The sequence below is a fragment of the Dipodomys merriami genome, unplaced genomic scaffold (assembly GCF_024711535.1).
Source record: "Dipodomys merriami isolate MVZ:Mamm:240054 unplaced genomic scaffold, mDipMer1.0.p SCAF_15, whole genome shotgun sequence".
In the NCBI taxonomy this organism is placed as follows: domain Eukaryota; kingdom Metazoa; phylum Chordata; class Mammalia; order Rodentia; family Heteromyidae; genus Dipodomys; species Dipodomys merriami.
Genome location: NW_027202826.1, coordinates 15,407,778 through 15,637,183, shown reverse-complemented (window position 1 = coordinate 15,637,183; position 229,406 = coordinate 15,407,778). Strand labels below are relative to the sequence as shown.

The 229,406-nt window shown below is 38.6% G+C and overlaps 1 protein-coding gene and 1 long non-coding RNA gene across 6 annotated transcripts; one reads left to right on the top strand and one right to left on the bottom strand.

Annotated features, from left to right (window-relative positions):
* Positions 1-48,646: 48,646 nt before the first annotated feature.
* Pdlim5 (PDZ and LIM domain 5) lies at positions 48,647-209,047 on the bottom strand. 5 transcript variants are annotated; one of them, XM_070022291.1, is made up of 15 exons: positions 208,960-209,047; positions 204,903-205,040; positions 151,362-151,513; positions 116,530-116,572; positions 114,649-115,067; positions 107,147-107,161; positions 105,033-105,050; positions 104,594-104,766; positions 104,148-104,184; positions 79,313-79,488; positions 65,920-66,094; positions 56,386-56,566; positions 54,205-54,325; positions 52,639-52,754; positions 48,647-50,810 (listed from the first exon to the last, which is right to left on the bottom strand). In XM_070022291.1, exons 2-15 carry the CDS (start codon positions 204,996-204,998, stop codon positions 50,721-50,723), a joined length of 1,812 nt encoding a protein of 603 aa, XP_069878392.1. In that variant the 5' UTR covers positions 204,999-205,040; positions 208,960-209,047; the 3' UTR covers positions 48,647-50,720. The 5 variants fall into 5 exon arrangements, with proteins under 5 accessions (XP_069878392.1, XP_069878394.1, XP_069878396.1 ...); XM_070022293.1 differs by having other exon boundaries at positions 114,649-114,740; XM_070022295.1 differs by lacking the exon at positions 114,649-115,067 and adding an exon at positions 110,816-110,832.
* Positions 113,412-121,921, top strand: LOC138826913 (uncharacterized). The gene is made up of 3 exons (XR_011371900.1): positions 113,412-113,692; positions 114,538-114,617; positions 121,838-121,921. It is a non-coding gene; the product is annotated as an uncharacterized lncRNA (long non-coding RNA).
* Positions 209,048-229,406: the final 20,359 nt, after the last annotated feature.

Genomic DNA, 229,406 nt, shown 5'->3' with positions numbered 1-229,406 from the left:
ACGGTCATGGTCACAGTAGTCCTGTTTTATGTATTTGTCTTGGGGAAATAAGGTATGCTTACTAAGGAGAGCAGTTTGCTTTACCTAGGGCCAAGGAGGAGTCCAAAGATGGTTTTTGGTGAGGATTCAATGTGATTGAACTTAGTTTCAAAACAACTGGAGTGAAGTAGGCAAGGCAGATGGAGGAAGACAGAACTAGAGACACAAATGCTTAGACGCTTGTCCCAGTCATCAGAATTTGAGGTCTTAGTGGCCCCCAACAGTGGCACCGTGACTCGAACTCAGTGGACAGGTCTGAGAGACACTAACAAGACTAGAAATGACAGAAAGTGGTAAATTCTTCACTAGGAGAATGGAAGAAAGAAGCATCAAGTTTTGCTTTTAAGCTTCAAGTTTAAGAAAGTGAGCAAATTATGATGTCATTTTCTGGAACAGTAAGAAGGGAAGTAGAACAGGTTTGGGAAGGAAAAGAGGAGAGTTAGTTTTAGACATGATCAGCTGACTGGAGATGCGAAGGATGTTAGCATGGAGAGATGAACCTGGAGATAATCATGAACTCTCTGCCCTTTTCTTCTTTCGTTATGTTTACAAGATGAGCATATTTTCTCACCAGTCTCAGAAACTAACACTGAGAAAACAACTGGGGTTCTTTTTCTTTTCCTTTCTATCTTTTTCTCCTCTTCCCTTCCCTTCTTTTGTCTTCCCTTCCTTTTGTGAATGTTCTACTAAAAGATTTCTAAAAGTTTTAGGTTCTGGAAACCTTACACTCTCATAAAATTTGGGAGGGTTCCAAAAAGAGATTTTATTCCTCTGTATGAGAAATTAAAATAAATTTCAAATATTATTTTTCTTCTAAATAATAATAAATCTTTACATGTTGATATAAATAGCATAGATTATGAAAAATACCAATAACATCTACCATGAAAAGATAACTTTTTTTCAAAACAAAAATTAGAGATCAAGTAGTACTGCTCCACCTTTAAAAGTTTCATTCTTTAATATGTAGCTTAATGGAAGACAGCTGAGTTGTGCTATCTGCTACTACAACCCGTCTGTCATGGGAGTCACATGGCATGCAGACTCTGGAAAACTCTGCTATACATATGGGTGTTTGGTCACAAAAAAGATAAAATCAAAACATAAGGCAAATAGCATCATACATTATTATGAGAACAGTGTTGACTTCATGGATACAAGGAAAGTTTCCATAGCGCCAGGACGCCTGGACCACACATGGAAAAGCACTGCGCTTTGAAACCAGGAATCACAGGGATGAAGCTCAGAGACTGGCATGAATAAATAACCTCACAGCCTTGAGACTCCAGTGAATCTGCTAAAGGGAAGGGGAGAAGGGCAGCTGATAGAGCCCGAGGGCGCAGCTGAGGTGGCTGGAGTGATTTCTGCATCCGAGAGCCAGGGATTGTAATACGTGGTCACTTTGAGAAAAGTGAGAGCATTCGCCATTATACCTCTGCTCCCATAGTGGTACTGCCTGGGGGAGAAAGCAACATTTTCATGAGAGGATTGTTTATACATTCTGGTCTAGAAGACACAAAAGGAAACTACAAGAAACAGAAACAAAAAGATCGGGCTGGGAAGGTGGCTCAGTGGTAGAGTGCATGCCTTGCAAGCATGAGACCCTGGGTTCAATTCCTCAGCACCACATAAACAGAATAAGCCGGAAGTGGTGCTGTGGCTCCAGTGGTAGAGCGCTAGCCTTGAGCTGAAGAGCTGAGGGACAGCGCCCAGGCCCAGAGTTCAGGCCCCATGACTGGCACAAAAAAAAAAAAAAAAGAAACAAAAATATCATGTTAATAATGTCAGGGATTTTTTTGTTTTTTGTTTTTTTACCAGTCCTGGGGCTTGAACTCAGGGCCTGGGCACTGTCCCTGAGCTTCTTTTTGCTCAAAGCTAGCACTCTACCACTTGAGCCACAGTGCCACTTCCAGCATTTTCTGTTTATGTGGTACTGAGGAATGGAACCCAGGGCTTCATGCATGATAGGCAAGCACTCTACCACTAAGCCATATTCCCAGTCCACAGTCAGGAATATTTTTGCACTACATATACCATGCACCACTCGCTGCATACACATAACTATTCTTCCGTGGGGAAAAAAAAACCAATTGTGTGTGTGTGTGTCTGTGTGTATGTGTGTGTGTCTGTGTGTATGTGTGTGTCTATGTGTTTTCTATCCTAGGGCTTGAACTCAGCAACTGGTGTAGTCTCTTAGCTTTCTTTTGCCCAAGGCTGTCACTCTGCCACTTGAGCCACACAGCTTTATTTCTGGCTCTTTTGATACTCAATTGGAGGTGAGTCTCACAGACTTTCTGCTTGGCCTCGCTTCAAAAGATAATCGTCAGGTTTCAACCAACTGAGTAGCTGGGATCACAGGCATGAACCACTAGTACCCAGGTAGAACCCCAATGCTTAACTAAGTAAACTGCCACCCAGAATAAACCCTGTATGTTTTGAGTCTCCTTTGGGACTATGGGACTGATTTCTTGGCCCTGATTGGTGAGTGGAAATGCTATGTGAGAAGCCTTTTTTTGTTTTTTGTTTTTTTCCTCTTTCCTCTTTCTGCTGCCTAGACAGCTTGAAAGCATGATTCAATGAACATATAAGGAATTTGCATTCAACATCAACACAGAAGCATCCTCCTTATGGTCCAGCACACAGAGAATACTGACGAGGAACATTTGCCCGTCACTGCAACTATGAATGCCACTGGATTTGTAGCCTACAAACCATGAAAAGTTTATTAGCATTTTTTTTCCAACCTGCAGATCAGTCTTAGGACCTTTACATTCATAGTCAAGCTCTGTCCCTCTGAGCTGCATTGCCCAGGCTTTATCCTAAAGAGTTTAACACCATTTCCCAAATATTCCCAGCATTCTCTTGATGAATGAAAGAGAAGGTCGTTTTTCACGCCTTTCTAGAAAGATTACCACATTCTGGATTGGCTGAGCTTCCTGAAAGAAACCTTTGCCCTTTGAGCAGAGAAACAAGAAGTCTTAGTTCATGGCCAGGGTGCTTAGCATGTAAGAAAGGCGCTGAGTTGCTGGATGAGGAAGGATTTTCAGACGGTTTTGAAAAGCATCAGGTACAGACTAAAACGATTAAACTTCTGTCGGGGCCCTAAATCAGGTAATCCCGCAGGCCTGGGGCAGAGACAAGGAGGCTCCTAACTCTAATGTCAAACAAATTACCAGGGAGCTTGTTAAAGGGAAGATTTAACAGTTGTGCCTTGGGGCCTGAGCTACTGGATTTGTAACAAGCTCCAAGACATTGTTGCTACCAATGACCCAGAGACATTATTTTGAATAACCTAGATAAAGACAATGAATGCCGACTAAATCTATGGCCTTAATGTAGGCCATGAAGCGGGAAGTCTAATTATCAGCCTCAAAATGACTTCTTGCATATATCAATTTATATACTCAGTGAATCCTGACTAAGGGTTTATTATTCTATTCCAGATATTCGACTCTGGAGAAAACAATGACGAACAGATTCCTGCTCCTTTTGGTACTTAGTGCTTGCCAGAAAAGGCAAGATTTACACAAAGGGATATTTATTTGTAAAACACATGTGCCTAAAACCACCCTTGGCTCCCAGTCACTTCTCAATGAGTATCAGAGTGAACTTTGAAGAATAAATTTTCATGAATGCATTCAATATGGAAACCCACAAGGATGTTCAAACAGATACCTATCTTTGAAATGCTTAGAAGTTCTAAGAGGAGTAGAGATATGGAAAATCAGGGGAGGGGATGCTTTTCTTAGATAGAGAAAGAGAAGAAAGAATATTGCAAATGCATACAGGTAAGAAAGGATAAACAAATACTCCCTAGACATTATGTGTGTGGAGACAAAAAAAAATGGGAGAGAGCAAAGGAAGGGGTGACATGGCTCAAAAAGAAGTATACTCGGGGCTGGGAAGGTGGCTCAGTGGTAGAGCGCTTGCCTTGCATGCCTGAGGCCCTGGGTTCGATTCCTCAGCACCACATAAGCAAACAGAAAAAAGCCGGAAGTGGTGCTGTGGCTCAAGTGGTAGAGTGCTAGCCTTGAGCTGAAGAGCTGAGGGACAGTGCCCAGGCCCAGAGTTCAGGCCCCATGACCAGACCCCCCCAAAAAATAAGTAGACTCATTACTGGACTTATCTAGCTGACACCCCTCTGTGCATCACCTCTACAATAACAAAATATTTTTTTAAAAGTTTATTAATAAATGGTGAAATGAATTACCCTAGAAGCAAAAGCAAATTTTAAATTATAATGTCATATATAAATACAGAAAGTCTATGTGGTTATTTTTAACTATTTTTAATTGAGTTGACTGTGTTTTCTTCAGGGAGGGACCATCAATTTATTTTATTTTATTTATTTATTTTTTGGTGCTGATCCTAGGGCTTAAACTGAGGGCCTGGGTTCTATCCCTCAGCATTTTTTTTTTTAACAAAGCCAGCACTCTACCACTAGAGCCCACAGCTCCACTTCCAGTTGTTTGTGTGTATGTGATTTTTATTTGTTGTTGTTTTGTTGTTATAGTTGTTTTTTGTTTTGTTTTGTTTTGTTTTAGCGTGGTTAACTGGAATCTCATAGACATTTCTGCCCAGGCTGGCTTCGAGCTACAATCCTTAGATCTTAGCTTTCTGTATAATAAGCTTACAGGCTTGAGCCACCAGGACTGATCAGAAGCTACCAAATTTATGAGCCAGATATACTTGAATCAATCTAACCAGTTCAGGTAAGCATGCCTAAATTTCATATGAAATATAATTCATACTTTTATACATAAGAGAACTTTCACTGTGAAGTCTGATACTTCTGCTTGATTTCAGAGCCCAGAGTGAGAAGAACCTGAGATTTGAGTGCAGTGAAGAACTGGTAAATCTCTGCCAAACCTTTGGCCTTGCAGTGGCGGCGGGGATGGGGGTCACACTGTCAGTTGCAGGCTAGCTGAAGGTGAGCCACCTTGGTTACAGAGGAAGCAGACGTCTCTCTGCCTTGCAAGAAACACACTGCAGATAGGCAATAACTCAGTCTGTGTGTCTCCTGGTAAGTAGGGAGATAGATACTACATGAATAGCAGAGCTTAATTAGAATCGCTGTGATATTTTTAGAAGGAAACTACAAAGGAAGCACAGTCTGTTTCCATGGATGCTCTGGCGAAGGATCTTGGGGTGAATGAGTGCGGGAAGGTAACCTGCTCTCGATTTCACTCCGGGACTTTGAAAGTCCACAATGTTCCTGTGGCTTAAGAGTACCCAGGGCTTTGTTTTAAAATTACAAGTACATTGCTCGTGTAAAACATGCCCCTCCCGCCTCCCCCAGGACCATTTCCTACTCTGTCATTTACTGCAATCCAAGTAGAACTTGGAAACTGATTCAAATTCCTCTAGAAGCCCATCACTGTGGGGCATGCCTGTAATCCTAGCTACTCTGGAGGCTGAGATCTGCGAATCACAGTTCAAAGCCAGCCCACTCAAGATTTCTGTGAGACTCTTATCTCCAAAAAACTGGGAAGTAGAGCTGTGGCTCAAGTGAGAGAGCTCTAACCATAAGCACAAAAGCTCAGGGACAGCACCCAGGCCCTGAGGACAAGTCCCAGGACTGGCAAAAACAAAATTCCTCTGTAGAACATCTCCTATTGTCCCTTCCATGGCTGATTTTCTGGGAACTCTTGTGAGGATTGTATATCCAGTTAGAAGCCTTTTCTGCTCTGTGAGTAGATGGAGGAGAAGGAATTCTCAATAAGTTGAAAATGGCCAGATGTTCGTAGCTCATATCTATAATCCTAGCTAGTCAAGAGGCTGAGATTTGAGGATGACAGTTTGAAGCCAACCGAGACAGGAAAGTCTCAAATGACATTCTGCTCCCCAAATAACCAACAAAAAGCTGGAAGTGGACCTGTGGCTCAAGTAGTGCTAGCATTAAGCAGAAATGCTCAAGGACAGTACCCAGGCCCTGAGTTTAAGCTCATAAATAGACAGGTAGGTAAGTAGATAGATAGATAGATAGATAGATAGATAGATAGATAGATAGATAGATAGATAGATAGATAGATAGAGTAGGAAGAATAAACTTATCTTCCCAATTAGAAATCTCCTGTTCAAGTTCCACTGTGACAGTGGCTATGACATGGATCCTTTTTATCTTGCACTTCAAACCAAGAATAATTCATAAATAAATGCAGAGAGATGCTTGGATCCCAAAGTCTGTTTAAGCACTATTTATCTCTTCACTCAAACTTCACTAAGAACTTGAAGTTGTGATTGTCAGGATGAATAGGGCATAAAACATGCTACATTGGGGAGCCAAAGAATGATTTCCCCTTTTGGTATCAGCATCTTCCACAGCTCTACTGACCTCCTATTCAGAAGAGCAGGTCACTGCACACTTTGTAAATATATTAGTTTGGTCGTGAAACACACATGCAATCCCAGCTACTTGGAAGGATCAAAGTTCTTGCCCAGCCTGAGAAAAAGCACAAGACGTAATCTGAAAAACTAAAATCAAGAGGATTAGGAGTGTGGCTCAAGAGGAAGAGCACTAGAATGAGGCCACGAGTTAAGCCCTAGTTATAACACACACACACACACACACACACACACACACACACACACACACACACACACACACACACACACACACACACACAATATGCTTGATGGGTGCCTCACATACTTCCTAATTGGAACAAATCAAAATGGGGTCTAGTATAAGGAAGGTATTCATTTCACATTCTCAGAAATAACCAAGCAAGGCATTGGAGAGCCTGAAGTTCCTGCAGGTGGAAAAGGGAATAGCAGTTTTTGCTAGTAGTGTGGGCAGATATTGTGGGGGCATCAAGTAAATTGAGCTATCATGTTTTCAAAAGCATTTATGGAACATGCAATGGGCCCCAGTACTATTGTACATTTCTAAAGGCATTTTTAAGAAGTAAATAAAAAGTAGAAGCTGAGCTTGAGAATCAAAGCCCCCTGCAGTATCTATCCTGCTCCCTTCATTTTGAAAAACAGGCATTTGTGGGGTGCATATACCCACATGCATGTGTTTCTTTCTCTATTCATATTCTTTTTAAGAAGAAATAAATATTAAAATACCCCTGGGTGCTATTTTTTCCTGATTCTACATCCAGCATAAGTGATAAAACAGAGAAGATTTTCTCACTTGCCTTCCAAATTCCAAGAGGTATTAAAAATGAAAGGGTTCCAATAAAATTGGTGGCGTGGCCAGGGTTTGGTGGAGGCATAATCTTTCCTTTTGTATTCTAACAGATTGCCTGCTTCTTATTCCCTTTGCCTAATCAGTGTCATTGCCAAGAAGTCAAGTGGAAAAGCCAGGTACTAGTGGCTTATGCCTATAATCATAGCTACTCAGGAGGTTGAGATCTGAGGATCAGGGATCAAAGCCATCCTGGACAAATCTGAAAGACTCTTAACTGCAATTAACCAGCAAAAAGCCAAAAGTAGAGTTGTGGCTCAAATTGTAGAATGTTAGGTTTGAACCAAAAAAAAAAAAAAAAAACAACAAAAGCTTAAGGACAGCACCCAGGCTTCAAATTCAAACCCCAGGAAAGACACACAATAAAAAAAAAAAGTCAAATGAAGGGCAGAGGGACTTGTACAAGTCCAGTTTGAGCTCAGGTGCTAAGGTCATCTGATGCAGATGACATCTCCTCTCAGAGCTCAGTTCACCTGTAGACAATGTAAGTAAACCCCTGAAATTTTCTCTCAGAAATGAACCACTTTCCACATATAGAAAAATCTCCATTTTGAAGTCCAGTTTCTTTCCTATAAACCAACACAACATAAAAACAACAAGAAAAAAAGAAGAAGAAGAAGAATCGGGATATTCTGCCAGCCAAATCCACTTTCCCTGTCAAGATCCAAATATCCCAGATTCTTAGCACACATAAAAGCTCTTATACGATTTCATGGGGAGGGATATTTCTAGTGATTCACACCCATCTCCTTTTTCCCCCCTTGGTTTTGCTTTTAGCTTTTAAATACCTTAACACCCAGGCTAATGCCTCAAAACTTCACTCTGTAGTTCTTACTGGGGATATGAAACTGTTAAGCCCTAAGTGATAGTTTTTTTTTTTTTTTGGAGGAAAAGCAGCTTAATTACTTAACCAAACGAATTTAGTTGCTCACACAGATTAAAGTTGGAAGGCTGGCTTTCCCTTCCTAAGAAGGGAAGTCTGTAGCTCGAGCTAATGGTGGAATTTACCTGGTCCTCAGACAAAAGTTACATCACTTGCTAAATGTTCTTTCAGAGGTGATAAATGAGAAAGCACTTCACAGGAACTGATTTCTGCAAAGTTCTTGGCCCACTTGAAGGCCTTCTCTCACATCATTCTCAGTGGTGATGGAAAGTACAAATGGACAACTAAGAAAGCACAGGGATGCATTAGATACCGACATCATTCTTGGGCTATAATGAAAAAATATGATATTGAGAATTGAGTTTTCCAATAAAATGGAAAGACAGCCATATTGTAGTTGTATGGGACTATAAGAAATCATAGAAAGCTATGGAGTCCATCTAGTGTACACATACTATTTGATGAGGGACCTTGCCCACAATGTATTTCTCAGACATATCTTATCACTAATCTACAGCTGGCCAAGAGAGCTACATGATGGAGCAATTAAATGGGATTATTTATGCATGGCTTTTAAGCCATCAAGAAACTTTCTATTTGAGTCATATTAGAGGGTGATGTTGCCTCTCATGAAAATGACTGAAGTCATATATCTAGTTTAGATGTACCGAATCATCTTTCTTTTTCATGAATGAAGTATGGGATAGTGGAGTTCGTTATTTTTAATTGTTCAATATTAAAAATACATTTTCCTAAGTGTTAAGTTACTTTGCCATTCTTTCTGTTAAAGCTCAATGTTGGTTTGACACCTGCAAAAGTGATCTGGCTGTTTTAAATGTTTTGATGGAAAAGCAATTACATTTTGAATAATGTTTCAATTATACTTCCCACAAGCCATGTGGGAGTAAATCCAAGCTCTTGTTGCTTCTCAACACCCATCACTGAGCGCAGATTTAATGAAGAATTGTACATGATGACACGGTGCCCAAATACCAGAGGTGCAAACAGCAACCATGTGTCTGGCTTCAACTCTGCTACCCACAAGAACAATAATTTTATGATTAAACCGAATGGTTGATACCAAAAACAATCACTGTGATCATTGTAGTTAAACTAAGCAAATTGTTTTACTGCATGGGCTGTATTTATATTAGTCAAAGCTTCCAATATTTGACTTATAAAATCTTTCTTTGGCTGGATATGGTGGCTCACACCTGTAATGCCAGCTGTTCAGGACAATTCATTTCAAACAATAAGCCAGGGGTGATGGTACACACCTATAATACCAGCTACACGGAGAGCTGTGGGAAGAGGTATCACAGCCTGAGACTGACCTCAGGTAAAACATAGGATCGTATATGAAAAATAACCAAAGCTAAATATAGAGCTCAGGGTGGGACTCAAATGATGCAGTGTCTGCCTAGCAAACATGAAAGTATGTGGCCTTGACTTCAAACCCCAGGACAATAGACACATGCAAACACACACACACACACACACACACACACACACACACACACACACACACACACACACACGTGGTTGGGTGACTGTGTGCTGTTACGTAAACTGGCATCAACAGGCTTGTATATTTGATGAAGCCTAAATGCCAGGGTTCAGATGCAAGTTTTAGCAGGTGTAGGATTCACAGCCAGTTCTGTGGTTTATCACACCCCCTTTACAGGAAGCAAGAATGGGAAACAGACTGCAGAGCCTGTGGACCAGGGCAAGGGCCAGGGCTACTTCCAAGCACAGACTTAGCTTTCTCTACCAGTGCTAAGAAACAGCCTGAAAGCCACCTCTCCCACAGATGGTGCTCCAGCGTGCTGTGATTCGGTGACACAGCCGTGTCCCCACTTAGGAGTGGCCAGAAACAAGGCACATGGGGAACATCACAGCTGTGTTTCATAAGGTGCACACAAAATAAGTTGCTTAAGGAAATACATTTTTATCATTCTTAGGTATATAGAATTGACTCCAAATCTGCAAATTAGCAGTACTATTTTTGAATGATAGAATAAGAAAAAAAAATCAAATTTGTTTTAAAGAGTTGAGAAAACTAAATCTGTGTTTGTGGAAAGAGAAAGAAGGAGGGGAGGGAGAGAGGAAGGAAGGAAGGAAGGAAGGAAGGAAGGAAGGAAGAAAGGAAGGAAGGAAGGAAGGAAGGAAGGAAGGAAGGAAGAAAGGAAGAAAGGAAGGAAGGAAGGAAGGGAGGGAGGGAGGGAGGGAGGGAGGGAGGGAAGGAGAGAAGGAAAGAAGGAAGGAAAGAACGAAGGAAGGAAGGGAGGGAGGGAGGGAGGGAGGAAAACAACGAGAACAAATGCTTTCACCAGGACCATGGAGTGTGGTTGTTCAGGTTGCGGCCTGTACCAGGGTATTGAGCCCAGGAGACCGGGGTGGGGAGGGGGTGGCTATATTACAGCTTCCATTCTTCCTGCCCAGCCACACCGCCTGCTAGGGCTATTTGTGTGAAGAAATGAAGACCGTCCAGCCCGAGGGACATATAAAGCCCACAGAATCATCTGTACTGCCACTGCCAAAGCAAGCCCCGGCAGGACTCAAAATGTAGTATATGTGGGAGCTTTTACCAAAAAGAAAGTTCATAAATCTAACCCTTCAAATTGTGTTACAAATATCCAAATGAACTTTGGCAGAAAAAAAATCCTTACTCCAAAGAAGGGACATCTTTATAATGTTCACCAAAGTACCATTTGGATTATCAAAAGGACCTGTTTAAAAATGAGTGCTCAGCCTGGTGGCTCACACCTATAATCCCAGCTATTGAGGAGGTTGAGATCTGAGGATCTCAGTTCAAAGCCATCTCTGGCTAATTGACTAAATCCTCTATCTCTCCTTTCCTCTACCCTCTGGCCCTAATAGTTAAAGTTAGAACATTTCAGAAGCCTCCTATCATGTCTTCTTGTACATTTATCTTTCTTAAATTTCCAAAAAAGCAAAGATAAAAAAGGAATATTTGAACTGTAGGTTCTTTTACTCTCACATAAAATCTGGGTAATAGGTAAAAACAATACATGGTTACATTATATATTTTTAATGTCAAGAATTAAAGACCTATCACAATCTCAGAGCTCTAGGTCCAACCATTTGTCACCGACAGTATACAAGTTAGATTGTTCTCTCTCCTTCTACCACCCATCCCTCCATAGCTTCCATAGAAAGCTCTGGAAACTACCAAAATTTGATTCTAGACAATACTTCATTTCAAAGCTTCCTACAGTGAAACAAGACAGAGAAATCTCAGCTACTCTTGTGATTTATGCAAACTAGGCAGAATATATTCCATCTATCATATTTAAAAAAGTACCTGAGGGAAACAACCAGCCTAGGCTGGGAGCCACAAATGTTAGTGAGAAAAGCAGATTTACTTCTTTATTCTCCCTTCCTGCAACATCGGGGAAGATACTGCTTTGAAAATAACAGATTTTATACCTTTTTGGAGATTAATGGGAAAATTAATATTGCAAGTAGACCAATCATTCAGAAGCTAATGGTCTCTTGCTAAGAGAAGTTTCACAGAGTCCATGCTTTTTGGTGTTCTAATATTTATTTCTTTTCTAGTCATTGTTTTGTTCTCTGATATTCCCACAGCCATGCTGAGATTGTAATCTCAGGCCTGTGCTAGTGCTCAGAGACCACAGAGAAGGCTAATGAACCTCGGAAGTACTTCCTTCCTCCTTCCCTCCCTCCCTCCTCCCTTCCTCTCTTTCTCTCTTCCTATTTCTCTTTTTCTCCCTCCCTCCCTCCCTTTCTCCTTCTCTTCCTTCCTTCCTTCTGTTCTTCCTTTCTTCCTTCCTTCCTCCCTCCTTCCCTTCTCCCTCCCTTCTCCCTCCCTCCCTTCTTTCCTCCCTTCCTTCCTTCTTTCCTCCTCCCTCCCTTCCTTTCTTCCTTCCTTCCTCTCTCCCTCCCTAACTCCCTTCTTTCTTTTTAACTTTAGCAATAAAATCATACTTTTATTTGATTGTGATGATAACAATTTACGTAAAAATTACTGAAAGTTGATTGTCTGCTGGCATGGTACTCTCTGATATTAGATAGATGATCATTGGTGCTGTTGTGATTGGAGAAGAAAAACTTAGACAAAGAGAAAACAGTTTTACTTCCTGTTAAATACATGTGCTTTTTTTTCACACAACTATACTTATGATATCTTTAGTAAAGATTAGTTTACTGCCCTTGAATAGAAATAAAGATACTAGAGCCAGACACAACAGTGCATGCCTGTAATCTTAACATGTAGGAGGCAGAGGCAGGGAGAGTTTGAGGCCAGCCTAGAGTACACTTTAAAATATAGGAACAAAAGGATTAAACCTTATCTCAAAAAAATCCATTTCTTAGACCACTTTAAAATAGATGAATAGAAATTACACTGTATCAAAAATCCACTTCTTAAGAATCAGGGGCATCCACCTGCAGAGTGAGCCTCAAATGAAAGGGAAAGGGAAATGCGCAGGTAATGCCCTTTGCTCAGTTAGGAGTGCTGTGAGCTTCTGGGGTTTTTTAACTATTGTTATTGTTGTCTTCTGTTTTTCTAGTGACGGCACCCATGTTTTCCTTAGGGAAATCACCCCTCCTTTTCCCCCTTCATAGTCTCCTTGGCTCATTCGGGCTCATTTCCTTTCCTGGCATATGACCCAGGATTGTTCTGTTAGGATTTTCTTTTTAAATCTTTTCGGCCATAATGACTGATTCAAAGGTGGCAGGGACCCAAAGACAGACCCAGGAGACTCTAGCGAGTGACTTTCCCAGGAAACCCTGGGAGGAGAAACTTTCTTTCATTAGATTGACTAAACCGAAAAAATACCAATTAGGACTGGTGGCTAGCAGTGGCCATTTTTGTTCTTCACCTTCGTTCAGCTGGCAACTGGTATCCCTTGAGTTTGTAAAGTCAGTTTTTTCCCCCAGCACCCAGGGATTATATAACTGGCCTTTTAAGTAGTGTTTTCAACCTTGGCTGCTCTTTGGAATCACTTGGGAAACTTATACAAACAAAACAAATGTGATGCCTGAGTTCGACTCTGAATCATTTCATTCAGAGTCCCTGTAAGAAAGACCCAGACACCAGTATGTTTTAAAAGATAATTTCAACATGAAGCAAAGATGATCCCAGTCTAGGTCAATCAGGGAAATGTCTGTCTTTTTGTTAGTGATTTTCTAGGACATGCACATGACTGAGTTGCTGCTAACACATCTAGACTCAGTTCTAAGGGGATGTTAGAGATAGTCCATTACTCCTGGAAACAAGTTTGTTTCCCAGCCTGTCTCATGAGTGAAGTCTCTTACTACCACTTTTTCTTCCTGCTTTCAACCAGTTTAGTACGGAGCAATGGTAGCCACCTTGTACCATTTGTCTAAGCAAGCCTTAACGATATGAAGAGACAGACTGCATTGGAGAACAAAGCAGAGCTTGTGGTGATACTGCTGTTTCTACATGAAAACTGGAACTGCCTACTTTCCCTCTTTTTTGATGAGCAAAATAATCAGACGTCTTGACAGAGCTGGTAGGTTTTCTATTATTTCTTGAAAGTCTTCTCTACAAATAACCCTCTGATAATATGTTCCAGAAACAAGGCTTATAAAGGAACAGTATCTTAGAAACTCCAAAAGTTCTCAGGACAAAGTCCTTGTGTTTATCCAATGTGCACAACACATAAAAGGTTGACATGAGCCATGATGCAAGCTACACAAGATGCTTAGAACTACAAAGATATTTATGCAAAAGAATGGACTCGTCCAAGCAGTACTTCCATAGTCATGCTTTTAATTCCATCATCTCTGGCTTTTTTGCACCACAAACCGTTACCAAACAGTAGACTGAAGTTCTGTACTACCTAGAAAGGATAGCCAAGGATTTCTTCCAGTGCTGGTAATCCTGGGCCCTTGTGGGTATTTTATTATTTTATTTTGTGCTGGTCCTGAGGCTTGAGTTCTGGGCCTGGGCACTGTCCCTGAGCTTTTGTTGCTCAAGGCCAGCACTCTACCACTTGAGCCATAGCTCCTTTCAACAGTCCCTGGCCTCACCCACTAGTCATGGCAAATAATTGGTTGTTTATACCAAGCACAGATTTTTCTGTTGGACCACCAAAGGAATTGCTCCCATTTGGCTTGAGTAGAAAGGACTACAGAGTCACCTGGAGTTCACTGAGGTTTGTGATGGCAAAATCCACCAGACAAACTGTGTGCTGGGGCAGTGGCTTCAGGAGCTAGAGTAGGGCTTTGGCAGCAAGCAGCCATAGTTGCTGGGTAGCTTCCTCATGGTATCTGCAGAGTGATCTAAGAGACCAGGGCTGGCGTGAGCACAGTCCTGCTGGTTGCCTGGCTAATAGTCCTGCACTTGAGACAGCCATGGGATGGTCTAACAGTTAAGAATTAGGCCTGGCCCCCAACTCTTAGCTTCTTTGAAGGAAAACTAAACATTAAAAGGAGTGCTTACAATAAAGAGTATCATGAACACGAACAGTGATTTAACCATATTGAATAGTGCTCTAACAACTCCTGAAAGAGATGGATCCCCCAAACCTGTCTCAAAATGATCTGCCCATCTTATCCTTCATTCTAAGATTAATCTAAATTGGGTGAAGACATTAAGAACTTAAGCAACTGAGCCCAAATCTATCTCCTCCTCTGGTTGGAGCTAAAACTTGAAGAGTGCCTTTCTTTAGCCAGTGCCCTTCAGTCGGAGCTCAGTCCCCACATTCTTTCTAGTTGTGACAGGTATGCTTCTTCAACTCTCCACTTTTTTTCCAGATACAATTTTTAAAAACTTCTTTTTCTACTAATTTATTATTTATACAATCTGTCAGACTCCTGCATTTATTTCTATGATTTGTTTTCCCGAGTTTTCCTTCCTTTGCATGTCCCGGTTCATAAGTTGGGTTCATTAGTGAGCCCTCTTTTTAAGTAATTTCTGGTCTGTGATGTAGGATTCCAGCCAACTCCTAGAACTGTAACTCTATCTTAGTTTGTGTCATCATCCTGAGTATGTAAGTTCTACCTCTTTTCTCCCGACCACTGATCTTTCCCATGTTTGTTTGACCTACTCTTACAAAAATCAAACTTTAAGCAGTTCACTATTGTGGGTTTTGTGTTACCAGCTGTTCTTGTCTTGCAATATCTTATTTTTTATTGGATCTTTGATATTAACCAGGTCACTGGGAAGTGTAAACATCCTTTAAAGAATTGTGAGAGGGCCAGGCACCAGTGGCTCACGCCTGTAATCCTAGCTATTCAGGAGGCTGAGATCTGAGCATCATGGTTCATGGCCATCCCAGGCAGGAAAGTCTGTGAGACTCTTTTCTCCAATAAATCACTTTTAAAATCAGAAGTGGCACTGTGGTTCAAGTGGTAGAGTGCTAACCTTGAGCTGAAGAGCTGAAGAACAGTGCTTAGGCCCTGAGTTCAAGCCACATGACCAACCAAAAACAAACAAAAGAATTGTGAAAGGTGGTCTGAGATTCCACCTTCTAACAAGTTAAGCAATCTCACTTTTATGGATGGATACAGAATCACAAGTTTGATTTGGCAACAAAGGAGTTTCTCATTCAGTGGTGTTTACTAGAATACTGGCATTTTCTTAACCAATACCTCTAGTCCCATTTTCCAAAGGATGAGGAAAAGAAGACTAGATGACACTCTTCCATATAATAGACTGCTTTATCAAAGAGGCACCTTGAATTTCAGATACTCTAATCTCCATTATGGGCACTATTTGTGCCTCCTTTGATTCTAGAAGTAGACACTATCACCATTGTCCAAGATTTCTTCCTTTTCTGAGAGGTGTCATCTAGAAATGATGGTCCAGAAAACCATCAGTACTTCTTTGTGAAAAATATACAGAAATATGAAGAATCCAGAGAGAACTGTCTACCAACACATCGTAAGTCCCATCTTGAAATACTCATCATTTTACCTTACTCAGTACTACCATCTTCTCTTATGGAGATTATTGCTGTAGGATTCGAAGTGGCTTCTTTGTTTTACTATCATCCTTTTCAAATTTACTCTACACGCTGAGCAGTCAGAATTAAATGTAAGTGAGAATTAAATGTAAGTCAGACTGCTTTAAAACCTCTTCTCCAACAGTCTTCTTTCACACTTTGCCTAATACCCAATGGTGTAAGTTCAATGTGCTCTAGTCTCTTCTTTCTTCTTTGACTGCTATTTCTTCCACTTCCTGCTTTGTTTACTAGGCTCCAGACCTCTGGCTTTCTTTCTGCATTTTAATATGTAACCTGTAAAACTTTCATAAGCCACCATATTTCCAAAATATCTATGGAAGTCTTTTCTTCCTTTCTATACCTATAGCTCCAGCCCAAGCTGAAGCCATTGCTTCCTACCTAAAATGTTACAAAAAAATCATCTTAATTGTTTTCTCCATCACCACTCTATTGGCAAATACTTTATGAAATACTGATCTACCATGCAATTCTTTAAGTTAAAGATCACAATGGTTCCCTGTTGTTCATAAAGGTCAAATTCTAATCTTGTCCTAATTTAACTTGGCTCATATGCAACCTTTTCTTTTCTACACACCAAAGCATAACACTCCTTCATAAACCACCACACACATTCCTACATCCACACCTTGTTCAGACAAGCTTTACCTCGTATGTGCTGATTTCTGCTTGGTAAACTGCTCCTCACTCTTCATGAACTACGTCTAGAATATTCTCTTTTCTGAGATCAGCTTTTATTTACCTCTTATTCGCCTCCTCCACTCTTATTATATATTAATAGTTTTGTTTGCATGGTCATCTGTCAAAATGGAATGCAGATGTCAATAAATCCAAGAAATGAGCACTATCGATCTAGACTTCAGTGCCTACTACAAAACAAGACCTTAACAAATAAATGAATAGAGGTAGTTGATTTTGCCTTTGGAAAAGTCCAGTGTAGAGTTCTTTGTTTTAAATTCCTGACCTATGGCAGTGTAGCCACAGTATGTCAGGGTAAAAAAAAGCACTTTAAAAGTAATTAGTACAATTGATTTTATGAGTATGGAAAACTAAGGCCCAAAATGGTAAACCATAGAACTATAGGAACACTCAATGGCTGTTTGTTCCAAAAATGAAGAGTAATTTATTCACAGCTTATTGAATAAGAGCCCCTGCTAAATCTATCGCATATTCATTTCATTTCCGCCCTGACTCCATAAATTAGGAATATTTTCTTCATTTTATATAGTGTTTTATCAGCTATGTGATCTGAAATGTTGCCATAGGTTCAAATTATTGGACATTTTCATGGCCTCTGGCACCTTCTCCTTCAGCCAGTGCCTGGCTGCCATGCAGAGGAAAAGGTTTTATTGCCTCCTTAACACCTTCTGGTTACTCTGGGTTCTTAATTTTTCTCCCCTTAGGGCTGCTCCTGACCAGGAGGCTAGACCTCAGAGCCTCTGTGCATTTCGTGTTTCTGTCAGAATGGTAGCAAATCATTCTGTAAGCTGTCCCCACTCTTCCTCCCAAACAATCCCAAAGCATGGAGTCCAGAGTTCTTAAAGGGACAATACCCTTTTCCTTGCTACTGTACAACGAGTTTACCACATTTCCTCTCACACCACATCAACCAACTTTGGGCAACTACTTGATTTAAACATATGTCATCTGATGAAATTAGGATTCTATCAGAAACAAGTTGTCTAATTCTGTGGGTTTTATTTCCATCTTTATAGCTACTTACTTTAGTTATCTTATCTGTAGATCTTTTGTCACAAAATAGGTTCTAGCTTTCCCAGCATCTGTATGGCTTTTTTTTTTGGGGGGGGGGTCCAGTCGTGGGGCCTGAACTCTGGGCCTGGGCGCTGTCCCTCAGCTCTTCAGCTCAAGGGCTAGCGCTCTACCACTTGAGCCACAGCGCCACTTCCAGCTTTTTTCTTTTTACTTATATGGTGCTGGGGAATCGAACCCAGGGCCTCAGGCATGCAAGGCAAGCGCTCTACCACTGAGCCACCTTCCCATCCCCTCTGTATGACTTTTTAATGGAATCCAATCAGGCTAAAATAATTGGAAGCATTCACTATTAGCAAATTAGGCATTCATTGTAAACAATTAGCTCTATACAGAAAGCCTTACTCATTCAATTTGGATTTCAATAGCTGAATATGTGTTTCCTGTAAAATTATTTTTTCTATTACATGAGTATTATGATCACAATCTGGATGAAATATCAAGGAATCATAGAGAGCGAGGTGCCAGTGGCTCATGCCTGTAATCCTAGCTACATCACAGGCTGAGATTTGAGGATTGTGGTTTGAAGTCAGCCTGGGCAGGAAAGTCTGTGAGACTCATTTTCAGAAAAGCCAGAAGTGAACCTAGGGGCCAAGTGGTAGAGGGCTAGCCTTGAGAAGAAAAATTCAGGATAGCACCTGAGGTTTTTTTCAGGCCCTGGGTTCAAACCCTAGGACAGAGAGAGAGAGAGAGAGAGAGACAGAGACAGAGACAGAGACAGAGACAGAGACAGAGACAGACAGACAGACAGACAGACAGACAGACAGACAGACAGACAGAGAGACAGAGAGCAGAGAGACAGAGAGACAGAGAGACAGAGAGAGAGAGACAGAGACAGAGAGAGACAGACAGAAAGAGACAGAGAGAGACAGAGAGAGAGAGAGAGAGAATTCTTAGTAAATGGAAAAGGAATGAATAAGCAGAGAACAGCCATCAGCAAAATATCATTTCAAGGCAAAAACCTTCCATGAATACCATGAGTGAGCTAAAGTACAATGAGAAACAGCCTATTTGTGATAGTAGATCATTCTAACAGAAGAAGGACACACAGGAACTTTATAGTGGAAAAACTTGGCAGACATTGAGTTAAATAAATAACACTGGCATCACTAGTTAGAAAACCTATGGATTATTTTAATTCCAATGGTAAGCACCTAGAAGAACACATCACTTTCGTGGTATTTTTGCCAAAATGCATCTTCTCAATCTAATCCTGAAAAAACTTCAAATGAAAATTAATTGAAAGGCATATAAATGTCTGATTAATGAATACTCCTCAAAAGTATCAATGTCAGTAGGTCCCAGTAATACGTGTCCATAATCCTAGCTACTCAGGATGCTGGGATCTGGAGGATAAAGATTCAATGCCAGTCTGGTTGGAAAAGTCCGCAAAACTCATCTTCAAAATAACTAGCAACAAGCCAAACTGGAGGTGTGGCTCAAGTGGTAGAAAACCAGCCTGAGTTTCAACCCTGATAATTAAAAAAAAAAATCTCAAGGTTATGAAAAAATGAAAGACAAGGAAGGATTAAGGGTCCTTCACAGACTGGAGGATACTAAGAATTCACTTAGTTTAATTTCTACAGTTTCTACAACTAGTATACCATGGAAGCCTAGATTCAATTCTGGATGACAATAAAACATTAGTGAGAAAAGTAGGAACTTAAAAGATCTGTTGCCAAAAGTATTGCATCAACATCAATTTGCTGGTTTTTACCAACATTAATTTCCTGGTACTTAGATTGTATAAGATTAATTACAAAGAGAAGCAGGTTGAGAGGTAGGTATACAGAAACGTTCTATCATTTGTGAAATCTTCTACAAGTTTAATTCTTAAAAAAAAAAAAAAAGTGGAATTGTTGCTGTGGTTCAAGTGGTAGAAATCTAGCCTTGAGCACAAAGAGGCTCAGTGACAGTGCCCAGGGCCGGAGTTCAAGCCCCAGGACCAGAAAAAAAAAAGTTAAGAGAAAAGAAGTCATAGAATTCCAACAAATTAGATCTCTGGTCTGTTTCTCCTCAACTTATTTCTAGTAGGAGGAAATAAAAGCTTAGACTGGATCAATGTTTTGCATTTCTATTGCCTGTCTGTTGAAGGCAGAGAGACGAAATAGTTCCTAGAATTTATGAATATGGTGGTTAGTTTTGATTTTCAACACGATTGGATTAATAAACACCTATGAGATTCATAAAGTACAAGTCTGGGTGGGACTGTGAGGATGTTTGTAGAAGCAGTAAGTTAGATCATAGAGCTCTTAACGAATGAATGATCTGTTCTATTGATGGATTCAAAATTGGCATGGAGTATTTGGTTAAAATTGGAATCGAGTATTGGGAAATGATAAAACTATGGGAGATGGAGCCTGGTTAGAAGAAATGGGCCACTAGGAGTGGGTAGGGGTGGACGGGGCTATATATTGTCCAGGCCCTTCTTGTTATTGCTTTCTGCTTCCTGTCTGCCATAAGATGAGCAGCATCTCCAACCACATGCTTCCACTACCATGAAGCTTTGTCCAAGTGCTTGGGGCCAAGCCATTGTAGACTGAGCTCTCTGAATCAAGCTACATAATTTCCTCTCAAATGGTTATTTGCATCAGGTTTTGTCCCAGCAACAACCAAGCTGCCTAACGTAACGGTGCGTGTACTTTCCCCACCATACTACTCATAATGTCTCAGCGCTTGCTCCTCTCTCACATGCCAGCCCTCAGTAATGTCCACTGTTCCTCACCCCACCTGGCTATTCAGAGACAACTGTAATCAACACACAGTAATTGGAGCTCCACCCACATTTCTGATGTCCCTCTATCTTTCTCCTGAGATCTCCTGTTCCATTTTAATCTGGTCTTAATCTCTCATTCTAGTCATCTTTCTTTTCTTCTTCTTCTTTTTTTTATTTTATTGTGAAAATACTGTACAGAGGGATTACAATTACATGGGCAAGATAATGAGTACATTTCTTATCAAGCATCTAGTCATCTTTCTTAAGCTATACCTATTTCATGTTAATACCATAAATTGAACATCCCTAATCAACTGAAAATTCCAAATGCTGTAAATTCCAAAGCTTTTTGAATGTCATAGCTGACCTCAAGAGATAGTCACAGTCCAAGTGCGGGCACACAAAAAAAGGTAGCACAAAATCTCCTGTGTATAAACAGTGACACAACACCCCCCACCCATACACACACACCTTCCCTGAGCATTCCCAGATTGAACTGAGTCCAGGGAGGCCCAGCACTAGAAACAGCAAAGACTTCAGCTCCTCTTTTCTTTTCCTAATGAAAAAATTACTGCTTCAGAGCCATGTGGGTAATTAATTCCTCTTTCAAAAAACAGAAAACCCTCACAACTGTCAGAGGCCCTCCTTTTCAAAATGTAAAAATAAAAGTTTCATTATTGCACTGCATTTGCTCTCAAAATATACAGTGATTAGAGTGAACTATGTCATTTGGCAGTAGCTGCTGGGCCACCCTTAGGTTTTGTCCGTTCCGTTCTTGAAGGCCATGGGAATTCTTGGCGCTCAGCTTTCTGTTTTCACAGCTTTAGCCCAGCACCTGTTCCAAAAGCCATTGAAAGGGCTCGACTGGATCCTGATTCTTAACTTTCACTCACAAGCAAGAATGTTTAGGATTTAAGGTATCATACTATATTTTACAGTGTAAAAACGGAAGCTTTTATGTGGAATTAGACCATAAAATACACTTCACAAGTTAATGAAAGCAGTATATTTCAAAGGGATTTTTTTTTGTCCTTTCTGCAAAAAGACAAATACAAGCAGGAAAGAGCAGTACACACTTATAGGAGCTGTCATTGTTTTGACCTGCTTATTGATGGTAAACTTCTCCCTTATCAACTCCTGTAGGAAATAAATAATCAATATTACTTCATTCAGCAATGAAAAGAATAAATTAAGGAATTGTTACTCCAGGACTTGCTCATGTCCACCCACCTACAGGAACCAAGTTCCTTTCATCTGCACATCTGTGCATGAATTATTCATTAAAGTGTCCTGAGTAATTATTAGGTGCTAATGAATTCAATATACACAAAGAACAGTCAAAAAAGTTTTCACTGTGTATTGGTCATGTTCCTCCAAAGAGACTCAGCACCAAAGAAGTCAGGGGAATACAAACCCTGTGTAAGGCTTCAGCTGATTTGAATACCAATAGGAAGAAAAAGAAAATGATTTGGGGAGTGTCTTCTGCTCTTCTTTGGAATAAAAGAATTCAGGTCGAAAGCACGCTAAATTGGCTTTAAAAATCGCAATTGAGTAGTTCCTTTAGAATTCACTCAAAAAACTAGTCACAATTATAAGTGGCACTAACTTTGTAGATCATGGGGTATTGGTGGAGACACCCTTCCTGGGCAGGGAAGGCCTGGGGAAGGTGGAGGGCGTTTTTCAGGGTCAGGTCAAGGTCAGTAAGGGCATGAGAAAAAGCCTGGGTGGGAAACAAGTTTGGACCAAGTTTGGCTTGGGCTGGTGGAATGTCATGAAAACAAGGTAGACAGCAAGAACTGACCTGTTGGTCCAGTGGAAAGGAGCAGGTCCCAAAGTCATTCAAGTTTTGCTATGAAATTGCAAACTTGAAGAGGAGAACAATACAGGCAATGTTGAATGAGCTGGAGAGAGTGGGAAGCCTGGGGGTGGTTCTGGGGCTGACACCAGTCCCTGAATGAAGAACGGTAGAAGGGGAGAAGAGGTCACCAAAGGGAATCACCCCAAGACATGAATGGGTATTGTCCTAGCTACATGTCAGAGAGTGTGCACATAAAGATAAAGTAGATGGTCACACTCGAATTATCCCTAACTGGAAGAATGTCATTCTGTCTCTTGACAATGGGTTCTGAATTATACATGAAGTAGCTTGTCTAAAATCAGCTGTGATACACAACTGGCTTTTTCAGAAAATTTCCCAAAGGACAAAAGAAGAAATGGTAGGATAACCTTCTCCCATGTTGAATGGGAAAAGAAAACCAACAGATTTGTGTTTATTCACCTTATACAAAGTTTGAACATCATGTTTAAAGCTTGCATCCAAGGTTATCATGGATTTTGGGAAAATGGTATCTTTTCAGTTGTTAATGTATTAAATTTCTCATGCACATAGCCACAGAGAGGAAAGCATGGTAAACAGATTCCTAGAAAAAAAATTTATAAGTGTAGGCACAAAAATGATTGGTAAGATGACTCTTCATTTTTTTGAAGTTGAATAGCAGCAAAGGACATAATAGTTATTCCAAATGATCAGAAAAAGTATCTTTTCGGTCCTCCATAAAAGGCTTATTTGGCTCATCAAATAAACTGTATTGTCCTAGAATTGTAAAGGAACTTCATAGAAACAATAAATCTCTTTCTTCTTCAGACAATGTGTTCTGATTTCTACAAGGCAATGTTTGTCTAAACATAGAGGGTCAGCCTTATGAGAAATCTAAAAAAAAAAATTTAAGCTGGAAAACTCTGCCTGAATCCAGAGACTTAAGTTCACAAAGCACAGAATTTTCAAAGCTAAATTTCCAAACTAATTTCCTGACTTTCACCCCAGCATCTTGAAGTTTGGTTTGGTTTGGTTTGGTTTTTTACCACTAGAACATGTTTAGGCAAGTAAAACAGAGTTGATCAAACTGATTATTAAACCTTAAAACATCATAGAAAGCATAGTTCCAGGCTTTGCCAGTAGTATGTATAATAAATAACAACTTTAAAAGGGTCTCTATGATCTAGATGATCTACAAGTTTGCTTATTAATCAGGAAAATACTTTCTATGCATAATACCAAGTCAAACACAAAATGGATGTATAAAAGTCATGCAACTCAGATAAGCTCATCCTTTGCCCCCTGGAAACAAGAATATGATATAAGTATATACTATAGCTCTGGAGGATGAACTGTGTATGAAATTTTTGTCGTATTAAATTACTAAAACAAATAAGAACACATTGAGAAAGTATTCAGAAAGTGCATTAAATGTTTAAGGGACAATTAAACTTCCTTCAACTCACTCACTATTAACTTGTATGTATTAGACCAAAAGTCGATCATTTCTGGGCACCTCATGCCTGTAATCCTAGCTACCGTACAGGCTGAGATCTGAGGATCACAATTGGAAGCCAGCCTGGGCAGAAAAGTCTGTAAGACTCTTATCTCCAATTAACTACCAAAAATCAAGAAGTGGAGCTATAGCTCAAATGGTAGAGTACTAACCTTGAGCTAAAAAGCTAAGGGACTGTGCCCATGCCCTGAATTTCAGCGCTACTACCAGCAAGCCCCTGCTTCATGGCCAATAGTTCCAAATTTTGTACAAATTAAAACAGGAGAATTGTAAAAGATAGAATCATTGAAAAATAAAGCCGGTGTCAGTGGCTCATGCCTGTAGTCCTAGCTACTCAGGAGCTCAGATCTAGGATCTCCTTTCAAAGCCAGCACGGGCAGGAACATCCATGAGACTCTTACCTCCAATTAACCAAAGAAAACTAGAAGTGGCACAGTGGCTCAAGTGGTAAAGCGTTAGCCTTGAGCTCAAGAGCTGAGAGACAGTGCCCAGGCCCAGAGTTCAAGCCCCATGACCGACAAAAAAAAAAAAAAAAAAGAAAAGAAAGAATTATAAAATATTATAAAATATATATAAAATTATAAAATAATCACCGAACATAATTTTAAAAGACTTAGTCCTAGGTGAGAAAATATATGTATTTAATATTCCAAATATCTAGTAGTATTGTCTATTGTAAGCAAAATAATAATCTCATAAAGATGAAGATTGTAAACAAGATACTACAATTCAGGATTAAGTTAAATAGTTAGGAAATCTTTAATATTGTTAACAGAAACCTAAAAATACATACATCTGAGAGCATGTTGTACAGTTTATTTGCTGCAAACAGATGAAAAGAATGCTCATATTGTGTTTTTAATCAGGCATATAGCCACCGTGGTTTCTTGATGAAGGACTGCAATTTGGAAAAGAAAATGAAATCTTTTCAAAGGCAACCTGCTATATAGACTATAAATGTACTTTATAAATCACGAAAGAAAACTGATGGATAAGACACCTTTGAGGAACATGAAGCGAGCATCATAACCTCATTCCAGTGTGAACTGGCCATACAAATAATGTCTTTAACAGTATTTGAGAGATGTTTAGCTAGACCTTGATTTCAAAAACAACTCAAAAAGTCCTTAAGGTTGGGAACAATGGGGAAAAATCTCCTTTTTAAAACAGGTGTTATCAGACCCTTCTGATAACACAGTGTATAGAAATGGAGTCGGGTTCTGGCATTAGGAAAGGGAGATCTTTCGGTTATCCCTCATCTTTAGTAGGCTCTGGAGTCAGGCTGTCTGGTTTTGATCCTGAGCTTGCCACATGTTAGTCATGTGTAAATATTATTATTATTATTATGGAAAATGTAAAGCTTATTGTTATTATTATGGAACATATAACACTTAAGCATATTTATTGCTTTTGTCTGCTATTTTTGTAACTTCTTCCAAGATAAAATTAGATACATATCTATACACAGAAAGATACAAAGTGTGTCAGCATCTGTGCCATATTAGCTATGTAGCTGCTGCTTCTTCCTTTAAGAAGAAGCAATGGCTCCTGCATGACTTTGCTGGGCAAAGGAAACAGAACTCAGAGACCAGGATGAGGGATTGTAAACAACAAATTTCATCAGAATACACATAGTTGCTAATTGGCCACACCCTCCAGATAAAAAGTGAACTCTAACTAAACCAACCCTTGCCTGGATTTGCAGTCCAAGTTCATCTGGGCCATCTAGGCAAATCGTAGTAGTAACAATGTCCTAAGCTGGTGTAACTATTACATATTAAGATTAAAAAATTACAAGTAAAGGCAGTACTGTAATGATGACAAAAATAAGTCATATTTAGCTCATCAAGAATGTGTAACAACTTTAAATTTGTATGCATATAGTAATAATGTTGCCTCAAAGGAATGAAGAAAATAAACAAAATTTTAAAAATGAAATAGCATCCAAATGAGAGTTTTATGCGTAATTTAATTGAATAAATTGACAAATAACTGAGGGCCAAATTCTAGTCAAATTGATATATACATCACAGTAAGTAAGCACCTCATTCACTTGAGATTGAGACCGTGATAGCTCTCTACCAGTACTTTGCTGCCTGCCATCCTCAGACCCTGCTTCCATTTGAGTAGATCCATTTCTGTCTCATAATGGAGATGCCTTGCTTGCTTTTTTATGATTTGTTAAAAATGATCATTACAATGAGAAAAGAGGATAGGAAATGAAGGGGTTTCCCCAAGAATGGAATCTCTAATACTTTATTATGAAGTGTAAGCAGTTAACTTCTACTGGTCTTGGTATGGCACAGATGTGAAACTTTGCATACATCAGCAAATCATGTCACTTGGTGCAAGAAAAATCAGTTCAGTTCATTATGAAAGACTTCCCTTTGAGAAGGGTAGATAAGGTACTAGAGAAAGCTGCCCTGCAGAATTGCTCTGCTGTGTGGAAATGAGCCAACAGAAAAACAGGAATGCTTGTGAGGCAGAAATTCTTGGTGGATTTGTGGAACCAAATGTAGGAAGACCAAACTGTGCACATCTTGTTTACTCAGATATTTATTAATTCCTCAGTCAAGCACAGAGTTTGGTCTTATAAACCAAACACCAGAGATGGAGACTTTGGATAAAGAATGGGAGGTGCAGAGATGCCAATGGATGTACCTAACAATCAGTGTCTTATAGCCACCAAATACACAAAATGGACGAGGATTATGGTCAGTGATGGAAGATCCTGAATACACTTGCTGGGCTAGTCCTTAATTCTTAATCTGTTAGATTGTGGGGAGAGTTGGCATGTCTACAGAGGAAAATCACTGCTGCTGGGTAGTAGAAATCTCTGGATACTGGCAGAGGCCAGATGCAGTGGATATTTTTCAACCTGTGTGGACTAATTTCAGGAATGTAGCATGAGGTATGGCTACACTGGGGTATACCAGCTGAACCTCAATGTGTAGGAGAATTCCTGGAGGGGGAGAGCAGGTGATATTTTCTCCATTCTCTGTCTAGTGTATTTCATAAACAGATCTCTTTTTTCTTTCAAATGAATAGGGTTAAAAGAACTCAACTTGATTTTTTTACCTGAAGAAACCAGGGAGAGAAGAAAGGAAAGGGGGGAGGGAAGAAGGGAGGTACAAAGGGACAGAGGGAGAGAGAGAGCCATTATCCACTGATTAAATTTTGGAGCCAAGAGCATGAAATCACTTGAAACATGAATTTTCTGTAAAAATTCACCTATTACTTTATCTGAATGGGAAATTTTTTTTTATTTTTATTTTTTTGTGGGGTCCGGTCGTGGGGCCTGAACTCTGGGCCTGGGCACTGTCCCTCAGCTCTTCAGCTCAAGGCTAGCGCTCTACCACTTGAGCCACAGTGCCACTTACAGCTTTTTCTGCTTATGTGGTGCTGAGGAATCGAACCCAGGGCCTCAGGCATGCAAGGCAAGCGCTCTACCACTAAGCCACCTTCCCAGCCCCGAATGGGAAATTATTATTATGAGCTTGCTTCCCTTTCATCCTATTTTTTTAAATCAGAACTATTTTAATGCTTCTTAGGGCCCTTCAACAGTTGTACAAAGAATATAAATCAAATTCAGAAAACAAATGTGTTTAGAAGGGAAGACATTATTTAGCTATTGCTCTTCCTGAAGAGAGTGAGAGAGAGCGATGACAGTTTATTACTTGAAAAACCCTCTTTTTGAAAATGAAACTTATTAGACATTTAATTGCAAGAAAATTCTGTAGTCTCTGTGGTTCAGCATTCATCTAGGAAGCACAGGAACTAAACAGGTACTAAGTGCTTAGCTCAATGCCAAACACACAGCAAACATGTTAGAACTACCCATGAGAACCGTGGATCTGTTCCTCCCAAATATGTGTCCAGACAGGAGGCCCCCCTGAAAATGGAAGCCAAGTGAGCCTACATAGATAAAACAGGTAGGAAGTAGCACCACCAAGAAAGTGAATTTGTGATATTTTTTCCTCCAGCTTTTCTAAGCTTGAATTTTTTAACTTGAATTAAATCTCCACATTATAACATGATTCACATTAGCAACAGTTCAAATATACCCTGGTAGGCTAATTTTCACTGAGTTCATATAAAATAAGTCAATTTATAGGAAAGTTTAACTGTTACACTCTCCTTTAAAAATACTTGGCTCTGCTGGGCGTTGGTGGCTCACGCCTGAAATCCCCGCTACTCAGGAGGCTGAGATCTGAGGATTGTGATTCAAGGCCAGCCTAGGCAGGAAAGTCCTTGAGACTCTTCTCTCCAAAAAGCCAGAAGTGGAGGATGGCTCAAGTGGTAGAGTGCCAGTCCTGAGTAAAAATGCCGAATGAGAGCAAGAGAGGCTTTGATTTCAAGCCCCAGCACCCACATACACACAGAAATTCTTGCCCCTTAAAATTAGATACTAAAAGGCTGGGAAGGTGGCTCAGTGGTAGAGTGCTTGCCTTGCATGCTTGAGTCCCTGGGTTTGACTCCTCAGCACCACATAAGCAAAAAAGAAAAAAGCCGGAAGTGGCGCTGTGGCTCAAGTGGTAGAGTGCTAGCCTTGAGCTGAAGAGCTGATGGACAGCGTTCAGGCCCCACAACTGGACCCCAAAAAACAAAACAAAACAAAAAAATTAGATACTAAAAATGAGATTAGGTATTTCAAATTAGATCTAAATATATTGATATATATAATTTTATAATTTTATAGGGAAATATAAATTTAAGTCTCTAAAATTAGATTCTATATTCAAATGTGTATTTTATTTTTGTTAATTGCTATTACATACAAAATGAAGGTTTTTTTCTGATTTGTTGATTTAGAGTTTGCAATGATCTTCTTTTCACTTTAAATCAATGATCTTTGAGGAACCTCAGTTTTATCTTTAATGAGGAAGAATTTATCAATATCTTCCTGTGTGTGCTGCTTCAAATCAATAAATTTTCATATATTTTATTTGAATAGTCTTTCTACATTTACATCTTTATATACCTGAAATAAATTTTTATGTTTGATATAAACTATAAGTCTAAGTGTTCCTGTTTGAATATACACTTACAGTAGCACTATTCTTTGAAAAGCAGATTTTCTCCAGATGCCCCTATTATAGGTAAAATTTTTATGGGTTCACAATTTTGAATCTGAGCTTTCTGGGGTCAGGTTTTTGTTTTTGTTTTGTGTGTTTGGTTTTCTATTGATCAACTTGTCTATGCTTGTATGACTGCTGCTTTAAGGTCTGTTTTAAAATATACCAGTTATACAGAGGATTTTCTACAAAGAGCTTATAGTTCAGGCTTTTACAGCATTAATTACTATTTAAGTTTCAAAAATCTAACTCAAATAATACCTCAGGAGCTATCAATTCTGTAAAAGAAGACAACTATGTGGACTGTGTGATCTTGGAGTTTAGCATCTACTTGTTCTGTATGAAAATTCGAATCATTGAACGATGTAGAGGAGACATATGGGACAATGAGTGAACCATGGCTGTCAGAAGTAGGGTTTCTGTTATATTTATTAGAGATCAAGAATGATTGCTCCTTAGATTATTAACACCCAAGACCCAGTTCAGAGCTCCAAAGAATGGCCTCAGTAAAGGCAATATTATTATTATCATTACTATTACTATTGTTATTATTGTTATTGTCTCTCATGGGGCTTGAATTTAGGGCCTGGTCACTGTCTCTGAGCTTTTTCATCTAAGGCTAGCACTCTACCACTTTAAGCCACAGCGCCACTTCTGGTTTTCTGGTGGTTAATTGAATATAAGAGTCTCATAGACTTTCCTGCCTAGGCTGGCTTTGAACCGTGATCCTCAGATCTCAACCGCCTGAGTAGCTAGGAGCCACCAGTGAGCCACCAATGCTCAGCCCTCCTACATTCTTGAATGTGTGTATGTTCAGGTCTGTGAATGCATGTATGTATATGAAAAATGAGGGATAGGAGCAACTGTTTTAGCCATCTCAAATTTTCTTCTAGTTTTTCCAAAGCATGCATATAAATATAATGGTGTACTTGGTTATAAGCCCCAGAGCCTGTGGTCTACAGATAGAAGACTCGACCTACCTTGGAGGCCTACTCCCTGGTCAAGAAAAAGGAAACTACAGGATATAGCAGAACCTCACCTTGATGCACATTCAGACTGCTGCTAGATCTTCTGAAAATTTTCATGGCAAATTGTTGTGTGTGTGTGTGTGTGTGTGTGTGTGTGTGTGTGTGTGTGTGTGTGTGTGTGTGTGTGTGTGTGTGTGTGTGTGTGTGTGTGTGTGTGTGTGTGTGTTTGCTGACACTAGGGGTTGAACTCAGGACCTTGCTTACAACCTGTGATCTTGAGCCACATCTCCACATCTGGCTTTTTTTTTTTTTTTTTTGCTTGTTAATTGAAGATAAGGGTCTCCTAGATTTGTCTGCCTAGGTTAGTTTCTAACTTTGAATCTCAACATCTCAGCGTCTTGATTAACTAGGATTATAGGCATGTGCTATTGGCATCCAGCCTTCCAACTCATTCTGAACTTATAGTAAGTTGATTATACAAAAGTCACCTGAGAAAGAAGCAGCAAGAGATTAGTCTTGTTTTGTCAGAATTGAGCTTTGGAGAGGAACGTGGGAGTTTGCAGTCATAATTTATAATCCATCTCTAAAGTCATCCTGATGGTTTCCAGAACAATTTTTGCCAAGGTTGGAAAGGGAAGGCTGGGAAGGTGGCTCATGGTAGAGTGCTTGTCTTGCATGCATGAGGCCCTGGGTTCAATTCCTCAGCACCACATAAGCAGAAAAAGCCAGAAGTGGAGCTGTGGCTCAAGTGGTAGAGCACTAGCCTTGAGCTGAGGGACAGAGCCCAGGCCCAGAGTTCAGGCCCCATGACCCACCAAAAAAAAGCAGGGCGGGGGGGAGGATATGGGGATGGGGCATGGAAAGTATACTACAATAAGAACTACTAGCATTAGCATCCAGGACTGAGGATCATTAAACCCACTGCAACCAGGTGGACGGACTCTCAAAGCAGGCTCAGAGAGAATGCTCAGCCCCTAAATTAAAGAAAGTTGTTGAGAAAGCTGCTTTTGAAACTTTGCCTTGTATGCTATGATGATTTCTGAACTTTGCATGTTCTATAAAAACTTTTATGGAAACTAATAACCAAAAAGCTTTGTTAAGAAAATAATGATGTACCATAATAAACCCCAAGATCTCTTCTGCCCAAAGGTAACCAAGCTTTATGAGGGCTTCCTGGGCAAGGAAAAGAAATTAACATTGATAATATCTAGTCATTTAAAACATTTTACTAGGTACAGGCAGTGATGAATACTATTGACTATAAACCTCAAAACCCCATGAGATAAAGTAATATTGTCTTCCCCCCCCTTGACAGATAATAAAACCAAAGCTTAGATGGACTAAGCAACTGCCTGAGCTCAGTTTCTAGTAAGTGGCAGAATGGAACTGGAACTAAACCGGGCATGATCATCAGGTAATAGCTCTAATAGCCAGTTGATGACCCACATGACACCCAGGCCCTAACAGCAGAACCTATGACTATGATTCCTCCAATCAAAAGAGACTTTGGAGATGAGATTATTCCTAGATCACCCAAGTGGGACCAATGAAAGAGCTCAGAAGGGAGGAGGCAGAAGAGAGAGTCAGAGGAGAGGGTGGTAATGGGAGCAGAGGCTACAAGCCAAGGAATACAAGGTAGCCATTAGAACCTGGAAAAGACAAGACCCAAATTCCCTCCCCTGGAGGGAATCAGCACCTTGATTTGGAGGCTGTAAGATCCATCCGTATCGGGAAGTTCTAGCTCCTTATCTGGCCCAGGAGCTTCTTGGTGTTTTTTCCTTCTGCTCCCCTCCCTGGCCCACTTCCTGTGTTCTCTGTGACACCTTCCTGCTCTTCTCTTCTCTCCATTAGTTCCTGCTTCCAGAATTCCATTCTGATGCCAGGTCTGGTCAGTGGTGGTTACTTGTGGGCTTGTAGCTAGCAGCCTTTGTGGCTCACCCAGGCACTCAGCACGGTGCGGGCTGACCTATTACTTGTGAAACCATGCTGTACCTGCAGCGTATCATCAGTAAAGGCCGTGTCTGTCTGTCCTGCTCACGGGGGACTCCAGCACATCCAGGCAGCCAGGCAATGGTGGGAAGAAAGCTGAAGGAGGAAACATGGTGGGCATGGCCTGTGCAGGTGACAGAGGTGCCAGCCCTCTGGGATGCTCTGAACTATGGCAGAGGAGGAAGGCCAGAGCAGTCCCAGCCAGGGCGCCTCTGCGGGTACTTCAAGGCTCCGGCTGGCTGTACCTGATGCCAGGCCTCCCTGACCATGACAGCTGGCCGAGGGCAGTGTCTGCTGCCCATCAGTTCATAGTCTCTTAAGCCTGCTGCAGATGTTTGTGCCCTCCCCAATTCCTACATGGGAACTCTAATTCTTAACAGGGTAGGACTTGGAAGTCAGGGCTCTGGGAAGTGGTTCTGAGGTTATGAGGTTGGGGCCTATGAATGGGACTAGGGCCTATACAAGACATATGAAAGGTGATTTATTCCTCTCCCTCTTCCTCTCTTCTCTCTCTCTCCCTCTCTCTTTTTCTCCTTCTCCTTTCTCCTCTTCTTTTCCCTCTCCCCCTCTTCTTTCTCTCCTCCTTTCTCCTCCTCCTCCTCTCTTTTCCCCTCCTTTCTCTCTCTTCTTCTTTCTCTCTCCCTCTCTCTCTCTCCCCCTCCCTTTCTCTCTCTCTGCCATGAGAAACCATAACCAGCAAGAAGACTCACCTCTGGAAAGAGGGGGCATCTTGCTTTTAGACTCAGACTCACTCCAGACTTGGAAGAAATTGGTATCTGTTGTTGAACCTATGGATTGAGTCTGCGGGTTTTTGTTATAATGCCTGGAAGAGACTGAGACAGGGAGGTCGGCTGGAAATGACATGGAAATCTATGTCCCCTGGAGGAAGGGGACCTTTCTCTTGCCACAAAGAGGTGCTTTGCACTGCAAAAGTGCCCGGATGTGGGGCCTGAATTCTGACCCTGGGTGTTGTCCCTGGGTTTTTGTGCTCAAGGCTGGCACTCTACCACTTGAGACAAAGCTCCACTTCTGGCTTTTTGTGGTTAATTGGACAGAAGAGTCTTGTGGACTATTGGAGTTCAGAGTCTCACAAACTATCCTGCCCAGGCTGGCTTTGAACCACAATCCTCAGATCACAACCTGCTGAGTAGCTAGGATTACAGGTGTGACCCACCAGTGGCTGGCAAGGCAGAAACATTTTATAACTCCCGTACCCAGCAGGCAACACTGCTGTAATTTGTCTCACTGTAGGGATTACCTCTTCTGATTGACATGGGGCGGGATGTAGGCTAGATCGTAACTCTGAGCAACTCCTCACACAACTCCAGTCTCCTTGTCAGTATTACATCTCAACCTTTCAGAGTTTCCTCCAAAGCTTGTGGAGAGACCCACAAGACTGTAATAGAGGTGCTTGACCCTGGCAGTGGTTCCTGGTTTAACAGTCAGGACTCCACAACACCATTTTGTGTCTCAAAACCACACACATGCCTTAAAACTGTGTCTGTTCCCCAAAGCTGGCCAGGAGGCGCCAGGAGTTCCTGAGATGGCTTTTTATGTGCCTGTTCCACTTCCATTTCTAAGTCTCTCTGTTCGTACTGGGCCTTTGTGCATTCTACTCTTCTAAGGCGCACTTGTAAAACTGCAGGACGCCGATTTCCTTACACATAATATAATTCTCACAATGGATATTTAAAATTTATAGCCAAATCTCCCACATGAAGGTGGTCTGGCGGGCATAATTTTTTCCTTCTGTACATAAATGACTATTAACTTGTTGGCGTTTTGCAGACAGGTTTTGATGAACTATGATATTTTGCTTAAAATCATTCCAAGAATAATGTCAGACTTCATAATTGCCTTACCCCTGACCACCAGCCAGCGAAGCCACCTCCAGCGCAGAGCTTATGTGAGAAGAAATCAACTGTGAACACAGACAAATCTCGGAACACCAGAACATGAGGCACAGGGACTCTTTCTGCGAGATTCTGGAAAGGGGCTTCAGAGTGACAGATTAGACTATCAACATCTCTAAGTCAGTGTCTGAAAGCTTAGAAATACAGGGCTTTTGCAGGTTTGGGGAGAAGAAATCAGATAGGCAAATAAGGCAATAATCAAATTTCAATCATAGTGTCTGTATCTATATCTCTCTATATAGAGTATTTGGGAGCTGGTCCCAAATACTAGATTATTAGGACAAAAGTCAGACACACTGGTGATATTTATACATGTGAAAACAAACATATGTATATATTTTTAGATTGCCAATATCTTTATGCAGGGCATATTGGCAGCTCTTTTGATGATATGCTCTTCATTGCTTTGATGTTACAATGTTCTTTCTTTCTGTAATGATTTCCATATTGCATGGTAGTGTGGAAAGTTTAAAGATTATCAGCCTCTGTGGCTGAAGTGTAGTTCAGCGGTAGAATGCCTTGACTTCCATTCCCAGCACTATAAAAAAAAATTGTCCACTTCTGAGTTGCAGTTTTTGGGAATGCTAATAAAATGCCACAGGAAATTCTCAAACTTCAGAACCAAGCATTGACTGTACAGTCTCTTTTCTAGACATTCACCAGCTGTCACAGACAGAGGGGGCTGTGAAGAAGGCAAGACTTTGGGCAAGTTCTCTGACACAAGCTGGGCACTGGTGGCTCACTCCTGTAATCCTAGCTACTCAGGAGGCTAAGATAGGAGGACCATGGTTTGTTCACAGCCAGCCCAGGCAGGAAAGTACATGAGACTCTTATCTCCAGTTTACCAACAAAAAGCCATAAGTAGAATTGTGGCTCAAGAGGTAGTTGATTCACAAATGAATACTTGCCAATGCATTTACAACCTTGCGTTGTATAGATGGGCTTTCTGTCTTCAAGTGTAAAACAAGTGTTGGACTCAGTTGCTGAAGTTCATCCTACCCTACCATTTCACATTCACTGCTGTGTTCACTTACAAATAGTCTCTGCCCTCTAGCCCAGCCTGTAAAGTGGAGGCTTTGAGTAGAAGTAGTGAGTGTAAGGGATTACTAGAATCACATGAGGTAGAATGTGCCCACAGCTAGATCTCTTTTCATTGTCACATTCCCCTTTTCCTCGCCCCTTCAAATGCCTCTCCTGCGCCTTTCCTACGGAAGCTTCCCTTAGCTCTTCACGATTAAGTCAGGCGCTTCCCATGTAAGCATCTGCAGGCCACACAGGTGTCAATGCTGACAGAAGCCATTTCAGGAGCCCAGGGCAAACCACCCAACTCCTGACAGGGCAGAGGCAGAGTGGAGAGCATCAGGGCCAGGCTACTGCCCAGCAGGAAGTTGCCAAATCTATCCCCATTCTGAAACAAGGCAGAAACTTGACCATTTGGGTGCATTCGCTTTTGGATTTTAGTTCCTGGCATCTATGCTGAAAATGTGTTCAATATGGAGATTGGGAGAGAAAAAAATATTCCCCATTGGGATCCATGCCCAGGCTCCTTGCTTGAAATTTCTGAGACTAAGCTAAGAAGCAAAATTCTGTCATACAGCTCTGACAGTTTGGGGGAGGGAGGGGAGCTGGAAATAGTCTTTCCTTTTCATCACCTTCTTAGAGACAGCAAACGTGTCCAACAGTATTTCTAGAGAAGGGCATGGAGCTTGAACTTTAAAGTCAGATGTTGATCCAAGCTCCAATTCTATCCTTTGAAAGATACTTAATTTTTTTAAAATATTTTTATTGTAAAGATACTGTACAGAGAGGTTACAGTTATATGAGTAAGGTAATGAGTACCTTTACTATTGACCATTGTTACCCCCTCCTCTGTTTTTCCCGTACAAATCCCTTCCTTCTCCACCTCTCCAACTTCTCCCTCCCCCTTGTGTATACAAGATACAGGGCATCAGAATCAAATACAGTGACAACCAGTGATACCATAGGGGAAAGAACATACAAAAGAAACCAAAAAAAAAAAAATCACATAGTCCATTAAAAACAACAGCAACAAAGGAAAAGCCTCTTGTGTCCATATCTTGGGGCTCATTTCACTTAGCATTATCTTATATGGTCATATGTACATAGCTTTTGACCTTTTCTGCTTGTCTGGTAGGATTATCCTAGATGTATACTAATTTTTACAAATAAGGGAAACCATGGGACCTATGTTTCTTTGTGTCTGGCTTACTTCACTTAATATAATTTTTTTCCAGGTCTGAAAGATAATTTTTTTGAATTTTAATTTCTCCAGCTTTAAAATAAAATTAAGTATTCTTCCTCACGGTATAGGCCGTAAGCATTACCCTGTCTGTAAAATCATACTTGCCCTCTTTCAGACCTCTTGCAGTGATATAAAATATTCACATAGGGTAATTCAGACTTGGGAAAGGGTGTGTTTTTGATCATTCCTTTCTCAGTGGCCACATCTAGCACACTCTTTTACTTTGCTGGCTAAATCAACCATGTTGATAATAAAGAAAATTACATTAATATTAACATGTAATATCACCTCTGCCTTCTTCCGTACCTCAACTGTGGTATCAGTTACCAGTGGCTAACAAGATTCTACTCGAATTCTGCTCTAGGCTATATCCAGACCGGATGGCGGAAGAGTCTGGATTCACCAAGGAGGCTTACAGCAACGCCAGGAGTGTTTCTTGTCAAAGCCTCGCTTCAGAGATAAACTCTGCTTTATGTGGAGATAAGGAAGGCCTTCCCCTGGCAATCCATTTCAATATCTGTCCACCACGGGTTTCTCTGGAGATTTATTTGCAGTGCGTCCCCATGATGTCACCTAGAGGTGGTGATCTGGAAACGGAATTGAAGAGAGGTGTTTGGGGGACTTAGATTGGCATTGGATTGGTCTGGGGGGCAGGGGGGGGGGAGTTGGCCATTGGGGACACAACCTTCACCAGCCTTTCTTACTTAAACACACAATCAACCACCAACAGCTCATAACCTCTGAAAGCTCATAAAATCTGACCATACAAAGGCTCAAATGTACCCGTTGTACCTAGAGACCAAAAGGAACAGATACAATGCGAACATAAAACATCTTTGTGTGTGCTTAGAGGGAACTGTCTGTAAAGCATTGAAAAGTCTGTGATGTGGCCAGAAAGCACGGTGAACGCGGTCAGGCTGGACAGTAACTCAAGACCACAGGCAAAGGTGAGATGAGGAGGGGAACGAGGAAGCCATTCTATCAGTGGGGTGAAGAGCTGAGGGTCGACAGTCACTTCACTGCTTTACACCCTGCAACTCCACCCAGCAAGGTTCTTAGGATCATCAGAATTCAATAAACATAAACACATTCATGGCAAGTTGGGGGCATGCCACTTTGCCTTGTGTGTGTGTGTGTGTGTGTGTGTGTGTGTGTGTGTGTGTGTGTGTGTGTGTGTGTGTGTGTGTGTGTGTGTGTATACACATGTGTGCACCAGTCCTGAGGCTTGAACTTAAGGTCTAAATGCTGTTCCATAGCTTTGATTTGTTTTGTTTTTTGCTCAAAGCTAGTGCTTTACCATGTGAGCTACAACTCCATTTCCAGCTTCTTGGTAGTTTATTGGAAGTAAGATTCTTACATGGGCTGGGAAGGTGGCTCAGTGGTAGAGTGCTTGCCTCGCATGCATGAGGCTCTGGGTTCGATCCCTCAGCACCACATAAACAGAAAAAGCCAGAAGTGGTGCTGTGGCTCAAGCGGTAGAGCACTAGCCTTGAGCTGAAGAGCTGAGGGACCGCGCTCAGACCCTGAGTTCAAGCCCCACCACTGACCAAAAAAAAAAAAAAAAGTCTTACTTATTTTCTTTCCCTGGCTGGCTTTGAGCCATGCCTCTAGACCTTTTCTGTTCTCACTTATTTTTTGAGCTAGAGTCTTGGTTTTCACCCGGGCTTGTGATTCTCCCATGCATACTTTCTGCGTAGCAGGGGTGACAGTTTTGAATCATTACATCTAGCTATTGGTTGAAATCGAGTCTTGTGAATTTTTTTTTTTTTTGCCTAAGCTGGCCTCAAACCACAATCTTCCTGATCTCTGGGACCTCTGAGTAGCCAAGATTACAGGCGTGAGATAGTGGGGTCTGTTTTATAACAGTTAAACTGCCAATCAAATAAAATACAAAAATCTCAAAATTATAACTTCAACAACACCTTCACTGTGCTCTTTTTTGTTGTTGTTGTTAGTCATGGGGCTTGAACTCAGGGCCTGGGCACTGTCCCTGAGCTCTTTCACTCAAGGCTTGTGCTCTACCACATAGAGCCACAGCATTGCACCCAATCACCATGTCCTTTAATGCCTGATCATTCCACTGCTTTCTCCCTCATCCTATCCCATGAGCATTCTCCATGGAAAAAGAAGAAAAAACCCCGCCCACTGCCTGAGAGTTGATTTGAGCACAGGCCCATCTCATCATTCTGCTGGCACTGGGAGCAAAAGCTCCCTCCTGGCCCAGAAAGAACAAGAAACAAGAAAAGGAAAATTGAAGACTACTAAATTTTGTATTACGGAAATTATAGGGAGTCCAGACTTGTGAAATTTCATCAAGATGAGAACGACATAATTTTTCTTGCAGGCCCCAAAATAGAGCATTCAGGAAGCCCTGCCCTGTGACAAATCATAGTAAAAGTCAAAGATGGTTAGTAATGTTGCAGACACCCTCAGACCTCCATTCATACCCACACTGGAACGTGGCCCACTACTTGCCAAAGGCCTGCCTCAGAGTGAGGGGAGCAGACACCAACCTATAGGATTCAACGATGTCTAATTAGCGTCAAAGCTAAAAGCCCCAAGCGGCCTACCGAGCCCTGCAAGGCCTTGTAACTCCCCTCCCCTCCTGGGCCATTCCGGCTCTTTCTGTTCTTCAAACGTGCCAGCTTCTTTCCTTTGCATGGAGCAACCTTTTCCTAAATATCCATGAGGCTCCTTCCTTCGCTTTGGTCCTCTCCCCCTCCATTCTGCCCTACACCCCTCTTCCCTGTGCTCCACCGACTGCCCCCCTCACCCCGCTTCTAGCCAGTTGCTAGTGAGTTTATGCCCTCTCTCCTCCTGGAATGGGAGACCTCTGCATTGTTTGCATGCTCCTCGTTTAACACAGGAAAGGGTGCACAAGGCCCAGCGTCCTCTCAGCTCACTTGCAGCAATGCATACTGGGCTGAGCATTCATCGTTCACTCTCAGGACAGAAGGGTGACTTGATGTCAATGGAGGTGCTTCCTACCCTGTTCCTACTTAGCAAAACCTGACAGTAATCACCCCTGGAAGGAGCGACATAACAATGCTGTCAAGAACTTAAATCGTCTAACTAGGGATACGGGTGGACCATTGCAACAATGAGATGTACAAGTGGTTATGTCGAAAAACGAACTTAACAACGTTGGGGGGGGGAGGCTGGGGAGGGGGAAATGGGAAGGGATGGGAAGGGGAAACAAAGGAGGAGGCAATAATGCTTGATAAGAAATGTACTCATTACCTTGCCCATGTAACTGTAACCCCTCTGTACGGTATTTTCACAATAAAAAATAAAATTTAAAAAAAAATTAAAAAAAGAACTTCAGGATCTGAGATTTCTCTGGAGTAACATTTCTTGTTTCATCTTTTAAACCTTACTATGCATAACACAACATTTTTAACAGTCAGGAGTATATAGTGACCAACTTATAGAAATGTGTGTGTGTGTGTGTGTAAATCATCACACACACATAGAAAACAGTTCTAATAAAATTATCTGTGCTTTTTCACTTGCTAGGTATATACTTGCTTTATTTGGGGCCAGTACTGGGGTAGGAATTCAAGGTCACGTGCTTGGCAAATCAAGCACTTGAGCCACACCTCCAGAACTTTCTTGCTTTTTTTAGGTTACTTTTTCAGACCAGTTCTCTTATTTTTTTCCTTGGGGCCAATCTCAGATCAAGATCCTCCTACGTGAACTTCCCATGTAGTTGGAATGATAAGTGTGAACCACCATGCCACCATGGGTTGGTTGAGGTCTTGTTGACATTTTGCTCAAGCTGGCCTCAAAACATGCCACCATCTTCATCCCTACCTTCTGAGTAGCTGAGATTACAGACCGGTAGCATGGCACCCATCACGAGCTATCCTTTAGTTGGCAGAGCAGTGTGTGTGTGTGTATGCATGCTCTTCTTTAACATGTCTCATGAATACAAAGTAACGTCTTTTTCCTGATCCCTGCTTAGCCTTAAAATTGTGCTGAGTCCTGAAAGGTAGAACTCAGATACACAGATATCACCGAATTGAAACAAACCAAGGAGAGAGTCATTTCGCAGAGCATGGACAGGGAGGGAGAAATGGTGGACTGGGAGAGCAGGCTGACCACGGTTGCGAGGGGAGGAGTTGCACTCCACGGCCTCCCAATGCAACAGCGTCCAGGAATTATCCATTACTCTGCTGTGTGCAGCATTCACGTTGGCTTTCATCCAAGCAGGTTTAGTGGGAAATGTATTAACGCCTGCAAGGTGGTCCCACAGCAAGGCCCCTGAGGACAGAGCTTCCAGTATGGCCGGGGAAAGCAGGGGGAACAGGCCTGTTCCCGCCTGGCGGGGTCTGCAGTCCTAAGTGACAGGCACTATATCATGTAACAAGGCAGAGCTTTAGAATGAGAGATGGCGAAGCAATGAGTTCAAGCCATCGGTCTGCAGATGGCCGTAGAATGAGTGAGCCGGGGTGTCCTCGGAGAACATAATCTACATACCAGAACAGGCACTGGTTTGTTTAGGTCTAAGCCATGGCAACAAATTTTAGCTTGTGCAACTCTCAGAGCAGCTGTAGAGCAGGGGCCCAGGGGGAGGCCCCGCCATGCGCTTCCTGAGCTCCCTACCCTGAGCTCTGTCCATGTACAATCTTCAAACAGCACCTAAGTGTTAAACCTTCAATTCATTTGCACAACACAGCTAAGAAAACAAAGCAAGTCCCCCAGACCTCCCCGTGGCTATAGACAACCTTTCCCCCTTCCCTCCCTGCCCTTCCTAGAGCAAAGCAGGTTTCCATAGCTTTTGAAAAGAAAGAAAGAGAGGGGGAAAAAATAGCTAACATGTTCCTTTTCAAAGGGGAGAGCACTGAAGAAACAGATTCGGATTTCAAACAAGAAGTATCCTTTGGGAAAAGCCGGGGTCATTGGAATGGATGTATGGCACACTGGACAGGTCCTAATTCTCCACACATGGTTTGGGGTTGGAGCGAAAGACATTTCCGAGGCCTTCCAGCTAAACTCCTGGATTTCTGAGGAGGCCCCAGCCCCTTCTGTGGTTTTGCAGGTTAAAAGTACTTCTGCAAAGATGCTCAAGGGTAAAGCGCCCAGAAGCATACCTCGCTTATTTCGTGCGTGGCCTTCTGGAGGATATTTTCAAAAGACAGTTCCTAACATGTAGAAGCCACGGATCTAGTTAATTTTTATGGGGAAGGAAGTTCTGGTTAGAATTGGCTAAGTGCCTACACCAGAGTGAGAATCCTGTGGCTGGTGTTACTATTGCTAGCTCTTCAGATTGAAATACAAATGTCTTGGCCCAGAAGTTTAGAGTTAGAGGTTAGGGAAATGAACATCCTTAATGTAGCACGATGAAGGAAAATAAAAATTCTTTCACTTGAGGTTTGAGGTCCTGGGCTTGAACCCAAAGCTTGTACTTTAACAGCTCAGCCATTGGCGTCACATGCTTTTGATTTTGAGTTCGAGTTTTGTTCATTTTACCTGCCCTGGTCTTGATCCTCTGCTTCTACCTCAGGAGTTTTCTGGGATTACAGGTGTGCACCAGGATGTTTAATTCGAAACTTACCTGCTGTCGGGGCTCTGGCTCCATCAATAGCTGGTGTTAGATCTGAGGCAACAGAAATCCTGAGAAAAGAAAAAAAAGCTAAAAAGATCTACGTTTTTTCCCCAAGCAGATTTTTCTAAGGTTCCAATTTTCAGAAATCTAACAGCGATTTTCAAGTTTTAGACTCAAGAGTAAGAGAAAACCTGAGGTGCCTTACCATTTTGTTTTCATGATGTCCAGAGTTGATCCCCTTCTGCTCGATGGCAGACCATTTCTGGGAGCTTGTTAGAAATGCAAATTCACTGCCACCACTGCCTCCATTCCCACCAATCAGGACCGGAGGTGGGCCTAGGCTTGTCTGGAACAAAAGCCCAAGGCAAGGGTTGTTGTACCTTAAGGTAAGAAGTGCTGGTCTAGATGAAGAACAGGTGCTTCCCAAAGACTGCTTCAGACTAAAAGGATCAACGCTATGTCAGAAGTTGCTACACATTTTCTTTCCACTGGAGACCACTACATCAGAAGCACAGGCTGGTGCCCTGCAATCCACCCACCATCACTAAAAGCTTTAAGCAGTTCTGAGGAACATTCAAGCCTGAAACTACTGCTATAAACCATAAAGCCAGGCACAACTCAGGACACGCAGCTGAACAAAGGAAAAGGGCAAATATGTGCTTCCCAAATGATGTTTGGGTGTTTGTATAATAAAAGGGTGCATGGTCAAATATACTTGGGATGCTCATGGTTAACGCAGTTACTCAGTTTTATTTTTCATGGTAAGGCTTCTTAACATCAACATGTATTAGAAATTACTGAGGTAAGAATTCACGGTGACCCTCACTTAATATTTTAGCCTTACACTCCATTCACCTGTGTCATAATATATCTTAGTTCCAGAACAAAAGGTTAGAATCCGAGTTTATAAGCTCTCCCTCTTTTGTCTCCTAGAAAAAGTGCTGGGTATGTTGTTGCTTGGTGCTCTGGTAGGAGTATATGACCTCATTTATATATCATAACAATTCTCCAAGACATGGAATCCTCCAAGAGAGTCTACACACACCAAGTGAAATGCAGACTTAGCCAAGTTCTGGAGCTTTTCCAAGGCTATACATTTCCTAAAGGAAGAAATGAAGTTAAAGGAGTTGATCTACTGGGACACTGTCCAGGACACTAATCCACAAGAAGCTCCATCATCACTGGAAATGCTAGGAAGTAGAAACCATGATCATTTACTAGACAGGTCAATGGGGTTGGATAGAGACTTTGATAAGCATTTTAGAGGTAGGGGTTGAGGTGTCCGAGGGAGGTTTGGAGTCCTGCAAGTGACCCCCGGTTGAGTGTGTGGCAGGGTTAAGTAGATCTAAGTATTTTGAGCCCCAATGCTATGGTCTTACCACTGTCCCTTCCTCCCCTCAAAGTGCTGTTTTCTTCCTATGTAAATGCTAAATACAATTTTTTTTTAAAGATTTTGCAGTGATTTGATTATTTGCCTGCCTGTGGCACATTTGTACATGAATTCCTTCTGGTATAATCATGGTTCACCTTCATTCAGCCTCTGAAATGCCAGAGTGGGGTTCATCCCAAACAAGGAGTTCTTCTGCAAGCCTGTATCTCATATATTTATGTAAAATTGCCAGATTTGTTTATTACTGGTTAGTGCTCCTACTTTGACAAAAAAACAGTTGGTTTTGAGATAAACCGTAGTTCTTCGCCTTATACCACTAGATCCCCATTGTATTAGACCAAGAATTGAATATGATTTGTAGGAAAGTAAACATTATTACAGTTAGCTGTTTTTCCATATTCACATGTTTTGGTAACAGAGTCATTTCTGCGTTGGAACACAATGCAACACTTTAAGCAAGCCATGGATCTCAAATGAGAGCAAAGTCAAGTCCCATGGGTTTCTGGAGAGGAGTGGACATAAGGCGTAATGGAAGTGTACCCCCATCCCATCCATGTTATTTTAGTTTGGACCAGGTTCAGAACCTAAACACTTTAACATTTAAGTCATAACAGTCCATTCCCCTACCTCATATGATGTCTCAATTTCTGAAAAAAGGATTAGCAAGTTGAATGCAAGAAGCAGGTGTGAGCACTCTCCACAGGTCACATCCTTAACACCAGCAGACAAGTCTGTAATTTCTAGCCACACTGTATGGCATGCATGAATTTCACTTCAATATGTTTTCCTTAGTGGTAGAAAATCACCGTCATATCCTCCCCAGACTTCTCCCGTGGTGACAGAAGCATTCTTAGTGATGGAAAGGTCATACCCAACACATGTGAGGGCAGCTGGGCCTTCAGTGGACTTTGTGGCATCTGCCCGCCCTTACCAAACAGCAGAGAGATTTTATTTCAGTTGAATAAAACCAAGAGTCTTGCACAATCTTGTCAGTAGAATGAGACAGATACCCACTTTCCACTCACACCTTCTCCATCTTCTATTTTTTAGACTCACTACCATACAAAAAGGTAAAAAACATTACCAGGGTCAACAACCATTGTGACCCCTGTTTTCCAACATGTTATTTTAAAAAAAAGGTATTGTGGTCTTCCAGGCGGGGAAGCGATTTTAATTGCATTTCCCACAGCTTTCTAATTAGTTTAATAATCACATTTGGTGTTCCTGATACTTCAACTTGCTCTCATTAGTCCCATGATGTGTTGTCACACTGTGAAATGTGGAGAACACCCAAAGCAAAGCTAATAGCACATTGCAGAGGGGCAGAGCATATCACAATACCCCTGTAAGAACACACGGAACAGTGCAAACCTCCCAGATCTTGATGTACGTGCCAGGCAATGGTACTAGTCAGAAGATGCAGCAGGGAAGGTCTGCTGGAGCTCTCTGCTCTGTCATTCCTAACACTTCACAAGCTGCACCTGTGGGAATTAGCATATTAAGTCAGAGGATGCAGTTGACCCAGTCATAGCTGTATGTTGATGGAAAATCATTTCTGAGTTGCCATTTTCTCATGGGTATTAAAATACTGGATATCCCAGATATCAGCATATGCATGTGTTAACAGATTCACATGGACTGGTGTCTGTTCTTTGGCAAAGAAGACTGCTCTTCCACCTACTTGTAGAGTTTTCTAGTTTTTGTTTTTTATTCAAAGCCTTTGTAAGAGACCTAGCAAAACAATTCAGAGTAGCTTAGTAATCTAGCAGGACAGAATCAAGAAAGGGCAGACTTTAAATTGTATCTTATAAAGTTTATATTTGAAAAGCTCCATGGATTCTTCTCATTTCATTCAACTAAGGAAGCTTGCAGCTCAGGAGTCAGAAGGAAACAGGTGAGGAAGTCTCTGGCATTACAATGATCTCAACACAGGATGGCACCTGAGGAGACTTTTATTTATGCAAAAAAAAAAAAAAAACCTACCATGGCTGGCAGACTTCTATTACTTTCCCCTTTAGGAAGAAAATAGCTGTTTTCTTCTTCAAAACAGGGTCAACCAGAAACCACACCTGAAGTTAGTCCAGCTTATCCAAATACTTCAAAGAAACAATAGGACTTTTAAAAGTCAGAATAGCAACAGCCTGTATTTGAGGAGCAAAAGAAATAAAAGGAAAAGCCAACCCACAGTATTTAGAGAGCAAATGTTCAGCATAAAAGATGGAAAACTACTTTGGAGAGCAATTAAGACATTTTGGGCAGAAAAGATAGAAATTCTGTCCTTTGACAGATGAATGGAAATGAACAACAAAAACAAACAAGAACAGAAAGAAACATGGACGCAAGAGACCATGCCAGTCAGTTCAAGGAGTTGTTTTCCCTGGGAATTATATTTGCCATAATTGAGAAATTGGAAACTTATACTCTGTAAATTCTAAGTTGTTTTATTTTTGTCCCTGAGGTCAGCGATCAGTGGTTTCCTGACATGGAAATGTTTTATTCTTCTACCCTCAACAACAGCTCCAAGTTTGATGGTGTGTGATTATATGGAGCTGCGCACAGGAAGAAATGGCTTTCTTGGCAAGCTTTCATTGATCAGGCCTCTCCTGGTGCTCTACCTTCAGTGTAGTCAAGTGCTGAAGTTCAAGGTGTACAGGCCAACGCCTTCCTAAATTAACCATCCATGCAATCTTGCCACCTACCTGGTAGCTTCTACATTATGGCATTGTGAGGAAATTTCAGTAACATCAAACAACAGACAAAAATGGTCTTTTACACAATAAAATAGGGGAATCCCATACCCGGCACCTGTGCCTTAACATGACCATCTCCTTGATACTCCAAGTGTCCTGGCCACTCAAGTTCAGCATGGCACTGACTGAGTTAAACCATCCAGTCTACAGCCTAAAACCCTAGCAGGCTGAGGGTCCTGTTAGGTAGCCCTGAGCCCCGCCCCTTTCCCCTGTTAAATTTTAAATACTGCACGGGAACCATTTTCCCCGCGAGGCTTCCCACACTAGGGATGAACCCTCCTCTGCGGAATTTTGGCACCCTATTAATTAGTGGTTATGAGTGGGAGCTGCTCTCGCTCAGCAACTCCTATTCTGCCATCAGTCAAGTGTGATTCTGTAATAAATTTCCACAAGGCGAACTATTTCTGGTAATTCTCCCTAATTAACACCAGGCCTGCTAATAATACATCAGTCCTTATGTGTTTCTGATATAACCAAGATCTTGTCTGAGAGTGCTCAAAAAGGAAAACCGCCACCTTAAATTAAGCTTTTTGCTGGCCAAAGGATTTTTATATGTAGTTCTGTAAGAAAACCTTTGATAATCTTAATATCAGGGACATTTGACTAGAAAACACTGAACAACAGGGAGTCTTGCCCTGGTTGAGCGCTGAATGGGGAATTATTGTGAACACACGGTTGAGACTTAAGCCTATAAATCTTGGACTGGATTACTGTTTCTTAATGAAGGAATGACAGATCTCTTATTTTGTCGGTGCATTTTAATGTGCAATGACGTGATTGATAGAAACCAAACAGCAGCTATTAAAATGTCAGATGCAGACTTGATGCCCTTAAAAGTTGGGCTTCTGGAGTTTAATATACTGTGAGCAAATAGACTTGCATTTCTTTCTTGGTCACAATATACAGCATATAACAGAAGCATTCCTCTTAGCTTTATAACGCTGGGGGGAAAAATCTTGCCCAACCCAATAAACAAACAAGGAGGAGTGAGTCTACCTCGTTATGGGAGCTCAGGAGACTGGGAGGAGATACACCCAGAGTCACTTCTGGCTAATTCAGACGGTCACAATGTACATGACAATTTCAGCTTCACCATGATCGGTGACTGTAATACCTGATCAAATAAGTTATTCCAATAAATATTATTATCAAAAAATATTCTAAAAAGATGGGCTGGGAAAGTGGCTCAGTGGTAGAGCGCTTGCCTTGCATGCCTGAGGCCCTGGGTTCGATTCCTCAGCACCACATAAGCAAAAAAGGAAAAAGCCAGAAGTGGTGCTGTGGCTCAAGTGGTAGAGCGCTAGCCTTGAGCTGAAGAGCTGAGGGACTGTGCCCAGGCCCAGAGTTCAAGGCCCCACAATCGGACTCCAAAAAAAAAAAAATTTTAAAAAGAGAGCTTATCTACTAACTTGTCAATATTTTAATGTACATTCTACATGCAGAACACAAAAATGAATAGAATTGGCTGGGAAGGTGGCTCAGTGGTAGAGTGCTTGCCTTGCATGCCTGAGGCCCTGGGTTCGATTCCCCAGCACTACATAAGCAAGAAAGAAAAAAGCCGGAAGTGGCGCTGTGGCTCAAGTCGTAGAGCGCTAGCCTTGAGCTGAAGAGCTGAGGGACAGCACCCAGGCCCAGAGTTCAGACCCCACGACCGGACCCAAAAAAAAAAGAATAGAATTGTATTTTTCAAATATGCTGGCTATGAGGTATTTTGAAGGGTAAATATCACACAAGAGGGATTCTCCAGGGAATTATTACAGCTCCTCCCCCCCCACCACGATACATTAATAGCCATATGTCATTCACAAAGAAAAACCAGGAGAGCATGTCTTCACCATGGCTGTCATTTGATTATGTGCCCATTAAGGTATTAATACACTGATTATATTTCTTATGTGACTTTTTAATGCAAAAATATATCCAACAGCAAAACACAGAAGATATGTACACACTTAAAAAACTTATAGAAACAGAAGTTGGCGATTAGTAAGGCAAATTGTAACTCAAGAATTTCAATTCAATACACACTGAAGCTCATACGGAAGTAAATGTGTATAAAATAGTCAGTGCATTTTCTCTTTCCTTCAGTGGGGATGACTAAACCCAGTGTTGCAAAGATGCTAAACATCATCTTGGATCCATATTTGAACTGGGAAAAGGAATTCTTTCATATACAAGCATTCCTAACATAGTGACTGCCCTGCAACAGTGGCACATTTTGGGATGGGAGGGATAATCATAAACACTGCTACACTGATATTGATGACTGAAATTTTTTCCCCTCTATGTATTAATATTGAGACCAAACATTTAGGTTTTAAATTTCAGGTATAATCTTGATCTTCAATACGTAACATGTACGCTGTGGCCAATAGGCAACCAAAATGACCTAACTCATTTTTTTTGGCAACCCACAGCCCACGTAACTCTAGAGAAATGCTATACAGATGACTCTACCATGAAAGTTTGAGAACTGGTAAATACAAGTAGAGGCTTTTTAGAGTCATATGCTAATTTCCCTCTGCGTTTTTATCAAGTACATTTCAAAATATATATCTTGAGAGAGTACACGTCAATGCTCTAAAGAAGCAATAATAATAATAAAAACCCTGCTAGACACAGAATATTTATAATCAGAAAAATAAATATTCAGGGAGCTCACCAGAAGAATAAAGTGCTCTGTCAGTTATTAAAATATTAATGTTGGTGAATTAAACATGGCAATCCCCACCAGAAAATACAGAGATTCTTCTGGGTTATGGTCAGTATTTATTTCACAGGATTAACTGTCTTAGGAACACAGATATAAAGCATATGGACACAAAGATAACTTAGGAAGCAACGCTACTCTCTTAGGACTTAAAATCTGGATTTTATTATGCTCCATTACATTACATTATGCTCCATGAATAATATGTAGAATAAAAAGTCTAATAAACATGATATATATTCCTAAAGAAATATAACTTGATGAGAAATCCAGGTTAAATAAAAAAATCTTTGAAGAACATACCCAAATGGCACTGACTTATCAAATATTATCTTGGCATAAAATCTAGAAAGGCAAAACTAAAGTAACAAAACGCGAACATGTCAAAACAAAACCACCAATTTGTTTTGTAATACACAGAATGAAAGACTGACGTGGGGATAGGTGTCCTGGGCCAGCAAGCCGCCTCTAGGGGGCTTCAGCAGCGCTGAGATAATGCACAATTCGGTTCCTGCCCCCTACACAAGATGCAGGGTGGGAGGTAGTCTGGGGTTGCTATTGGAGAAGCACTCAGTTTGCAACTGTGTCCCCCTTGTTATTCCTTTATCCCCAGTTAATTATTATCTGCATATAATATAAGCCTGCAGGACCATACATTAATAGCTTTCAGGACAGATGCCTTGAAAGTTCTTAGGGAGGTTAAACAAATAGTGTAGCCTAAAACCTCCTCTGTAACAAACATGCACACAATGGGCCCAGAGTGGTGTGAGTGATGGGGCTGGAAGGACGTGGGGACTGTCTGGCCTTTAAAAGCACCTTGCCCCCAAACAGATTCCAATTATACTGCAGCGGGACCATGGGCTTTCATCCACTCGAGAAACAAAGAGAAAGCCACTAAATGTACTAAATGCCATAATTTGTTTTCTGACTGGGCAGAGATTAACGGTACCCACAGTTTTACCACAATTGTTTCTGTGTCTCCAGGTGGTATCTCCATAATTCTTTAACCCATTGGGAAAATAAATAACAAGGCAATCCAAATAATTCAGCAAATTCTCCTCCCGGGATACTGAAACTCTGGGACTAAAAGCTTCCCAAATTTGGAGATCCCATTTGGAAGTGGTTCACACATTACTACAAAAAGCCCAAACCAAAGAAGAAACACACACACACACACACACACACACACACACACACACACACACACACACATTTTATCACAACTGTCTAACCAGTCCTAATGTAGAACTTTTTTTTTTTAATCCCTTAGCAAGGAGAGCTCTCAAATTTTCAGTGAGTGGCATAGGCCTACAGGTGATCAGATTTTCATCATCTGAAAGTGGAAAGTGGTTCTTTTGGTTTGTTGTTTAGGTTAGGCACAATCCTTCAGTTACCACAACTCCTAACTATCTACTACCTATTTCTTCGAAGCAGAGAGAAAACTGTAGAGCTTTCAGGTATTTAATTAGCTCTGTATCTCAATATGAAGGAGGGAAAAAAATTGGAGTTTGACTAATACAGGTTATAAAGTACACACAGTAAATGGAAACTGTCCTATTTCAATAAAAGCAACAATTGAGATATGTAAGCTATATGCAGTTCTGGGGAGGAAGGTAGAGATAAGAGAACAATGTAACACTCTTATTGGCTGGATACATTTTGATCAAAAGTCTCATTGGCCTTTCCTACTGGAATGATCAATTCTAAGACCAAAAGAAAGCACACACATTTTCAATGAAACTGACACTTCCTACTGATAATATTCTGTTTAAACTCTTATTTACTATATCAAAGATAAACAGTTTTTTTAACCACGATTCTCTTATTAATAAAGCTTAAGTCATTTCTACTGCTTTTTGCAGATACTCTCATAACTATTTATCAAGGAAAGTATAATTATTTCAGAATAGAGACTAGAGGCATTCTTCCTAAAATTTCATTCTTTGATGTATTCTAAGATGACTTTAATAGTCAATCAGAAAAACTTTGATAAAGGTTATTTGGGGGGAAAATACAGGAAAAAGTACTACTAAATGCTAAACTGTCCTTTTTATAAAACCAAGTATTTCCTCATAGACTTGGTTTTTAATGATAGAAGTTTCTCTTCAGGATACTATTAGTTTTCAACTCTTCATGAAAATAATCTAAAACTTAATTGGTAATTTAATTCTTTTCCTTTTTCTTCAAAATTCTTCTGAACTGTTGGCTTTCAAAAATTCACAGAATGAGCATGCTTTTTGCAAAGAGGCTTGTCCTTCTTGGAGAAAAATGTCTGACCTTCCAAACTTTCACAGCACACCTGGAAAAGAAGTATTGAGAGAATATCAGTATTTTAATCAAGTATGCCAGGGAAGGGGACCATGACGGTGCTCTAGCAGATCATATGACAAAGCACTACACACAGGGCTGTTATACAACCTGACATCTCAAGATTACTGTGACGTTTCATGTGGACTTTTAAAGCAGTGAAGGACTTTTGAAGGGGATGTAATTCAATTTATTTATTTATTTATTTTTTGTTTTTGTTTTTGTTTTTTGCTTGTGTGGTACTGGGGAATCGAACCCAGGGCCTCAGGCATGTAAGGCAAGCACTCTACCACTGAGCCACCTTCTCAGCCCCATAATTCAATTTATTTAAATCACTGATCATTACTTTTCCTTGTTGAGAGTGAAACAGTTTTAGTGAAATGTTAATACATAACGAGGAAATACTCAATATACTTTCTCTCTCTAAATTGTTATAGAGCACACACACAACTCAATTGCTTGTCCAAACCTGTGTTAAGTCCAACATTAGTCTGCCCTGAACACACAGAGAGTAAAGTTCTTTTAGATTTACTTCTGTTATTAAATTATTGATTCATAAGAGAAATCTCTTTAATTTACTGGCTCATTGAGGAACTATCTGGCTGATAGACAGTTACGTCAGTCAGACAGACAGATATGTCAGACAGACAGTGAAGCTTCTTGTCTTTGCTACAGCTTTTGCCCATTGTAATGCCCCTGAACAGCCTTGATAGAAAAGAGAAAATGAATTGGCCAAGAGTTGCTCTGTGTGACCTGGACAAGTCTTAAGATAGATGAAGTAAACAAGAGTCAGATCAAAGGCAACTTTTGGAGAAATCATCTGACTAATTAACATTACTTCTTTCCTGTCATACAGAAGATAGTGATATAACAGCTAATTTTAGAATTCCATTGGAACAGAGCACTTGTGTATTCAGTTTTAGTGAATATTTAAAGTGTCTTTACTTCTCAAATTAAAAAAAAAATGCATCTTAGGTGACTGTCACCCTCTAAAAATGAAGCCAAAATGTTACAATGTTAGATGGCTAAAAAATAGGTAAAGATTTCATGTTGATTATAGCCTCTAAAAGAAAAGAATATGTGTGTGCTGTTGCTAAGGAAATAAAAGAATCATAGAGCTGATTGTCAGTGTTCATAGAATGATATTTTTTAATTTTTATTTATTTATTTTTTGGTCTGGTTGTGGGGCCTGAACTCTGGGTCTGGGCATTGTCCCTCAACTCTTCAGCTCAAGGCTAGCGCTCTACCACTTGAGCCACAGCACCACTTCCGGCTTTTTTCTTTTTGCTTATGTGGTGCTGAGGAATGGAACCCAGGGCCTCATGCATGCAAGGCAAGCGCTCTACTACTGAGCCACCTTCCCAGCCCCAGAATGATATTTTTATAATTGTTACTTTTTTATTTTTATTGTAAAGTGATGTACAGAGGGGTTATAGTTATATAAGTCAGGTAATGAGTACATCTCTCTTGAACAGTATTACCTCTTCTCTCCTTTTCTATTTAAGAACTACCTGATGGTTCAAAATTTTACTTTAAAATGCTCAATAAAATAAAGTTTAAGAAAAAAAGAATTATTACTGATTTAATATTTCTATATAGGAGATACATAGCTTCTCCTGATAGATCAAAATGTGTTAAAGTATTAACACAGAAAATTTCAGATAATTTCAGATAATTGGCAGTTAATTTCAGAAAATACCAAAACTGTAACAATTTTTCAAATCACTGTAAAATTATGTTTCTTATTAAGGATTACACGATATTAGCACTAGAACTAGCCATAGTCTACCAATTTAATTAGGAAGATAGAGTTTACTTACTGAGCATACAAAGCAAGTATCATGCCAGGTATAGCCCAAGGCTTCCAGGAACATGTCCCCAGCTTCGATGGGGAATTCACATCCACGGCATATAGTACCAAAAAGGGCATAATAATCTATTGAGGAAGGAGAGAAAGGAGTCAAACTTTACAAAGTTTGATAATTCGTAGAAAGGAGCAACAAAATTGGAATTAAATGAAATATTGAAGGTAAAGATACATGGGATCACAAAAAATTTCAAGCTGTGTAATACTTGGCTTGAGGATTCAGGTTTCCATTAGCAATCATTATTTATACAATTTGACATGCTTTATTGTATTCTTCATATTATACTTTTCACTTTGAACCCATGGATCATGGATAGAGGAAACATCTATTAAGATATGGAAGACTGACTTGAAAAGTTAAGGAAGAGAAAAAAAAAAGACCAAATTAGTTAGAAGCAACATTTAAATAAATATTCAGTACTATTTTTCCCATATGGTAATTCTTTGGGTTTTAAGAATTTGACTTCTTAGAATACATTAAATATAGAAAGGCTAGATAGGAATGTGTTTTGGCTAGGAAGGAACTGTCAGTCAAGACAACTAAACAACTAAATAAGAAAACCAACTAACCAACAACCACACACAAAAGTCTCTTCAGAAAAACTACAATTATGTCCTGATTGAATAGTGTAGGCAGCTTGTAGCTAAACTATATCAAATGGTGCACGGTGTATTTTTCTAGAATTTCTAGTGCTCGTTGGTGATTAATGTGGAATAGATCCAAGTTGTTTCTCATTATGGAGCCAAAAGGGAAGTGAAAATAAGAGTCTAAGAGAAGGAGTTACAGATGATGGTTCATCACAGGCTAATTTCAAACATGATCATTCTGGAATATTCTCTTCTCTAGAATGACACTTTGAGTTCCAAGGTAAAATAAAATTAAATAGTGGGACTGAAGTAAAGGTATGATAAAGGGAAAAATCCATATTTTGTAATAATGTTGTGGTAGAAATATCTAAAGAGACTATAAGTAAGTGTTACAAAATTCACTGACATTGGAAAAGAAAAGGAGGCATGCAAAACTCAGCTAATAAGACAATGGAATAAATAGGTTCTTAAAGCTGAGTTAATGAAAAATAGTATTTCCAGAGACGCAATTCAAGTCAAGTAGAAGAAACAAAGGATTTCCAGTTGACTTTTCAAGGCAGTTGCATAGAAGAGCAAAGCCAGAACACATTCATGTTTATAACCACCCAATATTCACTAGTAGACTGTGGAGGTAGCTTTAAGTTACATGTTTTAGTTGAAAATATATCAATAAGTTATTAGAGATTCAAGCAAAATGTTTTTCCTATTGAGCAGTGCTTATTTTTACATTTTGAGTGCTCATAATGAAGTTGGGAATATCTGTTTTGACCAAGTCATATAAACACCTTCTACTTTCTCCTGTATACATTGAGGTGGAATGAAATGCCTTCAGAACAATTAGGGAAACCAGGTGGTCTAACAACTTTATAGCAAGATAAGGGTTCATATTTTACCTTTACTCAACTCTCAAACTAAGGACTCATGCTCTTACCAGTCTCACAGTAGGGTTCCCCATCCTCCAGATGAAATACATTATTACGAATGGGCTTTCCACAGGCCACACACACAAAACAGGAAACGTGCCAAGTTTGTTTCAAAGCATTGATGACTTCCTGTTATAGAAGTTAAATGGGGTGAAAGAGAGATGACAATAAATAAACCAAAGCTTACTCTCACCCCTGTAGAAGAGCTAACCTAAAGCAGACACACCAAGTCACCTCCCCTTAAGCCTGTCTTCAAAGTAACAGGAGATACCTAAAGACAGACTCACATATCCCTGGCACCTATGCACTGTGATATGTGTGCTTCTCACAAAGACCAATAAATGACCTTTTTAAGAGAATAATTATTGTTACTAAAACTTTACATAGATGGCCAGGCGCCGGTGGCTCACGCCTGTAATCCTAGCTACTCAGTAGGCTGAGATCTGAGGATCGTGGTTCAAAGCTAGCCCGGGCAGGAAAGTCCATGAGACTCTTATCTCCAATAAACCACTAAAAACTGGAAGTGGTGCTGTGGCTCAAGTGGTAGAGCGCTTGCCTTGAGCTGAAGAGCGCAGGGACAGTGCCCCAGCCCAGAATTCAAGCCCCATGACCAACCAAAAAAAAAAAAAAACAAAACAAAAACAAAAACTTTACATAGATGGTAAATAGAAGTATTTCGTAATTGTGAGTGACTACAGAAGTCTGCTTTCTTTCAAAGGGGTCAGAAAATATTAGCTTAATAGTTTTCTATCAAGGAGAGGAAACATGAAAAGTAAAAAAATGCTTATTCTGGTACATTATGGAAGCAAAAAATTACTAATATAATTAACATAATCAATTAGTTTAGCTTGTAGTTGGCAATTTGGAATCAGCTGTGACTTCCCTAGCACTTACTGAACCAAAAGTATTTGAACCATAAAGCATAATTCTAATCTGTAATGGCCTCTGGTTAACTATACCAGGCATGAGAGACTTGAGCCCAATTTTAGTGAATAAAGGAGGTCTGAGGGAGTTGGTTTTACAATGAAGTATTTCTTTGGGTTGAGAAAAAGTCAGTCATTCAAAAATAATTTCTGAAGGACAGTGAGGAACATGGCAACTGGTTCATTCCATATCGCAGAACCTTACTTCCCTCAGACTCTGGAATCCACAGAACACACTCATACATTACAATGTATTCCTTACTAATTACCTGCCATTGGTATAACTGAAACCCCTATTCTCTTTATTCCCAAAATATTGTACAAGTTAATAATAGAAATGTTTCAGGTGACATACGTAAGTATCTTCAGTTTTAGACCTATTCACTCAATAATTCATACATTCCTCTCAATTAATACAAATTAATTTCATGACTATGTTTTCCTGTTGAGAGTATTAGAATTTAGCAAAACCATTTCTGACTTTTTCTTTAAAATGTGGTCAGGCAACAAAGTCTTTTTGAAAATCAACTTCTACCTCCTAGTCCCCTTCAAGAACAAGCTGTCCCTGATTCAATCACTGGCAATTAAGATATTCCAGAACAGCACATGCATTTATTCATCATTATTTATCATGCATCTGGTTCCTAAATCACTCCCTTTCTGCAAAAAAAAAAAAAAAGGTGTGGTTTGAAACGATTTTTCTATTACCTGTGTACTCAAAACTGTAGTTACATTTTTTGTAGTTACATTTTTAAACATTATATGCATTGAAGGTAAATGTATCTACTGTAAGTCTCATGTTTTATACACTTCATAAGGTCAGTGGCCTGTGCTTGAACCCCAACAAGTAGGGAACTGCTGCTCTTATAAAAGTCCTGGAATTTAATTTAAAACAGTGAAGGTGTCAGTTCTGAGAAGTGTGATGTGTGTGGTCCTGGGCGACCTCTTCATTCCTGAGCAAACAGGGTCCTGCGGAGGTAGCACACCCACAGAAAGTTATGTTTTCCCCACAGTGGAGACTTTTGCCAGACAAGCCAGCACTCAGTAAGACAAAACCAAGGACAACTTAACCCCACGAGTCTGATATACTTCTACAGAGGTCTATTTAGTTTTGCTTTACAATAATAAATAGTGATGAAAGCAGAGAGGGCTGATAAAACAAAAAGAAAATAACAAGTATAAACGGTGGAAGTGTTTTATAACAGAACAACTATTTTGCTGTAGAACTCACTAAGGATGAAAAAAAAAATCGCTTCTAGTACTTACTCCAAGGATCTTCCTTTGGCATCGACCACATTCAGGAGCAAAGAATTTCTCATAGCACAGCTCACAATACAGAGCCCCCTTCTCCTCTACAAATCCAATGTAGGCCATGGTATTTTTGCAGTGAGCACAGTTAAATTCTTCTGGGTGCCAAGATTTCCCCAGTGCCACTAGGAATGGTCCCCTGCCAGAAGAAAACAGATCAACTTGACTTGATGATCAGAGTTTCTTGTTATCATGGATAGGACATTTTTATGCAATATCCAATCAAATACTTGCTTCATTTTCCTGCACAGAACTGGTTACAGGGTACTGTGAATGCTCACAGGGATTGTGCATTTATGTGGAGAGGGGTAAAGGACCAAGCACTTAAGAAAGGTCACCATCCTCATCCCACTCTGACTATCACTGGAGGATTACTTAGTGGTAGTTATTACTAAGTTACCATAAGTCAACATGTCTATATCATAACAGAGATTGAGCATTAGGATCTATGTAACAGGGACCGAAATGAAGCAGCAGAGCAACAATGTGTGTTTTAAGAGAGATGAGTTGATATTTCTAGAAAATAAAGAAACATTTAGTAATTTCCGAGTTTTTTAAAAAGTGGTAATTATTATTAAAGACAATAGTCAATATTTCTTCTCCACGCATTTACTTATTTCTTAACTTCATTAAACATCAATTTTTTTTTTTGGGGGGGGGGTCTGGTCATGGGGCCTAAACTCTGGGCCTGGGCGCTGTCCCTCAGCTTTTCAGCTCAAGGCTAGCGCTCTACCACTTGAGCCACAGCGCCACTTCCGGCTTTTTTTCTTTTTGCTTATGTGGTGCTGGGGAATTGAACCCAGGGCCTCATGCATGCAAGGCAAGCGCTCTACCACTGAGCCACCTTCCCAGCCCCAAACACCAATTTTTCACCCTCCAAAATGAACTACAGAATCTATGAACCTACAGACTGTACATCTTATTCAACTCATGCATTTGAAATTTTATATCTATTGTTTAGCTACTCTGCCCTTGCTCCTCCCTAAACAGTATTGATTTTTAATGCACATTTGGATTGAAGAAACAAATGTTTTTAAAAAGACTTTTCCCATTACCTGCCATGCAGTCAGAAATGATAAGATGGATTTGGTTCACTTCACAGGAACCCATTATGTAGCCTTATCTAGTCATGAAGCCTGCAGAGATGAACCATTCTAGCCTCTGCAACACACTTTCCAGTAGCTGTACCACACTAATTGTTATTCATAAATTGGCTTTACCTCCAAGGCACTTTTACACTTATCTAATTTGCCCAGGCAGCATTCCTGTGAGACAGACCAGGGCAGTTATTACGAACTTAGTTCAACAGATGGAGTTGGCTGAGAGACAGAATGTTCAGGAGATATGACCAAATACCATAAAATCACTGATTGAACTAACGCTGCAAACGCAATTTCTGGATATTATATGACCAAATACCATAAAATCACTGATTGAACTAACGCTGCAAACGCAATTTCTGGATATTCCAGTCAATTGATATTCTGCCTTTGATCTTCCCTACTATCAACTAACATCAGTGACCACAAGGTAACTGGTAGAAAGCACCAGACACTGGACTTCTAGGCAGATTAATAGAAAAAGTCAGCAATGAGCATCACAGAGCCACAACGTTATTCGATCTTTGACAGTAACACAAACCTTGCTATTCAGTAACTATCTGCAAATTCTCCTATGAGTACTTAGAACCAGCCCTCAGTTCTGAAAGATCTGAAGTAGAAAGTCTAGGGATGAAATTTTTTTCTGTAAGGTAGAAGAGTGTTTTCTAGATCCACATTGTGTTAACATATTCTTTTCGGTTAACATATGTTGATAATATAGGTTATTTCATTGTGATATTTTTATGCAAGCATACAATGTCCCCTGCTCAAACTTACTCCTGCTATCCTTCATTCCTCCCTCCCTTCATGAAACAATTTCAACACGTTTTACTGTTCCATTTTCATACATGTAGATAAAATATTTTGCATATTCACCAGTCACCCTCTATGTTCTTCTCACTGGTGTCCAACCCTCAAAAGAACCTGTTACATTCTTGTCAGTCATTTTTTTTAGTACATAGTAACTATAAAAAAAGGTTTCACCATGGTATTTCACACGTGCATATATGATGCTTTAGCCAGCTCAGTCCTCTGTACTGCTCTCATTTCATATCTGCCTTACCCCTCTATTATTCAAATTTTCAACAAATTCCTTTTGCCAGCTTGATGCATAAGCAATGTACTTTTATATTATTCACCCTCCATCATTCTCTCATATTCCTTTTCTTCCACATTCTCCAAACTGTCCCTCCGTTATAATCATGCTCTGTACAGATGTCTGTCTGTCTTTTACAACTAGATTCCTCATAGAAGAGCAAACATGTGATCTTTGTCCTAAATCTGGCTTACTTTGTTTCGCATGATGATATCTAGTTCCATCATTTTCCTGCAAATGACGTAATTTCATTCTTCTTTATGAGTGTAAAATACTTTACTGTGTCTACATACCACATTTTTGTGACCATTCACTAGTTGTAGGACAGGTAGGCTGCCTCTAAAGTTTGGCTAAAATAAGCATGTGTACCGTGTCTGTAGGATATTCTGATTTTCCAAGAGTGATCTTGTTGGACCATACTGTAGTTTTATTTTAGTTTTTAAAGGAACCACCAAACTGTTTTCCAACTGGTTGTACTAATTTGCTTTCCCACCAATGGTGTTCTTTAACCCTTCCCCGACATCCTAACCAGCATTTGTTGTTGTTTATGTTGTTGATCTTGGCTGAAGTGAGAAGAAATCTTAATATTGTTAGATTGGCATCCCCATCAAAATTTCAGTGACATTCTCCACAGAAATAAAATAAATAATCATGATGTTCATATGGAACCACAAAAGACCTTAGTTGATATCCAAAACAATCCTGAGTGAAAAGGGCAATGCAGGAAATCTCACAACAGCTGACTTCAAACTATACTACTGAACCATCGTAGCAAAAACATTGTGATACTGACACAAAAATGAACACAGAGACCTATACAGCAGAATATAAGGCCCAGAAGTGCCCACAAAGTTATGGCCAACCAATTTTTGCAAAGATACCAAAAAAAAAAATACTTAGGAGAAAGAGATCTTTCTCAACAGACAGTGCTGGGAAAACTGGACATCCACAATTAGAAGACTGAAAGTAGATGCCTGTACTAATATCAATTCAATGTTGATCAAAGACATCCATAAAATTGAAAATGCTGAGACATAGGAATAGGCAATAACTTCCTAAATAGAAGTCCAGTACCTCAATAAATAAGAGTAAGGATGGACACAAGTAAGGATTGTGTCAAACAAAAAAAAGCTTCTTCACAGCAAAGAAAACAATTGAGGAGCCTGAAGGCAGTCTCCAGAACGGGAGAAAATCTTTGCCAAATATACATCTGTCAAAGAATTAATATCCTCATTAATAATATGATGTTATTTTGTACAATCCAGTGCATGTGGTCCCTTGACAATTTTGATAAGTAGTTTCTTATTGTTTTTTAAACTTAAGGTGCTTTTATTTTGTTATGACTAATGAGGAATGCCTTCATCAACTAGTAGGAACCAGAAAAGAGGTATGCAGGAATTACTGCGTGTAAACACATTACACTGCCTTCAGTAGGCTGTCCTTCTATTTTTAACTAGCTTGTAAACAGTCCTACACACCAAGTTCCCTTATCCAGTTTCCTCGGTATATATTTGGCACATAGTTTACTTTCAGATAAATCAAGAAGTCACACTGTTCAAAGCTGGACAAAGTTTTATGAGCATGCTGAGCTTTTCCATCACATAGCTACCTGACTATGTACACATTAAAAAAAAAAAAAATCTCCCAGACTAAATTCATTATGACTACCACACAGGGTATAAAAAGACTTTGGAGTTTTATGTTACAATTTGTAAGGGTATTAAAACAGATTCAAGACAATTTATAGTGCAGGATGAATTTTTTGTTCAGGCACATCTTCAACTTACCTGTACAGCTGAGTGGCCCTACAGGCCAGTACTGCTACCTGACTCCTGAGCTTTCAAAGTTAAGTCGGCTCAAACTAAACCTCTCCCTTCTACTAAAGCACTTGTGTTGGTATGCAACTTGAATAAAAAAGAAAAGCTTTGGGGAGTGTAGTTGAGGAGGTGGGAGGGAAGGGATGGTAAGGGAAAATCAAAGGAGAAGGCAACACTGCTTCATAAGAAATGTACTCATGGGGCTGGAAAGGTGGCTCAGTGGTAGAATGCTTGCCTTGCATGCAGGAGGCCCTGGGTTCAATTCCTCAGCACCACATAAGCAGAAAAAGCCAGAAATGGCACTGTGGCTCAAGTGGTAGAGTGCTAGCCTTGAGCTAAAGAGCTGAGGGACAGTGCCCAGGCCCAGAGTTCAGGCCCCACAACCGACAAAAAAAAAAAAAAAAGTACTCATTCCCTTACTCATGTAACTGTAACCCCTCTGTACAGTATTTTCACAATAAAAAAAAAAAAAACTTATTTAAAAAAGAAAGAAAGAAAAGCTTTTCTCCAAGTACTTGAGGAAGCTTAAATGAGAAAAAAAGAGTTCATAGTTATTCTAGAATAACTTATTAACATCTGGGCCTGGAACCTCAGTCCCAGAATTGTTTTTTTTTTTTTTTTTAATGGAACTGAGGTTTGAACTCAGGACCCCATGGTTGCTAGATGGGCCCTCTTCTACTTGGACCATGCCTCCAATCCCAAGAATTAAACCTTTTATTATTATTATTATTATTATTATTATTATTATTATTATTATTTATTAAACCTGTGCTAAGTGAGAGATATAACTTCATTTGCTGCAGGATAGTTCTGTGAAATCGCTCTTCCTATGGGCTGTTCTAGAAAGCTCTGAGATCACAGTCATTTTCACAGTGATACCCTGGAAAAACCCCTCTCAGATTTTTGTAACAAGAATAGTTTTATTTCTCTTGAGCAAGATTTTTTAATATGTTTTTATTGTGAAAATACTGTACAGAGGGGTTACAATTACATGAGCAAGGTAGTGTGTACATTTCTTATCAAGCATTGTTGCCTCCTCCTTTGTTTTACCCCTATCATCCCTTCCCTCCCACCTCCACAACTACACTCTCCCCCCACCACTTCCCACCCCGGCCTAAATTGTAAAGTTCGTGTTTTGACACAGCATTGTTGCAATGGGTCAACCTATATCCCTATTTAAACAATTTGTTTTTTCCCTTCCACTCCCCAAATTATACCAGTGAAAACAGGGTTATATACAGTGAAAACAGGGGTTATACCGTGGGGGAGGGACATACAAAGCAACAAAAAATCACGTGGTACCTTATAAATACGTTAGAAACAATAGCAAGCAAGAAAAAAAAAACACTTGTGTCCTTATCTTGGGGTTCATTTCGCTTACCATCATCTTCTCTGACCTTTTCTGCTTGTCTCAGATATATACTAGTTATTTGAGCAAGATTTTTTAAGTTAGCTTGCTGTGCAGTAGATGATAAAACTTTCTTTTTGGCAAAAAAAAGCTGAAAGAAAAATTGCTACCCTAATCATAGGCCATAGGTCTAAGGACCATTGGTCATTATCTAGGTACTGTTCAGAGTTAGTACTAGCTTGGTTTTTAATAGCCTCACCCCTGATCTTGTCTTAGATATTTCATATATTCTTAGAAGACTTTTTAAAAAATATTTCAGGCATGGAGTGCAGTATTAATAATTTAGAATATGATCTTATTAAAATGAACAGGACTTCATTAGTTCAAATTCAGATATGAATGGTGAATGGAATTGTAGATGGTAAACACAGTCCCTCTGAGCCTCTAAAAGAGGAGTTAAAAATGGTCTTCACTCTTGTAGGTCTCCTTCTAGCACCCTCAGAGTGAACAATGGCTTAACCCATCTCCTGAAACTTACAGAGCAAGCATCTTTCCCATCAAAGCCCTCTTACTCATGTACAGATTAAACAGTAAAATCCTTTTGCCTATAACAAAAGCACTCCTTTCCTGTTTCAGCGAAGACTAACTTAACAAATTCATTAACACAGGATTAACAACTAAAGAAGTTCTACCTGTCCAAGGTAGGATTGGGTTTCTTTTGTGAACTGGACAGACAGGCTTGGTTAAGGGTAAAGTGGAATAAAAAATTCCCTCACCTGCTACATATTGCCCAGGTGACTGAGCCCTTACTAGGCTGACTGACAAAGGAAAAGAAAGGAGAGAGTTAAAGCATTTCACTGGCTCAGAAAGAGGAACTATGGGACAAAACTTTCAACCTTCTTCATTTTCTGTGATGCCAAGCAAAAATGAGAAAGGAACTGCAAATTTCAACAGGTACACCCTGTTGTATACACAAGGACAGGGACTCCCTACTAAAACTTCATAGACAATGATATCAATAAGGCAATTTATACCAAATTTTAAAATGAATTTTTTGTATAAATTACAACTCTGGTAAGTAGAATACTGAGCTTATTACTTGTCATTCCTTTCAAAGGAAAGAAATAAGTTTGCTCAAGCGAGATAATCCTTATTTCTCCGAGTACCTGTACAATCCAAGACTTACCTGGATTAAACCTGCCGCAATAATTTTACTATAGACCTCCTTGTTTGTGTTTGTTTTTCTCTAGTTGTTGTAGGCTGCTGTAACAAATTATCACAGAATAGATGGCCTAAATAATAATTTATGTAATTTAATAATTTATATAATTTAATAATAATAGAGGCTAGAAGCCCCAAATCAAGAGGTTGGCAGAGTGGTTCTTCAAGGCCTTGGTGTATAGATGGCCATTTTCTCTGTCTTCACCTGGAATTCCCCATAGGTATGTCAGCGCCTGACTCTCCTCTTCTTTTATTTTATTGTAAAGATGCTGTACAGAGGGGTTACAGTTACATGAGTAAGGTAATGGAGTACATTTCTGGTCAAGCATTGGTTACCTCTTCCTTTGTGACTCTCCTCTTACAATGATATCTGTTATATCAGATTAAGGCCCACCCTAATGACCAAGCTGACCTCTTTAAAGACCAAATTCCCCTCTGATAGTCATGTTCTGAGATACTGAAGGTTAGTACTTCAGCATATGACTTTGGTGAGACATACCAAATTGAATATACCATCAATTTCTGTATCAGTGGTACCACTAGGGGAAATCTCCCATTTTCAAGTAAAATCTTAACTAGAAGGGACAATAAATAAGTGTTCTGAGACTGAAATGGATGGTAGAATAGGCTGTAAACTGTTTGCTACTTGAAATAATAACTTGAAATAGCTCTCCTTCTGAAAAAAGTTTGAGAGTCACTAAGCAAAACAGCACATCACTAATGTTAACACTCATCTTTCACTGGAACAAATAATGGGTTTCCTGATTGTGGTCAAAATGGGCTGTACTATAGGCAAACACAGAACAATACTAATGTGATCATTTTTAAAAACATTCCATATCAACCTAGAAACTAAAGCATCAATATATTTCCAACTTCTTTTACAAAGAAGCTAAACATAAAGGGCTCATTTAATTCCATGCAACAGAAATGGCCACAGATTTTAATGCCACTAGATGCAACACTCAAGAAATAGGCTAGAATGCTTTTGGGTTTTTTTTTTTTTTTGGGGGGGGGGGTCCAGTCATGGGGCCTGAACTCTGGGCACTGTCCCTCAGCTCTTCAGCTCAAGGCTAGCGCTCTACCACTTGAGCCACAGCTCCACTTCTGGCTTTTTTCATTTTGCTTATGTGGTGCTGAGGAATCGAACCCAGGGCCTCATGCATGCAAGACAAGCACTCTACCACTGAGCCACCTTCCCAGCCTCAATAGACTAGAATGTTTACAAGCCTATTCCACCAGGAAAACTAAAACGTGGTTTCAGCTAGGTTAGTCTGATTTTGTATCCTGTCCCATCAAAACAGCACCCTAAATCAAGTTGATAAAGGGGCATTATCATAATTGTACTGGAAATGTTCCATGGCAAACTTTAAGTGTCAAAGTTTAACTTCTCACTCATTTGTAACTAGTCAAAGTAGTACCTCCAAAATAATTTAAAGATCCATAAACTTTTCAAGATCCAAACAAACCAAAAGATTTCAAACTAATCTGATGATGAAGTTTTAAACTGTATAGGCTCTATAGCAATAATAAGCTCAGTACTAACATACAGGGTTTTGACATTTTCCAAAACAAGTAACTACTAAAAAAAGAAACAGGCTCCAAAACAAACAAAACTCCAACACAACAAAATACAAAATTTTCCTTTATATAAGAATCATTTTTGAAAATTTGAAATATTAAAAGAGTAAATATAAAACATGAATTCTAAAACAATGGTGAGTTTATGATGGAACACTAGCCATATAAGTTATATACTAAATCCTACACTTCTCAGCGTTGGCCTGGGTATAATACTCGGTGTTAAATGGATTAAGCCTGCAACTGCAGCTTGTTTTGAAAACAGGTGTCCAAGAGAATGTCACTTGATCTACACCTCCTTGCCTGGGTAAATGACACTGACACGCAGGCCAGGAACTGGAATTAGGCTTCCGCCCGGTTCCTGACCTAACCACAATCTATTCAAGCTGCGCTGGCATCTGAGCTCCAGGCAAATGTGCTATGTTAATTATTGTTACATGATCTTACATGAACTAATCCCCATCCCTATTAACTTCCTTAGTAGGTGAAGCTTTAATGTTTAAACGATAATAAGTACAGCATAATACAGAACAATGTAAAATTTTAACAGGTGAGGGAGCAGTAAGTGCTAGTCCTTTACAATATTAGCATAATACATATTTATGGCAGGATGTCTGTGCATTAAAATTACATCCTGTCCTCACATGAAATCTGAAGCCAAAGCAAGATAGGTGTGGTAACACTAACTTCTACTTCGATCTTCATATTTTTTTCCATCCTCATTAGGTTTTTCCAAAGTGTGAATAGTAGTAATTATATTACGGAATTGGACAATCAGACAAGAATCTGCAACTGATAGGGTGGGACATCTGTTATCTCATCCAGGAATTTTACTTGCTCATGACAGCACACAAATGACAGCAGTGACTACTATTTCCATAAGAGAGTGAGTTCTAATTCAGAATACAGCATGCAGAATTCCCAAACACCAGTCTGGACAACCAGAGTATTATTACTTACAGAAACTTCATAATAAGCCAGTGTTTATTTTGTTTTTATTACTATTAAACCTAAAGATAAAAAATATTGTTTTATTTATCAGGATAAAGCACACTCGATTTTATATTAATTTATTTCTACCAGATAATCCTGTAGAAGTACTCTTTTCTGGGACCCAGAATTACATCCTATTAAATACATTCTAATAAAACGCATTTATTTAGCATGGTGAGATTGTGGAGCAAGCAAAGGACAGACCACGGGCCAGGTGTGCCACCACAATATTGTTACTGCAAGAACGAATTTACTAATAAAGCTACAGACATGATAGAGTATTTGAAATACCCACAACATACGTACTTCTCAGAGATTTTCAAAGAAATAACCAACCTGATGACCTGGTTGCAGTGGGCACACATGGGAGTTCGCTTCCCTGCGGGGATGTGCTCCGCCCTTTGCACCAATGTGTCCTGGTCGCTGGGCTGGGGCTGCCCCGCAGCTGAGCCAGCAGGTTCCCCGGCTCCTGAGGAAGTCACATTGTTTGCGATTCTTCCAGTAGAAGGTGCTAAAGGTTAAATCACAGGAGAATCAGAATGAGAACACATCAAAATAATATGCCCTAGATACATTAGAAATCTCAGGGTGTTAAAGATATAAAATGAACTCACTAACTTCTCTCTAATCTGTATTCTCTGAGTGGATTGTATGCTCAATTCCCAGGCATACAGGATAGCAACCTAGAACCATCTTTGCTCCTGCTTTCAAACCTTTGGTAAGAGCAGGTCCTGATGATATCCTATCAGAAACAATTCTTGATTTTTGTCTCCTTTTTTTTGCATTCCTACAGGACTGTCCTGATTCAGCTACTCAAAGTTTTCTGTCTACCCAAAGGCCTTATCTTTAAATTCGTCCAACTAATGGCCACCAGAGACTGAGATTATGCAATTCTGGGCCCAGCACTAATGAACACTTAACACATCTACAGTGCTATGGGCCGTCCACAGAGCTCCATCACTGCCCACATATCAAGTGAGTCCACTGGGTTAAGAACATTTTTCCACTGTTGTAAGGCTTATACTTTCTCTTAAAGAAACAGTAAAGAAAATTACTATAATGTTCACTTTATGCAGCTTCTTCTCTGTTATCTCATTTACTAAAACAGTACAATGCTGGCTCTTTACTTTCTCTTCTTGGAGCAACATATAAGCCTTTCAATGCCACACTCAGTGATTGTCCTTAACTTCTTGACTCGTGAAATGGATCTCCCTCCTCTTCTTGCACATGCTGTGGCTCTTCCTAAGAACTCTATTTTGAGTTCTCCCACTTAAGACAGGCACTGATGGCCTTTTGCCTCTGTGGCCCCAAGGCTTCCCCCTCAGACCCTAACAACTGTTTCTCAGTAAATGTTTCCCAGTCAGTCCTTTCTTGCTAATCCAAGCCCAGGTTCCACCACTGAGTCCTGGTCTTGAATTCTGTTCAGTCTGGAGTATTATAATCCTCTTAACCATTATCTCCTCTTCATTCTGTTCTGCTAGGTAACTAGTTGTGGCTCTTCTCCACAAACCACATCAGTCCTGAGAGTCCAGATGTCAGTGAATCCACTCCATCTTGAAAACACCTGTCTTCTATGCTTCCCTATACTCCTCACCAGTGTACTAATTATACTTCATCTGTGCTACCAGTGTTTGAAGGCAGATTCTTGTAGGTCTACAATAGGTCTACAACTTCAATATAACAAGTACTTTATGGGAAATCTGAGGTAAAGAAAGGTTAAGAAAGAGCAAAAAAAAAAAAAAAAAAGGTAGTTTAGAACTAGCATAGCCTTGGTTTCAGAGTCGGTGGTCTTAAGCACTATGCTGGCCTTTATTCATGCTCCCTTGAATATACAATGCCAGCCTCTGCTGCTATGATCTTCACCCACTGAAATACCACTACCAGCAAGGCTCACACAACTGTTACATTCTTTCTTCAAAGTTTCTGACCACTACAGCTAGAATCATCCTTTTGTTCCTCTTGGTATCTCAAATACCCTTGACTGTATATTTTACAGCTATTATCCTTCTCTCCCCAAGTTAGCTCCTAAAAGATAGGTACAAAAAACATACTTCTGTTGGTGCTGGTGGTTTACATAATCCTAGCTACTCAGAAGACTGAGATTTGAGGGTTGAAGTTCAATTAATTAATTTGAGGATAAGGATATAATTAATTAAGACACAAATAGTGCTATGGCTCTAATGGTAGAGAACAACTAGCCTTGAGTAAAAAAGCTGAAGGACAGTTCCCAGGCCTGGAGTTCAAGTACCAGTACTGGCACCAAAAAAAACCCTAAAATAAAACAAAAATTTTAAAAACATACTCTTATCGACTACCAGGAAACTGCCTTTTAAATGGAAAGTGAAAATTAATAATTAAATTCAAATGTTTCCAAATCACTTTTCTGACTTCAGAAAGATGTTTTTAATGTGGACTTTATCCAGGATTTTAAATGATGGGAAAGTCAGTAATTGGAAGAATCTGAAAATCAGACTTCAAAAAGAGCTAAATCCATTCATCTACCATATGTTTTCATTGTATCACTTTATCAGTGCAGAAGTCCTGATGTACTGAGTTGCTGAGTCGTTTTGAGCAAGCAGAGTGTCAAATTATCCATTAGTCACTGTAAAATGAGACATGATCCACCTGGCCTGTGCCGTAAGGAGAAGAAATATGGGGAGCTAACTTAAAATGAGAAGCCATTCTGCATCTCAAACCCATATAAAGGGCTCTGAGCCCTAGTACAGCTCCTGGGAAGAGAAGACTTGGCTTTCTATTGCTGCAGTCTTAACCACTTTGGATACCAGAGCTATTCTCATTCCTTTTGGTGCCATGTTGCTAGCACACTCTCCCATATACAAAATGACACAAGACTGGTTAGGTACTTAGCCCATAAACATGAACAGTCCAAGGCACAGTTATTTCCCATATGAGTACAGCTATGGTCATTTCTTTTTTTTCTTTTCCGCTAGTCCTGAGCCTTGAACTAGGGACCTAGGAACTGTCCTTAAGCTCCCTTTGCTCAAGGTTAACACTCTACCACTTGAGCTATAGCACCACTTCCAGCTTTTTCTGTGATTAATTGGAGATAAGACTCGTACAGACTTTCCTGCCCTGGCTGACTTCGAACCATGATCCTCAGATCTCAGCTTCCTGAGTAGCTAGGGTTACAAATGTGAGGCACGGGTGCCCAGCTTTGATGTTCATTTCTTTAGACTGAATCTAATACTCTAGCAGAAAAACAGGCAACTTTTGAGCAGTAAAATGTCAATCCTTCAGCCTCTGCTCACTTGACAAACCAATAGGAGGGAAGAGTAAAAAAGTGAGGCTTTGGGTGTGAGAGGAAAGACAAGTCCTGCTTCCCCTGTTATTCCGTAGACAAGCGCCACCACACACAGAATTCCAGCCTAGCATTGCTAGCCCAGCAACTCAACTGCTTTGGATTTGTTGAGCCTATTATACAAATCACCTTGTTTCACACAAAAATATGATTAATTATAGAAAGCTGAAGAATGACAGTTACTTATTTGTAATAAAGTGTCCTTTTAAAATTAGCACTAAGATAATGATGTATATGGAAAGCCTAATGTAGGAATCTAGGAGTTTAAGTTACAAAAAAAGTGTGGCTTACTCAAATCCAATAACAAGTCAGCAAAGTAGCCCAAGGAGAAGGGGAGAAATGAGATCTTCGGTCTCCATTTCCTTTTCAGCCTTCATCTTTGAACAGCTTTCATTGAATTTGAGATTCAATGGACTTTGTTTCTGGGTAATCTCTACCAACTAAGGACCTTGTTTGAAAATTATTTTCTTTTGTACAAAATGCATTTCAGCACTACAAAGTTCATCTAGAAATTCAAAGCCAATAGCTACTCTCTAGACACTAATAGTCCTGATGAGAATCGTCTTTCATTAATTATAGGGGTATTGGGGTTTGAACTCAGGACCTATTCTTGCTAGGTAACTACTCTATCCGATGAATCATGCTTCTAGCTCTTTTGCATTTAGGTTATTTTTTTCAGATACGGTCTCATGTTTTTGCCTTGGTTGGCCTCAGGCTAAGATTTTCTTAACTATGTTTCCTGAATAGTTAGGATTACAGATGTGAAACACCACATCCAGCTTGTTTGTTGAGATGGAGGTCTTGCTAACTTTTTGCCCAGGCTGGCCTTGAACTGTTATCCTCCTGAATCATATTTGGGTAGGTGGGATTACAGGTGTCTACCACTTTGCCTGATATTCTCTTTCCTTAAAGGTTAAAAATGATATAAATTCAATCTATCCTTTTGTTTTTCAACATTATGATGGTAAACACAGCATTATAACGAGCATTATTAAAGTTAATTAAAAATTAAGGGAAAAGCTAGCAGTGTGTCACACAATACTTTTTCAAATACATAATAAGTTTGTTATGTTAAAAAAGTAAACAAGGGGATGGGAAGGTGGCTCAGTAGTAGCGTTGCTTGCCTTTCGTGCATGAGGCCCTGGGTGCAATTCTTCAGCACCACATAAGCAGAAAAAAGCCAGAAGTGGTGTTATGGCTCAAGTGGTAGAGTTCTAGCCTTGAGTTGAAGAGCTGAGGGACAGTGCCCAGGCCCAGAGTTCAGGCCCCACAACCAACAACAACAAAATTCACAGTATATTGAGTTGCTAGTTTAAACTACTTGTCATGGTGTTATAGCTAGAATTTAAAAAAAAAAAAAAGAAGTCCTTGCTTGATTACACATAAGCTACATTGACAATATCTTTTTTGGATTATCAGTTACAATTAAAGACAAAGAATTTTTAAAAACTGAATCATATATATTTGCCAATTTCATAGAATACTTCCTCTTATTCACTAAATCTTTATACCATTTATAAAGTGTGAAATTCTTTACATTTAATTGTATTTCCCCTGTCCTAAGCAAATTATTCAGGTTTGCATTTTTAAAGCAAACTGGCTAGTCTAAGTTTTAAGTGATCTTTTTCTGAGGTTAATTTTCTTTTCTAATCTGACCACTACAAGGTAATCATCAGCCCAATAATTTCTTCAGTAATTGTTCATACATATATATTGTTGTGGGATTGCATATTATTGTAATATACACATAAACATAATACATAGTATTATATTATGTGAAGAATTCAATATTATCTAATTATATTCTTCAAGAACAGCTGAGCACGATAAAAGGTTCCAGTGTAAAACCACCTGTTAACATGAATAGAGTTCTTAGTAGTACAATGTATGAATTCTTTGTATATTTCTTTATATACAAAAATTTTAAGCTCAATAAGTTGAGCTATTTTATAGTTTTGCTCTTTATGTTATGTTCCTGCATGGCTCTTTGTTAACTGTAAACCAAAATAGTAAGGATCACAATGCATATAGAAAGCTAGCTGACAACACTTGCATTAACTATGAGAGTCGCTGATTCTTTGTTTCATATAAAACCAATTACCAGTAAATATTCTTACAACTGACACATATACTAGGTGAAAAAAATACTGTATTATGTCAAACTTTAATGGGACACTTCAGTCAATGGGAATGATATCCCAAAGAAGAAACTTAAATAATAAAAGATGTTGCTAGTATCTTCTAAGGCAGTTTATTCTTAATTAGATGGAGTGTGTTTGTAGTGCTGAACACGTCACTAGGAGAGCAAGTTTGGGGCTGGAAGATGAACTGCTCATGACAACTAAACAGCATGTAATCCTGCTCACCACCTTCAGAGGACAGCAGTCTGGTCCAGGCTACCATCTTCTTTTGACTAAAGGATTATTGCAGTGACCTTTTTCTCTCTTTCTCGTTTTCTTTGTTGGTTGTGGGGCCTGAACTCTGGGCCTGGGCACTGTCCCTAGGTGCTGTCCCTCAGCTCCTCAGTTCAAGGCTAGTGTTCTACCACGTGAGCCACACCACCACTTCCAGCTTTTTCTGCTTATGTGGTGCTGAGGAATTGAACCCAGGGCCTCATGTATGCAAGGCAAGCACTCTATCACTGAGCCACCTTCCCAGCCCTGACTTCGTATAAAACTCCTGGACACAAACAAAGAAAGACACACACACCCATCAGGTCAGATCATGCTACTTGCCTGCCCAAAGCTCCAATAGCTCCCTCCTAACCTAGCACTAAAACCGAAGATCATCTACTGAGTTTGTGAGCCCAGGAAAGTGAGAACCCAGTGGGTTAGAAGTGATTTGTATACTGATGACATCTGAGTCATGGAAGTGGGTGATATTGTTCAGGGGAAGGATAGCCTGAAACTAGAAGAGGTGCTTAGGTAGAAAGCAGGTGCCATACGTATCTTAGTGGCTGAAAAAAACAGGATAGTATGTCATTTGAGCCAGTGAAGGGAGCAGAGAATACGGAGCTCAAACTGTGTCTGTTTGACTCCGAAGCCTATATTCCTATGGAATCACTCATCTACTGCTTATTACGAACTTACTATGTGTCAAGCTCTTTGCCAGTGACTACCTTGATCCATTATAACACTAAGATAAATGTGATCCTCAAATGTCACAAAATCTTGGAAGTATCCATTTTCTGGACTAGTTCAGAGAAGTTCAATATAGCAACTTGGGTTAATGTCTGCTACTTTAGGTGGATTTATTTCTGTTATTTAAATTTCCTTACTCAATCTACTAAGATAATTTTCAGAACAATTGATGTAGGTACTATAATGTGAATATAAAATATGCGAATGCATGAATGCGTTATTTGCTAATTGTTTTCCTTCTCCTTCTTTCTTAAACATTTTACTTTTACCAGTATCATTTTTTCTCTTTGTGTTAGATCAGGACACATCAACCATTTATTCTGTGAAAGATTAATTTCGTTACCTACTGTGATATGTCTTTCTTTCCCTAAATCTTGCTGCCTATATTTTAGCTATTATAAATAATGGGTGAAAAGCTCCTGAAATAAAACAATGGTTATAAGGCTGGATTCCTTAGAGTCTGAAAAACTTTTAAAAGCACACTGTGATATTAAGGGATGCAAAAAGAAAACTATAAACAGGGATAACCAAAAAAGGTTTTAATTCCTTATTAAAAGCCCAGTAATATTTCATTCCCATTGTCAGAATAAGGCTGATATTTAAAATATTAATGAATATGAGTGCTACTCTTCCAAAAGAAAGAAGAAAAACATCACTGCCCAAATTATATGCTAACACTCTCAGGGAAATACAGTACTATGTAACTCAACAGCCAAGGGTTGTCCTCAAAGGTATGGTAGAAATGTCAGCAAACACTGCATTGGGAAACAGCTATGGCCACATGTGCATAATACTGCTCACAATAAGGGCTTTCTTCCTGCCCCTTCCCCAACCATCTCAAACAGAGGGTGGCCAGCAGACTCACGGGGTCTGTGCATATTATGTCTGTCAAGCCCTGAATGTGCATAGCATAAACAACGGCTACTCTTCATGATCCAGGCATGAAATCATATCCAGCAGAAATGGAAGAAGTTAAGCCAAGATCTAAGATCAGAGGATATTCTGAGGAGGTTTGTGCAAGTTTTATTAAATGGAATCAAGGACTTTAGCCCAGTGATTAAAAGCCAAATTGGGCAGACTAAACTATTATCATTTCGGAGTGGTAGAGAATGCTGGAATGTATGCCATGAAAAATTGGAACAGGTGCAACCAAGACTATGTATCAAATATTTCCACAACTTCAGGAGGTTGGTTTCTTCCATTAGCAGCCAGCCTTTCAACTCTAAGAACCTAGATTATACTGGATCTAGGCTATCTTAATTTAAGTGCGTATGGGCACTGGGATTAGGTTCCATTCTCTTTTTAATTTCTTACATCACATATCATCAAAATTCAGTTCACACACACACTTGGCTTTTTTCCTCCCTATTAACTGATCTTACAAAGAAAATGATTGGGTCTAAGTCACAAATAAAAGAAATCTACAATGTGCCTTGCCATCACAAGTGAACAAGTTATCACACAGAATAATCTCAGTATCATTAATCCAATTTGTAATTTTATACTAGGAAGACAAGCCCATGTTTTAATTGTAAGAGGCCAATAAGCTTCTTGTTTTTTGTTGTTGTTGTTTTTAAGGAGTAGAACAAAGGAAAAGTTTTTTTTTTCTTCTGTAAAACAGACTAGTAGCTAATACTGAAGACTTTGTGAGACTTTTAGACTCTTACACAAGGGTTAAACTCTATTACTGTAGCAGGAGAAAGGCCACAGACAATACATAAAGAAAGGAGTAAGTAAGTCTTCAATAAAAATTTAGCTATAGAGCTGGGAAGGTGGCTCAGTGGTAGAGTGCTTGCCTTGCATGCATGAGGCCCTGGGTTCGATTCCTCAGCACCACATAAGCAGAAAAAGCTGGACATAGTGCTGTGGCTCAAGTGGTAGAGCACAAGCCTTGAGCTGAATAGCTGAGGGACAGCGCCCAGGCCTAGAGTTCAGGCCCCAATACCACCACCAACAACAATAACAACAAAAACAAAGACTTTAGCTATAAAAATAAATGGTGGCCAAGCCAGATGTGATCAAGAATAATATTTTATCAGTGATTAATTTAAACCATATCCACCAATTAAAATAAGATGCAATAATACTTTATGAAAAGCTTTTATGAATAAATCTAGATGTCTTTCTTTACGAAAAGTTTGTTAAGTCCTGATGAAAGCAGAATGGCAGTCAAGAAGAGCGCTCACAAATGCACTTGTTTTGACAATGGGCAGCTCTGCTGAGGGTTTTTGTGGCAAGTGTGCTGTTTCGTTTAATGATGTCGAAATGCAGGGGAGCAGCTGGCAATAAAACACTATTAGAAGAGATGAAATTCACGCAACTGGTAGCAGTTTACTTATTCACATAAAAATTTAAAAATGGAAGGAATAAATCTATCCGTCTTAGATAGGCAAATCTAGTTATCTCGATTTATTAGTGTAGCACAAAAGCCTACAATGAAATTTGGGATGGTTGTAGCAATAGTCATTTCCTTTCTCACCCCTATCTCCTTTAGACTTCAAATAAAAGATAGATTTTATATCCACTTATAGCTGAGATGCACATTATTCAGCCTTTGATTTAATCAAATCACACAAGTATATCTGAGTATTCCTCAAGAAAAAGAAATGACCTATCAGATCTCTCCAATGCTCTGTCCATAACCAAGTGAAAAGACATTTCCTTTATTTCTAAAATGTAACATAAACCAGAGGCATAGTATACTAAAGAGTTGAATTAAGGAAAATCTTATCTGAACAATCAAGGAGCAAGCAAGTGGGGGAAGGGAAATTTTGTACACATTAGCTCAGTCTCCAACTCCATCTCTTCCTAAAAATGTTGACTGAAAGTGCTTTTGTTTTTGGCACAAACATGAAAAAGTATCCTTCCTGAATTAAATAAGTCTTCACTACAAACAAATGCCTGTCTGATCTCAAGACTGTATTCTTTGAAATTTAGGTATTTCATTTTCCACATTGATCTCGATGTTTATGCCCTCTGGTCTGGGCCTTATATAATCTCATTTAACTTTTGTTGGCATGTTTGTTGCTGATTTCTGTGTTAAACGCAGTACTTTACATCCAAATTAACTTGTCCACGATGATAAAACAGGTGGGACTACCTCTTTATACATTCGTTATACTCTAGTACTTGGACCCCATGTGCAGTGAGCTATAAATGGCCATATTCTTTGAAGTGAAAATGAGCTTACCACAGAGCTCTAGAATTGTTGTTCATTTGTTAATCTCACAAATACATGATTAACTTTAGTACTTCTTATGCCTACCACCTCTAGTTCTTTTTCTTTTTCTGAAAATAAAGTAGGAAGAAATAGAAAGAAAGAGAGAGAGAGAGAGAGAGAGAGAGAGAGAATGAGAGAGAATGAGAGAGAGAGGGAGAGAGAGGGAGAGATAAAGAAGAAAAGAAAAGAAAGAGAAGGAAGGAAGGAAGGAAGGAAGGAAGGAAGGAAGGAAGGAAGGAAGGAAGGAAGGAAGGAAGGAAGGAAAGAACGACACCTTGTTCCCCATTCAGGTAAGGGGAATTAGATTTGTTCCCTTTTTTTGGCAGCAGTTGGGTTTGAACTCAGGGCCTTATGCTTCCCAGACAATCACTCTATACCTTTAGCTATTTTCCCAGCCCTGCAACGTTTAACTCATATGGCAGATTAATACCTAATGTGCAATTTGGTATTTTTAGCAGACAGTGACTCTTGGGGAAATTTCAAGTCCAGTACGAAGACAGAACATCTTGACAAAAGAATGTCATGTCCTTTGATTTATGTGCAAATTTCCAAAATAAGAAAGCCTGATCTCTTCACCCACTCAGTCATTGAAAGCTTTCAATTGTTCAGGTACTGTAAAATGAAGACTGGGAGGCATTGGTTCCTGCCCTTCAAGGGACATAAAACCCATGGTAAAGACACACACATAAACAACTAAATAGAACATGTAAGGGTTATGATAAAGATATGACCAGGTTTGTAGGAGTAGAGAAGACTAGATAACTAGTGAAAGGCTCCAGAAGACTTCATAGAGGTGACAACTAAACTGGTGAATGGAGGTCAGTCAGGGGTTGAAGGGATGGGAATGCACTTTGCTTGCATGTGGCCTTGCATGTGGTACAGGTGTGATCAAGGAATGGATGCAAGTGTAAGCTTCAGCCTGGGAGGGCTGCACCGCAAGAGCAATCTTCCACAGCGAGGGTGAAGAAGGTGGGCGCTGGCTACTAGGGAGATGACAGCCCTGTTAAGAAGTCTCACAGCAGGGGGAGATGGGAAGGGATGGTAGGGGAAACAAAGGAGGAGGCAACAATGCTTGATAAGAAATGTACTCATTACCTTGCTCGTGTAATTGTAACCCCTCTGTCCAGTATTTTCGCAATAAAAAAAAATTTTTTTTTAAGAATAATATGAAACAAAAAAAAAAGTCTCATGACACAATCCACCTCGGCTCAGAACATTTTCAGGTAGAGTAGACACATGCCATCTGATGTGCTAGATGGTAACACTGTAAGTAATTTATCAATGCCATCACAAAAAACTAGAAGGCAGAATTTTTTCCTATTCTCTATGAACTAGGTACTTTAATATTTTATATCACTTAGTTACTATAACAATACTTTGAACAAGACTTTGAAAGATCCTTCTAAATAGACGAAGAAGAGGCAGACTCACAAATATTAGCCTCAGAACTGGGCATGGTGGGATATGCCTATAATTCTAGTGGCTGAAGAAGGATCTCAAGTTCAAGACTAGCTTTCACTATATACCAACTTCTGACTAAAATAAGAATAAAGATAACCTTTTACAACCCATACAGCATATGCCATTGCTATTCTTTAGGGTCACCATCTGGCAGAAAACTGGGTTCACTGATTGGGCCTGATCTAGCAAAGTGTTGCTTATATTCCTGTACATACATCATTTTAATTTTCTGTGTAATTAAAACAAAATTAGCAAATTAATCTATTCTAACCTATAATGGTTTTTTTACCCTTAATACTGGATATATGTGGAATGTTTGACTGTATTTGGTACGATTATATTTTGTACTTATATTTGCATGTCATGAGCTAAATATACCTAACCTGGTACCCAAAATTTAAATAGACTCTTAAAAAAACCTACGCAGAAAACTAGGTCATATATAAACAAACACAGGGATGCATTTTTTTCTTACTTTTACCATTAAATTCACCAAGATTTTGAAAACAATGGATACAATCACCACTTCATCATATACCATATGAACATTTTGTGCAGAAAAAGTAAATAAAAATGCAAATATTGTAAATTAAATGTAAAAAAGTACAAATTCTCAATTCTGAAAAGAAGAAAAATCTCAACTTTTATGTGCTTTTCTAGATTCAGGTCAATCAATGTTTCTAAGATTACTAAATCTTAAGTTACGGAAGTAGTCTTTTTTTGTTTTTCTGGAGGTAGCCATACACCTAGGATTTGAACTTAGGATCTTACGCTTGCTAGGAAGGTGCTCTACCCCAGGAGCCATATTCCCTGGTCATAGAAGGCAACAGGCCAGTAGTATTGCTAGCTGACATGAAAGTCAAGCTTTGATTCTCTGACTTCTTTTGAATCTTACTATTTTCATCTAGAATATTGGCCTCTAAACATTAGGCTCCTAAAATATCCAATCTTTTGAGTGGCCGGCAAGTCTGCTGGAAAGTGGGGGAAACAGGAGTGAGTGGGTGTATGTTAAACTATATGCCTGAGAAAACGATCATCCAGTTTAAGCTATAATGCTGTTACATACACACCTAGTGCCTAATTATCAACTGGCATAGCATTACTGAGTGCTTGAAAGATTTCTGGGTAATACAAGCTACCTAACACCACAAGTGAAATGACCTGAGATTTAAAGTCAGAACTTCATTGGCTATTAAAGAAACTGATGACAGGCTCAAAATACCCTTGTAGATCTTCAAGTTTCACCCAGGCCTTTCTGCTGTTTCTTTCGTCTTTGTTTTTTAGCACATAACTTTAAAAAAAAAAAATGCATTAGTCACCGCTCAATAAACAGAAAAATAACTAAAATGCTTTTTAAAAATCTATCTTGAAACTATTTTTTAACCTGTAAATTAGGAGAGAGAAAAATACTTTATTTGAGGCCCAAAATGTCTCTTTGTCTGCTTGTAGGTTTCCAAAACCTAGAACAAGAGAAGTATGAGAAGCTCAAGAAATTCTTTCTGATTTCAGCTAGAGATTGTGATAGATTTCACTGATTTCCCAATGGGAAAATATTCTGATAATACTGGTTGTTTTTTTTTTGTTGTTGTTCTATTTTATATATGTTTTACACTCATGTTTTTTTCAGATTAAATTCACTCATACTTTCTTGGGCAGTAGGGGGAGCATAATCTTTTAAATTTTAAGCGTTTGAATCATAGTTGCTGGTATTTGCATGCTGCTTATTCTGAAAAATCTAGAATAAAGGATTCCATTGCCCTCTAGTGGCACTTTTGTTGTACTGTATTACCAAGGAATTCCTTTTAGTAAGAGGCAGAATAGACCATAAATCTTTGAAGAGCAGTATGGTTACTTCATATCCTCCCTTTAGTTTCTGAAGTTCTCAAATAAATGCTTCCTCTCTTAAGATGATTTGTTTAAGGATTTTGTCACAGGGATGGAAAAACTCATTTAGCACAGCTTGGATGTGTCTGTTGTTTGCACACATCAGAAAGACCAAAACGGGGGCTGGGAAGGTAGCTCAGCGGTAGAGTGCATGCCTTGCAAGCATGAGGCCCTGGGTTCGATTCCTCAGCACCACATAAACAGAAAAAGCCGGAAGTGGTGCTGTGGCTCCAGTGGTAGAGCACTAGCCTTGAGCTGAAGAGCTGAGGGACAGTGCCCAGGCCCAGAGTTCAGGACCCATGACCGGAAAGAAAAAAAAAAAAAAAAAAAAGAAAGAAAAAAGAAAAAAAAAAAAGACTTTAAAAAAAAAAAAAAAACAGAAAGACCAAAACGATCGGTTTCCAAAGGGAACCTCTCAATAGTAGTTTGTCATGAGTAAGACTCCAAGATTACAATTCCAAACCTGCTTTGTGTGTTACTAGAAAACAAGGGAACGAATGACACACTGAATTGTATCAGATATGGAGAATGTTCCAGAGACATTTCAAAGACTAAAATAGGTAGAGTTACTCTTTGTCGTCTGATCTGCATCTCAGATGGCTAAGAACAGGATTTACTAGGGAATTCTGTCGTATATCCCAGAACACACTTTCATACTTGCACTCACTTGGGAAAAGCCAGGGGTAAGAGATTTCTTTGGCATACCTGCTTGGCTTGGCCGCTGCCAGCTGGGTGGTTTGATGACGCCGGTGGATGCTACAGGTCTGAAGGCAGCGGCGGTGGTAAGGCTGGCCGCACTGGGTCTGCCCACGCCTGCGCTGTCCGCACCTTCACACACCATCCGGGGTGAGGCTCCTGCCGAAGTGGGGTGCTCAGTGGGGCTGGAACCCAAACAAGGAGACATTGTTGGTGAGGCCATAACAACTTCCCCTAGCAACTCTCCTCTCCTATCCAAATCCATTAAATCGTGAAGGAAAATGAAATCTTGATTTATTTTCAGAAAGAAAAACACATGATGACTGATGAATTGCTCTCGTTTAAATGAAAAAAAAAAAAAAGAGAGAGAGAGTAGGAAACGATAAGGAGCCTGGTAGCACTGGTTCTATACTTTGGAAATTCTCTTTCAAAGAAATACCGTAAGAAATTGGCTCATGAGACGAACAAGTGACCGATCCATTTAAACCGTTAGCTACTCGTATCCACGGTTCAGAAGAACCATCTAGATGAAGGCAATGGTAACCTCTACGAAATGACATTAATGAGTGCCTTTTGCACACTCCTGTTTTTCTTTATGAACTAAGTTTCTCTGATACAGGACTGGCGAAGCCCTTTCTTTTGTCAGCTTAGTCAGGCACTCAGTTGTTCAGATCCCTAGTATAAGCCACACACTGTGCTACCCGCTGGCCACCTGGTACTAAGGGAGAGATGGCAGCACTTGTCTAAGACAATGCCAGTTGTGTACCATTAACATCGGGGTAAAAAGGGACTAGACTACCATGACTCTCTCAACCATAGTTATCAGCTTCCCATCCTGTATACTGGCCTACCTGTTCTAAATTTGACATCTTTTGCAAGCTTTACATAACCGATACTTTCCCCACCCTGTGCCCATCAAATCCCATTGATGATTCACAAGAGTAGCAATAATATCCATCTTGCCCTTTGTTCCCTACTAAGAAACTAACATAAAGCACTTCATTTCCCTTTACCAAACTTCAAAATATACTTTGTCTATAGTATTGTTAGTGAAAAGCAAAGGTAGTGACTACTCTCGAACTGGGTGGATGAAGAGCTACTCAGCAACTGCATGCACACTTCTGTGTGTACTGGAAACAAAACTTTTTTTTTTGTTTTGGAGAGAAGAGCCATAGGATTCTATCAAGTTCTGAAACTGTAGTCAAAAAAAACAAATAAACCAGGGGCTGGTGGCTCATGTCCATAATCTTAGAGATATGGTAGGCTGAGATCAAGAGAGTTGAAGTTCTAAGCCAGCTTGGGCAAAATTTGTGAGACCCTTTCTCAACCAATAGCTATACACAGTGACACATGCTATTATCTTTGTTTCATACAAAGGTGAGGTCAAGAGGATCACAAGACAATATAGGCAGAAAAGTCTGTGAGATTCATCTCTACGGAAGACACTGGGTATGGTAGTGTGTACTGGTCATGCCACCTGTAGTGAAAAGCATAAAATAGGATCATGATCCAAACTCTGGCCAAAGTAGGAAGTGAGGCCCCTCTATAAAAAATACCTAATGTTGGGCTGGGAAGGTGGCTCAGTGGTAGAGTGCTTGCCTCGCATGCATGACACCCTGGGTTCGATCTCTCAGCACCACATAAGCAGAAATAGCTGGAAGTGGCGCTGTGGCTCACGTGGTAGAGCACTACCCTTGAGCTGAAGAGCTGAGGGACAGCGCCCAAGCCCAGAATTCAGGTCCCACAACTGGCAAAATAATAATAATAATAATAATAATAACCTAATGGAAAGAAAGGAATCGGTGGGTGGCACAGACAGATTATCTTGCTTAGCAATTAAAAAGCTCTGAGTACAAACTCCACTGCTATTTAAAAAACAAAAAGTAATCCAGAACTGTAACAAATCATTTTTCCATAACATTGGAGAGGATGCAAGTACAAACTTGTTACATCAGATGATTGATCAGTCTGTAGCTAGCTAGATGATAGATCATCTATCTATAAAATACAGACACATTAGTTATTACCACTGTTTTATAATCCACCATTAATTTTATAGGGTTCATTCAATGAGATTATGCTTTTAGAAACTACTTAAGATCTGTTTTGTACTTACACATTATACTTGATAGTTTTAGGCCTAATCATTAGGTATAGGAGAAAAATTGATCAATGTATTTTAACCCTGCTTGGATTTACCATGCCCTATAGGCTCGTGGTTGGATACCAGCTGGTGACAACATGCATTACTAGAAGGCAGGAAGGCAGGAAATCAGTCAGGCTCATGGAAGTATTCTAGAAGGGGATATAAGAACACAGCCCCTCCTCACTATCTAATGTCCTGACACCCCATGGGCGGGAAGGGGGGCAGCTTTACTCACCCTCCCTCCTGGCCTTAATGCTCTGCCCCAACACAGACCCACATGCCAGAGCCAGCCAACACTGGACTGAGACCTCTGATTCCATTAAGTCAAAGCCAACCTTCCCCCTGGACGAATTGCTTTTCTCACACATTTTGTCAACAACAGAAAACTAACTCAAGTAGCACTCAGATGGTAAAACTTAAGTTACCTTTTCAAGCAAAGTCTTCATGCTGAACAACTTTAAGAGAGTAGCCAAACAAATGAATGATTCTTTTTTTACATGATTCCAAAAACTGTATCTTACTTGCCATTTGATTAGTATAGTATTTACTTGCCTAGCAAGTAGAAAAGTCTGTAATGTATTAAAGTCATTTATTATATTCATGCAATACATGACAATATTAGGCTTAATTAAATATTAGTGTCATTACTCATCATTTCATACCAAACACCAAGTGTGCCAATGAAAGGTGTCACAAAAGAATAGCAGGTGAGCTCATTGCCATACAAAATAAAAGCTGGTAAATTAGCACTGCATTGAGATTACAGTTAATTTACAACTGGGAAGAAATCAGCTCCAGGATTCTGCTAGTTTACACTGTGGTTGAGTCTAAGAGAAAGCAACAAGGCAAGCACCCATCTGCTCTCACATTACCTGCTTTCTTTAACCTGGAGAGAGCCAGATGATGTCCTGGTGGACTGAAGATAGGGAAAAGCTAAAGGCTTGGAAACAGGGCTGATGCAAAGTGCAGCCAGGAGAGAGGGAGACCTTTCAGCACTGGAGAGCCTGGCAAGCATTTGAAAAAGAGTTATAAGTGAAAAGTTACAGCTGCTAATAGGAGAAAGTAGGTTTTAAGAGTCATGATTGAAATACTTCCTTTGAGATCAAGATACCTCTGGGCTCACTGTATTATTTTACTCACTTAGATAAAGTTGAATAAACTGTCACCAAAATTTGGCAAGGCAATCTTTTAGAAAGCAATTAAAACTAGAAAGATACAGAAATGTAAAAAAGAATAACCCATAAAACGATTTAACTCTTTAGGGGGTAGATAGGTAGGAAAGGATATCTGGCAGAGCAGTTAGGTTGTACAGTCCACCCCTGGGTTTTGGGTGAAGATAACAGCAACAGAAACTTCACTTCTACTTGATTCTGCATCAAATGCAAAAACTGAAAATTGGGTAGATGTCAGTGGCTCATGTAATCCTAGCTACTCGGAAATGAAAGCTGAAAATCAAGGTTCAAAGCTAAACCTAGCAGAAAAGTTTCTGTGAGACTCTTATCTCTGAATAACCAGCAAAAATCCAGAAGTGAGGCTGTGGCTCAAGTAGTAAAATAGTAGTCTTCAGTGAAAAAAGCCCAGGGAAAGCACCTGGAGTTTAAGCTCTAGTATTGGCACAAAACCAACACAAAGAAACAAACAAAAAAAACGTGACACTGAAAATTATGAACACTCTCTCTTAAGGCCGTAAGCACATGACTTGCAGTCATCTTTACTACAGAGAAAAACTGTACATAGGTGGTACCAATGGAGAAATATGAAGGATGATTTTTACAACAACAACCATCACCCCCTGGGATTTACTCACAAGCTGGAAAAAAAAAATATCCACCCCACAGTGCAGGGCTCACACAGAGCTCCAACCATCTCAAATGGGTGTGCTGCCCGAAGTAACATCAAACCAGAGGATGCTGAGACAATCTGTGGTTCTACCTGGTTCTTGCTGCCAGGGCAGCGGACACAGCGGCAGCTGCCCTGCTGAGTGCTGCACCACTGTATCTGCCAGGAGAGGAGAGGGAAGAAGGGCCTCCAAAACCTTCCTCAGAACCGTCCACATGCCTTGTGGAGCTGTTACACGGACAAGTAGGGAAAGACAGACAGAGGAGAGGAAGATAGAAGAATAGGTAAGCAGAACAGATACAAGATAACCACCAGTCTATCTTACAATTTAGATATAAAAGCATGCAATATCAATCAGGTAACAGGACTTCAAGTCATTTATTTACTCTGGCTGTGACTGCTTCCAGAAATTAGAATTTGCTGGGTAGTCTTATATAAAACAGATCTTTTAACATAGAAACACTCTTGGTCCCCTCTAGCTCTATTTAAAATTACATCAAAACCACGTACCACCCAGTAGAAGACTGACCTGCACTGAATAACGAAGTAGAGTTCAATTTCTATAAGCAAAGAAAGAAAGTTATGTGTATTCTCCCCGCCCTCCAAAAAAAAGTCCCTATATCAAGAACGTTACCTTGGAGATGAAGTGTGCCTACAGCATGACATTTTAATGAGACTTGTGTTTTCAGGAGAAGCAGGTACAACAGCTGCCTGGGCAGAAGCAGCAAGATACATTAATGTGAACCAGAAATAACTGATTGTGGACAGCTAAGAAGAGTCCATTTAAATTATTCAGAGTGAGTTGTTTGGGGAGGGCTAACATCTGTGCAAAAGTAAAAAAGCAATTGCAGTGACTGTGACCAAAGCATCATCTGCAGATTTCGTGTCTTGATTTTATACCTCTGAAGATTGTTTTTGAATTCAGAGCTTTGAGCTCTGGTGTTTGAATTCAGAGCTTCCTTTGAGCTTGCTAGGCAAGTGTTCTACCAACTAAGCCACAACCAAAGCACTTTTTGCTTTAGTTGTCTTTTGTCACAGGGTCTCAGCCTGGACCACAATCCTCCTTCTGCTTGCTTAGCTAAGATGATAGGGCACACCACCGTATCTAGCTTTTTACTGACTGAGTGAGTTTCTTAAGGGCTTTTTGCTTGGGATGACCTTGAACTTTAATCCTCCTGATCTAAGGTAGATTACAAGTGTGAGCCTCCATGTCCAGCTCCATGCCAGAATAAGGTTTCATCTTTGGAACTCTTAAACACTAAGTAATTATGTGTCGACTTCAATGCAGGTTAGAGGCAGCTCTACTGTTGACTGTGAGGTGGACATTAGTCTTTCTGTCAAAAGATCTGAGAGCTGGGCACGGGTGGCTCATGCCTGTCATCCTAGCTACTCAGGAGGCTGAGATCTGAGGATTGTGGTTCAAAGCCAGCCTGGGCAGGAAAGTCCGTGAGACTCTTATCTCCAATAAACCACCAGAAAACTGCAAGTGGCGCTGTGGCTCAAGTGGTAGAGTGCTTGCCTTGAGCTCAAGAGCTAAGGGACAGCACCCAGGCCTAGAGTTCAAGCCCCATAACCGACAAAAAAAAAAAAAAAAAAATCTGAGAAACTGTTATCTCCACAGGATGGAATTTTACAAGCCATTGGAGGGAAAATTAAACAGCAAGCATTTGCAAACAATTATACAGACATCTTACAAGTATGAGTTTTTTTGCAGATTCAGACACTGACTTGAATTTATGGCTATTCTCTGCTGTGAATGTTTAGAGAAAAGAAGAGTAAGGTCTCAGGAGAGCAGAAATAGTTGGTAACAATGGCAGAGCTGGGTAATGCGATTGTTGAGGTACAGAATAGTTACCAAGGGACCTAACTTTTTATCATTCTATATCTTTGAGGCAACAGTTCCTCTTTGGGGGAAATAATGGAAATACTAAGAAGTAGGACCTTAAAAACTAAACGTCAGATTAAAATATATATATCACCTAGCTAGACACTATGAGTCCTGCCTATAGTCTTGGCTCTGGAGGTAGAGATTGGGGAGATCATGGTTTGAGGTCAACCTTGGCAGAAAAATGAGCGAGACTCTATCTCAACAAACATGCCAAGTGTGGTGGTTCATTTCTTAGATCTCAGTTATGTATGAGGTATAGGGAGGTAGAGACTGGACTGGAGAGAAAAAAGTGAGACTCTATCTAAAAAACTAACCTAAAAATAAACATGAGCTTGAAGTATTACTCATTTGAGTTCTTCCTAAGGCAGAAGGCTGAATTCAAATTCCAGCACTGACACACACACACACACACACACACACACACACACACACACACACACACACACACACACACACACACACACACACACACACACACACACACACACACTAAATTATCCTTCTCCTGTAAGAAGAATAGGAAAACATACTCAATTTCTTTTCTTCTATCTTGTCACCAATAGTAATATAAAAGGACTATTAATACCTCATAAGTGCCATTAGTAACCCAAATATTCTGAGAGTATTATCTGGGTGTTTAGGAACATACAAACTCTGTCATAGGTAAATGTTCTAATTTAGAAGAGCGTACATGGGACAAACTCAGAAAGCTGACTTGAAACATCACAAAATAAGTAAATAAAAGACACAGATTTCCCGGTTCTACATTAGACATTAGAGAGCAACAGTGAAAAGCAATGGGAAGCAGTGCTGAGATGAGTGCCAAGCAGCCTCCCGTTAGTGAGGTCAGTTCTGCAGCCGATGACCACTTTTTCCTTCTTAGTCAGACAGTTTTAGTAACCAGTGCTTCACCAGCGCTGAACCTTAGACAAACCAGCAAGGCAAAGCTCTACCTAGAAAGTGCAGATGCTACTTTAGGAAGTGTGGCTACTTGTCTGCCCAGGTGTAACACCTGGCAAGCAGCAGGTGGGTGAGCTCCGGTCTTACATACGTCTTCCTGAAAACTGCCAAGGCTACATTTCCAGAAACGAAGAAGAAGAAAAAAAAAAAAAAAACATTCATGAAAAAAGCAAAAACATTCATGAAAAAATCCAGGAGGTATTTAGCATATTCTGTATATCATCTTTTAAATATACATTAGTTCAATTCTTCAAGAGGTTAAAATCAAACATAACATCTCCCCACCAAAAATATAAGCTGGTTTTTTTAATCCATTTAATCCTTCTTAGGGATTAAATGGGTGTGGCCATGTCAATGGGAGGAGAGAAGGCAGAGGAGAATTCCCATTCACTGACTGTGCACTTAGAAAGCTTCAAGAACATTCAGGCTCCAAGAATTTCAGTTTTCCAACATAATAGGTAGAAGCCAGGTCGGATGGGATTTGGAATGGGTCTGCCTATACAATGTCTATTACACAATGCTCCCAGCACCTTGGGTGGAGCTCCTGCATGGTATACTTCATAGCAGCCAAAACTTGCTTTGCACACGAGACTGTTGAGATCTACAATTACGTGAGTGCTGCGAAGATACAGAAATAGAAAAGCACAACGTATATTCCTTTTCAGAACTGCCATCCATTTACTATTGTTGTAAACCACTGCATACAACTTGAGAAATTGTCATATGAAATGAAAATATCATTTAAGAGGTAGACAGAAAAAGACAAGGGTAAAATGTTCTGTGACAAAAGTCTAATATGGTTTGTTGTCTTTTAGCCTACAAGTTAAGAACAGTTTCCATCTTTTTTTGTTGTTGTTGTTGGTCGTGGGGCTTGAACTCTGGGCCTGGGCACTGTCCCTCAGCTCTTCAGCTCAAGGCGAGTGCTCTACCACTCGAGCTACAGTGCCACTTCCGGTTTTCTGGTGGTTTATTGGAGATAGGAGTCTCACGGTCTCTCCTGCCCCGGCTGGCTTTGAACCACGATCCTCAGATCTCAGCCTCCTGAGTAGCTAGGATTACAGGCGTGAGCCACCAGCGCCTGGCAGTTTCCATCTTTTTTAAAAAAATTAATGTATGAAAATTTCTGGGCACCAGTGGCTCACACCTGTAATCCTAGCTACTCAGTAGGCTGAGATCTGAGGATCTCAGTTAGAAGCCAGCCTGGGCAGAAAAGTCCTTGAGGCTCTTATCTCCAATAAACCACTCAGAAAAAGCCAGAAGTGGCGCTGTGGCTCAAGCGGTAGAGCGCTAGCCTTGGGCACAAAGAGGCTGGACAGCACCCAGACCCTGGGTTCAAACCCCAGGACCAACAAAAACAAACAAACAAAAAACCCAGAACATCTTACACATGAAAACCACATAAAATCCAAATTTTGTCATCTATAAATAAAAGTTTTAAAATACCACCACGGAGCTCATTCATTTACATAGCTACAGCTACTTTCTTACGATATAAAAAGTTGAATAGTTACTACACATCTTAAGAGTCCACAAAATTTAATGTATTTACTATCTAGACCCTCACAGAGAGAGGGAAAAGGAGGTGCCAAGCTGTGTCAGAGTGAGCATCTCAAGACACGAGTCTTGTTGTGTGTTGCTTAGACCTTCCAATACTGCTTGAAGGTACCGTAATCAGGGGCTTCCTGCTCTTCAGAGTGCTCACCGGGCTGCCTGGCCCTCTCACATGCTCCAGTCCATCCTGGACAGGCCAGATCTCTTCCACAGGCCTCGGTGAACTCTGCTACCCCAGCACCCCTCCTCACCACACCTCCACCGGGTCAGTATTCAGCATCCTCCGGCCTCAACTCAGATATACTTCCCCCATGAGGTGTCCATAAATCCCAAAGTAGATTAGGTTGTCCTTGCCACATATTTGTACAGTGCTCCATTCTTTTCTTCATACAATTGGTTGTGATTGCCACTATACCATTTGTGATGTCGTCTGTTTAAATTCAGACTTGCTCAGCTGATGAGAAGCTACCAAGGTCACAAACCATTCATTATATTGAACGATAGAAATGAAAGTTGACAAAAGTGCCTTCCAAAATCCAAAGAACAAATGAGTAATTGTTGAATAAATATATGGATGAAATTTATTGTTTTCAAATACAGAACTCATGATACTGCATGTTCCCTAGTATTTCTACCTTCTAGAGACAATTAAAACTAAACAAATTAAAAACATTTAACCTAAACTAGTATTATTGCCCAAATAAGGAGGGACACATGATAATGTAATGGCTAGAATAAAATACATTAATAATATCAAGAATCATTAATATTTTAGGAATGACTATCATTACCATGTCACTTGGCACCAGTGGCTCATGCCTGTGATCCTATCTACTCAGGAGGCCAAGATCTGAGGATCTATCTCAGTTCAAAAGCCAGTCCGGGCAGGAAAGTTCCTGTGAACTCTTATCTCCAATTAAATACTCAGAAAAAGCTGGAAGTAGTGTTGTGGCTCCACTGTGGTAGAATGCTATCCTTGAGCAAAAGAGTTCAGGGACAGTTCTTAGGCCCTGAGTTCAAGACCCAGGACTGGCACAAAAAAAAAATTATTGTCTACATAGGACAGGTTTTAAAAGATGAGAGGCTTTTTTTGTTGTTGTTAATGCTTCCTTGAGCTATGTTGACTGGAAAAATGAGAATGAAGTTTATGTTTCTCATGAAATATTGTGAGCAGTAACTCTTCTTTTCAATTTCCTCCTTTATTCATATATTTATCTGACAGCATAAGTGACTTTTTTCCCTCTGGTTTAAAGCCAGATTTCCAGGATTTCAAACAAGTGGACTTGGGAGGTGTCCCCTGGGCTCTGCACATAGACTTTCATAGTCAGTCTCTAACGATACGAGATTTCTAACAACATCTCAAAGTAACTCATCTGATACAGAAGAAACAGAAATATCTATCCTCCTCTGACATACCTTCATTTTTATTCCCTTGAGGGAATAAATATTGTCTACAGCAAACAAACTTTCTACTTTGTCTGTTGCTTAAGGGAGTTTTCATTTCTCACCAGAGGGGCATGAACTTGCTCCTTCCCAGATATGTCTGCAGAACTGGCTTGCTGCCTCTGGCTGGCTTTCCTCTAGGAAAATGAACAAAGAGCTATTTGTGCATTGTGGCTTTCTCTGTACTGTGTCTGGGCTTTTTAATGTGGACTCCTGCTAAAGGTGTGGCCCATAAAAGCAGGCAGGTTTATCTTCCTAGGTCCATCCTACAGGAGCAGATAAGAAGACACTTTCCCTGAATGCTGACAATTAACTGTGCCAAAACACAGCCTTACGCAGTATTCTCCATCTCCTTCCTTCTCAAGCATCTCAGTTAACCAAAGTAGAATCTGGAAATACATCCAAGTCATGGCTGAATTTGGACCTTTAATGTTAGAGGACATAGCAGAGGGGTTTTTAGTTTGGTCAAGGAAGCTACTATTTGTCTGGAACAATAACTATCATCTCTGGTTTCTTCATAGTAAATACTGCCATGTTTGCTTATAACTGCAATCTCCCTTTCAGAAAAGTAAAACAACTAAATCTCAACTTTAAATTTGTGGCACTAAATTTATTTATTCACAAATTTCAGCCATTTTGTGCTCTGAATGCACAGAGCAAGGAGAACTATATATTAGAAGCAAAGGGAAACGATAAATTAGCAATAATGAAAATGTAGCGAAAACGAAGTTTATTTGTGTGTGTGTGTGTGTGTGTGTGTGTGTGTGTGTGTGTGTGTGTGTGTGTGTGTGTGTGTGTGAAGAGAGAGAGAGGACTGGATCGCAGCCTCATGGAAGGCAGGCAAGAACTCTACCACTCAATGCACAGTCCAGTGAACTAGATTTCTAGGTACTTCCTACTTACTGCAGCAAGAAAAAAAAAAAAAAGACCCAAAAGGAATTTTGTCTATGTCCGTTCTAGTTCTGGGGCTTGAACTCCAGGCTTATAGTCTTACTTAGCTTTTTTAGCTCACAGCTGGTGCTCTACCACTTGAGCCACACTTCCAATTTGGCTTTTTGCTGGCTATCTGGAGATAAGTCTCACAAGACCTTTGCCTGGGCTGTTTTTTTTAATTTAAATATATATATATATATATATATATATTATTGTAAAGATACTGTACAGAGAGGCTACAGTTATATGACCAAGGTAATGAGTTCATTTCCCATGGAGCATTGTTACCCTTTCCCTTGTGCTTCCCCTTGCCTGGGCTGGTTTTAAAACTTGATTCTCACATCTCGGCCTTCTCAGTACCTAGGATAACCGGCAAGAGCCACCTGCCCGCAGCCCAAAAAGGGGTTTTGCTGATGGAGCTGGAATTTATTATTTGCTGTTATATACTAAAATATGTATCTCCTCTAACTCTGATGTTGAAATTCTAAACTCCCATATGATGGTATCAGGAAGTGGCCAATGTGGTCTTGGAGGCAAATTAATGCTCTTCTAAGAGGAGGCCAGAAAGCTCCCCTGCCCCACCCCTCATATAGACACAGGAAGAAAATGGTAACCTATTAACCACAAAGCAGCCCTTCCCAGACCCTGAATCTACCAGTCTTGATCTTCCCAGACTCCAAGACTGTGAGCAGTAAATGTCTGTCACTTAGGTCACTCAGCCTATGGTATTCTGGTTAATAGTAGCCTGAATTAAGACAGTTACATTGAGGAAAGTTTTCTCTTTGCCCACACATTCTATTTCCTCACACCTTTGAGACTGCCTGACTTTCACAGTTCCCTACTATTGCTTTCCCTAAAGGCAATTACCTTTATTTACTACGTAAACAGCTCAACATGAAATCAAGTTATTGATATCATCCCTTAATCTCTATAAAGAGAAATGCTGTTGTGTATAAAGACAGGCAAAGATGAACAGACGTTGGACTGTATGTTTAAAAATACAGTGCGCAGACCTTTAAGGCATATCATCACAATCCTACCAAAAGCCCAATTCTTCTGTAGTTGCGGTAAACTCAACCTTAACTCTTCTTGCTCTATATTAGGTATTTCTTCCCTAGATCTTTCCTATCAGTGACTTTAGAGATCTCTTAGTTTAAAACAGCTTCTTTCCCACAGGACACATCCTACAAAAAAAATGATGTATGACTCAGAATGAAAAGGCAAATTGTTCTATTACTTGATAGGGTTATCAACTTCAATGGCTCAATAGCCATGTACTCTCTAACTAAACTCATCCTAATTTCTCCCATTCAATCACTCATTTCCATTCATTCAACAAAATAAACAAAAGCTTTAATTTCCATATTATGCCATCTTCATACATTCTAACCTCTCCAATTCCCTCCCTTCATGGAGCTTAAATTTTTCCCTCCAATCCTGGAGATGAATCCCATCTGTTTACCAGCCTCATCCATCAGCTCCTGGCTCTCATTCTTTACTGCTTTCTCCATCTCCAAATCCAGCTGGGCTCTTGAAAACCCTCTATCACTCTACTAGACCCTCTCCTTTCTCACCTGTTTGCATTCCCTTTCTCCAGAGGTGAAATGAAGCAAGTATCCTCCTCTCTTTTCTCTTTCTAACACTACCAATTATCTTTTATCACCGAAACTCCAAGTCCTGTGAGGCTAATGCTATCTGTCTACTACTCACTCTGGATGCATCTTCTTATCTTGTCTCTATCTCACCCAGAAGAGCTTTAGCCCTGGCCCTCAGCCTTCCTCTTCACCTTATCCCTAAAAATTTTCTCAATGACTTTAATAGAAGTCTGTTGAATCACTGAGTGACCTGCTACTGACTTTCCTGATTTCTTCCCTTCAGTGATACGTTCTTTTCTGGGCTAAGCCTTAGGACTGGAATACTTCAAGTATGCTCTCCAAAGTGTATGACCTTTACTTTTGCATCAGCAAGTACAATATGCCTGGAAACTTGCATTTTAAGCACCTTTGTTCTCTTACTCTTCTTTTTTTTTTTTCATTTGTCAGGGCTGGGGCTTGAACTCAGGGCCTAGCCAGTGTCCTGAGCTCCATTTTCTCAAGCCTACTTGAGCCATAGCATCCCTTCCAGTTTTCTTGGTAGTTTAGTGGAAATAAAGAGTCTCATGGACTTTACTGCCTGGGCTGGCTTTGAATCCCGATCCTCAGATCTCAGCCTCCTGAGTAGTTAGGATTATAGGTGTAAGCCACCTGCGACTAGCTTCTTTTACCTTTTGATGATAATCAGTTTACTGAGCAGAACTATAACCAACTGAACTGCTACTGAATTCAACGACCTAATGATTCTGCACTCTCCATCACCCCCCAGAGGTCAAAGCTTCCTCAACAAATCTGTTCAATTCTCTTCATCCCCACGGCTAAGGTCAGTGTCATATCTTGCCTTAATTTAGAGAATGCTCCTAATTTGCAGCCTTCTACTCACATTATTTCTCCCTTTTCAATTAGTTTTCCATGCAATTCAGAATGACCTTCCGAAACACATTTTAGGTGTTATTCCCGGAGTAGAATCCTCGGCTGTGCTGTGTATTTCTTTGGGAGAAGAATCTAAATTCCCTACAAGGCAATACAAGATTTATTCCCCTGCTCATTCACTGAATCTTGCATCACCTTCCTCCTTTATTTACAATATGCTATTCACAACAACTTTCTTTAAGTTCCTTGAATACACCAATATGTGATTTCTCTTGTCTGGAGAGCACATCTCCTACATATCTACATGACTGACATTGTCAGGTAATTCATGTCTCAGCTTAAGTATTTTCTTTTTCTCTAACTAGTGCCCAGTGGTCTTCCTCTTCCTAACCCTTCATTGTTGATCATGTTGTCTTGTATATTATATTAGAATCTAAATCTGTAATATCTGCTTTTCCATTCTCTCTAGACTGAGTCCATGATGTTACCTTTACTCTGCTTACAAGTGAGTGGAACAAAAGCATGTCTTGGGTTTATTTACTGTACACAACATTTGTAGCTATGACCTAGTTAACAGGAATGACTGGTTCCAGCACACTGCAGATACCAAAATCTAACAATTCTCAATTTTTATATAAAAATTATAGGATTTGCATCTAACCTACACACATTTTTGCATATACTTTAAATGAAAGCTAAACTACTTTTTCTTTTTTGAGAGAGGCTCCTGCTATGTTGTCACAGCTTCCCATGCAGCTAGGACTTCAGATCCATGCCACTGTGAGTGGCTCTAGATGACTTATAATGCCTAGTGCAATGTAAATCCGATATGAACAGTTGTTACACTGCTTTGTTTAGGGAATAATGACATGAAAAATTACAAATGTGCAGTACAGATGAATGTTTTTAGATCCATGGTTGGTTACATCGATGGATGAAGAACCACAGACATTGAGCCAACTAAAATAAACACGAGCAGTAGCAAGCCAATCTGGTCTATGCATTCCGAGACTAGGGAAGAACTTTCAGTGAGGACACAGCAGAGGGTTTAGGAAAAAAAACAAAACCACAAAGGGGTGACATGGTCCAAAAAAGAAAGGTACTCATTTCCTGACTTATATAACTGTAATCCCTCTGTATATCACCTTTATAATAACAATAAATATTTTTAAAAACCAGCCCATAATATCAACTAAGACCAATTAATTATTCATAGAGTATCCTCTGATCCAAAGAGAGATTAATTGTTCCAATAGCTCCTCAGCTGATTTTTGTGGGATTATCTAGTACACTGTCAGAGACTAATGTCAGGGCCTAAACAATAGATTCTAGGTGGTATTTATTACTGATGAATAGAAATGCTGGATTTCTTACAATTTAGCAGCCATATCGCATTATTGACTCTTACTCAGTTTCTTTTTTCTCTTCTTCAAATATCCAAACTTGTTGCTTTTTTAAAGAAACTATCTAGTTCCGCTAACCTTATCTTCTCTGAACCAGGTACCGGATAAAAGAGCAATACATTTTGATCCAAATTGCAAGTAATTATGTTCAATTTAACTTTTTTTTGCTAGATTAGGTCCATTTTTGTAAGTTTCAAATATCTTCTTTGAAAACTGATTTGGTTAAAGAAAATGTACAGATATCTACAAGTTTACACAGGAAGTAGTAAAGGGCTTGATCCAGGACCCTCATGGATCCTTTAGTATTCTTTGCTTAGAGTCCTATCAACCCGCTAGGAACTGTAAAAACTGCAATAGTCTCATTCTACTGTTAAATTTAGGGTGGACCTCTTTTTTGATAACATATTAATATTTACCCCATTCCAAAGAATGTTAGGTTGGATGTGTTCTACTTCTTGAGAATTGATTTACAATTCTCCTGTATCTTTTCTCAGTGTTCACCAGCCATGATTTTAGGAATGTCTTATAGGAAGTAGAGGTGTGGCTCAAGGAGTAGAACACCAGTTTTGAACAGAAAAGCCAAGGGGAGGCACTGAGTTCAAAGTCTAGTACTGAAACAAAAACAAAAAGGAAAGAAAAAAGAAATAGCAAGAATATCTCCTAGATATTTTTCCAAGTGATCTCAAGTTTAAACTAGACCACAGTTTAAAAGTCAACATTTCTTTTTGGAAAAGCAGTACTATATTTGCTTCTCCCACTCTTCCTTCCTTTCTTACTCTCCAGGTTTAAAATAAATGCAAAGAGTACTAAATGCAGAGTACTACTTTGCAAACCTAGGTTTTAACTATGCTGTACTGTAAATTATTGAACAAAAATAAGTGGATAGAACTATTTAGAATCAATTCCCAAAACTATTTCAGTATTTGCCTTTGGTTTGAGTGCTTTGTTTACTTAACTCTTTCAACAATGAATCCTAATTCCACAATCACTACTGACAGCATCACTTCAGGTTTTCTCTTTCCCCTTGAATCAATGTTATTTGGTGGGTTTACCTTTGAACGATTTTTTTCATGGTTGTTGTACATTTCATTACCACCACACAGTGCTGCTACAACATCCCATAAAAAGATTCAGCAAGAAATATTTGATTCCTTTTTTGTTAGAATCTATAGATAACTTTGATATAAGCAAGTTTGTTTAAAAGTGCTGCTGCTCTACTTGAAAACATCAAATATCTCCATTGTATAAGTCATGATATACACCTACCTAGAGCTATTAAAGTATTTCAGAAACTCAAGTTTCAATTTTCTTCCTTTTTATGAATAAAGTAGATTAAAGGACTAAATAAAGCCAGGTGCTGGTGGTTCATACCTTATCTCCTAGCTAGTCAAGAAGCTGAGATCTGAGCACCATGGTTCAAAACCAGCAGGGGCAGGAAAGTCCATAAGTCTCTTATTGCCAATTAATGACCAGAAAACTGGAAGTGGTGCTCTGGCTCAAAGTGGTAGAGCACTACCTTTGAGTGAAAAAGCCCAAGACCTGAATTCAAGTGCCATAATCCACTAAGAACATAAAAAGACTACTAAATATATCCTATTAAATCAAAACTTCCACAGGAGTTAGCCTAGCTTTCACATATTCTCTGTTCAAAGAAATAAATTCAAACTCTTCAGGAGTAAATAAGTAAGTTGGACATAGTTAATACTAAAACAGAAAGATCCAAAACATGGAAAATTGAGACTGATTCTAAAAGCAGGTGAAATTATTATTAAAAGTTTAATGTACAAATGTGTGTAACTAGGCTTACATGAAAGAAAAAACTGAATCTAGGATTGTGGTAGAGTGCTCAGCATGCATGCTTGCTTGCCTAGCATGCATGCAACCTCGAGTTCCATCTCCAACAATACAGAAATATTACTCAAATAGGAGATTAGCTCTAATCAATTGTCTTGGGAATCTGAATAGTCACTGTTATCTTGGATTCCAGGATATGGGTGGGTCAGGAAACATTTTTTGGAAAAGGTCATGTTGCACATATTTTGGGTATAAGCCATATAGTTTCCAGTAGATATTCTAAAATTTATATATGTGTGTATGTGTGTATATGTATATATATGAACATCTTTTGAAAGATGATTACCTAGCATGTTATTTATCAAAAATATATCTGCTCAATTTCTTTGATAAAAATCACACTATCATAAATCTTCGTGTAAACATGATGTAAGGCAGATGGAAATCTTTGATGTGACAGAAAAATGTAAAATCAAACGGCATCAAAATACAGAAAATGAACACTTCACCATGGCAAATGCTCTCCTATCAATGCTCATAACTAAATGTTGCCAAGTTGTGATCTTTCAAATAGTGTATCTGAAGTTAACCACATTAAACTTCAGAAGTCATCCTTAATATTGAGTATTACAGCAAACTCCTTTCATTTCCTGATTTAATTCAGCAAAATAACTCTGTTGTATAAAATGAAAAGAATTAACCCACACCAGCCCCAGTGGTGACGTGATAAAATCTTCTTCTAAAGTACTTAGTACATATATTGGACTGTTAGGATTGAATTTTGATATTACAAATACTGACCTGGATAGAAAGTTTACTTTGGGAAAAATAATTGTTTTCAAAATTAGACAGCTCAACAATTTGTGTGTGAACATCTACAGGTTCTTAATGTTCTACCCTCACTGAAGTGCAGTAACTACTTATGTTCAGTAGATGGCGAGATTTACACTGCAGTCTCCAACCCCATGTTCGCATAAATGTAAAGAAGTAAATTAAAGTGGATCAAGTACAAATATTCCATATTTTACAACTAAGAAAATGTACCAGATTTTATACCCACTTTAAATAGGTGATCTTTCTTAGATTGGCAGACATTTATAATGTGTATCATGGTATTAGCTAAAAATTTCTACCTGGTTAATTTTTAAGTTATCTTTTAAAATGATACTACTATGGAAGTGATGGTATTATCTTTTGGAAACTGTGAGTGTTAATTCTTACTTCACAAAAATATGTGTGAATGTCACATTAGGGAATGATTTCACTGCCTTTACATATCTTAGAAAACAGTAGTTTAGGATTATAGGTACTGTCAACTGTTATATATAACAAGGATATTATTTCTGTTCAAGAAGTAACTTAGGGATTCATTCTTCAGTGTCAAATCACATTTTCAGGGCAGCCAGCTGGAAAGCACATGAAAATTATTTTAGTACTAAGGAGATCAGACATATCTAAATGATTATTTAGACATGAATACAAACATAGGGAGTTCTTTAGCCTTTAAAAGGATTTGGCTTTTTCTCTATAAAGGTTTGTTTAATGCAGTGTAATTGGTGACACAAGTCTAAAATGGTTTTCTACTAAAAGAAGAAACAATCATTCCTCCCTTAAGTATTCTAATTGTTTTGAAAATTGGGAGGTCATATCATACAATATAATTCTCAACCATAATCTGTAAAATAAATAACTACATAAATCAGAATATATTGTTCCTTAACCAGGGAGATAAAAGATTGTTAAATGATGCCTTGACCATAATAATTTTAGAGATTTTTATATGAAAATGCTGTTTGCTTATAAACATTACAATGACAGATTCGTATTAATAATAAAGTAGAAGCAATATATAGAAACAGTGAGATTAAGAAAATCATCTAGCCCGGCCTGTAATCCTAGCTCCTCAGGAGGCTGAGATCTGAAGATGGAGGTTTAAAGCCAGCCCAGGCAAGCAAGTCTGTGAGACTCTTATCCCCAAAAACTACTCACAAAAAAACAGAAGTGGCTCTGTGGCTCAAATGATAGAGCACTAGTCTTAGGCCAAAGAAGCTCGGGGGACAGCGCGCAGGCCAGGTTCAAGCCCCAGGACTGGCAGTAAACAAACAAACAAAAAATAAACAAATAACATCCTTGGGCTGGGGCTCAAGTGGCAGGATACCTATCTAACAAGTGTGAGGTCCTGTGTTCAAACATTTCCATTTATATTATTTACTACAAAGACTCTTATCTTAAAAGTGCTTATAGTTGGAAAGTTGAGATATGTAGACAAACATCGATAGTACTAATTAGAAAAGGAGGTGCCCAGAGGGGGTTAAAAAAAAAAGCATGAACTATGTCAGTTCAGAAATGAGGTTATTCCCGTGTGGGGTGCAGATGGAGAGGGTGAGGGTACACTGTAAGAAGTAAATGGTTGTCCTTGTAAAAGCAAACTGCCATAAATTCTTAACAATGTACAGAAAAGAGATAGGTTCAAATAAAATTTATGAAGGGGTTGATAAAAGGGCAATCCATGATTCCAGAAGGGTACATATGGAAATTTTCAATGTGCAAATTCTAAGAATATGTTTGGTACTGCTTTCCTATTTTAAGTGTTCACTGGATTTTACTGTTAATCTTAATTTTCATTTTGAAGGTTTTTGTCTCATTGATAAAGCTCCAATTATATTTAATTTCCAAATTATTCATTATTACAAGGTGGTTTCTAATGCAATCCACAAATAAACATTTTTTTATGGAGGAAAAAATGTGAATGCATCTTCCTTCTGATTTCCATAAACTTTTTAACTGATATTTTTAAAGTCTTAAAAAGAGATATAGGGGCTGGGAATGTGGCTTGGTGGTAGAATGCTTGCTTAGCATGCATGAAGTCCTGGGTTCGATTCCTTAATACCACATACACAAAAAATAAAGAAAGAAAGAAAATTAGAAAAAAATTAAAGAAGAGATTAAAAATGACTAAGAAAAAATGACAAGGTTAATTAAAGGACCATGCTGAAGAGAACCGGGGATCCAAATTGGGATCTAAAATAATCTGATTCTGTGGCAGATTAGATTCTCCAGAAATTAGACTTCAGGACAGAGTGTAGCATGGAAGTGTTCCTTAAGAAATACCACTCGGACCAAGAGCTGTAACAAGGGGCCAGGGGAGAGTAGCAGAAGTGAACAGATGTTGAGTGGCCATTCAGGATTTAGGACAGCTTCAGCGGATCCCACAGCGGCCTTGGAGCTACAAGGGCTACAAGGGCTGGGCTGAAATGGCCAAGCATTCTTCCTCCACTTCCCTCCACCCACCACCAGTCAGTACATGCATTGCCTGTGGGCATTTGAGGTGCCAGTACAGGGCTTGACCTATAAAGACTGTCTGCACCCACACTAACAGCAGGACTGGTACCAAGTCCTACACCAAAGCAGTGTGTGGGTACAGACCCACAGGGAGCACTCTCTGCTGGTGTTTATTTTGGAGACAGTGATCAAAGAAAAACTTGCTAAGGGATGGGAAGGGGAAACAAGGAGGAGGCAACAGTGCTTGATAAGAAATGTACTCATTACCTTGCTCATGTAATTGTAACCCCTCTATACGGTATTTTCACAATAAAAAAAAAAAGAAATTTTGTTTGACTAGAAATAGATATAACATCTCCAATTTTAGCCAACTTTTTTATAGACAGAACTAAACTATTAAGTTTATCATTAAATTATGCATAGTACTTCATAGGTCAAATTATCAGGATCCAGTTTGTGTTTTTATATGGGTACTCTGTTTCTGTTCCCTATTTCTTACACATACACAATGCATCTCTGCCTCCCTTCTCCAGGACTTCACTGACTCTCAGCAGAAAAAAACATTGCATTGATAGCCAGCCTTGATGTATACTAAACAAGTATATACTTTGCCTGTCCTGGGGCTTGAACTCAGTGCCTGAGCGCTCTCAGAGCTTTTGCTCAAAGCTAGTGCACAGCTAGCCTTGAGCCACAGCACTACTTCTAGTTTTTTGTTTTTGTTTTTTTTTCTGAGTAGCTTATTAGAGATAAGAGTCTCATGGACTTTGGCTTCAAACTATGATCCTCAGATCTCAACCTCTTGGGTACCTAGTGTTACAGACATGAGCCACCAGCACCTGGAAGGTATGCACTTTATTGAGCAAGCTGAAAACGGACACCGGATCTTCCCTTCCTCGTCCTTTTCCTTCTGTGGGGGAGCAGTAGTGGGGACTGAACCCAGAGCCTTGCATATATACTAGAAGAGTCCTCAATCACTTCAGATAACGTCCCCAGCCCTTGGTTCTTCATTTTCTAATTTTAACTGAATGTGATTTGATTGGGGATCTAAGTTGCTCACCTCCAGGGTTGAGATTTTTTTTGGGGGGGTCCGGTCATGGGGCCTGAACTCTGGGCCTGGGTGCTGTCCCTCAGCTCTTCAGCTCAAGGCTAGTGAACTACAGCGCCACTTTGGCTTTTTTCTTTTTGCTTATGTGGTGCTGAGGAATCGAACCCAGGGCCTCATGCATGCAAGGCAAGCGCTCTACCACTGAGTCACCTTCCCAGCCCGAGAATTATTTTTAATGCCTGGAATGTTCTCATTCTCCACATTTCAGCCCCACTATCCTTCCAGCTTGGGGTACATGCCATACTTGTTACCACACCTGCTTTTCCCCTGCCTTAAGCTCTGTTTTTAGATCATCACCTGGTTGGCCAACTTTTTCTCCTCTCTCAATTACTGGCATTAAGGTCATCTCCTCAGGGGTCCATATATAATCTAAAGCAATCCTTCCTTGCCTAAGCCAGTTTTTTTTATTTTTCTCAACTTAATCTATTTTATAATCTTGGCAAAAAAAATTACCTCAAATCACCTTGTTTATCTATGTCCTTACTGCAGTATAGACATAGATGCATGCCTGGCACATCAATCCTTGGTTAATTACTCAGTTGAAAGAATGAAACCAGACAATGAATGAATATTTATGACTCATGTGATTTGTAAACAGACATCAGAAACAATAATTGTAAAATTATATGGGGAAAAGCCAAAATATTCTGTGTTTTTTAATAACCTTGAGTAACAGCAGGGAGAGTTATTCTGCATCTTAACATCACAGCTCTTCATAAGCAGCGCTAAGATGTTTCTGTACAGAGCTTTCCTTAGGGTAATGATAAACAAATGAAATGAGTATGCTTTGCTCCTACAATGTATTTTTCAAGGGAGCAAAAATATATTCCACTCTGTCCAAGACACAGTCCATCTTCTCGCTGGTAAAACATCATTAAAACAATGTTGAAAATTCTTCAGAGTTACTTCCCAATTTCATATTCAAAACAAACCTCTGATAGAGAAAGATTGTGTAAGACAAACAAAAACAAGTCATAAATTAGGTCACCAGACTTAAAATAATATTTTTGCAGAAACTTGTATAAGTTTTGGCTAGCTTCTAAGCTGGAAATATAAAATGTCCCAGAAGATTCACAAAGCTCAGGAATTCAACTAATGACTTGGTCAGATGGAAATGTCCTTTGTGATCCTGGCTGAACATCTCTTCCCTATGCTCACATATGGACGGCTTCAGTGACACATTAAAATACTTACTGGACAAGGTACTAAATTCTTATTTTCATTTGTACCTATTTCAAATAAGAAAATTCTTTTGTCTGTTTTAGGGAAGAATTCTTAAATTTACCTAAAATTCTTTCTAGCAGTTCTATCAGCTCACTAGTTCTTTTAGAAACTTGGTTCTTGGTGGAAAATATCACATCTACCCAAGCACATCATTTTTATGTGACTTTAATTCAATCTTTCTAACACTATCTTTTGAGATCAAGAATGAATTATTAGGTACAGGAAAGCGTGGGCTAGGAAAGTCGATATTCTTCCAGAGGACAGATCATAATAATAACTGGGATTGATGTTAGGATCCTAAAAGCACAGCAGGCAAGACCTCTTAGTATCTGAAGAATTAGTGTAATAAAAGAAAGATATCTTATATATCATGACATTTAGAGGAAAAGAGCATAACAATATCCTAGACACAAACATTTAGGGGCTAAATTTTAAATAGTAACAAATGACTAACTAAAATTTAAGTTTCTCAAGGTATCAAGCATCTGTCCTACTCTACAGTGACATTAAACTATAGAAAAATAAGAATATGTGCTGGGCACCAGTGGCTCACATCTGTAATCCTAGCTACTCAGGAGGCTGAGATCTGAGGATTGCAGTTCAAAGCCAGCCCTGGCAAGAAAGTCTGTGAGACTCTTATTTCCAATAAACCATTCAGAAAACCAGAAGTAGAGCTGTGGCTCAAGTGGTAGAGCACTAGCCTTGAGCTGAAGAGCTGAGGGACAGCTCCCAGGCCCACAACTGCCAAAAAAAAGAAGGAAGGAAGGAAGGAAGGAAGGAAGGAAGGAAGGAAGGAAGGAAGGAAGGAAGGAAGGAAGGAAGGAAAGAAGGAGGGAGGGAAGGAGGGAGGAAGGGAGAAAAAAGAAAAATAAGAATGTAACATTGAATGTATGTATAAAGAATCTTTAGTGATCATTTTCATACAAAGAATAATTCTTTTTTGTATCACAGTCTAACTATCTTATATGCCATTTTATTACAAACCATGTTACATAATGTAAGGTCACACTTCAGGAGGAAAAAAATAAATATGGACCTTTGCCATGGTTTATATGTTTTATGAAGTTTCAGCAGCTTCAAACCTAAAAATTATTTTCAAACGAAATATCAAGACAATTACTTAATTTACTTAAGTGATACCATAACAAATCCTCAATGGCACAGTTACTAGCCTCAAGGAAAGAGGACAAATACAAAGCTAAGTTAAAGGCAACTTTATTACAATACTTTTCCAAACATCAAAATGCAATTAATGCAGATCTAATATATAATACATTACGTTACAAGGCACAAAATATTTCTGGTCAGGTACGTGGCTTCAATGTATTGCTCAAAACAAAACTTCCTAGGATTGATTAGCAGCAATACACAGCAGATATAATACTAAGTAAAATCATTTAAACTGCATTTTATTTTGTGTTATTTTCTTTTAATTGCAAATAAAGCAAATCTACTTTTCTATACATCTCTTCCTAGTAGACACCTAGAAATCTGTTATCCTGTAAGATCCCAGCTGAGATATATTTCCTTTGGTAGAAACTAGGATTTTAAATCTAACCAAACCAAAAGAACACTGTACTGCAAAAAGGAGAGAATTCTCTTCTTTGCTTTGTTTAGGAGCAAAATCTTGCCCTCTACCTCTTCATATAGCCATTCTGAACAGTCCTTGCTTTCCAGGATACCTAAATCTACAAAAAATGAACTCTAACGAAGTCTTCTCTTTAATCTTGTCTCCTCACATTTGCTTACTTAATTTACAATGAACTTTGGGTATTCCATAATAATGACCTTAAAATAATCTTGGGAAATGTAATAACATAAAGGAAGTATTTTCAAAATTAAATAAAGACATTACTTGCTCTCCTGTCTCTGCTTCAATCTACCAGCCAAATACACTTAGGAAAATAATTTCTTGTCCAAGATTATGATCATAATAACAATGAAAACAGATATAAACACACTGAATTAAATCTAGTCCCTTTTTTTTTTTTTTGCTTTAACATTTGTGAACTACCAATTGGCACAATATGTTTTCTTTCTGGTTTTCACAATAGGAATTTGTTAGAAAAGTATAGTAAAGTTCTACTTTTTTCAGAGGTCAAATGTAATACAGATTTTGCTATGAAGTTGAAAAACAAAAGGTGAATGAAAAGGTATGTGCTGGCTGCTTGGGGTTGCTAGGCTCATGAATCACTGTACGTTAAGAGCACGTGCTGAAACTTCATGGTGCCAGTCACGTAATTTTGTGTATTTGGGACTAAAGACGTGAAGGGGTATCTTTTCCCTGTGGAAATAAAAACAAGAGTGATAGAAGAGTCATAAGAAAGAGAAAGAAAACAGGTTCTATACTAATTCCAACATGCAGAACACATGCTTCATAAATAAAGCTCATTTCTCATAGTTTTTTGGTTAAATAATGAAGAGTTTAAAGAGTAGAACGTTTTTAGAAATGCAGAAGTTAAGTCTACAGAAGCCTCTTGGAAACATATATTTTTATGCTATAAAGTAAATGTGAGAGAACACATGGACTCATTCCTAGAGATAAATGGTTAGCAAAGCATCCCAAATCCACTTCTGTGACCACGTCTATTTCAATACCAAAGAGAATATACCTTAGCCATAAATACAGACAATATCACTATCTTGAAAATCTGTAAGTTGTACAATTAAGTCACAAGAAAGGCACCACACTGAAATGCTTAGCTTCTATTTGCAAAGACAGGATGGCATACCATTGCACTTCAAAATCTGTAAAAACCAAATCAGCCCATTCATGAAAGAAGCATTCAATTTTAAAAACAAAGAACTTACTTTGCCTTCTTTGCATTATCAGTTTCCGATTCTTTCACTGAAATATAATAATATCCAATATTAGTTTACTTTAACCCTAAAGTCACTAATTACTGTTATTAGTCAATGTCAACTGTCCAAGTTTCAGAGACAATTAAAAAAAATTACCAGGTTATCACTAAATACTAGAATCAATAGTTCTCCCTTCCCCTCCTCCTCTCTTCTGCTCAATATAAGGCTCCTGGACTGGGCATCTTACTTACAGTACCCATATTATGTACAGCTTAACTTAAAAGTGAACGGCATGTCTCAGGATTGCTTTTTAATAACTGCCAACATGTCTAAAGGTCACTCTCTGGGGTAAAGAATATTGATTCTTTAAGATCCATAGCTATGTGGACAGAAAACAAGGAACAATCCCAAATTCATACTGGAAAAAAAAAATCCCTAGAAGTTAGTTCCCTTACGATGTTCAGTCCCGGTGATCTGGGCGAGGATTCGGAAGGAGCGAGATTGAGTTGTTCCAGTCCTTGGGCGCCAGTCTTCAGTGTCCTCAATCAGTCTCTTCTTGCTGGCGTCACTGTGAGTGGGTATGTGGTAAAACTCTGTATTGCGCTCCACAATGTGCTTTCTTGGTGGGCTAGGGATGAAAAGAAAAAACAACAATGCAAACATTTAAATTAATTATATGAATAAAATACCCCGTGGTGAATTATTTATAATTTGTACATTTAATCTTCAATATTCCTTTTATGTAAATAGTTGGCTTGTGCAAATATACTTGGCTTCAGTTTTTTAAATACTACTTTTCTAACATAGACTAGGCTTTTTTTTAATTAGTAAAATAAATTCACCTATAATGTTAATATGAACTAGTAGGAGAAAAATATATTCAACAGAGATTACCGTTTAGGTGGGATTTTCCTTTAAATTGACAGAAGAAGGCAGCAGAAGAAAAATTTCCAACATGAAGAAAAGGAAAAGAAAAGAATAAGGAATAAAAGGAAACTTGGAAATGTAAAGTCTACAATATTAAAAAATCAAACAATTTGAAATAACCTGTATCAGTCTTTCATCAGTCTTCCTGTGTCATAAAAACCAAATTATGAACTACAATCCAACCACAGTTAAGTATCAGTATGATGCTAGGAAAGTTTGATTTTAAACAGAATTAGATCATCTCAGGCCCAGGAATCAAGAATGCTTTATTATAGTTTAAACCAGAAATTCCAAAAGTAATTCTAAAAAGGGTCAGAACTGTTAGCTATGGTTTTCTCAGTCATGGGCCCAACCATCATTTACCTTAAAAAATAAAAATCTATTGTGCAATATCAATAAAGATATATGGGATATTTGAAACCTGAGATCTTTATCTTAAAAAATCAAGAGTATCATAAATAGAGCTTTAACTCTCATTTCCTCTCTGGGGAGTAAGATGCTTGTCTCTCTTTTCAATTTCTCCCTACTTTATCCTGTTATACTAAAATAAATCCTTCTACATAACATGTGGTGACAATCCTACAATCCTAGCTTCTTGGAAAGCAAAAATAAATTGGGGGATGGTGGGTCTAGGTCAGCCTGGGGAGCTGAGGTGAGGGAGGAAATGATGGAGAGGGCAGACAAAAACTTCCAAGACTCTGATCTCAACTGATGGTTGGGCGCAGTGATACTCACTTGTTATTCAAACAACATGCAGAGGCACAGATCTGAGGATCGAACTAAGGCTAGCCTGGATATAAAGTGAGATCCCATCCTAAAAAATACCCAACACATACAGGGCTGTCTAGTAAGGATGAGGCTGAGCTTATACCTCAGTATTGCCAAAAAAAATGAAAGAAGCATGATTCTGAGGATTAAGTATAATAATACATGTCAAAGAGACATGTAAACTACAGAGTTCAAGAATTCTGAGTTTGCTAACATTCACTTCTTTCTGTGAACAAAGAATATATTAAGGGATTTACAAGTTATATTACTTCAACATTTTAAGGACATAATAAATATTCTCCACTTCTCTCCCATCTAAATAAGACAAAAAAAAAAAAACTGCTACAATCTATAAATTGAAGTCCAGAAGAGAAAAAAGAATGTCTTAATTAGTAGACTATTGGCAGAAGCTCTGAGTAAAGAAAGTGTTCTAAATGTGGGCAGATGTGGATGGCAGGACCTACAAGTTTTAATTCACTGCTAGAAAATCATGGTGTATTAACATGTCATATGACTGTCATGAAAACTCCAGTACAATGGAGTTTCTCCCCAATGAACAATACAATAGGTTTGCAGTTAATAACAGCCTTAGAGTCAGACAGATGAATTTTTGAGCACTACATCCTCCATTCAATGTGCTTTATGCAAATCACTTCACTCTCTGTTTTTCCATTTGAGAAATGGAAATTGCATCCTAAAGATGGCCCTGTGGAATAAATAAAACAGATAATGTATGTAAAGTACTTCCCACAGCTCCTAACACACAATAATGATCCTCATCATATATTCTTTAATGATGACTAGAAAAGTAAATGCAGTGCATTAGCCAAGATTATGTGTCATCTGCATATGTAAAGGAACAGAACCGATAATATCTGTGCACAAAATAGCAGATGTAATTCACTACAAAATACTGACATTCAAAATTAGCAAGTGCCTTCAAAGTTAAAAAATACCCTTATATAACTGTAACCCCCTTCTGTATATCACCTTTAAAATAACAATTTAAATTTTAAAAAAGTATTAAAGAAGGGAGGTCCAAATTATATCTCTTACTTGAGAACACATAATATTTATCCCCTAAATTAGCCTCTTAAGTTTTTCCACTGCCTAGGTGTTGGTGTACCAAATGCATATGTATTTATAAGAAGTTCTTCAGCATGAAAAATATGTTTCATATGCTCCTTAAATTCTGGGGGGAATGAGATGACAGTAACAAGAATTTGTTGATGACAGTAAATGGAAAGCAAGATGAAAAGTTACAAAGGGACAATCATGAAAATCACAAAATGAACCAGGAGGTAAGTACTTACACGGTACCAGGGTTACTGTAGACGGAAAATACACACAATGAAGACGTGATAGAAGAGATATGAATATGTCCAGGATGATGGAAAACAGAGATTAGGGAGAAAAGAAAGAAAAAAATTGAAACAGCAAATTTCAAAGCAAAGAATTTAAGTGAGGACAATACACAAAAAAACATGCTTCAAAATAATCATATAAATATAGACAAACACATATAAATGTTAGTTAAAATTCTGCTAACATGGTTATGATTTGATAAGCTTGGATAGCACTTTTACTAGTTTCCACCCTTTCAACACAAAAACTACTTTATTCATTAGTACTGATTAAAGTTTCAAGTTATTGAAAAGCAAGATCTACCTACTAAAAATAATCCATAATAAAATCTATATAGAATTCATCTTAGTGGGTGTATAAATTGTTACGTTCCTTACAAAAGGCAAAGAATGAAGTCATTTAACAAGCAGAAATAGAGAACTTTGAAAGTCACTTTTAAAATCAGAAAAGGAAAAAAAAACTTCCAGATTCATATTATAAAAGTATAGCTATTCAGTGTAAGGGTAATCACATAAATTAAGCTAAAAACATTGAGAAAAACTATTTGAGTATTTTCCCCTAACTGAAGGGCTAAAAACAAAAACAGAAACAGAAAGCACAAGTACAGAGGACCAGGAAAAATTACTTTCTCTCAATTCTCATACCCTTGCCTACTCTCCTTAACACCACCCTCACTCCAAAGCAAGGTTTGGAACTTGAGAACTAATAAGCGGGAACTACATCATGTTGCATTATCAGTGATATAATTGTTGCCTAGAAAGGTCCACCTGATTTGAAATAGTGAAGGGACTTGGGTGATAATACCCAAAGAGAGAAAACTTGCAAGTATATTTCTCTAATTAATAAGAGTAAGATTATTAAAATGCAAATGCATTTGCATTCCCTTATAGAGAATAAAGTATAAACTTCATAGTTTATGTACACATTATAGTGCACGCTTCAATTCTGAGTATTCAGAGTAAATAATAATTCATTATAAACATAGAAAACACTGCCTATCAACTTTAATATTAAGACTGATTGGTGTTGCTAGATTCCCACATGTCAAAGTCAATTTCATAAACTCAACACCTGACTATTTCTACCACATGAGCATGGGATTCAGGAATTAAGTTCATCTCAAAAGTTCTCCTGTATTTTCTGTAGTCATTTAAGTCACAGTATAAAGCATTCTCTACTCTGCCTTGCTATTTTAAGTAGTAGAGAAATACTTACATAAAATAACCTCTCCTGAAAAGAGTCAACTTTCAGATGGAAATTTAAGTATTTTTAAATTGAAGGGAAATGTTTTATGTCAGTATAAAGTTGGAGGGAAAGCTAGGCGCTGGTGGCTCATGCCAGTAATCCTAGCTATTCAGAAGGCTGAGATCTGAGAATCACAATTTGAAGCTAACCCAGGCAGAGAAGCCAATGAGACTCCTATCTCCAATTCAACACCCCAAAAGTGGAAGCATTTCTGTGGCTCAAATTAGTAGAGTGCTAGCCTTGAACACAAAAGCTCAGGGACAGCGTCCAAGCGGTTTGTTCAAGCCTCATGACTGACCAAAAACAGAAGAAATGTTCTATGAAGGGCTTCCAATGTAAGGAAGACTGAGTCAATCAACATGCTTCAAATATTCGAGGAAATACAACAGTAGCAGACACGTCAATGTGACAGCCAGATGACCTGATCCTAGTCATTCTGCCCATGTCCCTTCAAGCTTTGACGAAGTTAATTTACAAAATATTTCTTCTCCCAACACTTCAAAACACTGCACTTCTATCCTTCAAATGTCTTATAAGGGTTTATGTTTAAAATATTTGAAGGAATTTTGGAAACAAACAGTTTTAGCACAAATCTAACAATTGCTAATGTCAATGAATTCCTTCATATAGCCTCAAATCAATTGAAACTAAAAATAAATGGTAACTCAAAATAATAGGAGTATGCCCAAGCCACAAACAAGTGACACCATGAAAGACAAATCAAGATTTGGCTTCAAAAGACCTAGGCTTAAATCTTAACTATACACTCAACATGACAGGTGACTTAAGAAAATTATGTAATGCCTCAGAATTCAGTTCAAATGAGAAGTAGATCATACAATGTATTTAGAAACCCAGTACAAATAATAGCAAACTAATAAATATTATTTACCACTATATTACCATTAATTGCTATATTATTGCTATATTAATTTGATATATTAAGGATATATTACAATATAGCATCTTATATATCATAATCATATATAACAATATATATCATTAATGATAATACATCAATAGTAATGTATTATCACTTATAAATAATAATCTTTTATTTTTTAAAAAAATTTTTTGTTGGTCATGGGGCTTGAACTCTGGACCTGGCTGTCCAGAGCTGTTCCTCGGCTCTTCAGCTCAAGGCAAGTGCTCTACCTCTTGAGCCACAGAGCCACTTCCAGTTTTCTGGTAAGAGGTAAGAGTTTCACGGGCTTTACTGCCCAGGCTGGCTTTGAACTGCAATCCTCAGATCTCAGCCTCCTGAGTAGCTAGGATTACAGCACCCAGCCCAATAATTCATTAATAGTTGAATGAATCTGAATCTTTAATTTTAAAAATTTCCATTTAACTTAAATGCCTAAATTAAGTTTTTTAAATCCCTTTTCCCCTTATTCAAATCAAACTGTTTGCACTAGATTCTAGTAACTGTGTAGTTGTTATGTATAAGTTAAGAGACAAAAGCTGGAGGACATACTGGAGTGCAATATAATTATGTATATAAAATGAAATTATATGGTAAAATCAATCTAATTATAAAGAAGCTGCTCTAATATTTCAGTAGTTAATTTTGAGGGTGTACATATATATTTCAAGATTTGCCTTCTGTATTCCTGATTCTACTTTATAGTATAATGAGGAAATTTCTGTATGTGTGCAGAATAACAAATTAATTGATACAAAATTACTTTAAGCTCTTATCTAAAGTGGTATTATCAGCTTATTACTTTATTTTTAAAGTAATCACTAACAGTTTAATGTCAATATGAACATATACAAAAGCCAAGTTTGAAAACTATATCCTAGTGATTTTTGAATGGTTATGCCAACTAGGTAAGACATTTAATAAATTCACAATTATCTCACTTGATTAATTTCAAGATTATATAGATTTTCTATTATCTACATATACAAAACCTAAACTGGCTAGTCATATTGCTTGAATTTAGGCAAATCAAGGAAAGTGTTAGAAAAGTATGAAATACTAGCTTTTGATATTAATTTGTAATCAACTCATTTTATATATGCTATTTACTGGAAGTACAAATGATTGTGCTTTCTCTTTTACTCTGATCTTTGTCTTCTAGTAGTCTCTGTTGATAATAACTGCATTTCTCACACATGGCCTCTTTCCAAGCATTACACAGCAAACCTCCACATATATTTCATGACATCATTTAAACACTACTATGTATTACTGTAAAGCAATTCATCACAACACAGCAATGCAAATCAAACTGACTATAAAAACACTGTATGTGGTTATTGTAAACTACAGCACTTTTGCAAAATTTAATTTTGCAAAAATCAGGCATTCATGCTGTTTACTCATATATAAATCACCATATTTCCTCTCCAGTAATGTGAATACTAACTTTGTCACATGTGTTTTCTGCAAAAAGAAAAGTATTTTGAAATATTACTACATATCACTGTTTCTTGTACTTTCCAAAAGGCAGATTCTTCAAAATACATAGAAACTGTTAGAAGAAATTTCAGTCCAAACAAAATTGAAATTAATATCAAATACCAAAGACTTACCTCCTAGAAGCAGCGGCACATTATAATGCAAGGACATGTGGAAACAGAAAAGTAGTCTACTACTTAAGACAGCTGCTCTTCTAGTTTGGGATATAAAATCCCATTCAGTAGTAAATGCTCAGAGCAATGCTTTGTAGAAAAAAGGCTTAAATTTCCTAAAGTGCCTTAATCATTATTAATTACAAGAAGGAAAAGTTGAACCCTTACATCATCATGAAATATTCTTAAAATATCAATATAATTTCGAGTCTATCCTATTTAATAAGAAACTTGGAAGCCAGGCCCAAAGAAGCATAGGTCCCATGGTTTCCCTTATTTGCAATATATAGTATAGGTATGAGTCAAGCGGAAAAGGTCAGATAATGTGATGTTAGGAAAATGAACCCTTAAATATGTATTTTAATGTTTTCGTTTCTTTCATGCATGTGTTTCTAACGCATTTATAAGATTATTTCTTTGTTGCTTTGTATGTCCCTCCCCCACAGTGTAACCCCCGCTTTCACTATATTTGATGTCAGTATAACATGTGGAGGAGATGGGGACAAACAAGTCATTTAAGGATTCAGGTGGACCTTTTGCAACAATGAGAAGTACAAAATGTCATGTCAAAACCAGCTTTACAATGTCTGTGTGGGGGGGGAGGGGGGTATAATTGGGTGGGGGGAGGGGGGAGGCGGGGAAGGGAGGTGAAGGGTAAACAAAGGAGGAGGCTGCAATGCTTGGTAAGAAATGTATGCATTATCCTGCCCATGTAATTGTAGCCCCTCTGTACAGTATGTTCTCAAATAAAATAAAATTAAATTAAAAAAAAAGACAAATATAACAAAAAAAAAGAAACTTGGATAATTCTTTCCTAGTAATAGTGTTTAACTAATAACTTATTTATGATTATGTTTATTTGTCCCATATACATCTATATCTATAAAATTGGCATACTAGCCTGCTACTTTCAATCACTAAATATTAGCCATCTTCCTACTGGATTAAGGTAAAGCCAGCAGAGGTATTTGACTTTACATCTTTCCCAACTCTTAAAATTTTGGTTACTAATATGAATTGTTTCAATAAAAGTAATTCATAAAAAGTAACAACTCGTAAGAGTTTTATATTTGCTAACATTATAAAAACCTGGGAAAGAGAACCGTAAAAAGCTGAAGAGACCCAGTCACTGGTGGTTCACTTGTAATCCTAACTACTCAGGAGGCTGAGGTCTGAAGATTGCAGTTGAAAGCCATTGGCAGGAATGTCTGTGAGACTCTCTCTCTGAGACTCTTATCTCCAATTAACCACCAGAAAACTGGAAGTGGTGCGGTGGCTCAAGTGGTAGAGCTTTAACCTTGAACTTAAGAGCTCAGAGACAGCTCCCAGACCCATAGTTCTAGCCCCACGACCAACAACAACAACAAAAAGTTGAAGAGAAAATCAGTTTGATACTTGTTGCAGGAAAAGATTCGTAAATATCATAAAACACCTGCTCTTCAAGCTGATATCACTGGCTAGTAAGTGATTTAATTTTTATTTCTCTAATCTAAAGGTAGTGAGGGAAAGAACATAGCAAATGTGTCTTTAAAAGACACCCTAATTTGTTTGGGGGAATAATTGTGTTTTCATTGTCCTAACATCTGGACAACATTTGAAATCAAGCTATTTTAAAACACATACAGTTGGCATTAACTTGCTTGTTAATGATGCAAAACATGTAACAAACTCCTTTTCTCTTAGATTCTGCACAGTGCTGTACACCAAGCCAGAGCTTAATAAACACTCCAGACTAAGAAGCCACCTCAAAAGCCCTGGAACCACAACACTGCCCGGTTTCAGCTTGAAAATACGCTTTAAGTCATTTCAAGTTTAATCACCAACCTGTGCTTATAAAACACAAAATTGAAGCTTTTTTTTTTTTTAAACCTCAGGCTTTTCCATAACTTCAATCTGCTTTGACCACTACAGTTTTCCATTAGGGAGACTTTCCAGTGAAATTTCAAGAAGTGCTAATTGGGAAAGATGATTTAAGACACTACTACCTTTTTCTCTACTAACAGTGGAACTTCATACACACAGTAAACCATTTCTGTTTCCGGTGGGGCTAGGATTTAATAGGCAGCATCTTTCTTTTCAGATTATCTACTCTGATTACTCTAAAATCTAGTGCCTTAAAGTAAACATAGAGAAAATAAAAATAAAAATAAACGCAGCTCAATGCTACATAGCCTTCTCTTCCTTCCATGAAAGAAGAAATAATATTCTTTGAAGGGCTCTAGTTTTCCTTAGCACACATAAAGACTTTAAAAAGCCACCCACAAGCAGAAAGCCCTCGGTACAACCCAGTAACTGGTCTCCCAGAGCTCCTGTTCCCTCCCAACAGCAGCCTGGAGTCCTGCCACCTCTTTCAAGGCCCCAAGTTACCATGGCAGCGGGGCTACAGAAGGCACAGCCTCTTCATTCCCTGAATCAACACTCAGAAGGGATTAGAGCTCATGACAAAGACCTAGCCACACAATTATTTTAATTATATTTTCCTGCAGACTGGCATTGGTGAGAATGATCGCATGTGCAGATTATTTTACTTTTAAAGTTCATTCTTGTCGCAATCCATCTAATCAAAGTGATTTTTAACTAAATGGCTGCCTTAAAGTAACTTCACTGAATGTCAAAATGACCACAACAACCATCTAAAAACTGAAGGCTGATGAAGATATATTCCTATAAAGGTAGGGCTCAAATTTTTTAAGCAAGTTGAAATAATTCTTAAGAAATTCATCCCTCGGGCTGGGAAGGTGGCTCAGTGGTAGAGTGCTTGCCTTGCATGCCTGAAGCCCTGGGTTCGATTCCTCAGCAACACTTAAGCAAAAAGAAAAAAGCCGGAAGTGGCGCTGTGGCTCAAGTGGTAGAGCGCTAGCCTTGGGCTGAAGAGCTGAGGGACAGTGCCCAGGCCCAGAGTTCAGGCCCCACGACCGGACTAAAAAAATAAAAATAAAAATTATGAATGCTTGAAACATCCCTTATTGTTTTATCCCTACTGATTGCTTTCTATTTTATATTATTGTAAAGGTGATATACAGAGGGGTTACAGTTAATAAGATAATGAGTACATTTCTTGTCAAACATTGTTACCCCCTCCCTCATTTTTCTCCCACTTTCCCTGCCCCAACTCCCCTGCCCAAATTGTAAAGTTCATTTCCAACATACATTCTAGACGTATAAGCTATTTGCTCTAAGCTAATCCTTCATATATAGATCTAAGTCAAAAGTTAACTTGTTATTTTTTCTGTTTTCTCAACTACTGTCCAGTGGGAAAGAGCCTTACAAATTCTATTTTTTTTCTCTTCTTAAGGTGACATCCATAAGAAAATAACTATAATCCACTTTTTAAGTTTTATGTAGCCAATGAAAGCATGGAAAATTTAAAAAAGCAAGGTCCACACTTTGCTTTGCATTATAAGTGCCAGCTGCTGAATGTGTCAGGATGCGGAGGAAAGAGTTACAGGGTATGTGACATGATCAGAGCACATGAGAATGCATACTTAGGCTTGATTAACCTATAACTGCTTTGCAGAAGGTGCTTCCTTCAAGAAACAGCTGACTGGAGGGCCTGTGGCTAAGTGTTTCCTGGAAATACCTGAAAGAAGAGTTTTGGTAAGAGCAGAAAGCCCCCTTGGCCACCTACCCATTTTGCTGTTTACTGTCACCCTGGGATCCTCTTCTCTGTCCCTCCGCTAGCTCCTGAGCAGGCTCGGAACACACGCTGGTGGTTGTGGGCTGCCGTGGGACATTAACTGCAGTTTTACCCGTGCTCAGTGCAGAAGAACACTGGTCAGCACTAGGGTTGGCATTAACATGCAGTCCAGATGCAGAGAAGGGGGGAGGAGGGACAGCAGCCACAGGTGGAGGGGAAGCGTGTGATGAGGTGGTGGCATGGGCTGGGGTGAAGGCAGACGATGGTGATGGAATGGAGGTGACTTTTGGTGAAGACACAGAACCAAAGGGCCGAGGTGCCTTATTGTAGGCCATGTTGGTTGTGGAAGTGACTTTGGACACAGCAGGAGATGTAATGGGCACAGGCTTAACTACTTCTTTAGGTTCTCCCTATGTGAAATAAAAATAAACATATACACAAAACATACCAAATACATGCAAAATATATTCGCTGCAAACACACAGTTGACTTGTAAAAGACAAACACAATCACATTGGCAGCTCAAATGTTACATTTCCAGGAAAAACAATGAGTTGAAACAGCATAGCATGCATGCTAACTGTTCTACACATGCACAGCACAGATGCAAACAAGAAGCATATTTTCATTTATGAAAATGAAAGAAGGTCCAAAACATTTAGGAAACCAAGCAGAAAAAAAAACACCACTGAAAAGCCTGTAGGCCACCATAACACTATCAATTTAGATATATTCTAAAGAATATAAATTTGCTAATTGAAATGTTTTAGAATATGTATCAATTATAATTCATCTTTTAAACATCTGTCACTTCTTTCCACAGTGCAATTACTTGATTCATGAAGAAGCAATACATTTAAAACTTTTCAATTAAAAAACAAAGTAAAGAATAGATGATTTCCATCTGAACTCAAGATATGAGCACATTCTAGTTATTTTGAATCAAGAATTTACAAACAAAATTTTAAAAAATCAACCCTTCCTTTCTCCCTTAATCCACTTATGTTTCTCTGAATGATTTAAGATATGACTCAGAGAAACAATAACATTCTTTCCCTTTTCCAAAATAAATATTTAATAATCTTCTGAGGAAAATAATTATCTTAGAGATACTCCCTCTTTATCAGCAGCCAAAGCTAGTAATAAAAATCAATTCCTACTAAAATTACCAGAATTTGTGTTGTAAATCCTTATCCCACAGCATATTCAAAGGTCATTTTCTTTGAAATCAGAGTAAGCTTCTATGATATTGAAGAAAAAATCCTTACACTACTATTCCAAAAGAAAACTAACGAAAAACTTAAGAAAATAAACAGTGGTAACTCTATTATGTGTATTTGTGTATTTTTTTGAAAGGTAACATTCTACAAAACCTGAAAAGTAACCAAGGAAAGCAAGTAATTTGATGTATAGGTAAATCAATAAATCAACGAATTTCCAAAAATATTGATGTATTAAAAACATCAAAAAGCATAAATTAAACACCTGATATGAATAATGGCTACCACGAATAATAGTAATAACAATAAAGGCTACCATGAATGCAGGACTGGATGCTATTAAGACTCCCAGTCTCATTTTGGGTAACTATTTATTTATTCTTTTTAAAAACACATGATTAAAAGTAGAAAAATCAAAAGTAAATACAGGTTATTGGTAATGTATAGCTTTAGAAATAACATTATATAAGTATAATTACATATGGTAATGTGTTTATTTCCACTTTAATTTTTTATCTTTTAAGGAAAAGAATCATGAAAGAGAAAACTGTATTAAGACTATAAATTAAATGTCAGTACCCTGAGACAGAAACAGAAATCACAATGTCTCAGGAGAGACAATCAAATGGTAGCATAGTGATTAGAAACGTACCTTCTGAACAGTAACTGGCTCAGGCTTGGATGTAGCAGATGCTCTGGGGGGGAGGGAAAAGGAGAGAAAAAAATTTTAAGAACATGAATTGTTATATTATTTACAAATTTCTTATTAGTGGGGTTTTATCACTATATGCTAAATCATCATCATATGTATGCTTATTTTTTTCATATGTATGTTTATAATTCATAGTTCTAACTCTTCACCATTTTCTAACTAGTTCATGTTAAGCCAAATATTGTAAGACTCAGTATCTTTATGCACCAGGTATTCATTACTAGCCTCTAGCTGCAAAAAAATAAATACCAATCCAATGTTTCATCTTTAAGTTAAAGTCATCCTATACCTTTAAAGTAAAGTATAATAAACATGACATCCTTCTCCTTGAGCCTCACTTGAATCCAATCTCCATCAGTGTCTCCCTTTTCTCCAATATCCATGAACATGTCCACAGGATATTAGGTCACTCATATTCTAGTTGAACTGAGTTTTTGAATGAATAATCTACATTGTACTTTTCTTAAAAGTTTATACAAGTTAATGTACTTGCTATGCATAAACTAAACTGGGAATTCTTCCACTAGGATTTAATTTCCATAAAGGCAATGACCCTGACCCAATTGGATCTACATCTTAGCACAGTGCCTGGCACATACCATGTCATTAGTCATGAATGTGGCAGAGAGAAAAAAGAAAGCCAGATGAAAGTCTATGTATAAAACTTTTCATATTTTACAAATTCAAGTGCATTCTTATTTTTAATGAATGCTTTTTCTTTGTACTGGGTACCTTTTTAGATACCACAAACTAAGTAGTAACAATAATTGGTTTGGAATAATTTCTTATCTTTACAATAAAAATATATACTAAAAAATTATTTCTGTGAGGTAATTAACACCAATAATTCACACACACACACACACACACACACACACACACACACACACACAACCAAATGCTAGAGACTCACACCTGTAATCCTAGCTATTCAGGAGGCTGAGATCTGCAGATCACGGTTCAAAGCCAGCTCAGGCAGGAAAGTCCTTGAGACTCTTATCTCCACTAAAGTACAAAAAAAAAGCCAGAAGTGGAGCTGTGGCTCAAGGGGTAAAGCACCAGCCTTGAGCAAAAAAACTAATAAGGAACAGTGCCCTGGCCTCAAGTTTCAGCCTCAGTCCCCCACAATCAAAACAAAATTCTGGGTATATTCAAAGTTATTAACAAAATGATCAGAAAGGTTTCTCATGATTTAAAAGCTATTTACTCAATATTAAAGCACATATTATTTTTAATATTTCAAAAAGCTATTTTATTCCTCTCATACCAGTACAAGAACAAAAAAATAAAATCGTTTAGAATTCACAAAATATAAACATAGTAGATGATTATTAAGCCATAAAATTTTACTGTATAAAACATGAACTGTTTTATTATCATGGCAACATATCACACACAGAAGATACTATTGCCATGTATTGGGTCTTCAGGAGCATAATCTAGTACTGAACTCTGATCAACATTATTAGCAGCAACTGAATTTTCCAGTAACAACTAATTTGGCTAGCTGTGGCAAGCACTGACTAAACAATGAGCTAAGGTAAGAAAAGGCACAATGAATGCTAACATTCAAATACTGTAGTACAGGTTATACTCAGTGCAGTTACAGAATTCTCATGTACACTGTCAACAGGCAATCTATCTTTTAGTTTACAGGATTATTATAACAAAAAAAAATGTTCAAGCACCAAACAGTGGAAATCTTCCTTTCATTGAAATTTCACAAGAAGTTGTAATCACAAAGATCTAAATATTAAAACTACCCAATATATTATTGAACATTTTCCAAAACAAAGAAGCCAGTATCCTTTCATTTCTTTATTTCTTCTTTTTTGTCTGGACATTTGAGGTACATGGACCATTTCTAGTAACATAAAAACAATCTGCGGATGTGAGTAGTAGGAGTAGGGGGTTAGGCTAATAATAAGAATGAAAGAAGATGAATACAGTTGAAATAGACTATTTGCAACTATGAAAACAGACCAATGAATCCTTTTTAAATTGTTCTGGGAAGGGGAAATGAGGGAAGAGGGAGTGATAGAAGGGGAAACAGCTCTTGGAATATAGTTGTAAACATATATAAAAGATGTAACTAATAATTTCTAATAGATGCTAGTTTTTAATCCACTCAAGAAAAAACCCACTAACTTGTAAACCGAATATAATACTTGGATCAGAGTAGAGAACTTGCCTAGCATGCACAAAGCCCCGGGTTCCATTCTCAGCTCTGAAAACCAGAAATAGAGTATCTAATAGTCACTAGATGTTACCAAACTAAGTAAGACTCTATATGTCTATGAAAACAACCCTTCTCGGTTTCTTATTGGTGCTGACTCTTAAGTTTTAAGGCTAGGAATATAGCTCAAAAACAGAGCATTTGGCCCTGGGTTCAATCCTCATGGACTGAATGGATACATAGATATTAGTATTAAAATCCTCCACAGGCCCCAGAACAGTTTCATTGATTTTGGAGTGAAACCAACTTATTTTGTTGAGAATTCATAGAAAAACAATGAATCCTCACTACTTTATTAAGTAAAAATTCTCTGAAAACATTGAAATTTTGAATTCACAGAATTTAAATCTCAAATGTGGACGCATGCCCATTTTTTCTTCTGACATTCTCACAAATGCAGATGAACAATTGGGGGAAAGACTGGAAACATGCTCTCAAAATCCTGGAGTGAGTCCATTACACAAACACCTTTTGGTAGGAAAAACAGATTGGAAAATAGTTGATACTGGATGAGACAAAATTAAGTTCTCTCTCTTTTTAATTCTGACCATCAAAGGAGACAGAATCATTAAGCTTTGAGAAGAAGGTGTCTTGCATGTCAATTTATTGGGGGGCGGGGGGGGGGGAGGGTATTGTCTGATTTTCCTACCTCTGCCTTGTTAGCTAGAATTACAACTGTGTACCACCACGCCTGGCTATTTTTACGAACTATTTAACTAAAACACCAATGACTCATTGCTATAATCCTAGGTATTGGGGGGTGGGGAGAGGGAGAGAAAGAGATAAAGTGGGGGAGATAGTGAGAAAAATTGAGAGCATCACCATTTGAAGACATCTCAAGAACAAAGTTTTCAAGATCCTGTATCAACCAATAGCTGGGAATGGTCATGTACTTCCCAGCTGTAAAGGATACGTGTAAATAGGAAACTCTGGTCCATGCTAACTTGGGCATAAAGCAAAACTCTATCCCAAAACAGAAGAAAAACAAGCTAGAAGCATGGCTCAGGTAGAAGAGAACCTGCCTAGAAAGAGTAAAGCCCTGAGTTCAAATCCCAGTAAAACACGCGCACGTGCGCTCGCGCGCGTGCGCGCAGACACACACCCTACAAACAATATTTTTTAAAAGAACCAATCTTTATAAAGTCTAAAATGTCCACTGAAGTCTCCTACAAATGGCTCAAATATTTGTCATTAAATTCTTAAAGTCTTTGTTTATGCAAAGTATCTTACTCATCTAGTGTGTTCTTGAACTGTATGTTTGATACTCAAAGATAAGAATATGATTCAACCAATGTTTAAAGAAGAAAATTCAATTTCCTTCAGCAAACTGGAATATGTCTATTTGGAACATTTCCTGGGGAGAAAGTCCTTTTATATAAATAAGGAGAAGCATTTGTTAAGGTAAAATTTCTTCTAATTATCTTTTCTTTCTTTAAACCCTGAACAATGTCAGAGATTACATTTAAGAAGACTGATTTTTAAAAAGCTATTTAAATTAGTGAAGAGTTAAAAACTGAGGTGTAATTATAACATTATTCCCACTTTTTTTCCTTCAAATCACGATGTGATAATGTATCTCTCTTTGAACTACAGTAATCATCACAGGACACTGGTGAGTGTGTGAGTTTCCAATCAGTAAGGATCCTGGCAGTGGCTTCGTGCCACAGGCTCACAATATATTCATTGTTCTCTCTCCCCTTGGTGGGCAGCCCTGCACAGTAGTTAGCCAGGACAGTGAGACACCAGTGACTTAGCTCACTAATATCCCCAGTTTGTGGAATCTAAAGAACAAAGCCACCAGTGTGGCTAGAACAATCTTTTCAAAGTTGCTTGGTTTTAATAAAATAAGTTCCCAAATAAAAATTTTAAAAACCCTTATACATTAAGACCAGTTTCAGAATTCTTAGGTGAACAGTTGAAAGGAGATATAATAGATTTATTAGGAGTTATAATAGATTTATATAGGTTATAATAGATTTATAGGAGTTATAATAGATTTATTAAAATCCAGAACTGTTATGTCCTAGTTAGAACAACAAATAGAAAAATAGAATAAATAAAGCTCATCATACATTAGCTTCAAAAGAATCAAGCAAAATTTCAACCTAAGCATGCCCAACAAATGGAGCTACACTTACATAGCTTTTAACTAGTACTTACTGTAATTAATGCATGTTTTTCTTAAACCGATTTACATAGTAACATTTTTCCATTAATAAAGTAGCCAATGAAGTTTCAAGTTCATGTTTAAGAATGAAAGATTAGGCAACAGAAGTAGGCTGGTAGAGATTATTTATATTACCCATTATGTCCATTATACAAATATCTTGCCTAATATATTTAATCCTATCTAATATATTTAACTTCTCAACAATCATAGAGAAAAGAGGAGGGGCTTGGCTCATCTCCTATGGGATGAGCTGGAGCTAAGTTTCCCACAGCATAGCCACTTTAGGACCCACTGACCTTAGGACCCATAAACACTAGGGCACATCATTAATCACTTTAATTGCAAAGTTGTCAATGTGCAATAACAAAGGATCTCCAAGGAGAAAAAAAAGTGAGCACTTGAGACGGTGCCAAAGGATGGCTCCTTGAATACAGTCAGTCTACTGTCCTCTAAACTCAAACATGAAACATTTCAATCTCCTGGGGCCATAATTCAGTGAGTTTGTCACAATGATGAGAAAACATTGATATGATGGCATTTCATATGAATGAAAACACCAGCTATGTGCAGGTCATATTAGCTTATTACCAGACTACTTATCACATACCCTATAGATACAAACACACTCCTCCACCCCCCCACCCCTCCCCCTTTCTCTCTTGGCATCTTCTCTATTAGATTATATTGGAACTAAAAAGCAGATTATTCTCATCCTAGAGAGAAAAAGAAATAGGCTGACATTTGTAAGAGAGAGGCAACGTAGATAGAAGTTAAACTGCTCTAAAATGGGAGGTCCCTGTACTCTGGCTGAAATTTAAATTGGTATGGTTCTTCCACAACAGGCCTTCCCCACATGGTAACTGCTTTTCTGCCTGAAGGTGAATACTTCTGATGTGAATGAACAGCTGTTGCTTATGGTTTGTTTGAGAAAAGTTTTCATCAGCCAAGGTAAAGAGCTGCTGGGGCGGGGCGGGGGGTGGGGGTGGGGATTAGTTCTGCTGAGTTTCACCCATCTAAATGATCATATCAGAGTGAAGGGTCAGTAGAGCATTAATCTATTTAAAGACTAAATAAAAGCAAATACAAGCATGCTACTCACTATACACTACATGGAAAATGAACTATGTAATTTGTGGACAGAAACAGGAGAAGGAAACTGGAGGAAAATGAAGGGGTGACATTATCCAAAAGAGAAATATATTTGATACCTGACTTGTGAAGTGGTAACCCCTCTACAACACCTTCATAATAACAATCAAATTATATTTTTAAAGGCTAAATATTTGTTATTACTACATGTAACTGGAGCATTGAGTTCGGGATTGCGGCTACAATCTTTTGAGGTCAACAATGAGTTAAAAGCCTGATATGCAATATATTATTTAGGTTTCACAAAGAAAGGATGAGCTTTTTGATATATACCCACAAGAAGGTCATATAATGTGTTACTTTGTGATCTACATGCTACTATTTTAAGCTAAATGCCCAGCTTGACATAGTAGAGGATATTCATTAAGAAACTTCTGACCAATCTGAGTTATCAGAGAATTTCAAAATGAAGGATAGACTAAAGCCCATATCTTTGCTTCTGAATTTGTATTTAGCTTCAACTAGGAATTTTCTAGAGAACTTCTAATCTCATTCATATACATAATATATTCATATATATACATACATATATTCATATATATACATATACATTCATATGTATGTATATATACTTTCATATATAAATGAGATTATATATTATATATATTCACACACATACATATGTATATACACATATATACATATATATCATTATTTATAGAATAATATATATTAATGTGTTAGAAAATAAATGGTTGTTTGTAGAAAGTTAACAGTTATTCATTGTTTCAAACCACAATTCTCTGGAGTTCTTTACTGAAATTAATTTTGTAACTTTTACTTTAATGTTATTTCAGAAAGTAGGCATACAGATGCACGAAAACATCTGGAAAATGTGTTTTCAAATTCTTCTGCCCCCCTCATATTATAAATATTCATTATTACTTTTTATTCTTGTTCTGACACTTTCAGATTCTAAGTTGTAATCTAACTAATCCATTCCAACTTCTGCTTCCCTGATTCCTATATTCAAAACTAGAACAATCTTACTTCCTCAGGAAGGATACGTGAGAAATTATGTAATAAGCTAAGTAACATGGTACTAAGTGTGGTATTTTCTTGCTGATCTCTTCTTGTTTTTGTGGAGTTTTTCTTTTCTTTTGAAAACTATCCTTGTAGGTAATTAGATTATAACTGAATAATAAGCAGATACAGAATGATTTCCAGAACCCCCTTCTCTGTAGAGGGAAGGTACACTGGATGTTGCTTTCTTTAGGATAGGCATTCTGCTATGTTCTTTACATACTGGAGCTTGGGTAGGGGAAGGCTAGACTGGCTAACTGGCCCCCAAGGTTTATTCTGAAGCTCATGGGAACATGAATAGCTCTACCCACAGACGAGCACACAGTGTTCTTTGACATTCAGATAATTCGTCAACATTAGCTAGCCATTTGATTTCGGTCATGTATGTATGGTCTTATTTAAGAGAAGGTAGGAAGAACTAAAACAGATTAGAAAACAAGCTTGACTTAGTAACATTGGATGTAAAGTGAGGCAAGCCCTAAGTAAATTTTAAAAAGTATCTGTTTTGGCTTGGCTGAATTGTTTACCAGTGAACACAGCCACCATGATGTTTAATACCACTGACTTAAGAGCAGATTGCCCAGATTCTAACCCTAGCTTCTTCATTTACAAGTTGCTCACCTTAGGACAGGTTACTTTCTTTGTTCCTTTACTATAAGATGGAAAAAAAACAGCAACAGTTACTTATCTTACAGAATTACTGCAAAAACTAAATGAGAAATGACTATATAGGGCTAAGAACTTTGTTTACTACATAAATAGCATCAAAGTGCCAAGTATGATATTGACTTTCCTCCATAAGCTAAAAAAAAAAGTTAAATGACAGTTACAGTTTTCTTCTAGGATCTTCTTTTGCTTGTTTGTTTTGTTTTGTTTTTGTTAGTTATGAAGCTTGAACTTGGGGCCTATGTGCTATCTCTGAGTCCTCTTGCTTAAAGCGAGGGCTCTATTTGGAGGAGGAATTTTATAGGATGCTGATGGCAGGTGAGAGAAGTGTGAGGTAGTTCCTGGCGACTGTTTGGGCTAGATGAAAGACAGAGAGACATGGAAAAGGGAAACATACAGTACATTAAAAGGGAAACATATAAGTACATAAAAAACAACAGAACAAAGATTTAAAAAAAAAAAAGCTAGGCTTTTTTTGAGCCACAGCTCTACTTTCATTTTTTGAGTAGTTAATTGGAGATAAGAGTCTCATGGGGACTTTTCTGCTCAGGCTGGCTTTGAAGTGCTATTCTCAGATCTCAGTCTCCTGAGTAGCTAGGATTTTAGGCGCGAGCCATCAGCTCCTGGCCAGGATCGATACTTGTATGATAGAAGAGTCTAACAGTAAATACAACACGGTTTTGTAAACACTACCTCACATGTCTTACGCAGCTGCATTAATGGAGATGTATGAGCCATGAGAAATGGAACAACTAGTTTCAAATCACTCATAAAATAATCACTTCCAAGTCCCCAGAGTAAAACTAAACCTATTCATCTTCTAAACAAATGAGCAACAATGCAGGGTTTAGTGATGACTATGGTTGGTTCTGTAATGTCAGATGAATACAAAAGCATTTACAAGTGAAACACCAAGGTGAATTCAATCATGTTCCCTTTCCAAATTCCCTTCAGATCTTTCACTATAATATGATACACAAGGGCAACAGCTAGGCTTATCACAGAATAGAATTATGGGTAACTGCCATCAGAGGCATATTTACGGAACAATGTGGGCATAGATGCCTCTAAACCCACTAGTATGGTGACGGACAGTAGGGTCATACAGGCAAGGGACTCTTGCAGATTGGTTAACAAGCTTAGCTCTAGAAACCCAGAAAGAAACCTACCATATTAAAAGTGCTTCTAACTACAAATTAAAAAAGAAAACTTAGGGGAGGCTGGGAAGGGAGGTGAAGGGTAAACAAAGGAGGAGGCTGCAATGCTTGGTAAGAAATGTATGCATTATCCTGTCAATGTAATTGTAACCCCTCTGTACAGTATGTTCTCAAATAAAATAAAATAAAATTTAAATTAAAAAAAAAAAAAAAAGAAAACTTAGGATGACACAAACAAAAAAAGGCCAAAACATGTATGTACGTTTCTGTATACCTAACAGGTCTTTCTCTTCTTTTTGTATCACAAGTTACAACCCTGTCATACAGGACAATAGAATACAATAATTAGTGATCAAATAGCAGCTGTGTTCATGGACCACACCCAAGGCTGTGGGTGAGCTGCATACCTCAATTAATGATGAGATCCATATTTAAAGAAAATTGAACTTGCATTATAAGCTCTGGTCTCGTTTTGACATGCACAACATCTAAGAGTTCGGCTGATTTCACCCATGGCCTTGTTTTCAGCTGCCTGTCACATCAGATAGGGATTTAGCAACTCACGGATCTGTTTTCTAGGGAGAACTACCCCAGAGCTAACAAGGGCATATGCTTATGCTTTGGTGCTTCTATGAAAACAAGATGCAGCATGACTCACTGCTCTTGTTGAATTACATGCCTTATGTGAGGCTGGGAGGAACGAGACCAGGGTTAAATGTGTTAAGACATTCATGAGAATGGCTGAAAGAAGCGATTTAGAAGGGACATTTGTAGAGGTAGATTAGCCTGTTAAAACAATAGTACTAGCAGAGATATGATTCAACTTCCTTTTCCAAGACTTACCAACGTATTTGTTGTAACCTAGCTTTCTGCTACAGTCTATGTTTGATAAAGGTACCTATTAAGCAAACTAGGCCAATCTCTGAAATTTGACAAAAACCTTAGTAATGAGTTTGAGAAACAAAAATCACATACACTTAGACTGGTTATCTAGACTTAAATTTAATCAATATTGGTATCAAAATCATAGGAAATCTTCTTAGGTTAATCTTTTTAGGTTCCATAACAGAAAATAATACATTGGTCTATATCAAATGATTACAATTTCCCATTGTATAGTCCAAATAATCATAAAAATATATTTTTACTTTCTGTAGTTTTCCAAAATAATGACTAGAAAACTACACTCAGACTCAAATATACTATAGCTATATATGAAATAGAATAAACCTAAAATTCTAAATGTTTTATTCTTAGCATCTTAATCCTTAGGGTTGTTTTTCTTTTTCCTTTTTTTATATTGAGCCTTTTAAACAGTAATTTCTTCTATTATTGATATAAAGATAATTTTGAAGAAGTTCATTTAGTGATTTAAAATATAAAATAAGTAACAAATAATACACAGAAATAAATTATGGATAACATTGTATATCACACCTGCTCCTGCTCCTGCTATGCAGGAGGCTGAGATCTGAGGATCACAATTTGAAGTCAGTCCAGGCAGGAAAATCTTTGAGACTCTTATCTCCACTAAACTAGCCAAAAAAGCTGGATGTGGCACTGTGGCTCAAGTTGGTAGAGCACTAGCCTTGAGCAAAAGAAGCTCAAGGATAGCTCCCAGGCCCTAAGTTCAAGTCCCAGGATCAGTGCCAAAATAAAAATAAAAATAAATAATAAAGCAAAGAAAACCCACAAAAAATAAAACCATACAGAGCAATCAACAACTATATCTTCATTAGTATTTCCTCCTTCATCAGCACTAATAGGACCAGATTCTCTGGGAGTCTACCCTGCCCTTGCTTTCCAGCCTCAATGACTATATCATAAATGTACTATATGGTACCCAATATGCTTTTTCTATTGCCAAAATATGGAATTAAATCACTCTATTGTAGCCAGTTTTAAATACCACTATTTTATGAAACAAAGGCTAAGAGAAAATATTTTCCTACAATATGATTATACTTTTTTGTATTTTTTTCTTATCAAATATTTCATATTCTGGCTTTAAAACTATATTCATTAAAAATTTAGCCAGGCCCTAGTGACTGACTCCTATAATTCTAGTTACTCAGGAAGCTAAGATCTGAAAATCATAGTTTCAAATCAATCCAAGCAGGAAAGTCCATAAGACTCTTATTTCCAATTAACTAACCAAAATGGAGCTAAGGCTAAAATGATAGATGGCCAGCCTTGAGCATAAAGCTAAGGGAGAGTACCTTGTCCTTAGTTCAAGCCCCAGTACTGGCATTATAAAATAAAAGGTATAGGGCAGAAACAAGAGGGAGAAATGGGGGTGGGGGAAAAGAAAGAAGAGATGACATTGTCCAAAAAGAAATGTACTCATGGAAGTGGTGCTGTGGCTCAAGTGGTAGAGCGCTAGCCTTGAGCTGAAGAGCTGAGGGACAGCCCAGGCCCAAAGTTCAAGCCCCACGACCAACCAAAAAACAAACAAATAAACAAACAAACAAACAAAAAAGAAATGTACTCATTTATGAAACTTATGAAGCAGTAACTCCTCGTAGAATAGCAATAATAATTTAATAACTTAATAATAACAATTAAAAATATATACAAAATTGAAAGCACAAAAATTGTATTTTTGCCTAAAATAGAACTTACTATACTTTAGAGATTTTTATAACACTTTTTAGATCATTTCATACATAATCAGAATTAACTTTAATACTTTACTACTTCATGACTTTTAAATACAAATAGGTTACATTTACAAAGTTTGAACTTAGTCTGTTTTATTTTAAAAAAGAATCTAAGCCTCAGATATAATCTATTTCATTATATAAGCATTAAAAACAACTTTAAACAATAACTTCATCTTTCCCTAGTTTTTCCAACCACAAGAACGCTGCTCACATTTCTTTAAACAAATCTCTCAACCACTCAATGTGACAACTTGTGTATCATTGAAAATTACACTATAGTATATATTATACTGTCAAGAAGCAGTGTCACTAAATACAATATATGACTTCCAGGATATTAAGGTTTTGAAAATAGTTAACTACAATGATGCATAAAAGTTATCAAAATGTCTGTCTTACAACCAAAGTAATAAAAACATATATATTTATCCACAAATGATCTCTTTAAGACTCTCTCGGCACTCAAAAGCCCTACCTTCTAATAAATAAGCTTCACCGTGCAATCTCTTTGTCTACATAGCATCTAAATAATCCATTCATAATAGAAAAAGTCAGACTTTGTATAGAGAATAACATATCTCCTAAGGCAAAAAGACAGGAAGCCTCTTAGACTCCTCCATTTCTTCCTGCAGAACAATTTGGGCTTAGCTACACAAGACTTTTCTTTTTTTTTTTTTTTTTAAATTGTGAAAATACCATATAGAGGGGTTACAGTTTACATGGGCAAGGTAATAAGTACATTTCTTATCAAGCATTGTTGCCTCTTCCTTTGTTTCCCCTTCCCATCCCTTCCCATCTCCCACCCCCGCCCCACCGGCCAAAGTTGTTAAGTTCGTTTTTCGACATAATGACTTGTACATCTCATTGTTGTAATGGGTCCACCTGTATCCCTATTTAAATGATTTGTTTTTTCCCTTCCCCTCCCCAAATTATACCAACATCAAATACAGTGAAAGCAGGGGTTATATCATGGGGGAGGGACATACAAAGCAAGATGACCTCAGTCTTCAACAATTTTTACTTTATTGGGCATGTATCGGACCTGGTGGCTAGTTAGGTAACCAGGCCCTGATTTAATTCCTCATCATTATGGGTATTTCAACAACAGCTTTGTCCCAAAACTCTGTTATGAGTACCATATACTTGAATAGGTTAAACCTTTCAAAGATCTACATATTAATTTCAAGAGATTACACACAGTTAAATAGCTATGAAGAGAGAGGATTCCAGAATCTGGGGATGAGGCTCAATAGTCTCATCGAGTCTGGGGAGTTTGGGGTGTGTGTGGGGGGGGGGGGGGGGGGAAGGTACCAGTCCTGGTGCTTGAACTCAGGGACTGAGCACTGTCCCTGAACTTTTCTGTCAAGGATGGTACTCTACCACTTCAGCCACAGCACCACTTCTGGCTTTTTTCTTGAGTAGTTTATTGGAGATAAGCATCTCAAATATAGTGACAACAGGGTTATACCATAGGGGAAGAATATAAAAAAGAAACCAAAAAAAAAATCACATAGTACATTATAAATACATTAAAAACAACAGCAAGAAAGATAAAACCTCAGATGTATGAGACACTATATTGAAAACTACAAGTTGGAGGTGGGGAGGAATTAGGGAAGTGGGGAGGGAAGGGATGGTAGGGGAAAAACAAAGGAGGAGGTAACAATGCTTGATAGGAAATGTACTCATTACCTTGCTCATGTAACTGTAACCCCTCTGTACAGTATCTTTACAATAACAACAAAAAAAAAGTCTCATGATAAGAGCCTGCCAGAGCTGGCTTGGAGACTTGATCCTCAGATCTCAGCCTCCTGTATAGCTAGGATTATAGCTAGGATTATAGGCGGAGCCACCAGCTCTCAACTGCAGCTTAAGTTTTATGAGCTTGTTTTCAGAAAAGCCAGGGTTACCTTCTGACTTGCTACACATTAACAGATTCATCATGGCCCAGCCTAACACAAGCACTGTAAGTGGGTGGAACTATAGGTGGAGACTTCACAGTCAATCTAGCAGTTTTCAGACTACTAATTGTCCAACCATTTTCAACTGGCAGCATTATTAGCAGGAATTATGGATATAATAAGTTCAATGAAAATTAGTTTTACAAAGGAAAAAACACCAACCTTGTCGACTTACCTGACTCAGACCACACTAACTAGGAAACCTGGGAATAATCTTTTCTAGTGGAAGAATTCAACAACCTGTATGGTCACATGGCACTGACTTGACCCTGCCCTGAGCTTTATGTTTTCACCTGCGACAAAGTATTTCTCTCACCTGTTCTTCAAAATTGTCTAGGCTTTTCTGGGGTTTTGGTGTTTCACGTGAATGTTTTAATTGGTAGGTTAAATTCAAGCTTTGATTCTGTTTCAGTCATTTCCTGCTCTTAATTCTTTTGAAAATATTTAATTTCATTCCCTTGAGGCTCTTAGCCTCAGTCCAGATAGAATGTAGTCCCAAGAAAAGTTGCACAATATTTCTTGACTTTCTTCTAGCTTGTGCAAAGATAGATAACTTCTAATAAGAGAAATAATAAAAGCACATTAATTGTAAATGAGTCAAAAGAGACTCTCAGGTACAGAGAATTTCTGTTAAATGCACTATTATTTAAAAAATTAAGAGTTTCAGAATTCTAACTCTTTAACTTAGATATTTCTGAAGGGCAAGTCATGAAAGCTTACATAAACCTGTGGTATCTTTGATAGAGCCCTTTGAACTCTGCCAACAAAGCTAAAGTTTCACTGGAGATAATAACCCAAAGTTATTCTGAGTCGTGATAAGTTCTAACCAAACTCAAATTGTTTCCTTACATCTCTTGGTATGTGACAACAGCTAGGACTTAAAAACAATCTTACAAGGACAAAAGCACAAGGTAAACCTTGCTTACAAATTTTTCATATTGTGTATCTGTGATTCATCTAATCTGTATACATTAGAAAGTAATTTAAAAGTCTCTATTAAGCAGGTAAGCATAAATCTTTCTAAAGTGTCCTAAAATAAAATCTAACAATTGAGAAAAAATGTTTTCCATAGAAAAAATAATATGTATGCAGTCATAGATTAGGATACACATATTTAAAACAAGAGGTGTATTTTGAACTAAATCTTAAAATTCTGGAAAATGAAGACCAAAAAGTTGGCATACTGCATACAATGTCTTCAACATCGGGACAAAGAACAAAAGTTACATTACAAATAATAATTTATGGGTACCTAGAAGGAAACTAAGAAGGGTAAATAATTAAAGCAAAACATGAAATAAAGGACACAGGACCATCATTATAAAGATTCATAGTTCCTTACATTGCTTTTTCAAGATAACTGAAAGCTTAGGATGTGTTGATCAGTGACTTATTTATGTAAGGAAGAAATTGAGACAAAATAGGAAGAGTGTGGCCAGGACTTCAAGTCACCATTGGCAAAGGACTACATAGCAAAAGTAGTGAGCTGAAAAAGTCTAATTTATCTGTAAACTATACTAGACTTAGAGGGAAGTGGGAGTGTCCTGAGAAGATTAGATGAATTCCTAACATGTTTTTAAAGCAGAATCATGTGAGTCACTCAAGAGAGCAAACAGGCTCTTCACATCTTATGTCTTTTAATTCACCTCTTTATTTCCTCCCTTTATCTTCCCCTTAAACAAATGACCTGAAAGCAATCTAATCTCTGCCTACTTTTAAATTTTTAGAAAACTATATGTATAGGAGCTATTTTTACTGAATCTCTGACTAAAAGTATAGGTAATATCTATTTCTTACTGGTCCTCTAAATGGGTGAGGTAGGGTGAGACAGGTATCATTACTCCCATCTTCCTGCAGGTAAATAAGTTGAAGTAAGGGTTTTCTCATTAAAGACCCCCTTAGGGGCTGGAGGTAATACTCAAGTGGTTAGTGGAGCACCTGCCTAGCAAGTAAAAGGCCATGAGTTCAATCCCTAGGATAGCCAACAATCACAATAAAAAGACCTCTTTATAAAAAACATCACAAGAAATGGATTTTAAAAGTAAAGGCAATTTAGTTAAGGGGCAGACATGGACTCTCTTGAATTAAGTTATGTGGGGTCAAATGCTGAATTCTCTATTGATGAGCAATCATATACTAGTTATGCAAATTTCCATTCCCAAAATTTCTTCATCTCTTTTTATTAAATATTTTCATTGTTATTATTGATGATGTGCAGAGGTGTTACCATTTCATAAGTCAGGTAATAAGTACATTTAGTTTTGAATGTTCTCTTGCTTGACTTCTAGTTTTTCCCTCCTGTCCCCAACCCACAAGTTGTATAATTCATTTTCAACATGGTGTCCACTGAGTACCACAGCTGTTTTATCTTTCTTCATCTTAAAAAGAAGAAGAAGAAGAAGAAGAAGAAGAAGAAGAAGAAGAAGAAGAAGAAGAAGAAGAAGAAGAAGAAGAAGAAGAAGAAGAAGAAGAAGAAGAAGAAGAAGAAGAAGCAGCAGCAGCAGCAGCAGCAGCAGCAGCAGCAGCAGCAGCAGCAGCAGCAGCAGGAAGTAGTGCTGTGGCTCAAGTGGCAGATTGCTAGCCTTGAGCTAAGAAGCTCAAGGACAGTACCCAAGCTCTGAGTTCAAACCTCAGGACTGGCCAAAAACAAAAAGTACTCCACACAAAGGAAAATGGATATACTGGATGACAAGACAATCAAGCAGAGGCTGGAATGCCATAAAGATCACCAGGGTCAAAACCCTGGCATTCAATAATCATCCTCTGCATTAGACCTGAGAACGATGAGAGAGGTAACAGGGAAGGATGGGAACAGGCCTTTTGTGGTAATGCAGCACACATCTGAACGATCACTTCATAGCACTGTATTTCCTTGGAATAGGAAGCAATGTCAAACACTGACCTTTCCTACTAGTAGGCTTTAATAATGCTGGTGCTCTATACACACAAAAGTGTTTAATGTAGTCATCTATGTAAAGGACTAGCAGGTCACACTGAAAGACATCCATCACACCTAAGGGGAAATAGAAGGAACTCTGAATTTTACTGTGGACAGTAGATGATGACTGAAAAGAATAACCAAACTTCCTAGCATGTCATCTATATAGTTAAAGCTAATTCATTATGCATCATTTAACACGAAAAGAAGACAACGTGGGGCAGATAGAGCCTAACTTTCTCCCAAATGAATGTGTCTCGTGTCCCTTCAAGAACATGTAAAGGGGAATTAGGGTACAGATGGATTAAAGGCAACTAACCAGGTGACTATCCTCCCTTATCTAATGAGCCCACTGTAATTACAGGGGTCTTTAAGGAAATGGAAAAGAGAGCAGTCATTGTTAGTACAAGGTGAGAAACACGTTGGAAAATGGAAGAGTATACAAGGCAGAAGTGCCACCTTAAAAAAAAAAAAGACATAAGGATGGATTTTTCTAGATCCTCCTAAAGAAAGACAATCCTGTCAACTCCTTATTTTAGCTCAGTGAAAGCCTCTTCAAACTCTTGACTGCCAAAACTGTGTGATACTAAATTGTGGAATTTTTTTAACTGCTAAGTTTTTGGTATTTGTTATAGCAGCAATGGGAAACTGACACATACCAAAAAAAATGTTGAAGAGTTTTCATGAGAATAAACAGTTTAATAAAAGCAACCATTTTTTTTATAAAAAACTTGAATTATTTTGGTTTTAATGGATAGAGCACACTTAGGTCTTCAGAATTTGAGTTTTCTAGAACCAAAGTTTTATCAACAACCTAAGATAAAATTCCCCTTAAGCTCCAAGATAAACATGTAAGATACCCAATATGTTTGTATCTCTTCAACATTTAGTTTTACATTAACAAAACACACACTAAAATATTACATGGCCTGCTATATATAAAAATTAAGTACATCTACATGTATTTTAAGATATCTATTGATAATAACAAATTTAATTTGTACTCAATATCAGAAAAAAAAACTAAGTCCACACAAAAGTACATCCAAAAGAGTAGTATATAAGAAAATCTATCTAGAATATTGTCAAAGTAAATTCCAAAGATGACCAAATAGCTTTTAATTTCTATTTTAAAAAATGAATGCAAGTGGAAATATATTTTGGCAGGAAGGACAAAGGGCTAGCACAAAAATGGAGGGGGAAGGGTGAGCAAATGCAGTCATTATATTCATTGTACATTATATAAAAATATATAATTTGAAGGTAGGGATGGGAGAACTAAAATGGGGAAGAACGATGGAAGGTAACATTGATCAAGATGCAAATATTCTCATAACCTGACTTACGGAATTATAAACTCCTTGTACAACTACTTAACAATACAAAGAATTTCTCATCTTACTTTCCTACCCAGTTACTACCATTTGAAAACTATGCTGCTTGGCACAGAACAACAGCTGTGAGTCCACAGATGGTGAAAAAGGTGATGCTTAAATAGTTTGTAATAGCAAACAAAAATTTTTCTACTCTCAGAGGAAATTTAATAGCAGGGACAGTACTAGTAATACAGCATCACGGGTCAGAATATCTTTTTTTGTTGTTGTTAATCATGGGTTTGAATTCAGGGCCTCAGTGCTGTCCCTGAGCTTTACCACTCAAGTTTAGCCACTGCACCACTCCCAGTGCTGTGGTTAATTGGAGATAACAGCCTGGGCTGGCTTCAAACCAGGATCTTCACATCTCAGCCTCCTGAGTAACTAGGATTACAGGCTTGAATCACGAATGCCCAGCCAAAGTATCTTATAAACCCAATTGCATAAGGACGTTCACAGAGAAGAAAAACAAATTGTGTATCTGTAATTTAACTGCTCAAAAATAGAAAACAAATATTTCAAAATACTATTCGAGTGAACTATCTGAAAGCACTTGGTTTTACCAACCCTAATTCCTAACAAACATCTTCTAAAAGTGATAAAAATGAAAGATTATGTTTCCTATCTAGGAAACATTCATAATTGGAATGTAATATTCTTAAAAAGTGTCCTTCTCTGAAAAAGAAACAGTGCCCTACAAGCATAACAAGAGTATCTTCTCATAAAGAAGCTATCACTCCAAAAGTACAATAACCCAATGCTATGATCTGAGCAACATTCTTTTTCGTAATTTTTCCCTTTTTGGTATGTGTGTCAGACACTGGGTAAGAGGAATGATCTTTTTTTTTTCTTGAGGGAAAATATATACAAACAGTAAAACCAATGTGTGTGTTGTGGGAGATACCACAAATAGGCAAAGCAAGTTTTTTAACTTCTAAAAAGATACCATAAACATACATAGTCAATAAAAGAAGTTGATGTAGTTTTTAATTTAAAGAAGCCAGTTCCATTGTTTGTATTACAAAGAACTGCTTGTAAAAAGAATATATTAGTAGGTTAGAGACATAAGTAACCCTGAAGAAATTCATAGATATTAGAATTATATTTTTAAAATATTCATGTGCCTAGTTTAGGGAAACTTTGTATCAAATGTGTCAACTAAACTAAAACAGGGTTGAGGATGTAGAGCAGTGGTAAAGCATTTACCTAGCATGAACGTGGCATTAAGTTCAATACTATAAACAAAAGTAAAAAGATGAAAGCTGGTGGCTTACATATATTATCCTAGCTACACAACAGGTTGAGATCTGAGGATGAAGTCCAAACCCAGCTAAGACAGGGAAGCTTGTGAGACTCTTATCTCCAATTAACCACCAAAAGGCCATTAGTGGAGCTGCTTTTCAAGTAGTAGGACAGGACACTAGCCATCAGCAAAAAAAAAAAACTTAATAGCAGTGCCCAGTCCTTGGGTTCAAGTCCCAAGACTGGCAATAAACAGATGAGTAAATAAATTAATAAATAAATAAGCTAACTACAAAATAGACATTCTTCATTTATGGGTAAATAAACTGATGTTCTAAGATTTGAAGCACCTTGCTCATCATAGTAAGTGATGAAATGAGGATTAGAAGTTTACTCAGTTGTCCAAGTAGCGGGCTGCCTTTTCTTTGGCTGCTGTTATTTTCATTTATCTTATGCATATGCATTCCAAAGCAGAGGATTCAGCCAGTAGCAAAACTGATCAGTTGTGAATTCACCTTTAAAGGACAAATAACAAACTCAAAAGAGACCAATTCACAAATAAAAGGAGACTAAATGAATATAGCAACACAGAATGAGTGTGGAGAGCCACAGCTTCTAATCGCAATGTCTGGCCAGAACCAAATTCACCACCAGCTCCCTGTGAAATGAAATTAAATGGTAGCTCCCAAATCCTGTGACCGTTCACTATTTACCAAAAAGTTTTTTCCAGATGTAACTAAGGCACAGCTATTGAGATAACATCCTCCTAGATTATCCAGGTAGGCCCTAAGCCCAATCACAAGAGATCTCAAAAGAGACAGAAGAGAAGACACAGACATTAAAGAAGAAGATGCAAAATAACCACATGACATGACAAGCATCAGTGAGGATGCAGAGAAAGGGGAATCAATGCACACTGTTCCTGGGAATGTAAGCAAGTACAGCCAATGAGCAATCCGTATGGAGGTTTCTCAAAAAATTAAAAATTAAATTCCCAGTTATGCAGATCTCCCACTGAGAGGTGTGTGTGTGTGTGTGTGTGTGTGTGTGTGTGTGTGTGTGTGTGTGTGTATGTGTGTGTGTGTGTGTGTGTGTGTGTGTGTGTACCCAAGGGAAATTAAATCAGCATAGGGAAGCATTTTCTGCATTGCCATCTACATTCACTGAGTATTATTCACAATGATCACGGAATCAACCCAAGTGCCCATCAACAGATGAATGGATAAAGGAAAAACGGTATAAAACCAGTTGAAATTATTATTATTATTAAATTATTATTATTATTATTATATTTTGGTGCTAGGGATTTGACCAAGGACCTTGAGCATGTTAAGCATGAGCTCTACTACTCTACTTCCTTAAAGAAGACAGGATGAAGGAAGGAATGACCAAAATGAATTATATTCACTACCTGACTTATAAAATGGTAACCACTTTGTACAACACCATAATAATAGCAATAAAATTATATTTAAAAGAAGAAGAGGAGGAAGGGGAAGCAGAGGAGGAGGAGGAAGAAGAGGAAGAAGAAGAAGATAGAGAACCAGTAGCTCATGCCCATACTCCTAGCTACTTGGGTGGCTGAGTTTGTTGGGATTGTGATTCAAGGCTAGCCCAGGCAGAAAAATTTCGAAGACACCCTTCTTAACAAAGAGCTGGATAAGTTGGCAAACATGTTTCCTTGCTACCAGGTATATTTTACCAGGCACATGCCCAGAAAACAAAACCCTAGTTCCAAAAATAACTAGCAGAAAATAGAGCTAGATGTGTGGCTCAGGTATTAAACCACCTGTCTAGCAAGCATGAGGGCCAGAGTTCACAACCCAGCATTGTGAGTGTTGGTAGTGGTCTTTTTGTGACAATGGAGATAACTCTAAAGGACTTACAATAAGCCAGGCACAAAAGATAAATGGCATGAGTTCCCATATGTAGAATCTAAAACTGTTGGAATCACGGAAGCAGACAGTAGAACAGTGTTTATGAGAGTTGGGGATGGGATAGGAGACATTGGTAAAGGATAGAAAATATCAGTGGGGAGAAGAAGTTCAAGAGATCTATTGTATAACAGTGATTATGGGTAATAGCAGTGTATCATATTCTCAAAAATTACTAAGGGTAGAAAATCTATTGTACAACATGGTGATTATGTTAATGACAATGTACTGCATTCCTGAAAATTGCTAAGAAGCTATATTTTAAATGACCTTACCACAAAAAAATGCTAAGTATGTTAAGTGATGTATAACTTAATTAGCTTGATCTACCTACTCCATGATGTATATATATATTTTTTAAATGATAAATACAATACATACATACATATTTTATTTGCTAATTCAAGACATTAAGAACAAAGAAATGCCAACAGCTGCCAAAAGGGGGAAGAGCTACTTGGCCTGATATATAGCATATGCATAAGATAAGTGTGCAAGAAATGCCAGGAAAACTACTGAAAACAAAGTAGAAATGACTGAAGTCTAGTGGTAGAGCTGATTGAGTTTTAGGCATATGAAATTTTTTTTCACAAGTCAAAATATTGGGAAGGAGTACGTGTTGGATTTCAGGTATCGAACCCCTTTAAAAAGAGAACGTTAAATATACTAGGAGGATGAAGCGCTAACTTTACAGCCTCCCTACATAGTGAGGGAGACTTTACTGACTCAGATGTATTTATCTCATATACTTTTTCAAATACAAAGGGAATACAAAGTACACAGGCAAAAGAAACATGCTTCTTCTATCTGCCAGAAGCTCACTCTAACTTGGGTACAGGGTTTGTGCTTAGCCTACTTTTTCTTTAACTGCATGGTGGCAGTTAAAGCACCTCTGTCCTAGTAAGTGCCTGACAAGTATTTATTATGTGAGTAAGTGCTCCTATTAAGAGGTAAAGAAAGAAACTAAGCAAATGGATCAAAATAGAGTTTTGCACGGGAGATAAAAGATAGAAAGGAGGCAGAGACAGGGATCAGCACAGCTGCTCAAGAGAAAGTTACTCAACCAGTTTTGGAACTTTCTCTGAAGCCATCTGAACTCTCACTCCTCCACCCAAATGGCTCCTGGCACTAGCCTTCCCCAGTTTCTACCTAGTCTTGTGAAACAGGCTCCAAACCAATCTTTTCTTTCTTCACTCTCTTCCTATCACCACGCAGAATAGATGGGTTTTTAAGCCTAGTTGTGTGACCTTAGGCAAAATACTGAAGCTCTGGTTCTCCCTCCCCTTTTCTTCATCTTTAAGAAGAGAATAATCGCTCTGCCTCTCATGCCATTTTTGAAAGGACTAAATAAATTATATGTAAAGCACTTCGAAGTATCTCCGTCTCAACACTGGCTTAGAAGTAGTAATAGAAAAGTTTATTATTATCAAATCTTTATTTTTAGCAGTGTTGAGGGTAGAACCCAGGGCCTGGCGCTCTACAATTGACTTATATCCTTAGCCATTCATTCGTTTCCTATTAACTAAGAAACAAAACTCAAAAATTCACTACAGCAGCAGAGATCTTCTACTTCTGAACCTTCCCACCCATCTCACCTTTTCCTAACCTACCTGTCCCCTTCAAAATCTCATTTCACCCAGGTTTGATGGACACACCCATCAACCCAGCTACTTGGAAGGCTGAGATCGAAGGATCTTGAGTTAAGGAAACACAGCAAGATCCCATCTCAAAAAAAAGTAAGAATGATGATAAAGATAACCATGATAGTAATAATGATCACCATCAAAAAAAAAAGTAAGAATGATGATAAAGATAACCATGATAGTAATAATGATCACCATCAAGATGTTGTTGCTGCTGCTTCTGCTGCTGATGATGATAAGGTCATTTCAACCCTACTGATATATTTTCAGAACTCAATGTGGTTTTGTCTTAGCTTTCCTCTGCAGAGAACAGCCCCTTTCCACTTCCCATCCATCACCTATTCCATGTCCACTAACTCCTGGGATACATCTCAGAAGTATCCTCCTACCACCATGCTATAGCTGCTATCAGTAGATGCCCACAATCCATGAAGCAGACTTGAATTACAAAATTTTCAGTTTACATGTCAGTTTCTTCCCATTAAGGGCTGCAAAAACCACAGAGATGCACTAATTTATCTGCTCATTCCCTGATCCTTGCATAAAGGCAAGCACACTATTGTAACTGCATAAATCCTTGCAGAAGGGAGAGAGACATGACAAAAGAAAAGGGAATATATTCTCCTTTGTAATCTTGGACTTTATGACCTCAATCTTCCCTTACATTCACCCTTTCCTCCAGTAAGTTCTTTCTAGTAACAAGTTCAGCCTTCGCCTAAAGCATATGAATGTTTTCATCACTACAAAGAAACTGGTTTTCTCTGTTCAGGGCAAATGTCAGGTGTCTAAACAATGCCATTCTTCCCCTTCCAGATCTCACATTCTTACTATCTCATGGAGGGACTGAACTTCAGTCCTCAAAGTTCCAGAAATAACTTCCTTGCCCAAATGTACCATTACTATTAAATGTTATTACCATTATTTAAAAAAATTGTAGCAGAGGGATTAAACCCTGGGCCTTTTTCTAATTCAATTATCCATGCTTTATTCAAATTCCAGACACAGACAGTTGTAGAAGGACATTTTAGCACCTAAGAGTCAAGCTATGGGATGTGGAGAATCAAATACAGAAGCAAAGCAACAGCACAAGGGCCTGAGTTTAAGCCCCAGAACCACTGCAAGTACATGCATGCACACATAAGTAGAGAATTAAAAGATTGATAAAGTTTCCAACCCAGTATCTCATTAAGGATAAGAAAATCAAGTGCCTTTTTTTTATGTAGTATGCTGTACTTATGTAACTCATACAATATACTAAGAAATAATGCTGAAACTTTCACACTTTTTCTTTAATACCTCAAAAGAAAACCTAACGTGGAAAACATTCTTTAAAATCCTGAATGGTATTGCAACTCAAATAAGCTTTCAAATTCATAAACAAGAAAAAATAATAGCACACTAATTTGAACTGTAAACATTCTACAGTAACAGACATTACATTTAAAAATAAAAACCATGCCAGCAAAATTCTATAATTGAGTTGTGGTATCTTGGAGCCAAGTCTTCTACAAATTGCAGTGAGCAGCAGGCTTCTCCTTATAAAAGGAAATGCATACAAACATTATAGAATCCTTGAAAACTGGGAAGAAGATATTTTTCTGTATTTTAGTATGTCAAGATTTAAATTCTATTTTGAGGGGAAATTGGCTAGTTTATCTCTCTAATGTGAAAATACTCATTTTAATTTTACATAATTTGGTGATCCAAAATATTCTCTTAACAAAAACATGTGGGTTAATAAGCAATTAACTGTTTCAAAGCCTAGTGTATATAAAAGAATTCCAGCAAAACAAGAGTCTGGAAAGTCCCTCAAATTTACTGTAACTGGATGAGTTTCACAGGAAAAGTGCTATCAACTTCAGTCAACATAGCTAAAATGAAATCAGAGAGGATGGTGACAGAAGTTTGTAGATTTTTATTGTAATATAGAAATAGACTCAGAGCATATTACCCAAGAAATTACAGTTCATACATAATAACTAAATAACTAAAGCAATAAAAGACCTTTTCATATGCACTTTAGTTCCAGACAAAGATTGTTCATAGGAATCTTGGCAAGTAAAAAGAAATTATTAGAAAGGATCAGTAACATTTGGAAACCTATTTATGAAGCCATTTTAATAGAGGCTTTAAAATGCATTAAATTAGACACTTTGACAGTATAAATACTGTGCCACCCATTTGTTTTATACAGGCAATCTCCTGCATTCACTTTTCAACTTACATAAAGCCGGAGCTATTTCTGTCTCTGGGACAATAATAGCAACCATAGCCACTTGAGAACAGTTGGGGATGATTTGGATTTCAACCTTTTCCAAAGCTCTTTAAGCTATGGACACAACAGTTTATTTGGGACCCTAAGAAGAGCGCTGTTTGTCAGTTTTTGCCATACTTTCACCACTTGAATCTTCACAACTTCTTACAATTTCTAAACTTACCAGAAAACAGAAACAAAAAACTACTAATGGAAAAAAGTGGCATTCTCTACAAATCAAGGCAATATATGAATGTCTGTTTTAAGTCACGGTGTTTGGCACTAAATATACACATTGTTAGGTACTAAATATATACAATGTGTGTGCTAAATATACATGTTCTGTATGTACTAAATATACATGTTTCTGGTCTTGAAGAGTTGATTGTGATCTTACTAATACTTACTATTTACTTCTCATTTTAACCCCTCTTAATTTTTTCCAGCCAACTTGAAATGACAGTGCTTATTAGGATAATCCAAAGAAAGCTAATGCTGCAGAATCCTCCTTCGAATCTGCACATAAGCAGAAGATGCTAGGAGAATCATTTCATGTCACCCTCCTCATTGCAATTGGCCTGTGGTCTGTGTTCTACATGCACTTTTTCCTCCCAGCCCTAACGGCTGCATTGCACCTCCTAAACTTCCATCTCTTTATTTTCAGATGGCTGAGATATTTTTGGCAAGTGGCTTCCAATTGGAACCACACTTCAGACAGCTAGAGTTTAACTGGCACATAGTTTTGCTTTCGTAAGTTAGCCATAAATAAAATCACCATATATTGTATGTTTGTATATGTATGTGTGTGGTATAGCTAGGTATTTTAATTTATATATGTAATTTTGTGTGTGCCAGTAGTTGGGCTTGAACTCAGGGCTTGGGCACTGTCCCTTAACTATTTTACTCAGGGCTGGCCTTATACCAGTTGAGCCATAGCTCCACTTCCAGCTTTTTAGTAAGTAATTGGAGATAAGAGTCGCACAAACTTTCCTGCTCAGGATCGTTTTGAACTGCTATACTCAGATCTCAGCCTCCTGAGTCACTAGGATTACAGGTATGTGCCTGCTTATATTTTTTTTGAGATAGAGTCTCTTTCTGTAGTAGTCCTAGCCGGCTTTGAACTCACAATCCTCCCACCTCTGAGAGGCAGCTGCAGCAACACTGTGGCACTGAAACCAAGCCTCCATTGAGAAGAGCCATGGAACGAGAAAGGAGCAGAGCACCTCCTATGGGCAGAATCACGCAAATACACCTGGGATAGAGGCCAGGCTTTCCTGATGCTTGTGGAATCATTCCTGCTAATTCCTCAAGAAGAGGAATTAGCATAGTAAACAAGGCTAGGTGTATACTGGTTTCTCTGCAACACTACTTTTCCTACTAGGTGGCCATAAATTATTGGTTAAGACAATAATTTGGAAGCCAAGCAGTAGTTAGCAGAAAACATAGGGTTTGTGTCCATTAGCCTCTTTGAAAAGACTTTAATTACAACTGGCCAAAACCTACTTACATAAGACTAAAGAACTTGTCTGATTTTTCTTTCTCAGATAACCACCTGACTTCCCTTACCTTCCCCCTTTTCTCTCCAGTCATACCATTTTTGTTGCTAAGAAACCAAACATATAACATCTCCTGAAAGTAACTGTACATGGATATCATAGTAATACGCATTTATCAACTGAAGAAAGGAAAAAGAGAAAAGTTATCTCATTTATTTCCTATGTTCTTTACATATGCTATTTCATTTAACTATGACAACATCCCTAGGCAATTATATGTCATTTACAAATTAACTGAAACCCAGTTATATTAGTTGCCTAGGTACATACAAATAAGTGACAGAACCAGGATTTATATCAGTAGTTAATACCAGTAGCATTACCATTTGCCCTTTTTTGGGGGGAGGGGGGCTGGCTGTAGGGCTTGAACTCTGAGCCTGGGCACTGTCCCTCAGCTTTTCAGCTCAAGGCTAATGCTCTACCACTTGAGCCACAGTGCCACTTCCGGTTTTCTGGTGGTTTGTTGGAGATAAGAATTTCATGGATTTTCCTGCCCAGGCTGGCTTTGAACCAAGATCCTCAGATCTCAGCCTCCTGAGTAGCTAGTACAGTCGTGAGCCATCAGCACCAGGCCCATTTTCCTTTCTTTTATATCTGTTTCATGGCCCTCTCAAAACATTCTGTACAAAGGATTCCATAGAGTAAAATAGTTTTTAAAATGGCAATTTTGAATATAATACAAAAAAATTTACAACAAATATTTAAAATGAAAAAATTTTTTTTGGTTTTGGTGTGGGGCTTGAACTCAGGGGCGCTGTTTCTGAGCTCTTTCTGCTCAAGGCTAGCACTACCACTCTGAACCACAGCACCACTTCTGGTGTTCTGGTGGTTAACAGGAGATTATAGTCTTGCAAACTTTGCTGCTAGAGCTGGCTCTGAACCATGATCCTCAGATCTCAGCATCCTGAGTAGCTAAGATTACAGGCATGAGCCACCAGCACCCAGCTTAAACAAGTTGTTAAATGTATTGTTTTTTATACTTCTTCAAAGGCCTATAATATTGAAATATTTTCCTTCATAAAAATAAGTAAGACTTTATGTTAAGAAGTAACTTCATGTCTTCAACAAAGTTCAAAGTGTTGAATTTCAAGATTTAAATTCACTCTGACCAACTGATATTTACCAAATCTGCTTGTCAAACTGCTATTCAAATGATGAACTATATCAAACCTTCAAATCTAATTTTATTACTATCTTTGTTCTTGTTGAACTAAAGAAAAATAGATATATATGATAAACACTTTTCCATCTATTACTGATTGTTTTACTGACAATTACAATCTCCTTTACAGTGCTATACTGAGGAAATAGTCTTTTAAATCCTATTTTTAAAAAATTCTTATCTGATTGCTAGTAGGCATATTCCTATAACCCTAGCTACTGAGGGGGCTGAGATCCAAACGAATTGAGGTTTGGCGATATCCCAGGCAGTAAAGTCTATGAGATTCCATCTCAATAAATAAATAAATGAATGCCAAGCTGGAGGTATGGGCTCAAGTGGAAGAGGACTAGCCAAGCAAATTGGACACTGAGTTCAAAACAAAACCAAAACAAACAAACGGTAAAAGCCAAACTACAGAAAAGATATTAGAAGCATGTCAAATACAAAAAAAAAAAATCACCTCAATGGTTATCTTTAAGTATTAAAATTAATAATCAAAAAGATAACTATTTTTAATTTTTATATTAAAATTAATTATCAAAAAGATAACTAATTTTTTAATTCTTATGAGTTGAAATATTCCAGATAGAACACTGATTTTTTTTTTTTTAACCAGTCCTAGGGCTTGAACTCTGGGTCTGGGCATTGTCATTGAGCTTCTTTTGCTCAAGGCTAGCACTCTACCACTTGAGCCACAACACTACTTCCAGCTTTTCTGTTTATGTGGTACTAAGGAATCAAACTCAGGGCTTCATGCATGCGAGGCAAGTACTCTACCACTAAGCCACCTTCCCAGCCCTGAATTTTTTTATCTTAAAAAAATTAATAAAAAAACACCAACTTGTAAGTTTCTGAAATTCTTCATCCTTGCTATTAGGGAAAGCCGAATCCATAAAATTAATAGTAATCGGAAATTAAGCAATCTGTTCAAATAAAACAAAAGATGGCTAATAGTTTCAGTCTGGATCAACAAATACTTTCTCTTTTTTTCTTGTAACTGAATGTGCTTATTAAATTATTCCAATCTGCCATTCATTAGTTGTAGTTACTGGACCTCTGACAAATTTTTTGTCGTCGTTGTTTGAAGGGTAAAGGCAGAGAGAACAGGCTATATTTTTCAAAACTCAAAGTCTTCTAGAACTTTCATTTCTAATCTCATAGCAAGTTATATAAATATTAAGTGAAGTCTGAGGAACAAAAGCAGAAACCGAAAGAGCCACTACTAATAACATAAAAAACAAGATTAGAATAACTGGATGCTTTCTTTTTGTGAGTCCAACAGTACTCATGTAAAAATATAAAATAAGAATAAACATATTCCTTGCTCATATAATTGCAACCCCTCTGTATGGTATTTTCACAATAAAAAACTTATTAACAAAAAAGAATAAACATATATGGTATTTTCTGATGATTACATGCTGTTTGAATATCTATCCGACCTACCTTTCAACTTAAAGTGAGTAATACAAGTCATTTTGCTAACCCTGGCACAGTTTAATATCGCTTCAATGAACAAAGTCCAATTTCCTGATTCTCTCAGCCAAAATAAGCAAACTCACTTGGTTTGATCTAACAGCAAGCTGCCGAGAATTTATCCGTGTACAGTTGAAGAACCAGATTTTTTTTATTGCAAAAAGGGAATTTAGAAATCACCCATGACCTTATTTTACAGTTAAGAAAATTAAGGCCCAGGAGTTTAATGACTTGCTACAAATCATACACTGAATTAGTAATAGGAAATTAACAGGCTAGTTTGTCAATGTCTTATGCAAAGAATTACTGAAATAACTGAATTATTTAAAAATATTATTCATAGAATCAAGCCCTAATAGAGTTAATAGTTACTAGACTTCAAACTTTTAAAAAATAATTTTCTTCTTTTATTAATTGAAATAATGTAACTCAAAACGAGCTACTTTGCCTAATGTCAAAATTATAGACAAAAATGGATCTAATATTCAAAAATGCTCTTTGTCTTATTTCCATAAGAGGAAAAATAATTTTAAACAGATTTTTCCTATCCCAGTTATAGTACTTCTAGAATTAGTTCTAGTTGCTTCAAAGGAGCAAACAATCAATCTCCAATACTTTTCAAGGATAAAATACAAATTAAGACAAAATCTCCCATAGCCTTCAGATACCCAAACCATAGTGAATTTATATTGTTTCAGGATATTAGAGAAGGACAATATTTTACACACCCAACTTAGACTAGACATAAATAACAATTACAAAGCAATCATCATCTTTTTCCTTATCTAAACCTATTTTAGGATTCTGAATGAAGCTAAAGATATTACAATAATATTTAGTGCAAACAATTTCACAAAACAAGAACGCTAGTTATTATTTCAAAAATAAGCATGGGCCAGGTGGCTCATTCCTGTAATCCTACCTACTCAAGAGCCTGAGATCTGAGGATCATGGTTGAAGCCAGCTCAGGCAGAAAAGGCCCTGTGAGACCTTATCTCCTATTAACCCCTCAAAAACTAGAAGTAGCACTGTGGATCGAGTGGTAGAGTGCTAACCTTGAGCACAAAGAGGCTCAGGGACAGTGCCCGGGCCCTGAGTTCAACTGGGGAGGAAAAAAAAAAAAAAAAACCAGCATGGTTTTCTAAGCTGGGTACTGGTAGCTTAAACCTATAATCCTAGCTACTCAAGAGGCTGAGATCTAGATTACTGTGGTTTGAGACCAACCTGGACAGTCTGTGAGAGCCAATCTCCAAACTAGGCTGGTGGTGTGGTTCAAGTGGTAGAACACCAACATAGCAAGCAAGCCAAACAATCATGAAGCCATGAAGTCAAACCCCTATACTAGAAGAGGTTGGCAGGTGTGTGCCTCTTACATTTTTCCAATCCCCATGTAGGGTAAGGTTGGGCAGCAATAATAATAATTTTGTGTTTCTATGTTGCTAGACACAAAAGGCAGTGTCCTTAATAGTATGACTGAGAAGTATGGTCTACCCCCTCTGGCTTGTCTTTCCAATGTTTGATGGCCCTCTTCCTCCACACCCTTCTAATAATGCTACCAACTACAAATATTGAAGAAAGTATGGATTTTGCTTGCAAAAAGTCTAGTTAGAGAAACAGAATACACACAGACTAATTAACTAATAACATAGACAGCACTAGTTACGACTATTAACTAATTAGGTTAATTTGTTCATGACTCACAGAATCAATCTTGTTTCTTCTGGTTACACCTAGTATATAATTAAATGTTGAAGTGAATGGCAAACTCTGTTCCATTTAGTTCAAAGGAGTGAAAACACATGAACTACAGCAGTAGAAAGACGCTATAGGCAGGAGATGAGGTTCCAGGTGGGATTCGCGGCACTGATGGCAGCCAACGGCGGTCAACAGCTCAAGCACATTTTGTGAGAGCACACAAAGGTGTGTGAGGGCCAGTGAGAAACCGATCTTCAATGAAATGAAGTGGATTCAGTGATGCATAATGGTGATCTGGAGAGGATAAGCCTGATAAGAACCAGGTTACCAAGAACCTAAGTCTTCCGGGGACTCAGATCTGGATGAAATCTCAAGATTATGCTGTTGGCGCCCTGTCTGAATCTTCAGGAACCTGTCTACATATTGGTATACCCATCCCTCACTGTGCTTCCCACAGTGCTGCTTATAATTCATTCTATGGAAATAACAGAGCTCCTCTGCCCCCCGCACCCAGTACCACTGGATGCCTAGCACCAGCAAAAACCTATCTTACTTCAAGGCAAGACACTCGAGGGTGCAATTCCCTGCTGAATCAGGACAGACTAGGTATTCCCTGAACTCACATCTTTATCCATCTCAGCTTCTACTATTCCTATCCTGTTCCACTCACTTCCCTACAATCAACAGTTGAAAAAAGACCCTTCATGAAATCCCTTCTGCTTTTTGGAAAATGCTACATATTCATGAAAAAAAAAAAAAACATGTTTATGAAGAAAAGGGCTGCATAGAGAAAGCTGTGTTGGAGGTAAGCCATTTTGGAAGAAGAATACAGAACAGATTGGCTGGTGAGTACTGGGATAAAGAAATGACTGAGAGCCAATTAAGGATACAGATCAAATTCATAAATGTCTTCTGGATGTGAGAAAAAGAGAGCAATCTAGAAAAGATTGGCCTGAATATAGGAAATAATCATTGTTGTATTTTTTCCTTAAAAAGAAAAAATATTTATTTAGTCTCATTGTCAGTGTGATAGATACAATGGATTTTTTTAAATCCACACATTACCAAAAAAAAAAAAAAAAAAAAAAAAAAAGGCTGATAGAACCTAATAAGCTGAGCAGTGTTCAAATACATGAAGAGAATAACAAAACTCTAAAAAAAAATCTCCCTCATATTATGGGGCCCTGAATATGAAGGTAAGGTAAAAAAAAATAATTTTGAAGTATTTATAAGAGGTTGGTTTTGTAAGCTGGTCATGTTAGATTTCATAGTAGTTTAAAAAAAAATCTTTATTAGAGTCAGTAGCAGACTGTTTGAGTTAGAAATGCATCCAAACAGGGTAACATCTGGTTCTCATCTATTCCTATGAGACCTCGTGTTTTCAATAGAAAATTAGATACTGGGTTTGGGGTTAGAAAAGACGAAGGACAATGTGAAAACAAGCAGGCGAAGAGATGAAAGAAATGATGCCCTGTCCAAGAAAGAGCGTATGCCATTATATAAACTTTCAGTCTTAGAATGTGAGAAACAGCCCAACATTACCAATACTTAAACTGTTTTCTTTATATCTAAGACAAGGTAAGCTTCTTATAAGCTTAGTTCCTTTTCAAAATTCATACTTGGCAAAAATGCCTATTAACAAAAATGGAGAACTTCACTTAATTTTTTTAGATTTTTTTTTTTTGGGGGGGGGAGGGCGGTCGGTCATGGGGCCTGAACTCTGGGCCTGGGAGCTGTCCTTCAGCTCTTCAGCTCAAGCTAGTACTCTACCATTAAGCCACAATGCCACTTCTGGCTTTTTTGCTTATGTGGTACTGAGGAATAGAACCCAGGGCTCATGCACGCAAGGTAAGCACTCTACCACTGAGCCACCTTCCCAGACCTGCTTCACTTAGTTAATAGTAACTGTTATGTTACAAGAGTCAATATAGAGAGCAGAAGGATGTACTGAAAGTTACACATTATTTAATTCCATTGACTATTTTTATATATTAAGATTTATATCCAGTACATACCAAAATTTAAAATATATATAATTATTGACTCGGTGGTTTCACTGATAGAGATTTCTTTCACTTAAAAAAAAAAAAATCAGGTGCGGGGGGGGGGGCGGGGGGAGGCTGGGAAGGGATGTGAAGGGTAAACAAAGGAGGAGGCTACAATGCTTGATAAGAAATGTACTCATTATCTTGCCCATGTAATTGTAACCCCTCTGTACAGTATGTTCACAAAAAAATAAAATAAAATAAAATAAATATGCTAGAAACAATAGCAAGAAAAAAAATCAGGTGCATAGGGATACAGGTGGACCCAATGCAACAATGAGATGTACAAGTTGTTATGTCGAAAATGAACTTTACAACTTTGGTGCTGGGGGGGGGGGGAGAAGGGGAAGTGGGGAGGATTGGGTGGGGGGGCAGGGGGAGGATGGGAAGGGATGGGAAGGGGAAACAAAGGAGGAGACTACAATGCTTGATAAGAAATGTACTCATTATCTTGCCCATGTAATTGTAACTCCTCTGTACAGTATTTTCACAATAAAAAAAATCAAATTAAATTTAAAAAATCAGGTGCAATGAGAGACTGAGATCAGGAAGATCAAGGTTCAAAGCTAGCCTGAAACACATTAGGAAGACACAAACTATTTTATATACTTATGCATGGTAATTTATGGAGACTATGAGATGTTTTAAGAGGTAGCTAGTATTTTCCAGATTTGGTGGAATACAGACAATTTCTGTTGACTCACACTTATAACCCTAGCTACTCAGGGGGCTGAAGTCTGAGGATCACTATCTCAAGCCAACCTAAGTAGACAGATCCTCAAGACTGTTCTGTCCAATCAGTCAGCAAAATACCAAAAGTAAAGAAGCAGTTCAATGAGAGCGTGCCAGCGTTGGCTCAGCAAGAGCATGAGGCCCGGAGTTCAAGCCCTAATAGGAGCACAAAAAATTTTTTAAAAACCACACTTGTTCAAAACCTTTCATAATTACCTACTAACTGATCAAGCTACCTTTCTTATAGACTTAAAGATTCAGAGCTCTCATTCATTCTCTTTCCATTCTTTCACTGTCCTTAAAGCCAAGCCAGAGATGATTCTAACATCGTAATTCATTAATATCTCAGGAAATTTAATCAAATATAATTACTGATTCTACCTTCAGAAATTCTTATCAGCATGGTAATTATTTCTTTTTCATTTTATTGGGTAGTTAAGAAGGATTTCAATTCCATGAATCCGTCCATAAGTACAAATTTATCTTCATCGCTGTCAACCCTTTCATTGTTCTCCATCTTTCCCCGTCTCATCCCGACCTCGAGTTACATAGTTCAACTTTTATGTGATGTACATTGATACTAATGACTGCATTTTCTCATCATTTCTCCACTGATATGCCCCCTCCTCTCTATACTGCCCCCAGAACAGAGTATGTTTCAGCTTGCTATTCATTTTGCTAAATGGTTCATTGGTTGTTCAGAAAAGCTACACCACTGTACTTCTCACCTATGTATATCATCCTTTAGTCCATTTGTCTGTGTATATAGTTTCATGTATGCTTGTATTTTAGATCTAACTTCCACATATGAAAGAAAATGTGCAGTTTGTCTCTCTGAGCATGACTTCATTTGCCATAATTTTTCTAAGTCTACTGATTTCCTTGCAAAATACATAATATTCTTTCTGAATGATGATTAAAAAATGTCAATGCAAGTCAAATGTTAAGATGCTCAAAACAGCTGACTTCTAACAATCAATAAGAAGGCTAGATTAATAACAGAGAAGAAAAGAAAAGGCCAGGTACTGGTGGCTCACTCTTGTAATCCTAGCTATTCAGGAAGCTGAGATCTAACGTTTGTGGTTCAAAGCTAGCCCAAGCAGCAAAGTCCATGAGACTGTTATCTCTAGTCAACCACCAAAAAGCCAGAAATGGAGATGTGGCCCAAGTGGTCGAGTGCCTTGAGCACAAAGCTCAGGGACAGTACCCAGACCCTGAGTTCAAGCCCCAGGACCAGCACACACACAAAAAATTTAAGTCCAGCCTTCAATGACTATAGTAAAAATCATTTTATTATCCAAAAAAAAGAAGGGAAAAGATAAACTAAAGAAACACAAACCACACCCTAAAAGAATGCCTTCTGAAATAGCTCTAAAAATATGAAGGCCAGGCCAGGAATTTTATTCCATAGTAAGAATTCTTAGCTTTCATTCCACTGAGACATTTCAAGAATTCTTGAATTCTCAGAAACAGTACACACAATTTTTATAAGCACATAAATACATGCTTTTGGGGGGGGGGAATTCACAATATCTCCCAGCAATTTTCAAATTTTTCAATTCCTCTAATGAAGAACTACTACCCATTTTATTTATCTACTAGAAACCATGGTGCAGTTAACATCAGGACTCAAGACACATAGAAGCACATACTTCATTGTTCTTTTCTCTTTAGGAACTGAATAGAAAGCAATGTACCTTTGCAGAGTCATATTCAAAGAGCCTGTACAAGCCTTAATCTTGTTCTGTGCTTCAAGATGAGTCATTCCGTGAGCACTGATCCCATCGATGCTGAGGACAACGTCGCCTATTCTCACGTTGGCCTGGGATGCCTTGCCCCCATCTTTCAGCTGTAAGAAGCACACTTTATTAGGAAAAGAACAAAGAATAAAGAATGCAGACAAAAATCACACTTCCTCATACTAGAAGGAAATTATATTCATAAACAGGGTAATGCAAAATTACCTGGCTTAACATGTTCAAATGATGCTTGTACGTTTTCTTAAAGTCTTACTCTGCTAAAAAAATAAAGCTGAAGAAATTTTCTACAAAAGGCACCCTGATCATTTCTCCCTTTCTCCCATTTATAACAATCTCCCGATGAGATTGCTCTGAATGGGGCAGAGACGTCACCAAGGAAACTTCTCATTTTAACAGAAGAAAATGGGGTTTTTAATACTCTTCTAGAAATAATTCTTTAAAAACTTTGAAGCAGCTGTGTTTTTGTTTAAACACACAAAGGAAGGTCTACTGAACAGTCCTTGCTGTGCAGCCCAATTCCTATCCTGTGGTGGAGACTGAAGATAGTAGGCCAAATATCTTTCATACTCGATTTGCTTCCTGGGTCAGGTCTTCAGCAGCAAGGGAAGAAACTTCTTGTATTTAAGACTACCAGTCTTTACTTGTGTATTACAGTCCTCAATCTGCAATCTTTTACTCAGTCAAAATCCTCGTTACCATTACTTAGTTTGAGCTGCTTCAAATCCTGTATGTATATATTTCAATGACCGGAAAGCAGCAAACATAATATTAAAATAGGCAGGAAATTACACAATCTTCATAGATACTTAGAAATATGAAACAAGTATGAATCAGAAGAAATTATCTAATTTAGATCTCACTGCATGTGAACAATATTTTTAAGTCTAATCTTACTTTGAAGAGTTAAGTCTTTAAGACTTAAAGGGATTATCTATTCCCTATCAAAATGAGCAAATAAATCTGGAGTCCAGATAATGAAAGAAAGCATAAACACAATAATTTAGGCTAGATTTTATTTTGGTTCAAGAAGGGCAAGTATAAAAATAAAATTAGCCAGAAATAGAACTGTAGCTAAATTACCTCAACATCCTCTCATGAAGTAGCCTTAAAATAGAAACACTGAGACCTATGGCATTTGTTCTAAAAGCACCCAAAAGAAGTAACTTAAATACTCTCAGGCCATAAAGGTTACATAAAGATATTAATACAGATTAAATATTATGTAATTAATACATTAATTACCTAAGAGTATTAACGCAGGGAGTAATCACATCAAAGGCAATTTTACAACAGATAAACATTTCTTACTCCTTTGGCTCCCAGGATACTAGATCCCAAGATCCGATTACCTCAGTGAATAGACTCTCTAAGCTTCATTTACCATCACAATCCCTTCCTAATACCATTTGCTCATCAGAAGGATGAATGCTTCTTGTCTCTTAACCCGGTAGTATGCAGCATTGTGATGAATTGTGAGAGACAAGAGGAAGTCCAAGGTCACTTATTATTTGCACAGTCCATCTTCTACTGCATTTCCAAGTCTAGATAACCTGCATTTGTTCACAGCAGTAGCAATGCCCTGCCACTAGTTTGTCTAGCACATGTCACTTGGCAGCATCAAGTATGTGTATTTCATAAATGCACAACGCATATGAAGGAAGCAGTCTCAGGAGGCTCTTGGGTCAAGTTCAGCATAAATCAAACTAAACACAAGCAAATGTTTCCCCTCTGAGCTGTAATTTTTCAAAGACTAAGTTGCACTTCTATGACTTAACAACAACAACAACAACAACAACAACAAAGCCCACTCTATATTCTGGTCTTCTTGAAGTTGCAAATGTGGCTACCCAACTAGGAACTACCCCTGAGTTCAATTCTGCTTACTGAGGGTGAACTTGATCAACTGTATGCTCTTAAAGAAACTAATATCTTTACTGAGTCTCTCCATTAACTGAGAGAGTAAAGAACCTAAGTATCTGAACTAAAGCTTGCTTCCAGGGATAACTGCATTATAACCCATTCTCGCCTTTTTTTTTTTTAATGAGGTTTTAACAGAAGGCCTCCTGCTTGCTAGTCAAGTGCTCTACCAACTAAGTCATGCCTCTAGCCCCTTTTTGTATTGGGTTTGGGGGGACTTGGGTATTGTTTTTTTGTTTTGGGGTTTTTTTTTTGTTTTGGGGCGGGGGGTTGGTTTTTTGTATGTGTGCAAGTCCTGGGGCATAAACTCAGGACCTGGGTGGTGTCCCTGAGCTTTTATGCTCAAGTTTAGTGATCTACCACTGGTGCAATAGCTCCACTTTGGGGTGGGGTGGGGGATAGTTAACTGGAAACAAGAATCTCAGCCTGCCCAAGCTGGCTTCAAACCATGATCCTCAGGTCTCAACTTCCTAAGTATTCCTAAGTAGCTAGGATTACAGGCATAAGCCACCATACCCAGCAGCAATGGTTATTTTTGAGGTATAGTCTCGCTTTATGACCAGCCTGGCCTTTTTGAGGTATAGTCTCGCTTTATGACCTGCATGTCCCTGGGATACCACCGTGTTGGCCAATTACCCCTTTCTATGTACAGTTAAGAGTTATAAGACGTTTTCTCTTGAAAAGGAAGTCTACTTTTCAGTGAGAAAATGGGAAAGTATATGTGTGGTGTGGGGAAGAATGGAGAGGAAAAAAGAGTTAGTGCCCTGAATGTCTCTTATCTTCCTCTCATAGGAAACACTAAACACAATTGTCTTCAGTTGTGTGAGGAGGATAGCTCCTGGATGGCTTTCACTACCCTGAAGTAAAAATAACTGCTACTGTTTACTGAGCACCAGCAGTACGTCAAGACAGAAGGAACCTTCAAAACTCATTACTACAAAGCAGTTTTAATCTATTTTACAGATGTGGAAACAGAGCTACAAACTAGTTCAATTGCTTTGCCCAATGTCTACTCAGAAAGTAAGAACATATCAGTGACCATAGCTCAGAACATGAGTTCATATTTTGCTAACCATGTGACACAGGATTAACTGAGCTCTAAGGATTACTCTAAACTCAGGCTGTCTCTCCCCCCCCCTCCCTCTCTTGCTCTCTCTCTCTCTGTAAAAATGGAGACTGTAATAGTACAGACCTCACACAATAAAATACTAGTACAGTACATACTACAAAATACATAACCTACGTTCACGTTCACTTGTTCATTCTTACACTCTGCCACAAACTTACATGAGCATACAGGGCCAAGGAAGACAGCGCTTCACACTGGGCAGTCAAATCTGCTTCTGGCTTTTCCTGTCCTTCATTAAAGGAAAGACAAATACCCCACTCTTTGACTCACTCCCTTCCCTTTGCTTTTGCAAGCCTAAACTTTCCCCTCATTCAGCAATAGAGAAAAACAGAACCTTAACTCACCATCTTCCTTCACAGCTAACCACTACCCACGTCTGAGTCACTCCACTGCCACAGAATGGTAAGCTCCTGCTACTCCCAGAAGAACGTAGTGCCATTGGATGTTACCACTGTCGCAATAGGCTAAGAGATCCCAAGGAGATGATGGTAAAGAGTTGAGTGATGAAGGACAGGAAAAAAGAAAACAAGGACATGGGAGAATGAAGGAACGCATTAGATGTGAAAGGTGGAATATGGAATCAAGACTAAGAAGGAAGAAGGGCTGTATGCTAGTCCAAGTGATGGAAAACCAGATCTGAGCCCTGCCTCTGTGTATGTTACACATATAAATTCATATCTATACCATATTAGAATTGGACAATATATCAAAATAGTCACAAATAATAAAAAAGATTTACGTTTTGATTTGCACTGGTAAAATAACACACAAAACTACAATTACTAAGTGTATTTAGAATAAATTTCCCCCACGGAAATATTTATGCATACTATTAAAGAAGCACTAATACGTTGTTCTCAAATAAAATTTATAACTACAATCCCTCCCAAATACTTAGCCTTCACACAAATACGTGGTTCTGGCAGTGTTTTTTCCTAAAATGTTTTAACGGAAGAGAAAATACAGAACTGCATTTTTAATAAAACTGAATTGAAAATAAAATATTGGTATCTCATACAGCAGACAAGTAAAATAAAGGTCTTGAAAATGTACTTCATAGAAAATATATCTTACCACAAAGAAATATGCCATATGGGCTCCAGTTGGAATCAGATATTCCTATTACACTAACCATTCCCAGCATCCTCCACCTCCTAATAACATCTCCCTCACAGAAACAAGCCCACAGAGCTTCCATTTATAAAGCTATAAGCTCTTATGGCAATACCACTAGAAGTTAGTCTAACTCCTAAGACTTCTCTGTAAAATGATCATGTAATACAGCTCCTGCATTGCCCTAAGCTTTTCCATAATAGGAAAATATTTAGTCAAAGGAGTGACTTGGAATTCTCCAATGAAATTTATTCTTCCATATGAAAGGAACACTTGTCTGCAAACAAAACCCTCTACTTGCCTTCCTTTGGAAATAAGCTATTATGTTTAAAACCCAGAAAATAAGGATCAACACAAAAATTACTTATTGAAAATGTGTACATATGTACATGGACCCATATGCACTATGGATAACAAGTGGAAACCATACATCCATATAACGAACTATTACTAAAGGACTGGTTCTATAGTGTTTTCAACCTTATACATATTTTCGGCAAATATGGAATGCTTAGAAACACATGACCCTAAGACCACGAGTATGGCAGGAATGCCATCAGACTCAGTTCCTTTTTAAAAAAGGAACAATAAATAGATGGCTCCAGCAAGAAATACTAACAGAAATTTCTCATGTCAAAAAAGCATGGGAACTAAACCATGGGAAAATCAGGGCTATTGTTTTTCTGCCACTGCTTGATACCAAAACCTGAAGGTATGTGCTAATAAAATTGCAGGAGGATTGTTTTGAAGGAGAGAAAACACTGAAAATGTGTTACTTTTGAAAAATTAATCAAATTAGCAATCTAATTTTGTTTTAAGATATATTTTCTGGCACTTCAAAAACCTTGAATCCACACGCACAAACCGATAATACAAAGAGGTAGGCTACCACATCTACTTCATTGAGGAAGTATCTTGGGAACTTTTTTTCTGTCCTGACTGGCTTCAACTTGTGATCTTCAACAAACTCAGCCTCTCCATCAGTTAGGATTAGAGGGTTGAGCCACCAATACTGGGCCACAAGGCTTTTCAAATCTCTGTTTGTTCACTCTTCTTCCAATGCTTACTAATCTACTCTACAATATTAATATTAATATTTAAGGCTACCTTTTTCTTGCGCTTTGTTGGTACCTGGTGTTGGCAATTCAACCACTCTACAAATGCTACTATATTTAAAACGCCCGTCATTGGTTTGGGTAACACTGTGGGGTCAATGTGGTTTGCATCCTAAATATTCAGGTGTTGGTAGGTATGACAAGGTGGACCATAGGGGAAAATGACTATATCAATGCTCAATGATGCCTTTGGAAGAGATTAATGTAATGATTTGAAGACTTGAGTCAGTGTCCACAAGAGTACATTATTAAAAGGAAGCAAAGCCGGGCGCTGGTGGCTCACGCCTGTAATCCTAGCTACTCAGGAGGCTGAGATCTGAGGATCGAGGTTCAAAGCCAGCCCAGGCAGGAAAGTCTGTGAAACTCTAATCTCCAATAAACTACCAGAAAACCGGAAGTGGTGCTGTAGCTCAAGTGGTAGAGCACTAGCCTTGAGCTGAAGAGCTGAGGGACAGCGTTCAGGCCCAGAGTTCAAGCCCCACGACTGACAAAAAAATAAAAAAATAAAAAATAAATTAAATAAAAGGAAGCAAAACTGGCCACTCTCTCTATCTTTCTTTTCTTGCTATGTGACCTCTCCTCTTACACCATGAAGCTACCTGCCATATGGCAGCCCAGCTACAACCTCACTAGAGGCTGAGCCAGGGTGGTTATCTGATGCTGGACTTTCAGCCTCCAAAACTGTAAGCTACAAATCAACTTCTTTTCTTTGTAAAGCACTTCTTTTCTTTGTAGAGCCTCAGGAATTTTGTTACAGAAGCAGAAAATGGACTAACAGAGACATCTCATATAATCACGCTCCTTTAAAAAGCTGAGCTTTACTTTGGATTTGGTAGGATTTCCTGGTAAAGAAAATGAGTTGGCTTCTTATAAGTTAGCTAGTAGACAGACAAAAACAATCAGTGATTTCTGAGTGAAGTGAATAAAATTCTGACTCATGTAAGCACTTCAAGTATGGGCTCTCTTTTGGACTGTGAGTCAAACTAACCAATCTTACCCAAAAGTTAGAGAACATACCTTATATGGGAGCAAGGCGAATACCTCAAAGTATTTGTCATTATGCATCCCAAAACAAGCAGTAGTTAGTAGTGGGTGAATAAGCCTCTTTCCTTACGTAGTCACCTGGCTACAGAGGGTTTCTGGTAATATTCCTTTAGTTACTATTTCACATCATTTACTGAAATACCATCTTACTCTACCCAGTCCTAATACAATCTAAGCAGGTCTTCTTGCTGGAAGCCAGTGGCCCATACCTGTCACTCTAGCTATTCAGGAGGTTCAAATCTGGAAAATCAAAGAAAAGCTTAAGACAAGCACTGGTAGCTCACGCCTATAATCCTAGCTACTCGGGAAGCTGAGATATGAGGATCATGGTTAGATGTCAGCCCAGGCCAGAAAGTCTATTCGTACCACCAATTATTCACCAAAAAGCCAGAAATGGAGGTACGGCTCAAGTGGTAGAGCACTAGCCTTGAGCAAAAAAGGTCAGAGTCAGCATCCAGGCTCAGAGTTCAAGACCCAGGACTAGGAAAGAGGAAGGGAAAGGGAAAGGGAAAGGGAAAAGGAAAGGGAAAGGGAAGGGAAGAGGAAGGGAAGGAAGGGGAAGGGGGAGAAAGGAAGGAAGGAAGGAAGGAAGGAAGGAAGGAAGGAAGGAAGGAAGGAAGGAAGGAAGGAAGGAAGGAAGGAAGAGAGGGGGGAAGGGAGGGAGGGGGGAAGGGAGGGAGGGAGGGAGGGAGGAGAGAGAGAGAGAGAGAGAGAGAGAGAGAGAGAGGAAGGCAGGCAGGCAGGTGGGCAGGCAGGCGGGCTGGGAAGGTGGCTCAGTGGTAGAGTGCTTGCCTTGCATGCACTGGGTTCAATTCCTCAGCACCACATAAGCAGAAAAGGCTCAAGTGGTAAAGTACTAGCCTTTATCTGAAGAGCTCAGGGACAGCGCTGAGGCCAGAGTTCAAGCCCCACGACTGACAATAAACAAAAAAAAGTGAGAAATAAAAAATAAAAAGCAACTCACCAGGGATCCTCTCATTAAAAAAAAAAAAAAAAAAAGGAAGGGAGGGAGGAAGGGAGAGAAAAGTTTGTTAGATTTCATCTTCAATTAACCAGCAAAGAGCAGAGCTGGAACATGGCTCACCTGGCAGAGTGCCAGGCAAGCAAACAAGCTAAGTGAACTCAAAGCACTGAGTTCACTCCAGTACGGGGGGGGGGGGGGGGGGAGGGGGGAGGGAGATAAGGGGGGGAAATGTCTTCCTTAAAAAAATATGTTTTATTTGGCTATGATTCATTATTAATATGTCAGATAACATGTTTATTTTCTAAATAACTCACATGTGTTTATGTCAAAGATTTACTGTGGCTTGGGAGCTGGTCACTAACACCTGTAATTCTAGCTACTCAAAAAGATTGATGTTTGAAGCCAGCCCAGGCAGAAAAGTCCCCATGAGACTCTTATCTCCAATTAACTACTCAAAAAAAAGGGGTTCTGAGCCTGGGCACCAGTGGCTCATGCCTGTAATCCTAGCTACTCAGAAGGCTGAGATCTGAGATCTTGGTTCAAAGTCACCCCAGACAGGAAAGTCCTTGAGTCTCTTATCTCCAATTAACCACCAGAAAACTAGAAGTAGCACTGTGGCTGAAGTGGTAGAGTTCTCACCTTGAGCTGGAGAGCTCAGGGACAGGGCCCAGGCCCAGAGTTCAAGCCCCAGGACAAAAAATAGATTTATTATGTTTTATGGTTAATATGTAGTTTAGTATATATTAGTTAAATTAATATATAAATTAATATAGTTAGTATTTTACCAGAAATTTACAACTATGGTGATCTGTAAAAGGAAATAATTCATTAATATCTCAATACCAAATAAATTGATTACGTGTTCAGAGATCAGTGCTTTAGTGTCTAGTGTCCCTACTCTGAAATACTAAAGGAAATGGTAAAAAGCTGTCACAGATAATTATGAAGGTTAAATTACTCAACTCTAGTTTATTTCTGAGCAGATTAACACTGATAACTATACTTTACAAAGCTCCCACTCCAGTGGATTCTATTCAGGGACTTGAACTTACATGCAAATTGGATGCAATGCACTGCATGAATGTATTTTCCACCCAGATGGATCATAACTTTCCCCAAACTCTCAAAAGCCTCTATGACCAAGAAAAATTTTAATAAGTTATGATTCAATGCAACTTTAGAACAGATTTTTTAAATGTGGTCCCCAACCACAAGCATCAGCATAATTCTACAATGTGGGGGAAAATCCAGGCCTTTCAAAACCCACAAACTAAAGTTGTTTCAAAACAAACAAACAAAAACTCCATTCGGATCAAGAAAACTAAAGAACTCTTAAAGCAGAATTACTATGTAAAATGATACAAAATTATGATTTCACATACTGATAGCAGATAAGCATCACTTAAGAAAATGCATTTGGTTTTAGAAGGCTATAACCTTCATAAATCAATACGTAGAACTTATTCCAATAAATAAGACAATACTTTTAATTATAAAAAATATGGAAAAAACAGGCATGGCCTTTGATCCACTGTTTACAGTATTACACATGACATTGTCTTACAGTTCTATGCACAGTAAAACTCCTCCACACTCTGTGGTTCAAGGTCAGTTTCCTAACATTGCTCATGTATGTAGACTCTAACCAATTACTAGAAAAATAGATGTTGAAGAACCCAACCCGAATATATACCCAGATTTTTTATTACCAGATTCAACAGATATAAAATTACTGTCATGCTAAGGCCAACACTAAGAAATCCTCTCTGTACAGCTGGACAAGATGGCTGGATCAAATGTTTCTGTGGTACCTTTCAAGCCAGAGATATATAAGTATTTACATAGACCTTACTATTTTTCATTTATCTAAAGTCATTGGCATTTTTGCACATGGACACTAAAATAAATTTTTAATATCCTCTAAGTGTTTCATGCACGATTCACATTTCCCTATTATGAAACATTAAAGTGAGGGAATTCTAGAACATGCAATGTTTAAAATCTTCCCTGAGCATAAGATTATTACAAAACTGATTTTTAACAACAAAAGTACAAATTTAAAAACTCAAGATAAATTTGAAAGCTCAGAAGTCAGACTAAAAGTTACTAAAAGATTTCAGGTTTGTTATACACAGAAACATATAAATAACACTGTAAACAAAGTTTCAGAATCACAAAAAAAATGCAAAATGGGAAACTATTAAAAACATGTGACAATAGACCAAAAAAACAAAGTTAAAGCAAAGAAAAAATAAGGGATGGGAAATAATAGAAAACATAGGGTACATGTATTTAAACAGAACTTACAAATGATTTCCTCTTGTCTCTTATGGAATACACAAATGCTTTGGACACTGGTGGCTCATGCCCGTAATCCTAGCTACTCAGGAGGCTGAGACCTGAGGATCACAGTTCGAAGCCAGCACAGACAGAAAAAAATCTGTAAAAGTCTTATCTCCACTAAAACTATCAAAAAAAAAAAAAAAAAGCCAGAAGTAGAACTGTGCCTCAAGTGGTAGAGCAAAAACAAAGTCAGGGAGAGTTCAAGCCTCAAGGACCTCACATTAATATTAGAAACTCCAAAAGACAGCATTTCAGAGCAAAATAGAAGAGGAGAATGTCTAGCTTCTCTACAAACCTCATCTATACTCACTCACAGGACAAGAATCTTCTTTCTACTAGGAACAGATGACCTCTCTGGCATTTAATACTCAGTTGTGCATTTACTTATTTATCACACATTCTCTGAGTGATTCCATGAGGAATAGATGCTAATGGCTATAATAATGAATCATTAGTGCAGGGGGAACAAATATTCCATCTATCATTTAGCTTGCTACATGAGAGCCTGGAGAGGGTCACTAGTCTGGTAAGTGTCAGGCTAATTCTAAGCATGATAATGCAGCAATGAACAAAATTAAGTTCCTGTCTTTAGGGAACTTAAATTCAGTCAAGGAGAGAGAAAATAAATAAATAAATAAATAAATACAGAGAAGTAATATAAAAAAAAAAAGCCAGGGAATGAAAAGTCTTCCATCAGAAACAAAGCAAAAACAACAGGATATTCTGGGTTACTTCAGAATAATGATGAAGTATATCAAATTAATCAGTAACTTGAAGACTAGAACAACTAAAACACTTTAGTGCCTTCAAGATGTCTTAGAAATAGTGATAACTATGGTAAGCATTAAAGAATTTGAAGAAATAAAAAAGGAACAAAGTATGTATTGTAGGCACAAAGAGGAGCCATGTCAAAGACATAAAAATATGAAATACTATCAGGATAATATGAATGTGCTATCGTTCCCAGGGAGTATTACACAGTTTAGAGTGTTTATTAACAGCACAGGGAGACAGTGATGGAAGCCACAGTCGAGAATACTAATGGTGCCAAACGTTATTTAAGGAAGGGCAAGATATGTGACAATGAATAACCTCTGAAGAATGAAAGTACTTGTACTATTTCCACACCAAGTAGTGTGATTCATTCCTAACCACAGACTGTATAGAATATAGCTACCACTCCTGGATGCCCTATTATTTCCAAGAAACCAACCATGCCAAATTCTAGTTCTTTCCATTGCTTTTCTACCATGCCATTGTCTTGTCCCTTAGAGAACATGAGCAAGTACAGACTATTCCAGCTCCAGGAAGTATGGTCTCAGATTCCTTTATACACCAAGACTCATTACCATTTGATCTAAGGAGCCAAGCATTTGACTCTCCTGGAATCGTTATCCTTGTTTAGCTCAAGACCACATTCGGTATACTCCCATGCCTTTTCTTGAAGTCCCATCTCCCTCACACCCCCAAATAAACCAGTCTTTAAAAAAGGAGTACTAATACCTGCATTTAAAAAATAAAAGCATAGCTCAGATTAGGAAATATGTTAGCTCTGCTGTGCTTACATCCTGTCAAGTGCTATGGTCTGAATGTTCATGCTTCCCCGAAATTCCAGTGTTCAAGCCTAACCTTGTGGCAGTTAGGGGTGAGGCCTGTGGCAGGTGATTAGATCCTGAAGGACAAGATTAGTGTCCTTGTGAAAGAGGCTCCAGAGAGCCACCTAGACGTTCCCACCATGTGAGGAAAGATTAACAAGGATGGGCTCTTACCAGATACTGAATCTGCTGGATCTAGGACTTGATCTTGTCCTAGATCTGAGTGACAAGGGTCTTCTGTTTATATATTCCCCAAGCATTTTGTCAGAATGAGCTAAGATAAAAACTGGATGATGAGGTAATGAATTCCTAAAAATATGGAAGCAGATTTAGAATTAAGTATTGGTTAGAGGTTGGAAGAATTTATAAGTGCATGTTAAAGAAGAAGAAACAAACCTCTACTACCACAAATGAAATATTAAAGAGGTAAGGGCTCAGATTCTGGTAAGGACTCAGAAGAACACTGCTACAGAGAAAAAAGCTCCATCTTCTAAGAAATGACTTCGAAGAAAGTATATTTTTCTAAGCAATCATGAATAGTGCTGTTAGAAATAGGGAAGTTTAACAGTCCCCCTTAACATGTGGGAATTCACTCCAGGAGCCCACACTACAGTAAGGCCTACTAGAGAGAAATGAAGACCACAAAACAACCTTGGGACTCTTCCAGTCTGGAAGAGCTGAAGGCACCAGAGTCTAATCCCATGAGAGCTGAAGCACACACTCTTCCCAGCAAGGCCAGGGAGAAGGGTCCCCCCTAAAGCCTTGGGCGCCTCATCATTTGGCCCAGTGTGTCTGGAGATGGGAGTCAGAAAACATGCTTCTTTAGTCTTGAGGTGTAATATCATTTTTTTAAAAGTATCATTTGTATTTGTACACTTAAAAAGTTGTACATAAAAACTCTTAATACAGGTCTATAAAACTGCCAGGGGAAAGAGAAGGTGATAACTTTTTTATTGATCATTAAGAAAGTTATCCAGATAAACAAAAAACACAGTAAATTGTTTAAAAAATTAAAGAACATTTTCCAAGTATAAATTTATAAATATAAAACAAATTCACAAATTACTCTGGATGCTAAATAAATATCTAGTTAATAAACTCCAACTTAATACCTCCACCCAGCTTGAGGTGTAATATCATTTGCCCTGTTGAATGGTAGACTTACTTGGAATCAGACACTCCTTTCTTCCTATTTTTCCCTATTAGAACTGGGAGTGTCTAGCCATGGAAACACATTACTTGTTTGTTTTCACAGGTTCACAGCTGGAGAGCAATTTGCCTCAGGATGACTCATACGTGGTATCTTACTCATATCTCAGTTAGATAAAACACTGATGAGTCTTTGCACTTTTGAGTTAATAGTGCACAAGCTTTGAGGGGTATACAGGCCGTCAGTGTATTTCACCTGTGAAAAAGGCAGAAATTTTGCAGGCCAGCGTGACATGAATATTACTGACCCCCCAAAAAAATTCCTGTGCTAAAATCTAATCTACCAAATAGCATAAAAAGAGGGGGTCTTTAAGAGGTGACTGGGCCTTGAGGGCCAGATTTAGCTTGTTACCCTTTCTAACACAGAAGGACACATCTACAAGCTCCATGTTTGAAGCAGAGTGAATCCTCATCAAACACGAAACCTGCAGAAGCCTCCATAACTGAGAGGGAAATTTTCTGTTCTTTTATCAATTACCCAGTCAGTTATTTAGCTGAGACAGCAAGATTATATTTAATTCAGTACCAGAGAAACAATCACAACCAGAACAGTGAAAAACTCATAAACTACCAAGAATGACTTTTAAAATGGCTAGTACTGAGAAGATTGAGTACAACAGAATAATAAACTAGAATTATGATGCTTTACCCAGTGCTTTCCAAGGTAATGATTCCCACACTTGCTTAATAGCACACTTTTGCTCCTAGAAATAAAGTGGATTTCTTTGCAAAGGAATAAGATTCCTATTTTAGGGAATGTTTAAGCAGAAGGACAGAAAACTACATGGGTACTGAGAAAAGATATATGAAGGTGAAAACAATAAACACAATATGAATTCAGTAAGTGGCTGGTATATAAACAACCAGGCAAAAGAATACCATTAAACAACTTTAGCTACATGTCTCCAATGGTCTTTTTCCACGATATTACAAACATGGAGTTCTAATTATTACTACATTCAGTCATTTCAGGCAAATTGAAAACATTTTTGCTTTTTTGTAGCTAATACTGTAAGATGAAATAGGAGTTTGAATCTAGAGTTCAGAATATGTAAACTTATTTAAAAAAAAAAAAACAAACATGTCTTTAAAAGAAAAGCTGTCTATTAGACGCACCAAATCAAAGAAAAACAAGAGAATAGAGGTTCACCAAGCCAGACATAATTCTGAATATTCTGGGCACTGTGACTTGTTTCTGTAGAGAATACTTAAATTATTCCATAAAGATATAATAATAGTGGCGCCATAGAAAAATTAAAATGCTTTGAAAGCTGAACATTGCTTTTCGTCATTTTGCATGTAATAAATATAAACGTTCCATGTAAATTAGTGCATATCTAAGTTGCAAGCTCCTATTCAGGAGCTAAGAGAACAAGCAAAGCAGAGTGGATTATAAAAAGCAGCAGAAGCTTCATGATCCTGAGCCAGAAGTCCCAGTGATCATTCCTGCTTGTTTGAGAAAAAGAAAGTGGAAAAAAAGAAAGTGGGCGACATTGAAGTTGGCACAGTTGCCAGAGGTCAGGACCTTTTAAAACAGAACAATCATCAGAGACTGAGTGGCTTAACTGGTACTAAAAGAAATCCAACTGGTGGCCAAGTGACAGACATATAAGCATGTGGGACAAGAGGCTTGGCAGATTTCTAACACAAACTCACAGGTGACCTGGACAATATCACTGCCATTTGTGTCCCAACCTGAAATGACACACCATCTACAACATCTTCTTCATGCATGCTGGAAATCTACCACAAATACTATTATTTAGCTCAATTAAAAATTCTATTACTGGGGCTGGGAAGGTGGCTCAGTGGTAGAGCATTTGCCTTGCAAGCATGAGGCCCAGGGTTCGATTCCTCAGCACCACATAAGCAAAAAGAAAAAAGCCGGAAGTGGCGCTGTGGCTCAGTGGTAGAGTGCTAGCCTTGAGCTGAAGGGCTGAGGGACAGCGCCCAGGCCCAGAGTTCAGGCCCCACGACCAGACCCAAAAAAAAAAAAATTCTACTATGGTCTGGCACTGACTGGTGGCTCAGACCTGTAATCCTACCTATTCTGGAAGCTGAGAACTGAGGATTGTGGTTCAAAGCCAGCTTGGGCAAGAAAGTCCATGAGACTCTTACCTCCAATTAACCACTAGAAAACCAGAAGTGGCTGTGCCTCAAAGTATTAGAGCACTAGCCTTGAGTAAAAAAGAGCTCAGGTACAGCATGCAGGTACTGAGTTCACCCCTCACAATTGAAAAACTAATAATAATTCTACTATTGTTGAAAGACAAGTTAAGGACTCTTGTAGTAGTAATAATTTAAATACTGAATTAACATTCCAGAAAGTTACTGTTCAGGAGATAGAAAAGTCCATAAGGCTATTATCTCCAGTTATCCCCCAAAAATACAGAGCTGAGGCTCAACTGGCAGAGCACCAGCCTTGAGAGAAAAGGCTAAGGGCCAACACCCAGGCCCTGAGTTCAAGCCTCAGTACTGCCACAGAAGGAAGGGAAGGAGGGAGGGTGGGAAGGAGGGAGGGAGGGAAAGAAAAGAAAACTTATCTACCTACCCAAATGATCACAAACAAGACCACACTAAAGCTACCAGCACGACTATGTTTATTGCAGCATTATTTACCATAGCTAAGACATGGAACCAACCCAGATGCCCCTCAGTAGATGAATGGATCAAGAAAATGTGGTGTATATACACAATGGAATTCTATGCCTCCATCAGAAAGAATGACATTGCCCCATTTGTTAGGAAATGGAAAGGCTTGGAAAAAATTATATTAAGTGAAGTAAGCCAGGCCCAAAGAAACATAGGTCCCATGGTTTCCCTTATTTGCAATAACTAGTATATGTCTGAGTCAAGCAGCAAAGGTCAGATAAGTTGATGTTAGGGGAATGAACCCCAAGATAAGTATTCAAATGTTTTTTGGGGTTTTTTTCCTTTCATTCAATTGTTTCTAACATATTTATAAGATGATTTCTTTGTTGCTTTGTATGTCCCTCCCCCACGGCATAACCCATGTTTTCACTGTATTTGATGTTGGTATAATTTGTGGAGGGGAAGGGAAAAAACAAATCGTTAACTAGGGATACAGGTGGATCCATTGCAACAATGAGATGTACAAGTCGTTATGTCAAAAAACGAACTTTACAACTTTGGTGGGGGGTGGGGGGAGGATCAGATGGGAAGAGATGGGAAGGGGAAACAAAAGAGGAGCCAACAATGCTTGATAAGAAATGTACTCATTATCTTGCCCATGTAATTGTAACTCCTCTATACAGTATTCTCACAATAAAAAAAAAAAGAAAAAAAAAGAAAAGGTATCTTCAAAATTGAGTCTACCAGTTACTAAACTTTTTATCCTGAACCTGCATAGCAAAAAGTGGTTGGAGTAATTTCAGACTGTGTATTTTAAGATCTCTTACCACTCTGTCTACCTTTCTCTGACTCGGAGACAATAAGCTCCCAGAGACATGAGAAATAATTTAAATGATATATTAACACCACCTAATAACTTTACATTTAAAAACAAAAGGACAATCACAATTATGAGCACCATTTGCTGATTAAAAACAGCAAAAAATTCAAAATGACAAATTAAAAAGGAAGAAACCTCATGCTAAGCCTGAAAAGTAGTGGGCTAGTAGCAACCACGTTCATACCTACATCAACATGCTGCCTGGCTGTGGCTAGATGTCAGCAATGAAAAAGAAAAAGGAAGAAAGGAAAAACTATATAGGAGAGGTATAGGTATTTTACATGTATTAGCTCATTTAAGCTCACAAAAATGTTAATAGTGGCCAGGCGCCAGTGGCTCATGCCTGTAATCCTAGCTACTACTCAGGAGGCTGAGATCTGAGGATCACGGTTCAAAGCCAGCCCAGGCAGGAAAGTCCATAAAACTTTTATCTCCAATAAACACCACCAGAAAACTGGAAGTGGCGCTGTAGCTCAAGTGGTAGAGCGCTTGCCTTGAGCTGAAGAGCTGAGGGACAGCGTCCAGGCCCAGAGTTTAAGCCCCATGGCCGACCAAAAAAAAAAAAAAAGTTAATAGTAATGATGAAAATGCTAATAGAATGATAATAATGCTAATGAAAATAATAATTAAAAAGTTATCCCCCATTTATAATTGAGGAAACAAGACAGGGAAAGCTCAAATTACTAGTCAAAGGTCACAGAGCAAGGTCACAGATGGGTAGCTGGAATCCAGACCGTGGGATATCAAAACCCATCCTGTGATTAGCAACTGGACTGTCTTCCAATGCAGCTCATCACCGTCACTCTCTCTCTAGAGATAAGACATTTCATTCTTTGGCCAAAGGCACATGTTTTTTCTGTGAAGGCTAATTCCCTAAATCCCATCTATCTGCTGCTTTTTCTTAGATAAAATAGGCTGGATGAGTCTTAAGGGAAATCTCTTCTTAAAACTTAACTTTAAATTAACCATCTTAATTAACCCTAAGTCTCAGCTTCCAAAGGGAATATCACCCAAGTTTTTTTTTTGTTTTTTTTTTTTTTCGGTCGTGGGGCTTGAACTCTGAGCCTGGGCGCTGTCCCTCAGCTCTTCAGCTCAAAGCGAGCGCTCTACCACTTGAGCTACAGCGCCACTTCCGGTTTTCTGGTGGTTTATTGGAGATAGGAGTCTCACAGTCTCTCCTGCCCGGGCTGGCTTTGAACAATGATCCTCAGATCTCAGCCTCCTGAGTAGCTAGGATTACAGGCGTGAGCCACCAGCGCCCAGCTTTCACCCAAGTTTTTAAACAAATTCCCAAGTCAAAAATTCTAGCCACCTAGACCAAAACAGGAAGAGGTGGAGAAAACAGAAGAGGAAGGAGAAGGAGAAAAGGGGGAGAGATGAAAAAGAAGGGAAGGGAGACAGAAGGGGGAAAAATGGGACAGAGCTCCCAACGTGGCTCTTCTTCATTCTAAAATCTCAGCAGTTCTCTTGAATCTTACGCCCTAATCTGAAATAAGGATACAGAATGACCCATTGTAACAATGAGACCTACAAGACAGTATGTTGAAAATGACCTTTACAACTTTGGGGGGCGGGGGTGGTGGAGATGGGGAGGTGGGGAGGAAAGAAAGGGATGGTAGGGGAAATAGAAAGGAGGGTGCAACAATGCTCGATAGGAAACGGAGTCATTACCTTACTCATGTAACTGTAACCCCTCTGTACAGTATCTTTAACTAAAAAATATATATTAAATAAAAAAATGGGGCAGAGCCCCCAACATCTCCCTTCTTCATTTTAAAATCTCAGCAGTTCTCTTGAATCTTATACCCTCATCCCATTCAGTGACTCATCTGAGAAGGGAAGAAGCAGCTTACCCTATATCTGCCTTCCAAGATCATGCAAGGGTTACTCATTCCTTCCAACATTGCACCTTGGTAGGAAGACCTGCCTTGGCCAGTACTAATGATTGATAATAGAAACCTCTCTCTGGAGGGGCTGAGGGAAAGAAAACAAGGAGCTCAAATATCACTAATTTATAAAATATAGAGCACAAATTATCTGTGAAGAGTCAGTCTTTTTAAATCTCTGTTGTAGTAAAACACACACACACACACACACACACACACACACACACACACACACACACACACACACACACACACACACACACACACACACACACACACACACACACACACACACACACACACACACACACACACACACACACACACACACACACACACACCAAGAATCATCAGCCAGCACTGGTGGCTCAGGGCTGTGATGCTAGCTACTCAGAAGGCTGAAATCTAAAGGATTGTGGTTCAAAATGAGCCTAGTCAAAAAAGTTGCTAGATTCCATCTCCAAAATAATCAGCAAAAAGCAGGGCTGGATGTGTAGCTCACGTTGCAGAGCACCAGCCTAACAAATGTGAAGCCCCAAGTTCAATTCCAAGTACCTCCAAAAAAAGAAGGCGTAAGTTTGAGATCTACTGCTTATCAGCATATTACTACATATTCTAAAATAACAAAGTAATTTTAAATGTCTCACTACAAAAAAAATAAAGTTCGTAAAATGATAAATTATATTGAATTAACCATTCCATGTCATTTACATATATCAAAACATCGTATTATACCACAAAAATGGATACAATTATAATTTATCATTCAGGAAATGGGTGGGGTTGGAGAAATGGGGGAGATGCACTTTACTCATAAACTGACATGTTGAATTAAAACACCCTGTGTAACTAAAAAAAGCAAACAACTTATCAATTCAATATAATATTAACAAATAAATAAAAAGAGGATTTTTAAAAGGAAGTTGAAGATTTCTATTTTATGAGGTTCTTTCCTGTTTCTGATTCTGGCATGAGAAACCTCTAATTTCAATTAAACAAAGACGATAAAATGAACATTCATCTTACCAATACTATAAAAAGACATAAAGCACAGTTAACACTTCACAGACGTAAGGGTTATATAAATCTTAGTTGTTATTGAAAACTTCTAAGCCATGAAAGAACAGTAATATAATCTGCAAGTGATGTATCCGGCAAGTTTATTGGCACTGAAGATACATTCCCAAGAGATTATCCAATATCCAATTTGTTTTCAGGCCAAAAAGACAAGGAAAGTGTTCTAGATTTATATATGAACAGGAAATAGTAAAAGATTCTCTAGTGTGATAATGTCAGTTCCAAAATAGCATACAAGGATAATCAATGTCATTGTTAAGATGTTCTGTGAGACAATGATTTATGGACTACCTTAAAAACTCAAGAACTTGGACAAGATTTAACTTACTAGTCTTAAGAACTAACACTGGATTGCTTGTTAGGCTTATCCCTCTGGGAGACAGAATCAGATCAGATCCTTACTTTGTTCTGAATAAACTGATAATCACTGCCTTTCATCCACAATGACAAAGTGATCACATCCCCAAGTCAATGTCAAGGATCTCTGGTAGTAAACACAGCAAGGTTTACATTTCTCATGTAAAAATTCCTACTCAGAAAGTGTATGTTCTCTATGAGAAAGGCAGAGAATACACGGACTGCTCTTATGACAGATAAAACATACACAAAAAGATACCAACCATCATTTATACTATAGTATAAAATTCATTTTCACATCATAGTATAAAAAGAGCCAGACATGAGGAGATATACCAAGAACCCACTCCTAGATGAACTTAAATTAGGTTATTGAATTATTTAACACTGCAATATTCCCATCTATTTTTTTAAAAAGGTAGATGAGAGTATCATTAATTCTTTTGAATCATGACTTCTCAGATGGTCTCTCAAATTATCACGTCTGGATTATATGATTAGCAGGCTAGCCACAATTTTTGTTTAATCCTAAATTGGCTTGAACCACCCACTTAGCATCTGCACAATTGTCAGATATGCTGACTTATGGGCTAGGAATATGGCTTAGTGGTAGAAGTGCTTGCCTAGCATGCATGAAGCCCAGGGTTTGAATCCTCAGCACCACATAAACAGAAAAAGCAGGAAGTGGCACTGTGGATCAACTGGCAGAATGCTAGCCTTGAGCAAAAGAAACTCAGGGACAGTGTCAGGACTGTTCAAGCCCTAGGACTGGCAAAATAAAAATAAAGAAATGCTGACTTATTTTAGGATAGCTTACATAAAGTAAAGTTCTAAATATCAAATTAAAAAGAAATTTTGAAAAGCAATACATGCACTACCGTAAATAAATTCGTTTGAGGGCTGGGAAGGTGGCTCAGTGGTAGAGTGCTTGCCTCGCATGCATGAGGCCCTGGGTTCAATTCCTCAGTACCACATAAGCAGAAAAAAGCAAAAAAAGCTGGAAGTGGCTCTTTGGCTCAAGTGGTAGCGTGCTAGCATTGAGCTGAAGAGCTCAGGGACAGCGCCCAGGCCCTGAGTTCCAGGCCCACAACTGACTGGAAAAAAAAAAAAAAAAAAAGAACTGAATGGAAACTATACACAAATGTCAGCAATTAAAATGTTTAAAAATACAGTCTAAAAATCACTAGAAAGCTATTGTATACTAGGGCCCTGAGCTTGGTAAGGCAAGCGCTCTAACACTTGAGCCATACCTTCAACCATTTTTTATTTTCATTTATTTGGGGGGCGGGGGCCAGTCTGTCATTTTGGCCTAGGCTAGCTTTGGATCATGATCCTCTTATCTTTGCCTCCAGAGAATCCTGAATTCCAGACATGCTCCCCCATGCCCAGCCTGCTTTGGGGATACAATCTTGCTAACTAGTCCCCCAAAATTATCCTCCTACCTCTACCTCCTAACTACCTAGGATTACTAGTATGCATCACCATGCCCAGCACTTTTTTTTAATCATTTATTTGTAGATTATAGAGATAGATAAATGGGGACAAGTAACCATTTATTTAAAAAAAAACTTCTGGGAGATTAAAAAGAATGAAAATTCTGATGCAAACGTTGTATTGTATCACAATATGGCAAGTGCCTGGAAATATATGTGATACATAGTAAAGGGAAGAAAATTGTTGCAAACAACATATATTTATAGAGGCAAGTGGTGGAACTAGAGCATTGGCATGTAAAGCAAACATTGTTGAAAGAGACTGAGAAGAGCTTGTTGTATTCTTTGCATATTTATAATTTCATTTTTACAAATGGCTCATTTTTTCTGAAAAAGTGGATGTTTTCAAAGAAGTGTGACAAAGCACTACTCTGGTCCGAAGCACACTGGTCTGAACACTTTGTACCTATCCCAGGTGGGAGCCTTCTACCTGGATACTCTCCCTAACTGCACAGTGTATAAGTACAGGGCCTGTATACTTTCAATACCAGTGACAGCATGTTCCAGACCTGTAGGAGTCGGGTGCAGTTGCTAGTATAGCCACTGATCTCAACAGGCCATTCTATTCTCCCAAGATTAAAAAGAGCCCATGGCCAAGAGAAGCACTGCCAAGCCTTCTATGACAAGTTATAGTTCAACAAGAAAAACACCTTCCTGACCATTCCAAAAAGGGCATCTTCTAAAGTACCTAACTCGTATGGGTGGTGACGGTGCTTCTTCCAACAATATTTCTCTCCATAAAAGGAGATGAGCTGTACCCTGTTTACTTGTTTCCTTAATACATACTCTACCTTACTCACAGAGAAGTAATTGCCCATAAGGCAGATCCTTTACAACATGTGCTTTCGTAAAGAGTAAAGCATTTTATGATGAATAAAATAGTCCAATAAACAGGAGGGTGGAGAGAAGGAATGCAAACCACATGTTCACTAAGGAGCCCTGGAGACACCTGAAATACAGTTAGCATTGCTAGAGATCTGACTCAATTGGAGGAATACTTCAAAACATGTAAGTGTTCTACTTTAAATATATGGCGAGGGCTGGGAAGGTGGCTCAGTGGTAGAGTGCTTGCCTTGCATGCTTGAGGCCCTGGGTTCGATTCCTCAGCACCACATAAGCAAAAAGAAAAAAGCCGGAACTGGTGCTGTGGCTCAAGTGGTAGAGCGCTAGCCTTGAGCTGAAGAGCTGAGGGACAGCGCCCAGGCCCAGAGTTCAGGCCCCATGACCGGACCCAAAATAAATAAATAAATAAATAAATATATGGCGATTCAGGCTTGGGCAAGGGTGTGTTTGCTTATGTGCTTTATCTGGAAGTGAAAGCTTTGTAGCAAAATTATCAAGGAAAGATCTTTGCTCAGTAGCTACTTATGCCTTTCAATTAAAGGCAAAGATGTGATATAGACATATATTCTTATTAAACTATTTAGAGTAGAAGCAACTTATGTTTTAATTTATCAATCAAAATTTGGACTGCCATGATAAAAGCTTTGGGAAAGAGTATCTTTAAAAGTGAACATCTATAAAAATGAAGATAATAAGAATTTCTAGAAGACCTGAATGTGACTTTTGCAAGATAGATAAACTGCCTGGCTATTTGCAGAAAACACATTGTTTCAAGAAAAATATCAATTAGTCTGTCTTGATCATTCAAATCATGTAAAATCACTCTAAAAGCTGAACTCACATATAGAAAGAACCACCATTCAGCAAGGTAGAGTGCATCACTGTCAACAACACAAGGAAAAGACCAGGCTGGGGAATCCAGAGAAACTCAAAAACAGCGTTTCTCAAACTTTTGTCTTAATTCGCTCACACGGCTTGCGAAGAACAGAGATTCCTATTTCCTACCCTACATGGGAGAAATCAGTGACTCTGGAGTGAGACATAACTCTCTTATTTTCTTAAGAGCTCATGCTAATTCTGCCATAGGTAAGTTACTGAGACTCAAGTTCAAGAGATTCTTCCCCATTCTCCCCCAACCCCCTCATACACACCTTCCCCAGTTTGTCCAGAAACACAGAGAACCCATCCACAAGCACTCACAGCAAGGCTCAGTATTCCCATCAGGTAGGATTCATGACTTCATGTTAAACAAAATCAAAAAGTAATTCCTATCCCGGTACTGTGTAACCCTACTGCTCACTGCTGAGATCTGAGGATCAAGGTTTGAAGATAGCCCTGGCAGACAGACCCACGAGATTTTTATCTTCAATTAGCCAGTAGAAAGCCAAAAGTGAAGGTGTGACTCATATAATACAGTGTCAGTCTTGAGCAAAAAAGCCAAATGAGAGCCCAAGGCCTTAAGTTCAAGCCCAGTACCAGCATCAAAAAAAAAAAAAAAAAAATCAGAGAGAGGTAGCCCAAAGCAACCCTTCCATCTTTCCCCTTAGCTAGCACACAGGGCTTGCAGAGATTCTGTCCAATTATTTTAATTGTCCCATAAAGAATGTCATGTCCACTTTCCAGGCAGAAAGAAGGAAATCTAAAGGTGGGGCACCTAACTCATCAAAATGTTGATACATTTTGTCATATCAAACGAAGACAGAACCTACAAGAGCAAATCTCTTAGGCTAGCATACTGCCATCCCAAAATTCAGGTACCTCTAGTATGGAAAAAGGGAGATTAAAAGTACTTGAGAAGCAAACCACAGTCTGTCATCCAACACTTGCTCATTAGGAAGCAGTTTCTGAACTGGGGTTGTGGCTTGAGTGACATAACACCTGTCTCATAAGGGTGAATCCCTCAATTTTCCAAATACAGGAATATTCATGCCCAGGCAGACTTGAATGGTGATCCATCTGATCTTTACTTCACAAGTATGTTGAATTACAGGTGTGAGCCAATGCACCAAGGGACATCTTCTCTCTTAACAGTAGACATATACTCTCAATTAAACTATTTTGTCTAGTCATGTGACTAAGTCCCATGAAATTTCAATAAAGCCACCCAGAATAACTTACTAGTTAAATGTCCCTGATAGCTAACTGCCCATGTGAAGGGTGTGCTGGGCATGGTGGCACACTCCTCGAATCCTAGCACCTGGGAAGCAGAGGCATGAGGATCTTGAGTTAGAGGTCAGCCTGGGGTACATAGTAAAACTCTATCCAGAAACAGAATAAAAAATAGGAAGGTGAATCAGGTTCTGTACATAGTATCATATAACTACTCTTTATCCAAAACCCTCCTCTGGCCCTCTTTTATGCTTTATTATAACATTTCCATATTCTACTGAAATGCATTTGTTTGTATCCCACACATGATTATAAGCTCTTAAAGGAAATGAAACATGTATTACTCATTTTTGCATTTCTAGTCTACCAAAGCTCAGTGCATGGATAAATATATATAGGTATTATATATAAATTAAGGAAACAGAATGCCACAAAAACTACATTGAATTAGAAAGCATATAGGAATGCCTCCCATATAATTGCTTTATTATTTAGACCCGTATGAAAACCTTTAGAGATAATGAATTCTTAGTTCAAGGATTTGTTAAAAGATTATATTATTAAGATAGACATATAACTTCAACATGAACCCATGGGATTTATTCTATAAGCTTTGAAAAAATCTTAATTAATACTTATCCTTTATCTAAATTAATCATCAAGAAGGTTTGACAGCAAATTATCTCACTACATAGTAAGACTGACTTCAGTTCAGGGGTTTCAAAGACATTATCCAACCTTGGGTAGCTCAGCTAGTAAATGGAACTATCTGATGGCATTACAGAAGGCAAATGTCCACATGGTTTCAGTGTCTCCATATCTCCCCTCACTGGCTGTGTCTACAAGCAGTGGTCTACATCCCTCAGCATTGTAGTTTGTAAAATGGGAAGAATTCTTTCTTGCTATTTACAGCATATTTATTTTGTGAAACAAAATCCATATATGTAATATAAGTGCAATAATCTATACAAAGTAAATTCTTTTCCTCTGAAGCTCATATTTTCAAACAAATTGCTTAATTAAAATTCCTTCCTAACACATTCTTAGGTATTTTTTTAAATCACTATTTTCTTTTCAATGATATTATCTTTACATTTGACCCACCCTAAAAGTTTAAATCCTATTAACAGAAAGAAAAAGGTATTTGGACATTGCTTAATTCTATTTAGCAGTAATACACTTAAGACTTCAGCAATGGTCCAGATTCTGAGTTCTGCTTTTATTCCCTCCTCTGCAAAATGACATGTCATTCCAAGTAATGGAATTTGAACCTGAAAGACAGAAATGCTGAGCTGGCTATACCAAGTTGTCAGACACTTATACACCTCCCTAGCACAGTGCACTGTGCACAGAATGTACTTTGTTTCTGGGCACACCCAGGAAGTGTTCCTAAAATTTCAAATTGGTACTGGTGGAGAAACTGATTAGATTTCAACATAGGAGGCAAGGAGAAAGAAGGAGAGGTATAAATATCAAGCAGCATTTCCTAAAGTGTGACATTCAAGATGATTTTAGATGGTGAATAGGTGAAGAGTTTCATTTTTGTAGTTATATAGTAGACACACCAAATCCATGATTCTATAAACGCAAATGATTAGAATGAAGTTTAATAAAATGAGGTTTAAAAAGTAAGACAATGATCATGAAAGGCATAAGAAAAATATAAATACATAAATAAATCAAGTAAATTTAATTAACAACATGCTCAAAACAAGTCAATAAATGTATCAGAAAAAAGATAAAGAGTTAATAATTAAATATTTGAATGACAGATGTCTTGTATGAATAAATGGAGGTGCTACAATGAAACCTCTTCCTATAACTAAGCGATGCTAAGAAAAGAACTCACAAAATCTCCTTACTGTTAAATTAATAAAAGTGAAAATCATGATCCATCTTAGCAGACCTGTACATAAAAAGCAATTAACAGAGATGAACACATCAACCTTGAACTTGTCACTGTTAGCTGATATCAAAAGGTCTTAAAATTTCCCTAAATCAAAGCTGGTTACCAGTGGCTCACGCCTGTAAGCTTAGCTACTCAGGAGGCTGAGATCTGAGGATCGCGGTTCAAAGGCAGTCCAGACAGGAAAGTCCGTGAGACTCTTTATCTCCAATAAACCACTAGAAAACCAGAAGTGGCGCTGTGGCTCAAGCAGTAGAGTGCAGGGACAGCACCCAAGCCCAGAGTTCAAGCCCCACAACCGACCAAAAAAAAAAAAAAAAAAAAATTCCCTAAATCAGATGACATCTTAAACATTTTACTTTTTTACAATTTTAGATAGCCACTCTATAAATCATTCAAAGCAGAAGTGGTGCTTATAGTCAATAAGTTAATAAATTAGAAAAATAACACTTCTATTATGATTTGGATTATTACTATAGATCATTACCAAGTTTAAACAAATCTAGCACCAACAAAGGAAGTATAAGAAAAATTTTCAAAAAAAATCAGAATAAGCTGTTTTAACCAGCAATAAAAATATGCATCAATCTCACACCAAAACTAATTCCAGAAGAATTTGAATTCAAATATTTGAACTTAAAAGAACTGAATTTAAAACTATCAAAAGCCAGCGGGGTTCATGCCTGTAATCCTAGCTGAGGTGGAGATCTGAGGACTGTGGTTCAATACCTGCCCCAGCAGTAAAGTCTGTGAGACTCTCAGCTCCTGTTAACCACCCAAAAAGCCAGAAGTACTGCTGTGGTTCAAGTGGTAGAGGATTAGCCTTGAGCACAAAAGCTCAGGGAAAATGTCCATGCCCTGAGTTCATGCCCTAGGACCAACATACAGATACAAATGCACACACACATGCACATACACACACACACACACAAACAAAGTATACAGATTATTAATGACTTCTTAATCTTCCAAGTATTTTTTTAAAAAGAAAGTTAAATGAAAATGACAAATTTTGCATAGTCAAAAATGTATACACAAAAAAAAAACAAAAAATGTAAACACAAAAAAATGTAAAGATATATAAATATGTATAACAAATCTAACAGCTTAATCCTATATAATGTAAAGGGTTCATAAAAACTAAGGCCATATATTTTTGATCATTTCCTTTATGTTTGGGGAATTCTATTTTTGGTTTTCAAGACAAGGTTTTACTATGTAGCCCAGCTTGGCCATGAACTAGTGATTATCAATGCCTTCAGAGTACTGGGATCACAGATATACAACACACCTTGCTAATCACTTCCTTCTTATACAAGGGCTCCCAATCCATGGAGGAAAAGAAGTGTCCTAGCACATACAAAAAGCAAGGACACCAGTATCTGAAAAGAAAATAAAAAACAGTGTTATTTATTCCCTGTACTGGTCATTTGTCTATCTACTCTCAAATCCATCCCCTACCATTCTTGACATATCAGTGTAACGTGGAACTACATTCACATTCCCCGGGCTCCTTTGCTCCCTGGTACCTCCACAGGTCCTACCACTAAGAGGCAAGAGCAGAAGTGGCAATTCTCCCGCTTTCTGCATCCTCTATGTTTCCTTGTCCCTCGGGTTCACCTCAAGGCCATGTCATCTCTGCAGGTTGTTTTGTTTTTTGGGGAGTTACCAGTCCTGGGACTTGAAACTCAGGGCCTGGGCACTGTCTCTGAGCCTCTTTGTGCTCAAGGCTAGCACTCCATTACTGGAGCCACAATGCCATTTCTGAGTAGTTTCTTAGAGATAAGAGTCTCATAAACTTTCTTGCCTGGTTGGCTTTGAACCATGTTCCTCAAACCTCAGCCTCCTGAGTAGCTGGGGTTACAGGTGTGAGCTACTAGCACCCAGCTCAATTCTGCAGTTTTTATTCCAGCCAGATAGTCCTGCATCCAAACTCTGGTAACATCTTCTCATCTCTTTTAGTCCTAAGATTGGCAGTGGTTTCCTGTTGCTCATCTCTAGATTAATCCACTGAAATGCAATTTGGCTTTTCTGCTGGGCCAAAACCTATTTTAGCAATGTAGAAAATTTCCTGTTAAAAATATCAAGTTTCTTAACTGGACTCTGATGAAATCAGCTCCTATTGCAAGACCTCAATCGTAGATTTTAAAAGAGGAAGATAATTCAAAGTAATGTCCATAGTGTCTTTTCTTTATGGGGGGGGATAAAAAACATACACCAACATTTAAACATAGAAAATTCAAATGTGGAAGCTATTTGTGATTTGGAATCATTTAATATTAAGTGTATGCTCTATAGCTCGCATCTATTTAAAAATGAGTAATGAGTAAAGGTAGTTTAATACTCGTGTGTGTGTGTGTGTGTGTGTGTGTGTGTGTGTGTGTGTGTGTGTGCGCACGCACACGCACGCTGATCCTGGGGTTTGAACTCTGGACATGAATACTATCCCTGAGCTTTTTGTTTTCCCCCACTCAAGACTAGGACTCTATCACTTGAACCACAGCTCTACTTCTGGCTTTTTTGGTGGTTAATCAAAGATACGAGTTTCATGGACTTTCCTACATAGGCTGGCTTTGAACCATGATCCTCAGATCTCAGCCTCCGAGTAGATAGGATTATAGACTTGGGCAACTGGTACCCAGCAACTTTAATACATTTTTTTAAAGAGCTAAATAACAAGATGCCTGTGAGGTTTCGTGACCTTCAATTGAATAAGCATTAACTCTAATTTTTCCTAAATCTTGTCCTATAGTGCCTTCTTCTACTGATGTTTTCACCAGGAGCAAAATAAATCCAAACTTGGTGAAAGGAACTGGATATATAGCTCAATAATAAAGTGCTTGACAAATCATGCACTAGGCCATGGGTTTGATCCAGTAACTCCAAAATCAAAACAAACTTTAATAAAAAAGGATTGTGAATACAAAATCTTAAAATGCAGATATATATCAACTGTACATTTATGCTGAGATTTAAAAACATTCAGAATGAATACTGTAAGGTGTTAACATGGATGAACAGGTTTCATATGTGACAAATTTAAGATATAAGTTTTTTGTATAAAATAATCTAAAATAGTTTAGCTTCTATCTAGTTCATCTTGAAAACAATACAAGATCTCCATATAAAACTCCCTTAAAAGGCCATATTTGGCTAGCCCAATAAGGACAGCAATTGAGTAAGAAAACCATGTAAAATAGAAAGTGCATTAGAAAAGTAGTTCTTGTGTATTTTGCAAAATGAAAGCTATCACTGTCATTAGAAATCACTGATCCTATAAAAGTTTAGCCAGTAGCCATGTGTTCCTGCTCATAGCCTAACACTTCAAGCCTGACTGAGTGTCTCAATGACCTGTATATGTAATAATGGTCATAGAACCTTCCTTTATTAAAAGTAAAATAAATAAGCTGGGTGCTGGTGGCTCATGCATATAATCCTAGCTACTCAAGAGGCTGAGATCTGAGGATTACGGCTCAAAGCCAGCCTAGGCAAGAAAGTCTGAGAGACTCATATCTCCAGTAAACTACCAAAACAAACAAAAATGAAGTAGAACTGTGGCTCAAGTAATAGAATGCTAGCCTTGAACAAAAGAAGCTCAAGGACTGTGCCCAAGCCCTGGGTTCAAGCCTCAGGGCCAGGTACACAAAATAAGGCCAAATATAAAAAGGTTTTCTCAGAACCCAATCCACTTTTAATAGCTCAAGAACACTTCAGCATACTAATCAACACTGTTGAAAAAAGTGAGAGAGTACATACATCTTCAGACTGGACCTCATGCCAAAATTCACTAACTTACATTGAGCTTAGATTGCCTTTTACTGGCCCAGTGTTGAAAACCTTTAAAACTATTCCCTAGATTCCAGGGTAGAACAGGGTTGGCTCCACTTAAAGCAACTATAGTCAAAGGCCACCCAAGATATGCCAAAGGCAATATGGCCAGAAAAGCCTGGATGATTGCCAATGGTAACTCTACCCAAGTCTCTGAAATCCAAAACCTGCTTTCTACCATCATCCTCTCACTCCATCTCCATCCAGCAGACTTAAAACAATGTAACACTCAAGCTTTTGAAGAGATGGAGGACCATGCAGATGTTTGGGCTGAATGCCTAAAATCATTTGAAGTACTTTTCTATCTTAAAATATTAGCAGCCACACCATCCATGACAGCTACAGTAATATGTATTTATACCATGTACACTCTGCCATGTAATGAGGCAAGCATTACGAAATTATAAATTAATCCTCAACAGAGAATCTAACAAATATACTATTAATAATTCCATTTTTTGACAAGGAAACTCAGTCCTAAAGAAATTTTACAAATAAAAAGACAGTAAGAGATACAGACCACAAGCTTTAATGAAAATATTAAACAAGTCTTCATGCCATATTTCTATGAATTCTAGAAATTACTGGATAATTAATCATATCAAGCCATAAAATAGAGCAAAACAATTTTTAAAAAGGAAAATGATTTTACCTTGAGGGAAGAAAATAACAATACTAGATTCCTATGTATGTGTATATGCGGATACCTAACATCTAGTATGAGAAGAATCAGGTTCAGAGTAAACAACACTAACTAGAGTGTCAAATACATCCATACTCAATAATCTGAGTACTTTATCCAAATTCAGAATATATTATACTTATGATATGTGTTATCTTTAGTTTAGACATGAAATAACTTCAAGGGTTACTAGATAGTTCAGATGACCTGAAGGCAACATACACATACATATTTATGGTAATGTGTGTTTTAAAGCAGAACTGAATTGAACTGTCTCAAGAATTACAGAATTGGAAGATGACTCATGAATTCTGACACACTGACTTTAAATACAGAGGCTATGTTGTTTGTTCAATTTAAGCAAGAAATCACACTACTATAACTACATCAATGCCTAAGGTTAAATTTTAGTTCCTACAACTTCAAGTAAACAACAGCAAACATTGCATACCTAACAATTCCTAGCTTAATATTAAAATTTCCTTGGAAACGTTAAGAAAAAAAAACCTTTATAATCAGGGCTGGGAAGGTGGCTCAGTGGTAGAGCGCTTGCCTTGCATGCCTGAGGCCCTGGGTTCTATTTCTCAGCACCACATAAACAGAAAAAGCCAGAAGTGGTGCTGTGGCTCAAATGGTAGAGCACTAGCCTTGAGCTGAAGAACTGAAGGACAGTGCCCAGACCCACAGTTCAGGCCCTATGACTGACTTTTAAAATGTGTTCTTAGAAACTTGTTAAAAAGAAATTCATAGGCTCAAATAAAAGTGTCACACCAATCTAAGTAGTGCTTTAGGTATAAGGTAATTTTCTTAAGTGTGGAGTTCAATATGCTGCTATTTTTTCTGTTTGCTAAACCATCTTAGCCATTAAATGCATAGTTGGTGGTGATGGATATATTCACACTGCTGTACCACAAATCCAGGAGCTTTCCATCTTGCAAAAGTGAAGCTATGGCCATAATACACCATTCTTGACTCCTACCCCTGGTAAACACCATTCTACTTCTACTTCTTTTCTACTTTTATTTTTATTTTCCTTCCAAGGAGCACTACATTAATCCTAATGGAAATAATAATATTCATTCTGGAGAAAAATCAAATCTGACCTTTTAAGTCGAGAGTCCTTTATATTTGAAAAAGCCCAAATAAAACACAACTTCTAAATTTGGGAAGAAAATAACCTGATTTGCAAAAATCACTGTAAATATTTCAATTGTTACCAAAACTAGAGAACCATACATATCCTCTAGTTTGGAGCATTCCATTAAAGTGAATTTAGAAAGTAGCTCTCTATTAGAATAAGCTCCTCCCTCCTTTACACAGCAGTCTTTTTTGATGAGGAAATTCCTAACATGTCTTCTTGCCTCTGCACCTCCTCTAGTCCAAAAAAAGAAAACAAAAAGGAGGGGGAGGAGTTCACTGACGCAAAAACAAATCCAATTATGAAACTTTTAATTGGCATAACTTAGATAATTATCTAACCGTAATAAAACGTAAGTCTAAAAGGAATGAATGTGTAATGATGAAAATACTGCCATCCTGAAGAAAATATCTCACAAGGTTTTTTCCATTTAAAATTTCAAGTGACGGAAGGGGTGGGTTGGGAAAGGTGGGTGGTGACACTGTTGAAAGGAGTGATCTTGATCATGACGCACTGTATTCATAAACTGCTTTGTTGGATGGCAACTTCTTTGTACAACTACTTAAGGATAACAAAAATAAACAAAATTTAACCACCATCTGTAATAGAAGCCAAGACAACTGAACTACCATCACCAGTCCACCAGATAAATTATCTTCGTAAGGTCAGAATGCCAGCCATAAACAAATGATGCCAAAGTTTACTAGGAAACATTCCTTAAACTAACACTTATAAAGCAATTTCATGTGCTATTTAGCAAATCTCTAAACAATCTGAAAAAACATTACCTATACTAATATATCTCTAATGATATGCATGCCACTTTGAAGAGTATCCATTCCATGCTAAAATTTCTCAACCTAAGCCATAGACTAAGACAAAAGCTTACAATTAAAAAGAAAAACAATTTTATCTTGCCTTAATTTTTAAGTAAGCATTAGTGTTAGGACACTAGCAATGAAAATAAATGAGGGTCACTACTCCATATAAGTCCTCATCACTAAAATACTTAGTTAATCTGACCCATTTTTCATTTACTTTCTCTGTGTAAATAACGGTAATAATGCAGATACCAGTATTTAGCTCACCCTAAAATACTATCAGTAAGTAACAAAGTACCACTGCAATTTACAACATTTCAGATTTGAAAGAAAATATTGACTGTGTACCATTCTGGGCACGGAATCTTTTCCTCTGACTTCATGTCTCTGTTTAAACATCATTTTATCTGTTGGGCCTCATTTATTTCCAACAAATTAGTAATACCCATCAATGACTATTCCCCTATACTCTTATTTTGCCTCTTATCATATTCACCAACTATCTTTGCTTGTCTCTTCAGATCCCTAAACACAGCTCTGAAAGGGTTCAGACTGTTTCATTCATGTTTAACTCCAGATCCTAGAACAATATGAAGCATATTACCAATTTTGAATTGACATTTGTATAATGAGCAAACAAAACAATGAGTGAGCAACAGTGATTCACACTTTTTCCATGGCTAATGCTCAGACTTGAAATGTATACTTCGTAATATTCAGTTTATCAGTGTGGTCATATACAAATCTCCTTTGTCTATAAATGACTATATTTGCATCAAGTACCCATACCACATTCAGTTGACATGGCTGGGAGAGCAGTTAAGGGGTATGGAGACCTACACACACAGGCAAATACTCTTAGAATTCAACAGTACCAACAGCAGACAAGTGACTTAGCTGTTTAGTCTGCACTTCACTGATCTTGTTTCTCTTTTAATCAAATTTATCCTTCACCAGAGAAGAAAATTGTTCCCTAGAACAACTGCCTCTCACTTGAAATATAGTATATCATGTCACTTCCAAAGACTTTCTAAGAAAACAAAACTATAATGAATGGTAATCACTGGGGAAAGAATGGCAAATTTGGAGGCACTTCTGGTGCCAACCCTCATTTTAAATCTCTTTGAAAAGAGTTGGTGCCAGACCATGATAGATGGAAGAAGGAAGTGCACCACTCCTGCAACACTTATTATGCAAATACTACAAAAAGGTATTTCATGAAGTAATTCATGGGTACATTTATACAGATGTGAGCACATGTGTACGCACATACATGTGCATGCATGTGTGTCAAAAATGATGATTCTTAAAAAGAAAGCCAGAAAGTGGTGCTCTGGCTCAAGTGGTAGAGTGTTAGCCTTGAACACAAAAAGGCTCAGGGACAGCACCCAGGCCCTGAGTTCAAGCCCCCAAAATGACAAAAAAAAAAACAAAAAAGACTAATGTTTAGCCAGGCTCACATCTCACATCTACTCAGGAGGCTAGGACCTGAGGATCACAGCCAGAACCAGCCTAGGCAAGGCTATGAGACTCTTATCTCCAATTTACCACTCAAAAAACCAGAAGTAGAGCAGTGGCTCAACTGGTAGAGCACTAGCCTTAAGCACAAGGAGGCTCAGGGACAGTGCCCCAGCCCTGAGTTAAAGCCCCACAACTGACAAACAAACAAACAAACAAACAAAAAAGCCAGAATCAATATGAAACTTAATTTCAATCACTTTCAAATTTGCTTAACTATATACTACTAGTAAATATTTGATGTATAATAGCACATTGGTGCTATTAAGGTCACTTTTAGTGACTGCTTACCATGTGTGAGGCATTTTCCTAAGAACTTTAAATGTATTTACTTAATTCACTATAAAAAGCCTAAAAAAAGGAATCATAGAGGATACCAGGAAATGGAAAGATCTCCCATGTTTTCCTGGATAGGCAGAATTAACATAGTGAAAATGGCTATACTGCCAAAATTGATATACACATTCAATGCAATTCCCATTAAAATCCCAATGATGAACTTTACTGAAATAGAGAAAACAGTCTAAAAGTTCATATGGAACAACCAAAGACCTACAATAGCCAAAGCAATTATAGGCAAAAGAAACAACACAGGAGGGATCACGATACCAGATATCAGGCTCTATATACAGCCATAATAACAAAGACAGCTTGGTACTGGCACAAAAAGAGACCCAAAGACCAATGGAACAGACTAGAGGACCCAGAAATAAAGCCACATATGTACAGTCAGTGGATATTTGACAAAGGAGCTAAAAACGTACAGTGGAAGAATCATAACCTCTTCAACTATTGGTGCTGGGAAAACTGGGTGGCCACTCTAGCCTGTCACCATGCACTAACATCAACTCAAAATGGATTAAAGACCTTAACATCAAACCTGATGCTCTGAAACTACTTCAGGACAGAGTAGGAGAGACACCTGAACTTATAGGCACAGGCAGGAACTTTCTGAACAGAGTCTCAGGGTCACAACAAATTGGAGACTCGACAAATGGGACTACCTTAAAAGAAAAAGTTTCTGCACAAACAAAGAAATAGCAACCAAACTAGAAAGAAAGCCAACTAACTGGGAAAAAATATTTACCAGCAAAATATCAGACAAGGGTCTAATATCCATATAATTTTGTGAGGGAACCCCTCACAAATCTAACAAACCAATCATGAAAATGGGCAAGGGAACTAAAGAGACACTTCTCAGAAGAAGAGATAAAAATGACAAAGAAACACATGAGGAAATGTTCGTTATCCCTGGCTGTAAAGGAAATGCAAATAAAGACAACACTGAGATACCACCTTACTCCAGTCAGAATGGCCCACATCCTAAAGTCAGCCAATAACAAATGCTGGAGGAGATGCGGAGAAAGAGGAATCCTACTGCATTGCTGGTAGGAATGTATAATAATATAACCACTTTGGAAAGCAGTCTGCAGGTACCTGAGAAAGCTAAATATAGACCTCCCCTGTGACCCAGCCATACCACTCCTAGGCATCTACCCTGAACAACAGGAACCAGGATACAAGGACACATGCACCTCCATGTTTATTGCAACACTGTTCACAATAGCCAAGATTTGGAAACAACCCAGATGCCCCCACTACTAATGAGTGGATCCAAAAATTGTTGTACCTATATACAATGGAATATTATGCAGCCATTAGAAAGGACAAAACAATGGCATTTGCAGGGAAATGGATGGAACTAGAGCAGATTATTTTGAGCGAAGTAAGCCAAGAACAAGGAGACAAACGGCACATGGTCTCCCTGATATGTGGATGCTAAAGCCAAAAAACAAGAAGATATGGCAAAGTAACAGGACTCAAGAAACAAAGGACAGCCACCCATTTTGTCATATCATTGCTAAATGACTCCATGTTCTTGACTATATATATGGTAGATATATGCACGCAACAGAGGGAAGCCAGGAGGAGGGACAGAACACGTGGGAACAGCCTACACTAAGCAAAAGGAAAGAAATGTAAACATCACCTGATGTGGAAAAAATGACTTGTATTGTCAAAGGTCATAGAATTCACAAACTGTCTAGACCATGATAATGACGATTTGCCTTGTGAAGGTTAAAATGTGTTTGTGACTTTAACTAAGTATCACTATTCCACAGTACTGTGAAGTATGTGAAATTTATGTAATCACCTAATCTCAATTAAAGAAAAAAAGTGAGAGAAGGGAGGGGTTAGGAGAGATGGGTGACAATGTTGTCAGATATACTGTTTTGTAGAATGGGAACTTCTTTGTACAACTACTTAAAGATAATAAAAAAAAATTTACTTAATTCTCTCAAAACTCCGATGATGTAAAACTATTTTTCTATATTTAACAGGCCAAAAGTCCGGAACATAATTAGTTTGTATCTGCCCAAATATGTACAATTAATAACGGGGTCAGGCTTCACACACAAAACTGGCACTTGTAATAACTATACTCAAAGCATATAGAATGCAGCCCAAGGAAAAAAAAAATCCAAAGTAGAATGCTGGGAGAAAATACTGTAAAAATAATCAATGAAGGCATAATAACATTATATGGCTAATCTTGACTATCAATTTGATTGGACTGAGACAACTAGAAAATTAGTAAAGCTCATTTCTAGATGTGTCTGTGAAGGCATTTCCAGGAACCTACTGCATACACAGCCCTCTGAAAGGGCCTGAATGGAACAAAACAAGGAAGAAAGAGGAAGCCAGCCAGCAGACTGCAAACTCCACCCTTCCTGAACAACTGTGTCTATTGCTGCTCTCATGGCCTGTGAACCTCAGGCTTCAGCTTCTTCAAACATCAATTTGGACTCACAGCTGAGCCTCTCCAGAATGTGTGTAGGCCTTCAGCCTCTAACTGTCATTGCATCTGTGTTCTGGAACTTTCTGTGTCTCAGTCCCAGGATCTGCCAGAATCTTACTCTCCTGCCTGCCGAGAGCTATTGCTGGACTACCCATAATCCTACAGTGTAAATCACTCTAATAAATCACTTTTCAGAATTATATACACATATATTATATGGGCTCTATTCTTCTTTAAAAAAAAAACAATACAATTAGCTTTGAAAACAGAATATTCACAGATGTTTGGTCATTTGTTATTACATAATCCCAGTCATCTCAAGTTTTTTTAGGACTGGAAATCAATCCTATTAAATTGCTTTAAAGTTATTAAGAAAATTATAACAAAAATGGTGTTTTAACAGGTGTGTGTGTGTGTGTGTGTGTGTGTGTGTGTGTGTGTGTTTGTGTGTGTGTGTGTGTGTGTTGTGTTGATTCTGGGGTCTGAAGTCAGGACCAAGACTCTACCCCTGAGTTTTTTTTGCTTAAGGCTGTAACTCTACCACTTGAGTCACCAATGAACTTCCAGACATAAGAATCTCACAGACTTTCCTGCCCAGAGTTGGCTTTGACCCACAATTCTCAGATCTCAGTCTCCTGAGTAGCTAGGGCTAAAGGCATGAGCCACCAGCACCTGGATTATGTTATGTTATTTTACAGTATTTGATGTGATACAATTCATAAATAGGTTTTAAACCATTACTTTACAAGTATACTCCAAAGGTAATAGATAAACGTATTCATTCCCTGAATATATAAAAACCTAATTTTATGAATAAAGCAGGAAGTTACATCCTTTACTATTCTGTGAGGTGGGCAGTATGATTTGCCACTATGCACCTACAGCTCTGTGATATCAGTGGCTCTTTTGTTTGCTGTGCTGACTTTCTGACGTACTAACCAGACCTTTTCTGGTAAATGTTAACCTTAACCATATGACCTCTGTGAAAGTCCAGAAATTAAAACTAGTATATCTTATATCATTATTCACTAGAAATACTTATTTTAAAATCTAACTCTTGGTATTGGGTGCCTTAACCAACCAATAGGGTATAGCATTCTTTTCAAACACAGGCGTATTTTCAAACCTTCTCCAGCTCAACAGATCTAACCTAGGATAAACATCCTAACACTCACTTTGTCTTTGAGGAAGACTGACAAATGTGCTAGCAGTATAACTTGTAAACAACCCCTGAATGTGTATGCAACATTTCTTTAATGAAATAGAAAAGGTCAGAACATCACAAGCAAAGGAAAACAGAAGACATCTGGGAGATAAGCTACTTCTAACAACAAAAATTTTAAAACACAAAATAGAAAATGTAATAGGTGTACAAATAACAATTAAATGGGTATAACAATTAATGCTCTTCAGAACAAGTATATTAAAATGAGTGTTTTACTTCCAAATAGTCGCCTGAGAAAACTATATTCTTCTTCTGGAATTTCTCTCAAAAGCAATTTACATCAGCAGTTGACAAGCATGATCACAATAAAAGCAATCTACTCATACTAGTTCAGCTCTAATCCAGAGAACCAGAATCCATTTCAAACGTCCAGAGATTTCCCTTCTCTTACTCCTAATTATCCTCATTGCAACCATGAATTTCTTTGTCTCTTGTCCTGACAAACAGCCAGGCCTCACACCTCTCATAACTCCACCTCCCGACTCCACTCCACTCCTTTCTCCTTGGAGAACATATCAAGCAAGTCTATTAAACTGGCTGTTCTGGGTGTCTACAACATCTTCTTCTGATTCTTCCCATCACTGTTCTTATTCTTTAGTCCATGTTGCCTCCTCAGTCAAAAGGGCTTGTGTAGACTCATACCCTCCAATCCCATCTCCTTCCCGCAATTTCTCTCTAGAGTTACCTTCTTGATTACATTGCCCATTTATTTATTTACTTGTGAACTGCCTGCCATTGCTTGCTAGAAGATTCTGTATGCTGCAGTTATTTATGTGTCTCTGTCCATTCTTTAACTCCTAGACTAGAAGTTCCCAGCTACCTTGGCATAAGACAAACATGTCTTCTTCTCAATCTAATTACATGATGCAGAGGTCACTTAATAGCCAGGGGAGAGTAGTTCTACGATCCATTATGGATACCAAAATCATCAAACACTCAAGTCGCTTATTTAAAAAAAAAAATCAAAGCTGGGCACCAGTAGCTCACACCTACAATCCTAGCTACTCAAGAGACTGAGAACTGAGGATTGCAGTTCAAAGCCAGCCCAGGGAGGAAAGTCTGTGAGACTATTATTTCCAATAAACCACAAGAAAACCAGAAGTGGCGCTGTGGCTCAAGTGGTAGAGTGCTAGCCTTGAGCTGAAGAACTCTCAGGGACAATGCTCAGGCCCAGAGTTTAAGCCCCACAACTGACAAGACAAAAAAAAAAAAAAAAAAGGCATAGTTCTTACATATAACCCACATATATCATCCCGAACACTGTAAGTCATCTCTAGATTACTTGGAATAAATACAATGTAAATGCTGTATGAATAGCTATTTCCATATATTGTTTAAAGAAATAAATACATGTTCAGTGCAGATGCAATTGTTTTTCTGATAGATCCCATTCACAAATGCAAAAGTCTCAGATGCAGAAGACCAATGGTATGTCCTCTCCTGCTTGCAAGTTTCTTCCTCTATTCCATATCAAGTTACATGTGTCCTTAATAAGAAATTCAAAATCCACCCTCAACTGGGAACAGTCCTCAGTGGTAGAGAACCTGGCAACAGAGCGAAGAAGGAAGCGAGGGAAAAAGGGTGACCCTCTACACCTAAAGACTAATGCATAATAAAAAAAATCAAAGATGATTTTTATGTTGCTTTGTATGTCCCTCCCCCACGGTATAACCCCTGCTTTCACTGTATTTGATGTTGGTATAATTTGTGGAGGGGAAGGGCAAAAACAAATCGTTTAACTAGGCATACAGGTGGACCCATTGCAACAATGAGATGTACAAGTCGTTATGTCGAAAACCGAACTTTACAACTTTGGTGGGGGGGAAGGAGGATCGGGTGAGGGGAAATGGGGGTAGGATGGGAAGGGATGGGAAGGGGAAACAAAGAGGAGGCAACAATGCTTAATAAGAAATGGTCTCGTTATCTTGCCCATGTAATTGTAACTCCTCTGTACCGTATTCTCACAATAAAAAAATAAAGTTCATGGGCTGGGAAGGTGGCTCAGTGGTAGAGTGCTTGCCTTGCATGCATGAAGCCCTGGGTTCGATTCCTCAGCACCACATAAGCAGAAAAAGCCATAGTGGTGCTATGGCTCAAGTGGTAGAGCATTAGTCTTGAACTGAAGAGCTGAGGGACAGCGCCCAGGCCCGGAGTTCAGGCCCCATGACCGACAAAAAAAATAAATAAATAAATAAAGTTCAAAAAAAAATCAGTAAGCATGATGTGTTGCTGTCTAGCATCCTCTCCTCTTCAGGCTATGATATGAGCTAGCTCAGAGAAGGTAGCTCCATTTAAGAAAGAGGGAGAAATTCTTGGCATACCTATTTTTCACACTCATTCTTAAAATACAATAATCATATCAATGGATAAAGTTTCAATGAACCTCAAATACCTCTTTCCCTAATTTCTTCTCACATGTAGATCAAAATCTTAATCTTTCATGCAAATAACACATGCAAACACCTGCCCCTTTTAGGCTCTCCTAGCCTGCACATATGTCCAGACAAGCCTGAGTTTTTGTACATACAAAGGACAGGCTGGACAGGCTAAATCATGTTTCCTTCTTCTTAACAACAACAACAACAAAAAGCCTAGCATGGTGGGTCAAGCTTATAATCTTAATTAATGGGAGGTGAGAGGTGGAGAAGGGGACATGGAAGCTGGAAGCCAGCCAGGGCAAAAACTTTTCAAGACTCCATCTCAACCAATGACTGGGTAAAGTTAGCCAGTGCCGGTTAGTCCAGCTACAAGGAAGCACAATGACTGGCTAAGTAGAAAGATCACAGTCAGGCCCTCCACTGATCAAAACAAGACCCAACCTCAGAAATAACCAGCATGCAAAGAGGCTAGAGGCACTGCTCACCTGGTAGAGTGTCTACCTAACAAGAGACTGACTTCAATTCTTGGTACTTCCTCCCCGCCCCCTTCCCCACATATAACCAACAGTAAACCAACAGTCCAGTGAAAGTTCTACCAAGGTCACTGCTCAGAGCAGCTTTTAAACTTCTCATTAAACAATCACACAAAAATCTATTTCTTTACTTAATAACTACATTTCTACATTGGTTCTAACACAACTAGATGGGAAGTTCAGTTTGGGGATTTCACATAAAGAGACATTTAAAAACTGAACTACTTCAAAGCCAGGCAAGTGCTTCAGGGGATGAGGATGTAGAAACAAGGTCAGCACACTATGTGAAGCAATGGCTTCCTAGGGAATAACCACAGGGCTCTGGGGAAATAGAACTCACACTGCTGTGTAAAGGGCAATGTGCAAGCAGCAATCTAACATGCATGCATGTGCTGTGCACGGCAGGAAAGCATGGAAATGCTGGTCATGTGCGCAGAAAACAAATTCTGGCTGACATTCAGAAAGACTACACCCTAAGGGCAGAGACCTTTAACATTAGCTTATCCTGGGACATTTCCTAGAAATTGAAACCTTGATTAAGATTTTTAAAAAAAGAAAAGGAAACCCAAAATGTTTTCCCCGTTAATTCTCTCAATCACACTTAACAGATCTAGAAGAATCTCAATTGTACTTTGTCCTCTGCTATCATTGGGATCATTAGTCAATAGTCACTGATGACACTGACAATTCTCATGTAAAGTAATCCACAGAAGCCGGGCACAGGTGGCTCACGCCTGTAATCCTACCTACTCTGGAGGCTGAGATCTGAGAAAAAGGTTCAAAGCCAGCCCAGGCAGGAAAGTCTGTGAGACTCTTATCTCCACTTAACCACCAAAAAAACGGAACTGGCACTGTGGTTCAAGTGGCAGAGCACTAGTCCTGAGCAGAAGAATTGAGGGACAGCGCCCAAGCCCAGAGTTCAAGCCCCACAACTGACCAAAAAAAAAAAGTAATCCAGAGAAATATGTTACAATGTAGGTTTTCTAGTGGAGAGAGGCTCACGATTTAACTAGGTAGTATATATATAGAGATATAGATACACACACACACACACACACACACATATATATATATGACATATATATATTAACTATATGATATATGTACCTAAACTCTACTACTATAAAATCTAATATGAACAAAAATTTAACTAATCTCCTGGTTAACTTCCTTAAAAGAACTAGTCTTTTTAAATTTAATGTGCCCACTTTGGCTTTAGCTTGAGGTATATAACCAAGTCCTATATTAGCAGTATTCCATCATAACTCTGGTAAATTTCATATTCAGCATTATACTTTGAAGTATTAAAACATAGCAAGTAACATGCAACTAGAAAGTTCTCCAAATCTTTTATTCATGACAAAGGTGTTTATAGCATCATAACTTAAGCCTGGTATTATTAAAACTGCCATTTATTTCCAAAAAACCATACATGGCCATGTCAACTCAACTCTGAGAAACTGAGACTGCATTTTGGATAAAAGACGACTGTCATATTACCTAGTAGATGGCAGTTCAGAGTCCAAGTAACTTAGCCTTAACCTTCTTGCTGAAATGATCTAAGTGCCATCAACTCTATCATAAAAAGAACCTTTAAAAGAACTTTAAAAAACTCAAAACCTACATATGGTTCTCAAATAATAGTATAAAAATTGGAATGCCAATGATATAGCAGAAATACCTAGAATATTTATTAAAAATATAAATACTCGCTGGGAAGGTGGCTCAGTGGTAGAGCGCTTGCCTTGCATGCTCAAGGCCCTGGGTTCGATTCCTCAGCACCACATAAGCAAAAAGAAAAAAGCCGGAAGTGGCGCTGTGGCTCAAGTGGTAGAGCGCTAGCCTTGAGCTGAAGAGCTGAGGGACAGTGCCCAGGCCCAGAGTTCAGGCCCCATGACCAGACCCAAAAAAAAAAAAAAAAAAAAAACTATATATATATAAATACTCAATCCCTAAACATCTGAAACTCCAACTCAAGGGAAAAAATAGCAGAATAGTTTCAAATCTGTGATTTGATTAATTCATCTGGAAACCAGTCCTAATTTTGTTTTACTAATCTCAGTTATTCCACATTGACAAGTCTTCGACTCTACAGCCACTACTCTCTAACACACACACAAAACATGCACAAATTTAGCCATCACTCTTAGTGAAGGCTACCACATATTCCTAGAAAACAAGAGTAGAAAGGCTGAAAGCATTAGTACTACTCACTTCAATTAGTTTCAAATCATGAGCCTAACCAATTACTACCTGTGTTATTTAGTGTATGTTACTTTTCTGCTCTCAGGGTTTTTTTTTAAACTATAAATTGGAGATTCAAAGCCAAGAAATTTCCCAAAGGGGATTTTATAAGGATTAGATAATCAAACATGTGTAAAGCATCTAAAACAGAACATAGACAATGACAAGTTCTCAATAAATTCTAGCATATTTTCATCATAATTACTTAAATAAAGGAGACCCCTGTGAGTTAGAAGAATCAAACATTGTGAAGAGCACCTGGCATAAGAAGGATTTTGGAGATGGTAAGAACAAAAGGCATATGCAAAAAGACTAGAGATAAGAACTCTGGGCATCTAAATTGCCATTTTGGATTATAAACTCCACTGTATCATTAAGATCCATTTGTATACAACCTAGATGCCAAGCCTAGTAGCTAAGCAGATGACAAAAACTCATGTAGTTATTAAATAAAACAGCAGTGTACTAAATGGAGGATTCTAAAATTCTTGCCTGGGCAAAGTGCCAGCCTCATGATAAGGAATCAATCTAAGAGGAAATAAAAGAGAAAAAGAAAGTCTTTCATAAATTTTGGAAATGCCCTTTCTGTTGAAATATTAAAGCATCACTCTGAAAACTTAATACCAAATAACTAGAATGTTCTAAAATGGATAGAGCTACAAATAAATACAACAGAAATGCCTAATACAAAAAGACTTTTTTAGTGTGGGATATCTGAAAGTTAGAGGCATAGAGAGACTTCAAGAGAATGGTCAAAATCATGGAAATTACATATGTAACACAGTATCTAAATATAGATTTCTTTCCCCAGAACATCTCTAAAAACACTTGTTATCTAAAGAATATTTTGCCTTCATAACTTTTCTCAGAAAAAGAAAAAAACAACTTTCTCAGAATACATCCAAAATCTCCTTTAGCTCAATCTATCAATTGTATCACCTCTATAAATTAACATCGGTGAAACCATTTGAAAAGCTTTTAATCAAATCCTGCAAGTTTGAATTCATTATGTCCCCACCCCCTTCCCTCCCCCTCCCTCCCTCCCTTCCCCCCCTACAAAGGCCTATGTGTAAAAGCTTAGTCCCCAGCTTGACACTTCTGGAGGATGGTAATCTTTGGAAACAGAGTCTACTGGGGCTATGTCCTTGAAGGGGATTATGGGACCCCAGCCTTCCCAGCTCTCTCTCTTTTGTGTCCAGGTCATCCATGAGAAAAAGTTTTTGCTATTTCATGTGTTCTTGCCATGAGCTGCTGGTGGTCTCCAACCAGAAGCCTAAAAGCAAACCAGTCCACAAAATCATGGACTGAAATTTGGAAAACTGTGAGCTAAAATAAACTTTTTCTCTAGAAGCTGATTATTTCAGCTGTTTGTTACAGTAACAGAAAGTTCCCCAACGACACTCAATCGCAACCTTAAATCCCTGGGCAGAAGCAATGGTAAATGGCATTCAACTGCTAACATCACTGAAGTAAATCAAGCTGAGACCATTCTAAATACAAACGGTGGCTAATGCTCAGTCGATTTAAGGGCAGAAAATGTTTAACGATGTTAAACACTTCAAATGTTAACAATTCACAGAAATGGTGGCTTCTAACCTAGTACAAAACTCCTCATCATATTTAACAAGTTGTCTTCCTCTTTACCACACAAAATACAAGTATCCCTGGCATCGCTCCTCTTTTCTGTCACCTTGTTTATCAACACGTATATTTCACTCTGCACATCCAACTAAAATGGAGAAATATATTGTGGCACACACTGGCAGGCCTTGACACTGCCTGGCTTACTAAGTTGTACGACACTCTATAAACATACTCAACTTCACTTAAGTTCCTCTTGCTAATAAATGTAGACAATAAAAACACAGTAAGTTTCATAAAAGAGAATTTACTGTGCCCCACAACCAGACTGAACACTGCAGAACAGTCAGCTGCTAGTCATATCATATAAAGATCAAGGGAAGAGTGGGATTCAAGACCATACAATATGAGGCTACTGGAGAAACTCCAAAGGTAACAACCTTGAATTTATTAAGTGTGATTTGCTTAAATTTTCTAACAGTCTACAACACCACCATTTCAAAAATGTTTCCATCAAAGTTATGCATGGTAATGTATTTTTGTAATCCCAGCACTTGAGTGTCTGAAGTAGGAGAATAGCAAAATCAATATCAGTACAAATCTCAAAAACCAAGAGCCAGTGGGTGCCTGTGGCTCATGCCTGTAATCCTAGCTACTCAGAAGGCTGAGATCTGAGGACAGAGGTTCAAGGCCAGCCCGGGCAGGAAAGTCCGTGAGACTCTTATCTCCAATGAACCATCAGAAAACAAGAAGTGGTGCTGTGCTCAAGTGGTAAAGCTCTAGCCTTGAGCTGAAGAACTCAGGGACAGCACCCAGGCCCAGAGTTCAAGCCCCATGACCAACAACAATAAAAAATTAAAAAATAAAATAACAAGGGCCGAAAGTATAGTTGAGTGGCAGAGTACTTCTCTAGCATGCAAAAGGCCCTGAGTTTGATCCCCAGCATCACAAATTAAATATATATATTTATATATAGTTAATATATATAAATATATTATTTTATATATTATGTATTATATTATATTAATATGTATATTAAATATACATATTTAATTTCTACTGAAAAAAATTTTCTATGTAACTGAGAAAATTATGTTAGCATAGAAAAATTCCATTTAGAAATAGGATATAAATGTGTATTAACAAAAAAGCTCTAGAGAGAGACCAAAACAATTGCATCCTTCAGAAACTGTATCATCTCAAGAAGAGAAGTACACTTTTACTTCATTTGTTTCCTTGTAAAATAAACAATGGAACACTTTCAAAACTTAGAGAATCCTTAGTAGAGTACTTGTAATTAAACCCCGTAATGGGGAGTCAGGTGGAAATAGGCCCATCTGATTGGGAAAGAACAAAGTCTGTTGAAACTCCTGCTAGCACAGGTGTGAGAAAACAGGCACTTTCACCGTACGCAACAGAATCTCTAGAGAAATCTGGCAATGTTGATCACAATTACAAATGTGGACAACCCCTGGACTCAGCAATACATATACACTGATGTGAATTTGCGTGTATATGTACGTGCATGTGCACATGCATACAGATGACACTTCAATGTCACTAAAAACACAAAAGTAAAAAGAACCTGTCATCAACAGAACCTGGTTACACAAATTATGACAAATCCTAATACAATGAAGCTATGAAAAAATGGAGATAAATTTACTGTTAAAAAGAAAAAAATTGGGGCTGGGAAAGTGGCTCAGTGGTAGAGTGCTTGCCTTGCATGCATGAGGCCCTGGGTTCGATTCCTCAGCACCACATTAGCAGAAAAAGCTAGAAGTGGCGCTGTGGCTCAAGTGGTAGAGCACTATCCTTGAGCTGAAGAGCTGAGGGACAGTGCCCAGGCCCTGAGTTCAGGCCCCACGACCGGCAAAAAAAAAAACAAAAACAAAAAAGAAAAAAGTTTTTTGCTAAGAATAATAGTATTTGTGCTGAGAAAAAGATAAGGAACACACTTTTTTCTTTTTTTTTAAGTCAGTCATTGGGCTTGAACTCAAGGGCTAGGCAGTGTCCCTGAGCTTTTTTTGCTCAAGGCTCATGCTCTACACTTTGAGCTGTAGCATCACTTTGTTTTTCTGGTGATTAATTGGAGATTAGAGTCTCCCAGATTTTCCTGCGCAGACTGGCTTTGAACCGTCATCCTCAGATCTCGGTCTCCTGAGTAGCTAGGATTTCAGGTGTGAGCCACCAGCACCCAGCTTATACATTTTATTTTTTAATACCTTATTCTTCTCCTTATATCCAACTTTTTATTTTCCATTTTCCCCTGTTACCTTCCCTAGTTCATAACACACTCCTCCATTTGTGCTGATCAGGGTGCAAAATGCCAATAAAGTTGATGAGCTTTGTTACATAATGCTAGTGACAAAGCATCAGCTAGAAAAGAAACCTGAATAGTTATGCAAATATTTCTTCAATGAGAAAATGAAAAAAGACAAGGTGTAAGAAATTCAGTTTAAGCAATATTACAAAAAAAAAAAAATTCCAAACCTAACCTCAAATACTCGTTCAGGATTGACTGACCTTTTCTGATTTTCACTGTCAAGTTCAAACCCAAACCTACCTTCTCAACAGGGCTATGCAGTGACTATGCCTGGCAATGCCTAAGACTGAGCAGATATCACCCACACTGCTCTTCAGTAACTTAATTCCCATTATGTCATTTAATTACAAAGGAAGGCCTACGGTAATATTTCACATGCTACTGTCAAGTTTTATTTTATCAAGTTCATAGTACATACTCAGTATTTTTGCCTCTCAGAAATTGAAATAGACTTAAAGTCTCACCTGCCAAAGCTGAAACATAATAATCACTTTTAAGACACCCAAGGAACAAACCCTTTTCTGTCTAGATGTCTGCTTCTAGATTGGTGAAATCATATTAGCTTTTTCCTCCATGCAGTTATAATTGGGGGAAAGGATGTGACTGGTCCTGAGGCTATGGGACTGTGGGTGAACAAGATGTGAAATGTCATGGAAAATGACAACCCGTGTGTATTCACATGTACCCTGACTGAGAACCATCATAAAAGCAAGCTTTCTTTCCTTAAGTTCTCCAAAGCACCAAAAATAAGTCCATCAATAGTCCCAGTCTACAGAAAGGTCATCTTCATTAACAATGAGACAACTTTGACAGGAATCACAAAATAAAATCAAAGTCTTTTCTTCTTTTTTTTTTTTTGGGGGGGGTGGAGGAGGAGGGGAATAGGGGACAAGAGAAAACAGTCCTAGACTATATAGGTGCAACCATACTGAACTCACAAGCAGGTGAGTAGTTACATGAAGATCTTCTTTACTTAGGTCTACCATGTTATTCTTAATTTACCCAAACCCTATAGTACTTTTCCTTGATCAGATACAAAAGTCCTGTCTACCAGTAAAAATTCCTCTTTTAAAAACAGGAATTTAGTCAGGCGCCAGTGGCTCATGCCTATAATCCTAGCTACTCAGAAGGCTGAGATCTCAGAATCGTGGTTCAAAGCCAGCCCGGGCAGGAAAATCTGTGGGACTCTTTTTTTTTTCTTTTTTTCTTTTTGTTGGTCATGGGCTTGAACTCTGGGCCTGGGTGCTGTCTCTGAGCTCTTCAGCTCAAGGCTAGTGCTCTACCACTAGAGCCACAGAGCCACTTCCAGCTTTTTCTGCTTATGTGGTGCTGAGGAATCGAACCTAGGACCTCATGCATGCATGAGACTCTTATCTCTGTGAGACTCTGTGAGACTCTTATCTCCAATTTACCACCAGAAAATCTGAAGTGGTACTGTGGCTTAAGTGATATAGCACTACCCTTTGAGCTGAAGAGCTCAGAGACAGGGCCTGGGCTCAGAGATCAAGCCTCATAACTGATACCAAAAAAAAAAAAGGAATTTATTAAAAACAAGTATAGCTTTTCTCCTAATACTACTGACTACCTTTGTTTCTTTACAAATATCAGGCAAGAAAAATACCATTAGAATGTTTGTGAGATTCTTTATGCTTATGATCACAAAGTCAGAAAATGACCACATGAGGAAAAAGCAAGCCTCAGAGCCCCACAAAAAAAGGAATTGCTGTTTTAAAGGCAGAGTGAAGACACAGGTGAAATATACATTATGTGGTTGCATAAACTAAATTAACTTTCTAACTTGGCATACTGACAGAGAAAGCTGGGGAGGGAAAGTAAAAGAAAATACTCAACAGTTCAAAACCAACAATGGGCCCATTTATTCAAGGTAGGACAGTTCTCCCATTACAGTTTCACAGGACCGTCTTTCTGTCTGTCCTCCAGCTGCCATGTCTGGACAATCATTCAGCTATATTCACAGCTATTCTAGGACTCAAGCATGCGAGAAAACTCTTCTGAAGGTAAGGAAAGTCTTCACCTTCATTCAGCCTGTACCAAAAGCTAGCAGTGAGAAAAGGTGATTTGGAGGTGGTCAAATTCCATCATTCAATTTCATCAAATTTCTTCTGAAGGAAACAAAATCCAATAAATAAAAAAGATTTATGCCCACTAAATCTGAGAAAAATTATTTGTGTGTTTGTCATTTCATCAAATGCTGCCATGTGGCAGGTCTTACAACACAATCTGTACTATGATATTATGATAATTTCTTTACTACCCAACCTTTGTATTCCTCAGTATTTTATATCTTCTTCAGTGACTTCTAGGAAGTATTCCTATAACCACTGAATAAATGAATAAATGAATTCACAGCCAAGTGTTTTACAATTCTGTCATTCTCTTATACTCCCAAACAAGATTACAAGAAAAGGTAAATAAATTTCTACTGCTTTTCAAATCCAAGTAAAATTTTGTCTGAACGTGTTAATAATCTATCCTCTTCTGAGACTCAAAGTCATTATTTGAATATTTTTAAAACCACATCTCATTCTTACCTGCTTTAAAAAACTAAAATGTGTTTACAAAGAACTTGGAGATCATTTTCAAGAAATACAAATACTGACAGTAAAAAATAAAGCTAACGTTAGAGATCAGAAACTAACACACAGGCAAGAGAATTACAACTTGAGGGTGTTGAATTTTCAAGATGTTACTCACAACTATATAATCCTTCTTGTAATTCCATCATGAGGAACATCAACTTGCCAAAATATGGCCTTGAATTGTGCAACAAGTCTCCTATTTCCTCTTGTAAAATATACTGGCGAAGACCAAGGAACCCACACTGCTACAATGAAACCCATCCCCACATTCCAGGGCTCCAGGGCAATTCCCATAAACACAGGGTCATAACAGGAGCCTGCAAACCCCTGTAACCAGCACTCCTTTTTAAGGCTAGAAAGGGAAGACAATGACATGTGATCAAGCAGTTTTAGCACTCTAAAGACCTTTTATAAGAACAGCAAGAATTATCAATGCTGTCTCAGAAATCCAGAGGCAAAAACGTAATATAAATTTCATACAATACAAATGATAAACAAATGTGAATGAAATGTTAAAGTTTTATACTTTGGATTATTGAAGAAACAAGTCATAGTCAGCTGATTATATGCCAGCACAACAAAAGCTCAAGAAAATTGCATGTTCAAGTGGCTTATTTATCTCAAATACAACTTGATATGCCGGACTTCCAAAATTATAAAGGAATAACAAATGGCCCTTTGCAACTCAACAAAGCAGTATCTGACATAGATGGGGGGAGGTGGGGATACTTCTGAACTCTAAAAATAAAGATGCAGATTCCTAGCTAAGCATAAGCTTCTGTTTATTTTTCTTTCTCAATTTTAATTATAAGTAAAAACAAGTCCACCTGCTTTATCCACTACAACTATAAGAGACTTAATGCTTTAAGTCTCCAGACAATTTTCCTTTTTATTTTATATTACTCTAAAGGTAAAAATTGGGAGATGACATGTGCCATGCCTTGCTGACAATTTCACTTGCATCATTAAAGTAAGAGAATTATTAAATTACATGTTTTAAGGCATGCTTTCAGGTTTTAATTGCTTCTTAATACTATTAATTAAAAAAAATCTGATGACCACTGAAAAAATATAGCAGTAATTTTACATTACTAAAACAGAATAAGTACAACCAAAGAACTAATTAAAATGAGAGTGAGTTAAACATGTATAACATTAATAATCTTACCACAATATAAATTAGTGATTAGGTACAACTCTTCATGAGGCAATGTGACTAGGCATGTTTAAACTGAACCACACAAGGGGTTAAAAATAACTATAATGAAAGGGCAACAGCTAGCAATCCAGTTGAGCCAACATTCCCTCCACTCCTCCCCCTCCCCTGCCCATCCTCTCTGGCCCAGAGTGAATTGCATGCTCTACTGCACAAGGCCCAAAAAGGTCACAGTGGATGGCAGAGACTTTTGTAAGAGAACAGAAATAACTCAGCAGCTTGTTACCGTAGTCTCTTTTAATCAGTGTGTTCAAAACCCTTTAATTAGCGCTCTGTCTACACAAGGAAAGCATTTCTGGGTGCCAGGGGAAGGCACAGATGTATGTACACAGTGTTCCCTTGTATCTGCATCACAACATGGAGCCTGCACCTCAAATTGTCTGCCAGGAAACTGAAGCACATAAAACTTTAAAGGAATGGTGCCATGCAATTTACATACACACCAGTTACATCTCCATTACTGAACCACAAAGTAATGACAAAGTTTCTTTCATTTAGGGTTGATCTGTTCTCTTTTTTTCTCAGCAAAAATTGAAGTGTTTTAAATTAAGCAACAACTTTCCTTAGCCAATTAATGTAGAAAACTAACAATATAAAATGTTAACAAAACAAAACAAACAGTATTCTGACCTCATAACAGACTTCCCATAGAAAAACACTGCCTCACTCAAACAGGACTAAACCCTAGCATACATTTCATATAGACACTGTACATTCAAAATTTCACCCAAGCACTAAAAGGTCTTAAAACTAGCAGGCTGGATTATTTACACTTCCTTATCTGATTAACTGGAACCAAGGCAGAAATTGGTGAGAAATTAAAAGTAACTATTTTGCAAATCCATTGGCAAAAAACAATGGAAACCTTATTAGTAAATGGAGATTTAACAAGGATATACAGATATAAAGATAAGTTAAAAACATCTTTAATTTTTCAAAATCAAGATATATATTTTTATATATACCATAAAATGCATAATATGTGTGTATGTTTATTCATGTATGTTTAACTAAACAAAGGAGCTCTTTTTTTTTTCTTTTTGGCGCTGGTCCTGGGGCTTGAACTCAGGACTTGGATGCTGTCCTTAGTTTTTTCACTCAAGGCTAATGATCTACTACTTGAGCTCCACTTCCAGCTTTTTGGTGATAAGCTAATTGGAGATAAGAGTTTTAGGGACTTTCCTGCCCAGGCTGATTTTGAAGTGAAATCCAGATCTCCACCTCCTGAGTCAATATGATTACAGAATGTGAGCTACAGGCCCAGCTAAACTATCAGGTATATAGATGAAAAGCCTAACTACACTTAAGTCAATGTGGATCACTAGGGGGTCAGCACCGTGTAACTGGTAAAAACCAGTTCTTCCACACCAGTTCTTCCACAGTGCTGTTGCACACATGATGTTCAATGTGAATACCACTATTTCACAGATTGACATGAGAATTAAGAAACATTTACATCACTTGGCAAAAATCCAGGTTTCTTGGTAAATCAGGGACTGAAGTGGAAAGAACATGAAGTTGGTATTTTCATGCACTTTTGACAAAAGTGTAAGTTGACAAGTTATCAAAATGACCTATATATTCATAAATATATGTGAACTCGTAGTAACATAGTATTTATTATAGCACTGCCTACACCAGTGATATAGGAAACAAAAACAAATGCCCTCCAGTGGGAGACTGGTTAAATAAACTTTACTTCCAAAACAAGAGCCTCCTTATATCCTACTAGAAAAAGTTCTCCATGGTAAATTGTTGAGAAAAAAGAAAGTATGAAATTGTATACAATAAGCTACTATTGAGAAAAAGGGTATAAATACATCTATGAGAGGGACTTTAAATTTTACCATTAAATTCACCAATGAAATTTACCACTAAGAAATAGTAACTGTTTAGCCAGGCACCAATGGCTCACACCTGTAATCCTAGCTATGCTGAAGTCTAACACCTGAGTATTGAGTTTGAAGCCAGCCCAGGCAAAAAATTCCAAGAGACTCTTTTCTCATGAAGTCGCAAAAAGCTGGAAGTGGTTCAAGTAGTAAAGCATCAGCCTTGGCCAATAAAGCCAAATGAGAGCCTGAGGCCCTTAGTACAAGCCCCAGTACTGGCTTGCACTCATGCATACATAAACATACACACACACACACAGAAATGGTATGTTTAACCTGATCTAAGCATTATACATGGTATACATATATTAAAATATTACATGATAACCATTACTATATATAGTTCAGAAATTTTAATACAAGAAATTCACCTTTGCCTGACATGAAGAAAAATCTACTCTAGAAAGCTAGCAATTAATGAAAAGTAACAATTACCCTATGACAATAAATGAGACAGTGCCTGATATGTCGTCAAGCCCAAACAAATGGAAGCTATCATCATTCACATCAGTATGAGCGCTACTATGAATATTCATACACAGAATACATTTACCTAAATTAATAATGAAGTAAACAGCCAAATCTAATTATTATAGGTAATCTTGAAATCTAAGCCCTTCGTTTTCTTTTCAAAAGTAAATAGCTTTTGGCCATTTTACTATTGACAACCAACCTCTACTGAATAATGAACTGAGAAAATAATACCAAAAATAGTATTTTTATTCAATTTTGAGAAACAATCTTAATAAGATAGCTTTGGGAGCTGAAAAGCACTGTTCAAATGCCATAATGCAATAGAATATATATGAAAGAAGTTAGGCCAAGGGAAAACACCCAGATTAGAGGCAGTTCAAATTTAGAGTCTGCTTCCCAGTTAACTGCTTTTCTGTTTAATTTTTGCTAAGATGGGAAGGGATGAAAATAAACAGGAGTGAAACCAATTATCCTGGCTACGTTTCCCACCCCCACCCCCATTCTTTATTGGATAACTAAATTTGCTGTGAACAAACCCCACAATTGTAGCAAGCATAGTACAGGTCAATAGAGAATTCATGGATTCAGCCCTGAATTTTCTGGAACCAAGTATGGTATGAACATCTGCAATAAAAACTGGAAGGTTGCCTTACACTAGAGATTGTCAGAGGCATGTTGAAATCCTTGCCACCTTGAAGCCGGAAGCCCCACGGAGCTGGGCCAACCAAGGACACACTGTAGTTGCTCATGGTTCCAATGGATCCAAGTCCAAGGACAGAAGATCAAACAAACTGGGAAAGGAAATTAGATGGTTAACAAAAATGTTTATTTTAAACACTATTAAACACCTAAATGTAGTTAATATTAAGTCAACAAAATTATGTTCAGAATTCAGTGATGGGATCAAGAGAAGTAAGAGATAAGTCTACTATATTCTTCATCATTGATTTCACCCTAAGGAACCTGGGTGCTGAGTGATTCAGTTCTGTAATCCCACCTACTTGGTAAACTGAAAATAGGAAGACTACAGTTCATAAGACTCCTTCTCAACAGGTGGCAAACCTGAACACAAAAGTCAAACAAAATTCCATCTAAGCAAAAAGAAGATGGGAGTGGTAGCACATGACTATCATCCCAACCAACTACAGCATGAAGCAAAAAACAGGAGGATGGAGGTCCATGCAAACACCCTGACCGGAATCAAGACCCTATCTCAAATAACCAAGGTAAAAAAAATGGCTGAAGGTGTAGTTCAGTAGCAGAGCACCTACCTAGCGAGCAGGAAGCTCTTAGTTCAAAACCTAGTTCATGCTCATTTCTATAGTCTAAAAGTTCCACATCACAATTTATTTCTAGATACCAGACAAGTTTTACAACTTGCTACAATACAATTTTGTGGCTTTTTTCATATAAATTTTAATTCACACTTTACTGGAGATCAAATCTAGGGTCTTTTGCATTCCAGGCAAGTACTCTACCACTGAAAGACACCCCCACCCAGATCAAGATTTCATTCCAGCTGTAATTCAAAATGATTTTCCCTTTTCCTTAACCTCATGTATTTTTCCCCTGCTGTTGGCAGGAGTACTTCAATTCCATTTACTGAAATTCTAGGTTATTCTAATATATGAAAGGGACTGAAATTCAGCAGACTCATAGCCATGTTTTCTAACTACTAAATCCTTTAAAACAGGGAAGTTGTCTTTTAGTACACCTGGTTGTTCTCACCAATTATAAACCCTATATATTTTCTCATATAGACAGACGTATGGTATTTTCCACACATAAAGGAATATTTACTTTTCTCTTCAGACAAGTAAAGATAGGCAATACTTTAGAACAGGTGCATTTTAGTCATAATTGGCTTTTTTTGTTGTGTTTTGTAGATACAAATCACCAAGCACAGGATTGAGTAATCGACATTTACAGGGAGATAAGGAAGTGATGCCCAAAAATGGCAAAAGTACAAGGTTAGCCTTAATTCATGAAATTGAATGGCAGCTTCCAAAGCAGTGTGCAGCGCGGCTTTCTTCTTCCTGCTTGGCTGTGAGTGTGTGCACAATAACTATATGGTAGTACTGTTAAATAATTTTTAAAAGAAAAACAAAGCTTAATTTGGAATTTTTCATTCATTGTTATAGTGGTAGAAGACATTGGAAGAAAAAAAAAACTTCTTTTTCCAAATACTGAGAAGCCTAATAGTTTCTTCTTTATGGAAAACAGAAGGGGGAAAAAGTGGAGTTTTTTTCTCCTTTATGATAAACAAGCATAATTTTTATCATTTTTAAAAGTCAATTTGAAAAGCAAAGCTGCTAAGGCACACTTCCTTAGAAAATGTAAACTATTAAACCAAATCACCGCCTTATATGAACTGTATTTTTTGTATTTTTAACACATTCAAACTTTCTGTCCCAGTATACCAAATTAATGCCAGCAGATGTAGGTAGCTGAGCCTGTGGACAGCCTTAAACATTGCCTCTCAGAAGAGGAAAATGAGGCACTACTTTAAGACTATTCCTTAGAGAAAATTAACTCAGGGATAATGTGAGCTGCATCTATCCAGAAAATTAATCATCTTTCCCAAAGGTATGGAAGGACACTTAATTACTAGGCAGTAACACATTACTGATGGACACAAACCACTAGAAAAAGACCCAAAGAACAGGCCAGAAGTAAAATTGTTACAGGACAAGACAAATAGTGAGTGGTTACTAAGAAGCTACAATTTTACAACTGCACCCCACAATAAAAGTACTAATTGGGAAGTACTGCTGTGGCTCAGGTGGTAGAGCACTTGCCTTGAGTTGAAAAGCTGAGGGACAGCGCCCAGGCCCAGAGATCAGGGCCCACAACCAACCAAAAATAAAAAATAAAAAGTACTAATTGATGAAGTCAATATTGGTATACAACATAAATCTGGAAATGTTAAAAACCAACTGGTATTTCATAGGCTATGATCCTTTTTGTTTTTAATCTTTAATCTGACAAGAGAAGACTATGAAATTTAAACTCAGCTAGCTCCCTTTGGTCCCAACCTTCCTACAAGGAAATGCATTTCATGTATGTATCCACCTATGTATAGGCAATTCTCTTTACAGATAGTCTCTAACATCTCCATTTGTCACTAAAATTCCTAGTACTGGGGGGGGGGGGGGAGGCGGAAAAAGACAGAGCCTCATCCACACAACCAAACAGGTCATTTATTTTCTATTCTGCTGGCTTCCCTTGGAATTCATTTGTCTTAAAATATTCTGATCCCAAAGCAATGGCAATATTATTATTGGCCTTTTGCAGGTCTCCTCCATCTGGGCATTAGTGGCTTCCTAAAATACCAAGCGGGCAGGAAATCGCAGCTTATTCTGTTCTCAAATATGTAGATGTTGGAATTTCTGTATAGGACTGGATTTTCTTTTCGGAAAGTCTTATAAATAACTGCTTTGGTCTCATCCGGCTGGAGAGAGGAGCTTGATTATTTTTCCCACACTTGTGCATCAGCTTCATTGGAGGTGGAGGAGGGGAATGACATTTTTAAAAAAGGAAGGCTGAGGTTCAAGAGGTAGAGTGCTAGCTAGCACTAAGCAAAAAAAAAGCTCAGGGATAGAGCCCAAGTCCTGAGTTCAAGTCCCAGATTAAGCCATCCCCCCCCCCAAAAAAAAAACAGGGTGAGGAGGGGGTATCTTGAGATTCTCTCTTTCCCCCTTGGAGATGTAACTGGGGTGGAGCTGAGGAACTACAGCCACAGGCCCAGGATGAAGGCAGCTGAAGAGCCAGTTTCCCAGCTGAGGTTCACGCCTAGCACTTGTTGGCCAAATAAGGCTGTGGGAGCCGGCTGTTTCCGTGGCAGGCGGGTTCAGGCGTCCTCCGGTCAGGAAGGCGGACTTGGGGATCGGATCTGGTGATCACACACACCCTAGACCTGCCCTGCCCGGCACAATCACACCGATTGTCTAGCCCAGTTACTCCGGCCCGGCCCAGCCGCCCTTCCTCCCCACCCCCCCATCCCACCCCCCCACCCCCCAACTCCCCAGTCTGACAAAAGCCCCAAGCAGCAATCAAGGTGGTGTCCGTGGCGGAGCGAGGTGTAGTGGGGCTCGGGGTTAGTTGGGTGGTGGTGGTGGTGGTTGTGGTTTAAGCTTTACTTCTCGTGCACGCGGGGGGAGTTTGCTTCACACAGGTTGCACAATTGCTAGGATCAGGGGAGGGCGGGAGGGGGGGGGGGTCATAAACGCTTCTCGGTAGCCGGGAAGCAAACACGACCAACGCACGCGATCGCGCGCCCTTCCCGGCGGGTGCCCGGGGTCGCGGGAGCCGGTGGGGTCGGGTGGGGACCGGAGGGGACGGAGAAGGGCCCCCCCGCCCCCTCGTCACCCACCCCACCCCCAGGGACCCGCACCCCGACTCCGGTGCGCACTCGGCCGGGGCGGCCAGCCCGGGCTGCGAGGACTGCCGGGGAACTCGCCGATCCCCCTCACGCCCCGCTCCCGCGCTCCCAGCGCCCGGCTGCCGGCGCGGATCCGGGCCGCGGCGCCGCCTCCGCCGCCCCGCGCGCCGCGCGCACCTGAGGAGCCACCGCGCGCCGGGCGCACCGGGTCGTCCGCGCTCCCCGCGGTGGGGCTGCGCTCCCGCACAGCGGCGCCCGGCACCCGCTTCCCTCCCTCTCCCCGCAGGGGAAAGCGACACCGCCGGCCGGTCCCTCACTCACTCACTCACCTCCGCAGCCGCGTGGCGTGGCCTCCGCCTCGGACCAGCGCTGACAAGTGACTCGCCCGGCTGGCGCGGTCCCTAAGGCCTGCGGGGAACTTCCGCCTGTTCCCTCTCCAGGCCACGCCCCCCTGGAGGGGGCCACGCCCCTCTGCGTTCTGCCTCGCCCCAGCGCTGGGACACATCCCTTGGTCAGGCCACGCCCCCCTCCAGCTCTAGCCACGCCTCCCCCGGGGCCAGGCGAGGATGGTTTAACCAGAAGCTAAGTTCTCAGGCTTGCTGGGACCGGCTTGGAGCTGCGTGGGAAAAACTTTTGCTCTGTGGAGTTTCGGTGGGAATCGTCTTAGGGGGATTCCGAGAAGTACCTGGCAAAGACAGAGACCTTGCCTATCACGTGTCTGATTTCTACTGGAGTGCATTTCTCTCCCCAGAAACTTGGCAAGTCGTTGCTCTGATTAAAAATAGCAAGGGGCTTTGGATAAATCCCTGTCGGTGCAAGCTGGAGGACTCCTGCCTGGGTTTTTATTTATTTGTTTGTTTTGAGAGAGCTTTATATACTCTTGAGAAGTGTAAACCCTGAAGTTCACTTGTCAGGAAGGTGAAAATCGCCTGCCTTAATAATGCAGAAGGTAAATCTGTCATCACACCAAAAGGCAGTGATAGCAAATGACAGCCAAAGCTGATTCAACTGCTAGATCCTCAGCTTATTTTTCTAAGCCCATTCCATAGCCCGTTTCCTCGCTTCTGTAAAGTTGCTTGAATGAGCCTCAGGAATTCACTCACCAGCAAACATGAGTACTGTTCAGTCACCACACAAATAGTGACTTGCCATCTCTCTTACATTTTGAATCTCTCCCGTATAACCAAAGTAAGTTACTAGAAAAAAAAATACCACCTTCCCAAAAAAGGAAAAAAAACTGGCAACTATTTGCAAATAACTTCTTGCATGCTAAGCAGTGCAGTAATTCCTTCAACAAAGGGGGTGACTATCATCCCAATGTTTAGATACCAACAGCAAAATTGTAAGGGATTATAATTTATGACAGGACCAGGGCTAAAAGCAAGCTTGTAAATTACAAGTTGCTTTCCCTGTTTACTGCTGCTAAGTAAATGGAGCCTCAATCAAGGAAAATTCATCAAAGACAGCCAGAACTACAGGTTATCTATGGAAGAATAAGCATCCGGGGATGAACCTGAAAAGAGTGAACACAGTTTCACTTCTGCAACTGTCTTAGTCCTCATGGCCAGCTTGCCTCTGAACCTCCTCCTGCTGCCCCAGTGCAAAGCCTGAGGTAAAAGAGAAAATGAACCAAATTCAGGCAGCTTGCTTATGCTCATACTTATCCAAGGGTTCTCTAAGCGACCACCTGTACTAAAAAGACACAGACAACATGTGGCAGTTACAATTTCCTGTGTCCCATTGGAGACCTATAATCAACCCTTGGATATAGGCTCCAGCCTTTTGAACAGTCATTGCCTCCCAGACTTCCAGGTAATTATTAAACTTCTAGGCTTAAAAACTACTTCTCTAGAAATATCCCCGTATCCCTGTTTACTGAATGAGAGAATTAAGTAAGACCTAGACATATTAAGTAACAACAACTTACCTCAATTTCCTCTTCTTCAATGAAATTATAATAATAAATAACCCTGGGAGGTTATAATAAGGAATCCAGACTATAGAGTCCTCCCTCAGTATCCCTCCTGGAATTGATTCTAGGGCTCCTTCATGTGCCAAAATTCTTGGATGTACTAGCTACCAGCCCTCCTGTAAGATGGCATAGTACAGGTAGTCTACACATATCCTTCAGTGTGCTTTAAATCACTTCTACATTACTTTCCTATACAATTAAAGGGTGACGTTCATAATTATACTGTATTCCAGGGAAAATGCTCTCTCAAAATAAGTCTGCAGATCCATGTAGCTGATCTTATTTTTCTAATATTATTTATTTCTGCTAGTTTTCATCCCTGCTTACTTGAATCTTCTGATATAACGCTTTCAGGACTACATGTACTACACTACTACACTACTATATGTAGGGCTCACTACATGTATACACTATCACAAAGTATATCTGTTGCCACATAGATGTGAAGTGGCAGCTTCCAACCAACTGATAAGATTATGTATCATAAAAGTCGAAGAGTGAACTTTAGGATTCACTCTGCATGTAATATGTGCTTGGTGTTTTATGTCCAATCATTTTATTGGATTCTTACAACAATATAAAGTACATGTTCCTTCACAGGAAAAAAAATTTTAGAGACTAAATTTAACCATTTAGCCAGGTACCGGTGACTCACATCTGTAATCTTAGCTACCCAGGAAGATCTGGATGATTGTGGTTCACTGACAGCTCCAGTAGAAAGATCCACAAAATTCCATCTCCAAAATAAACAGCAGAAAAGTCGGATACTCTGGCTCCAGTGGCTCAGCCCTGTAATCCTAGCTGCACAGGAGGCTTGAGATTTGAACATCATGGTTCAAAGCCACCCTGGGCAAGAAATCTCCATGAGACTCTTTTTTTTTTTTTTTTTGCCAGTCCTGGAACTTGAACTGGGCACTGTCCCTGAGCTTCTGTTGCTCAAGGCTAGCACTCTACCTACTTGAGCCACAGGGGCACTTCCAGCATTTTCTGTTTATGTGGTGCTGAAGAATTGAACCCAGGGCTTCAAGCATGCTAGGCAAGCACTCTACCACTAAGCCACATTCTCAGCCACCATGAGACTCATCTCTAGTTAACCACCAGAAAACCAGAAGTGGAGCTGTGGCTCAAAGTGGTAGAGCTCTAAACTTGAGTGAAAAAGCACAGGCACAGCACACAGGCCCTGAGTTCAAAATCTATGACTGAAAAAAAGAACACAAACTCTTCATCAACACACTGTGATTTGGTAAATTTGGTAAATGTCTATCCTAAAATCTGAAGATAGAAGATGAAATCATATGAAAAATAGGACGAAATGAAATTTACAGAAAATTAGGAAGATAAGGTAAATGCTGGGGATGTTAGTATAAATTAGTAAAAATGAGATTCTTGAATCATTTCCAGTAGCGTATAGACCATAACTTATTTTATAATGAATTATCACTGGGTGTGACATCACTAGCAGGAAGATAAAGGCGTCATTGGGAAATCCAGCATCCATGGCCTTGTTAATTTGTTGGCCAGGTAATGATGCAACTACAAAAGAAGTCATATTAAAAGCTTAACCTCATCAAAACAGTACCTGTAACCCTAGCCACTCAGGAGGCTGAGATGTAGAGGACCAGACAGTTTGAAGCCAGCAGGCAGAGAAGCTCATTAGACTTCATCTCCAAAAGAGCAAAAACCTGAGCTCAAGTAATAGAAGACCAGCCTGGCCTACAAGCTAAGCAAGCGTGAGGCCCTGAGTTTAAATACTGGTTTCAAAAATAAAAGCATATGAAAAGCTAGAGAGAAGAAACATCAAAAGATACCAATTTTTTTCAGAAGAGAGTTTTCAGAATATTCCATCTATTTACATATGTGTATAAACATTTACTTTTACATTTTATTACCCAAAATATGACCTCTTGCAGTACTTCAAAAATAACAGAAATGTTTAATTACAAGATGGCATGACCATGACAAGATTTTACAATCATATCCAATACAGTATAAATTGCCAGTCTTTTAAAAGTCTCTACAGTACTCTAAGTCAATTTGTCATTTAAGTTCTAATTCTGAAAAGTAAATAAACCACTCATAGGGATGAATTTTAATATTTGGAATGAGGAGGAAACACTAACGTTCTAATTTTTTTTAATGGGCCAGAGCATGGTAGTACAAACCTGTTAACACAGGTAAGTATCTGAGGTAGAGATGGAGACAAATAGACAAATATGGGGGGGGAGGGGAATTAAGAAAAACTATCTCAAACAAGTAGAGCAAGTAGAATATGGTGAAATCCCAATCACTTAGCAGGCCTGAGGCTGACTTGGACTAAAGTTTGAGACCCTATCCAAAAAATAACTAATGCTAAAGCCAACAACAGTCAGGGGCTTGGCTCACATCATAGAGTGACTGCCTAGCAAGCACAAGGCCCTGAGGTTAACTCCCCACTACTCTGGGGAGAAAAGGAAAGAGAAGGAGAGAGAAGGGGGGGTTCGAGGAGATGGAGGATGAGAAGGAGGAAGAGGAGTGCGGGAAGGGAAGAAAGGGGGAAGGAGAGGGAGAGAGGAAAGAAGGGAGGGAACTAAGGAAGGGGAGCAGGGGAAAAGAGGGAGAGGGAAGGGAAAGGGGAAGGAGAAAGGAGAGGAAGTAGGGAAGAGAAGGGGAGGGAGGAATGAGAAGCAAGGGAGGAAGAATTTAGTAATCTGAAGAGAAACAGAAGGTGCCAGGCCATTGCTAAAGCTACTAATGAATCCTGAAGAAGAGCAGGATTGAAGCTGTCATGGATTCAGGGAAAAAGAATCAAAGAATGAGAAAAAGGTAAGAGCAGATGAAGGAAGTTCAGGTAATAGAGTAAATGGGAAATTAAGGAAAAAGTTAAAAGTTTAATTTAGCTCTCAGTATTTCAGTCTCAGTACTGGGGATGCTATTAATCATTGCTGTTGTTGAAGGAGCAAAATTTGAAGACACTGTAGATAAGTAACAAGAGTCAGTTGGTAGGTGAGTGTGAATAAAAAAGAAGGTAGATAGGAAGCTTAATGAAGAAAGCCGTAAGGAGTTCTGAGTTTGAGACTTCCAAAGAGGAGGGATCCAAGCAAGGTACAGCCAGTATGATGTCTTCCTCATGTAAACCAAAATTACAGAAGAATCTGTTGGATGAGAGGATAGAGAACAAGTATGGTTTTGGAAAATACATGGGGCCAGTCATCAAGAAGGATTGGTACATGAAGATGTTATCCAGAAAGTAATAAATAGACCTGAAGTATAGCCTCCCAAAGAGGCTAATGCCTGTAGTCCTAGCTACTCAGGTGGGGAGGTAGAAATCAGGAGGATCATGTCTCTAGGCTAGTCCAGGTAAAAAAGTCAGTGATATCTCATAAAATAAGCTGGGCATGAAGATGAATATGGACCAAAGCTAGAATTAATTTAATTTAAACATCATATCAACTCTGCTGCGTTGTATAACATGTATATCCCTTGGCATTTAATTTCATAAGATTGTGGGAGATTCCTTAAAGCTACACTCAGATATGAAAGTTAACTGCTGAAAAAAAAAACAAAAGAGATCCATTCTTCATGATCTATTTAGCCTATGTGACTAAATATGTCTAAACTATACTGCAGCCAAAGTTTTGATATTTATAAACAACAAAACATACTGTAGTTAAATATCACTTTATATATTAAAGGTTACATTTTTAAGAGTTTAAATATAAATGTTACCAGTGGAGGTCTCTGAGTGTTCTAACATGGTGTAATTTTATTCTAGGGCTGGGAATGTGGCTTAGTGGTAGAGTGCTTGCCTAGTATGCATGAAGCCCTGGTTTTGATTCCTTAGTACTATATAAACAGAAAAAGCCAGAAAACAGAAAAAGCCAGAAGGGGTGCTGTGACTCAAGTGGTGGAATGCTAGCCTTGAAGAAAAGAAGCTCAGGGAATGGATGGTAGGGGAAAAACAAAGGAGGAGGCAACAATACTTGATAAGAAATGTACTCATTACCTTGCTCGTGTAACTGTAACCCCTCTGTACATTATTTTCACAATAAAAACCTTATTTTAAAAAATAAAAATAAATAAGAAGCTCAGGGACAGTGCCTACGTCCTGAGTTCAAGTTTGAGAACTGGCAAAATAATTAATAGTAATAATAATAATTTTATTCTACTTCTATTTGCTTTTTTGTTCAATGTTTCTATTAAAAGATCTTTTATAATAAGCTGAACACTAAGAATATTTTACTACATTTTAGAACACATAACATTGTTCTATGAATGTACACATTGTTATATAAATTGACATATAAACTGTATTGTTACATGCATTGATATATAAGCCAGGCACTGGTGGCTAACACCTATAATCCTACTCAGGGGGCTGGGAAGGTGGCTCAGTGGTAGAGCACTTGCCTTGCATGCATGAGGCCCTGGGTTCGATTCCTCAGCACCACATAAGCAAAAAGAAAAAAAGCAGGAAGTGGTGCTGTGGCTCAAATGGTAGAGCACTAGCCTTGAGCTGAAGAGCTGAGGGACAGTGCCCAGGCCCAGAGTTCAGGCCCCATGACCGGACCCCCCCCCCCAAAAAAAAAAACCTAGCTACTCAGAAGGCTGAGATCTGAAGAATGTGGTTCAAAGACAGCCCAGAAAGGAAAGTCCATGAGACTCTCATCAGCTAAAAGAAATTAATTAGTAAAAAAGTTAATTAACTGACATTTAACCAAAGAAGATACCTTTGGAGGCAAATCACTAGTTTGAATAATAATGACTACTTCAGTAGCGAATAGCTTCTGACTTCCTGTTGGCCACACTGATTTGAACTCAGGGTATCATACATCCTAGGTAAGTGTGCTTTACATTTGGAGCCTCCAGGCTTCTCAATTCCTTTTACTTACTTAGTCCGTGCTCACAGCAACCCTGACAGCCAGCCACTGTTGTTTCCAGGTAAGGAGACAAAAGCACAGAATAGGTGTAATTTGTTCCTTCCTGGTACAGATGCTCATTCTAACAGAGCTCGGTTTTGAACAGAGGAAAACTGACTACAGGAATGTGTATTTAATTAAAATATGTAGCTGCATTTACAGAGTGCATAGTGTAGAAATTTGTATCTCTGCAATTTTCTTGGACTCCGCTCAATGTGGCTGTAATTTATATTTCATTGACAATATTTCTACTTTTGCATAAAAAGACACAGGATTTTGTGAATAAGCTTCAGTAAGGTAGAAAGATAGGTCATAACTAAAGCCACTTCAAGACTGAGAGATAAATTTCTAAACCTAGTTATAGGAAAAAATTTATTTTAAGCTGAAACCATGATTTCAACCAAGATTTATAGACTTCTCTTCAGAAAGGGCTCCCTTGATAATAATAAATTACTTTTCACTATGAGAAAAAGAGTGCAAACTCCAGTTAAAATCTCTGCAGAATGTTAGTTTTTTCTCTATAAATGTTTTTCTAGAGACAAAAAATATGAGAATATGCACAGTTAGTGGTTGCTCTAGCAACACAAGTCAAACAAATTAAATCTGAAAAAAAAGTTCAGCCTACATAAAATCAAAAGCATAATTTAGTTACTTTTTTTTAAAGTTTAACCTTAGCATTCAATATAGACTCATTGAACTCAATCTTAACAAAGCAGTCTTACAGGCTTATTAAACACTAAAAATACTTTTAAACTCCTTAAACATACCACTTGTGATAATATTTTAAGCCAGATGAAGGTGGCTGACACTGTAATCCTGGCATCTCAGAAGGTGAGATCTGAGGATCACGGTTCAAAGCCAACCCAGACAGAAAAGTCCATGAGAATCTTTCTCCAATAAACTACTCAGAGAAAGCCAGAAGTAGCGCTATGGCTCAAGCACAGAGGCTCAGGGACAGTGCCCAGGCACTGAGTTCAACTCCCAGGACCAGCATAAATAAAAAGATAATATTTTTAAAGTACAGTAATCTCTTAGTCTCTGAGAGGTATTGGTACCTGCAGCAACCCATGTATACCAAAACCTTTATATGTTCAAGTCCCTCATATAAAGGGGTGAAAATTTGCCATCGAATTAGATAACTTGCCAAATTTTTACATTTTTGTTATTTTCAAAATAGTTTTAAATTATGAATTATATTACTAAATTTGTTATATAGGAATGTATGTTTTCTTAGGAGAGGAACACAAAGGTGCAATGCTTCTATGAACCTGATCATATAAACTAATATTTACCAAAATGAACTCCAGGAAATGGAAGCAAGAGGTGTTTTTTTTTCCTTGCCATTTTTCTTTTCTTTTCTTTGTTGCCTTGTTTGTTCATTTATCCATCATGGGGAGGGGGCACAGAAATGGAGGGACAAAGGGTGAACAACTGTAGCAGTGATACTCACTAAATACTATGTTGAAAATGAACTATACAACTTGTGGGTGGGAATTGGGCAGGAAAACTGTGAGAGACAGAAGAGGTAACATCCAAAAAGACATGTACTCTTTACCTGACTTATGTAACTATAAACCCTCTGTAGATCACCTTTATAACAATAAAAACTTAAAAAGAAACATACATTATTAAATATACATATATAGCTATATAATGGCAATTAGATCAGCATGTTATCATTTTACAACTCAGACTGTGACCTTAAGGTGTTTGTGGCCCCAAGACAAGAATATATCAGTTTTAAACAAGAGCCTTTTGTATAAACATGGACAAAGATCAAAGTATACCCAGACAATTTCTCCTATGCACAGGACAGAAACTCCACCTAGGAAAAAAAATAATAAACCCTCTTTCATAGACATGCCAATACCAACACTACTGCAAGCACCAATCCATCCTAGAAAAGAAATGAGTTGGTTCATTACAATGTGAGCCAACGTATAAACTGTTACGCACAGGTCCAAATATAGTCCCCTCTGGCAAAGGAACACTGCGCCCCAGTGATCACACTGCTCCAGTAACCTGAGCACGAGTTTTGCTTGTTATGGAAATAGACACACTGGAAATCCAGGCAAAGAACAAATCACATTACCTCCATTTTAGATAGTTCTTTGAAGATGGAATTTTAATCTCCTGGTTTGTCTTTTTGTTTTGATTTTCTCGTTCTCATTTCCATCATGCAGTTGTCAAACATACTAAGAGGAATAATGTAATTGACAACCCGTGTACCTATTACCCAGAGCCTAACATCAGCATCACTGATTATGATGGAAAAGAAGTTTTTATACAAAGTTTTAAACAAAATTCAGTATTACACATGACAAGATTTCACAAATAGTTTCCCAAACTAAATGGGAAAAAAATGTGAGATTTATACCATTCGTGTTACAAAAAGTTAGGGAAGGAAGTGCATGACAAATTATTTCCATGTTGAAATTCTGAAGACAAATAATTGATGTGAGTTCTCCATCAGGGTAAGAGTGCATCACCATGCCTGCCAGCCTAGCATTTGGAAGGCTGAAGCAAGAAGATCACGAGTTTGATGCCAGTCTGGTCTACAAAGTGAATTCAAACTAGTCTTGGATATGTAGTAAAAACCCTATCTTAAAAAACAAAAACAAAAACAAACAAAAACGGCCACTGGTGGCTCATGCCTATCATCCTAACCACTCAGGAGGCTGAGATCTGAGGATAACAGTTCAAAGCCAGCCCAGGCAGGCAAGTCTGTGAGACTCTTCTCTCCAATAACCACCAGAAAACCGGAATGGAGCTGTGGCTCAAAGTGGTAGAGCAATAGACTTGAGCAGATGAGCTCAGGTAGAGCACCCAAGCTACAAGTTCAAGCCCCACAACCAACCAAAAGAAAAAAAAAAGAAAAAAAAACAATTTCAACTGGGTGCTGGCCACTCACACTTATAATCCTGTAATCCTTACTACTCAGGATACTGAAATCTAAGGATCAAAGTTCAAAGCCAGCCCAAGCAAAAAAATCTGATGACACTCTTATGTCCAATTAACCATCAAAAAGCCAGAAGTGGAGGTATGGCTCAAGCTTTGAGAAAAAAAAAAATGCTAAGGGACAGCATCTAGTCCTGAGGTCAAGCCCCAGTCTGAGCCCAGAAAACAAATAAGAAAAAAAAAACCTGGGCCTGGAAATTTGGCTCAGTGGTAGAATGCTTGCCTCACATGCATGAGGCCCTGGGTTAGATTCCTCAGCACCACATAAGCAGAAAAAGCCAGAAGTGGCACTTTGGCTCAAGTGGTAGGGCACTAGCCTTGAGCTGAAGAGCACCCAGGCCCAGAGTTCAGGCCCCAGAATCCACAAAAATAAATAAATAAATAATAATTTTTTTAAAAAACTGAGCATGCTCATAAATTCACTTTTATAATTTCAATTATGGAATGTAGACTTTTTATGCCTTATTCATATTAATGACATATTTAGCTCAAACTTTCCTGCATATTGAACATACATACAATGTATATTATTCATTCTTGGAAATGAAAACTTTGTAAGCAGTACTGAGTGATATGAAAAAGAACCTTTGGATGTTATTTGTTAGCAAGTTACTATTCTAAAACACCATTGTAACAACTGGCTCTAGTGTTTTAGGATTTGAACTCAGGGCCTCATGCTCGCTAAGCAAGTGCTTCTCTGCTTGAGTGACACCTTAAGCCCTTCTGGCTTTTTGTTTGGACACAGGTTTCATTTTTTTTTTTTTTACCAAGGTCTGTCTGGACTGAGCTCCTCCTGTTTTTGCTGCCCACATAGCTAGGAAGACAGATAGCTACCACCTGCGCTGCATACTGATTTAGATAACGTCTTGATAAGTTTTTAAATAGGTTGGCCTCAAATCACCCTCTCCCCATCTCTAACTACTAAGTAGCTGGATTATAGGTATGAAATATTGTGCCTGAACTAAAATTTGAGGCTTCTATTATGACGTACATACGCTTTTATTATTTATTAAGAATTTTAGGGCTGGGAAGGTGACTCAGTGGTAGAGTGCTTGCCTTGCATGCCTGAGGCCCTGGGTTCGATTTCTCAGCACCACATAAGCAGAAAAAGCAGGAAGTGGCGCTGTGGCTCAAGCAGTAGAGTGCTAGCCTTGAGCTGGAGAGCTGAGGGACAGCGTCCAGGCCCAGAGTTCAGGCCCCATGACCAACAAAACTAAATAAATAAATGAGTTTTATCAATGAGTCTATGTGTTCTTATAGGATGAAGCAATCAAAAGAAGAAAGTAGAAAGAATAGGGCAAGAGTCTGAAAAAGAAGACCAGAAAAATAAAGAAAGACAAAGAAAAAAGGATGGGATGGGGGAAGGCAGTTGCTTCGGTTTAAAAAAAAAAAAAAAAACAAGGTAGGGAGAATAAAATTCCAACAACAGTGCAATTATTTCTGCCCACAGAACCACAAGCATGAAGGAGAAGATTCAAGGCCCCATCCAACTTGAGGTAGTGGATAGATCTGAGCAGGACCTCTGAGCACACCTTACTGTCGTGTCAGCGAAATGTGGCCTGATGCTCAGTTTCTCAAGTAAGTAATCTCACCTTACAGGATGCCTTGCCTAAGCCTCCCCAGTAAGAAACAGAACCCAGATCTCTTGACATTAGTTTCAGTGGTACATGCACTCCCCAATGATGCCTAAAAACACGAAAGAAAGAAAGAAAGAAAGAAAGAAAGAAAGAAAGAAAGAAAGAAAGAAAGAAAGAAAGAAAGAAAGAAAGAAAGAAAGAAAGAAGAAAGAAAGAAAGGAAGGAAGGAAGGGAGGGAGGGAGGGAGGGAGGAAGGAAGGAAGGAAGACTCTACTAGGCAAATAAAGCTATATCCATTGTCACATAAGTCACATAGGAGCATGAAGTTTAGTTAGTTGTTTTCATTTCAATTCTGTAAATAGTCAACGCTTGTATTCATAACAAATTAATGTCCTCAATGTTATTTCACCAAATACAATTTTCTTAATTTTATATGGAACCATGGGGCCTGGATATGCCCTACAACCTGTTTCAAGTAGTCAGGACACTGAGAAAGTTTTCCTCTATCATTTTTAGTTAGAATATCTCTGCTGTCATTCCAGATTCTGCATGGTCTGATTTATGTATTTGAGGTATTTCCTTCACTGCTTCAGAGTCATCCTTGCACATTTGTATTTCAACCTTAGATTTTGGGTAAAGGGTAACTTTTCTATGTCAGCCTTTCCTAAGTCTTCTGAGAAAATGATTCTGCTCACGTGCTGTGTGCTTTCGCATGCTTTCTCCCTTCCCTTCCCAGCCCTATTTCTGATAGAATTCTACACTGATCTGAGTAATTAATGTACAACATCCTAGTTGCCAGGAAAAACACCAGCACCAGAATGCAGAATCTGTGCTGTTCATTAATAGATCTCAAGCACTGGGCAAGGGGTAGGGCAGAATAGACATTTATTAAGTATTTACTAAGCAAATGATTGTGTTTTCAACATAATTATTTAAATTTTGGCATATTTTGCTAAAGAAGAACAGACCATTGTTGTGAAGCCCTTTCAGGCACTACCATGTTAAATCACATTTTTTTTTTTTTTTGGTCAGTTGTAGGGCTTGAACTCAGGGCCTAGGTGCCGTCCCTGAGCTCTTCAGCTCAAGGCTAGCACTCTACCACTTGAGCCACAGTGCCACTTCCTGTTTTTCTGAGTGGTTTATTAGAGATAAGAGTCTCATGGAGTTTCCTGCCTGGGCTGGTTTTGAACCTCGATCCTCAGAATCTCAGCATCCTGAGCAGCTAGGATTATAGGCGTGAGCCACCAATGCCTGGCTTCCTGGCAACTTTTCTGCCCAGGCTGGCTTTGAACAGCCATCCTCAGACCTCAGCTTCCTGAGTAGTTAGGATTACAGATGTGAGCCACCAGTACCCAACCACATACCATATTCTTACAACAACCCTCAGAAGTGGATACAATTCATATGCATACCTATAGGAAGACTCCACTTATATATACATAAATATATATATACACACAAATGTATATATGTATACATTAAAGTCAGTGGTTTCAAAATTCTCACCCCTCTTTCTACATATCATTCACCTCCACTTTACATAAAATGGTATCTCCACTTCTACAAGCTCAAATAGATAACCAATATTTTGGTTATTTAATCTTCTCGAGAGTGCCAGGAAAAATAAGGAAAGAAGTAATAACAGGCAATGAAGTATTGAGAAGAGCCAAGAAAAGTCATCAGAGAACAAGGAAAGCAGCGCATTGTGTTTGGCAGCCATACATCGGCCATACCAAGAGCTGCAATCTCTGCCTATGCTGGGCATGTTAATAGTCTCCCTCAGGAAGAGGATTTCTTTGTCTTTTTCTTATAGAACTTTGACTCAAATGCAGACCCTCTGCATGCTAATCACATGTGGTAACACTGAACTAAATCTAAACCTCTGGCCCCACCCCAACATCAGTTGTTCAAAAAAGTTTGTGAGTAAAATGCATGTTTCTCTGTGCATTTTGATATCAGCTAAGCACACAGCTTAGACATAATGATAGGAAAAAAAAAACCAGAGACTTGATGACTTACTGGCAAGCCACGTGTGTATACAGACCCAGCTCACTCAATTATCACTTCCTTGGAAGACAGAAATCTGTAGTGTTGTAACATTTCACCATTGTGTCTGGACTCTGTTGAAGAAAATAGGATTATTATGCTCTGTATCTTATCTTTAGAACACTTAAAATTACTTTTTAAGTCTCTGCTCATTACTGGGAATCTATTTTTCAGAAAGCGCTAGAAAGCAAACTTGGTTGGTGAAATTCTTCAGGTACTTGAGTAAGTAAGCTCTTTGGAGTGAGGCTTAAGATAACTCTCACAAGAATGTAAGCTATGGAAGTGGTGTGGTAGCTCAAGTGGTAGAGCGCTAGCATTGAGCCAAAGAGCTGAGGGACAGCGCCCAGGCCCAGAGTTCAAGCCCCACGACCAAAAAAAAAAAAAAGAATGTAAGCTATATGAAAAGAAGGATTTGTTGTTCTTCCTCAAAGTTTCCCACACTTTAGAAAGATAACTATTCATAATATCATTGCCCAATAAATATGCATCAATTTAATTAAAAATCTCCAGCTTGCCAGGCGCTGGTGGCTCACTGCCTGTAATCCCAGCTACTCAGGAGGCTGAGATCTAAGCATCGTGGTTTGAAAACAGCGCTGGCAAGGAAGTCTATGAGACTCATCTCCAGTTAACCACCAGAAAAGTGGAATTGGAGCTGTGGCTCAAAGTGGTAGAGTGCTAGCCTTGATTTAGAAAAGCTCAGGGACAGTGACCAGGCCCTGAGTTCAAGCTCCATGACAAGACAAAAAAATAAACAAAAAGGCATTCCTGTAGACTGCAGAGCACATGCATTGTTATCCTCTCATATTCTCGTGGCTGACTGGGTGTTGTGGTTTCTTTGAACCCTACGGTATATTACCCAAGGCTAACCTAGGGGAAAGACCAAAATGCAAAGCAGCATTGCTACTAAATTCATATCACTTTCATACATTTATCAAGTTGAAAAATCATAAATTGAACTGAAGTCGGGGACTATCTGTATTTGATCACAGATGCCCAAGGATAAAAGTATTTCTTTATTTTTTAAAAATCTATTCCATGGCACTTGCTAGCAAATACAAGACAATACAGCTATGCATCTAAATTAACGCAAGCAGCATTTCTGATCTAAGACCATCCTATAGAAAGTGAAAAAGAATGGGGTTTACTGAATACCCTACGCCTAGCTGAGGCGTACACCAGCTTAGTTTCCTCGCAACGGCAGCAAGGTGTTCATCTGTTTTCCCATGTAAGGAACAGGTGACACATGCCACACCCAGAACAAAGGAGGGCTAAAGAAGATACCCGCACTGGCTTCAAAACAAGACAACTGAGGCCAACAGGACTTAACTTTGCTAAGTCCTGTTCTTCCGTGACTTATGACAGGGACCAATTGCTAAGTCTCCAAATATAACAATGACTTCTAGAAATAGGCTAGCTTGTTTTTATTGGCTTAGACGTCTGTTATGACCAATCCCCATGGAGCCTCAACAGGGCTACTTCTGCTTCTGTCCAGTACCAAATTTCCACACGTTTCACAACGTCTTAAACCCAGAACGAATGTTTGCAAGTCATGTTAGTCTTACTCTTCTTGCTTCTCCATGTGAATGTCAACATAGTTGTTATTGTGTCATTATAAGAATATCTGAGTTGTATTGCTTTCCTTCCGGAGGACCATTTGACTGTATAACTTTTGCAAGCTACACCCAAAACAAGACTTCTTTTACATTGTTTGCCAACAGCCACTTTAGACAAAATCCTAAATTTTTTATAGCTGTTTGTATTCCCCTGGAAACTATGGGCAGAGAAAATCATTTCCCTTAAATGGGTGTCGTCCTTGATAACTAGTTATCATTTTTGGCAAATAAGTTACAGAAGAAGCTAGGCACCAGTGGTTCATGCCTGTAATCCCAGCTAATCAGGAGGCTGAGATTTGAGGATTATAGTTCAAGGCCAGCCATGAGATTCTTATCTCCAATTAATGACTCAAAAATCAGAAGTGGACCTGTGGATCAAAGTGCTAGAGTGCTAGCCTTGAGCAAAAGTTGTTCAAGAACAGCCCCCAGGCCCTGAGTTCAAGCCCCACTGATGAAAAACAAAATGATGGAAGAGATGTCTTGGATTAATTTGAGACAAACGCTCATGAGGTCTAGGATAGCTTGGGGTGGGGTGCTTTGAATCTAACTGGGGTCTCATTTCCCCCTATTGAGAAGGGTAAGAAGTGGTTAGGTTTACTGTTCTAAGCTATATGCTGTCTTTTCATAGACGTAAATAGACCGAAACTATCTTTTTGCAGTGTTGTCTGAACTTAAAAGAGGGTTTCATATATAGTATGAGAAACTCTCAGAGAAAAGCAATGCTGGCCTACAATTTAAAAAGCCATTTGAAGCTGGGCACCAGCTGGCTTGTGTCTATAATCCTAGCTACTTAGGAAGCTGACATCTGAGGGTCACTAAAGCCAGCCTCAGGCAGAAAAGTTCATGAAACTCTTATCTTCAACTAAGCACCCCAAACAGCCAGACTGGAGTTTAAGTGGTAGACCATTAGCCAAGAGCAAAAAAGCCCAGGGGCAGTATCCAGGCCCAGGGTTCAAACCCCAGGACAGGCACCAAAACAAAGAGCCATTTGAAAATATCCGTAGCTCTGCCAGTGTTCCAGGGACCAGCTGAACTGGAGAGAGCCAGACTAACATAAAACACTTCAGCCTCCAAGATAGCCCAGAAATTGAACTTGTGCTTAACAGAATTGAACTCAGCATTCCTTTGGGAGATTTGTTTGTTTGTTTTTGTTGGTTGTGGGACTTGAACTCAGGGCCTGGGCACTGTTCTGAGCTCTTTCTACTCAAGGCTAGTGCTCAATGAGTTTGAGCCACAACTCCACTTCCAGTGTTTGAGTGGTTTATTAGAAATAAGAATCTCATGGGGACTTTTCTGCCTGGGCTGGCTTTGAACTGCAATTCTCAGATCTCAGCCTCCTGAGTAGCTATGATTATAGGTGTGAGCCACTGGTGCTCGGTCTTTGGAAGATATTGTATGTATATATATATATATATATATATATATATATATATATATGTATATATATACACATATATATACACACATATATACACATACATACATATTTCTTTATTTACTGAGTACCTGTCTGGTGACCAAAACTGTTTGAGGAATGTCACTATAGGGATAAACCAAGTCCACACCCTCAGTAGCTAATGTTTTGGTGTCTCATAGGCAACCAAATTGAACACACATCATTTTTTAAGTGATAATAAAAGCTATAACGATGAATGAAGCAGGGCGGGGCGTGTGAACAATATGAAATTGTAGAATGAGAGCTTTCATGAGGCGACATTTAAGCAGACTACTACTGAGTGATCCTGAAGTGTCAGGTACACCAATATCAGAGATGAAACGTCCTGGGTAGAGTAAAAAGTGATACAGATATAGCTATTCAAGAAGGAAACGCATTAATTTCTTTTGTTTATTTTTTATTAGCAAACATTAGATATCTGGGGGAGAATTTTACATTTCCATGCAAGTGTACAATTTATTCCAATCAATCACACACATACACACCAAACACTATATAACTTTGTTTTAATATGGTAAGCAATAAAATGAACTAGTGGGAGAGGAGCTGGTATGAGATCATCGAAGCAGACAAAAGCCAGGAGATGTTAGGTTTCATAGGTCCTGGAAGCATCTTTGAGCTTCAAGAGAGCACATTAGGAGGTTAATAGGGGCAAAAACAAACAGACAAGCCAACAAACAAAAACAACCAGGAGTAGAGCATGATTTCAGAAGCTGAAACTTTAAAAACTGGAAGTGGAATCAAAGAGACCAATTAGGTGATGACTCAAGCAAGAGAGCATGAAAAAGCCCATGGCCGTGGGTTCAAATCCCAGCACCACCGAAATTAATAAATAAAAGGAAGGATACAAGTTAGGAGAGGCATCTGGCTTGAATCTAAAGTGATGATAACAGATAAAGTAAGAAGTTGTAAGCCGGGCATTGGTGGCTCCTGGCTGTAATACTAGCTACTTTGGATGCTAAGATCTGAGGATAATGGTTCAAAGCCAGCTGGTGCAGGAAAGTCTGTGAGACTCCAATTAAGCACCAGAACACCAGAAGTAGCACTGTGGCTCAAAGTGGTAGAGAGTCAGCCTTGAGCGCAGACACTCAGGAACAGTGTCCAGGCCCTGAATTCAAGCCCCACACCAACAAAATAAATAAATTAAATTAAAAATTAAAATAAAAAATTGTGGAGTCCTGGATACTACAAATGTTTCTGGAATGGGTCTGAAAATATTTGCCTATAACTTGGTTGGTTTCAGAAAGAAAATTTACAAGACTCTGGTGGCCCACACCTATAATCCTAGCACCTCAGGATGATGAGATCTGGAGATAATGGTCCTAAGCCATCCTGGGTAGAAAAGTCCATGAGACTCCATCTCTAAAATAATTGGCAACAAGCAGGTCTGGAGATGTGGCTCAAGTGGAAGAACATCAGCTGAGTGAGAAAAGGTCAGTAAGTGGAAGGCTTGTTGATACAATGAGAATTAGCCAAAAGGAATCTCAGAATCTTAGAGGGTATCCTCTGAAGACAGAAGTCTGCACAGTCAGGAGCCTTTCGCATTAGCTATGTTTCTGGAAAGGAGCAGGCAGGAGCAGTGGGTAAACATGGTTGTTTGCAAGTCTCCTTTTTATATATTTCTGTGTTCACTCAAGTTCTTTTTTTTAATTTTGTTCATAAATTGCTTTTGGGGGGGAGGGGGGAGTGTTGTTGGTCCTGGAGCTTGAACTCAGGACTGGAGTGATGTCCCTGAGATTTTTCTTTTCCTTAAGTTCTTCTTCTTGCTTTTTTTGGTGGTTAATTGGAGATGAGAGTCTCATGGACTTTACTGCCTAGTCTGGCTTTGAACTATGGTCCTCAGTACTCAACCTGCTGTACTCCTGCTGTACAGCAGGAGGATTACAGACCTGAGCCACCAGTGCCAGAAATGGGTTACTTTCATTGAACATATTTAAATAATCAAATAACAAGGGAATAGGGCAGGGATATAGCTCAAGCAATAGAGTGCCTAACCTGAGTTCAATTCCCCAGTCTACTTCCATCTTGCCCTTTATACAAAGACAAACAATAATAAGGAAGAATTATATAGTGAAATCAGGGTACATAAACTGACAGAATAAAAAGTCAGCTGAAGTTAGCTGCTTCTAAATAGGATTAAATGCTCTCCAAACTCTGGCCCTTTAGTGAGCCTTATATGCAGACAGGTGCTTCTAAGCTCCTTCTAACTTTATATCTGCCCAAGACTTGGACTTGTGCCTCCGTGTAACATTGGCTTTCTTTCCCCAGCTCTCCTCACACGGCTTGCCTTGTAGCATGATATGCTCTGCCTCAGGCTCTAAAATGGTTTACACACATCCATCTCAAAAGTATTTGTCATCTGTCCCTAATCCAGTGGCTGCTACAGACCAAAACCAGTTGGCCTTGATTAACTACTAGAGCCCTCCTTATTTGTTCCTCCAAGCAAGGTTTAAATACAAGAGTATTCCAGCTCGCCAGGGCCCCTGATGCCTGTCCAACATGAAATCAGGTGAATCACGAGCTGTGATGAAGTCACTCTTTCTGTTTAGATAAGACAGCAGCCAAAGCTCTCAGGGACAGTTTAACAGATTCCTATAGAGAAGGGCTTAGGGTGTCTATTAATACACCAGTCCTGGAATTCCTGGGACACAGGGCTATTCTACTGATCTGTTCTCTGTGCATTCTTTCAAACAGTGACACTTCTTCCCACACTGGGGTCATATTTCAAGGGTATTGACTAGCTTGCATATAGTGTCAACTTGCTATTTTTAAAGGGGTGGATTTTCAAATCATTAGTATTGTCAGTGAATCAAGCAGTCATTTAAAATGTACCATTCAAAAAGTCTTAGAAAATGGGTACAATTTTTTATTTACCACCACAACAAAGGTAGAGCAATCCCACCCTCACCCCCAAAGTTCCTTCCCTGCCTCTTCCTAGTCTTGCACTAGCTGTTCACATTACTCCAGATTCTTGGAAATTACTGATCTTCTTTCTTGTTACTATAGTTTTTTCTGTCTCTCATAGGTCTTATACATAGAACCAGGGAGTATGGAATAGAAGAACAGATTCTTTGCCTTCGCATTGCAGTTTTGAAATCCATGGATTTGCAAATGTAACTAGTTTGCTCTTTTGTACTGCTGTATTGTATTTCATTACATGAATCTAGCACAATTTTTTTTTTTTTTTTTTTTGGGTCCGGTCGTGGGGCCTGAACTCTGGGCCTGGGCGCTGTCCCTCAGCTCTTCAGCTCAAGGCTTGCGCTCTACCACTTGAGCCACAGCGCCACTTCCGGCTTTTTTCTTTTTGCGTATGTGGTGCTGAGGAATTGAACCCAGGGCCTCTGGCATGCAAGGCAAGCGCTCTACCACTGAGCCACCTTCCCAGCCCGAATCTAGCACAATTTATCCATCTGCCAATGGATAGATATTAGAGTTGTTTATAGCTTATATAAATTTGCTGACAAAATTTAGTGTGGTCCTAGGCTTCATTCGTATCATTTGAATGAATATCAAGAATTAGAATTCCTGAGTTATTTGAAATCTAAAATCTTATTATTGGTCTTCTGTTTATCCCATCTGTGTCCAGTTCTTGCTTTTTTTCTGGTGTTCTTCTGAAGTCATTATTTTGTGTTCCATTAGCTTTATTTCTTGATTTTTCAGGATTTCTCAAATATTCTATAATATGTACTTTAAAATTTTATCACAGTGTTCATTTAAGCAGCAAAACAGTATTCCACGTGCACTATAAAAATCTGCTAAGAGTATCTATCTGCTTCATCTCTCCTTTGCTGCCATTTTTGTCCTAATTTTTACTTCTACATATTATTAACTCAACAATCCATTCTTTGCTCATTCAAAAAGCAGAAAAAAGAGACTCACTGGGCTCTGATGGGCTGACACATTGAACTTGTACTTTCAGTCTCCAGAATTGTGAGAAATAACTTCTATCATTTATAAATTACAAAGCCTATGGTGTTTTATGATAAGAACAAAAACAGAATGAGATTTTATGCAATTTACCAAAGGGAACTGTGGCAGGGTGATCTAGAGAACAGAGCCAAGAAAGAAAAACTTCAATTGGTAGTAATAAGGAAACACTGCTGACCACTTACATATCTTTTTTAATTTTATTTTATTATAAAGATGCTGTACAGGGGGCTGAGAAGGTGGCTCAGTGGTAGAGTGCTTGCCTTGCATGCTCAAGGCCCTGGGTTCGATTCCTCAGCACCACATAAGCAAAAAGAAAAAAGCTGGAAGTG

Coding starts and splice junctions, on each gene's coding strand:
- Pdlim5 (XM_070022291.1), bottom strand. CDS start 204,998: ATGAGCAACTACAGTGTGTCCTTGGTTGGCCCAGCTCCGTGGGGCTTC. Junction 79,489..104,147: donor GATAATGCAAAGAAGGCAAA/GTAAGTTCTTTG, acceptor TTTGGGTTCCAG/CCCCACTGAGCACCCCACTT. Junction 56,567..65,919: donor CACTGCAACCAGGTCATCAG/GTTGGTTATTTC, acceptor TTCTTCTGGCAG/GGGACCATTCCTAGTGGCAC.